Source organism: Alosa alosa, chromosome 6 (assembly GCF_017589495.1).
Source record: "Alosa alosa isolate M-15738 ecotype Scorff River chromosome 6, AALO_Geno_1.1, whole genome shotgun sequence".
Taxonomy (NCBI): Eukaryota; Metazoa; Chordata; class Actinopteri; order Clupeiformes; family Clupeidae; genus Alosa; species Alosa alosa.
The window spans coordinates 14909428-15160014 of record NC_063194.1 but is presented as its reverse complement, the minus strand read 5'-3'; the positions used below and the strand labels follow the sequence as shown (position 1 = coordinate 15160014).

The 250587-nt window shown below is 42.3% G+C and overlaps 16 protein-coding genes and 1 pseudogene across 39 annotated transcripts; 11 read left to right on the top strand and 6 right to left on the bottom strand.

The window, feature by feature from the left end:
• The first annotated feature begins 28085 nt into the window (after positions 1–28085).
• On the top strand, positions 28086–42320 carry LOC125296323. Its single transcript, XM_048246187.1, has 8 exons — positions 28086–28163; positions 31367–31594; positions 32253–32486; positions 38769–38832; positions 38938–39546; positions 39654–39700; positions 39953–40085; positions 42202–42320. The coding sequence occupies exons 2-8, from the start codon at positions 31409–31411 to the stop codon at positions 42228–42230; spliced, it is 1302 nt and encodes a 433-aa protein (XP_048102144.1). The 5' UTR covers positions 28086–28163; positions 31367–31408; the 3' UTR covers positions 42231–42320.
• Positions 42321–48417: 6097 nt separating this feature from the next.
• Positions 48418–59971, bottom strand: cdc42ep1b (CDC42 effector protein (Rho GTPase binding) 1b). The gene is made up of 3 exons (XM_048246216.1): positions 59858–59971; positions 54143–56572; positions 48418–51438 (listed from the first exon to the last, which is right to left on the bottom strand). The coding sequence occupies exons 2-3, from the start codon at positions 54612–54614 to the stop codon at positions 50798–50800; spliced, it is 1113 nt and encodes a 370-aa protein (XP_048102173.1). The 5' UTR covers positions 54615–56572; positions 59858–59971; the 3' UTR covers positions 48418–50797.
• Positions 59972–71322: 11351 nt separating this feature from the next.
• On the top strand, positions 71323–86911 carry zmp:0000000896 (caspase recruitment domain-containing protein 11). Its single transcript, XM_048245066.1, has 24 exons — positions 71323–71584; positions 74750–74989; positions 75625–75762; positions 76079–76265; positions 77022–77160; positions 79079–79258; positions 79568–79687; positions 79939–80064; positions 80871–81041; positions 81223–81321; positions 81440–81476; positions 81708–81739; positions 81852–81940; positions 82027–82073; positions 82273–82405; positions 83701–83872; positions 84082–84205; positions 84543–84783; positions 84875–84941; positions 85060–85159; positions 85654–85812; positions 85936–86042; positions 86130–86245; positions 86361–86911. Exons 1-24 carry the CDS (start codon positions 71578–71580, stop codon positions 86563–86565), a joined length of 3036 nt encoding a protein of 1011 aa, XP_048101023.1. The 5' UTR covers positions 71323–71577; the 3' UTR covers positions 86566–86911.
• Positions 86912–89229: 2318 nt separating this feature from the next.
• Positions 89230–104663, top strand: tnrc6ba (trinucleotide repeat containing adaptor 6Ba). 5 transcript variants are annotated; one of them, XM_048245064.1, is made up of 21 exons: positions 89230–89310; positions 90855–90942; positions 91051–91072; positions 92677–93038; positions 93166–95805; positions 95909–96076; positions 96677–96858; positions 97121–97189; positions 97278–97442; positions 97706–97825; positions 98012–98164; positions 98439–98549; positions 98790–98991; positions 99325–99489; positions 99661–99828; positions 99921–100064; positions 100609–100701; positions 100956–101168; positions 101656–101726; positions 102142–102281; positions 102566–104663. In XM_048245064.1, the coding sequence occupies exons 4-21, from the start codon at positions 92867–92869 to the stop codon at positions 103206–103208; spliced, it is 5619 nt and encodes a 1872-aa protein (XP_048101021.1). In that variant the 5' UTR covers positions 89230–89310; positions 90855–90942; positions 91051–91072; positions 92677–92866; the 3' UTR covers positions 103209–104663. The 5 variants fall into 5 exon arrangements, with proteins under 5 accessions (XP_048101021.1, XP_048101022.1, XP_048101018.1 ...); XM_048245065.1 differs by having other exon boundaries at positions 89246–89387; positions 93166–95799; XM_048245061.1 differs by having other exon boundaries at positions 89246–89387.
• An 812-nt stretch (positions 104664–105475) lies between these two features.
• csnk1e (casein kinase 1, epsilon) lies at positions 105476–114517 on the top strand. Its single transcript, XM_048244960.1, has 11 exons — positions 105476–105700; positions 107770–107860; positions 108468–108578; positions 108823–108971; positions 109226–109454; positions 109652–109822; positions 111178–111326; positions 111541–111736; positions 111834–111973; positions 112131–112197; positions 112407–114517. The coding sequence occupies exons 2-10, from the start codon at positions 107785–107787 to the stop codon at positions 112161–112163; spliced, it is 1254 nt and encodes a 417-aa protein (XP_048100917.1). The 5' UTR covers positions 105476–105700; positions 107770–107784; the 3' UTR covers positions 112164–112197; positions 112407–114517.
• Positions 114518–114980: 463 nt separating this feature from the next.
• Positions 114981–132032, top strand: LOC125295610 (transmembrane protein 184B-like). Of its 2 annotated transcripts, XM_048244958.1 has the most exons (10): positions 114981–115708; positions 117763–117999; positions 120853–121018; positions 124108–124198; positions 124419–124494; positions 124596–124687; positions 125657–125826; positions 127819–128013; positions 128717–128743; positions 129164–132032. In XM_048244958.1, the coding sequence occupies exons 2-10, from the start codon at positions 117763–117765 to the stop codon at positions 129391–129393; spliced, it is 1284 nt and encodes a 427-aa protein (XP_048100915.1). In that variant the 5' UTR covers positions 114981–115708; the 3' UTR covers positions 129394–132032. The 2 variants fall into 2 exon arrangements, with proteins under 2 accessions (XP_048100915.1, XP_048100916.1); XM_048244959.1 differs by lacking the exon at positions 128717–128743.
• A 2411-nt stretch (positions 132033–134443) lies between these two features.
• Positions 134444–138585, top strand: zgc:153292 (uncharacterized protein LOC100003014 homolog). 2 transcript variants are annotated; one of them, XM_048246619.1, is made up of 11 exons: positions 134444–134687; positions 134866–135064; positions 135168–135203; positions 135393–135466; positions 135630–135732; positions 135825–135866; positions 136007–136066; positions 136144–136377; positions 136587–136690; positions 136867–137035; positions 137240–138585. In XM_048246619.1, the coding sequence occupies exons 1-11, from the start codon at positions 134617–134619 to the stop codon at positions 137972–137974; spliced, it is 1827 nt and encodes a 608-aa protein (XP_048102576.1). In that variant the 5' UTR covers positions 134444–134616; the 3' UTR covers positions 137975–138585. The 2 variants fall into 2 exon arrangements, with proteins under 2 accessions (XP_048102576.1, XP_048102577.1); XM_048246620.1 differs by lacking the exon at positions 136007–136066.
• A 74-nt stretch (positions 138586–138659) lies between these two features.
• Positions 138660–143104, top strand: elob (elongin B). 2 transcript variants are annotated; one of them, XM_048246624.1, is made up of 4 exons: positions 138660–138765; positions 139910–140044; positions 141157–141265; positions 141608–143104. In XM_048246624.1, exons 1-4 carry the CDS (start codon positions 138763–138765, stop codon positions 141715–141717), a joined length of 357 nt encoding a protein of 118 aa, XP_048102581.1. In that variant the 5' UTR covers positions 138660–138762; the 3' UTR covers positions 141718–143104. The 2 variants fall into 2 exon arrangements, with proteins under 2 accessions (XP_048102581.1, XP_048102580.1); XM_048246623.1 differs by having other exon boundaries at positions 141605–143104.
• Positions 143105–143426: 322 nt separating this feature from the next.
• Positions 143427–146410, top strand: LOC125296616 (protein ALP1-like). Its single transcript, XM_048246621.1, has 4 exons — positions 143427–143774; positions 143896–144256; positions 144370–144610; positions 144756–146410. Exons 2-4 carry the CDS (start codon positions 143912–143914, stop codon positions 145469–145471), a joined length of 1302 nt encoding a protein of 433 aa, XP_048102578.1. The 5' UTR covers positions 143427–143774; positions 143896–143911; the 3' UTR covers positions 145472–146410.
• Positions 146411–146495: 85 nt separating this feature from the next.
• On the bottom strand, positions 146496–148002 carry si:dkey-66i24.7. The gene is made up of 2 exons (XM_048246622.1): positions 147721–148002; positions 146496–147331 (listed from the first exon to the last, which is right to left on the bottom strand). The coding sequence occupies exons 1-2, from the start codon at positions 147815–147817 to the stop codon at positions 146805–146807; spliced, it is 624 nt and encodes a 207-aa protein (XP_048102579.1). The 5' UTR covers positions 147818–148002; the 3' UTR covers positions 146496–146804.
• Positions 148003–148158: 156 nt separating this feature from the next.
• Positions 148159–154189, top strand: armc5 (armadillo repeat containing 5). The gene is made up of 7 exons (XM_048246601.1): positions 148159–149205; positions 149429–149459; positions 149552–149662; positions 149824–150748; positions 150894–151723; positions 151860–151992; positions 152166–154189. Exons 1-7 carry the CDS (start codon positions 148798–148800, stop codon positions 153499–153501), a joined length of 3774 nt encoding a protein of 1257 aa, XP_048102558.1. The 5' UTR covers positions 148159–148797; the 3' UTR covers positions 153502–154189.
• A 354-nt stretch (positions 154190–154543) lies between these two features.
• Positions 154544–156739, bottom strand: LOC125296619 (cytochrome c oxidase subunit 6A, mitochondrial). 3 transcript variants are annotated; one of them, XM_048246628.1, is made up of 4 exons: positions 156617–156739; positions 155404–155482; positions 155083–155228; positions 154544–154783 (listed from the first exon to the last, which is right to left on the bottom strand). In XM_048246628.1, the coding sequence occupies exons 2-4, from the start codon at positions 155480–155482 to the stop codon at positions 154688–154690; spliced, it is 321 nt and encodes a 106-aa protein (XP_048102585.1). In that variant the 5' UTR covers positions 156617–156739; the 3' UTR covers positions 154544–154687. The 3 variants fall into 3 exon arrangements, with proteins under 3 accessions (XP_048102585.1, XP_048102584.1, XP_048102583.1); XM_048246627.1 differs by having other exon boundaries at positions 155404–155528; positions 156621–156739; XM_048246626.1 differs by having other exon boundaries at positions 156621–156738.
• Positions 156740–166376: 9637 nt separating this feature from the next.
• LOC125296614 (glycine-rich cell wall structural protein 1.8) lies at positions 166377–187446 on the top strand. 15 transcript variants are annotated; one of them, XM_048246602.1, is made up of 37 exons: positions 166378–166601; positions 168217–168264; positions 168562–168591; positions 169123–169149; positions 169862–169915; positions 170301–170378; positions 170914–170985; positions 171441–171494; positions 172202–172252; positions 172703–172759; positions 176459–176509; positions 177180–177230; positions 177471–177521; positions 177784–177834; positions 178372–178422; positions 178619–178663; positions 179078–179128; positions 179669–179719; positions 179917–179961; positions 180375–180425; positions 180986–181036; positions 181233–181277; positions 182040–182090; positions 182523–182573; positions 182754–182813; positions 182992–183033; positions 183725–183766; positions 183866–183931; positions 184343–184483; positions 184756–184788; positions 184882–184938; positions 185101–185178; positions 185747–185824; positions 186014–186049; positions 186228–186266; positions 186447–186503; positions 187133–187446. In XM_048246602.1, the coding sequence occupies exons 1-37, from the start codon at positions 166535–166537 to the stop codon at positions 187135–187137; spliced, it is 1968 nt and encodes a 655-aa protein (XP_048102559.1). In that variant the 5' UTR covers positions 166378–166534; the 3' UTR covers positions 187138–187446. The 15 variants fall into 15 exon arrangements, with proteins under 15 accessions (XP_048102571.1, XP_048102559.1, XP_048102567.1 ...); XM_048246610.1 differs by lacking the exon at positions 171441–171494; XM_048246609.1 differs by lacking the exon at positions 172202–172252.
• A 5488-nt stretch (positions 187447–192934) lies between these two features.
• Positions 192935–195511, bottom strand: LOC125296373 (perforin-1-like). Its single transcript, XM_048246254.1, has 4 exons — positions 194821–195511; positions 194512–194650; positions 194180–194397; positions 192935–193848 (listed from the first exon to the last, which is right to left on the bottom strand). Exons 1-4 carry the CDS (start codon positions 195339–195341, stop codon positions 193020–193022), a joined length of 1707 nt encoding a protein of 568 aa, XP_048102211.1. The 5' UTR covers positions 195342–195511; the 3' UTR covers positions 192935–193019.
• An 8232-nt stretch (positions 195512–203743) lies between these two features.
• LOC125295479 (perforin-1-like) lies at positions 203744–211610 on the bottom strand. The gene is made up of 7 exons (XM_048244739.1): positions 210918–211610; positions 210672–210733; positions 210476–210539; positions 208111–208651; positions 206986–207124; positions 205290–205507; positions 203744–205080 (listed from the first exon to the last, which is right to left on the bottom strand). The coding sequence occupies exons 2-7, from the start codon at positions 210690–210692 to the stop codon at positions 204258–204260; spliced, it is 1806 nt and encodes a 601-aa protein (XP_048100696.1). The 5' UTR covers positions 210693–210733; positions 210918–211610; the 3' UTR covers positions 203744–204257.
• A 7887-nt stretch (positions 211611–219497) lies between these two features.
• On the bottom strand, positions 219498–225069 carry LOC125296791 (perforin-1-like). The gene is made up of 5 exons (XM_048246870.1): positions 223551–225069; positions 222762–223311; positions 222252–222390; positions 221886–222103; positions 219498–221346 (listed from the first exon to the last, which is right to left on the bottom strand). Exons 2-5 carry the CDS (start codon positions 223292–223294, stop codon positions 220488–220490), a joined length of 1749 nt encoding a protein of 582 aa, XP_048102827.1. The 5' UTR covers positions 223295–223311; positions 223551–225069; the 3' UTR covers positions 219498–220487.
• Positions 225070–233444: 8375 nt separating this feature from the next.
• Positions 233445–235187, top strand: LOC125295641 (annotated as a pseudogene).
• Positions 235188–250587: the final 15400 nt, after the last annotated feature.

Here is a 250587-nt window from a genome sequence, read left to right as displayed (position 1 = left end):
AGGGCAGACTGTCCTGAAACGGGCAATATAATTGCCATGTTGGAGGGATACTCTGGGGCTGAGCAATTTACAGAAATATGTGGTGTGTGATTTACGGAAATAAATGCCATTTTTATTTAGCGATGAAAAATGACCATTCTGCGCCCATATCTGTGACACGAACTGATCTGACCTGACTTGACCCAAGTTTGCCTGTTAGCATGTGTGACTATGGTGTATGCACTCATGATGATTCTCAACTTTTTACTGCATTGCCATGAACAAAGTAAAGGCAAAAAAGGTGTTTCTTTGTTGAACAAATTGGGATGCAACGTGAGCCTTGAATTGGATGCCATGCAGGAATTTGCTAGGATCTCAAAACCGGATTATGAACATGTTTTGCCATAGAGAAACACACAATAGCGTTGGATTATAAACATGCTTTGCCACAAAAACAGTCAAAAAAAGGGGGGTAAGTCCAGCTATATAAAGTTATTATTTTGCTGTCACTTCGTCTGTTTTATAACCCAGAAGGATGTATTTGGCATCAAATGATAGCTCTGTGTCTCCTCTTTCATCTGACATACGTGGCATATCTATCCGATCACGGGTCCGCGAGTAATTCAAACGAGAGTAATGGGTGTGCAGTGTTGGTTTGTGTACATGACGTTAATATTTTGCAGTCACTTCGTCTGTTTTTATAAGCCAGAAAGATCGATATCCATGATACCAATGGATAGCCCTGTTTCTCCTCTTTCATCTGATATGCTTGCCATATCTATGCGATCACGGGTTCGCGAGTAATTCAAACAAAAGTAATGGGTGCACAGGTGAACGCAGAGAAATATAGACTGTAAATATGATGCAATTTTATTTAATTTCATGATTTCTTTTAATTTTCATACTTGGTCGTACAGACAAGTGCGTAGTCTCTTTGGAAAGCCCCACTTCTTCTCTGTCATAAAGGTTTTATCTCATTGTGATGAACAGTCCGGAGCAATGTAACAGAGAAGAAAGGGTGTGTTTTTTGACGCACTTTGCGTCAATCGGGTTCTAAGGGTTAATTTCACAGGAAGTCTCTTGGTCTCCCCTCTGCATTCACTCATAGGTCCTCATTTCAAAAAACTGTAAAGAATCCTGTAAATTGCGGTCAACGATGTTCATCGCCTGAAACTTGCGTCGAATATACATCTTGCTAGGCGAGTCACTAACGTTAGCTGTGGGGAGACCGCTAGCAAGCTTTCCACCTAGCTTATGTTAGAAAACAGAGCTACACACAATACTTCTAAATAAAATGTTCTCCCCTACACAGAAAAAAATCCGATGTACCTTACAAAATGAATGTAAAACAAACTATGTGAATGAGTTACACAATTTATAATGAAACTCTAATGAGGTCACTGAAGGCAACTGAAAAGTGATGGCAAGCTAATGGAGACAGTGATTAGCCAGAGTGTTGCGTCAATCATATTCAACGGCAGGAAGTGTGAAATTCTGCCCAATCGGTCACTGCTTCACGGGTGGGACTTATCTGCCATAGAGTGGTGAAGTCCCGCCCCTTCCGTTTGCCTCCATGGGACCTATCTTTCAAAAAAAATTGAACGGCAGTCTATGGCGAAAAAGAAATTATTTTCTGGTCCCGGTTGACTTGTGCCTTGAATGACCCATATGATGTTTGTCAATTTTAAAGATTTTTTTTTTATGTAAAGACATTTGCAGTTTGTTTCATAACTATTGAATTACAACATTGTGTAAGATCGTAATTCCAACGACTACAAACCCATCAGTCGCTCTAGTGACGTTAGCTCATTCACAGCCACACTAGATTGTACAAGCATACCAGCAACAGGTCTTAATTGGGCTTTCCTTGCCAAGAAAATACCATGAGTCAGAGGATTAAACACATCAGGTAAGTTGTATTCGGCCCATAGACTGTACATTACATACTGTTAAGTGACATAGCAGGCAGCAAGATGCAACCGTTAACTAGCATAACAGCTCTTATCGTTTCATTACGTTGGTGACGCACATCGCTCGAGACGAGATGTAGTCCACTGAGTGGATTAAGCACAAAACCAACATAACTTTTGAAGTCTATCGAACAACAGTACTTTCTTGACGTGAAAAATTATCTTTTAAATTCACACACATCATATGTGAAATTTGTGGCACAATTCAAACTGGACCAAAAAATAATTGTTATCTCTCCATTAACTCCCGTTCATAATTTTTTGAAAGATAGGTCCCATGGACCGGAAGTAGAAGGGGCGGGACTTCACCACTCTATAAGGATCAATCGAAACGGAAAAAATCCACGAGCCGCCTGGGGTTTCACCAGAGAATGTCTAATAGGATAATATCCGTAGACGGGCTCTGGTTTCACTCGATTTACATTGAAGTCAATGGGGAAATATCTATGGTAGTGAAGCAAAACGAAAAGTTGGTGAAGCAGTCTGATTCACTGTAATTCTCTGTTCCACCGCGGGTGACTGATGGCGCTGTTGTCACTCACAGAATTGATTTCAGGAAAACAGTTCGTGTTAGTGACTGTATTTCTGTTTCAAAGGAGTAAAATTGGGATTATTTTTTTTTTTTAAGATTTTTTTTGTGTTTTGTTTTTTACTTTTTTTTGGTGAAGCACTGCTTCACCTGTAGTCTTATAGAAGCCTCCTCTGCTATAAACCAATCAAAAACTCGTATTCATGTCACCTGACATCTATCGTGAGCCTGCAGCGGAGAACAGAAGTCGTGAGGACCCTTGGGGAATGACACGCCTGCCATACATTTCTGGTGGTCAGAGCCCGTCTACGGAGAGCCTTGCCACTCCGTATAGAGTGTCCCAGTGACTTCCGTTTTACTTCCGCTACAATGGACCTGTCTTTCAAAAAAATATGAACGGGAGTTAATGGAGAGATAACAATTATTTTTTGGTCCAGTTTGAATTGTGCCAAGAATTTCACATATGACGTGTGTGAATTTAAAAGATAATTTTTCACATCAAGAAAGTACTGTTGTTCGATAGACTTCAAAAGTTATGTTGGTTTTGTGCGAATCCGCTCAGTGGACTACATCAGAGAGGGTTAAAGCGGAGTAATCAAGGATCTTTGACTACATCTCTCGTCTCGAACGATGTACGTCACCAACGTAATGAAACGATAAGATTAGCATGCTAGCTGTTATGCTAGTTAACGGTTGCATCTTGCTGCCTGCTATGTCACTAAACAGTATCTAATGTACAGTCTATGGACGAATACAACTTACCTGATGTGTTTAATCCTCTGACTCATGGTATTTTCATCGGCAAGGAAAAGCCCAATTAAGATCTGTTGCTGGTATGCTTGTACAATCTAGTGTGGCTGTGAATGAGCTAACGTCACTAGCGCGACTGATGGGTTTGTAGTCGTTGGAATTACGATCTTTCACAATGTTGTAATTCAATAGTTACGAAACAAACTGCAAATGTCTTTGCATGAAAAATTGTCTTTAAAATTGACAAACATCATATGGGTAATTCAAGGCACAAGTCAACCGGGACCAGAAAATCATATATTTTTCGCCATAGACTGGCGTTCAAAATGTTTTGAAAGATAGGTCCCATGGAGGCAAATGAAAGTGGCATCACTGGGACACTCTATTAAGTCCCATTGTACCGAATTTTGGATGCAGTTCCACCAGAGTTCCACTGGGGGCGATCGCCATGAGTGCAGAATGAATGGGAGTCAATGGAGCTAGACGGCTAAATTTGTCTCTTTCACCTGATTGTCGTTGACAAATCTCAGATTTGATTGTAGTTTGTATAACTTCAACATGGGTTATAGGTCAAAAGTTGAATGAACGAGTACTTATGTCCTTTTGATTTCTTACAGTTTGGGTCTTTGTTGCCCATAAGACGCTAGCATTGTGCTAATGAGTGACATCATTGACACGTTTGAAAGCCTTTTTAGAACATTTAAGTGACTTTAAAAAATATAATACTCCACCAAGTGTATTTTCTTTGCCTCCCCTTTCGAATACAATATTCAAATTACTTGAAAAAAAATTATATCCCGAGAAAAGTGGATTTTGAGGGGTACAGCTCCATAGACCTCCATGCATTCTACACTCGTGGACGAGCGCCCTCATGTGGAACCACAGAAGGAACTGCAACCAGTTCAGAAACCGGAAGTTTTCCGAGAGTGGCATTTCTCCCCTTATTAGACATTTTCTGTGGTGGTTACGGATTGTTCTCAGGTAAATTGCCGTGTTTGGTTCACGTTCAAATTCATATTGTCCCTGTAATAGTTATGTTAAGTAGTTTTAAATGTCAACCATTATTTGACGTTTTACAGTTGACAGTCAAATTTGTGAGTAACTGTCACTGTTAAGTTAGCTCGTAGCGATAATTAGCTGTAACGTTTGCTAGGTAGCTAGTTAATTAATGTCAGGCATCTATGTATAACTGTATAAACGCTAATCTGCGGTGGTTCACCATTAATGGTTTAGTGTTTAATCGTACCTCTATGTGAAACAGGACAAAGAACAACCATTTATCTTGCATTTGTCAAGCCTAATGTTGATGTTGTTCTAGCTACATGGCAGTAGTTGGATCTAGTATGTGGCATTTATTTACTCATTCAGCAGCTGTAGGTTGAAATTGAGATGATGAATTAAAAATGCTTCAGCTAGACTAGCACTACATCTAAATGCCAGCGGTTAAAGAAAGTCAGCATTAAATGTCTTGTAGAGCCAGCCTATAAGTAGCTAGCAGAGGCACTCAATGGAACAAGTTCAGATGTGCTAGTCATGGATCACTCCAATGCCAAGGTTCATGGTTCATAGTAGAACATTTTCCATTCTTAATGATTAAATAAGTTCAATTGATAATGATTAATCATGTTCTAAATAAAGATGCATGACTAAAATCAGAATATGGTGTTGCAAGAGGGTATTTTTCCATTTGACATGGAATTGATCTCCCTCTCAAACACTGTTTTTTTCACACAAACAAACAGGTATTTGAGGGTGTTTTGGGACAGTAACCATGTACGCCATGCTGTTGGAGGTGAAAACAAACACTGCATCGCCATTGAGATCACATAATAAGGAGCTGGCTCGAGGGTTATAAAAGTATTTTGTCGTGTTTAGTTGTATAATGAAAGTACTGTTTTTATAGCCATCCATGTGTGTTCACTTCCGGCTCCTTGGCTATCAATTTGGTAACTATAATGGGCTACTTGACGTCTTTAGAACATAAAACATATCGGAGGTGTCAAATATTGGCTTACTCCAGTCTAGATTTTTTGACGTTAATCATTCCTATGATGTATTGCTATTGTCTATCCAAAGTAAAGTGCCTGTTTCAAAGTTCTGATAAAAAAAATCTGATATTGTTTGCACCTCCAAGTGGTCTGTGACGTATGTTTGTGTGAAAGAATACAGGTGTGAACTATTTGGCTTGATCAAAGACTATTGCTAAATTTTAAAATCCACAATTTTTTCAATCTGTTTTTTTTCTCTCTCTGATTGATAGGGGTAGGTTTATCAAATGAATTGTTTGAATTGTTTTTTGAATTATGATGCTATTTGTGTTGTCGTACCTTTTCCAGACAATGTTTCCTCTCCAAAATCAGTTATTCTAAACTAGAGTGATTTGGATATTTTGGGGATGTATGTTTCACCCCGTTCTAATTGCAGCTGTGCCAGTAAGTAACGTTTATTTTTAGAGCACATTTAAACACAGCTCGCACTGACCAAAGTGCTGTACATAGCGCTTTAGCCAAAGAATAATAAAATAAAATATATACACTTAGATAATATGACATCAAGAGGCTGTGTCATGTTTGAGGACCAGTGAGTATGAGGAACAGTGCCCCAGACCGTTAAGTAAGCCTATCAGCTGTCATGATCCGTTCAGGTGTCTCACTGCCATAGCTAGTACACAATGTTTAGGCATAAGCCATCTCCCCTTTGTGGACAGACTCAAAATGTCCTGACAAGTCGAGACAATTCTCTCAGCCTCCTCTTCACGGACATTCACTTGGTCATTGTCAATGCAAGGATCTGTTATCATGCCTGTAGTCCAGGCAAAGTTGAAGAGCTTATTTGGTATTAGGCTTGAGGCCGAGGAAAGTGTTCGCTGTTCTGCTGTTGGTGGCCATGTGAGTTTAGGGATTGACTGAAAGTTGTCCACTATAACCTCAGCGGACCATAGCTGCATGAAACTAGAGTCTCCTCTCATTTGTGTCATCAGTTTGAATTATATGTGTTCAAATATCTTTTCCTTTGATTAAAATTCTCCAGGCTTTTGTCTTGTACACTGTTTTGTGTTCCTCATTGTCATTGTAAAATGATTGCATCCTTTGTAATACAAATAACGATATACATTCAATAAAGACATAATTTCAATTTTTTTCTTTTAAATTCACCACTGTTTCTGTTCTATTAAGTTTACTTGGCTACTGTCTCAGTGTTCACATCCAGGTTAACTTAGCCGTGTACTTTACCACTACCAACATGCTACCAACAGCTACTAAACCGTATGCATGTCTTAAGACATCTTCGTTCGGTATTCAGAGATTTTGACCGTTACGATTTTTAGAAACATTCTACTACGACATGTGCACAAAGGAACCAGGTAAGAGGCAGACAAAGAATTTGTAATAAATAATTGTATTTTAAAAAACGTGTAGTTTAGTCAGGATCTGTAAGAAAAGTTTGTCAGCCGCTCATACCCAGTTCATACCGCGGCTGTATGTACTTCCGGCATTTTGATGTGTACAGTTTGGGGTCCTGTCTAAGTTGTACGCGGTTGGCTGACATGAATCAATGACGTTAGGTACTCTGATTTGATTGGGTCAACGACTAGAACTATTCGTGGATGTGCCCGAGAAGACTAACGGTTAAAATAAAAGTTTGTAAAAATATACGATCGAACATGAGCTGCAAACAAATTTTGGTAGACATAGTGAAATTGTTTTAATCCATACCAGAGCCCGTCTATGGAGAGCCTGGCCACTCCATATTAAGTCCCATTGTACCGAATTTTGGTTGCAGTTCCACCAGATTTCCACTGGGGGCGATCGCCATGAGTGCAGAATGAATGGGAGTCAATGGAGCTAGATGGCTAAATTTGTCTCTTTCACCTGATTGTCGTTGACAAATCTCAGATTTGATTGTAGTTTGTATAACTTCAACATGGGTTATAGGTCAAAAGTTGAATGAACGAGTACTTATGTCCTTTTGATTTCTTACAGTTTGGGTCTTTGTTGCCCATAAGACGCTAGCATTGTGCTAATGAGTGACATCATTGACACGTTTGAAAGGCTTTTTAGAACATTTAAGTGACTTTAAAAAATATAATACTCCACCAAGTGTATTTTCTTTGCCTCCCCTTTCGAATACAATATTCAAATTACTTGAAAAAAAATTATATCCCGAGAAAAGTGGATTTTGAGGGGTACAGCTCCATAGACCTCCATGCATTCTGCACGCGTGGACGAGCGCCCTCATGTGGAACCACAGAAGGAACTGCAACCAGTTCAGAAACCGGAAGTTTTCCGAGAGTGGCAGTTCTCCCCTTATTAGACATTCTCTGTCCATACATAAAATATGGTTTACTCTATCACCGTCAATCAGCCAACAGCATAGTAAACGTCGTTGGCCCACCGTCTACGTCTACGGAGCTGTAAGAGAATAGGCTTGTTAAGTGTGCTTGCTGAAAGCAGCACACTTATTGTTCTTAAGTTTTCTTATTCCTGTAAGCCCGATTTTTGGCCAGCTCCTGCTCCAAGACCTTTTGAGATATCGCCACCGGTCCAACTCTGGAACGTCCGGCCGGAACCGGTGTAGTGTGGAAATTGAAAATGATGTCACTGACCCTTGTCATTCTTCCGCCATCTTGGATTGAATAGCAAGCGAAACTAAAGTTTCACAGGTCACAAATTTGGTCCGAACTTCACGAAACTTGACGTACATGGTCCTTGGACCAAGCCTTACAAAAGTTACAGAAAGGATTTTGATTTTTCAGAAGCGCTTTGCCCGCCACAGCCAAAAGCGAAATCGGGCGGCTAAGTTCAAACAGGAAGTCGCCCATATCTCAGGAACATTGTCACATATCGATACCAAATTTTGTATATGAACTCGGGACTCCAATGTGATGGTGCATAAGCTAAAAAAAAAGAAATATTCCAAAAGTTTTCAGCATTTGGCAAACCACCCACCCGTATTTGGTAACTGTCAGCTTTCACCTTTGCACCTCTTATCATAATGCCTTCCAAGTGTGCACAATGTCTCTGGGCAGCCCTGCCCAATCATGAAATCCTTGCTCAGCCATGGGATAGTATGGATTTACAAACTGAAATAGTAAGGAGAACATTAGCTATTTATTGCTGACGTAGTACAGTTATTTTCACATTGACGGTATTCAAATAAAATTTTTCATTATTGTTAAATATTATGATGGGAGAGTATTATTACAAATGTTAGAAGTATGCAAATGCATATGTTTACGGGCATTTAGGTTTTACTGTGTTGTTTTGTTGTAAAGACATGGCATTCTGGGCCATGTAATGAACAGTGGTCGGCAGTGGTCGTTCCATACGTATTAATATGACTAGGTGTTTCTGTAAACCTAGGGACAATAAACAGCTATCTCTGTTACAAAAACGAGCTGGTAATCGCTCATTGAAGAGGGAACTATGATAAAAATATTGTTTTCCTCAAAGCATGGAGTTCACGACAGAACAAGGAGGAAATTTCACGTTAATGTTAATTACATCTGAACGCTAGGTGGCAACCTTGTATTACATTTCACATCTACATAGGGTGAGATCATTAGAATTATGTGAGCTTCACAAGTAAGGAAGGTGCAAATATTATGTAATTTATAATGGGAAATTATTGGAAATGTTATTTCTTGTTTATTCTAATTGCAAACCACACACATCCATTCGTAATCACACGTACACATTTAATACTGAAAGACTCTAATTTCGTTTATTTGATGTTGCCCCTAGCAACCCTGGGTGCAGCCTACAGTAGTCCAGCTTCAGAGTGACGAGTTCGTGGCCAAACAAGTGCCCAAAATATCGGTTTCCATGTGTAGAACTGTGCTGGATGGTGTGCGTCCTTTATGAAAGTAAGTGTTTTATAGAGTTACAGACATGACTCATGTTGTAGTGGTCTGGGCTGGGCTGTCTGTGTATATGAAGGTGTGTGCATGTAACCTTTGACGGTGACCTGTATGTCCGATTTTCATGAATGAGGTACTGTTGGAATCCTCGAATGAAGCCCAGTTCAATGCCTTGCCAGCACCAAGTGCGCTCTGCCATCTTTTTTTTTTTAAAGTGAATCCATGTTCATACAGGTCATTTAAAAAATATAGTCCCAGTCCATTCAAACTTAGTCATGTATACATTTGTATAGATTACAACATTGAGAAACACACATTCATACAGACATGATGCTCATCCACGCAACACTACTATTCAAGTTAAGTTACTCATCATTGCCCGGCAAGAAGTCTACATTTAATTCAATTGTCTTGCCACGATCTGTGGAGCTTACAAACAACATTAAAATACTATAGGTTCTGTATGCTATTTAAAGCCGACCTAACGATGAGTCCCTTCATGACGGTGTGTTGCAATGCATTCTGGGTGCTGTGCTGTGATTCAACGGCTCGTCACCTGACCCACCAAACAACGATGCTTGAACTAAACGTAAAAATAAATCGCTACCAAGGCTCCAAATAGCAACACACTTACACCGTAGCATAATGAGGGTATCTACATTACATTACATTACATTTGGCTGACGCTTTTTAGCCAAAGCGACTATAGTAAACATAGTAAACAGTTTAAGTTTTAGAGCAGTTCTCAACAATTTTAGGACAATTTAAAAACATTAGAGTACAGTAAGAATAAGTGCATCAGTGAGTGCTGTTTTTAACAGTTACTTGTCAGTTTGAGACGTCTGGTGAGTGCTAGGATCAGTAAGACTTGTTGTAAGTGTTGCTATGAGAGGAGATGTTCTCTAAAGAGCTGGGTCTTCAGGAGTTTTCTGAAAATGGAGAAGGATGTATCTGCCCTTGTAGGAGCTGGCATTGTGTTCCACCAACGAGGAACAACAGATGAGAAAAGTTTGGATTGGCTTGAGCGTACCGGTGGTAGAGCCAGACGTCGTTCGTCTGAGGAGCGCAGCGTTCTGGAGGTAGCGTATGTCTGTATGAGGGCATTCAAGTAGGTGGGAGCAGAACCGAGACTACTTTGTAGGCAAGCGTTAGAGCCTTGAATTTGATGCGGGCCGCCATAGGTAGCCAGTGTAGCTGGATGAGCAGCGGGTAACGTGCCCTTTTTGGTTGGTTGTAGAGCAGAGCGCGCCCGCTCTGGATCATCTGAAGTGGTTTCACTCGCAGGCTGGGAGACCTGTCAGGAGGGCATTGCAGTAGTCGAGTCGTGAGATGACTATTGTCTGAACCAGAAGTTGGGTAGCATCTTGAGTCAAGTAAGTCCTGATTTTCCATTGATGTTGTAGAGTGCTAAACGGCATGACCGGGCGATTGAGGCAACATGATCTGAGAAGTTTAGTTGGTTGTCGAACAACTCCTAGATTTTTGCAGTCCTGGTAGGTGAAACAGACAGGGAGTCAAATTTGATGTTGATGTCGTGATGTACACTGTAAAAAGTTTAACGTAAAATTTACAGCAACTTGCTGGCAGCAAATAACCAGCAAGTTGCTGTATTTCACTCTACAGTACACCTACTGTATATGAAATCACAGTACCTATGCCTGATACTGTAAATGCAAACTACAGTAGTACTACCAGTGCTGTAATGTATACAGTATTGAATTGTCTACCGTATTTTTAATCACAGTACTTATGGATCATACTGTAACTTAGTACAGTAGTAATACCAGTGCTGTAATATTATATACAGTAATTTTGGGAAATTCATATCCTGCTTTATCTACAGCCAGGATACATTTCACTAGGCCTAGGTATGGTTTAGGCTACACAAACTTGCATAAATAACCATTGACAACTTGTTATCAGTTTGAAAAGCAAGTACATTTATTCACTTTTTTCCGTTTAGAAATTCTCGTGTGCTGCATCCTAACGTTAGACCAACGGTTGCAGTCAGCCTGATCCACCACCAGTAGCAGAGTGAAGCAGCACCTAGCAGAAATAGAAGAAAAAAAGATAAACAGTGTTAGATAACAATTTTCAACTGAAACTGAAGGCTACTTACAAGTGAAACTTTAGAATAATCATTTATATATATACTGTATGTTTTTGAGTTTACTGTCAAAATGCCAGGCTGAAGATGGTGTTAGCATAACTCAGTTTAGAAGGTATATTTAGCTGCTAACGTTAGCCAGCTGGGTGAGCTCATTGATGATGTTTGCTTGCAGCAACACATAGATATATGTACTGATTACGATGAGTTAACGTTACATAAGTTAGCTGGTAGCAGCTAAACCTCCACGTTAACGTTAATCTTCAGCCTAACATTGTGACAGTAACATACTAGGCCTAGCACTACTAGCGAATGTTTTATATAAATTATATGAATATAATAAACTGTAACTTACTGAGAACTAAGGTAGGCCTAATATAAACGAGACTGCCAAAACGTTAACGTAACATAAAACTTAATGCCACCTTCACAGCAACAGCAACTATGATAGCTAGCCTAACGTTACTTACTTAGTTGATCCAACAAGCATGGATGAGTTTGTAAGTTAGACAGTACAACGTACATAGACTGTACACATGCCCGAATTTAATGTAGTACAATTTCACAATGAAACATTAACGTTACATAAATAAATGCTTGCTTACCATTAAGGTGGAGCTGCGAACTTGACAGAGTGCTGAACACCGTTGGTCTGACTGACTGAACTGTAGCTCAAAATGATCTCCCGCCGGACGACAGTTCAAACGCCGTCGCTGGTGCACGCTTCAATCACCACGTCAAAATTTCCCAATAAACCATAAATCCATGACTTTTCAATATCTTTTCAAAATGATGATTTTGATGGAAAATCAACATAATATCAATGTCACCTTGCTATCTGGGAGCTTAACTTTGTATTTATGTGCAAAAAGAAAACAGAAAACCCCAACTGATTTTCCGCCATGTTTTTTCAAAATTTTCAAAAAGCTGACAAGTGAGGGAGGAGTCAGATTTATTACTGTGTTATGATTCGCAGCAAATTTTTATTACTGTAGTTTGACCATTTTTGACCATAATTCATAGCGAAACTACAGCAACATACTGTATTCACAAATACAGTACACATTTTTCTCAAAAACAGCAGTGATGCTGTGAAAATCACAGAATCTTGTTACAGTGTATGGTAGGTTTAGCTGGGAGGACCAGTAGTTCAGTCTTTGAGAGGTTCAGCTGGAGGTGGTGTGCCTTCATCCATGTAGCTATGTCTGAGAGGTCCGAGATCCGTGCTGAAACCAAGGGGTCATCAGGTGGAAAGGACAGATAGAGCTGTGTGTCGTCTGCATAGCAGTGGTATGAGAAGCCATGCAAACGGATAATCTGTCCCAAGGAGATGGTGTAGATAGCAAAGAGAAGGGGGCCCAGCACTGAGCCCTGGGGGACCCCTGTGGTGAGATGGTGAGGTGCAGATAGCTGACCAAGCCATGATACGTTAAACGAGCGTCCTATGAGGTAGGATTCAAACCAGGAGAGAGCAGAACCGGAGATTCCCATGTTAGCGAGTATAGAGAGAAGGATGCGGTGATTAACCGTGTCAAAGGCAGCCGATAAGTCAAGCAGAATGAGTACTGATGACCGGCGGTGCGCCCTGGCTTCTTTAAGGCTTCTGTTACAGACAACAGAGCCGTTTCGGTAGAGTGGCCACTTTTGAACCCAGACTGATTTGGATCCAGAAGGTTGTTCTGTGAAAGGAAGTCAGAGACCTGTTTGAAAACTGCTCGTTCAATGCCTTTGGAAAGGCAGGAGTGAGACAGGGCGGTAGTTCTCGACTTGAGCAGGGTTGAGAGAAGCTTTCTTAAGTAATTCGGTTATACCGGGCCATTTTGAACAGCTGTTGGAAATGTGCGGGAGGTTAGCGAGGCATTGATCACATGTGTGATAGCTGGAGCGATGGTCGGGCTGATGGACTGAAGTAGGCTCAGTAGGTATAGGGTCCAGCGAGCATGTGGTAGGGCGGCTGCATGTCAGGAGTCTAGATACTTCACTCTCGGAGAGAGCGTGAATGCTGAAAAAGATGTTCCAGCAGTCCCTAGAGGTTGTAGGAGTCGGTATCTGAGTCAGATCGTTGAGTGGGCATGTAGAGAATTGACTGCTGATTGCCGCCACTTTGTTTGTAAAAATGAGGCGAGGGTATCTGCAGTAAGGCTGGATGGAGGAGGAGGCAGCTGAGGGTTGAGTAGCGATTTGAAGGTTGAGAAAAGTTTTGAGTGTCTGTAGCTGTTGATTTTGTCATTGTAGAAAGCCGCCTTAGCAGCAGTGATGCTGGCTGAGAAGGAGGTCAGGAGTGTCTGGTAGTTTTGAGGTCATCAGTTAGTTTGGATTTGTGCCATTTCCTCTCCAGCTCTGAGTTTGGTGCGCTCATGATCGGAGGGTATCATTTAGCCATGGATGAGAGTGTTTGGATCGAGCTGGCCTTGTGGTAAGAGGGCACAGCTCGTCTAGACACGAGGTCAGTGTGGAGCAGAGCGAGTCTGTGGCCTCATTAACCTCCAGAGAGGAGAAGGTGTTGAGTGGAGGTAGACCGGAGGCTAACCACAGAGGAGAAGTCACGTTGGAGACAGGTTCCAGATGTTGCGGGCGAACGTGACCATCGGCTGAGGAGCCGGAGGCTGTTCTGTCAGGCTGACGTTGAACTGGATGAAGAAGTGGTCAGAAAGATGGAGAGGCGTCACCATACATGTAAACCGAAGCATTGAGAACTGTGTAAGTCTACAGGCAGTTTTATTAAAAAGTAAAACAGTACACTTATGAACGTGTCGGGTCAACGATAAGTAAGTTAGGCTAACGTATGATTGCTGTTGTCATATGATGGCCATTCATCACACTGTTTGGATGTTACTTGAGAGTCTGAATCAGAATTACCTTAGCTCTCAGTAAGTTACAGTTTATTATAGTCATGTGATTTACATAAAGTAGTAAACAACAGTAATGTTAAACGTGTCAACAAGTTAGATTCTACCCCACAAGCCACAATAGGGAACGTTCAAGTAAGCGTTAGCACATATACAAACCTATTAATGTTAGCTAACATGCTAAGCATTGAAAATGAATGCGTTAGCAATAGCCACTGCTTTTTTTGAGCTGACAAGCGTTAAAAATGCGTGGAAATGCGTTAAAAACGTAATCAGCCAAATTGACTCACTTCTTAAGACCCTTGGTATGGTGTTACAACGATGTGGAGTCGAAATGTAAATTGTTAGTAACGTTATGGTTTTAATGTAGACCCAACCGCGATTTTGCAATGAAGTGAATGGAGTCATTTTAGGTACTACTTTCACAAGGTCTGTAGTTCTGTCAAAATTTATCTCATCTTAAGATCTTACATCTTATCATGTAGGTGGGTCCTATGACCCCAAAGTATGCCTTGACTGGGCCTCAGGTCAAAGATGTTTGAGAAAGGCTGATGTAGACGACAAAGCAGCAAGGAGGCGTCGTGTGATCATTTAAACAAGTTTTATGACAAGGTCGATGAGGGTGTGAAAAATCGTACATTTCTGTGCAAACTTTGCCCGCACTTCAGTCACATTCAGTCACATTGTCTTTTAAGAAAATGCAGTCCATTTTTCGGTTCCAGCAGCCAACAACCTCAGAACTGACCCTTCAGGCCTCTCAGAAGGCGCTGGCCTTCTAACCTAGTGACCACCATAGCAACCAGCATGATTGCCCTAGCAACCAGCATAGCAACCACAATATTTATGCGTTTTGGCTTATTGGATGTTGCGTTAATGCAGATAACTTTTGATCCGTGTGCCCGATTTTCATAAATAAGGTACCGTTGGAATCCTTGGATGAGGCCGAGTTTCGCCTCTGATCAAACCCACTCTTGCAGTTCCTCGGAACCGCAAATCTAGTTTATTTTTGCAGCCAATCACTGCTGTCGTTCTATTTTATTGATTTGATCTTAGTCATAGAAGCTAAATTCGAAGGCAGGCCACAGGTAAAATCCAACGAACCGCATTCAGCCCGCATGTCAATAGTTGAATAGCCCTCTCCTAGAGCTTTTGAGATATGGCCACTGCTCCAACACTGAAAGGCGCTGTTAGAATGCTTGGATGAAGCCAGGTTCACCATAGCGTATGCCACTGTCTGCTCACGTTGCTGACTGGACCAGGGCAAGCACACTTTCGCAGTTCCCGCCGGAAATGCAGTCTAGTTCAACTTGAGGCAGATCTGACTTGATGTGATGCATGCTGGGATGGACGCAATGCATACTGGGATGGACGCAATGCTTACTGGTTAGAAATTCTGTCCGACTTCTGTCCTGCTTCTGTCAGCCGGGGAGGGACTTACCTAGCGTTCATGGGCTTCGGAAAAACCTTTTTCCGAGACAAAACATCATCATTCCGCGTCATTCACGTCACATAATGTGTGAGTCAGAGGTCGGAAACTGGGGCTGCTTTTGCTAACAGAGTTGCCCAGTTAGGGGCTCGTCATCACTTTTGTCGTCACGTTGTAGTTCGTTTGTAGTCCATGTGGCTTTCATGTCCAACAGTTTTAATGTGAACTTGGGAATTTGCCGTTTTCTGTCACTTGAAAACTGCATATCTTTCTTTCACAAGCGTCTTACACTATATTTTAAGCAAATACAGTTGTTTATTTAGCATTAGTGAGTGTATGTTTTAACCTTTGTTGTGGCATCCATGTTTGTCACACATTCCGACGGCAAAGCACATGAACACTTGCTGTGGGAAAAACAAAGTAGCCACGGGGGCGGTCCTTGTCATTCCGAAGTGCCTTGAATGCACCCTGACCACCGTGACACCATGTCACATGACCTTAAAATATCGCGAGATAGCCTACAGATATTAGGCTTGTTTGAGATCGACTGAGTCTGACTTGAGGGGTATTCCAGAAAGGAGGTATAACAAACACTGAGATAAAACTTAACCTCTGGGTTGTCTGAACCTGTGGCGACTAAACCCGAGCTGTCGGTTCCAAAACATTGGTTACCAGTTAGTTCAATCAACCCTGTGTTAGATAACCTAGAGTTGTGCACGTTCACGGCGAACTTATAAAGGCATCATCTATTGAGAGTCGAAACCATGAGTGAAACCGGCGAAAGGAAGAGCATTTTTCAGAGGCGGAGTAGTCGAGGCTTACGAGGAGGAGAGAACTGTAATAACAAAAAAAGAGCAATACTTAAGCGCCTGCGTCGAGACCCTGCTTGGCAGAGAATAGCCTAACTGACCGTGTAAATGCGTATCATGTTTAAGATAGCCTATTTAATATCAAAAGAACAATTAAATAATTCACTGGACATCACATATGGTATTGACTGCTTTGAATGATGCTTTCTTAAACTAGCCTAGTTGTAACAGATTGAATGGGCCATAGAATTCTTTGAGAATCCCAAATGTAATTTTCTATTTTAACGCGGGTCCTGCAGCTGTGGGCCAAGTTAAACTTTTGCACTCCATCATCGGAAGGGTGAATGTCGGAAGGCATGGGTAGCCTATTGGACACATTTCGGTGCACATTTGGAAAATGTAATAAGTGATGCTGACCTGCCAGTTGGTGAAACTACACTTTAATGATCCTCGTGGGTTTGTGTCCAGGGAAACGAATGAAGTTGCACAGGAACTGCTTTAGCGCAAGGCAAACTTTACGCACCGACCAACAGCTTGTCGATATGCTCTGCGTCTCCAACACTACAAAAACTCCCAGTCGGAGAGCGTGTGTAGCCTATTAAAATTTTTTTTTATCCCAAATGCCTTTAGCATTCTTAACCAAACTTAGTGACAACATGCATACCCGGCTGAGCTGTACAGCTATATTTAAACTTATTTATTAATTTTCTATAGGCTATGTTTCCCCTTTTTTTGTACTTGTTTTAATTATATCTTCAATGTGTGTGAGATGTTGTTTGTCCATCTGTCTGATGAGCCCAACACAAATGTCCACTATGGTGTAGGCTAGCTAGCCTACATTAAAGATTTATTTTATTCTATTCTAATCCACCATGCGTAATGTAGGGATGGAGAATGCTTTTTAAGTAGCCTATATTTAGGATTCAGCTGAAAAACTCTAGCGCTCTTGAAAAACTCGTTTGGAAAAGAAGAATGGATAGGCTATCATGTGATGTCGTGGTCTTATCGCCCTCTCACGGTGAATTGCACGGATGAAAATTACATGATTTTGTGCTTCTTTGTCAATCGGACCTTCGTCAAAATGAAATGCCATTGTGTGACAAGTGTAAAAATAGCGGCCTGATTGAACATGCACTGAAATAATTTAACATAACCTGAACAAAACCTACCCCTTACAGGGTTAAGTTCAGAGCCTATGTTACCATAGTTACTTACATAGCCTGATCATTTTTGATCTTTCTGGAACTGAAATCCCAGGTTTACCGCTAACTCTGGGTTAACATACCCAGTTAAGCCAGTAAACCTGCTTTCTGGAATACCCCCTTGGTCTGGCTTTCTACGTAAACGTGATCTTCAGAGGCTAGCCGGGAGGAGCTACAACAGAGGGCAGCTCATCCCAGACAGACAGGCTACAGTCTGCCTGACGTGACTCGCGGGAGACATCATGGGAGATATCGCAGAATTTTGTTTACAATAAATACAGCAGAACTTTCATTCTTACTCATTAAAATGAGCATGATGACTGACGAAATAAATTCTTATGATGTAGTTTAAATAAACCACTGTTGTCATACAGGCCTGCATTGTAGCACATAATATTCAATATCAAGTGTTTTCCCTAAATGTGTGTCTATTTATTTAGCCAACAGCAGAAAATAACAGAATATCCAAACGTTTTCAGTAGGCTAGCCTACCATTGTTGCAGAAATCACAAATAAGAAGGTATCCCTTCGATTTCTGTTCATTTTCGTCATGAGGAGATTCTTCCCAAATGGCCCTATCACGTCTTTGAACTGACGTCATGAGGGCGTGTTTCAGCTCGTGCAGCTCGTGGAAGGCGACTGCAAGACTCCCGCGATATTTTAAGGTCATGTGACATGGTGTCACGGTGGTAAGTCCCTCCCCGGCTGACATAAGTCGGACAGAATTTCTAACCAGTAAGCATTGCGTCCATCCCAGTATGCATTGTGTTCAACCCAGCATGCATCACATCAAGACAGATCTGCCTCAAGTCGAACAAGCCTCTTGCAGTTGCCTTCCACGAGCTGCACGAGCTAAAGCACGCCCTCATGACGTCAGTTCAAAGACGTGATAGGGCCATTTGGGAGGAATCTCCTCATGACGTTTTTGACGGGAGTCTCATGCTGCTTCCTTATGTTGGAATATGCGAAAATGAACAGAAATCGAAGGGATACCTTCTCATACGTGATTTCTGCAACAATGGTAGGCTAGCCTACTGAAAATGTTTGAATATTCTGTTTTTTTCTACTGTTGGCTAAATAGATAGACACACATACAGGGGTTAACACTTGATATTGAATTTATGTGCTACAATGCAGGCCCTGTTAACTGTATGACAACAGTGGTTTATTTAAACTACATCATAAGTATTTATTTCGTCAGTCATGCTCATTTTAATGAGTAAGAATGAAAGTTCTGCTGTATTTATTGCAAACAAAATTCCGCGATGTCTACCGCGAGTCACGTCAGGCAGACTGTAGCCTGTCTGTCCGGGATGAGCTGCCCTCTGTCACAGCTCCTCCCGGCTAGCCTCTGAAGATCACGTTTACGTAGAAAGCCAGACAAAGTCAGACTCAGTCCATCTCAAACAAGCCTAATGTCTAATAAGGGGAGAACCGCCACTCTCGGGAAACTTCCGGTTTCTGAACTGGTTGCAGTTCCTTTTCTGGTTCCACATGAGGGCGCTCACGAATAAGTGCAGAATGAATGGAGGTCTATGGAGCAGTATCCCTCAAATCCACTTTTCTCGGGATATAATTTTTTTGCCCAGAAATTTGAATGTTGCATGCAATAGAGGGGGCAGAGAAAATACACACCGCTGAGTATTATATTTTTTGAGTCACTTATTTGTTCTAAAAAGCCTTTCAAATGCGTCAATGACGTCATTCATCGTGTGTTGTGGGCAACAACGACCCAACCTGTAAGAAATCGAAAGGACGTAAGTACTCATTCATTCAACTTTTGACCTATAATCCATATTGAGCTTGCAGTAACCACAATCAAATCTTCGATTTGTCAACGACAACCAGGTGAAAGAGACACATTTAGCCGTCTAGCTCCATAGACCCCTATTGTTTTTGCACTTATTCGTGATCGCCCCTAGCGGAACTGCAACAGATTGCAGGTACAATGGAGTTAAAGGGACACCAGGCAACGTTTTTGTGTTAATTACTCATCTTCGTAAGTCGGTATATTGTTAAATGACTCATTACAAGGCGAATGAAGACTCTCTCGCCCGCCCCTACTGCATGTAGAAAGAATATCCCGCTTGCAAGTTCAGTGTATCGTACCCGCCGACCGAAGCAGGATCAGTTTACATCCTGCATACAGCACAGAGGCAATCTAACGAAACGCTAGCGATTGTTGCAAACATGTGTATAATGGCAGAGCCAGCGAAGAAGCAGCGAAAACCCTTGACGGAAGATGCAAAGAAAAGGAAAAGAGCTTCAGACCGAGCGAGGGGGAGTTTCGTAGAGACAAAGCATCAAGCTTGCCTGGTGTCCCTTTAATAGGGAGTGATCCGGCTCTCTGTAAACGGGCTCTGGGGCTGTTAACTTTTTTTTCATTTACGGCTCCTACACACAGTTGCGTCAAAGATGGTTGATTACGAAAATACTTCCTGAGAGGCAATTTCCTGTCCCTGGAAATGTATGCAAATAGGGTAGCAGTAGTACATGCCCCGCACGAGGGGGGCCACTATCCCCCATTTATGCAGTGATCGTGCTCCCTTTTTAACATTGAGGTCTATGGCAGAATCCAAGAATTTCACAGAATTTGTCAAAGCCTTTTTTTTCTGAGCAATGAATGCACATTTCGGCCATGGTATCATGATCTCCAAACCCTCCTCTCCATTTCAGGAGAATGTTGTGACAGTATGACCCTCCAGTCGGGAGAAAATCAACATTAATGAAGGTGTACACCAAGTTTGTTTTGTACTCCGGCTTCTGTCTGGTGTGGAACCGAGGCATTCAAACGTCAGTCATACGTCAGTGACACGGCCCATTTTGAAAATGATCCCTTTCTCAAGGTCAGATTTTACTAGATTTTTAGTATTTAGCACAGTGGTCCCCAAACTTTTTCTTCCGAGGGCCAGCTCAAAATGCCTGGCTCTAAGAGAGGGCCAGAGACTCGGAGTATATCAGTAACCATAAATAGCTTAGTGCTGTGAACAGTCTACCTTAGTTGAATATTCCATTACATTTGATCATAGGCTACTGTAATTTAATACCATTGCTAGCTGTGTTTATATTGCCATCATGCCATATCAGTGTAAAATGTAGCTCAAATGAAATATTCAAAATGTGTGAACTCTGAACTCTTTGCATACACAGCTCAAATTGTGAACAAGCAATATCCTCCAAATAATTTAAAGTTCTCAAACTATGAGAGTTTTATGAAGTGCTGGCAAAAACGAGTGAATAGAAAAATAGAAATAATTATCCCAGAAAGTCCCAGAAATATGACTTGAATAGAAGTTAGTTAGTTATTAGCAATTAATTGATAAACGTTTAGAATACTTTGAGCACTGATACAGTCAGCATAGACCTCTTACATTGTTTGCAAGTAGGCCTACATTTCATTCCGTTTTCGATGGCAAACGCGAAACAGCGCCAAAACAACTACCAGTGGACAAAAAGAGTATTACACGTGTACTGTTAAGACTCGCTATAGAGAATGAATGGGGGAATTACGGAGGTTATAGTTTGACGATGTCATACTCCCGTGCGGGCCGGATGATATATACCACGGACATGTTTTGGGGGACCACCCAAAATGAGGTGGCGGGCCGTAGTTTAGGGACCACTGATTTAGCATGTCCAATACCAGAATCCATAAAAAATGTAAATATTTTTGACGTTGAACCCTATATTGATCCGCCCACCAGTCATCCCCATATAACAATAATTTAGATACACTTATGGGGTGGGTGCAATTGCGTTTTCTAAAGAATCTCCCGTCTTGGATTTGTACAGAAATTAAGTGACACATACATGTAAAAGGGCGAAAAAAAGGTCACCTTCTGATATGAGCAGACTACGATATAAGGTCTGGAATTTAAATATTGTATATCAATGCATTTATTGACTTTCAATTACCCAAAGTCGCAGCTCTGTCTCTCAATGAACAGTATTCAATACATTCTAATCAATTGTCAATCACTTCCGGTAACTTTTTGAAGTTTACATGAACCACGTGACTTTAACGAATTTTGAACACCCATTGTCACAACTTATTCTCTCTAGGGCTCTGACAGTAAATACCTTTTCCGATCACCTGTTGAAAATTGAAATGTTCATAAAAACAATAGAGAAAATTGCTACTACACTGAAGATTGCATGCAGTTGCCCACTCAATATTCTATTTTGTGTTGCTGCATTATAACACCAATAAACTCCCAGTGAGAGCAGTCCTGTGTGAAAGTTCAGTATTTTCTGTATCCTCGACACAACCTGTCACGTGCTCCTAAAAAAGGCCTAACTGGCAGAAGAGTTGAGCTAATCAGCTAGTGTAGTGAAAGTGAGTGTTTAGTGAATGGTTGGCACAAATATGTGGTAGGTCTTTAACTTTCTGAAGCTGGGTTTCAGTATCTATAACACGCCAATATGGCAAGTGGGAGGTTTGCTCTAAATTGGAACATGTCGACTACGCCATCCGAGATCCTGCCCCTGATTGAGTGTTCAATCAATTGGACTATTTAATATTACTAGTGCAGTGCCCGTTCAAACATGCTATTCCTGTAGCCCAATTACATGCGGCCTGCTTTAAAAATAGGATGACAGGGAAAAACATAATTCCAGGTAAGCATTCGATAATGAATACAGATAATATAATAATATAATAAATGTGAAGTGAGCAGAATTTAAGCATGGCTGCATGTGACATTTTTTACTAATCAAAATAACATAATCCTAACAGCTGTTTTGAGTCAAGGCTATCTGCTTAGCCTATTGAATAACTTGATGATAGAGAAAACAAACCATTTTGTGGAATGATGCATCATCATATGAAATTTGCAACGGTGTGACTCAAAAACAGTCTCTGGTGGCCTATAAGTGACATCACACTCCGTCTGCCACTCGTTGCTTGTCGCTGGTTATGCTTTGCATGTGTGGCATTCTGAGACATTCTTTAATTCGGAACCATTATCGCTCGTTTCAATTTATGACCTTGCAGTTGGAATTGTCGTTTGCTTATTCAAAGTCTAAAGACAGTCCAAAGTAGCCTGGGCTATTCAAAGTGTCCGTTTTTTGCACATCATTTTTTACGTAATTTTGAAGAGCCACTGCATACCTGTGTGTGTTAGCGTGTTGTTGCAAAAGTCATTTTATGCAAGCAAACCGCATACAGGGGGTCTTTATTGTTGAGGTCAGACATGTTAACACATCTTGCACTCGCTTAACCTTTTACCCGTGTAACCTACACTGATCCAGTTCTGCCAAAGCCCTGCTTCTATCCTCACTGGTAGCTTAGTGCTGTGTGGGAGGGGGAGTGGCTAGTGGCGAAAGCCAATGTGTGCTTCATTTACCGATATATTTAACGATATCTTTTGCATTGAGATAGATAGATAGATAGATAGATAGATAGATACTTTATTGATCCCCAAGGGGAAATTCAGGGGGTCTCAGTAGCATACAGACATCACACACAACATGCACTTACAGCAGAAATGGTAAATATAAGTATAAACATATAACCAAACTCCACTGTACAATAGAGACAGTAGGAGATAAGAAAAACTAACAAAACTAATACTAAATATACATGAAACACTTTATAAATGAAATGTAAAAAATCCAGTGTGCTTGAGGGTGATCAAGCATGAGACGCTTGTAGTGACAGGGCCTGTAGTTCTGTGTGCATGGTGAGGTGCTCAAGAGAGTGAGTGTCATGGTGAAGCTGCAAAAGTAGTCCAACAGTAGTCCTGTAGTTCTGTGTGTATGGTAAGGTGCTCAAGAGAGTGAGTGTCATGGTAAAGGTGCAAAAAGTAGACCAACAGTAGTCCTTTAATGTGTGCATGGTAAGGTGCTCAAGAGAGTGAGTGTCATGGTGAAGGTGCAAAAAGTAGTCCAACATTAGTGCAACAGTGCAATAATAAGTTCTAGAGACCAGCATAAATAATATGGACAAATAGGAGAGTAAAGTATAATGTAGACAAGGTCATATAAAAAACTATGTCAGTGCAAGAACAGGTTGAGGTAATAGGGTTACAGCCATTCAGTATTGTAGCAGAAGCCATTGATCATGTGTGCTAATATAGCATGATAAACAGTGTAGCAGGAAAACAGTAGTAAAAACATTAGGCTGTGGACATTAGTAAAACAGTAGTAAAGCAGTAGTGGGCAGTCAGTACTCAAACATGGAGAGGGTGGAGAGGCAGACAGACTAAGCAGAGAAGTCTATCTCTCCTCTTCCCTTTAGTGAAGCATTGAACAGTTCAATGGCCCTGGGGACAAATGACTTCCTCAGCCTTTCAGTTGTGCATGGCAGTGAGTGAAGTCTCCAGCTGATCAAGCTCTTTTGCTTTTTAATAGTGCTGTAGAGTGGATGGCATTCATTGTCCAAGATGTTGATCAGTTTGTTCCGGGTCCTTTTGTCAGATATTGAAGTGATGCACTCCAGTTCAGCTACCACTACAGAGCCAGCCTTCCTTACCAGCCTGTCAAGTCGCCCAGCATCCTTCTTCTTTGTGCTTCCTCCCCAGCATACCACTGCATAGAAGAGGATGCTGGCCACAACAGACTGGTAGAACATCCTGAGGAGCTTGCTGCACACATTGAAGGACCGCAGCCTCCTCAGGAAATACAGCCTGCTCTGCCCTTTCTTGTAGAGTGCGTCAGTGTTGGCTGACCAGTCCAGTTTATTGTCCAGGTGGAGACCCAGATACTTGTAGGTGCTTACCACCTCCACATTGACCCCATCAACGGAGACTGGTAGCAGAGCAGGCTTAGACCTGCGGAAATCCACCACCATCTCCTTGGTCTTTGAAGTGTTGAGTTGAAGGTGATTGAGTTTGCACCATTGCACAAAGTCCTCCACCAGGCTCCTGTACTCCTCCTCTTGCTCGTCCCTGAAACACCCCACAATTGTCGGAAAACTTCTGCATGTGGCATGACTCGGTGTTGTAGCAGAAGTCAGATGTGTACAGGGTGAACAGGACTGGAGAGAGCACAGTTCCCTGTGGCGCTTCGGTGCTGCTGATCACAGTGTCAGAGAGACAGTTCTTCAGTCTGACGATTTCTTAATCAAACAACGTCAATTTGGCACAGCACTTACTCATGCCCGTAGCAAGACACCTGCCAAGTTTGAAATCAGTCTGACAAACGGTCAGCGAGATATGCGTGCCACAGACATTAGGACACACAGACACTTAGGACACACAGACACACAGACGCTTCCTGCTTTATAGATAGATGTGAAGCCCAACCAGGCAACACAGGTTCGTGGTCAAAAAATGCATAAACACACACACACCAGACTGTGTTGCAATAGACTGTTGGCTGATGAAGAATAGGAATGGCCAGGAACAGGGCTGGAGCTTACCCAGGGCTGGAGAGTATATCAAAGGAGAGGGTCTAAAGACACACCACACGTGAACATGTCAACACCAAATACTCAGATTCACCACAGCAGGTAAAGTGAAAAGACGCTACCACCTTGAGATAGCCCGCCACCCAATTGGCCTGCAGCTCCTGTCCAGCAAGAGAGAGGGAGAGATCAATGAATGCGCCAGCAATTCTAACACAAACCATACACAGTATATGCACTCTCAAATACAACTTTCCTACAGTGGCTGTTAGCGCTCAACACACAGGCCACTTCAACAGACAATAAAAGGAACAATGACAATGTCCGATGTACAATTCATATCTCGAGTGTGCGCATCAATGCACATGCACACATACAGTACATAAACGGAAATAAACATATAGGATCGACCAAGACGATCATAGCTGATGGGAGGCAAGGGCTGGAACATGCAAGCAGATGCTCAGGGGCCAAACCCAAACTTCAGTAAAAACAAAACAGCAGTGTTCGGAACTCGGACCAAAGCCTTGATGTTGACGCTCCTTGTGTTAAGATCTGCTAATGAAAAATACACAATTAAAACCCCCGCAAGCTATATAATACTTTGAAGATGGTTAAAGTGACATACCAATCAGATAATGTTGTCTGTTATGAGGCCCATGTTCTGCAACTGACAGCAGTCTTAAAACCCCAAAGTTTGAGTTAAACTAACTACATGGCATGATATGAAAAAAGTTACAACGAACGCAATGCCACAATTAGGCTACCTACCAGGAAAGTCACTGCATACAGCGGGGAAAATAAGTATTGAACACGTCAAGTTTTTTTTCAGTAAGTATACTTCCAGTGAGGCTATTCGCATGAAATTTTCACCGGACATTAGTATTAACTTAGGTAATCCACACATATATAAAAATCCAAACATTAATGTCTTATAGTGTTATGAGTAAAAAAGTGGAATGGCACAGGGAAAAAGTATTGAACACGCTAAGAAAAAGCAGTACACAAATGCAAGGAATGGCAAGGAACAAACTGGAATCTATATATAGTTAGAGAAAGTATCCCTCCTATCTGTGCAAATTGATATAAGCTGGGTTAGTACATACTGGTAAGCTATAAAAAGGTTGTTTGTTACCAAGGTGTCACACAAGAAACATTTCATGATGGGTAAAAGCAAAGAGCTCTCCCAAGACCTTTGCAACCTTATTGTTGCAAAACATATCAATGGAACTGGTTAGAGATGCACTTCAAAACTTCTGAATCATCCAGCAAGCAGTATTGGAGCCATTATCTGCAAGTGGAAGGAACATCACTGCATCATCAACTGGCCATGCACAGGATCTCCCTGCAAGATTTCTGACCAGGAAGTCAGAAGGACAGTCAGAAGAGTAGCCCAAGAGCCAAGGACCACTCTGAGAAAGCTCCAGAAAGATTTGGAGGCAGCAGGTAATATTGTTACAGAGAAAATCATAGGTAATGCACTCAACCGCCATGGCCTCTATGCACACTCATCCTGCATGACTCTATTGCTGAAGAAAAACATGTCAAAGCTCGTTGAAAGTTTGCTACACAACATTTGAACAATCCTATGAAATACTGAGAGAATGTTTTCTGGTCAGGCAAGAGCAAAATTGAACTTTTCGGATGTCATACTACACACCATATTTGGAGGAGAAATGGCACTGTGCATCACCCTAAAATACCCTACCAACAGTGAGGTTTGGAGGTGGTGGCATCATAGTGTGTGGGGCTGTTTTTCATCTCATGGTACTAGCAGACTTCATACAGTTGAAGGAATGATGAATGGAGTCATTTTGTTCTGGGAGAATCTTTACATCCACCAGGATGATGAGGATGAGACATGGGTAGACCTTCCAGCAGGACAATGATCCAAACCATTCAGCAAAGGAAACTCAATTGGTTTCAGGAAATCAAGGTCCTGACTTCAATTCAATTGAACAGTTTTGGAAGTTAACTAAAGAGCAGGATTCACAAGAGGGACCCCTGAAATCTTCAATATTAAAGGACTATCTGTTTAAAACAGAGCCATAGAGAGAGCCAAACAGAGCCATTCTCTCTATGGCTCTGGGTTAAAAGAATGGGCCAAACTCACACCAGAATACTGTGACTGATTAGTTTCGTCATACAGGAAATGCCTTGAAGCTGCCATTACGAATAAAGGCTTTTCCACAAAGTATTTAAGAAATTTCAGCAGGCGTGTTCAATACTTTTTTCCTGTGTAATTCCACTTTATTACACATAACTCTACCTATGGACTTTAATGTTTGGATTTTTTTATATGGGTGGATTATCTGAGTTAATACTAATGTCTGGTGAAAATTTCATGCAAATAGCCTCACTGGAAATATACTTACTGAAAAAAATGTTGACGTGTGCAATACTTATTTTCCCCGCTGTATGTGCACAGCTGGCAAGAGGCCAATACAGCACAAGGATTCCTGCGGTGAAGGCAGGAGTCAGGTGGACAAACAACGTTGTGCAGCTATGACATCGGCTTTTCAAAAGTTCAAAAGTTGGAATTTATAGCTGCTCCTATGCAATGATTGGCTCGCCTATGAATGCCAAGAGCCACTTGAAATGGCACTACCGGGCTAGACAAAGGACGTGGACCTTCTCCTGTTACACCATTATTCAGAGTCGTACAGAGGAATGCTTGTCATTTCAACATTCGCCATGTAAAATGGAGAACAACGCCCATGGAAATGATAAATCAAATTCACATAATTTCCACACACCCTACTGAAGTTAAATCTTCCATAGCTAAATAGTTCACATCAGGACAGCATCACAGCCTGTTAATAGGATCTTTTTTGTATGAACATGACGGTGCATGGGACAGTTGAGTAGGCAAACAGAAGCAGACAAATTCACACTTCACTTGCATTTTATCCCCAGATGTATTTTACATCAGAGCAGACCTTAACAGTAATTCTTAAAATGTGAAGGGGCCGAGGGGAAATATAGACCTTGACTTCTCCGATTCAGTTGCCGTTCTTGTCTACTTTCGCTTTTCATTCCAATGAAACAGAATTGACTGCGAATTTCAGTAACCTAACTCACCCATTGAAATAAATATTTATTTATGAAAAGTAATATGATCAGGTCAGCCCTTACAAAAAAATACTGTAGTTATACTGCCGTTCGTACAGTGCAGTACAATAATATTTTCATGTCCAAAATGTTACAAAACTAGTTTTGACACTTACAGTAGTGCAGTTATTTTTTTTGTAAGGGAGAGATCATGTGATTTACAGGAATCCATCTGGGTGGACTATAAAAGGGATCTGCCCATCTACTCTCAACATTCGAAAACAAGGTAAGAGGATTGCCACTTGCAAGTAAAATCATTTCTGTTCATGTTCTGTTAAATGACAAAACGTTGGTGTTTCCAACAAAGTTCATGTGGAAAGAGAGCAAGGTTTAACACAGTATTAGCTAGCCTATAAATAAATTTCCGGTTACACGAACATTGTTTTGCAAATTATTTTGAACAGTTTGTTGACACAGGCTGGTTTCACTGAACTTTATGTAGGCTATAGGCCTATGTCTGCACACCGAGGTGAAGTTAGTTTGATATTCGATAGATATTCAATTTTGTTTTAATGCGGCCGGTTTCACATAGTGTTTGCAGACAGTGTACAAACAGATGGCCCGTCTACTTGCTCCCAGCCAACCTACTTAGGGACCGTACCTTCTGAATTACCAAAAAAAGACTATGAAGGTAATTCAGAAGGTACTTTATAGACGGTCCCTAAGTAGGTCGGCTGGGAGCAAGTAGACGGGCCATCTGTTTGTACACTGTCTGCAAACACGGGGTGAAACCGGCCGCATATTTATTTTTTTTGAATATCCGAATATCAAACCAACTTCACCTCGGTTGCCTGCACATAGCCCTGATAGCGTATCTCAGAGCTGCCTTGGTATTCATTTAGCTGCGCCTGCGGTTGTAAGGACCTTTTTTTATTGTGTTTTTTCGCAATTTTTTGTTCTACAACTTCATTTTTAATACTTGATTGTCCTAAGAATGCAATAGCAAGAGTAGTAATTTGACATATGCCAATATGTCCAAACATATTTTGAGAAAGGGGTGTGTTTATTCGGCACGCTGAATTTCTATTTTCTCCACACATTATGAGCAGTGCATAATCCAGTTTTGTATGACTCCTCACAAGATAATGGCGGAATTATAAGGCAAAAATTGTAAATAGGCTTCGCCAGGCTCACTGCGAAAATTACTTTCATAATTAAAATTGACCTGTTCCTTTGAAGTTGGGCACTCAATGCTTGCTAGTGAGTGTATCTACCATACTATGGAAGGGATTCAAACTAGGCAAGACTTTTGGGTAAAAGGCATAGTTTTTTAGCACAGCTGTGGATGTAAAATTAAGACAAAACAAAGTGTGCTTTTCACACTTTGGCAACCACAATGTTCAAAACGTTTACAAGGAGCATGTATGACTCTCTAACCCCCTCCAGATATTGCCTGAAAAAAATGAGTAGCGCGACTTCTCAAGGAAACTCCACCAAATCAGTATTTATCACTTACCTTGCCATTCTGCACACACACAAAAATCAGTTGTCCATTTACAAAAACCAAATTCCAAAGTACTCATGACAGGTTAGCTAATCAGGAGTATCCCAGATGAGCCCCCAAATGTATGCTATGGATCTCAAAATAAGATTGCAACATATTAACACGGCAAAGGTAAACTTGAGGTAGGGGTTTATTGAAGATCTACTGAATGGGGTTTATTGAAGATCAAAATGTTCAAAAGGGCCCAAAAGGCTGAAGCTGAAAAGCGTGGGGGAAAAGCGGCATCGTGGTTGTCGGTCACAAAAAGCTCCTCTGCTCTCCTCCTCAGAACCGGAAAGCTATGAACTGTATAGCACATACCTGCCAACATTTAAAACGGGAGATTTTTTTCCGGAGTGTCTATTTACACCTCTGGTACGAATAGCCTTGGCCACACAGCTGAGCTATTCACACCCTGTAACATACTGTAACAACAAAAAGACGTTGCTCACGTGCACAAAAAACATGGCGGACATTCGTTTTTTCGTCAGCAGAAAGTGAAGAATTCCGAAAGGTTTCAGCACTAATATCTGTTCATATTAAGTTTTAGATTGAAAAGTTGTGTTTTATTTTCATAATCTTCGTTCAGTGAACACATACAACCGTCAGTTTGTTAGTTAACAGAAATTTTGTGAATATGACACTCAGGCCTGTAAACTATACGTTTACCTGCAAACACCTCTCTAGTTGTGGAAGTAGATAATGCAGTGGTCACAGACACGGTTTAGTACGTGGGAGTCCGGGGTTTGATTCCCGCATGATGCATTTCGGCAGAGTGAGTGCGCACGTGCACCAACGTCTCTGGAGAGAAGGCGCGCAATTTGAACAAGAAATCGGTTCTCAAACGGAAGTCTTGATTGCAACAATCAATGCACCAAGGTGTAAATAGCACCAAGGTGTAAATAGCATACATTACTATATACACCAGGGTACGAATAGCAACTTCTAACTATGCATTGATGCAAACAGCATACCTTATTCAGAGTGTCTATTATACAGCTGAGCTATTCACACCCTGTGTGACGTAACAACAAAAAAATGTTTTATTTTATTACATTGTGTGAACAATATGCCAGAGTAAATGTACAGGGGTGCAAATAGCATACACTGATATTTGTACCAGACTGTGTGCACCGGGGTATGAATAGAATTCACTTCTAATTGCACCAGGGTATGAATAGCATACACTGCTAATTGTACCAGGGGTGCAAATAGCCTTACCCTTTTTTTTCACAATTTGCCTATTGTGTATCAACAACACTCAATAGCAGTTATAATGTGATGTGTTAATCACAACATTTCTACTAACAATTTGACAAACTAGGCTATTCAACTAGCCCGCTTGCTTACGAGACTTAGTGGCTGCGCAGTGTGCACCCGCTTCCTTATTTGGGTTTTGGGTTGCCAGGTTTTATGACAAAAGGGTTGAAATTGAAAGTCATTGTGTAGGCTATGTGTAGGGTGTATTTCATACACAACTTGGCAACCGTGGAAATGTCAGACTAACAGAAAAAATGAATGGATCTGTGATTTTAACATTACGTTTGATGGTCATGCAAATTCCGGGAGTTTCCCGGGAGAAATAACAAAACGGGAGGGCGCCGGGAGAGGACCTTGAAATACGGGAGAAACCCGGGAAAAATAGGAGTGTTGGCAGGTATGGTATAGCAGCAGTCCAGGTGTACCACATCACAGGTCAATTGGCAGGGCACCTGGGTAAGGACAGACACAGAACAGAAACCAAAACCACTAGACAGCCAGCAGGGTGTGCCAAAAATGAAAACAAAAATAAATAAAGAAATTCTGGGTTTGTAAGATGTACACTGTGTCCGTCAGAGAACTGTCAGGGTTCTTAATTCTTGCCTTTTTATAAACATAATATAATTAACATCAATATAAAAACTGATTTATGACAAATTTTACCATTCCATCATCTACATCTTAAGGACTATGAAGTGTCGAAAGAGGATGAAGATAATTTGCTAGCTATGGCTTCAAAGATGACCAGCCCTGCTGAAAGTATAGGAGGGCAAAATGGAAGGAACGAGGAGAGTGAGGCATGCTGGCTCTCAGATGCTGACAAAATGGAGGTGGACTGTGATGATGGTTTTCCATCAACTATAGACCCACAGCCTGAAGAGCCAGTGCAGATATCATCATTGCCAAATGACACCGTAAGTCACAATGTTTTCAGTTAAGCAAAAAACATATTCTTGCCATTAATTCTTCCCACGTCCAAAAGCATATTTTTCAAATCACTGTGCATTAATGGCAACTACAGTTTTACAATGAAAGCATTATTGTTTATGTAAATTTCTCAAAATGGTTAAATTTAGCACAAGCATGTATCCTCATATTGATGACCGGTAACTTCACTCCCAGTCAGTGTACAGAAACTACACCCACAAAAATGAGATAAATTTACATTCATTCTAGAAGTGGTCATACTAAATACGACTAGGAATGTAGTCTGTAATAATTTCAGATAATGTTGACATGATAAAAGTGTACCTGAGTGATTACTCTAAATTTCCCTCTGGATAAATAAAGTATCTCTGTGATGGAGTACTGTCACTACAAATGAGTATGCGCTCTGACTGCCATACCAATGATCCTGGCTTTTTGGAGTTACAGTCAAGCTGCAGGTTTGGTAACTCAGGTTTGAGGGTGGGTGGGGTGGCTGCTCTCATGCTTTCTCTCTGTAACTGTAAGAAAGGGACTGTGGGACACAAAACTATCCAAGCATCATTTTGAAGCATATTTTATCATAGTCATAGAGATACAAAAAAGATATTCATGATTAATTTACCATTCCATCACCTACATCTTAAGGGCCGTGAAGTGTCGAATATCAGTGAGGATGAAGATAAGTTGCTAGCTATGGCTTCAAAGATGACCAGCCCTGCTGAAAGTATAGGTGGGCAAAATGGGATGAACGAGGAGAGTCAGGCATGCCACCTCTCAGATGCTGACAAAATGGAGGTGGACTGTGATGATGGTTTTTCATCATCTATAGACCCACAGCCTGAAGAGCCAGCGCAGATATCACCATTGCCCAAAGACACCGTAAGTCACAATGTTTGGTAACACTTTACTTGACAGTATCGACATAAGAGTGAGATGACACTGTCATGACACATAAACCCTATCCTTAACCCAGGCAGTGTTTCCCATACATTGACTTATTTGTGGCGGCCCACCACAATACCAACATTGACCACTACACAATGATTTTCCAGGTTGTACTAAATTGTGCTTAAATCTGGTTAGCATCATAACCACGCTGTGCTAATTTGTTAAAAACTGTTGCATTCAAGTTAATTCTGCAAACCAACCACCACAAATGGAATTTAATTCTCCGGGAAACACTGCCAGGGGTGGGCAAACTTTTTGGCTCAAGGGCCACATTGGGTTTTGAAAATTTGCCGGCGGGCTGCACAACAACCCCCCACCCTCCACCCCCAACGACACACACATAAAAAAAACCCATTTTTTTTATAGCCTATAATTTAGTATGAAAAGTATTTCTTTTAAAATATTAATTGCTTAAAAATACTGCTAATTTTTAGCCTGGGTTTTCCCATGCTACTTTACGTGCGCGATTTTATTCACGCTGCTAGGCAGCCTGGATTCTATGGACTTCATTTTCACCTCAACGAAGGAACCAATCACAGAACGGAGGGAGGGCAGCAAGACGATGACGACACGCCAAAGCCGTTATGAGCTATGTACAGACGCATTTGATAGACATTCGTAGCGCCCAATCAACGGCTCTGGGCATTTGTAAACCACGTTTCAAATACGAGAAAATAATTGTCTAAATGAGATGAGGTTTAACAAATGTATAAATTGTGCAGTCGCTTTAAGACAATCACTTTAATTCACGTTTATTTCTCAATTATCTTCTGCCTGCTCCGCTATGGCTAGTGCTGTACCTATACGGCTGGGCCCTCTCACAGTTTTTAAATGGTCAGTAGTGGGAACTAGGCTACTGTTTCTTATAAGAAGGAGATATCAATTATCAACAATGACAAGCCAGCTGGAACCTGCGGCTCTCTCTCTCTCTCCCTCTCGTGAGTGCAGACTCACTCGAGTTAACTTAGTTTAACATGATGATATCTCTATTTAACATGATGTTTTGACATTGACATTGTAAACGTTCTCTAAGGAGAGTGAAAAGCAGTTTGCAGTAAAGCCAACGTCGTCTCTATCGCAGGAAAAAAATAGCGTGCAGCCTGATAACCAAATGAAATGCTTGGCGGGCCGCAGTTTGCCCACCCCTGGCTTTACCTCTTGTTTTCATCAAACATTTATATGTATATATACAGTATTAAATGCAAATAAATACTGTAATAGTACAAGTACATGTTTGATATGCCTATGCCAGTGTTTGGACCATCTAGCCTACCTGAGGAAGCTCCCTATACACATGCACTTAATAACTTGGGAGACTATAGGATGTCAAGCCTAATTTCTAGACTATGATAGAAAAATATTTAAATTAACTGTGTAATCAAAGACAACTGAGGCAAAATGCAATGATAATCCTACAATTATTAGCTGCTTTCAGACCTATGTGTAAATCTGGATATTCTGCGGATGACGTTGACGTTGAGGGAGTGAAGCAACCCAAACAAGTAACGTTCAAGGGATGTTCCCTATGGTTCGCTGCAGAGCTAGTGAGCGGAGCTGGGGCTCGTTTCTAGAAAGCGTTGTTTGCTAACCTGCGTCGCAACCTTGGTAGTTCGCTCCGTCGTTCTTGGATTTGGTGTTTCTAGAAAAGGTAGTTCGAACTCTCAATCGCAAACAAGGACGCAACGTTTGGTCGTTTGAACTGCCCCTGGTCGTTCCTTGGTAGTTCCAGTTGGTGTCCGGAGCGCCTAACCAAAAATCACAACCGCCTAAACAAAAATTACGAAGTGGATATTTATCTTGTGACTCAATGATTGATCTATCCTGTAGCTTAATTTTCATTAAGAGACTAACTCCCCTACTTGGCTCATTCTTGCTATTTATGTTAATTTGAGTATTGCCTTGCTTTTTGATAGACTAGTATTATAATCTTCACAGACTCTTATCAGCACAGTGATAAATGGTGTAGTGGCTAAAGCAGGTGAGTTGTTGTCCCAGGTTCGATTTTCGAAAATCGAAAATAAGTCCCGCCTCCGAAACAGCCTTGTCCACCCAACTTCAGGGCATCGAATGTCTATGGGAAATAACATGGCGTTTCGAAATATTTTACCTGTCAAACATCTGTAGGTGGCGAAGTCGAAAAAAATGGTGGGCCGATTGGCCTACACACTTCTGCCATCTAGTTTCCACTGGATTTTTTGATTGTCGGTTGTTTTTAATGTCTTCATAGTATCTCCACCTTGGCTGTTTCAGTGAGTGCTGTCGGCCATGTTGGCATCTTTGCTCTGGAGCTCAGTGTTGCCAACTATTTCAAATGGAAAGTAGCTAAGGCAGCTGCAAAAGTCACTAGATGACTTGCTAATTTGCAAATTTGGGGTTAGTTTGCAGTTGTCTACACATATCCCACCCCTTCTGAAAAAAACGTTGACATGTGAATACATTGAGCCAATCATGTGGTGTGTTGTGAAGACCTTGTGCCAATCATGTGTTGTGATCTCGCCGCTGGAGCAAGGTGTCGTGAAGCCTTGTGCACAAACATTTCTGCCGAAAAAGATGCCCGATAAGTGCCCAAAAAGCATTACAATATTAGCCTGGAAAATCCAGACCCTGATAATCTAGAAAGATTAAGGGTCTGGCAAAGAGCAATGTAATGGCCCAACTCGAGGGGCGCAACAAGCATGCATTTAAAAATCTCACTGCACGCAATTGGATAACACTAGACCATGTTTACTCTGAATGATTTCGGACTTCGATGCAATCGGATAACACTACGACCAATGTGTGCTGTCTTCATCAGTTTAGCTGGTTCCCTGGAATGCAAGGGGAAAAAGTAACGTGCATCATTGCTCTTTGCCAGAGTGTCTCGCAGAGACAATTCCATTGTGCTCTCGCGAGAACTCTGGATTTCCAGGGTATTACAATATGTTCGCCGAGTGGAGGGACTTGCCTAAAAGGACTTTGATATAATCGCTTATTTTAAAAACACTAAAGATGGATCGTGAAAATTTGAAGACAAAAAAAACTTGTTCCTTAGACTAGACTAGCAAAATATGCAAAAAAAATAAAATAAATTTTCACATGAAAATCCAGCAGGAGCCTATTTTCCAAACACAGCATACTGTACTAATTCCAAAATGAATATTTACTCACTGAAACACTGTCAGCACATGGTTGTTCTTGCTCTACATTAGTATCTAGGTGTTTTGTAGGAATAGTACACTTGTATGACTTATCAGTTTCCTTTCTAAAATATTTAGCAAACTCCATCCCCATCAACGAACTTACTATGGCCAATATCTTTGAAATTTAACCGTCTTGGTTTTATTAGGAAGGAAGAATTCTGGGTGGATTTGGGCATGCCTCAGACTCGTGGTGTGAGCGAAATTGGAGCGGAACAGAGCGGCCGCTCCGGCCTCTAAATTAAAAAGCGCTCCGCGCTCCAACAGCATTCCATCTGCTCCGCTCACTAGCTCTGAAACCTTGTGCAACCTTCAGTAAATGTTCCTAGAATGTTCTCTTAAAGTTGTTTGTGTCATAGGTTCAGCTTCAGCAGACCTTTAGAGAACGTTCTCTGAAGGTTATATTAAGGTTACATTTTTGTACCCTTTAATCAACGTTCCTAGAACATTTTCTCAAGTAGCTAATGGTTATTTTTGTCAAACTATAAAATAACATTTAGGGAACAGTCCCTAAAGGATCTATTAAGAATGAATTTCTGTATATTTTTTATATTACATTACATTACATTACATTACATTACATTTGGCTGATGCTTTTTAACCAAAGCGACTAACAACATGGTAAACAGTAAGTTTTAGAACAATTCTCACAATTTTAGGACAGTTTAAAAAAACATTAGAGTACAGTAAGAATAAGTGCTTCGGTGAGTGCTGTTTTTAACAGTTACTTGTCAGTTTAAAACGGCTGGTGAGTGCTAGGATCAGTAAGACTTGTTGTAAGTGTTGCTATGAGAGTAGATGTTCTCTAAAGAGCTGGGTCTTCAGGAGTTTTTTGAAAGTGGAAAAGGATGTCCCTGCCCTTGTAGGAACTGGCAGTGTGTTCCACCAACGAGGAACAACAGATGAGAAAAGTTTGGATTGGCTTGGCTGCGGTGGTAGAGCTAGAGCGTGGACGCCGCTCAGAGGGGCGAGCGGTCTGGAGGTAGTGTAAGTCTGTATGAGGGCATTCAAGTAGGTGGGGAGCAGAACCGAGACTACTTTGTAGGCAAGCGTTAGAGCCTTGAATTTGATGCGGGCCGCCATAGGTAGCCAGTGTAGCTGGATGAGCAGCGGGGTAACATGTGCCCTTTTGGGTTGGTTGTAGACCAGGCCAGCCCAGCTGCGTTCTGGATCATCTGAAGTGGTTTCATTGCGCAGGCTGGGAGACCTGTCAGGGGAGGGCATTGCAGTAGTCGAAGTGTGAGATGACTATTGCCTGAACCAGAAGTTGGGTAGCATCTTGAGTGAAGTAAGTCCTGATTTTCCCGTATGTTGTAGAGTGCAAAACGGCATGACCGGGCTTACTGAGGCAACATGATCTGAGAAGTTTAGTTGGTTGTCAAGAACAACTCCTAGATTTCTTGTAGTCCTGGTCGGGTGAAACAGACAGGGAGTCAAATTTGATGTTGATGTCGTGGTGTATGGTAGGTTTAGCTGGGATGACCAGCAGTTCAGTCTTTGAGAGGTTCAGCTGGAGGTGGTGTGCCTTCATCCATGTAGCTATGTCTGAAAGGCAATCCGAGATCCGTGCTGAAACCAGGGGTCGCCAGGTGGAAAGGACAGATAGAGCTGTGTGTCGTCCTGCATAGCAGTGGTATGAGAAGCCGTGCTTAACGGATAATCTGTCCCAAGGAGGTGGTGTAGATAGCAAAGAGGAGGGGGCCCAGCACTGAGCCCTGGGGACCCCTGTGGTGAGATGGTGAGGTGCGGATAGCTGACCAAGCCATGATAATGCTAAACGAGCGTCCTGTGAGGTAGGATTCAAACCAGGAGAGAGCAGAACCGGAGATTCCCATGTCAGCGAGTATAGAGAGAAGGATACGGTGATTAACCGTGTCAAAGGCAGCCGATAAGTCAAGCAGAATGAGTACTGATGACCGAGCGGTCGCCCTGGCTTCTTTTAAGGCTTCTGTTACAGACAGCAGAGCCAAGCCGGTAGAGTGGCCGCTTTTGAACCCAGACTGATTTGGATCCAGAAGGTTGTTCTGTGAAAGGAAGTCAGAGACCTGTTTGGAGACTGCTCGTTCAATGCCTTTGGATAGGAAAGGCAGTAGTGAGACAGGGCGGTAGTTCTCGACTTGAGCAGGGTTGAGAGAAGCTTTCTTAAATAACGGTGCTACCGGGCCATTTTGAACGCTGTTGGAAATGTGCCGGAGGTTAGCGAGGCATTGATCACATGTGTGATAGCTGGAGCGATGGTCGGGCTGATGGACTGAAGTAGGCTCGTAGGTATAGGGTCCAGTGAGCATGTGGTAGGACGGCTGCATGTCAGGAGTCTGGACACTTCACTCTTGGAGAGAGGCGTGAATGCTGAAAAAGATGTTCCAGCAGTCCCTAGAGGTTGTAGGAGTGCGGTATCTGAGTCAGATGCGTTGAGTGGGCATGTAGAGAATTGACTGCTGATTGCCGCCACTTTGTTTGTAAAAAATGAGGCGAGGGTATCTGCAGTAAGGATGGATGGAGGAGGAGGCAGCTGAGGGTTGAGTATTATAGTAGTATATCATCATCAATGGAGTCTGAAGAGTCTGTCATCGTTATTTAGCTTTATTTGGTTCCCAGCATGCATTGCAATATTTAGTCAGGGTCTGTGCCCTTATATTTTGTAAATGTTAGCAAGGAATAAGCACTATTAAATCTAAAAACTCATTTCATTCAGCAGCGAGTTTCAGGAGTTGCCTCTCTGTAGTTAATGTGAATGTAGAGTGAGGTTTTTTTTCCATCACACTTTTAAAAACAAAAATGATGCAGTTTTTAGTCAGATCATGATATATATTTACTAAATAGCATATAACATAACCTTTGGGGGCAGCTTCACTAGGTCAAAGTAAATCACTTTTTAAGCAATTAAATAGGCTAAATAATTACAAGTCAATGCTACTACGGTATGCAGACAGACAGAAGTATTTTTGGGCACCCCTGGCGTAGAGAAATGAAATGATAAGATATAGACAAGATCTCTATGACTTTACATTCACACAACCTTACATCCCTTTTTCAGGATGGTGCCAGCAGAGAAAATGAGGGAAAGTCAAAGATGACAGGTTCTTGGCCCAGTAAAACAGGTATTTCTTGGTTTGATTTGTTTTTAACAAAATAAAAAATCACAATTTGCCTCAAAAGCATGACTTAGTTTGTATGCCAGTAAAAATATTCTCTGTTTCTTGCAGATCAGAGCCATTCTTTCAGCTTGGCACTGTTTGGAAGCACTGCTGCTGTGAAGGTTGGATGTGGGAGCCTTTTATCAGACTTTAGAGGACGTCCTGGTTTAACACAACTTACTCCAACAGAAAGCAAGATCGCAGGGCGTGATGTCACTGTGATTAACATGATTGGGCTGCATGAAGTGAACTATTGTCAGCAGTCAATGGATAACTACATGGGTCAGACTCTAGGTGAAGATGGAATCCATGTCTTCCTTTACATTTTACCACCACACCGGCTTACTGATGGAGACAAGATGGCGGTGGAGTGGCTTCAAAGAGTGTTTGGACCTTCCTCTCTACACTTTTTGATCATTGTTTTCACCTATGAAAATGAAGAGGACTGTGACTCAATTGTAGATGACCTGAAAGGAAACACTATTCTTGAGCAACTGATTGAGAAGAGTGGTGGGAGGTATTTCACTTCCAACAAGACCTTAAACAATGAAATGGAAATGAGCTTGCTTTTGAAAAAGATAGAACTCATGATTTATGAAAATAAAACTCACTACACTGCAGAGAGCTATTCTGAACAGCTGGAAAAAAGGCAAACAATTTCAAATAATGAAGACTCAGGCAAGTGTCATATCATGTCTGTCCATCTTTAAACATTATGAAGTTTAACGATTGAGAACAGATCAAGCTCTGGTGATATTTCAAAGATATTGTTCTGTTTTAAATAGATGGCCCTGCAGAAGATGTTGACCTGAACATTTCTACAGAGACTGAGGTAGAGTCTGCAAAAACTGAGAGTTTGCGAAACTGTATACTTCTTAAAAGAGCCTTGTAAAAAATACAAGCTGCCCGCAAATTACTTGATGTGGTTATATGACTGTGGAGTTGTAGGTTAACCTAGTACTAAAATCTTAACTCTCATTTGTGTGTGTTTTTTTATCTCCTAAGGTGCTTTTCTTGTGATTGGTCAAAGTGATCTGAAGTGCTTGTGTTTGCATATTCATCCAACTTTGCATCTCTTTTTAAGGAGGATGATTGCAGAGACAATGAGGAAAAAACAAAGAGTCAAAAAATTAAAAAGACATCTCAGCCAAATGCAAACAATGGTGGTTTTGAGAAAAACACAGAAACAGATCCATGTTCTGGATCCAGTAAAACAGGTATGTAATGTTTGTTCCTTCTCTGGTTGGTGCAGGCCGAGGCTATGCTAATTAACTTTTACCATTAAAATGGTTACTTTACATCTGTTGCCTGTATGGATACGCTCAACATTAATAGAATATAATTATAACAGCAATATTAATTTTGATGGTTAGATAGTAGGTTTCGGTAATATTTGTCCAGGCACTTGAACAGTCCCTACAGGATTTCGCGAGGATTTTTTGAGATTGTTGCGATCTAAAATGCCTGATTTCGCGACAACTTTTCTAAAAAATTGCGATGGAAGTTGCAGTGTTTTTAGCTGTTTGTTGTGAAGAAATTGCGAGAGGAAGTGAAAATTGCAAAAATAGTTGCGATTTTTTTTTTATTATTATTATTTTATTGAGGGTAATTAAGGTTAGTAAGACCAAAATTACATGGATCATCTTGATGATTATTAAAAAGGATAAGTAAAGGTAAATAGTAAGGGTTACAGAAAATCAAAATAGGCCTACTTTATTTGTGTAAATACTTTGACTGGGGTAATTCACAAAGCAGTATAACCTTTTGTAGAACTGTCCAAAAAAGACAGCCCCCTAAAGAGATGGCATAATGTCATATGTTTCAAAACATTCATATGTGTTGTAATTCATATTAAGTTCATATCTTTTTAATAATTCATATTCTGTGACTTGCATAATTACTAATAGCCAACTAAGTATGTAGTAATTTCATATTGATTTAAACTATTAGACTACACTTTTCTTTTTATTACATTGGTGGTGTGTAAGTCTAATTGACTGCCTGCCACTTTAAGGACGTGAGAGTAGCGTAATAACATATCTAAGTGGATTGGAACGCTTGCATCTCTCTGTGTTCGGCTACGACTGGAAATCACTTTTTGCATAGTGCATTACGATATGTGGATAGAATTCGGGATGTTTTCTATGTCATTAGTTAAAATAAATGTTAAAAAATAAAATCATTCTTGGATCATAGAAGAGGTAAATGTCTTACAATGTTATATATTTCTATGATTTTGGTAGCACTGCACTACACAAACTGAGCCCACAAGCTAGCAAACATGACACGAGCTAAAAGGACATCTCCAGGTGTAAACGTTTGCCAATGGGTTGCATATTGTAGCCTACTCAAATGTCAGTAAACCAAGTAGGCCTTAATTTACTTACTTTCATAGCTTAGGCAGGTTAGCAACACTAGGTTGAGATGACAGATGCAAGTAAAGCAGATCATTAACGTTAGCCTTCTATTTATTGTCATCAAAACTGCAGAGGAGTGAACAAGTTATAGGGCAGTCTCTGGTGTCTGCAGAAGTGAGTGTGGCATCTGACTCAATATTCTGCATGAGGGGCTGTTGTGGTAGGTGAAATTTCACGGGGGAAACCATGATGATAGGTCAAATTTGCGAAAAAGTTGCAGTGTTTGGACAAAATTGCGAGGTCGCCCAGAATTCACGAGGATTTGCTGAATTTGCGTTAATTGTTGCAATCGCAACATCGCGAATTCCTGGAGGGACTGCTTGAAGGGCCCAAACACTTTGGATTCCACCAGCTTTCTCTCCATTCTGGAAGTTTCATTACATTTCTGGAAGTTTTTGTTTGTGGTGCTAGACCTACATTTCATAAGATTCCAAACTAAGGTAACACACACAGATGCTCTGATAAAGGCCATGCAGCTGAAACTTTGCCATGTTTGTTTTTGACTTGGCCAAAAATAGTCCAGTTCCATGAGGACTTGCTACCCCATTACCTTCGGGTGTTTAGTTTGGAATTGATATTGTTTTGTTTTAGATCATCCTGCTGAAGATGTTGACCAGAAAGATTCTTCAGAGACTGAGGAATTTTTCATTACATTACACTGTATAATAGCCTATACAATAAACTTCAAGTTTAAAGTTTCCAAGCTACCTGGAAATAACTGTGCTGTCACAGTGTCATAGAGGTATTTTCCTTCTCTTTACAGATGTAGTATTATGGATTATGGTATATATAGTTGTGAGTGTGTATTAAACATAATATTTTCAGTTCCCCTTACTAAAATACTTGCTAGGGACAAGCTGGTTTGTGTAATGGCAAATACAACATTTTGAGAGCTGATGAATAACTGATGTTCCAGGAAGAAGAGCATGGTTGGGAAACAGCTGAGGACCAATCCAAGAAAAAAGAAGAGCCCAGAAGAGCAAACACTGAAGTGGAATTAAAAGAACTGTTTAAAAGGTTGAACCTCACAGACAGACATGGCAAACTGTTGACTTCAGATATACTTAAAATTGATGCACGTTCACGTCAGCCACAGGGCCCAAAGATAGAGGGAGAAATAGCACACGCTTATCTTAATAGACTGTTGATGACAGACTACAGGGCTAGGTATATTCCCATCAAAGAAGAAGATAATGAATTGAGTCAAACAAATGTTGAATGTAGAGACAATGAAGATAGGGAGGTCATTTTTGCTACTCTCTTTAACAAAAAAGATATGGCAAATGAAATAGTAGAAAAGCAATCTCAGATTCATCCTATGGACATTCAGATGGCACTGTTTCACTCTGCTGACCCATTCCTCAGGCAGTACCTGCTGACCAAACTCTCAATGTGTCAGTATGCTTTGCCTCTGCTGGTGCCAAATCCTTCAACCTCAGAGATTGAATTTCCTCTGTGGGCATTCCGCGAAGTCTGGAAAAGCTGGAAGTCCACTGATGCTTCAGGCAAAGTAAGCATCCATAAAGAACCTATGTATGGAGTTGAAACACCAATGGTTTCTGTCTTCAGGCTTGGACACGTGTCCACATCCAAGTCCCAGCTTATAAACAGCCTCATCAATGAGCGACACAACACATTCTTCCACAAGCACTGCCCAGGCAGTAGCAGGACCCGTATGCTGATGGACGGTGTGGTAGAGATTGCCTGGTACTGTCCATCTGGTAAGGACACTGATCACTTTCCTGAATGTGTTGCCATCTGTAATCTCCATGGTGATGGGGAGGCCTCTAAAATGCAGCAAACAATTTTATCAGAAATGGCTTCAGTTAATGTGGCTTTCTTACCCAACCTGTGTGAGAATGACCCAAGGAAGGCAATTGTGAAAGACCTCTTTAGCTCCCAAACACCTCTAATTTGTCTTTTTACTGAGGACGACTCCCTGTTAAAGGAATTGTGCAAAGGGAAATTCAAAATAGGACTAAGAGACAGAAATCAGTCAGATATAGTTCAAGAACTGAAAAAGGCAATCGGTGATAGTTTGTCTCTCACAAACTTTAAGCTTGAAAATCTGGCACAGCAACCTGGAATCAAAGTGGATGAAGATGATGAAGATTGCAAAAAGGGAAAAGAGATTGCACTGCAGATAAAGGATTTGCTGGAGGGAAACAAATCAAGAGTTAAGGAAGCATTTCTGCCGTGCCAAGGAAAATTGTGGCATGAATGGTGCCAGAAAAAAAAAGACCTTTTTCGCCTACGTGGACAAAACTTGGAAGTACAAAAAATTCTGATAGACAAGGATATGAGAGATTTGCGTTCCAGACAGCGAAAGGCTGGCAGCAGTAACCTCATGAAGTTGTTTTTGGGGGCCATGGACTCATTCCCACTCCATAGTAGAATGTATTTTTTGAAATGGACCAGTATCCTGATGGACAGCTGCACATCTGACGAGCTAGTGGCACTCCATCATAAATATGATGAAAAATGGTCTAAAGTTTTGGTACTAAAGAAGAAACATGACAAATCAAACCAGCTGGAAAAAGAACAGACAGAGCTTGAGAACATATCTGATCAGTTGAATGCAGCAACCTTTGGCTTGGAACACATCCTGCGAGAGATGGGGCAGATGTATGAAGCGGAAATACCGGTGACATGTGGAAGAGGAGATCATTCAAAAATCCCAGCAATGGCAGCAGAGCTCATGATATCCGGACACCCACTGGAGCTAATGGATGGTGATGCCGCTCATGTTCCAATGACATGGATTGATGCTGTATTAGATGAAGTCATAAAGAAAATTGGAGACAAGAGGGTCTTTGTCTTGTCCGTTTTGGGCATTCAGAGCACTGGAAAATCCACAATGCTGAATGCAATGTTTGGACTCCAGTTTGCTGTGAGCGCTGGACGGTGCACCAGAGGGGCATTCATGCAGCTAGTCAGTGTGTCCAAGGAGATCAGCACAAAGTTTGACTATATTCTGGTGGTTGACACTGAGGGACTACGAGCCCTAGAGCTTGCTGGGAAAGCAACTATCCACCATGACAATGAATTGGCTACATTTGTGATTGGCCTAGGACACATGACCTTGATCAATATATTTGGGGAGAATCCCTCTGAAATGCAAGACATCATTCAAATAGCTGTGCAGGCTTTCTTAAGGATGAAAAAAGTGAAACTGTCACCCAGTTGTATATTTGTACATCAGAATGTTGGGGATATCACTGCAGGAGAAAAGAACATGGAGGGTAAGAGACGTCTTCAAGACAAACTGGATGAGATGACACAGTTAGCAGCCAAAGAGGAGGACTCTGATGCGAAGTGCTTTAGTGATGTCATTGCATTTGACATACAGAAAGATGTGAAGTATTTTGCGCAACTGTGGGAGGGAAGTCCACCCATGGCCCCTCCAAATCCATCCTACAGTGAAAATATCCAAGATCTGAAGGAAACCATACTAACCAAAGCCTCAACATCACAAGGTGTGAAGTTCTCTGAGTTTAAAACAAGGGTCTCTGATCTGTGGAATGCCTTGTTGAACGAGAACTTTGTTTTTAGTTTCAAGAACACATTGGAAATTGCCATGTATAGGAAGCTGGAGGCAGAATATGTGAAATGGACCTGGAGTCTCAGAGAAGCAATGCTACACATCGAAAACAAACTGCACAACAGAATTGAGAATGACATCCTAGACACTATAGAGGACAGATTTCTGTTGGTAGAGATGAAGCCCAAACGTGAAGAGGTTGAGAAAACAATGGCCCAGTACTTTGATGAACACAAAGACAAGGAAATGCTTGTACAGTGGAGAGGAAGATTTGAACGCAAAATATGTGATGTCCACAGTGATCTTGTGAAAGAGACACAAAAAAAGTTGAATGACCTTATTCAGCAAAAGAAGACTAGGAAGAAACTGGATGAAAGGAAGGTACACTACCAAAATACTCTCTTCAAAAGAAGTAAAGAACTTGCCTTGAATCTCAAGCAACTGGATAAAAGTGAAAAAGCTCTTAAGCAAGAATTTGATCAAATGTGGGAAGGCTGGCTCCCAGAATTGACATCAGACTTACCTCGTGTGAAAGACTGCAATATTTGGGAAGATATTGTAAGTGTTCTGAGTGAGAACCATGAAGAAAGTGTTCTGAATGGTCGAAAAAAACAGGGTGACTATAAAACCATTACATTTAGGGGAGAATATTCCATGTATGTAATGCCTAGAGAGCCTCAAAGTCAAAAGTCTGAAGAACAAGCAAACAAGAAAAAACGCTATGCTTTGGTAGCTTTTTGGGGGAATGTCATGGGAAAACTTGGCTTGGTTAAGGATCACTTCAAGACACATGACTTGACAGCTGAAGATCAACACTCTATAAAGTCCCTAATTAAAAAAATCCAAGAGGAATCTGAAGAAATTATCACACAATACTCAGATGACGCAATGGGCTACAATAAGACGTACATTCAAGCGATAGTGGCTTCAGCCAGCAAGAGCATTGATGGTTATGAGAAAGAGGTAATGAAGGGACGTTTTGCCTTCAAAAAGATCTTTGCAGTAGATCTTTTATTGTTTGTGTGTGATGTTGCAAGCAAAAAATTTGCAGAACTTCATCGAAAATTCCAAAAAGCTAATGATGGCTTCATCTACTTAGAGGATCAGAGAGGCCAGTTTTACGAGGTCTTTACTAGTTTTTGTCAAGGGGCAAAATCATCTGCTGTTCTTGCAAATTTCATATGCAGCAAACTGAAGCTGTCCATCAGACAGGCTGTGTATGACCAAACTGCTGTTGATTTAGCAGCTGACATGCAGTGTAATCTTCCTGCATTAAATGGGAACAGACTTAACTTGGAAAGACACATTCTCCTGTCTTTGGCAGAGGAGGAGAATTTCGAGAAGTTCCTGCAGTACATCCAAAATCCAAAGGAACACTTCAAACATTTCATAACAGAGCAGGTTGAGCAATATATGAAGCAAGTAAAAAGTCCCAAACAACTTTCCAAGATTAAAGAAAACCTGAAACACAAGACCAAATGTGCGAGTGTTGCAGCACAAACGGCAACAGAGAAGGTCAAGAAAATGAATGGGGATGCCAACATGTGGCTAAGGCTTTTCTCTGATGAACTAAAAGACGAGTTGAAATTTGCAGAAAAGTCCTGTGCTGATGCCTCTGAGATCACTGATTTTAGCTTTCTTGAGGAGGTAGTTTGTAATGGCCTTAAAACAATTGAGCGCCAACTCAGTGAGAGTTTTAGCAAAGTCTCTCGCCTTAAAACGGAGCTGTTTCGGATAAAACCTGATGACATTTTAATTCAACATTTCTGTAAGTGTTGTTGGGTTCAATGTCCTTTCTGTTATGCAATCTGTACCAGCACCCTGGAAGATCACAAAGGCACTGATCACAGTGTCCCATTCCATCGCTCATATGGAATAACGGGAATGTACTTTAGAAATACAACAAATCTCTGTACAGATTTCTGCACAACTTCTGTAGCAAGTAATGATACAAGGTTTTATCCATCACATGACCGTGAAGTGGCAATTCCATTTAAAGAATATAAAAGGGCTGGGCCAGGATATGCTGACTGGTCCATCACTCCTGACATCTCTGAACTACCCTATTGGAAGTGGTTTATATGTCGATTTAAATGTGACTTAGAAAAACAGTACAACAAAACATTCGAAGGACATGGAGAAATTCCAGTACAGTGGAGCCAGTACACAAAAGAGCAAGCTGTTAAGAGCTTAGATGTATACATGCTCAGTAACATGGATGCATAGTTGTATGCATGCGCATAAGTACAGGGTGACTTTTTGTAACAAAATAATAATTACACATCTCCAACTACCTACAAGCAAATAACATATATACCGTAATATATATAAGAGTTATAATAAGATTTGTTTTTAAATTGGGTGCACATCTAAGTAAACTTTCGTAAGGTTTATGTAGTTTTATCCATCCTTGGTTTCTTGCTTTCTTTTGTAAAAGTTTTTTTTGTTCAGTTTGTTTTTTTGCTGCAATATTGATGTTACTTTAATCTATCATTACAACATCATACAGTATTGAAAGAGAGGCCCTCTCAGGTTCCGCTTTAAGTTAAGCAATGTAATTTTTAGCCACACATCTCAGATGCTCATTAATTGAGCTGTTGAGGTCATTCTGCTTCCATGAACAGGCAACAATTATCCTGTAATTATGAAATCATCTAAACTGACGGACTATGTCTTTTTAGTCAAGGACAAGCCATTTCCAGAATGTAAATTGAATGCAGTGTGAATATGACTTGATGTGAACATGACTCACTGAAAATGCATGATTGAAACATTGTATTCCTAATAAAGGTTTTGAGGAAGAGTTTCACTTTGATTTTAAAGATCTTATTTACCAATGTGGTTTAGTTTTAATCTATCTACAACTAGGCAAGGTTACACCAGAAATACCCATATTGTTTTTAAGAATCTCATCAGAATAGTTTTCCTTTAGTTGAACATCTGTGTGATGTATACAATGAAATATGAATAGCTGACAGCTATTCAGTAACTTTTAACAATAGTATTTTTGTTGAGTAGTCTCGGTAAATTATCGATGGAGTAAGTGGGAGATAAGTCTATGTTGAACACATGTTTACTATGGTAGAGCTGATATTCTTTTCAGTTCATCATCCGTACACTTTTTCCATGTTCCAATGAAAAGCGTAGTATAAATTACAGTAGAGGGAGACTTTCCTTTGAAGCGTGTGCCACTGAACATGATTTGAATCGACAAAATCAGTAAACAGTAAGGTAGTGGACAGCAGGTAAAATAAAACAATTGTATTAATCATCAATAAAGAATTAATGTGTAATCCTGCTCATCACTCCTTGAATTAAAGGAGAAATCTGGCGAGTTTTCACATAGATTCTCAAGGTCATCGAGTACTGTCGCTACAGAAAACAACCCGAAAACAATCAGTTTTACCTAGATTGAGTTATTACAGCCAGTAGCTAATGCAGCAATGCTGCTACAACGGTACACTCTGGGGGCATGTACATGGGAGCTCACGGACATGCCCCCTGAGTGTAGCGCTGTAGCTGCCTGGTTGCATTAGCTGCTGACTGTAGCAACTCGAGCTAGGTAAAACCAATTGTTTTTTTACATACAGACAGTACTTAGTGACCTCGAGAAACGGAGATTTATTTGTAAACTCGCCGGATTTATCCTTTAATAATCTATTTTTACTAAATAATTCCAATGTAAAGGCATTTGGCACTGGTAATGTACTCTAAACTTAGTCTAGCCTGAAAGTGGACATTAAACAACCCCAGAAAAATTAAAACGTGATCACCCAGCTTAGGTTTCCTTCAAAACAGATAATTTTTTACCTTCAGACTTCACCAATTGTATATCCGTTACAGTTCAGACTTCATTTAATTTGTTACATTCCGTTTGTGGTGCAGAACACCACCCATCGGTGTAATATCAACTTTACAATTAAGATTCATGGCCAATCTGAATGACCTAGATTCCAGATAGACATACAGACATACAGTAACCTACTGTATGGAAAAAATCTAGCAGAAGTACACCTGATGGTGTCCTGTATATTGGTTGGTAAAGTGGCGCTATCCCTCGGAGAGGGCATACATATATAGACATATCAGAACAGGAATAGATGATGTCATCACAAAACCCTTGTAATGTCCCCAATACTGGCTAGTTCCCTTGTTCCCTACTTTTTTCCTCAGCAGAAAAACAGCCATTTTTCAGTAGGTGGGGGTAATAGTGCATGACTGTGGCGGTGGCCTGCAGTCGCCTGACTGCTCTTGTTTCACTCATAATATTAGTCTAGGCCACTCCTCAGAGTTTCAACCACCAGTTGCATTTTGTTAATTAAACTTTGAGTACCAAAGCAGTGCATCTTGCCTTGATAGTGATTGATGAAGATCCTTCAGCCTGCAAAGGAGATACCGTGGAAACACTGTGCTGCAGATGAAGTAGAGAGCAGTGTGGAACTGAGGATGCAGTAAAGTGCTGCAGTCGCATCACCAAGTCAATAATATCTTATATAATCTTATAACTGGTCAACTCAGACAGAAAGTATGAAAGATTTTTTTTTTAAATTGTTTATTTGGCCAGTGTTAAGAATATGTTTACCATCACTTCTGCGGTTGTTTTAAAACATCACACTTTAGCCAGCATACAATAAACAGCATTCTTTGCTGTTTTTAAGTACATAAACGTTTAATTGTGTCAGTACACAGATGTGTCATGTTTAAATGGGTCTTCATGTTACATATGTGTTGTTATTGTGTATATTTGGATTAAAAAATAAATAATCAAAAATCAATATTATATGATTTAATTATGACAGTTTAGAAAATATGTCAGTAAAATGTTTTGCATATTCAACACTAGTACTCATCTAGTCAGTACGTTTTAGTTTTAGTTCTTGCAGACCTCTTCACTTGTACTAATGGCCCTACATTTCCCAAAATCCACCATGACATTTACTCCAGGACTGGGACCAGCCCTTAGTGAATTTGGTAAGTGTTAGAGGGTGGGAATATCTGTATCTGAATCCGTTTTTTATTTTTATTTCTTTTGGGGGAAAGAATTACATCCAGTTATTAGAGAAACATCATAATGTCGACATGGTAATAAAGTAACAAAATATATATATATATATATATATATATATATATATATATATATATATATATACAACAATACATGATGCACACTGTATAAAAAGGGGAATAAGTACAGATTGTGCTTTTCCTCATTCCAGGTGAGTTTCCAAACATACTGTATACATCTGTGAGGCAGTAAGCGCCCACTTCACTGTTGCCCGTGAGTCATTGGTAGGTGGATTGGTAAATAACACCACATGAACGCCGATCATGCTCCTTCCCTTGTTTGCCTTGTTTTGAGGAAAGTGTTAAGTTCTGTACATAGTTTTATCCTGTGAAAACATGGCCTTCCTTCATTTTGTTTCATCTTTAGTTGTCAAAATGTTATTTCACATTGTACATTATACATTATTATTGAGTATATTCTTATTTAATTCATTCTTTTTTACGTAAAGTTGTTTCTAATATAAACAGAAGCAGTGATGAATTTGGTTTAGGTTAGGCAACCTACTGTCCTCAGGCCACTTTTCTGGTATTTGAAATAATACCATATTTTATCTTTTTAAGAAATCATACATAAGAAAGAAGTGAAATACTTCCAACTTTGCTGTGTTAATGACCTCTCCTACCTCATGGACAAGCATTATTGTATGACTACTGAGACTTACACCTGAAAAATGAAATGTTCATAAACCAGTTTATGGAACCTTGCACTCCACGCTTTTAGTTCCAAGTGTCATATGTTGTAATGACATTTGCGTACTACCTGACAACAAAATGTTTATGTCTGCTTCTGATTTATTTACACCTTCATCTCTTCTTTGTCGTCTGGGTAAGTGCGCAATTCTCTCCTGTTGCTGAGTGTTTTGTGTACTACCTGACCACAAAATGTTTATCTCTGCATCTGATTTATTTAGACCTTTATCTCTTCCTCGTCATCTGGGTAGGTGCACGAATCTCTCTTGTGGCTGAATGTTGGAGAGCTGTATGGCTCCTCATTGCTACATCGCCTCCCTTTCACCTGGCTGCCGCCTCCATAGTGACGAGCAAGGACGTCCACAGCCTGCTGAAACCTCCCCGCTTCAATGGCTGGCTCTTCCCGTGCCGGAGACCACAAGGAGGCGTCTGGAGTGGCCCTCGCCGAACCATTGCTGTTCACCTCGTCCCCGTTGGGCGTCTCGGAACCCCATTCCTGGCTGTACGAGCGCCCCCTGCTGTTGTAGGGCGAGTCCTCTGCGCCGGCGCTGGCAGGGTACCTGATGGGGCTCTCTGTGACCGACTCGAACACACTGCGCTCCTCGTCCAGCTCGCTGTCATTGTGGCCTTTGTCCCAGCGGTGGCTGTTGGTGGGGCTGTCGATCATCCCCAGGACCTCGCTCATTAGAGAGGGGCCCAGGTCAACGGTGAAGGAGGATAGGGAGTCCGACCGCGTCAGGCTGCTGTTGTCCGGGAGAGAGCCGTGGCGGAAGTCTGGGGATAGCGTTCCGTAGGAGTCTTGGGACTGTTTGTCAAGGCGAGATAGGCGGGGTAGGGTGACAAAGCCAGACTGTAAACCTGTAGTTGGACAAAAGGAGGCCAAAACAGCACAGCAATAAATAACATCCTCAAAAAAGCCTACAATGCATCCAACTTTGTTCAGATTTCAGGAATGTGCCACACCATGCAGTAAGACCATACTTTTTTGGAAATAAGTTGTGCTTAATCAGTTTGATATTTGCTTCTTTTCTGCTTTGAGTCAATAAAACCCCATTTAAATCACACCATCACAGTTCTTTGAGCTATTGAGGGGGTTTTCTAACTCTGGTTTCATTTATTAAGGTCAGTGTCTCAGTTCGTCTGTCGCTCACGGCCCTCGAACCCGCCACCTCAACACACACCGGCATGGGAGTCGAACACTCTAACCACTGAGCTAAAAGCCCAGGCTTCCAACTCAGCGGTTAGAAGCGTTCTTAAGGTTAGGGGTGTGAGGATTTAGCACGAGCAACTAGCACGCTAGCTCAGTTCGCCTCTGTTACACACGGAAGGCTCTTAAACCAGCTCATAAATTTCCAGTGGAGCGTTAGCTGTGCTGTAACGGCATCTTCTGTTATATTCTGCTCCTTACATGTTGACTCTGACACTGAATATCTTGTTTGTCCAAACTAATGACATTAACAACAGCCGCGGCTACAACACACCTGGCTTCACCGGAAATAAATAAGCTGGCTTAACAGTGTTCCGTGCATTTGGCTCATTAGCCAGAATTGCTGACTCAGGTTCTCACAAATGCATTCTGACCAAAAGCAGCAGGCTTTGTCACTTGAGGAACTATGAGTTGAAATGAGATAAAATAATTCGTCAGTATTGTGAATATGAAGTCACTTTTCAGACAGCTTTTCAGTCCATATTGCAATGCTGTTGTCCATACTAAAACTTTTTCTGCCTTTCATATTGCAAAAGCTGACCGGTAAGGGCCTAATAATATCATGATGTAGAGCTTTCATGAGTCTATTGATTTTTATTTAAGTGTAGTAAATAAAAAGTATCTTTACGAGAGAAACATTTTGCTCACTGCACTTTGGCTTTCCATCCAGTAGATGGCGATGTGAAGCAAGGCTGTTGAGGCTATTTGGGCGAGACACAAGACATTCCAAAGCACCTTGATGACTCAGTGGAGATGAATGTTGCCCAGAGGGGACAGTCTGTTTTATACTTCAAGGGCATGTTTTTATGAGGACGCAATGAATGAATGACAGGGACACGTAACAGAAAGGTGAGGGAAAACTAAACAAACAAACAAACAAACAAACAAAAAACAAGGGACTATACAGATGGAATGAAATGTGACTCTAACTCATAATAATCCAAAGCCCATACACACTTTCTCACCCACTCACTCTCCCCCGCCAGGCCAGGCCCTTCTGTGCCCTCTCTTTGGGGTGAATTCCTTTTGCGTTGAGTAAGGATCCTGGAGACTGGGGGAATTCCAGACATCCCACAATCACTATCTCTCCCTCTTGCTCCTTTTCTCACACACATACTCCCTTTATAGCTTAGTGGTATTATGGGCCCAGTGGGTGTGCTGTGGGGCTTTAGTATAGCGCTGATGAGCTGTATGTGGTTGTACATTTACAGATCAGAGGAGGAAACAGCCCACTTATTGTCAGCTGTGTTTAGTGTGTTAGTGTGTGTGTGTGTCCACGTGCATGTGTGTGGGTGTGTGTAACTGTTTAAGCCTTGACAAAGTGATTGTATACAGGTGTTGCCAAGGTGATGTCAGGTGACTGAGAAACAGTCCGTGTTTGTTTGGTTGTGGGAGAGGAAATGACACAGTTAGCACACGGGAAAGTAGGATGAGATAAGTGTGTGTGTGTGTGTGTGGGGGGGTATCTTAGGACATTTTTAAAAGTGTTTGTATACACACAAGTACAAGTGATTGATGATTTTAGGATTTCTGTAAGCCTATAGGCTATTTCCTTTCCCTGATGTGACTCTTGAGGGTAGGGACCAACCTTACTTTTGCTCTGAGCTCGGTGATACGGCACTTGCCCCAGTGAAACTGCCCCCTGGCCTTTAGTAAACAGCTGGGCTTACATTGAGCAATTCCCTAGTGTGTGTGCGTGACAGAGTATGAGTCAAGAAGAACAAAGGCAACTTTACTATTTAATTCCTGGAGAAATAACCACCTTCTATAAGTTGCCTTATTACACGGCTCTTCATAATGCTGAAGAATGCTCCATGCACTTGAATGGGCCTTCCCAACGTTCGGTGGTCTGCTATTTCTTGATAACAGACCGTTGCTAAGTATAACAGACTGCTGTCAAGGAAAATGGGTTTTGTGCTTCTAATTCATGTCTTTCATATCACTACGCAAGGACTGGAACTTCATTCAAAAGTGAAAGCAGACGGTTGATCAGCTATGTTCGAAAGAATGTTTGATTGAAGTTCTGCGTGTGCTGTTGCAAACTATTTGTTTCTCAGCAAAAGCCATGATGAAACGGTAACAAATAGGCTATAGCCTAGGCTATGTAGGCTAAAGAGTCATATCGTGGGGAGTTTATTGTTTCGTTTTGGCAAGTAGCCGTGTAATAAGCGGGATAATGTATAGAACGCCGGTCATTATTGGGAAAATAAGTCCCTTCAGGGTGGAACAAGACCCCTCCGCTGTGCGGGGTCTTACTTATCATCATAGTCAATTAATATTGCCATCATTACCACCACCATCATCATCAACACCTTACGACCATCATCATCATCATCATCATCCGCATGTCCCTACCGTAGGAGTAGAGGGAGTCCGCCGGTGAGCTGAGGGAGCTGGGGAACAGGGCCCTCTGCACAGAGCCGTTGCCCAGGTCCATGTTGAGCTGGGGCAGTGAGACGGCGTTCTTGATGATGGGCGAGATGGGCGGCGGCGGCAATGACAAGTCCCTCGAGCCCCCCCTCATGCGTGGCGGCGGGACCTTGCGGACGTGGCGCAGGGTCCGGGAGAAGAATCGGGTGGTCTTGGTGGAGCCTGACGGTGACTCGGGACGCCCCGCGCTTCCACCACCGCCGCCGCCACCACCACCGTGATTGCTGAGGAAGGACGTGTCACCGAAGACGTCGCCGCCGCGGCCCACGTGCATGGTGTGGCGAAAGTCCCCCATTGGTGGGCTGATCATGTCCACAGAGAGGTCGCTCTTGAAGCGTCGCTTGCTCTGCGAGCTTGACACCAGTCCCTTAATCCCTGGAAGTTTGCCCAGACTCATGGCTGAACCAGTTTATATAAATATACTCTTATCACGCCGATCCTCCAGGGCACCGACTATAGCCCTTAATTCCAAGGAAATGCACAGGAAATCTACAACCCGTCTTTCTCAAAAAATGGGAGAGAAATCCATTCAGCTTTTACTGGTAAAATAGCCTACACTCACAATATTCTGCTAGAGTTCCCTGGAAAGTAGATCATGCAGTAGTAGTGTGTCTACCACTTTAGCCTTGTGTAGTCATTAAAAGTATCAAAAATCCCCCTGCCACTCAGTTTAGACAGTCTGTGGTGTCAAAAAGATACAATGGGGCCAAGTACATACAGTCCTGAAATACACCAACTTTTCTTACAAACTGATTGAGGCTACCAAAGACCCCAGGCCTATCATCTATGTCATATAAGGACGTGTGGACTGATTGCGCTGCAGACTGATTGAGCACTCCACTCCACTGCCACTCAGAGCTTACGCTGAGTTAAATGGATCTCAACAGTATATAAATGCATTGAATAGCACTGCCAAGAGGCTATAATCATGGCACCTACAAAGTCTCTCTCCTCAAGTACCTCAGCACTCCCAAATTACTTGTTTACCCCTCAGAGAATGCGGTGAATGCCAATTTCAGCAATTCATCTCGATTCTCCCTTTTATGTAGTTCCCCACAGTGTCCTGAAGCACACAGAAAATCAGAATTACTGTTGCCAGATCTCGGCTAGGCCTTATTTACAAACATCCCTCCTGTCTAGACACTAATCACGCCGCTTACCTTTTACAAGCAACTTGTAAAACAAGAGTCAATATTTCAGCACTCTATGCAAACGTCATAAAAATTCTTTCCTGAACGTGCTCTCTGGCCTAAGAACGTTGGTATCATAAGATCAATCTGTGTGTCAAACTCTCATCATATTTAAATAACTTTGGAAAGTTATTAGGATTTTTCGAAGGTTTAAAAGCACCTTTTTGCTTAAGGTGGGAGTTTTTTTCAGTGCCTTCAGTGTTCTCTGTTTCTGAACTATCTTGTCTGGATGTTGAATACAGCAACAATCAAGACAGTAAAGACAGTAAATCTCTGTGCCCCTACAAGGTCTAACTACTACACTGTTGAGAAATGCTATTTTCACTGGAGAACAATACCACTTCTTTTGTTTAAAGGCACTGGAGCCAGTCAAAGAAACACACAAACCACATATGACAAATGAAAGCTGTGAATCCCAACCCTAAAGGCTATCTTAAAGCAATGGACTACGCAGTGATATTAACATCTCAGCTTGATCATCTGACTCATTTGCTCATATTTTCTATAAGTAAATATATAGGTGTCTATAATGGGTGACTAGCAGTGGCACACATCATATATTGTATAATAGGGCGAACACATAAACACCAAACAAATCTACAGTCAGCCTCACTATCCAATCAATGATCCTGTGGAGTCTTTGGAGATGATAAGGGAAAAGGAGATGCGTGAAGACACACAGCTCTCAGTAGAAGCGTTGAGCAAGACAAGTCCACCATTTCCCAACGTCAAAAGCTTTTATCCCGAGAAGTGTTACAAATTCCACAAGATGTCCAGACTTTGCTCTTGGTCCTCACGATTAAACTCGCCAAGCTTTTATCCTTTGTTTTTGGTCTTCAGTGTACAGATTTGTTTCCAAGACCCCACACGTTATAGTCCTTCAACTTAATCTGTGAAAGGATGGGGGAAGATTTTTTGGGGGAGGAAAACAGTTAATTGGTGTGTCGTAATCTGTCACACTATTTTGTCTGTGTCTTCTGAGGAAAAGAGGGCTTCTCCAGGATTGGATGCCTCCTGGATTAGGGGGATTAGATTCACCCTCCCCTCCCCTCCCCTCGCTCTCTGTCTCTCTCTTGCTCGCTCTCTTGCTCTGGACAAGTCCAATCCACTTAGCACCCTGTCTTCAAAACTTGAGAAGAAACCTCTTCTTCAGAGTGTGACAGAGCTAAAATGAACACAGAGTGAGAAACAGAGAAACAGATGGTTAACAATCACTCTATAACAATCCAGATATACTACATTTTTAAAAAGCACAGATTATAAATCTTATATCCTTGAGCTCATTTCAGTTGAAAGGGAGAACATTTACTATATGTGTCATGCAAACTGCTGCGACTGCCTTCAAAGAATAATGGGTGCATTAATTAACCCTTCCCTACTCTACATTGACTTCAAGCTAACTAACAGGGTTAGTTTGCTTCTTCATCTACCTGTGGATCTACTAGGAGGGCCCTCTCGTGCCCAGAGCCTCTCTGGCTAAGCCCCACATGGCCACAGAGCATCCCAGCGGATTAGTGTCACAGGGAGTCAAAGTGACGGAGCCTCCGAGCCATAAGAGTCAGGTCTGCCAGAGGAGGAAGGCCATCAGGTAACCTGCGTCTCTGGCTGGGAGTGGGGGGGTGGAATTAGGTGTGGCGACTGGGCTTTTTGCTGTGATCCCTGGCTAGTTAATGATTCCCTTCCCTGTCTTCTGATTGGGGCGCTGATGCTGGAGTGCATAGAATGTGGTGTCCAGCCAACATCCATGTGTTGATTGCTGTGGAATGGCCTGCCACAGTGATGGAGGGGCAGGCGCTCAACCAGTCCATTTGTGCCATATGAATATAAACCAGTCCAGATATGTGCCACATGAATGTAAGCTCTGTCATCGTTTTTGTGCTGTTTCTTGTGGCTACACAAACGTGAGTTTTGTGAAAACTTCTATGTAGGCCAGGATAGTTTTACGTTTAATGCACATTAAGATTGCACAGGATACACACAAAACGCTGCCTCACAATTGCTCACAGGAATACACACACATCAAAATGATCAAAACAAAGTAGATTGCCAGACTATGAGTGGACTCCCAAGACCACGTTGTTTACGCCTTAATTGTACCTGCCTGTATCTGTAAACAACCTACACATTGCTGCCAGGCTGTGGAGATGTAAGCATGCACTGGCAGCGTAATGGGAACAGTGTGTGGGAGAAATGCCACCGGATGCTCTCCATTAAAGCCATCAAATAAAAGAACCAAACGCCTCTGATTGGAAACATATTGCGTCTCCACTTGTTTTCTTTTGTTCTGATTTTCTCCTCCTAACCTTCTCTTTTCCCTGTGTCCTCTGTGCATGTTGGCCATGCAGTGGTGTTTGAGGGCTCACTGAAGTGGACGGCACCAGTGGCCAGGCCATGCAGAGCTTGGGGCCAGTGCTGGCTCTGTTTGGCCACAGTGGCTCAGCATGACTGCTCTTGGATGCTGGGTTTCTTGGGAGGACTAAGCTGCCATTTCAGGGAGCTCCAGTGGGTTTGTGGGTTGAAGATCGCTCGCTGTTTGTCAGCATCAACAAGTGCTACGTGGCTCTGGAGCACTAGCCAAGTGGCTACAGTATTGTGCATGTGCGTGTCGAAAGAGACGGAGAGACGAAGAAATAAGCTTTTATGTTTTGTGTGTGTGTGTGTGTGTGGTCTCTCTCTCTCTCTCTCTCTCTCTCTCTCTCTCTCTCTCTCTCTCTCTGTCTGTCTGTGTGTGTGTGTCCTAGTTTAAACCTTTTCAGAGTCGACCATCTTTCCATTTTCACTCCATAATGGTCTCTGCATTGTTGAGTCCTGTTAGCTTTGTTCCTCTGCCCTCCTCTCACACTCTTCAAAGTCATAGAAGGGACCAGAGGACAAACAGTCCAGATAAGGATTCATTTTTCACTTGGCCCCATTGCTTCAGTTCAATGACCATTCCTAATGACTCCCATTTCAAGAAAAACATTGCAACATTGTAACACTGACACATAAAATCAATCTTCTCCTCCCCTCTCTTCAACTATTTACTCAACCTTCATACACCCTAAGTGGCAACTCTAATTCCTCCTCTTGCTCAACTGCTAGCAATCTTGCTTGCAGTTAACCATTCAAAGAAACAAACATATCGTTTACATCCTGTTTGCATTGAAACTATTTGAGGCTATATTAATATGCCTGACAGAATGTTTGGTGTCAGTGGGTGCATTTCTGCCACTGCATATCTGTAAACATTGCACAGGAAGTAGTGTCCAAACTCGGTACTTGAGGCTATTCAAGGGCTTTGACCACAAAGTGGCTGATGACAAAAGAGCCAGAGGAAGTTAGGGCTACCCATACATGACATTTCCCCAACTTCAATAGCCCATCAACATCCCTATCCGAAGAACAGGAGGGAATGTTACAGAAAGAGTTTCGTTAGTCAGGGTCAGCTTTTTAAGTCGTATCACACTTAATGCCTTTCACAGGGAAGGTTTGGGAGATGTTGGAAGTTGCAGGCTGAACTGGGATCAGTGAGTAGGGTGTTATTGTAAGTGTTCAGCATCCCTGAAGTCTCTCTGACCTGAGACACTGGCAGGGCTCCAGCACAGTTGCTCTGTCAGATCACCGGCAATAGCACAGTGACCAATTGATTTGGATGTTCACTCAAAACTAATGGAAATGTTTGGGCTAGTTCAAGACATGGATATGTGGGCTCTCAGAAGAGAGCTCTCTAGTTATTTTTCATATCCTGAGGAGTAAACAGTATTTGCAGAGGACAATCCATCACAATGGCAGTAAATGTAGACATCCTGTTATTATCCCTGAATTAATGCTGGATGTGTTTTTTGTTTCCTTCCTTGGAAAGTTTTAATGCAACTGGTACATTGGACTTCAATACACAGCAGTACTGAAAGGGACAACCTCAGTAAACGTGCTCATATGTGAAGGTTGAGCATGCAAGCAATGAATGACATATTACTGCACAACATACTCTTGCTCTTTTTTAATTGATATTTTATTTTGACTGTCTCAGCAGTAAACATTGTAGAGCCTACCCACGCAGCTATTACATAAGTCAAATGCACAACAAATGTGAACATAGGCTATGCACAAAATCACCCTGTGACACGCACACAGATCTTTGCACGGATCGGCACATATCCATAAATACCATCCCCTTAAATACAGCCTATCAACTTTAGATTTCATTGTTGATGTTGTCAGTGCTAGGTGTACGAGTTGAGTTAATCTAATTAAAAATAGCCTAGCACACTATGTTTATATGTTTATAACACTATGTTTAACTCCGCTAGTCATAAATATTGCGTAATTGCGTATTGCTTAAATGGACACAATTAATCTTACCTATAACTGTTCACTAGTTTTACATCATCATTGTAATATTTTTTATCAGTAGGCTACCTGGACAACGACTACAATATTTACATTTGAAATGAAGTCAAAGAGAACTTACCTAAAATACGGACAAAGTGAAGCAAACATATTTTTCGGTGAGAATTGGATTTAAAGTTCGTTTCGTTCAGTGCAGGATCAAGTGGTCTTGTTTGGTATGCAGAGCCTTGCAACTCTTGAGAAACTGAGTTGCGGATAAAGGGGCGGTCGGTGGCAAAGCGACAGAACAGTTGTCAGATCAGCAGACTTGGCTGTCGAAGTCAAGTCCCCAGTTCCGAGCGTACAGCTATTAAAGTTTCATGTGGCATGTTTTTGAAAATACTGTCTTCTAAAAAAATTGATATTAGGCTAATTTAACAGAACAGAAAAAAAATAGGCTAATTTAAGGCTATAGGACAGGTCATTACATGACGGTGGTGGCAATGAATAAGTTATATAATCCTGAAAATTAATAGAGTTTCATCTCTATTTAAAACTATATCTAGATTTAGTTTGGAATCGACACAAGTAGCATGGACTCTCCTACAGGATGCGACCTTGGCTGAGATGACCAAGAATTCGACATGCTCTCATGCCCAGTAAAATAGTTTCCAAATTCCTGTGTAGTTAGAGATGAGGCTAATCTTGTGAAGATTCTTGACCTCCCACCACCCAGCCCAGTGGCAGCTTCACATCTGATGAGAGCTGGAGCCTGTGGGGGTCACAAAACCTGACCTCGTAGCTCATCCTCCGACATGGTGGGACCTTCCAGCTACAAAGCAACACTCTGTCTTGCTTGACATGAACTTCCAAAAGAGTGAACGCTCATCTAGACAACCAGTTGGCCCTGACTCGGAGAAAGCACCCTCTATATGTTTTACCCTGCTTTCTTTGGCTGCAATTGATTGAATAGTAGGATAAATAATGGCAAATCACAATAGATGATAAAGCAAATCCTGAAATAGTAAGCTGTAGCTCATGTTTCATTGTGGAAGGTGAGAATATTGCAAATGTGTCCTATAAAGCTTACAGAACTGCAATATATTTGTTTGGGGGCATGCTGTAAACGGCTGGCATGATGATCGCCTGAACTATAGAGCTCAGGGCTTGACAGCAGATTCATTGCCTCACATACACTAGACATGATGCTGAATTTCTAAGTTCATGAATTAAATCTGCTTGATATAACCACAATGGAACTCTCTCTCTCTATCTCCCCCATACTTTGCACTCATCTTGTTTTCCTGTTCATTCTGTGTTCTCCTTGCCCCTCCCCTGACGTTGCCCTTTCCAAACCAATCCAAAGAAAACAGGCAAAAGTACTCCAGCTATTTAAGGGGAGAAAAAAAGCAGCTTGTCTTTGGATGTTGGTCAGAAATAAGTCCTGAGGAAGGCAAAGACCACAGTCTCTTCCCCATAGTCTTGCACTCACTAGTCTTTCAATTCTGTTTCTTCTCGTTAGATCAGGTTTACATTTCAACCTGATGTCATTATTTTCTGGCAATACCTTCAGGATTACAAGGCTGGGCTGAATTGGTGCACACCACACATCTGCCAGACTTTTTACTATGAGCAGCCTATCTTTGTCCTGGACCGGTATGCTTGCTTCCTTCCCATCATCAAACTTTGCTTCAGGTTTTTTTATGCTAAAAAGTCAATGTTAAAGTCCACTCCTTTCTGTCTCTCCTGCCCCTGCTCTCTCTCTCTCTCTCTCTCTCTCTCTCTCTCTCTCTCTCGCTCTCTCTCTCTCTGTCATTTTGCTCAGTCCTTTTTCTCCTCTGCCTTCTCTGCTTTCCTCTCCTCTCACTCCACTTCTGTCTCCCAGCAGCTGCCAGCTCTTCCTGATGTGGGCGTAAGTGAAACCACAGGCACACCCACGGACCTCAAAGCCATCAGCCAGAGTATTTTTGCAGGCCTCAAACCCCTCGTCTGGCCTGGCAGAGAGAGGGGAGACCCAGAGACCCATGGTAAACAGAAGTAGCACGTTTACATAAGATCATGCCTTGGCACATGTGGACAGTTAAGGGTCATATCAGACATAGTAACAGACTTTACGAACAGTTCAGGGCTCTGGCTCGCAGTGTCCACTGCTGCTGACCCCTGCAGTGAAGTGACTCTCTATGGCCTGTAAACTCACTGAGAGTTTCTTTAATGGGATACCTGCATGGTCACCCCCACACTCTGTGCTCAGGGATGGATTACTGCACGGGCCTACCGGGCCCAGGCCCAGGGGTCAGGGGGCCCTGAAGCCCAAGCCTTTGCATGGAATCATTGCCTCAATATCAACAAATCAGGATGTAGGCTATAAATCTGATTGAATTTAGTATTGGCCATCCCCAAAATGCACCAGAATACAGGAAATCACATCAAACAAATTAAAAAATGTCTGGGGGAGGACCCCCAAACCCCCCCTCCCACATATACAACAATAAGTGGGGGGCCCTTAATACATCTGGGCCCAGGGGCCCGAAAGTTCATAGTCCGCCCATGTCTGTGCTTACCATCTAACAGCGATGGGAACCCTGTTTGTGTGTAGTTATGTACGAGTTAATCATTTTGTAAATAAAACAGACAATAGGTATCACTGAACAGTGGAAGCTATTTGTTCATGGTTCAATTCTGTACATTAAAATTCTGTAGGACACAAATAGCATATAACAGCATCATATAACTTACAATTTAGCCTACAATTTAACCTTAAATTAAGTTCTACTGAAACACAGTTCCACATTCTCATCTGCACAATACGACGGAGGAAGCCATACCAGTAAAAATTAGAATTAATTTCACAGACATCATACATTTGAGATTTCACCCAGCCACAATGTTTGCTTCTCACAATGTTCGCTTCTCGCAATGTTTGCTTCTCGCTGACTCTGATGTTCTCTGATCATGTTGTAAGAGTTGTGAAGACTGTATTTGGATGTGGAAACAGAAACACGACTTGATATTCTTAGTTAAAATCTGAACAGTCTGGTTCTTTTTCTGGCACATCAGCACAGGATTTGGATGAGTATTTGCAAGTGGAAAGCAAAGCATGTGATGACATGGGCCAAAATATTTTGGTTGGATTTGACAGTGTGGTGGAGCCCAATCAGACTGTCAAATCAGGTGTGAAGACTGTTTTGCCATCCAGTAAACAAAGCCCATTATTTACTTAATAATCTGATTAGATTTAAGAGAAGAAAAAAAGTTTATTCATGTTAATCTTCTTTAGACACTTTTATCTGCACACAGTGTCATTTGGCAGCACCACTGTCTGGGCTATTAACACAGGCTGAGTGCAGTTAGTTTCCAGTGGACTGTGTCTCCCAGGTTGACCTTGACGGCATGGCAACCAAGCGTCCTCACTCCAGCCTGTGAGGACTGAACCCTGTTGAGCATTCTCAGCCATGCCCCAAATAGGCATGGGCTTTGGGCTTGGGTTTTCATAGATGAAAGTGAGAGAGAGGTCTACTGGGAACTTCTCTGTAAATAGAGTGGATAGTACTTTTTTCAGTTCTGCACTATCGCTTTGAAGTGCTTGTACATGGGACAATGTTTGGCTTTGAATGAGTGAGGATCCTTTCTTTCTCTCTATCTCTCTCTCTCTTTCTCAGCCTCTCTCTCTGAGCCACAAAGTGTTTGTTTGGTCTTAGCTATATCTCCTCCAAGATCTTTCATTGACTGTGTATTGTATTTTGTAATACCTTCATCACAGCTGGAAAGTGCCAAGACACTGTTTGTGGCACTGAGGATATCTGTAAAGTAAACATTGAATATGTGCAGACTTTGGAGAGTACATGTCAAGGGTTGGGAAGCATAGCAATGGTGCTGGGTAATAAGGGAGGATCGTGGGTGACAAATTATTTCTGTGGGTGTCATCCGACACCCAGAATCCAACAGCTTCTGTAAGTCTAGCCTGGGAAAGTGCAAGGCTCTTCACTTGGGATACTCAGAGGTTAAGGGAGAGGAGGATCAGTATAGTTTAGAACAAAGCATAGAGGTGAGTGATCTGCTCAACTTTAATGGATGATTGAAAACATACAAACACACACACACGGACATATACCACACAAAAAATGCACACACACACACACACACACACACACACACACACACACACACACACACACACACACACACACACACACACACATTCACAGATGCACATGTTGGCCTGGGAATACTCAATTCTGCTTATTATTGTAGGATGGCTCAGTTGACCATGACACACAGGCTTTGGTTGTGTATGGATTTTACATGGGAAAGTTTATGGGACTGTTTGTATTTAGTTTAGTCTGTAATTAGCTTATAGTTCATTTGAAGAAGAGTCAATCCTTCTATTGCTAATAAACATTCATCTTGTTTCAGTCAATTGAGGGATGCACCGACAAGGAGCATACTCTGGTGTGGTTGTGTTTACACATGCTTGTGTGTGTGTATGTGTGAGAGAGACAGAGAGAGAGACAGACAAACAGACAGACAGAAAGAGAGAGAATCTTTGCAGCATTCAAAAAGGACACATGATTTTTATGGGATAATTTTATGGGATAATGGGATAAATAAATAGAAAACAAATATGCAGACATATATGATAGAAATACGCAAATCAGGGGAAGAGAATGAGAATAACCAGAAGCGAGGGCACAAGGATATGTGAGAGGAGAGGAGAAGAGAAGAGAGGAGAGGTGAGGAGGCGAGGTAGAGACAAATGGAGGGAAAGAGAGGGCTAGTAAAACAGGATGAGAAGTCTCTCGGACAGAAAAGGATTTCTCCTCAGGAAATGACTTTCACAAAGTTCCTACAGCCTGCCAAAGAAACATTTAACCCTTGTCATGCTAACTAAAGACTTCTAATTCTGTATTAGCTATTGGTGTGTGTGTGTGTGTGTGTGTGTGTGTGTGTGTGTGTGTGTGTGTGTGTGTGTGTGTGTGTGTGTGTGTGTGTGTGTGTGTGTGTGTGTGTGTGTGTGTGTGTGTGTGTGAGAAGCTTACAGAGTTACTCTGAAAATGATAATAAGCAATGGGATAACTGAGAAATCTCTTTTAAGCATGATCCATTTTTGTTGAGCATTGGTTAAATGGAGCACTTGTACACTTTCTTGAGCTACTGCTTGTGGTCATCAAAACCACAGCATAAATCACACAGCCTACCCCTGCATGCTCATCAATCCTCTTTCACATGGCCACTTCCTCCAGTTTCACGACAATGACTTCAACATGTTAACAGCACAAACACCAAAATGATGTGCCAGAAGTAGACCCCTGGTCTTGCATATCCAGCTATAGGGAAAGGAAAACTGTAGCATTAGCAATTTGGCAAAATAGCAATTGACACTCTGGGCAGACTCCATACTGTCTGCAAAGCTTCTTTGTACTAAAACTGTGCATTATCCATATTAATGGTATCTCTCTGTTCATGATGAGATAATGGAAGTGGCCCACTGGTTAGCACTCTGGACTTGTAACCGGAGGGTTGCCGGTTCGAGCCCCGACCAGTGGGCCGCGGCTGAAGTTCCCTTGAGCAAGGCACCTAACCCCTCACTGCTCCCCGAAGCCGCCCGTTAAAGCAGGCAGCTCACTGCTGCCGGGATTAGTGTGTGCTTCACCTCACTGTGTTCACTGTGTGCTGAGTGTGTTTCACTAATTCACCGATTGGGTTAAATGCAGAGACCAAATTTCCCTCACGGGATCAAAAAAGTATATATACTTATACTTATACTAAGCCAATGAGCACCATCACTTAACAAACAAGCGACTCAGAGTAATAAGAGATGCATGTATTGAACTGGCACTGAATGTCCTTTTCAGTAAATATTTATGGAATTGTTGGGGTGCATTGCCAGCCAGGCCATTGAAGTGCCTAAGGAGTCTGTGAGTGCTGGCTTTATGAAACACAGATGTCTGCCTGGAACACAGAGATAGAGTAGAGTGACTTAAGAGTGTGTATATGTGTGTGTGTGTACGACTGTGCATCTCTCTACCTCTATCTCCCTCCCTCTCTCTCTGTCTGTCTGTCTGTGTGTATATATGTGTGTGTGTGTGTGTGTGTGTGTAAGCAGTTGAGGCAGTGGAAGCTGCCTGTGGATGTAGCTTGTGAAATGGCTGCGGTGGCGTCGGACTCTGTGTATTTGGGGGGGCATGGGGTGTTTCCCCTGCAGTGTCAGCACATACTGTACTGTATGAGTTTGGGCAACTATGGCCTTACCAGCAAGCCAGCTGGAATACAGTTTCAGTCTAGATGATTTTGATGCAGTCAACAAACACAGGGGCAATCGATTTGGTATCTTGGTCATACTGGAAGACTTCTAAGGAAAGTTCTAACAGACAACAATGTTTTTCAAGATTAACATACTGTAAATTAGGGGATATCTCTGCCAAGAACTATATATTCAGTGAATGTGAATGCAAAAAAGAGCTTTCATTCACCTAAGCTCTGTTTTAAATGCTTATGCCCATTTGCATTTTAAACAGGGCGGACAAGGTAAGGTATGTGGATGAGGATGCTCATTAGGTATACTAGTTGAGTGTTCATGAAGTAATGTTTAAGCGCTGTAAGCTTTTTATGCGGGATGGGGGGTTGTGGGTGGACTTTGTGAAAGGGAGATTGAAGCAACAGCGGGGTGTGGATATACAACCTCTGGTGGCTGTTTGGACTATCCCCCATGTTTCCTTGGATTCTGACTTGTCAGGAAGCCCAGTACGGCCAAAGAGACAATAGGCCATTGTGCTGTCGGATGAGAGATTCTGTAAGACCGAGACAGGAAGCTTGAAAAAACGCAGACACACACACGCATGCACAGACACCCACACATAGACACATACACGCACACAGAAATGCACACACACCCACATACACACGGGTGTGTCGTAAGACTCTGGAGTTCACCTCTCTGTTTTTATGACCCAGGCTAAATATAGGCTGTGTGTGTGTGTGTGTGTCAGGGGTCATGCATTTTCACTGAGCATGACTTGACTGATGATCCGTTTCACCCGCAGGCCCTCCAGGCATCCCCCTCTTCGCCTCCCCCGACACCCCCAATTCCCTTCCCCATCCCCATCATGCTTCCTCCCCTGTGTTCGACATCAACCTTTTTTTCCTCTTCTTCTGGAGCCCCCAAAGACAACCTAGACACTACTGCTGACTCTACAATTTACACACTGCTGTGGAAAAAAACAGAAAACATAGTAGAAAATGTTTTTCATTTTCAAAAGCCTGCCATTTTCAGCATTGCTCTGCGTGCCTAGGTATGGAAAATCCCCTCCTTTATGGTCCTTTCAGTTTTTTTTATGTGCAATGCTCACATCAGCAGGTGGTTTTCACCGCCGATTCCCAGAGACTCAACACATACCACGTTTCATCAATCACGACATGCGGGATTAGAGCTTGGGGGGTTGGGGGTGTGAGACCAACAGACGGTTGTACGAGAAGAGAGGGGGAGAGGGTATAATCAGGGGGAGAGTTTTTGCGGCCTGAGTCATGGCTGATTCACACAGAGACAGAAAAGGGTGGTGGTGCTGGAATGTGTGTGTGTGTGTGTGTGTGTGTGTGTGTTGTGGAGACGGTTGGGGTTCACCACCTCTAACTGCTTTTCAACCCCGTCTAACTCTGTTTCAACATGTTAGGATTTGATATCTGTGAGACAAAAAAAAAAAAGACAGATAAGGGCAGAAAGAGATAAGCATAGCGGAGCACTATGTCAGCCTTGTTGTTCTGGAGTACTGGACTGGAGGGTGATGTAGGGAGGACCACAGTGATGAGTGTGTGTGTGTGTGTGTGTGTGTGTGTGTGTCAGGGGGCATCTCTCCCTGGCCTTGAAAAGGGGAGGACCTTGTATGTCTGGAACTTCACAAAATGTCTCTGTGTGACCTACCTGACCTCTCACCCATAGCAGGGTGTTTTTTTGGCCTGGCTTCTTCTAAGCACATGTTGTTGATACACAGCATGCAACTACACACAGAGACATGCATACACACAGACACACATGCAGACACAGAAACACACACACACACATACAGATTACTATACAGTATGTATATTTACATGTCGGCATTTAGGTAATCACACTTGTATGACTGTAATATTGAATATGTGAATATTTATGGATTTTCCTGCAATGCTAGTTTATTTGAATCCTATGCAACAGTTTTTTTTTATGTGTCTTTTCTAAGGGTGCTAGAACTAATTTAATACAACACTAAACCTGTGGCAAGAGATTTCTAAAATAGTCGTAATTCTGATTCGCCGAGTTGTGGTTGACATAGCTGTCTGTGTATGCAGTATGTGTGGCAGTGTGCATATTTAAATAGCAATGTTACACCCAATGATTACAACGTTAACAAGAACCACAGTATTATGAGAACTCTGTGTGAGCTGGAGAATAAAATGGCAGCTGTGTGTGTGTGTGTGTGTACTTATGCAGTGTACGTGTGTAGGTGTCAAGGTCTCTTAAGGTTGCTGCAAGCTGAGAAGAAACCGGGGGATGGAACCGGTCGCATTTCTAAAATTCTACAGTTTTATGCTGCGGCCCCGGCAACCACAGACTGTTGATACACTGCCATGCGCCGAGGCTAATACGGCCAGTTTGCGCCGCATTTTATGTCACTGCAGTAGTCCGCCTCTGGCCCTGCAGGCCTCATGGGAAGCAAAGCCCCTGTGGATGTGGCTGTGCTTGTCTCTGCGGCGCTATGCCCAGATCCTTGTATAGGGCTCCATGGTTTGGAAGAGAGGCACCGTTGGTATGCTTTGTTCAGCAACAACAGGCCATTTATGAAGTGACTGACTGTAGCAGTTGCAGTGTCCCCCCTTCTGTCTCAATTCTTTCACTTACAGTAAGAAAAAATTGCAATCTTGCGTGAGTGTTTAACATCCTTCATTTGTGCACGTCCTATTAAGCAGCTGTTTCCCTCAGACATCTGGAGAGCATATCGACGTGTTTGATTTATCAACTGAAATGGCACACACCTTCTGTCCAACACATGTTCACAGTGTCAGCACCGGTTAAGTGCGGGATTAAGTGGTTTGGGTGAGGTGGGGGGTGACACACCTGGAGCTTTCCTGTTTCCTTGGATGTTTCTGCACGCCTGGGCACTGAGCAGCGACGCGTTTCGAGGAGCAGTCCGAGTCTTCAGGAAGTCGTTAATTTTCAGACTGACTGTCTGTTTCCAGAGAAAGTCCAGGGGCCGCAAGGGAAAGGAAAAAATGGAGGAGCACCTCACTAGCTGAAGAGAGTTCCAGATTTGACTGATGGACTTGCAAACGCGATAAATATGATGACATGATAGTCTTGCACAGTTAAACCCTGAGCTGGATTATACAAAAACCCTTTTCATCATATGAGGTTTCTCTCTCTCTCTCTCTCTGTGTATATATATATATGTGTGTGTGTGTGTGTGTGTGTGTGTGTGTGTGTGTGTGTGTGTGTGTGACATTGTGATAATTTCAGCCAATATATTTGTGCAACATGAGGAAAAGCAAGTCCAAGACAGGAAATTAACAGATATTATCAAAATATGTAAATATAACTAACAATCTGTAATACACAGCTGTCTTGTACAAGAATGAGGACCAACTGGGTCTCCTCCGGAAAAAAAAAAAAACTTATTTGAAAACTTTACATAGTTTATCTCATGCAGACCGACCATGCTGAGTGCATATCTGATAAAAGAAAGTTGGCAACATTCAGTAAGTTGGTGTGACAAGACTCTGGCCTGGTTTCTGGCCCCTCCGACAGTGACTCACTAGGTCTGCATTCATTCCTTTCAGTCAGATTTCTATTCCAGGACCATTTCAATCTGTTCAACTTCCTTAATCTCCACAAAGTTCTTTTCTCCCTCACACAAAACAGAAAGAGTCAGAGAGACACATTCTTCCACGAGACAAAGGGGCAATTCTGCTGGAGCAACTGGACTGATGGACTTGTGTCATGACCAGGATTGGGGAGGGGGGTGTTTGAGTGGGGGAGGGGGGTAGTCTGGTAAAAGGCGAAAAGGCAGGGTGGTTTTCTTGTGCTGGGCAGGGGCAGCACATTCCATCAAGCCAACACCACGGTTCTAGAACTCTCTCTCTGTCTCTCTCTCTCTTTCAATGGTCGCTCTGTGTCTCGATCGCCCCAGTGACTCCGAGACAACACGGCCGCCTGTGGCGCAGTCCAAAAAGACACCCGTGTTAAGAGGGACAAATGGGAAAAGATGCAAAAGATGAACCCAAACAGTGGGAGGGAGAATCACAGGGGTGCACCAGCTGATCGCAAAGAGGAAACATCCATGCTGTGCCCCGGACAGCAATGTTGTGTCTTGACACAAAACCAGTGCCTGTTTAACAAGGAGGAGGCGTCCAAAGCTTCATCCACGCAAATGTTGTTTGTTACTGTCGTTATCAAGTCACCGCAATCCTAGATGTAGGTGTGTTGTTTTGAGGAATGAGAGCGAGCTGGGGTGTGCAAGGCTCACATCTTCCTCTGAGTGAAACTAATTGTTTGCAGGCCCCAGTGGGGCTGTAGTTTTGTCAGTTGTGTTGCTGCTGCCACTTTCCAGCCTCCCTACCCATGCTGGGATGTTTATTCAGGGTAAGGGAGTTGGGTACTGGGGGGGTGGGGGGGGCGGCTGGGTTGTAGCGGCCGAGGGATGGCATGACATTTCCTGTCGGCCCGCCAAGAAAAAGACACATTCGTCTGTCTGTCTGACAGGCACCCCTTTTATTTCCTGTCTGTAGCTCTGGACTGTAACTTAGAGAAATGTAAGAATGCCGGATGTTATATTTTGGGCAAACACGAGGTATCCATATGAGCCACAGGAGTATTGCCACAGTGCCCTGTTTAAATGACCAACAGTATTTAAAGAGCATTACTTGCGTGTTTCCTTTGTTGTTCTTATTGTTATATCTTTTGTTCTGGGGAATCTCTTATGATATATGAAGCAATCTGTGACTCACTGCATAAGCAAGGGCATCACTTTGTTTTCATTGACAGGCAGGTCAGTGAAAGATGAATGAGTCAGGTTTCACCATGACTAATGGCTTTGCTGTGATTGAGACATTAATTGTTTTTTCTCCGAAGTGGGTATTTTATATTGAGAAAAAAATAGTACAAAAAAAATAGTACTACATGATAAATTGTTTGGGTGCTTCTAAAGAACATTATGTAGCCCAATCCATTACAGAGCCGTTAAACAAGACCCTAACGCCCCCTGGTGAGGGTTATGCAGCACAGGAGGACAAGATCATCCTATCTTGAAGCGGTTGCCTTCTCTTTGTGTGGTTACTGTAAAACACTTTCTTACATTCTATATATTCATATGAGACCAAAAACTCTTCATGTAGGCTATGTGTTGAAATCAGTCTATAAGATAGGCATAGGCTACTTGCACAGAAATTAGGCTACGCAACTTAATAATAGTTGTAAACTTAGGTTGAATAGACTACATTCTTATTCGTATAAGTTTAAAACCCTTCTTTAATTTTACGTGTTCAAATCTGTTTAAAACACACATCTCAGGCTATGCTAAGACAGAAATTACGCAGCCATGGTCGTTTAAAGGAGTGGTCTTCCAGTCACAAATATCGAATGGGTAGCGTTAGTCTTATCTTCGCCATTGGTGGCATTTTCTCGTAGCACAACGTCAATTTTACCTGTGCAGTTTCTTTTTGATGCTGTGGGCGTCAACAGAGTATGTAGTGAAACTTTACGGGACACGGTACAATAACCTTCAGGATGTCCAGCTGTTGACTTGAGCTGTTATCAGGTGTTTCTTTTGTGTCTTGGATTTCCTTGAGGACTGTATACCTGTGCTATATTTGCATTATCCGGACACAGTGGTGATCATGAGTGGTGAGCACTATAATTTCCATCTTCATACTAGAATGTTTTGATACTGAAAGTGACGGCGAGTGACATTTTTCTGAACCTTTTTTGGGTAACGTTAGGCACGTCTCCATTCAGCCGGCTTCCATTGATAGCCTACTTTGTCAGGTTGAGTTCTGTTGAGTTGGACGGTTTGGATCTGAAAACTAGAATACAGTGCCAAGAAAAAGTAAGTGAACCCATGCTAAAGTTGACTAAAAAGAGGAATAAAATCTTTTGGAAATTGATCTTAATGCCTTAATAAAAAAAAAAATAGGAAAAATCCAACCTAAATGTTCTTCCTTAAAATACAGGAGGCGTAGGCAATACACACCCCTATGTTAAACTCCCATAGAGGCAGGCAGATTTTTCTTTTTAAAGGCCAGTTATTTCATGAACCAGGATGGCCTACTTACTATCCTGATAAAGTTCCCTTGGCCTTTGGAATGAAAATAGCCCCACATCATCACATACCTTTCATCATACCTAGAGATTGGCATGGTTTTATTTCAGTTAGCCTATTAGCTGGTTTGATCAAAAGATGATTTTTATTCCTCTTTTTAGTCAACTTTAGCATGGGTTCACATACTTTTTCTTGCCACTGTAGAACGATACATTTATACATTTATAGGCTAGGCCTGCTTCGTTTAATAATAGTGGGATGCATAGCAATTGTGGACTATTGCAGTTACAACTATCCTATCAACAATCCATGTTTTTCTGCATCTGTGGATTTTGTTAAGAGAAATAATGCAGCCACCTGTGAAACAATTACACAATTGGCATGCATTTTAAAGAGAGAGAGAGAGAGAGAGAGAGAGAGAGAGAGAGAGAGAGATTCTAACATCTGGAGACCTGTTATAACTTGCACTGAACATAGCTGGAATGAAGGCATAGGGCCATGTTAGGATACATCCTGGCTGTAAACAGCCTAATCCAGCATTGTTTGTGGCTTGCTTTAAAAGGTTTTAATCAAAACATAACAAGACTCACTCACACTCTTCAGAAGTGTGTCAATAACATTAGCTCATCAATGACTGGGTAATCAGTATTTTCTTAATATATGCTAGAGGCCTATCATAACATCAGTCTATTGCTGAAGTAGATACATATTTGTCACATTTTTATTGATGATCGTACCAGGTATTTTTTATACATTTATATATTTTTGATAATTTGCTATCAGGCATGAGGAATAACAAGCCTCCTGTGGCATACCATCTTGGTGTCCATGGTAATGCAGGCCAGGTATTTCTTTATCATATCACATAAAGCCAGTGAATGGTGTAGTAGATTAGCCTAATTCAAATGTCTGATTTTATAGTTTGTTTTTCCTAAATCAGGTGTTCATCTTCTTCCAGGAAGTGAGGCCCCATGAATTGTGCCATGTTTGGACTTGTCTTGTGGTTTGTTGCAGTGCATGTATGCTTTCTTTGGCTATGGGCTTTGGTTATCACGTCAGCAATCCAGTATCACATTATAGTCATGTGTGCTACTTCTCCAGAAGTGAGATGCTGGTCTAGTTTTCACAAGTCAGCCACTGGCTCTTTCCAGCTCTCCCAGCCACCCACCCACACACCTTGACCTACTTGTCACCTTTATCACTTTTTCTTCATGTATAGTGGGAGTGTGCGGACAAAGTTCCGACAGAAATCTGGCATTCTTTTCCCCTGAGACAAGGCACACACGTGGTATCCCATCCGCCTCTAGTGTTTATGGGCAGTGCTCCATACTCTTGCTCTCTGCAGGTGCAGATCCAGGGCCTCTTTTACATGGAATGGCATTTATCATGCTCAATGCAGTGCCCTTCACTAATCTGTTTCGAGAGATACGGCATAACTTATGACTGTGGTAACTCCCTCATTCCTCTTGAAAGATGGTTGCTGTGTGTTCCTTCCATGTGTTAAATCATGTCCTCTACCTGGTTATGCTGATGGTCGATGCATCTGTGAAATGAATAACTGACTGCTAGACTAGTGACAGTATTTTGCTTAACATTATTTTTCACACAAAGAAACATTCTTTTACCAGTGATGTTAAGTAATGTTCTGTGACTGTGGTATTTTTTATTATTATTATTAAATAGTTTTTTAGTGATGCTTCAGAAAACTGCTTCTGTGGTCTGAATGTTTTGAATTACTGTTCATATGTTCATACACTATATTGCCAAACGTATTGGGTCACCTGCCTTGACTCGCAAATGAACTTAAGTGACATCCCATTCTTAATCCATAGGGTTTAATATGACGTCGGCCCACCCTTTGCAGCTATAGCAGCTTCAACTCTTCTGGGAAGGCTTTCCACAAGGTTTAGGAATGTGTGTTCTGACTTCTTCCAGAAGCTCATTTGTGAGGTCACACACCGATGTTGGACGAGAAGGCCTGGCTCTCTGTTCTATAGGGTTGAGGTCAGGACTCTGTGCTGGCCAGTCATGTTCATCCACACCAAACTCTGTCGTACTTGTCTGACTGCATTGTGCCAAGTGTAAAGTTTGATGGAGGGGGAATGGGATTATGGTGTGTGTTTTTCAGGAGCTGGGCTTGGCCCCTCAGTTCCAGTGAAAGGAACACTGAATACTTTTGCATACCAAGAGATTTTGGACAATTCCATGCTCCCAACTTTGTGGGAACAGTTTGGGGATGGCACCTTCCTATTCCGACATGACCAGTGCACAAAGCAAGGTCCATAAAGACATGGATGGCAGACTTTTGGCAATATAGTGTATATTGAAGACTTTTTTAATGAATTCATACTATAGTATGGATAATAATGCATAATTGCATCATGCAGCAGGTAATTTCTGGGCATTATTATTTAAACCTCCTCTCCAGCCTGACTGCAGATTTACAAAAAGGGAGACGTGTTTGCTTTACACGGACTTATCACACAATTGTGCGTTGGTTTTCATGTCATGAATGTCAATCCTTGTACCGGTAAATCCTTTTAAATGAGAGAGAGCAAACAATGATGTACTACCAAACCAGATAACAGCCTCACTCAAAAATGAATGGCTTTGCATAAGAGGCATGGAAGAACTGGAGGAGTGCATAAACTGCAAGTCATTTTGAAAATGAAAATGTCTGCAAATGTGCAAATCTCAGTGCGTGGGTCAGGTGAATAGAGTTTTGAGGTGAGTGTCCCCTTCGGCTCCAGGTATGCCAGTGTGGGCGAGGGAGCCGCCTCAGGAGGTGGAGAGTGAGACGGAGCTGCCCTGGTGTGAGGAGCGCGTGGAGGAGTGGTGGGACCGTGTGGAGGGCGCCAGGCACAAGCTGACGCGCCTACTCAACCCGGTGAAGCTCACACCATACCTGCGCCAGTGCAAGGTCCTGGACGAGCAGGACGAGGACGAGGTGCTCAACTCCACCCTGTACCCGCTGCGCATCAGCAAGGCTGGTGAGACACAAACACAGGCTACAGGAGGACACTTTGGGAGCACAAAGGAGAACTTACTATGCAAATAGGGGAAGGAAATGTGTATATATATGTATTTTTTTTTTTTTTTTTTTTTTTTTTTTTTTTTTAAATGCTTATTTAAATGGCTCATTAAAAATGTATATTTTATTTTCCAGTACTTCATGCTTTAAAGTCACATTGCTTCATTATTGCACACTTGGCTTTGATTTGCATGCATAATGTTGCTGTGAAGATTCTGTGTTAAAGCGATGGTTCGGAGTAATTTCACCCTAGGGTCCTTTGCGCCATGACCCCGAGCCAAACACCCTCCCAGAACCTGTTTTCCCTTGGTCGAACCCTGGTCGAGTAGCGCTGTCAGAAACTAATGAGTTTCTGCAGTCGTAATGGTACCAACTTTTATCTCGTAAATTACCCCACTCATAATGCCCTGAATGGTACGACACGTCTACTGTAGTACAACTATGTTCTTTACTCATAAAACGAGGCATTGAAAAGTTTGTAAATACACCAGGAGTTTATTTAAATAACACTTGCCTGATGGATGGCAAAGGACCCTAGGGTGAAATTACTACGAACCATCGCTTTAATGGCCGTATTTCCCTGACCCCTGTCAGGTCGTCTGCTAGACATTCTACGTAAGCGTGGCCATCGTGGGCTGCAGGCCTTCATGGAGTCTCTGGAGTTCTACCACCCGGACCAGTTCACACAGCTGACTGGACGAGAGCCCACACAACGCTGCTCTTGCATCCTAGGTACACGCAGACATAATGATGTCATTGGTGTGTGTGTGTGTCTCTGAACTCATACACATAAATGAGAATTGAGCCAGCGCCTATCTTTATTATCATCATCATGCAGCTGATTTTGTCGGTTTTCTTGCTTGCCTCCTGTTTACTCCTTCTGTGTCCTGCAAAAAAACTCTCCTGTCTTTACTCCTGCCTCCAATCGCATGTCTGTATCTCTCCTCTACCCCTTTACCCCTCTTCCGCTTATACTGTATCTGTCTCCTCTGTCCCTGGGCTCTGGTCCCCGGTCTGCCGCTCCCTGTCTGTCTGTGTGTGTGTGTAGAGGAGGATGGCCCAGAGGGCCTGACTCAATTCCTGCTGCTGGAGGTGAATAAGCTGCGGGATCAGCTGCGTGCGTGTCGGATGTGTGAGCGCCGCCTGTCCCAGCGCTGCCGCATGGCCGAGGATGAGCGCAGCCGCGCCGAGCGCAAGGCCCAGGAGCTGCGCACTGACCGCATCCAACTGGAGAGGTACTGCAGTGTTTCCCACAGAATTGAATTCTGTTTGTGGTGGTAGGTGACGGAGGGTGTTCACAGTTTTGATCAAATTTGTGCAACGTGGTTATGATGCTAACCGGATTTAATCACGATTTAGCCAGTCATCTTCTATGCCAACAATAATCCTTGCAGGATTTTTAAATGTTTTCTTTAAACGTGCATGCAGGTTTGTTGAGGGAGATAGACACAAGGAGAGGCTGTGCAAAGGAGCCCATAGTATAACATAGAAAATCATTGTGTGGTGGTCAATGTTGATATTGTGGTGGGCCGCCACAAATAAGTCAATGTATGGGAAACACTGTACTGAGTACTGACACATACAATAGGACATAGTAACTGTTGAGGGATGCAGAACATCTAAGGGATGGAACTTGTGTGATGTAGATGTGGACAGGTTGGAGTGCAGTTGTAGCACAGGGGACTAGAGAGTATTGATTCATTTAATAAGCATATACGATCGAGTCAGATCACACAGTCCAAAAGACTCACACCCACATCACTCTTTGTCAATGCAAGGGAAATAAGTAATCCACCTCATCAGAAAAAAACCCTTCCCAGATTAGCACAGATCACCTAAATGGTTACTTTCTTGATTAAAATTCTGGGAAAGGATTACTTTTATGTTTGTCCTTAGATTCTTCCCCTGAAAACAGTGTGAGATTGAAATTTAGTTGTGAAGTCTGTGCCTTCTTTGGCTCTAGCAGTGCTTTCTCTCTCTCTCTCTCTCAGGCTGAGGCAGGAATGGGAGGTGAGCAGTCGTGAGCTGAGCCGGATGAAGGAGAGACTCCTGGAGCAGGCGGTCAAATACTCCCGCTCCCTGGAGGAGCAGAGCAAGGCCTCTACCCGGGAGAGAGGGCTGCTGGAACAGGTAAACATGGTGATAGGTGATCTTTTGATTACAGCCGGATGGCTGCGAGATAAGAGTATAAGGGTGGATTAGGGGGTAGAGTTGATAGAGTTGTCTTGTTTTATAGAGAGAAGAGCGTATTAAGCACTAAGGACTCGCATAGAGAAAACATAATATTGTATACAGTGACGGGGGTTGATGGTGGACGTAAACTCCCACATGCCATAAACAACAGCAACTGGCAGATAGCACTTTTGACGCACAGAAAGAACCCACGCTTTTGACAGCCCCAGTGATGGTGAACATAAACTCCCATGCTATAAACAACTGCACCAAAACATGGACATATCAATGCTCAACCCCAATGCATAAACAAATGAATAAATCATCATAGCCAGCCGCTCCATAATGAAAACTTGTCTTACCGTCATGCAGTTAATAAGGTAGCCTACGAAAGAGTTTGCTTTTCTCCGCAACCCTGTCCATTAAGTCATCTGATTCCAAGTTCAATAAGGACCTTTTTCTCTGTCGCCATCAGCATTAGAGCCCTATGATTAGAGCCTCCAAATGATCCTTGAGTATCAGTATTAGCGCTAGTGCTAGCTGAAGCTGCACTTGAGTTTAAAAACAAATCAGTCAGTTTGCCGAATTTTTCACCGTCAGCTAACAGTGCTCGCTTAGATTTCTCTCTCTTTTTCTCCGCTCCCCCCTTGTGTTGCTTGATGCCTCGATTAATTTATTTTGCTAGCTTAATCTCAGTCAACAGTATAGCTTCCAATCTCCAAATTCCAACAACCACGCAGACGCGATCTACTCAATTCTGTCTTGAAATTCCCAGAAGGCATTGCTTCATTTTAACTTTTGCAAACAAATAATCAAATAAAAAAATCAGGTAAATCACGTTTTTGAACATCTGAATATGACATTTCGCTACAAAACAATGCAGACTGATGTAAAAGTTTGTGACTATAGACTGTAGAGGGTAACCATGACTGATATAGAGACTCGTGTGTAAATAAATACTGATCACTACACTGTCACGTCTGAAAGATTTAGAGAAGCCAAAGACCATTGTTGACGGTTGAAAGGGGATCTTTGGGCCGCCGATTACAATTAAGGGGTCGCATGGCTGTGACAATCACGCGGCTCACGAGGGCCCGCGGCCCCTCTGGCATCTGTCCAAATTCCAGATTACCAGTATGTCACTGATTGTATAGTAGCCCTAAATCTTGCAGGTCAAAGTCATTTGAAGTCACATATCAGTGAGATGTAAAGTTAGCTTCAGCTCTGCTGGTTGATAGTTTGGTGGTTGAGTGACTACTTTTGTACAAGGAAATAGGTTATTGCATGGTCATTCCTACTGTACAAACGCGTTATTATGTGAAATAGGTGTGTCGGGATTGGTTTGTCACGATTGGGACAACTGACTAGCTTACGTGTAGAGCCCCTACTTATGTCACTACCGGTGGCTGAATCATTGGTCATTTCCTGTACATCTGCCAGATTGATTTTTATTATTGACATGCAATACGAACTGCAAATTTAACTTTCACTTTTTGATGGTACCCTTGTAGTGAATGGAAATGGTTTATGTACTAGTCAAACAGTAAATCAGACAGGGTTACAAGTGGGGTCGTAAATGTGAATTTACTGAGTAAAAATGAAGTTGCATTCAGATTGGATTCAGATGCTTTCAACTATCACAAGTTTTTGCATGTTGATTTTTTTCATCAATTATAATAAAAAAGATACCTTCATCTAAAGCAATAGACAACTCAAGTGTGTATATTATATTGCTCTAAATTAAAGCTATGAGTTTGCCACTGTTGGCATCTTGCCCATCTCGCTAGAGGTGCTCATGTTTGCACTGCAGCACTACAGGAGTGGCTGTGTGGTGTGAGTGTATATCATGTGACTGATAACGATTTTATTCGGGCAGGTTGAACAGCTGAGAAGCAGATTGCAGGAATCAGAGAAAAGAGCCGACGGGAACCAATCCAACAACAACACGCCCAGCAAACGCAGCAGTGTGGTGTCCCTCATGCTGGACGTAATTTCAGATGAACCAAAGTCTCTGCATACTGTAAACTTCCAAAAGGACAAGCAACTCGGGACACAGGTGACAGAAGTCCTCCACGTGGAGTGCTCTTCCTTAAACACACTTTTATGGTCTTAGTGATAATGTTTCATTTTAGCATCTGGACATTTTGTTTGTAGTTCCTTTCCCATTAGAGGGCACAAGTTAATAATTAGCCGTAGAGAATGTGTTAAGAGTAGTGCCGACACCCAACTGACACAAAGAAAAAGAGAGTTTGAAGCTTATGCTGTGGAACTAATTCACACCATTCATTTTGGCACTGTTACTTTGGTGAGACTAACTTTGGACTGGTCACTGATGCAGCGTCACATATGTCCTGTACACCTATAGGCTCTTCTGGACATCCTTCAGCAGGACCGCAGGGAAGCCGCAGAGCAGAGGCAGGAGCTGTGCGCCACCATCGTCCAACTACAGGGGGAGCTAGAGAGTGCTGAAATGCAGCGGGACAAAGTGAGCGGGGGATGAGGGGTGTGGAAGGCTTGGAGCATGCCTATTTGTATCGTCCTCTGGCTGTTTGTGATAATGTAAAAAATATTAAATGACATTTAGCCATTTATTTAAAAGTACAAATTAAATGTACTGGTTGTACATCTAGTTGAAGCTATAGACAGTAGAAAAAGAGACTGTTTCCTGTTGCTGCACTAAAGTCCTCTTACCTGTGCATTGTGTGTGTGTGTGTGTGTGTGTGTTGTGCCGTGTAGCTAGAGGCTCAGTATGAGCAAATGCAGCTGAGGGTGCAGGCACTGCAGCTGGACTGGGAGACGGAGCAGAAGAGGAGCGTTTCTTACCTTAACCAGATCATGGAGCTGGAGAGAGAGCGGGACCAGGTCTGTGCTTTATAAAGGGCCTCTAATGGACTGTTTGTGCTGTTAGTGCTTCACCTTCCTCCTCCTCCGGCCTCTGATCCAGCATCCCATTCAGTGCACACTGGTCGATTTTCTCTGGGGATTGTACAGTAGATAGATAGATAGATACCTTCTCCTGGTACGCAATCTGGAGCTGGTCGAGTGAGTGGCTGACTTGGGTCTGAGGATGTGGAGTAGCAGTCGCTCCATCGTCTTCATCATGTGTAATGTTAGCGACTGGCCCAAAGTCATTTAGCTTGTATTCTGACTGCTGGACATGGGTGCTAAAATGGCTAGCAGGCACTGAAAGGACGCTAAATCAGAGACCAGAAAATGAGGAAAGCAAGGCACTGACTGTTCAAACCACCATTTTGTGTCAAATCAAGTTTTAGAACACTTATAAAGGTAAACAGACACATGTGTATCTCTGTAGAGGTTTTCTCCATACCAGACACTTTTGATAACATTTTGTGCCCTAGTTAGTGGCGAAAAACAAACAGTTTGAATTTGATGCTTTTTTTTATACCAATTGTATTGCATTTTTCAAGGTTGGCAGTTTTCTTGTGTTCTAACTCAATACTGAACCAATTTATGTCACTATTGAAAATTTAGACCCAAACAAACAATCTAAAATTAGGGCTCAGGTTGAACTATACAGGATTTCTCCTTTAATGTTTATCTGATTGGCAAAAGTAGATATGACTTTCATTTACTTTTGTGTTCCTGTTCTCATTAAAGGTGGAGATCTTATCACCTTCATATTTTTAACTTGTTTTTGTTTTGGGCAGGCCCTGCGCAGCCGTGACAGCCTGCAGCTGGAGTTTACTGACTGTCTGCTGGACAAGAACCGGCTGCGCAAACGCATTACCGAGCTGCAGGCCAATCTGGAACAGCTCCAGAGAGAGCTGGAGGCAGAGAAGGAGAAGTGTCGGGAGCAGAGCGCCCCCTGTCACCACTGTGTGAGTCTGCATGTCTGTAACCACAATCAGTAGTTTTCATCTACAGTGCATACTGTTTTGTTTGGTTTCTGTAACAAAGCCATTATTTTCACACTTTATTGGAGTTTATTAATCAGTTTCCTGACTATATACTCACACCCAGTCTAAAATGTAATATTTTTTACGTCTTTGTTTGTCCCAGTCTCATCTATCTCTGTTTAGCGAAGAGCAATGCTTTGGTCCCTGCTGTTCCCTGAGCCTAATCCCCTACACAGATAGCCCACACCAACTGCAGCGCAAGGTCTGCTTCGGTCACTCCCAACTAAGTCTTTTGTAGCCACTGGTCGTTGACATTTGTGCCAGTCCTGTCAGTGGCAGTGCTTGATTGTGACGCAACATTGTTTTTTTATGCCTCACAGTCGCCCCCTAGAGGCCAACAAAGTGATAAATCAGAAGGTGAGTCTTGACAAATTCGCCAAAAAATAAGAAAAAGTATGGTGTTTTTTGCTTGTCATGTAATGTTTTCATATATGTTAATAGTGTTAATAAATGGCAATAAATGATTATGTCCTTGGAAATCATAAGATAGCCAGAAAGGGGATGGTTCTTATCTGTCAGATAAGGAGATAGAATATAAATATAATATCGATCATCATTTTATCTCTTCCACTGCTGTTCATTCTGCAGATTCCCGTTACAATTCAGAGGAGAATCTTCCTGTGAGTGTTTTTACTCATTGATATGCTTACTCATGAACTCACATTTTGTCATCTGGCATTTTGTTTCTATTAACTAATTTTGTAACATGAACTTAAATGCTTTTTTGAACAGACCAGAGACAGCGAAAAAGATATCAACAGACTTTCTACTTTCCCATTCCCTCCTCATGTAAACTCCATCAACCGTAGAGTTACCACTGAGTAAGTCAGCACAGCTTAACCTTAGTGTGGCTATTTGGACCTTTTATATGAGAAACTGTTATATTGAGTGAGGAATATGTGTGTAGGTTTGACCTGGATTCCTGGGGCAGTGATGAAAATGATAATACCACAGGTTAGGCATTTTTTTTCTGCATCTTTCTAAAACATCTGCATGCACATAAAATAAGCTTTTTCAACATACTGTAGGTGTAACACTCTGAAATGTATCTGGTTATATTATCACCATTACATAGCCTGCTATTATAAATGTTCCTGGAATTCCTGGAATGTTCCCCATGTGACGTGTGGTTTATAACCTGTTTATATGGCAGGATCAGTTGCAAGTGAGGAGAGTGTCCCCTCTTTATGGGATTCCTGGAGCTCTCTGCAGTCTCACCTGTTTCCCCCTGACCTGATAAACCTGCCCCCGACACTCCCCAGCAAGCCATCACAGGTTTCACCTGAGTAAGACCCTTTATCTTAGAGAACTTTACTTACCTGAGAGCATTTTATCAGTGGCCACATCTGTAAGTGGCATCTGTAAAGCTTTGTTTAGGCTTATTGTTCATTTAACATACACTTTGCAGAGACTTTCCACGCCATTTGTCAGTTTCTATACAGGTTAATTTTAAAGGAGAAATCCGGACGATTTTTACGTGGATCTTGATCGCTAGACGTCACCGAGTACTGTCGATAAAAAAAAAAAACGACCAAAATCGGTGCTGCCGAACTTGAGTAGCTGCAGTTAGGCCAGTACTCCCAGTCAGCTACAATGCTAGGTCTGGGGGCATCATCTAAATGTGCCTTTCTTGCCTCTGAACAGACTTAAAATGTCATTAAAAAGTCTGTACTATATGAACAGAGTCCTTACGTGACAAAACGGTGCATTTTCTACTCATTAGCTGTGAAGAAACCATCTAAATTCAAAGTTTGTACTGTCACATCTGCACACTACTCTTTTCCTGCCTTTTCCTGCAACAGCCGAATTCCCACGATACTTCAGCACGAGAATAAAGCTATAGCTTTCAGTACGTACAAGCTTAGGCATCATTTGGATGGTTTCCATGTAGTTACATAGTCATTATATGGTCATAACTATTACAGTGCTCAATTACCTATTTTTGAGGGGAAATAAACTTCAAGTTTTCGCTGAGAAGCCGGCATGAGCTCGACAACAGACTTTATTGGGCTTTCCTGGAAACGACTGATGGAAACTGAGGTACATGTGACAGTACAAACTTTAAATTCAAACGGTTTCTTCACAATTAATGAGTTGAAAATGTATTGTTTTGTCACGTAAGGGCCCTGTTCATGTTGCACATAACTTTTAATGACATTTTGAGTCTGTTAAGAGGCAAAAAAGACACGTTTAGATAATGACCCCAGAGCTAGCCTTGTAGCTGACTGGGAGTACTGGCCATTAGCTGCAGCTACTCCAGTTCGGTAGCACCAGAGCCCTTTATTAGACATTCTCTGGTAGCACCGATTTTGGTCGTTTTTTTCCTATCGATACTTGGTGACGTCTAGCAATCAAGATCCATGTAAAAATCAGCTGGATTTCTCCTTTAACTTCTCATAAATCATCAACCCCAATCACTCTTAGATTACTTAGAGGATTTCTGGTCACATACAGTATAAGGTAATATTCGAAAGCATATTTTAAAAAGCATTGCATTTTAAAAGCATCACCATTGGTCACTTTCTCTGTTGGTTGGTGACAACTCCTCCCATAATCTTCATCATCTCCCTTGTGAACCCAGGTCAGAGAGCATCCCCTCAACACCCGTTACTCCCACTTCACCTAACATGTCCAGCCTATCCGATGACATCAGCATCGTTGGGGGCAACCACACAGGGATATTTGTACAGAGTGTGAAGCCGGGGTCTCCTGCTGACAAGTGTGGACTCAAGGAAGGCAGTGAGTTACTGGAGGTGAAAAAAATGGCCACTGATGCACAGACAGACAGAATTGATATCCATTATAGAACAACTTTACAGTATTACGAACACATTGCATGTTATGTCAAATGTTGGCTAAACTATAGCTCTGATATTGTAGTCTACCTAGTCTAATATGCATACAGACACATTATAGCATGATGGTAATAGATCATTCTTCTCCGCCTCTGGTTCCGACCCAGCTGGAAGGAGTTCTGTCTGGGGATGGCAATGTTGTCTTCTCTCAGTGCACAGCAGAGGTTGCTCATTTCTCTCTTCGCTGGTGGACAGACCCTTCCTCTCTCAAACACAAGTTCAATCAAGAAGGTAAAGTCACCTCCCACCCTGCATGCCTGTATCTCCAAATTGTCATCCTTTTGAATACTGAATCTTGTTGAACTGAATGCTTTGAGTGAAATTATAGTATGGTCAAATAAAAAGATTAACATCTAGGAAGGATTTTCCACAATTATTGTCATTGTCTCTTGAAAATATTGTTCACATTTGGATTTGGAACACACTTGTTTAATGACAAACAAAAAAATATTTAGACCAGATTGGTTTCTTTCATGGACACTGATATATACACATACATCCTTAGCAGTGCAGTGGTTAGTGTTTATAAATGGATATGGAAGTCTCAGACCCCTCTGATGTTTCTCAGGTTACTCCCAGCTGTGTGAGAAGATGTCCTCCACCTCCTTTGCTGGAGCAGACTCCTTCTATGTGCGAGTCAACCTGGATATAGATTCTAATGGTGACCCACCCTTGTTGGGCGTAAGCTGTAACGACATACTCCATATCACAGACACATGCTACAACGGGAAGTACCAGTGGCGCTGTTGTCGCGTTGACCCTCAAACCGCCAAGCCCCTACAGGCTGGTGCCATGCCGAATTACAACAGGTAGTGGTAGGAGATAAATGTTCTTATTTATGACCATGACAAACCCAAGGAGAAACAGTTGACCTCACTGCTCATCTCTTTTCACTTTCAGGGCTCAACAGTTGCTACTTGTGAAGTTACGCACCCTCGCCTCAAAACAAAAGAACTTTAAAAGGAAGGTATGGTTGGCTTAAGTCACTGCTAACTTCACCGACTGCTGCTAAATTTTGTGGTCGTTCCAAGTGATATCACACATATCCTTCAATGTAGCTCTTTTCCATCTCCTCCTCTATGTAGTTCTACAAAAGAGTCACTGAGGAGGTGCGACTGGTCAAGGCTGTCTCTCCGAACTTACATACTAGCTCCACCTCCCGAGTCTGCTACACACTTGGCAAACGTAAGCATTTCTGGCACTAATTACATTCGGAATAGCGGCAGGTTGAAACACACTTGGCTCCACAGGAAATAAACAAGCTCACCGAGAGCCTTTTGTGCAACTAGTCAATTAAGCTCTGGTGCATCCTACTTCTATCAATGGTCCTTGAGATGCTTCTACAACTTGATTGGAGTCCACCCCCTGCCTAAATGAATTCATTGGACATCATTAGGAGAGGCACACATCTGCCTATTCATTGGCATTTATATGGAACGGTGATTATTAAGAATTAATAGCCACCAGCCAATCAGAAAAGAGTATTTCTTCTCTCCAGGTGATAATGTGGAGTATTGGAGCATTGTGTGTAGACTGATGAGAAACAAAATTAATTGAATCCATTTTAAGATGAGTCTTAAACATAACAAAATGTTGAAAACTTGAAAGTGTCTGAAAACTTTCTGGTTGCACTACAAAATCAATCTGAACGGTGTGTATGTGTGTGTGTGTCATGACAGGTCATGAAGATAGTTTGATTCCTTATAGTATGGTGCAGCCAGTGCCAGTCCAATCCAAACGTCCCATCATCTTCTCCCCCTCCTTACTTTCCCACACTCTTATTGAGCGACTGCTGCAGCCAGCTGCGTCTGGTCTGGACTTCAACACCTGCCACCCAGGTATGACAACATGTGTGGAGTGATCATAATTAGCATACACATTATTGTAAGGATGCTGTTACCTGAGAAACAGCTGAGTTTGTAACATATTAAGATTTAGAGGACTTTTTGTTGACATTCTAGAGCCGATCCCTGTCTCAGAGAGACATGACAAGAAGGTGTTCCTGCTTCAGTCATCTGGGCCAACACTGGGAATTCGACTACAGTCCATAAAGGATGTTATTAGCCAGGTGGGATTCATGAGCCTTGTAGACACTCGAATGCAGCATTTCTCACACCTCTCAAGCATGCTGTAATGACCTGTTTTGTAAATGTAGGACAGGCACTGTCTCCTTGAGTTGGGCCTTGCAAGTGTTGAAGCTCTTCTGAAGCAGGGCGTGTATCCCATTGTCATCCACATCAAGCCCAAAGATAAGAAAGGACGAAAGTTCAAGTAGGTTTCCATCTTCTAATAATCTCTTCCTTTGCAATTGCTTACAATTACATTATGTATGCCTATATTGATTAAAAAATCACAATCCATAACCCTCATTGTTAAACTACAATAGGAAGCTGCTCTCTGGTCGTTCTGAAGACGAAGTCATGGCCGTTTGTCACTCAGAGGAACTGCAGCTGGAAACTTTGCCTCTGTTCTACCACACCCTGCAGCCGGGGACCTGGAGCAGCACCGAAGAGCTCCTGGATGCTATCCGCAGTGCAATCGGCAACCTGCAGAGGGCAGTGGTTTGGGTTGAGCTAGACCGACTTCAGTAGATATTGGACACCTATACAAATGCCTTAAAAGGGTAGATACACTATGGACTTTTAATGGTCTCTTCTCTGACAGTTAAAACACTGGAGCAGTGATGCAAGTATAGTGATGAATTGGTTAATGTTTGGGAGTGCTGGATTGGAGAGGGGCACAGTCAAAGCCATTAGAAACAATCTCAAGAGGACAGAGATGTAAAAGTCCGGCTTTAGAAAGTAAGTCATTCCATGTATTGGTTCTACCTGTGTGCTTAACACAGGTGATTTCACTAATTAGCTGATCTACCTGGCTTTAGACAGAGACTTTCTAATGTGGAGACACAGCACTCAAAAAATACTCCATAGAAATGCATGGGGCTAGTTTGTCACGCCAATATGGCCGTTGTCTACACATATCCAACCCCTTCTTCGGCAAAACGTCGACATGTGAATACATTGAGCCAATCATGTGGTGTGATGTGAATACATTGAGCCAATCATATGGTGTGTTGTGAAGACATCGTGCCAATCATGTGTTGTGATCTCGCCGCTGGAGCAAGATTGGTGTCGTAAAGCCTTTAGCGCACGCGGATTTCTGCCGAAATGGATGCCCAACGAGTGCCCAAAAAGCGTTGTCAAATGGCGCCGAGTGGAGGGACTTGCCTAAAAGGACTTTGCTTTAGACTAATGCTAATTCAGCTAATTAAGTGAAAGGTTGGAACAAAAATGTGGCGGGACTTTTACTTTCTGAAGCCGGACTATAGACCTCTGAAGTTCGCCTACAAAAAGGAGCCAAAGCTGCCATATTTGCCCATATAAGGAGATCCGGGTGTTAATTGAAGCTAATGCTGCTTTCGAGATGTCTCGTAAATCATCGTACACTCACCCGTAGAACATGTACCAATGAGTGGCTTTAGGAACGCCTTTCTCTCGAGCCACGAGGTGCATTAGCAGGAGGCTAGTCATTGTTATTGTTTTGTGCTACATGTAGCCTCTAGCTAAATGGCTGGAAAACAAATTGTTACATTGTATTGCAGGTACAGCAAGACCGTGCAATGCATGAATTGGCGACCGGATTGAAGCAGCAATTTAATCTAGTGTGTAAGAGCATTACATCAACTTTAACATGACCAACACAGTACATATGCAAAAAAATACATGTTCATCTCATCTCAACTATGGGCGCAGCCATGTTTGTTGTAAGGTCGTACGTCCACCTCGGGGTATCCTCAAGTACTCCGAGGTAAAGTGGGCGTGCCTGCCCAAAATGGCGCAAGAAAGCTGGGTAATTTACACTTTCCAACTCGGGCGGCGGATTTACGAGACATCTCGAAAGCAGCATAACTACCTATGGCAAGTTGCATTGTAAGTTAGCTCTGGGGTACTAAAATGTAAAGTGTGCCGTCTTCACGTACCGAAGATCACAGTATCCACTCGAAGGCCCAGCGAGAGTTTAACAGTTCCGATAATTCAAAATCCCCATGTTATTTTCCCATAGAAAAAATCTCAAGATACTGGATCGACCGATCTTATTTGGGCAAAGATGGAAATTCAGAGGTCTATTACACCTCTGCAAGAGGACATAATTCCACTGGACATGGTTTTGTGGTAGCCGACAAACAGCTGGCTTGAATTAGGTCACTGCATATCCACTAGACATAACTGTCAAATGTCAGCGCTATGGGACTACGAGTTGGAGTACCCACAATTAAATTTTTGCAAGAGGTGCATTACTGATGAAAAATGTGCAGAATGACTGGGTGCATGAGAACACCAGCAAAACAATGGTTGGAATCCCTAGAACATGTAAATAAAGTTTGCTGAATTATTCAGTGTGTTTTCCTTAATGGCGTCATCAGGGGTGTAGTGGTAGCCTAAAATAAGAGGTGGGTAAACTATGAATTCTGTAATCACGGTAAGGTGGACTGCCCCATCAGATTAAAAAAAAAATTGTCCAATGTTTATACCAGTGGTAGAGTGTTGATGAGAGTACATATTGTGAATGTGGATAAAACAGTGTGATTTTTGAATGTTAAAAGTTGCAATTTGTGAATAAACTCTTTTGAGAGGTGGATATGCTCTACTTTTGAAATTTCAGACGTGGATAAACTGAGTTTACTTGCGTTTAGCTTCCACTACATCCCTAGGTGCCATGATAGTACATTGCACAGTGCACACTGAAACATTGTAGGCCTATAGCATATTTTTTAACTTGCTGGCACTTGTCATCATGCCTGGAAAAAAAAAAAAAAATTCTCACAAAATGTGCAAGTCTACTAGGCCTATTTGGTAGTCTAGACAGGCCTAGGAATTGAGACATTACGGCTGATGTGCACGTGCATGTAGTCTACATCTACTGAGCCTAGGCTTACGTGTTTATGCCATAGACGTGTGTCTTTTATAAAAAAAAAAAAGAAGAATGTTCTTGGTTACAGATAACCTATCAGCAATCAACGGAAAGTTACTTACCTAATTAGGGAATCTTGACGTCAGTAAACCTTGTTTTATACATAGGGACATTGTAGTTTATAGTTACAGTTAAATTATTGTTATGCAAAAAAATGATTTTAGTTGATAAAGTTAGCTAACCAACTCGATAACGTAACGCGAGAGGTAGTCAGTTTGCAAGTCCTCCCCCTCCCTCGGCTAGCAATGCAACTCAAGTTAGCTATCTGACTCACTTTAGCCCAGCCTTCGCTTTCGCCGTTCGTCAACAACCCTGGTTCAAGCAAAATGGCCGATAGTAAGAGGAGTAGAAGCAACCACATCGTAGTAAGGAACGCAAAATATCTTCATTCCCAGCTCGAAGGAAAATAGGAGTCTTTTTCTCTAGTTGAGCCTTCAACTAGGTATTTATCAACAACCATGCTTTCTGCAAGTCGTTTTCATTATAACATTTATTATCAAGATTAGACCGTCAGCGATAGGTAGCTAAGGCTAGCTATCATTAGCTTGTTTATGCTACCGACAGCTAACTCTTTCGTTTGGCTAGCTAGCCACTAGCCAGTGGTAGCTGCAAAACGTAACTTCGAAGTCGAGCTAGATAGCTTGTTTTACTACCAGGCGACCTAGTTAACTGTAGATTATTTCCTGATTTCTGTCATAATAAAATATCATATGTAGATCTATCGCACGCATTTTTTAACCGAGTGAAGTTGACAATATAACGTAACATGAGCTATCAGAAGACTGTTCGGATGTATTTCTCTGCTGACTAGCTAGTGAGTGCAATCATTTGAGAATCAGGAAAACTTGAGCTAGCTTTCACTTCATCGAACAGTAGCTAGCTACTAGGTAAGTTTTTAACTATTTACATGGTAGTTCGTCGCCCAGTTAGCTAAGTAACCAGTGACATCTTGCTATCTGCATTGTTATGATTCTCCATATTTGCTAACCAACTAGCAAGAGAACATTGGGTTACGTGAAGTTCGACCCAATTCAAAACATTGTTCGATTACAGTAATGGTCGCGATTGGAAGTTGCACCAGTTATAGATTGTCATTGCTTGTAGTTAGGTAATCTTTGAAAACGATAAACACCATTTACTTTTTTTCTTAAATAAAGACACGCATGCAGTAAGGAGAAAAGAGGGACCGATAGCGAAGTTACTTCGCAAACTTGGAGGCGTAACGTCAACATTTGCACGAGCACAGAGCTGCCTCCCTCACTGCTCTTATGCTGTCGTATTTACCATGTTAACGTTAGGCATCGGTATACATAAGGTTAACGTTAGCTAGCGAGACGAACTTAAATCGCTGTCGAGTCTATATACTACACAACGTATTCCTCTATGCTAACAATATGTCGAGAAAGTGACGTTAGGTAGCATTTACCCTACAAATTAGCTGTACAGCTACAAATGAGCCGTCAAGTAAATCTCTTCGTCTGCTAGTTTTGCAAACCAGGTAAACTAGGTTATACGCGAGGCGCTGCAACAATGTTTGATTATTTACAAGTATTAGCATTGCAAGTGAAAACAAGGCTATAATATCGATATTTTGTCCACGTAAAAGGGCAATCAAAAGACGTTGAACTGTATTACTCATATCTCAATGCGTTAGCCTTTAGGTTTTACGATGATGTGTCTTGACAGTTTTGGATTAATTTAGCTCAGTAGCCATCCACCTTTGAGCGGCTTAACTCCAGCACTGTTCTTAGCCAGCAAGTGGTGGGTTCTTCCTCGACGTAACGTTGGTCAAATTACCTAGTCACTTATCCACAGTTTTAATGATCGCATCGGTAGGTTTATTGGATGTCTTTAAATAATAATTTGCAGTTTTTGATGCCCCAACTATGTTCTGTTTATACCCTCGTAGAGAGGATTACCACGAAAGGCAATAGCAGTTAATGGAAGACAATACTATCAAGACAGAAGAAAATAAAATATGGGAAGGTTCCCAGAAGGTAAGCTACCGTGGTTATGAACATACCGGTTGTAGGTACACTTTTAAATTATGCATAAATTACTCTGAACTTGACTGTGGATCATGGAAGTATATGTTTGTGTTTTAGGGCACAGAGCAGAAAAATAAAGGTGAGAAACTTTAAGAACTTCTACATTCCTACCTGACATGGTAAAGGCCTGGTGAACCGGATGTCTTTGAGTTGAAGGAAATATGTATGATTTTTTGGTTACACTCTGGTTGTGTGTTGTATTTAACAAAACACATTTTCATTTAAAGCCACTGGACAGATCTTTCCATGTTGTACTCTTAGCTTAAATCTTTGGCTTGGACACTTCAGTTTGTTATGTCCAGCAAAGTCTTTGAATTACGAATTGTTGGTGGATGGAATGAAGGGTGTCTTTGGCTAGAGCCTGACCAATATGGGATTTTAAAGATAGGATAAGTGATGTCGGATGGTTTTTATGTTTTTTAGCATTTGTCCAAAGCAACTTGCATTGTATTTGAACCAAAGACCAAACAAAACACAGCACAGCTCACCCCTCCCTTCAGTGCTCCCAGAGTAACTCCACACAGTGTTTTGTTATTATTTGGGGGACAAGCTGCCCCCTCTTTGTTTCCAGTTCACAAAGCTAGGGCTGTGTAAGAATTTTTTTTTACAATGTTCTCAGCGAATAGCGAACTAGAGGAAAGTATGGACTATTCACTGAATGTTGCAAGAAATGTTACGTGTTAGAAATTGCTTAGTATCACATCCAAGACTAATAACAATTAAGATATTTGAGGATTTTAAAAAATTGTTAATTGCTATATTGGCTGATTTTCATGTTTAACAAACACAATGTAAAAACTTTAGTGGGATACAATGTGTTTAAATAGGCCTAACTATCTGGTAGCTGAATGAAAGGCTTATGTGCAATAAATTGTAAAATAATTATTATAAGTTTGTCAAGCCTTTGTTCTTTGAGAACCTCACACCATTGCCACTATAACTAGCCTAACCTTAGTTAACAGAACTGCATCTATGCCCTACTGTCAACCATGTCATTAGCTAACACCAGTTTTGTGGCTAACTAACTTGCCAACTGTCAGTATGGTCAGAAAATATATATTGGATGAAAGTCAGAAGAGAAAATTAAAGTGCTGCTGTTAAGTTACCTGGGATAACTGCCTTCGTGTTTTGCGAATACACCAACAATCAAGTTAGCTTCCATTATGTGTTAAGCTTGTGACCAATGCAAGCTCAAAGATTAACGTTATTATGGTAAAAAAAATGATGCATGGCTGCTAAATGTTCTCTGTTTTATTTAGGGTTACAGAATAAATTTGAATATTTACTATTGTTTATGAACGTGAAAATTGCCCTACCATGACTACTTAGAGTTACGCCACAAAGCTGTGAAGCAACAAGCTAAGTCTTCGTTGTCTAGTGAAGGAAGTGAAACCAAACTATGCCTGTTCAAGTGCCTACTGGTGGACAAACTATGTAACGACACTACTGGAAATTTAGATGAAAGATCAACATTCGGCTTTCCGGCAAAAATTCGGCAAATAGCAAATATTGTCAGATCATATCGGCTTGTCAATTTATTGGTCGGTCTCGAGCTTTGACTTCATTATTATGTATCAGATCCTTATGCATTTTAGAATGTTATATTAGCAAAAAGCTTACTGTGTTAGAGTGCAATTCACATTAAATCTCTATGGTGAACCAATTTTGCTTTTCTGCTATCAGATTCAAACCAGCCCACATCCACAGAGACTGAAACAGTGATCCTTGAGCCTGACCCAAGCCCCCCCTGTCTGCGGCCCCCAGTCCTGCCCTTGGGGCTTCTAGCAGCCCCCCTCCGGGTGGGAACAATGCAAAGCGGGCAGTTGTGGCCAACGGACAGCCCCCCACCGTATCCAGTCCGCCACAGCGCTACATGCCCCGCGAAGTGCCCCCACGATTCCGTTGCCAGCAGGACCACAAAGTGCTACTGAAGAGGGGCCAGCCTCTACTCTCCTGCATGCTACGCGGAGGAGGTAACAACGGGGAAGGCACGCCCCCTCTCTCTTATGGAGATAACCCCGAGTCAACCACAACTGGAGCCTCAGGTGCGTGTGCAGAATCAGATAGACAGAAGAATGTTGGGGGATAGAATTAGAGGCTTCTTGGTTAAATTGATACTAAGAGTTGTTGAAATGTTTTTTGAAGTGTTGTGTTTTTGTGCCCCATTTACAGATTCTGGCTTAGGCACATCTCTCTCCCTCTCATCCACTTCAGCGGCCACTGCTTCTGAAACTTCCAGTTATGCAAATTCGACTGTGGGGGAGGGCTCTGGCAGCCAGCCCTCCTCTCTGGACTTGGACAAGGTGATCATGGACGGTACAAAGCTGGAAGAGTGGCCCAGTATTTTGGAGGCTGGCCTGGTTGAGAAAGAGACCGACAATTACGGAGCCCAGAACAGCAGTGCCTCTTGGAGTGATGGGTTCCTTCAGCAGCAACAGCAGCAGCCAGTGCTGCAGGTGGCATTAGGAGCGGAGGCTGTTGAAGGGAAAGACAGTGTGTCCGGTAGTCCCCTCTCTGCTTCATCACCCAGCGAATGTCCTCAGTCCGGCGGGATGTGGGCCTCCTCTACTCAGGCTGAAATTGAGGAATTAGTCGGAGCTACAGCACAGTCCTCCATGTCCAAAGGCTCCCCTCCTGAAAATCAAGAAAGTTTACTTGGCATCGGTAGTGAGGTGTCTGGTGCCAACTCCAATCCAAATTGCAATTCTTCAGCCTGGCCTGCCTTGGTGCAGGATGAGATCGAGAGGGCTATTGCTGCTGCCATAGAGACGAAAGCACCCTTATCTCAAAGTTCAGTTTCCTCCATGTTAGACAATGCCCCCCTCGTCACTTCCTCTCCTGACTCTGCGAGTCCGGAGAATCAAGAGCTTCAGGCACAGGAATTATGCTCTGTAGATGGCGCACGTGCGCTTTGCCAGCAAGATAATCAGGGGTCAGAGGTTAAAACGGGACCAAAAAAAGGAGATGGCGACGATGGTGACATGGACTCCAGGATTCCAGGGGGCGTGGGAAACCTCTCCACCTCCTCATCTTTCTCTGCCATGTCGTCGTCCTCGTCTTGGAAAAGCCCGCTGCTGCCCTCGTCCGACCCCAACACAGGTGCCTCCAGGGCTGACTCGTGGGACACAGGGATGGAGGTGGGTGGTGGTGGTGGTGGTGTGTGGACAGCTGAGAGCCCCACTAACGAAAAGGGAGCACAGGTGAGTGCCGGCACCGGCTGGGGGGTGCTGGGCAATGAGGGCAGCTGCATGACCCGCGGGGTCTCTCAGGTAGCGTGGGATGGGGAGGGGGGTGACATTGACACGGACACACAGGAAGCTGCTCGACGTCCCTCCAGCTCGGCAGCCGGCAGCGTTGGCGACGGAGACGGGAGCGGCAGTAACAGCTGCGGAGGCAGTGTGGTCAGTGCGGGTGGCGGGGGCCTGTCGCAGGACTCGCAGGGCTCCCTGACCTCCGAGAAAGCTGAGGATAATCAGAAAGGGGACGGGGATGGATCCGCAGGGGTGTTTACAGGTCAAGAGGAAAGCGGGGGGGACAGCTCCATGTCCGGCACTCAGCACCATGACCACGACCAGGCCCAGGTCCCCTCTGGACTCCAGAACCCCAGCCCTGCGGTGGCCTTAAGGAACATGCTCGGGCGGGGCGACTTGGACCCCAGAGTGCTGTGCAACACCGGCTGGGGGCAGACCCAGATTCGGCAGAACGTCGCCTGGGATGTGGAACCAGTGGACAGAGGTGCACGAAGAGATAACTCCTTCAACAGTGCTGGTGCTCCCGCAACGTACTCCGGTGGCGCCAGCAACACAAACGAACCAGGAACGGCTTCACAAAGGTTCGGCCTGGCACACTCAAAGGAGGGCTGGCATGGCGTTAACACTTCACTGTCATCGCGAGGCCCACCTCCACCACACGACTCGCACGCTGTTCAGAAAGCTGCAGCCGGCTTGGAAGGTGGTCACGGAAAACTGACAAGGGACATGAGCCGGGGGGACGGTGGGGAAGGCCAGGGAAAAGGATGGGGCAAGGGGGAGCCGGACTGGAGAGAGTCGAAAAGGGACGACCGAGAAAGTGGGGAATGGGGAAATTTTGGAGGACAGGGTACCTCGTCCAGTGCAAAGGGCAGTGGCTGGGGAGATGGACAGGAAGAGAAAGGGACCGGCAGCTGGAAGGAGCTATCGATGGGCACAGGTGACTGGAGGCAGAATCAGTCCGGTGGTGGTGGTGGTGGCGGCGCCGGCTCGTGGAAGGACGGCAAGGGAAGCAGCACCGACGAGGGATCGTGGTCCAACTGGGACGACAGCAGGCCAAAGAAAAGCTGGGTAGCTGGATCAGGAGGCGGTGACGTCAAAGCTTACCAAGGCTGGGGTGCCAAGCAGATGGCCACCAGCCAACTCCCCGCAATGAAAGGCCCAAATCAGCAGCAACAACAATCACAGGCTCCTCAGCCGCAGGCACTCCGCGCAGACCCGAGGGCCTTGCAGGAGGGTCGGGGACGAACAGGCGGTGCCCCGCACCCGAACCAGAGCCAAAGCTCCGGCTGGACGTCCGGCCCCATCCCCCAGGTGACGACCTCGTCTGAGCCCAGCGGCTGGGAGGAGCCCTCGCCTCAGTCAATCAGCCGCAACATGGAGATCGACGACGGGACAGCCGCCTGGGGCGACCCGAGCTGTTACAAAAGCAAGAGTGTCAACCTGTGGGACAAGAACAGCGCCCAGGGTCAAGCCCAGCAGCAGAAGCCCCTGCAGCAGCCGCCGCAGTCCCTTGGCAGGCAGGCAGGACCCCCCATGAACCGAGATTCTAACCTGGGTAAAGGTGAAAATACAAAATGTGCTTTAATAAGCATTCACACAGATATAGCTTTGTTCAGATAGGTGGTATGTTTTATATATGATGCTGACAGCCTCTTCTCTTATAGCACCCTCCATGTGGGGAGGTGTAGGAAGGGGTCCCCCAGAACACTCGGGTGACAACGGGACGACAACGTGGGGGAAAGGCTCAGAGTCGTCCAGCGGTTGGGGTGAACCAGACGACCCTGGAAAAGGCAGTGGGTGGGGCAGCCGCTCCCCCAATCCAATGAAGTCTGGTGAGTTACTTCATACAACTTAAAGCTGCAGTTGGCAAGTCTGACAGATTGAGGGGACTTAGCTAAAATGTTGAATGTTTACAACTCTCATACCCCTCCCCCACTACCACCGAGCACCCTCTCATCGAGTTTGTGCTCGTCAGTGCACACCAGACTGCACCAGACTATGATTGACAATCAGATCTCACACAGCCCTGCTCTGATTGGACCAGAAGAACCGTGAGCTGTGGATTTTTGCAAAACAAATAACAGGCTCTAGTTGGAGGTAGAAGTGTGTTTTGTTTTCTAAAACCAGCTGATTTATGTTCTGTCGGAGCATAGTGTCGGTTTCAGTGAATATGATCAAAAAAATCTTGCCAACTGCAGCTTTAATGTATAGAAATGTCATGTATGTAATAAATGTATGTATGTGCATATATATGTCTATGATGTTTTGGTTTTTCTGTTTTGGGCTTCCCATCTATCCTTCCATTATGTCAAGACAAATCAGCTTTTTTGCACATACACATGCATCGTTTATACAAGGGAACAAGACCTTGTTTCTGGAGGACTAACATTACATTTTGTGATTTCACTGACATTGTTTGGTATGTTTTCCAGGATCAAAGACTATGCAAGAGGGCTGGGGTGAGATGGACAGTTCCATGGGCACGACTCGCCACTCCAGCTGGGAGGATGAGGATGAAGGCTCTAACATGTGGAACAACACAGGATCTCAAGGAAACAGCTCCTCCTACAGCTCTGTAGGCTGGGGCCATGGAAACAAGAGGGGAAACAATAAGGTACAGTAGTCTATATGCCAAACCCTCAAAAAGATTAATTGTAAGAAGGTATTCAGTAGATGTGAGCATAGAATTGTGTTTTCTCATAAACAGAGATGAAGGTGGTTTCTTTACAGATAAATGACCTATTGATACACATTTAGGTGCAGTTGCATTTCAGATGAAGGTTATGATGTATGATCTAATTTATTCAGGTTGTCATGATGTACACACCCTCATTAGACATTTGTATCTAAAGTTGTATTGTCGTTGTGTTTTCCAGGGTGGCATGAAAGGTGGTGATTCGTGGATGAATCCTGTGAATAGGCAGTTCTCAAACATGGGCATGTTGGTGAGCAATGTTCATTGAACAGACCCTTTTTTGTTTTTAAATCACAGAAGATGGCTGTTTGTGTTGACTCTTGTGGGCTTGTTGACAGGATGATGATCCAAGTGTTCTCCAGGACAAAAGGATGGAGGGCGACAAGAGGGGGATGAACGAGTACAACGGAGAGATGCGGAAGGGAAGGGGTGGTGGCGGTGTCTTCAGAACACCAGCCTCCAAGGAGGTCGGAGGTGGAGAGGCTGGGCCCTACTTTGACAAGGTGCCAGAGCACTCAAGCTGCACATTCATCCTCATGAAAAAGTATAGGCAGTGACTGAAAATGCACCTGTGGGGTCAACTGGCAGAGCAGGGCCCTAACAACACCAGGGTCACGGGTTTGATACGCAGGGAGCTCACATACACAAGGAAATGAATATCTCTGCTCTGCTAACACCAGATCTTGATGGTGCCTGCTTAATGAACAAATGTGAATGTATTTGAATCTAAAGGACTGCACTAAATGGAAGCATGTGTCTGTTTCAGATGGGAGGCCATGGCGTGTTTGGAGGCAGTGGGGGGATGCCTCCGCTCCGAGGGATGCACCCCATGAACCCCACGCAAGGGATCCGTGCCCAAGTGCCTCCGCAGTTCCTGTCCCCTCAGGTACTTGTGTTTGGGTTTGCCGTCATGCTGACCCATCTCCTGTCTTCCTGCAGAGTTGGTGCTGCTTATGTTGTTACTCCAAATATTTGTTCTGTAGTTGGAGTCATGCATGATTTTCTTCAAGATTTATTTTTGTCAATATTTACACAAGCAGTAACGCTTCCTAATCTGTGTGGGGCGGCGCAGGTTCAGAGCTCCATTCTGAAGCAGATGCCCCCACCCTCGGGTAACCTGGTGGGGGGCATCGGGGGCGTTCCAGGCGGAGTGTTTCCTCCTCAGCTCTCCCCCCAGCACCTGGCTATGCTGAGTGGCATTCATCCTCACATGCAGCAGATCCTGGTAAATATTGCACAGCACATATTTCCATTCCCACTTTCTTCCTGCTCCAGTGACGTGAATGCAGTGTTGTCCTGTTTCAAAGGCTGTGTATGGAATAGGTTGACGGTTGGGGTAGTGCACGTTTGGATGGACTGCATGCTCTTGTGCCTCAGGCAAATCTTCTTGCAAGTCTTGCTTTCATAGGCTTGTAAGCTAATCTTTTGTATTTGCTCGATAGTCAGGCTAAGGTGTCTCTCTCAGACTGACCCCTGTGTCGTATGACTGTGTCTTGTAGGCTTGCCAGTTGCTTTTGCAGCAGCAGCAACAACAGCAGCAACAGCAGCAGCTTCTACAGAACCAGAGGAAGTTCCCACAGCCTATGCGTCAGCAGCCAGACCCACAGCAGGTAGGCTGCATTAGCCGGCAGAGCTGGCGCCTAGCCACCAGTACTACGCCATAGGCATTTATGCTCCTAGTTGGACTCTGGGTTGGGGGCATTGTCTGTCTGAATTGTGCAGGAATGAAAGCCTCTGAAAAACACTGGCCAAAAGGTGGTCTGACAATTGTGTAATTTTCAATATTAACAACATTAACAAACCATTTTGTAAAATAAACACTACTTATATTCCTATATGTGTGTGTATAGCTGGCCAGAATCATGGCTGTTCTCCAGCAGCAGAGACAGCAGCAGCAGGGTGTAGGAGGAGTTGGGACGGTTGGCTCCAAGATGTCTCCATCCCACCTGGGAGGAGTGCCACCCAAACACTCGATGCCCGAGCACCTCCAGCACCCAGGGTTGGGCAGCACGCTAGCTGAACTCCAGGCCAAAGCACAGGGGGGATACCCAGGTTTGTTTATATAGATAGATTGGTATGATCAGTCTCTTTGATATTTGTGTCTCGTTGCTGATGGTAATAGGTTACTTAACTACAAACTTATATCTCTAAAACATGATTCATCACAATGTAAACTGAATGTACTGCAACAAGTTAACAGTCCAGTGATCAGTTTCGCAAACGGACCTACAAAAGCTCTTGGGAGTATATCAATAGTATCTGTTAGGTTATTTCATTCTTCAAAGGGAGGAGGCTCCTCCAGTATCGACTGTCTGAAATTGAATTGAATTGGAAAAAGGTCAAAATTGCTTTGACCTTCAGTGTTCTGTTTCTGTGCTCCGTCAGGATTTGGCTCTCCGGCCGGTAACCTGTCAGGACTGGAGCTGGGAGGGATGGTAGGCGCCCCGGGCGCCGTGAAGGACTCTGTGGGGCCGCAGTCTCGCTTCAAGTGGATGATGGAGGGCCACTCCACGGCCCCCTCGCCCCCAGACGCAGCTCTCCATAAGAACGGTACGTGAACAGGACAGATGAGGTTTTCCTTGCCACTATCACCTGTATGGTTGGTCTGGGAGGTTTGAGTCTTGGGTCTTAAGAGGTCCTTTGAGACTGCTGCATTCAGTGTTAATAATTCTATAGAGGTGAGGTTTTAATTGTCCACTGACTTCCCGTTGTCCTTCCCAGGTCCATTGACCACCCCAGGCAAACTCATCGGTGGCACCCCTTATGCTCAATATGACCTGCTTGGAGCAGACGGTTCTGGCATGACTTCTCAAGTTCTCTCCGACAACTGGCAAAGAACCACTGGCATGGGTCAGGGTCCCATCATGGGCACTTCAAGCTGGCCTCCTGGTAAGACTTCCTCAGAACCTTGTCCTGTTTTGGAGGCGTTTTGACGGTTTAGTTAAATGGGTGTCGTAATATCATGTTTGTTCTGTTGGCAGAATTCCAGCCTGGAGTGCCCTGGAAGGGGATCCAGAGCGCTGACCCAGAGTCTGACCCCTACGTGACCCCAGGAGGTGTGCTCTCTCCCCATGATCCGCCTAATCTCAGTGACACTGACCATCAGTTACTGCGAGATAACACAGGTATTATTACATTGCACCACTGCATTGCACCACTCAGAATGTGCCTGTTTAATTAGGTGATCGTAAATTAGCATTGATACTTGACTAGTTACTGGAAGTTACAGGAAGCTTCTCAACGAACTGGGCATTCCGGCACACCAGTCCTGTACACTGACAGGAAAGTGTGGGCTCCTACATCTTGGGGAAGTTAGTCAGAATTGCTAACATTTATTTGCAAAGCACTGTTAACTCTAATTGCAGTAGATGTTATTGCTGACCGCTATATCCTCATTCACATCTTTTCCATTTGAGCGCTTAACATAAGAATTAATGTTAAAACGTAGTTTTTTTTTTTATTTTTTTTTTATTGAGCCTATCTCCACACTTAACCATTTGGCAAACAAACATACTCTTTTGATTTTACATCAAAGATCTATTTTGCATTCCGTTAAGATTCTTTGAGACTGTACACTTTGTCTTTACTGATTCCTCAAGTAAAGTGAAATTGTTCTGTGACTGAAAGGTCTTGTCACATTATAGTCTGTGTGCTTGCCATGTCTTGCAGGCTCAAACCCTGCCCTCAACACCTTGCTGCCTTCACCAGGTGCCTGGCCCTACAGTGCCTCAGAAAGTCCCCTCTCCAATGCACACAGCTCGGGTAAGTCAGCTGCTTCTCTCCCTGAAGGAGAATCCATCCATCCAGCATTACCTACCACTGGCCCATCATGCAGAAATTGTTGATTTCTTTATGAACTATTGTGTAATAGTGTGCTGTACAACCCAATTAAGTCATGAGGACATTTCTATCACTGGGAGATTTGAAATATTTTGCAGTGCAGACATGCATGGTACTTGTGCTGACTTGTCTGTTTCTCAATCTGTGTAAGTGCAACTGTCCATGTCATATTACAGCAAAGTACTCCGAGTACAAATCCAGCTGGCCCCCTGAACCAATTGGACATAGTAAATCCTGGAAAACCAATCGGAACAGCTCTCAGCCTTCACGCCCACCTCCTGGACTCACCAATCAGAAGCAAAGTTTGGCATCCCCTTGGCCCACCGGAGGACCACGGTTGGCCCGAGGTTGGGGGGGAGGGAGCAGCCAAGAGACAAGGTTTGAGTCGGGTAAGGGCATCAAGAACACTGTGTGCACATTTCCCTTTCACGGTTTACTGTGGAGTTACAGAAAACTCGTGTTTTGCATTCAGTTTCAATGTTCGATGCCCATGGATGCATTTTTGTTGAGTGTGTGTGTGGTGGCTGACTGTGGTTAGCAAAGTATTCCATGGTCAGGTCAAAACAGATGGGATTGAAGGTATTCTTTGCTCAAATGTACACCATTCCTTTTAAGTGTTGAGCAACACAGTTCTAGAAAAACTTGAACTTAGAAAGAATTACATAAAATTGTACGTTGACACACATGCTTAAATATGGACTTGATGAATTATTAGTCATGTAAACATTCAATGAAGCAGAGTATTGTTTAAAAATACTGACACATCAACCATTCTAGAGAGCAACCCAACACCTGACCACATGAACTGCATCGGTCTGTGCACTTGCCTGTTTTTTAATTTTGCCTGTAATTTATTTATTTTGTGTTCCTGTCTAGACTCTGCTTGGAGTGACGGTTCGGCCCCCAGAGGAAGTTGTTGGCTGCTGCTAAGCAACCTTACCCCTCAGGTACAACGGGGTGAATGGAAATTTTCCTTGCAGTAGTGTTAGATAAGCTTGGGAGAGATGGGGGTCTGACTCTGAACACCAATAGTAAAAAGTTCAACTTCATTGGTTCTTCAAGGTTGGCCATGTATGTGCACCTGTACGTGAAATAGAGCACGTTCCTCTGCTTCATCTGCATGCTCCCTCGGATTTTAATGCCAATGAAATGTGACCAGGCGGGATCTTGATGTAATTGGATTGTAAAAAATGGCTTGGTCCATTTATTCAATCGGACAGTGTATGAATAATGAGTAGGATGGAGGTTTCAAACTGGTCAAAGTACGGGGCAGAAAATGTATGAAAGAAGCAAACTACAAATATTACACGACATTCTGATTTTTATCTTTTCGCTCTCTATAACCCCGGTTGTGGCTTGCAGATCGACGGCTCCACTCTGCGGACTATCTGCATGCAGCACGGCCCTCTTCTGACCTTTCACCTGGGTCTGACCCAGGGCAGCGCTCTGATTCGCTACAGCACTCCGCAGGAGGCAGCCAAAGCTCAGAGTGCCTTGCACATGTATGTACATGTCTGTCCTGAACACTTGCACTCCCACTCACTTTCATACTGAAGACAGTACCGTTTACATGTACACCTTGTTTACATGTTCAAGTTGATGTAGTGCTGAAAGTTATTCAGTAGATTCTGAAAATGAATCTAGTACGTATAAAAAATGGATCTCTTTGAGGACCGTAGTAAATCATGCAACATGGAAGTAAATTATTTTTGAGATAATTTATTTGTTGTAATTTGATGGTCATCATGCTGTAGTGATATAATCCTTATTATTTCTTCCTCCATAGGTGCGTTTTGGGTAACACCACCATACTGGCTGAGTTTGTGAGCGAGGAGGATGTGGCGCGATACTTCGCACATTCCCAGGCTGCAGCCGGTGGGGCTGGTGGCAGCGGTGGGGCGGGAGGCATGGGGGTCTCCCCAGGCTCCGCTGGCCCAGGCACAGCAGGGGCCAGCAGCAGCAGCGGTGGGGGTAGCGGTGGCGGCGGTGGTGGGGCCCGAAAGGGTGACCGTGATCGAGCCCGAGGGTCACTGTCGGGCGGGAGCAGCAATGGTGCCGAGGCGGGGGCAGGGGGCAGTGGCGCCGGCTCCTCAGCCTCTGGATGGCAGAACCTGGACGTGGCCGGCTCTCCTCTGGACGGCTCGGCGGCGCAGGGATCCGGACTGGGCATCTTCGCCCAGTGGAGCACCAACGGAGCCGGGGAAGGGGAGGGAGACGGCGTGGGCATCGGGGGAGGGACCGGGGTGGTGGTGGAGCCGGGGCGCAGCGGGCTCTGGGGGGGAGTGACACCAGGGTACCCCAGCAGCAGCAGCAGCGGAGGCGGCAGCAGCCTCTGGGGGGTCCCCCAAATGGAGGACAGACACCAAATCAGCAGCCCTGGTGCTCTGTTGCCAGGCGACCTGCTGGGTGGGGGAACTGATACCATCTGACTATCGTGAGCCCACAAGAGACACACACGGACACACATACATGGACACAGTTCATACACTGGGTGAAGCACTCAGTCACATGCACTTGCGCACACACACACACACACACACACACACACACACACACACTGCACGTGGATACACACATGAACACACTCACCATTAGGAATTTCAACTTACACTGGAAGAAATGCAAATAGATGTGCATACACTAGGGATAGCCACAAACAGAAACACTGACACAAAATGTACTTAACTCATCCAGTGGCAGAATTCTACAGAGAAAAAAAATGTTTGTACGCATTTTCCTGTAATGTAACTGAATGCAGGGACTGTTCTAGAAAAAGTACAAGGCCTTCTTTCACAAATGAAGATTTCAACTGCTTAGACTTGAACATTTGAAAAGTCCAAGTCCGTTAGCCTGAGGCACTTAACGGAACTTGATCCTATTCAGCTGGAGACTTATTTGAGTTACACATGCACATCCAAATCCAGAAAAGCCTTGAAAACAGATAGTCATTGTAACAGTGTTAAGAACATCATGTGTGATGTAGGGCAACATGCAATTTCTTTCTTTTTTAAAAGTCCCTTCTGGACACTGAATCAAAACACATGCAAATACACTGCTCAGATCCATATTAGAAACCATGTGTTATTGTGATTGTCAGTTCATATTTGTTCATTTTCACTTCATTTTGGGCAGTGAACTCCCAGTATTGTCATTGCTCCGGTCAAACCCCATACCACCTACTGTTTTTATTTCCTCTCGTCGATCATCTTAGTTGTTGTCATTATCATTATTGATATAATTATTTGACTTATTATTTTTGTTTGGCTGTTTGAGGCATTTTCTGTAGGTGGCCAGGTACTGTGTCGAGGACACTGCGTTGTGAATGTGTGTGAGTGAGACCAAATGCATAGACTGTGTCTGTGTACGTGTGCATGGGAGTGAGACTTTTTTTCTAATGTATGTTTGCGCAAAAAACATCACTCTTTTTTGTCTCCTTGAATGTTTGTTTGTGAAGCTGCTTTACAGAACGTCTGTATCGTTCAGTGTGCTCTGTACGCTACGTGCTGGTTGTGTGCTCATGAACATTGGCACTAATATTGTTGTTTTTCATTTTAAAGTGTTTTTTAGGGTACTCTGTGTAGTCTTTTTTATTGGCCGACCTGCAATAATGATTGAGAGAACCTTTTTTCCAGATTCACCCGTCAGAAGGCATATGCATCTCGAAAGACCATGCCAAATCTTACTAGACTGAGCAGCGCAGCAAAGATATTTACAGACGCCTAAGAACTGTTGTAATATTTGTGTGTGTTATGTTGTTGTTTATCGTTTTAAGTTAAGAGACTTTTAACACTCCTTTCAGTGTTTTGATTTGAGATTTTACAAAGAGAAACTTTATTTAAGAAAAAAAGATTTAAGAGGTATAATAAATATGAAAGTATTGGCTATCACTTGTCCTGTGGTTTCTGCTCTTTCACAACATATTGAATGGGGATGTAAGGATAACTATGCTCAAAGGTTTAACTGCCTCTGTCCATACGTTGGCTACAGCCCACTTCCCCCACCATCAACCCTCTCACTAATGAAATTCCATTAAACAACCTAGACTGGACAACTGCCCTCTGCTCTGCACACTGATACATTTAGAAAACAAAGAATCTGCCAGGACACCCAAGCACACACTAAGACCGACTAACTGGATTTAGTTTTAAATAGATAATAATGACTTCTCTGCTGTCTTAAGACCAGTGCAGTAACTAGCAGATGTGCAGGGCTGATCTCTACTCTGGTGTTTGCAGGCCTGTCGTTCAGAATGGCCACACTTGTGGTTAGGGAATCTCTGTAAGCCAGGTGCATATAGGTCTCCTTGCTATGACCTCTGTGGAGTCACTGCTGTCCTTTTGGAATAACCTTTTCATGCTTAGACAAGAGGGCAAAGGTTTTGACCTTGGAATTATCTGCTTTGTGGGATATGTAATGTTATTGTAGCCTGCGAACAGAAGCATTCTGTACATTTCATCAGTAGTAAAAATAGCAGTCATGCAATTCATACACAAACATATGAACAAAACATAAACCTTGTGTGAGGTGTTAAGCTCTAGGATGTGTACAATATTTATGCAAATATTTGTTTTTATTATTAATATCTAATAATAATAATAACATTTCTAGAGTTGACCATAGCTGGGAATATGACTTTAAGGCAATCCGGGTGCCTTGGGCTTCCTACGAATGACATCATCGATGTTGTCAATGGTGCGTTGCAAGCAACGAGAGGTGGAGATAGACTGAGGCAGAGACGGGCATTCGCAGTGAAGCTTCTCAGGGACTATCAACAGGGCGTACTATAGAACGCAAGAGGAAAATTGGGGTATGAGATCCGTCAGAATCCGCTCCCATCCTTCGCTGCCCAAGGCTCAGTCTGACTGACAACAATCGGTTCAGCACCACCACCGCCTAACCTCTCAGATAAGCCCAATATCGGGTAAGAATGATGCCAACAAACCGCCGAAACCAGGGGGGAAAGGTGTAGGGGCTTGTTTCGCACAAACGTTAGTGTTGTATTCAGAGCATCGTAGAGGGGGAGGGGGCGATTTCAGATGACTATCCACACAAGCGTAACCTATAGTATACCCCAGTGTTAGGGTGCGGCAAGGAAAAAATACAGTATTTTTGGTAACGACATGGACGCCCGAACACTAAAGTTCTGAATTCGTCGGCGACATTTTATATCAAAATGGTGTTGCTTGTGGTTTCTAGCTAAACGAGCATCCTAACTAGAACATAACAGTGCTCCTTTCAGTGTTAGCAGGCTAGCTATTACTACGAAATGAGCTTCAATAAAATAGCATAGCACTGCACTGTACAAGCACCCTTTCGTGTAGAATCCTTGTAAATGTTAGATTTGTTACAATTTCACTGTCGATGCTGAACAAATCCACCTATCGCTACATTGTAAAGCCACTTTCCACCATAGCTACAATAGACTGGTATCGACAACTAATGTAGACAGTGTTCTAGAGTAAAAATGACGTATTGTAGCCCTTGAAATACTAATGAAACAAATCGAACATCTCGGGAATTATTCTCATTTGTAGCCTAGCCTACTCTTAATGTTAGTGAAATACTTCAGATGGTGACAACGCAGTGGCACCTAAGGAAACGAAACGATGCACAGGGTCGATGTACTCTTTTGAACGTAGCCTATGCATCGGAAGAGTAGTAATAGTTTATGAATATTGCAGATGGTGAAACATCCACGAGACCCCTTAGTTCATGGTTCGCCGTCTTTAGGTGTATGCATGCAATTTAATATTACAGTTAACGCTCGGTAGAATAATTCCGTGCACGGATGCAAGATCAGGCGAACAAAGCTTAGCCCATTTCAGTGACCCTTGATGGAATATCAGTCTTGCGAAATGTGAATATGCGAAACAGCCATAAAATTATTACATCACTGCAAGTGGCGTTGAGAGGGTCTGGTTTAAAGTTTGCATATCGAGATAGTGATAGGGGAAAGGGGACGTCGGTGTTATGTTTACATTAAGCTTGTTATTATGTTCCAGGCGAGGGATCTGTTGGGTCAACACATTGAAACCCTGAACACAGGTCACCAGAGGAAATTGTAGCTTAAATGTTGGGGTTTGCCTGTTTCAGGTGACTGGTCTGGTTCTTTGTGACTTAGGCCAGGTCCAGTTAAGTTTTTTTGTAGGCTGCGCAGTATCTATTAGGATAATCTAATAGTCCAACTAACTGTTAGTTAAAAGGTCCTCTATTGAGGATAGGCTCAGATGTCCTGTCAGTGGATGTATAGCCTCACGAGGAAAACGAGAGGGCTTTAAATAGGCCTACTTTACAGTTAAGAATTGGTCAACATTGCGAAAGGCTTTGTAATGTTTTTTTTTTTTTTTTTACTTAATTTGAAATTCGCGGTGTCAAGCATAGCCTGCCCTTTGGCGTTGCAGTGGTTGAAAATGTGGCGTGGTTCTTAGTGATAAATAAATGATGACGACTCCTCTAGCATCACGTGCTGCTGAAGACCCACTTCCACCGGTCCCTTGATTTTATCATGTGCCCTGATGCTGCGCATCATCCACCTCTAGCCTTTCAGTTACATGAACTATAGGCTTATACCATCCATATCTGTACAACAAACCTTAATTGCTACCATTCAGACATGGTGCATTTTCATCTTTGTAAATGATAGCTTACAAAATGTAAATCAAGGAGTTAATATGCCATTGCCTAGTCACCTACATCATGAAGGGACTGTCTTAAGAAGATTGAGATTTATTGGCAATTTGGGAGAGACTGCTTTTATTTGGATGACAGGTGACTAGCAGCAGTTAAGATTAGTTTTTATTGTGTATGTCTGTCTGTGCTAAAAATATGTTTAGTTTGCATGTGCAATTTAGCTTTGATTCCTTTTTACTGGCTGATTGTTTTTGGCAATTTTATTGAGTTTGGTTCAATTTGGATTTTAACTGTTATTTAGTGATGGCTACTTTCCAGTGACTGTCGCTTTTGTCTTTGTTATTCTATCTGACTTTGTAGCAAACTCGCACAAACATGGAGCTGAGAGTGGGGAATAAGTATCGGCTTGGGCGCAAGATTGGCAGTGGCTCTTTTGGTGACATATACTTAGGTGAGTCCACGTCCTACTTTCATTCCTTGTTGTTGTTCCGTGGGGATTCCTCCAGTGAATACTTTGTGTTCACCAATTTTCTAAATGCCTGTTTTACATATTTCCCTTTTATTGTTATGAGATTCCATGTCATGTGCAGCTATATATGCAAATTATTTTAACTGGCTACCAGTACCAATAACTATGTGTCTGTCATTTGTAGTTACGTTTTGTTAGTTACATGTGTGCACAGGTTTGTGGTAGCGAAGGCACGTGTGCCAGTAGCTGCACACACACTAAAATCAATGGGAGCACACACATGTCCACTGCACTAGATGAGTAAAAGTGTAGTAAATTAATAAATGTGTAAAACACACTCAAATCAATGGGAGCACACACACGTCCACTGCACTGTAGAAAAGTAAATGTGTAGTAAATTAATGAATGTGTAAAACACACTCAAATCAATGGGAGCACACATATGCCCACTGCACTAGATGAGTAAAGGTGTAGTAAATTAATAAATGTGTAAAACACACTCAAATCAATGGGAGCACACATATGCCCACTGCACTAGATGAGTAAAGGTGTAGTAAATTAATAAATGTGTAAATGTGTGCCCTGCCAGGTGCCAACATCGCCACAGGAGAGGAGGTGGCCATAAAGCTGGAATGTGTGAAGACCAAACACCCTCAGCTACACATAGAGAGCAAGTTCTACAAGATGATGCAGGGAGGAGGTTGGTTGAATATGTTTCACTGGTCAGTTTGTCTTAATGGGATGGGCGTGTGAAGACTGTTTTCAGCAATATGTCTGAGTCCAGTGATAAGAATTAATAATTAATAATTTGATGCATTTTAGCTACATGCTCAGAAGCGTCATCTTTAATGTTTGCTGCTCTATTACACTGAGTAGTCTGTTTGTCACATTGTAGTGGATGAGTTGATGGTAATGTCCATATTTTCCTTCTCTTCCCCTATTAGTTGGCATTCCCTCTATAAAGTGGTGTGGTGCAGAGGGGGACTACAATGTCATGGTTATGGAGCTTCTGGGTCCTAGCCTGGAGGACCTCTTCAATTTCTGCTCCCGAAAGTTCAGCTTGAAGACTGTGCTCTTACTTGCCGACCAAATGGTACAATGGACCTCTTAGACTTTTTTTTTTTCTCTCTCTCTCCAGCTCAGTCTCAATTTATTCCTTTCCCTATTTAACAGTCTCTTGTCCACTGACACACTTCTGGGGAGAGTAGGTTAAATTCCTCATAGCATCCAGTGTGGGTCACAGCAAGTAGATTTGTGTCTTGTGAAGTTTGTTAATCTATGTTGTTGCCTCCACAATGTAGCAGCATTGCTGCACTGCTGTCTCTAACACATTCCTGTGCTGTGCAGATAAGCCGCATTGAGTACATCCACTCCAAGAATTTCATCCATCGTGATGTCAAACCTGACAACTTTCTCATGGGCCTGGGCAAGAAGGGAAACCTGGTCTACATCATCGACTTTGGTCTGGCCAAGAAATACCGTGACGCCCGCACCCACCAGCACATCCCCTACCGGGAGAACAAGAACCTGACTGGCACTGCTCGCTATGCTTCAATCAATACGCATCTGGGCATAGGTGAGGGCAGCTGAAGACCTCTTGCTCCCATCTACCTTGTCAAAGCAAAGTGTTTTCAACTGAACTATGTTCTTCTTTTCTATGTCATTTGAAATGCTTATACTGGAACACTTATGTAAGCTTGAAGGCTCACTGTTATTATTTAGTTCATGGAATTATTGACCTTTCCCCCCTTTTTTGCCATTGTCCGCCTTTAGAGCAGTCAAGGCGTGATGACCTGGAGTCCCTAGGCTACGTGCTCATGTACTTCAACCTGGGCTCCTTGCCTTGGCAAGGCCTTAAGGCTGCCACCAAGAGGCAGAAGTACGAGCGCATCAGCGAGAAAAAAATGTCCACGCCCATCGAGGTGCTGTGCAAGGGCTATCCATGTGAGTTCCCAAACGCCTTTTTTACTGTGTGAACGCATGCCTAGGCATGTGGATCGGTACCTGAACTGTGAACTGAATATGTATTCCATATTCGGTGTGTATTCGTTTTGTCTCTTGTGACTGATATGTGGAATGCAGTATGGAGTGTTTTGCAATTTGTTACTCAAAACTGAAGGCCAGATGCACTAAGCCTTTTGCCCCTGCTGTCAGGCTCAAACATGCAGTCTTCAACTCCCCAGAAGTATGCTTGAAATGTGTCATAGAGGAAGATGAAGTATACCATCTGCGGCTTTAGTCTAGTATTGAGGTGTCGCCCGGTGCGTATAGTCTCCAAAAAACGTAATACTCAAGTGAAGAAAGGGCATGGAAATGCATGGAGGAGCCATAAGGCAGATATGACCAGTTAGACCTCTGTTTTTTTTTTTAAATAAATTGCATTTTGCAGGAAATTCTGTCTGTATAGTGTAATAGGTTGAGATATTTGTGGAACCTTTCTCAGTCGGTGTCAGTGCAGCAGTGACAGTCATATGAGGAAGAAGTGAGGTATTAAAAGTTTAAACATTCAAAGCATTGATGGGTTTTGCTGTAGTATAAAGAAAATCATGTTGGGACACTGAGGGTCATAGGTTATTGCAAATAGTATGCTTATATCAGGCAACTAGTTTTGGCATCATCTGCCAATTCATTTTGATCCTGCATATATACCAGGTAGTTCTGTGGAACATGTTGCAAAGCCTTCAAAGCACAACATTACAGACCATATCACTTAAAGACACTAGTGGAATGTAAGCAAGCTTTTATCAGGGCCAAAGGGGCCTTGGATACTTTTAGTAAGATTTTACCTGTTTTTTTTTTTTTTTTTGGGGGGGGGGGGGGTAGATTTAGACCAAACTCTTTTGCTGCTTCAAGTTATGATATTGTTACAATCACAGTCATGTTCTCTGTTGTGTGCTAGTGTTGCGACAAGAGTTGAGAGAGATTTCGTATTCTTTTTTTTTACCAGCTCATATTTGAGTTATCTACTGTGTAGGCACTCAAAATACCATTAGTGGGTGCCCTGATTAACAGATTGCCACTACAGGCAGCTTTCTACAGTGGAATATGACTCATATTGATGCTCATCTATGGATGAGTGTTTACACAGAGATGTGTGTTCCATAAAGTTGTTTCAAATGCTAAATTAAAAAAATTCCTGAAATGCATACATTAACTAAGAAGAAAATAGTGTGTGAGCATGGGTTTGAATTCCATGGTGGTCTTGAGCTTTCTCTGTTGGATATTTGAGTGATATTGTGAAAGCATAGCTGGGTGCTGCCTTAAATATTAATCTTTGAACTGGTGCTCTATTTTTGCAGCTGAGTTTTCCACCTACCTGAATTTCTGTCGCTCTTTGCGCTTTGATGACAAGCCAGACTATTCGTACCTTCGTCAGCTCTTCAGAAATTTGTTCCACAGACAAGGCTTCTCCTACGACTATGTCTTTGACTGGAACATGCTTAAGTTTGTGAGTACTAATCCTGGCCTTATCAGCAAACTACTTATTGTGACTAGAGACGGTGATTCATTTCATGTTTTACGAATGCATGATGTGAAATTGACTGCATTAAACATGGCATTAATGAATGTGTGTCAGAGGGTCTCGATGCTCAGTGCTGCCAATGTGAGTCTCATCCCCAAATGCCAACTGACATTTTTTCCTCTTAACTTTTGACTTGCAGGGTGCCAGCAGAACGGCAGAAGAGGGTGATCGGGAGAGGAGGGGAGGCGAGGAGCGTGACGAGCGAATTGGTGGGGGGCCACGAGGGTTGGCTGCACGGGGTCACCCACCTGGCCCCAACCCCTCCGCACCCAACCGGGTGAGAAACGGTCCTGAACAGGCCATCTCCAACCCCGCCTCGCGAGTCCAGCAGTCTGGTGAGTCTCTCATAGTGTTTACCTGCCTAGTTTCTGTGCCTATAAGAACTGCAGTCCATCACCCATACCTATCTGGTACCTCTTCCTCGCCCTGCAGGGAACACGTCGCCTCGGGCTATCTCGCGTGCGGAGAGGGAGAGGAAAGTCAGTATGCGCCTCCACCGAGGGGCACCCGCCAACGTGTCTTCGTCTGACCTCACTGCCCGCCACGACCAGTCTCGCATTTCCACGTCACAGGTGAGTGACTCTATCCAGTCATTTTTATCTGTCAGCTGAATGGTTCTCTAGAAGTCAATCTTTTTGTTCTTTTTTCAGTTTGCCTGAAATGGTTGGAATGAAGTTCAAACTCTGACTTTAGTTAATGGTTGGACTTTCTTGATGTTGCACCCTGCAGGTCAGCATGCCGTTCGAGCACCTAGGGAAGTGAGTCCTTCAGCTCCATGCACACTGGATACTGACTGGTGAGAGACGTCCACCCATGCACTTCCTCACACCACTGTGCACCAGTGGTTTCCATTTTAATGCCAACACGACTGTTGCGAATCAAAAAATGTTTCAACAATGGAACGTATGCGGCTTAATTTCTCATATAATTGAGCTGCAATAATTTAAATGTTCTGAGATGTTTGTTTTTTTTCTTTCTTTCCTCTCTTGAAACCTGCTTCACTAGGGCATCAGGTGACACCCCTTGCTCCAGATTCTTTTGGTTTTGTTTGTTGTTTTAATGTTGCCAGCGAGACAGACAGATGGACATTGAAGGAATGAATGGGGAAAAAGAGGCTGAATGGGTGTGAGTTGATGGGTTGCAGAAGTTGGCCAAGAGAGGTCCTTACCTATCTTCAACCAAAAGTCATTCAGGGGAAAGAAAAACAAACAGTATTTTTCTCCTCACACTGAAGACTGAACTATCCTGCATTATTTCCCACATGTTCTCCATTCGACTATGTCCTCATCACAACTGGGACACTGTCCATTTCCCAGTATGTCATAGGCAGGCCTGGAATGATCCAAGATGGTAGATTGATGCATCTAGTTTTAATTGTTCCTACAGAGAATGTAGCTGTTAGCATGTGCATATTCCAATCTGTGAGAAGTGAACATGTTAGTCTTTCACCAGTGTAATTTGCACACTCAAAGCCCATGGTACCTGTCTTCATTCTGGTTGTGCTTTGTTTTGTTTTAATCTGTTGTATTAATTGTAGGACAGCCAGGATATATCATTCACTCTTAAGATGGGTGGTTTATTATGTATTCATGGTTTATTGGAGAAGTGAAATTAAAGAGAGAGAGAGCGAAAGAGAGAGAGTAGGAAAATTAAGTCTAAGAGAAAGATGTAGGAAAGAATATAGAGGGCAGAGAGAGAAAGCTTTGGGAAGTGAAGATTAGTGCAGGTGCTCTGTTGGAGTACAGGATGGAAAGGCACAGGGTTGGATCTTTGCCCCTTCTCTTGCCAATGTCTTACTTGTCGTATTCTCTGTCAATGTGATCATGAATGTTTTGTGACCAACTTGACAACAAGCTAACGTCAAGGACCATGGGCCTGGTGGCTAAGATGGAAACACTTCATTGTTCTTTTTTATTTCCGAAATACCCACTTGAGCCCATTTCCTTTTTTAAATCCATACACACACCTGTGGAGGTGATATTTCACTTTTTTTGTTTTGGTGCCACACCACTCCAAGACTTGAGTCACATGCAGACAGTGGACACTGACCTTTCTCAATGTATTTGACTAGAGACTGCGTAAAGGAAAAAAAAATCAGCCAACTATCGTGGCAGTAATTCTTATGATTGTTCTTATTGTCAACATTTTTTTTTTACTTTTTAATTATGTTTGTTTCTGGAGATCTGGTGGGATGGGGGGGCATGAAGTAGAATGACATTTCTTTACTTTTTTTACGTCACTGTAATTTTTCTGTGTAAAGCCAAAATGTCGTTGGTTGTTTCGAGGTGTAATGTAGAAAAAATAAAATGCTTAAACCTGGGGAGGGATCAGAGTTTTATGAAATATATATACACATTATATATATATATAAAAAGTACTAAATTTGAGTGGGACTCAAAGTGTCACCTTGCTTACTGGGTCATTTAACAGCACTGCTGGGTGTGTCAGCTTTCCTATTATGTCATCTTCTCTGCAGTGGTGTGTGAAGCTTTTCTCAAAGGAGTGTCATGCTCAGGTGAAATTGTTTAACTGAAGGTGTGGGAGAGGCTTACTAAGTGATGGCCATTGTTTTATTTTTTAGTAATTTTTCCCACTTTTTATGTTTTAATTTTTATGTTTCCCTGTGTGTCTGCCTAAATGTGTATGGGGTACACCCAATGACAGTCCCTTACTTGTATGAGGGGGCAGGGGACGGATGGGTTGAACCCTAATATGGGGGTCTTGGCTTGATATTTTGCACCTGGAAACTTCTATTGGTTATTTAGACTACAGTTACAGTTGATCAACATATCTGCCAAAAAGGAGGAATTCTGATGTTTTGGCCATCTCTGTTTACAGTATGCATCCTGATCCTGAGACTGTGGTGCAATCACAGTAAGACTGTTCGTGCCATGTCAGCAGGCTGTTTAATGACCCAGTAGCAATTCCAAGGGAGGAAGGGGTTCTGGGTGGTATAGGGCTAGAAAATATTATTGGTCAGGAAAGGATAGGGGGACAAAGATTCACTTTCTGTATTGTGTACTGATATCTTGTACAGTTCTTTAACACACTTTAACTTTATTTACAACAGTATTTGTGTATATTTTATGAAGTAATAATAAAAAGTAAACAAAACAGTCCTGTCTTTTCTTGATCTTTTTTTCAGAGACAGGTTGGGAGAGGAAAAAGTTGTTAAGATGACAGATCTCGTTCACATCCAGCTTATTTTTGCTCTGTAGACTTGGCTCAGTCAGCCCACACGATCAGACTTCAGGCAAGCAACAAACTGGACCAGCTGGCACCAACATTCTAAAGGGGGATTACATCACCTGGCCTATTTTATGACAAGCCGTTTCAAAAGGCTATATGAAATGAATGCCCTGTAGAGATCAGATCATAGCTACGTTTGATCCAGAAAACGAAGGTTGACGACTTTGACAAGTAGACCAAATGTAATGACTACTGACAAAAAGTGGTTGGATTCTATTTGAGTTGTGGGTGACTGGATTTAAAGTCTGTTATAAACATAAAACCAGAGTCGAAACGGCTTATCATATTTAGCAGTGCGCCTGCGCAAATGAATAGACGTGGTCAGATCAGTCCGAGCAAAGTAACCAACGCAACGTTACATTCATTTCTATCAGGGTCCATGAGAGTGGGAAAGAATCGGAATCGTAGAGAAAGGTCTTGTTTTTCAGATCAAATGGGATCAGCCGAGGTCCTCAACGGAAAACATTAGCTTGTTTTATTCTCATTCTGGTAGAAATTCCACCCCCTTTCTGACAAGGGATTCCTCGTTAGACCAAGTAGAAGGTGGTAAGGTAACGTAAATGGAAATAGTCGGCTAGCTAACAGTTAGCCAAACAAGCTAGCTGCTAACTGGAGATCAAATATGGCTAGAGCGATATCTTGGGTTTGTCTAGTCAGATAGATAATTGGCTAGTTAGCACACCCACCATATTCAGTCAACTTGTCTTGTTTATTGCAATGTTTAATTTAGTCACCATTAGGCATTATTATTATTTATGATGTAGTTAAGAATCTACAAGTTAAGGGTATAAGCTAACAGATGCTAGCTATCGCTAACTTAAGTTACCTGCCGTCACAACTGTACGTTAACGTTACCGTTATTTACGGTCAGCATAGTCAGCCGTCTTCGGCTCAAAACAGCTCAGGCCAGCGAAGCACTTCTTCAAAAATGGTTTTCAGCAAGTTTGCAGAATAGGCTGGCTTAATGCAATCTTATATACGAGAAGAAATCTCAGGTTAATTTTAACGGGGTTCAGACGGACGCAACGCCAGGAAACCAGCCCACTGCCGCAGAAAAGGTAACGTAAGACCGCAAAGCCTTTTCAGTAAAATTATTAAAAACCTATCCATGTGACACGGAACATGCACCGAATAATTGCTAATACTAACAGAGAGGCAGCTATCTGTCTATTCACATATATTTTGTTTTACCACGTATGATATGAAAGGTGAACGTCAACGTTTGATATTAATGTTAAATTAGCCATCTAGAACTAATATTCTCGTCTGTCGCTGAATGAAAGGCGTAACCTTTACGTTAGGCTAACTTCATGTGTGCACAATTTAATTATAACGTTAACCTCATATGAAAGCAATTTTTCGATAAATCTTTATTAATTATTTATTTAGCACTGGCGTCTTGGTGGTTTTCTTTTCTAACAAAATATTCTGCCTGGTTAAAACCCAGATTGGTCGGGTCTGGGTACTGTAAACCAGCAATAATCTCCGCTGTTTATTTACCGATTTTCTCAAGCAATCAGTATGTTGTAGTGAATACCAGCATGTTGCTTCATACGAGCGATTAATCTAGTCAGCTGGTGTGTGGAAATGGCTCGTAAAATAATGATGTAGGCCTACGCCAGATGTGTTTTTTTTAAAGATGTGTTTTTTTTTTTTTTTAAATCCCCACCCCTATCTCCGTTCTTGTCACAGAACTGTAAATTGTGTTTTGACCACAGTGTCATTGCACTTTGTTGTGTATTTTTGATTGCCTTTGGATAGTTAACCCAATCATAACAATAGAAACACGTTTAACGTTGTTCTTATTTCCCTTTGACATTATTATCCTTACTTATTTGTGGGAAAAACACATTTTATTTGCTGACGTGTATATACTCAATACGTAATTTGTCTTATTGCTAAAATATTGTTCCTTCACGCTGGTATGGCAACTTGACTGGCAGGACTTATGCATCGTTGCTTATTAAGAAGGCAACTGTGTCTCAGTCATATAATTATTAGGCCTATATGTTGCAGTTGCATTCAGTACAACAGCACTTTAAAATGGAGGGATCCATGTTTAACCTACATATCAAAGATTACTTTCTGTAAAGTAACTAAGTAAAAAGAAGTAGGTAGACAGGCCCTGGCTTCACAGAAAGCCCAGTTATGTAACACTGCCAGCCGTGAGATTGAAAATGAACATCTTCCACTTGGCTCTAAATAGTTTGTAATCAGACCCTTGTCATCATCAAATCGGTAAAATGCATGGAAGGCTGCCATATCCTTGATGTAAGAAACCATAACTGCAATTGGTTCGTTAGTCATGGATGATTTGTAGATCATTGTAGTTCTATGTCTTTGAGATACTGCACTGAAATGCAGTAAGTGTTATTTGTGCAGTACAAGGATTTGTGTACAGTATAGGATCATGTTTATTGTCTGTTTGACATTCATACTGCTTTGGAAACAATGATCCCATATGCTACAGAAACTATATTTTGGAGATATTAGATTTTGAGATTAATATAAAATCCATCGTCCTCCTCTCAGATCTGAATTCTGTGCAGTCAGATTCCTTTATTTCCCAAATGAATAAAATATGTTGTGCGCAAACAAACAAACAATTCTATCTATCTATCTATCTATCTATCTATCTATCTATATATATATATATATATATATATATATATATATATCAATCAATCAATCAATATCTGGACATTTATTTTTTCCCCTTTAAACTTTGATCTAGGAGTAGTAGTCACAACGGAGGTTTTGGTGTAATCATGTGAAATACTTTGAAATGTAAACAAAAGGTTTTCAAGTGATGTATTTTATAGCATGCCAGTGTGAATCAAAATCCTAGTTCTTTGAATGGCTGGACTGATTGACCAGGAATCTTTAGTCAGTCAGTTATTGACTGACTAAAGATTAGAGCTGTACGACATCATCAAAATCTTGACGAAATATGATAAAAAAAAAAAAAACAGAAATAGAAATAAAAATCAGATTGAAAATTTTGAATCAGTTCATCCCTTTTAATAAACTCTTAAACAAGTTCATTTTACAAAAGGAATGTTTAGGATCATGATAACCTGGTTTCCTAACCACCTGATTGGCTCTCTCTCAGATGCAACAGCTGTGGAGGCGCGATGTACCTCTGGAAAGGGTGGGAAATGACTCACCAGTGGGCATTGCACCGATACCCCCAGCGTCCGCCGCAGCCCCCGGGGGCCCTAACATGTCATGGGTGCCCGAGGCACCCCAGATCGTCACCCCAGACAATCCCATGTTTCTCATGACCTCAGCGGCCCAGACCATATCAGGCTTTTTTGTGTGGACTGCCCTCCTGTTGACCTGCCACCAGGTAAGCACATTGCATGCACTCATAGACACACATACACACACACATTGCTCTTGCCTTAGGCTCAAGGTATGCTTGGATTTTAAAAGTAAGAAATTGGAGCTGGACTATCCTAAGAATTCAAAGTCTTACATTTCCGCAGCCCCTGTCAGTACTTCCTTTTATTATGTGATGCAGAGAATGCACTTTCAAGCAAACCTGTTGTATTAGAGAGTAATATTAGTAGTTAGTAGTATTTCCCTGGCTTTAGCAGGAAACCTAGCATGTGAAAGGCTGTTAATGATGCCACAGGAAATCAGTTAACCTCGAGTTTCTACAGCAACTGATTTGACCTCACGTCTGTTTCCGCTCGATGCAGAGGTTATGCTAGCGATTTTGTTTTCTTGAGTCGAGACTCTGCTTGTCTCTCCAAATAATGGCTGAAGACTAACCGTTGCTCTGACAACAGGTGCGCCTGCTTTGCAATGACATCAGAGAGCAGAGAGGAGTTGCCTAGCAACGGCCCTCTGCTGCACATTGCTTTCCGTGTGCTGCTGATTGTTTGCTCCCACGAAGGTGTGTGTGTGTGTGTTGACTTGGAAAGGTGATAGGTGGGTCATTATGTGGATCTGAAGGAGAGAGCTGCCTTAGACAAAAGGAGCTGATGACGCATAGCTCCTCTGACGCTTTAGATATATACAAAAATGGACTGTTGTCAGGTCCAACAGGAACCCTGTTAAACACGCAACGACAACCCCCTCACTCCCAGACCCCTCAGCCAACAACCTCTCTCCACCCCACACATACTAACACAAACACAGACGTCAGCCCAACAAACATCAGCTGTGCACCTGGCCAGACAGGACTACACCACATACACCTCCTGTTGACTCGGTCTTCAGGATGTGGGCTGTGAGGCAGGCAGGCAGGCGTGTGCTTCTGCGAAAGCAAGCAAACATCCTCTGATTGATTTCACAGATTAGATTTGATTCGCCAAGGCTGCTGCTGGTCGCTGTCATGGCGATTACGTAACACGCTGCATTTCGAGGTTAGAAAACAAAATATTATCCTGCCCAGAGCGTGTGAGAGAGCAGGTTTGTCACCTGAGTCAGAGGTAGCCCCCTCATGCCCCCAATTTGCCCTCTGTATCACAAGCATATTTTCCATGCAATGTTGCAGGCGTCTGGTCTGTACACACACAGGGCTGTACAGTGCGACCTGTCGCACATGCTACAAAAAAAATAGTGTGTGCGATGGATGATATACCAACATAGCACTGGTGCGATACAGTTATGCTTATGGCAATACAATGCACGCATGTGAGACTGACAAGGAGGCTACAGCAATTACCTTCTACTGTGATCAGTGCAACTGGCTACACCAGATGTGATAGCGGCCCATAGGCTACGTTAAAAAAAAAAAGACCCGTCTTCTGTTTTATGCGTTGCGCGAGCAAGCGCTTCAGTTCTGGCGCCGCCGGTGTAGGCTCCCTGTGAAACGCTTTTTTGTTTGTTTGAAGTGCATATATAGGCTTAAGGCTACTTCTGTGAGAGGGGAATCGATGTAGGCTACATTGATTTCAACTTGGTAGTTGCAGTCTACGCGATTAAAAACATGTCTACTTGTTTGTAGGCCTAGTATCCAAACAATCCAACTCCAAATCAAACAACACCTTGCAAATTATCCTTGCGAATCGAAGTGGATAGCTATGATCAGCCAAAAGCGAAAGTATCTTCCGACCGGGCTGTGGTGATTTCAGATTAGGCAAGCAGAGGTAGAAGTTTGTGGCAATTGCGTTGTTGCTTTGCACTTTTAGTTCAGTTTAAAATGAACAACTTAGAGTCCAAACAACACCATTCAGATCTAAAACTTCGAAGAAAAAAGTCCACCGGGACGTTTGTTTCTATCTGTCAAATATGAGCCCACTTTATGCTTTATGCGCAACACAGTCTCGCTTAGTAGTGCTGAATAACCTACACAAGAACATGATCGATTTCGAAAAACCTTCACGACACTTTAATTACGACTGCGTTAGCCACAGATCTTCAGCTATCTTCAGTAGGCTACCTACTGTAGCCTAAGTGTATGGAACAGTCTAGGATGCATTTCATGGGTGCACTGTTTGACATGTCAGTAGCCTACTCATTTGCACCACTGGTTAGATGTAAAACGGTATTTCACTCGTGCAATGACAATAACGTTGAATGTAGGCCTACTCTAATCTAAAAACTTGAATTAACTAGTTGAATGAACTAAACGTGAATTAAATCTTAGTGGAATAAAATCATCAGCATATCTTCTACTTATTCAAAAATAAATGAACTGACTTCCAATGCATATGTATAAGAAAAATTAACAAAAAATCCATGTCATGACCTGTCTTCCTGATACCTGTTGGAAAGTCAAGCTGCATGGAACTGTCAGGGATTGTTTTTTTTGTTTTTTACAAAAACACAACAACTAAATAACATATCATGCTGATAGCTTTTGTTCATCTCAAACACAATGTAGCCAGGTGAAATGTTCTACAACTACATGACCTTTTATCAATCCAGTTGCAGTAGGCCTAGATCCCAACCACAATTGATGAACTGTGATGAACTGCCCTACTTGTGATTGTTTTTAGAGATTTTAGCGGTTTTATATCGATGCTACAGAATTTGTGGCTGGTGCTACAAAACGTTTAACCTTTGTAGCACCAGTGCTACTTGCAAAAAAAGTTAACGTACAGCCCTGCACACACCTGAAAAAGAAAGAGAACTGAAGGCTATTTTCTGCTTTGGCTCTTGGAAATTATTTTAGGATTAGTTTCCTGATCCCTATTGCTGACATTTCTGGTGTTTATTTTGTGTGTGTGTGTGTGTGTGCACCTCTCAGATCTACATGCACCTGCGCTACTACAGCTCGCCCAATGAGCAACGGCACATAGTGCGCATCCTCTTCATCGTGCCCATCTATGCCTTTGACTCGTGGCTCAGCCTGCTCTTCTTCACCAACGAGGAGTACTACGTCTACTTCGACACGGTCCGCGACTGCTATGAGGGTGAGTGCGCCTCCCTGTTGGGATGGGGTGGGGCTGGGGGGTGATTAGGGTTTTCTAGGGGTACCAGCAGATGGTGAAGGGGGGAGCTCCAAGATCCCAATCTCTTGCTTGAGTGTTGCTCTGCTTGTTTGTTTCTTAGTCGGTCTCATCAAAATTTGAAGGGAGATGACAACATAGTATAATGGATCAGTTATCACACCTCAGAACTGAAAAAGTATAGGCAGTCCATATGTCTGCCTGTTTGGTTAAGCTTTATCACAAAAGTGGTGTGGAGTGTTCAAGACAAGCAGTGTTTTATATTTGTGATGAAGCTCAAATACAGTACAAATGAGTTGATGGGAGTAGATTGTTCTTGTGTGTTATTTGGTGTTAAGGTAACAGATAAGAAATTTGCTGACAGAAGCACTAACCATACGTTAAGCCAGTTTGGATAAAAGTTGTTTCTGCATCTGCAGAACTGTAACTATCCCACATTATCCAAGTCGTGTTCAGTATCATTTCAACACATTTACAGAAATATTCCACATTGATATTTAACCAAAACATCCCAAAATGGCACCTAGCCTGTTTCCATAACAGAGTAACTATTGTTTTTTGTATTGTATTGAGGCTATTGTTTTGTCTTGTCACTCAACCATTGGTTGCTCACATGAGTCTCACATGGGCAGTTTACACGCAAACCATATGCTGCTGTCTGAGCAAAGCACAGCACAGGACCGCTCATCCACTCCCACCTGCTCAGTCCACAGTGGTGTGCATGGCTGAGGCATTACATTTGCATGCATGTGTGTGCCTGTGTGTGTGCGTATGGGAATGTACGTGGTCCTTGCAACAGATGGCCCTCCGTCTCTGTCTGCCTTTATGAGGGTGGCCATCTTTGTTCTCCTGTTTTGTTTCCAAGGCCTGCTGGGATGGCTGGGAAGGGCAAGCGCAATGCCTAGCAACCACATGCAAACAGACAAGTGTCAGCCGTTCTAGGAGTTCATCAAGCATTTTTTTCACATTGGGGAGAAAAGAAAAAGGTTCGATGGGCCCTTTTCTGCAGTCCGATGCAAGTTTCCATAGTTATGGCAGCACTGGTTCTCCACCTTTTAGGACAGAAAAAAGGCCAAATCTCAGGCATCCCATTACCAATGCCAGCAGGTGGCTGGCCCGTCTTAAGCCAGCTTGAGTCCTGCCATTGTCTTTTGGGCACATTGGAGATGAATCAGAGGGCACTTGGCACTCCCACTCTGTGTGTGTTTTCCACTGTCCGTGTGGGCCAGCCTTCTTTGTGTTGGTCCTGGTAGTGAACCTCTGGGCCACTCGCTGCCCTTCCCCCACTCTCCTTTACGCCCCCTGTCACTCACCCGTTCACAGCCAGCTTTTCTTGCAAAGACTCTCTCTGCATCTATTGCCAAGTCGCCAGCTTTGACTGCATGCTTTTAGCTCTATGGCATCAAAAGACACATTTTTAGAATAGCCTCTTCAACAAAGGGCTGGCATGTTTGTTGGTTTGTTTGTTTGTGGGACACTGATTGAAGCGGACGTGCTAATAGCTTTTACAGTGACTTGGTGCTCTGTGTTTGTGTGTTTGTTTGTGTGTGTGTGTGTGTGAGTGTGTGAGAAAACACTGGAAGTGACAGTATGGGAGCTGACAGCTAGGCTGGGTCTAGCCGCAGTTGGCCCCCACTCTGGCTTACGCTGCACATGGCAGAGGAAACGTGCAGCAGCTGTGGCCCCGGGGCATCGTGGGGGCTAAAGATAGAGAGAGGGCGACCAGTGGTGACGAACGGACGAGTCGTGCTGCACGCAGTCACAGATGCAGATGTGCCGACACACAGCGGCCCACATCAGCAGCCAGCGCACAACACAACACATGCTAGCCACATACTGCCCAGGGATTCTGCTTCATATTCTTTTGAAATATTATCACTCTCCGTCTCTCTTTTTCTCTGTCTCTCTTGCTCTCTCTCTCACCCTCCCACCTCGTCCTCTGTTTCTCTGTCCCTCTCACTCCCTCACATTCTGTCGCTGTTGTGTAGACTGAATGAGGCAAGCTATTTGAGCTTTTGTGTGTGTGTGTGTGCCCTGAGAAGTAAACAATAAATGGCACATCAAAGGATGCAGACAGAGGCCTGTTTGTGTTAATGTTAAAGGCCAGTCTTTTGGTCTGCAGGTCTTCTTTAGGTTAAAGCCCCAAGGCCCCATTAAACGACACCTCTATAATTTAGCCACCACTTCACACCTGGAAAGCAAAGGCAGACAGTCAACCCACTAAGAGGGTCACAGGGCCATAAAGGCCTTTTGACAGAACTTCTCATATGTTGCAAGGTACCACCACTGCGTAAATCTGCTACAAACGCTCTGTAAAACTTCAATGGCAAAGAAATATACCCTCTTTACCTGGATATTGAACGCTTTAAGAGCTTTTCAGACATGGTAGAAGAAACTAATGGAACAAATTCAAGACAGTGAGAGAGAGAGAAGAAAAAGATTAGCCATTTGTTTTATTTATTTACTTTCTTTGGTCACTGCTGGCCACTGGATAGCACAGATGTGGAAAGTGACCCAGACAGCGGTGAAATGGTTGTATGCGCACGCTGCGAGCACCGCTGAAGAGTATTAGACCTGGCAGTGTTGATCCTAGCAAGAATGGATAGCGCTTAACTGCCCCGGGGCCACGGCAGACAATGACCCCGCTGTGCGTGACTGGACTCTGTAAAGTGCACAGAAGCAGTTGAGCAATAACAACATTAATCTCATGAGAGAGAGAGAGGGGGGGGGCTGTCTATTGACGGTTTTTATCTGGCCATGTTCCCACTGATAAGGGACCTAGCTACACAAGAATTACTTTATTTATTGATGAAAAAAAAAAAAAAAAGTCTAGTTATGTGGGTTTGTTTTTATGTTTTGCAAGTTTGCAACTTTTATGAAACAATTTTTGCACATCCACAGGAGTATGGTGGAGATTTTCTTTGTTGTGTGCCAACTATTTAGACTTGCACGTGTACCAACACCATTGAATAGGCTATTGTGTGATGCATACTGTATACTTTGTGTGTTGACACTGTGTACTAAAAACAAGTGTTTGTGTCTCTTCCCTGCAGCATTTGTCATCTACAACTTCCTCAGCCTGTGCTATGAGTACCTTGGAGGGGAGAGTGCCATCATGGCAGAAATCCGAGGGAAGCCTATTGAGTAAGTGAAGCTGCTTGTTCTTCCCTCCCCTCTTTTTTTCCTATCTCTCCCTCTCTCTCACACACACCCAACCACAGGCGTCTGTTCTGTAATTATACTCCTGTTATTGTAAACATTGTGATTAGGCCAGTTACATTAACCTTTGCTATCATAGCTTGCTTGGCTGTAATCGTCCATGTTTGGAAGTCCCTGTTAGCCATTCTCCTCTCCTCTTCTCCAGGTCCAGCTGTGTTTATGGAACATGCTGCCTTTGGGGAAGAACCTATTCGATCGGCTTCCTCCGATTCTGTAAACAGGTATGAACTGTATGTAATGAGGACACACACGCCAGGCTTGTAGGTATTTTTTTCCCCGATGCTGATGTCAATTTGTCTGTGTCTCCTGTCGGTGCCCTCAGGCGACGTTGCAGTTCTGCGTTGTGAAGCCTCTGATGGCCATGATTACAGTCATCCTGCAGGCCTTCGGGAAGTACAGAGACGGCGACTTCAAGTAGGCATACATCTTATCTCTGCTCTCGCCTCAGTCCAAATTTTAAAGAAAAGTATGCTTGTGTGAAAGTGAAACCTGTACAAAAAACTCCAGATTTCATGATTAGTTGACTTTAGTCTGTTTAAAATGGCAATACAATTTAAAATGGAAATGGACATGCAGTATGATATCTTTATTTGACAAAGTGCACAGTGGTGTTTAATGTGTCTGGACATTGGGACTGTTGTTGAAAAGTATAGTGATGTTGGTACTGATTAATGTATGGTAAGTCAGTAAGCAAGAGCTGTGTTGAGCAGAATGTTGAGCCGATGGCTGGTAGAGTGCTATTTTAATGGTGGTCAATAAGCGCTTTCAGACATACGTGTAAGACCGGAGGTTCTGCCGATGTTAAACGGTGGGGCCGTATATATGAACGACATAACCGGTCATATGGAAGTCCGAATTTAGCCGGTTGTTCAACTACTTCAGATTCTGGTACAACGTTGAAAACAGATTATGTGTTTATTCGAAGCACACATACAAATACTGTAGGTCAATTTCAAGTGCGCACTTACGTGACTAGCCAACTTCAAGTATTAGCCTACGCACAATAGATTTCTCTTCTTTAGCCTACATAATGCATAGGCTACACTTTGTAAAACAAAAAGCAGCTGTGACAGGCAGCGCGCGATATATTCTGGGCCATATCTCGTGATCTTGTGAACTCTACAAGCCCCCACCCCTCACTCGACAACCACACGGAGATTCTGTAATGTGCGTGTATGTCGTTCACACATACGTCCGTATAAGGTCAGTATAAGGTCCGCAGGTTAGCATCATATCTGAATCATCCGAAGGGTAGGACGCATATGCTCCGGAGTTTATATCTGAAAGCGCTTATTGATGCTAAATGCCATCACATTAAGGTCCTCAAATTGGTCTGTGACGAGGTATTTTTAACTCTCCCTCTCTGATGTCTCCTGTCTATAGTGTGGCCAGTGGCTATCTCTACGTGACCATCATCTACAATATCTCTGTCAGCCTGTCCCTCTATGCACTCTTCCTCTTCTACTTTGCCACCCGAGAGCTGCTCGTCCCCTATAGCCCCGTGCTCAAGTTCTTCATGGTCAAGTCCGTCATCTTCCTCTCCTTCTGGCAAGGTAAGAACCCCCGCACTCTTACTGCTTTTCATTCAGTAAGTTTGATGTAGTCCCCTCCGTAGGGTTCCCTAGATGTAGTCCCCACCCTATTTCACTGTAGTTTTACCTCTACAATCCCATATGACATATAAATTACTTGGGCCTGAATTTGAAAGCTGAGGACATTAAAAGGCCATTCATGCCTAGCTTTATTGTAAACTGATAGTCTGGAGGATTAAGAAGACTTATTATTTGATCTTGGCAACATTAATAATTCTGAACTAAACAACATTGGGGTGCTAAAGACCGGTTACAAAACAGTGGTAAGCAGGTGCATCTATTTTTCCTGCTGGACATTTGTGCTTATACTTACATTAGTAAACGGTGCACTGGTCAAGGCGGCGTAAACTAGTTCACAAATGATTAGACATTAAAGGAAATTGGGTTACCTGGGAGCTTACAAAGAGTGCCACAGCAACTGCTTTGAAGGAGGCTACCTGGACTTGCCAATCAGCCAGCTTGATGAGATGAGATATGAAAAGGTTTCTGCAATCAACGCCAGAGCCAGGCCGATACCGATTTTGACATGTACATGGGAGCTCACGGACATGCCCCCAGAGTGTAGCACTTTAGCCGCTGGCTGTAGCAACTCGAGCTAAGTAAAATCGACTGTTTTACCTAATACCGTTTTTTTCTGTACCGACAGTACTTGGTGACTCCGAGAAACGCTTTGTGAAAACAAGCCAGATTTCTCCTTCAATAGGTTACAGCAGCCACAGTGCCTCTGCCATATCCGCATCTCAGGCACGGCTTGAACCGTGCTGCAACCTCGACCCAGCTTATAGAGAATAGAAGGGACCCATATTTTTTCCACTTCATGTGAGCAGTTCTGTGAAGAAATACACTGAAAAAACCAGTAGACCAATTTCACAGTGTCCAGGTGTCCGGCCTCAATGATGGTAATGATACCTTAATTGGCAGGGTAAAACGTCTTCCTGTTTCAGTCTTTCCTGTGGGGTATACTACGAATCTCGATTAGTGGGTTAGCGAGGTATGTTGCGCTCAAAGCCAGGGTATGCTGTGACACGAAAGTGGATCTGTTTTAGTGTCGCTATATCACCATGGTATCTTATGCTGTCAACCAAACCTGGTCGGGAGGAGGTTATGTGCTAAGTTATAGCTCAAATCGTGTAATTTACCTCCCACTGACCAATCAATTGTCTTAAAAACTAAGTTATCTCACGTGTAGGATTCGGTCATATATCTTACAGGTGGAGCTCCGCCTCTACTAACATTTTGGATCTCGAATGTGCTTTAATAGTGCTGTGCGTGCAAATATCTCACTATGGACGTGCATACCATACAACAACTGATGACAATTTATTTATTTGATGTTATAGGTTAGACACAAAAAATGACCACAGTGTAGATTACACTATCGCTCATAAATGCGGAAGTGCGTCTTGTGCGTCTCCTCGTTTCACGATTGGCCAACGTCATCCCAACACCAAGAACGCGCACAGAGCTGAGCTGAAAGCCTAGTTTGACAAATATATCACATAACTGCTATCGTAGTATCACTTAACGTATACCCCTGAGTCAAGGCTTTGTCAAGCCTCGATATGTCTACACAGCCTAGATATGTCTAACGTGCTTCGTAGTATACCCCACTGTGGACTTTTCTTTTGCTGTCTATGGGACAGTGCTCTTCCACAGGAAGGGGAAAAGGGGAAGTGAAGGCTACATGTGTGCTATAAATTTAGCAGAAATAGGGTGACCACAAACCAGACTCTGAAATGGAGAAGTTGCGTCTAAAAGTGAGGACAAATTGGCCGAAATGAGGATCAGTATTTGGCTTTTCTTTACTGAATTTTAAAACAGTTATCGGTCGTTGAACGCTGATACCCATAGATCGGCAAATAGCTAATATCGGCCGATAATATCAGCATATTGATTCATCGGTCAGGCTCTAAACAACACCCCACCATGCTTCCCCTCCCTCCTGTGTGTCAGGCATGCTGCTGGCCATCCTGGAGAAGTGTGGTGCCATCCCGCAGATCCACGCCCCGAACGTGTCGGTGGGCGAGGGCACTGTTGCCGCTGGCTACCAGAACTTCATCATCTGCATCGAGATGTTCTTCGCCGCCCTCGCGCTGCGCCACGCCTTCACCTACAAGGTCTACATGGACAAGCGGCTGGACTCCCATGGTGAGTAAACCCAGCTAAGACAGAGACTTACTATGGAGTGATTTTAAATGGTGCTGTTAAAGGCTTAAGGCAGGTTGGGGGAATATGTTATTTACATGTTACTGTTTAAATTCTAAGTTTTAAAGACCCTGTAAACCAAGAATAAATGATGTGTTCTGAGTTTGTCACATAAATAAATCTGAATGAACGAAACAATTGCCAAGTATACCCAGTTAGGTGTCAAATTCATGAAACATTGTATACTTTGCTCTCAAATCCTGTGGGCAGGTCCACTGACTGTTGAAGTGCTGCCCCTTTCAACTGTATCACATATTTGTTCCAACCATTCTATAAACCAGCTGACTAATTAGTATAAGTCTTCAGCCAGATGGAAAAGCTAATTAGTGACACCTGTTAAGTTTTTGGTTGACAAAGTCTTGAAGGAATGCTTATATTCTATTTTATGGTTCCAGCATTGTACCCTTTGTTCTCTTGCTGACTTGTCCTTTCTCTTCTCTACCTCTCTCCCTCCTCCCATCCATCCTTTTGTATTCCTTGCCATATCCTTTCTCCTCCCTCTATTTTTACTTTTTCACTCCCTCCATACTTTTCTTATAAAAAATCCTGTTCCTATTTTCTCTCAACACATACTTTACTTTTGTGAAACCCTTCCTCCTATATTATTCTCCCCGTTCCCCTCTTTCTCTCTTTGCTGCACTATAAGGCCCAGTCCCTAACTATGGACAGTACGGTAGGTTGAATTCTAGATTGTGTACCCAGTGGACCATTTTTGCTTTATGCTGCTGTTGTTTTGAGTATCTTTTGTTATATTTTAATTTGTCCTTCCAGTGTGTGTTATTTCTCATTTCCATCGTGCAGAATATTTCCGTTTTGTTTTAGCATTGTTTCATTTTTCTTTTTTTTTCTTTTTTTGTATTATTTTATAGTTGATGTTCAGTCTTATTTGGTATGTGGTCATCCATATGTCATGGACACTTCGGACATGTTATTCCATTTTTTTTTATTTTTTTTATTCATCCTCTATTACAGTTCGCCATTGTTCTCACGCAACTTTCGCTCTCTCTCTCTTTCTCTCTTTTTCTTTCTTTCTTTCTTTCTTTCTTTCTTTCTTTCTTTCTCTCCCCCCCACCACTCTACCATGCTCCAACAGGCCGCTGTGCCCCCATGAAGAGCATCTCCAGCAGCCTGAAGGAGACCATGAACCCCGGGGACATGGTGCAGGACGCCATCCACAACTTCTCTCCAGCCTACCAGCAGTACACACAGCAGTCCACGCTGGAGCAGCACGGGGGCCCGCCCGTCTCCCGCTCCCACAGCATGTGCAGCGCACGTGGAGACAACGAGAAGACCCTGCTGCTGAGCTCCGATGATGAGTTCTGAGAATGGAGAGAGAGAGGGAAGGAAGGAAGGAGGGAAGAGGGGAGCTAGGAAAAGCAGGAAAGATCAGATCACTCTTAGGGGACCATGTGCTGGAGAAGGAGAGAGAGAGAAAGACTTCCAGAGAGGTATTCTGCCATAGTTGCGGGGGAGGCGACTTGGCAAATACACATGTACACACCCACACACACAGACAGCCAGACACTTGCATACACTTAAAAGGGTCAAAACTAATACAGAGCTATGATCGGGATGTAAGCCATGTTTAATTTCACAAATAATGACACTACTGCTGGAGGGTGGTCACCAATGACACACGATGTGTTGGCAATCATTTTGCTGCTGTAATGCCTTATAACACATCAATATACACACACACACACACTCTCGTATACACATAAACCCCGCTGAATATACACAGATTTTGTTCCTCATTGCAAATTATTATTAGTACACACAAATCTACAGTTCACTCTTGCTGGTTGTGCATACAAGCATTCCCTAGCACTTAATTTATCTTAATCCAGCTAATAGTTACTCTGTACATAGGATATTGCACATGACATTGCTGAGCTGCAACATGGTATAACATGGCTTTGAACCTCATAGACCCCCAGTTACTTAGGCTCAAATACACATTGACCTTGTGTTTCATACTGCATCATAGGTCCATACTTTTATTAAGTGATCAGAAGACTACTGACTGGAGAGGCACTAACCCAGTAGTCTGCATAGTCAGCTTCACACAGTTGCCAGGCATAACCACACATGGATACCCAGGCACTTTCACTCTCTAAGCTATTCATTCAGGTGTGGACTGTGCTTTTAAAAACTCTATGAAGAAATATAGTGGCCAAATTGTGTGCACCTTGCCACCCTGCGTGCTCATCAAATGTATCCAGAAGTGAACTCTATGTATGAGATCATTAAGTTTGTTATTTTTGTTTTATATTTGTTTTGTTTTGTTTGTTGTTGTTTTTATTTTCTATCATCAGAAGTGACCTCCCACCTGCGGGGCCTCACATGAGACATGTTGCCAAATACAGAGACCCTGTGTTCCTGACAGGGAGCTTCTGGTTTGATACTTTTGTCAGGGGGACAGGTACAGGTTCCCTGGGGGACCCATGATCTCAACTAGGGACATTTGTCTTTCCAGTTAATTTATGAAGTGACATTTTTAAAGATCTTTTGATTGTTGCAAATGTTTTGACTTGTGGTGCACCCGTCATCAGTCGTATCTTGTTTTGAAAGTGAGGGATGTAATTATTTTATTGTCTGTCCAGTTTGGGTTCTCTTGCAAAAACAAAAGACAGAGACTATACTCTCAATTGAGGGGTTTGAGGGAGGAAGGGAAATGTGGGGATGGGGGTGTTGTTATTATTATCCTGCAATGTTATTAATAATGTTGTTGTTCTTGTCTCTGGAGAACAGCTGGGCACGAGCGCTTTGGTGTGGGCGCTTCACAGCGTCCTGCAGGGAGATTACAGATTAAGAGAAGCGGAGCTCACAGGATTATAAATCCCGTAATTGGGGCATTATGCACGGGCATGCTATCAAGGCAAGCATTTGTGGCCACTACCAGTGTGTGGGGGGCTATGTAGGTTACGCTGTGCTGCTGTGGCCACTCAAATAGGTTACATACAAGCAAAAACTCCATAGATAAGGCTTTACAGGCACTAGAGGCATTAGACCAGAGGTTGTTGATCACTGAAATGCTTTGCGGTTTGCAGGCTGAGGTGCTCGTTCACAACAAAATAGGGCATAGTTGGAACAGTGTTGGAAGTGGACCATAGCATTTCCCTTGGTGTGTTTACAGCTGGGAACATGTAAATCTGTTGATTTATCAGCTTTTCAGGTTTACATCCTGAAAATGAGAGGAATTACAGGAATGTATGTAAGAGATAATCTCATTGTCAACATGTTTCAAACACCAACAACAGGTCTGCTGTTTGAAAGAGGCAGGCCTATGAATTGTAACATAGTGACCATGTTGAGAAGAGATAATCATATGTGAGGTATAACTACCCCAGGTTTAAAAAATAAAATTTAAAAAAGTTCAACAGTTCTCTCTATTTAGGCCTTCACATTTTCAGTTTATCAACTGGGAGGAGTTGATTCGCATTCAGGGTGTTATTTTTGAAGGGTGACATCTAGTGATCTGTTTTGGATTTGGTTGACCTTGTTTGGCGTGGAGTTATTGGTGTATACTTTTGTTTATCAAAAAACCTGTTTACCAGCTTAACTCAGTGGATGGATGAATTCAGTCTATTCATGATGAAGTTGAGACTCAAACGGCTGTCCTGCCTGTAGGCTAATGGAGAACTCTAATACATTCGCATTGCAGCTCTTTTGTTACTGCTGTACCTGTCCCTGATAGTATCTAGATGAACCAGTCAGGTGTATTTTATTAAAAGAAAGGAATATATTATTGAACATGTAGGATATTGTACATAATACTACAAAACAGTTGTGATGATTATAATTAAAAGCTCAGAGAACTCTGATAGTTTGGTTCTGTCATTGATCCTTTTTTGCCTTTTTCTCCTTTTTAATATTGTTGTATTAATGCTTTAAACATTCTGCATCTATTTTTGTCATTGTGTGGTACCAACATTCAGAGAAATATAGACAAAATGAAACCATGACAGTGGTGTCTTTTTTTCCTCCAAACTGTGAACTGGAATCAAGGTGGAAAGTTCATCATCATAATCGTCACAGCAGCTTGGATAAGCGCCTGACATTATCTACATACTATGTACAGTATCTCATGTTGCATAGCTATTTGTTATTATTAATGAATAGACTTAGCAACACCTAGACAATTGCAAAAATACCATTGTTGGCCTAAAACACATTTTTCAATAATTTGTATTCTCAAATTGATGTTTCATTTTAAAACTACACCACTTCAACAGACATTACCCATTTTGACCGTGTGTAAAATGGACTATCCTAAGTCCCTCTCTAATATGTTACAATTTTGATGTCGAAGAAAGCACCAAATTCTCTTAATTTTAATGGTATATATTTAAATAAAGACCAACTTTCTGTCTAACAACCTGGTTGAAGTTATTTAGCAGAGGAAATACTTCAGATTTGCATCAAACTAACAATATTTTCAGATACAATTTGAACATCATAACAGGGATGCAAACTGCTCAAATTCAAAGTCACAGGCCTGTTCAGTTCAGGGTACTTTATGATAAGGATGTACTCAATTTTTTGTACCCCCTCACCTGTCAACATCCTTGTCATAATGGCTCGCTATCGTATAACTTAACCACAACAGTTCTCCATGAAACAGTTTTTGTCCAGCAGACAAAAGTATTTTGTTATGTATTGTACAATATTTGTATTGTTTTATAATGTATTATAATATATTTGTGGGGACTGAGCAGAAGCAGAATTATGATATTTTTAGTGAGAGATTGTGCTGACCAAGGATGGGCAAAAATACATCAAAATGTATTTTCCAGGAAACTATCAAATACCCTTATTTAAGTGTATCAAATAAACTACAAAATACAGTAGTCATGCCATGTATCAAATTAAAATACTGTATTTTGAAAATACTAAAAATACTTTTAAAAGGGAGCATGAAATCACTTTGCAAACCTTCCATATCTATCTATTTAATATATTCCTTCATCAGTACACTGACTGTAGATTAAGGGGACATTGTTTGAGAGCAACAGCCTTTCTCTGTCTATGAGACATGCCATAAATCTGTGGTCACAGATGCTGATAGATCAACTATGCTGACCTGCCTGTTACATCTCATAGCTTAAATACTGTCAGAGATGTACTCAAAAAGTCACAACTGAACAAGTGGTACAAACTAACCACCAAACCTATTTTGTCACAGAATGTGGGTTTAAAGCAACCCAACACACTGACAGCCTATAATACGGAGAATGAAGTCTGACATTGTTAATGCATGTCCAGAATGCTTGATATTGCACTGTGTAACACTGTTGATCAGGTAAGAGGATCATGACCCTTTTAGTTGGTTTTTAATTAACTGGGTATGTAAAAGAATGTCGAGTCCTTAGCGCTTTAATGTATATCACAGGTATATAATAGTGATATACCATTAAAACGCTAAGGAGCAGATTCTGGTGTGCGGACTCGCCGTTCATTTACATGTATGTGCTTTTCTGCCCAGCACCCAGTACTCATCGCTTTGGATGTGCGTGCTTTGAACTTTAATTAACTGGGTATACCATCTAAGCACTAAATAGTGTAATGTTGATGCCACTGACATAAATATGATTTTTTTTCATTGTGTTGGTTTAGGAGATACATGGGATACATTTGAGCAATGTTGCAGGGCAGCCACATAATCCATGTGTTCCGATTGGATGATCGTGTTAATTTGCCTACTTATGATTCAAGTTCTCAAGAATAAGTTGCCCAGTAAAAATATCAAAGGGAATGTGCCAGAACAACAATACTCAGGAACATTGCTCAGAAAGGTGCCTTGTGCATCATCAGCTTTGGAGAACACATACACATCACAGCCAAAGTTGTTCCAAAGTTCTATGACAAACAGGTAAACTTATAAGTGTGGGTGAGCAAGTAACCATGTGGTTGAATGAGTAGGTTGGTGTGATAAAGGGAGTGTGTTGTGTGTCTGTGTGAGCAAACTACACGTTACTCCGCACCAGTCAGAGGCTATATTCATTGTTTTGCACTTTTATGATGTCATCACATCACCAAAAGCATAGGTTTTACCAGAAATATTTGGCAGTATTTTTAAACTACAAAAATACATAAAGTATTTGGATACAAAATGCAAATCCATTTTCTTCAACCCAATAAAACACAAATTACAAAAATACTATTTTGTATTTGAAATGCATGTATTATAAATATGGCCCATCCCTGGTGCTGACTACCATGCTCTCTAATGGATGAAACCTTTCTTTTACTGTCTATGGATGAAACACGTCATCTACTAACAACGTCACCTGCAACCTTCGTGTAATGTCATACTCCGAACAACAGAGAGCGGTAATGTCATTTAGTACACAAAGTCGAAAGCTGCCGCTAAATCTAAAACTCCAGAGCAACACTGTTTACATCCATCTGCATGATTTTAACCAGACACTATCAAACAACCAAACATGTAACCAACTATCCTAATGTTTTACTAAAGTGATCGTTAATTTATTGCAACAACTTACAGTAGACTACATTGATAAATAACTGGAAAACGACGAGGGTATGCCTTCGTGTAGTGCTTATAATTGCAAAAATCGTTCTGAGAAGGGTCTGCCTGGAGTTTCGTTTCACAGGTAGGCTAATGTCAACGCTGAAATGGCACGTTAAAAACTCAAGCACGTGGCTTTTGTTAATGACAGGGAAAATGGGAATTTTGAATGGAAATAGCAGGTTATAGCTGTCCTTACCAGTTGAAATGAAAGCAGTAGCCTGCTTGCCGAGTTGATGATCATGGTTTCTTCACGTGTCCAGATTCCCTATCAAAGATCCCAAAAGACTGAAAGAGTGGACGCGGCGAACCAGATGGAAGAACTGGACTCCCAAATCATCCTCTTATTTGTGTTCCGATCATTTTGAGAGACATTTCTTTGTCAGATCAGGACATGGTTATCGGTTACGTGATACAGCACTGCCCACGATTTTTAACTTTCCTGATAATGTCTGCAAAAAGGTAGACATGTCAATAGTAAACACACATAGACCTACTGTAAATACTGAAACATGGGAGTCATTTGGACTCACAAAATTTCAATGTATTGCTTGTGTTGTTTCAGACGCCAGATGGTCGTCAACGGAAGAGAATAACTTTAGTAAGTTATAGTTCAATGAAGACGTTTACCCAGTTTTATCAGTGATCAGCCAACATAAGCAGGCCTGCATGTTTTATTGTTTAATTGAGGGATCTTTCTAAAGCCTACAACATGGTCTACAAATAGTGATGGTGGATGCTTGAAATAATCGTTAACAAATTTGCTTTATGGACGACTTTAATTCTGTAGTTTCCCAAGACACCAGAGTCCCCAACAGAGGCTACTTCAGAGACCAATGAGCAGAGCTGTCAGTTGTTAAAAGAGTAAGTAAGCATCATTAAAATCTCTCCGGTACCTTTATTTTACTCCGGTAAATTATTTACATGAATGTTCTTGACAGGAGTTAACATTTAGTATACTTACTTAAATGTTTCAACAAGGACATGTTTGTCATTGTATGTACACTTTTTTTCTGTCTACTTGCAGTCAGCGATCAGATAAGGCCCAGAGTGCTCAGCTGGAGAAGATTGACTGGAGTAAACTTACTTGGCATCCAAGTACTTTCCATGATGATTACTGTGTACCTCAGGTAGAAGCCACAACAATAAATTGAACAGTCATTTCAATATGATTATTGTACCCAGGAATACATCTGTTCACATTTTCTATTTTGATGGACAGAGCATTCAGTGGGCAAAGGACGATGGGCAGAATGGAGACAACGTAAGTGCCATGTTAAGGTTGCTATGATTGCCATGTTAATATGCTATCAACTGAGCACAGAATTGTTGTCTATGGTGCATTTCAATCATGTTTGTGTGGTAACTTAAATGTGTGTTGGAGTAACCGTAACAATGTTTTAGGTTTCCTTAAATGATTTATGGAGCCAAGGACTTCTGTTTATTCCCAAACGTGCAATCAAGGTAAGATTGAAAATGAGAATATCTAAGTGCACAAGCAAAACTAGCAAGTTGATAAATTTCCCCTCCATTCTCCCCAGATTAAAGGCAGATGGGAATGGCTCGGGGTTGAGGTAATAGGCCCTCTGTCAGTCACTCAAAGAGGACACAAGTTTGTCTTGTCAGTGATGGATTTCTACTCCAGATGGGTCGAGGCCTATCCCATGAGGACATGCAATGGTCATGAGATTGCCCAGAACATCTACGACTTAGTCTCTTGCATAGGTTATCCCTATGGCTTCCTCTCCAGGATCAGCCCAAGATGCCTCAAAGAGGTAAATCATTTCATGGCCTTGTTTAATTTCTGACGGATTTTTGAAGTCATGTTCAAACATCAGCTGTTATGAACACTCGTGCGCTCACCACAACTTGTACAGTGAGCAGTAATCACCCCATAAAATAATTGTTTATATATTTTGAGTATGTTTGGTAATTCAGTAGTGTGTTATTTGATGAAATTACTTAAGTTCTTATTATATTTTAGATCAACAATGCATTGCATAAACTTGTGAGACTGGAGACATCCTTCATACACCACCATCCTCAGGCTGGCTCCTTGGACCAAACCACAAAGGCACTCATTGACAAGTAAGTCTAATGTATCCCTCTCTCAACCATTTCTGTTAAAATACTGCTATATATTTGGATATCTTCGGTGGTGCAGCAGCGGTGCAACTGCTGATTTCAACTTGAGATACCTGCCAGAACTGTGGATTGCTTTACAAAGTTACAGCTGCACACCTTGTGTTTTCTTGTCTGAGCAGGACGGTGTTTGACCTGTCCAAGCAGCACCCTGACAGCTGGGATGTGTGCCTCCCTGCCTCTGTGTACCGCCTGTGTTGCACGGTCAACCCGAGCACCCGCCAGAGACCCCTCTCCCTGCTCCACAGCAAAGCTGCTTCGCCCCTAGTTAAAAAGCCCAGGCTGTTGATGGTGAGTAAGTGGGATGGCCAATTAAGCTCCACACTTACAGCTATGCTTCAGGTTAACTTTTTATGGACCTGTTTGCATGTTGTGTTAAGTTGTTTTGGATTTTCCGGCTATTACACTCACATTATTGCCTTGCATGTTGACAAAGCCTGAGTAGCAACCAGATTCAAGCAACATGTAAAATGCGTGTTTTACCTCTCTCCTCAGGTGGATGGAGGTGAGATAAACAAGTTCACCTTTGTGCTTGTGGAGCCCCAGGCCCCTCTCAGTGGCGTCCAACTTCAGTGTGAGGAGTGTAGACAGTGGCACCAGGTCACCCAGCCCACGGACATCAAAGAGTATGAGGACACAAGGCTGAAGAATGAAGAGCACATCTTCACCTGCCCAGGCTGCAGAGTCAGACTGGAGGACACGGGCAGACAAACAAAAGATGGCACCACGGAGGAAGAGAGGGGGGATGTCGGCACAAGACGAACGGCAGACCCGGGGGGAAAAAGGATGGGTCAGGAGGAAGGAGCAGATGGGGAAAGGGATGGAAGGGAATGTGAGGAAACGAGAGGAAGAGAGAGTGTGGAAAGTGGTGGTGATGGTAGAGGAGTAGGAGGAGGATGGGGAGAAGAAATGAGAGTAAGAGAGGGTGATGACACTAGAGGGCAAAGAACAGAAAGGGGAGCAGTTGAGAGTGTCAGTGTGAGAACAAGATTACAAAGACAATGTGGAAGGGGACGGGTGCAACTTGAAGAAAGACTTGTGGTTAAAGCAGTCGGAGGAATGGTTTCAGACATTCATAAACAACATCAGAAAAATGTCCGATTGGAGTTAGGGGAGAAACGTGGACGAGGCAGACCTCGACGGACAAAAGGTCCCATCAAAACTGATGCACTTTCACAGGGAGATGAAGGAGGGAGGACCCAGGAAAATGAAGCAATTGAACTCCTATAAATATGAATTGTATCGAGAACTGGGAGAACCTTGTGAAGGAGAGAGGGGCTGTCCTAACTCCATGGGAGGATAGTTCTGCTGCCCACGGAGAAGTGTCTGTAGACACTATTGAAGGTACTGTAAAAAAAGTGTTGTTCAACACTATGAAATATTAGATGTAATTCATAGCGGTACATAATATGACTGCAACATGGGATTTCCACTTACTATGGGAAGACAAGTGTTCCCAATCCCCTACCCCTGCAACTCTTGCAAACCTCATGTACCTCCTTGAAGATTCTGCTTTTCACTCAGTCAAAGGGCAGCCACCACATTCACAAACCATGATTTACTGAATTCTTGCTCATTCTCCCTACAACAAATAAATACAGTCTGCACACAACATTTTGACATAATTTGCCCTGCTTTGTGTGCAGACAGTTTTGCATACTCATCGTCCCTGATATTGCTAAGTAACAAGTATCTTGATATCAATACTGAAACAACAAAACCTGAAAACGGCAAAAAGCGTATCAACAATAGAAATATTAGAACAAGCCTAGACAACAGAACATGGAAGTTGCCATTCTTTTTTGTTAATCGATAACAATACAGCTTTTATTAAAGCCTGATTCTCTGTGTCTTGTGTTGTTTTTTTCTGCATTGGAAATTGATGTAGTTCTAGGTTTAATGTGTTACGCCCACCCTATGGGCCAAACCATAGATTGCCAAACGCGAACATTTTGATGTGCCCGCCCGGTGCAATGTGGGATTGTTGGGGTTAGAGGCGAAGCAACCGACCGAGGGAAATGGTGAGGATGAGAAACTAACTTATCACGTTTCGTGTCTTGTACTTTTAGTTGTCATTATTCGATTTTGTGAAGTTATCATTAGTGATATATACGAAGGATTGGGTTGTGATTACACAATGTACGTGTTTTCAAAACGCTGACCACAGACAAATCTCTTTGTTTCGTAATATGTCCAGCTATACAAGCTAACTAACGTTACAGGCTAACGTTAGGTACTGTCAGTTTTAACCTTAGTTTTTTTTAAGTAGGCATCGCTAAATCTTTTCCCTATTGTTGGATCATGTTTGTTAGGCACTTTTGTTACTTGGCTTCAAAAATATAAGTCAGGCGTCTTTGATATCAGAATAATTTACTGTGCGAACAACTAGTGCAGTTGTCAAATGGTTTGCAGTTTAGTTAGCAGCCTAACGTTAGCTGCTATTTGTTGGGTGTATGACGTATCGTAGGGCATCATGGTCACACAAATATTGGGCACAAAACATTTAAACTTGACGATTTTAACTTAATTTGGTTAGTTGTTACGGATAGGTAGTCTATCAGTCATATAAATAATGCCAACCTGCTATAAAACAAAAACAAAAAATACAAAAACGACCGTGTTCCTGTTAGTCAATGTAGTGCTAACTGAAAAGATTCAGTAACGTTAACCTCAACATTAACTTTACTAATTTAACGGTGTCTGGCATTTCCTCTTTCTTGTATAGCCAATTTTGCCCCATGTATTGTCTAACCAACTTGCTTTTATGGATAGTTTGTTTGCATTTTCCGCATCAATTTAGGTAGCAAGGTGTTGCTTAAAATTCGCTGGCTTTACTTGACATTTAACTCATGGCATACTAACCTTTACATGACCTGATGATCGAGGTAATTTGACTAAGCTTTTTGATAGTTTTGTTTTTAGTGTTAAGACTTACTCGCTAGCTGAGGTAGTTTATCCTTAAAGTTATTTAAGGTGTTGCACATAGCAGCTGTCCCCGTGTTTTCAGCTGTTGGCCATGTTCAATTGCATGACATGCCAGATTACATTTTTTGTCTTTCACCCAGGGTAAATAAATTCTAAAAACAGCAGGACTTGAACGAATGGTTGACATCCAAACTTGCCAAATTGTCCTGTTTTATTTGTGTCGTTTCCCCCACCCCCTAGGATGTGTTCCTTATGATCAGGCGTCACAAGACGACCATTTTCACAGATGCAAAAGAGTCCACAACTGTTTACGAGCTAAAACGGATCGTGGAAGGCATTCTGAAAAGGACACCTGAAGAGCAACGGCTGTACAAGGTAAGTTATTCGCTTAAACCAGTGGTTCTTGACTGGTCTTGCTTTGGGATCCATGTTCATTAAAGCTGCAGTTGGCAAGTCTGACAGATTGAGGGGACTTAGCTAAAATTTTGAATGTTTACAACTCGCATGACCCTCCCCCACTACCACTGAGCACCTTTTCATCGAGTTTGTGCTTGTCAGTGCACACCAGACTGTGATTGACATTCAGATCTCACACAGCCCTGTTCTGAGTGGACCAGAAGAACCGGGAACTGTGGATTTTTGCAAAACAAATAACAGGCTCTAGGTGGAGTAGAAGTGCGGGATTTTTTCTAAAACCGGCTGATTTATGTTGTTCTGTCGGAGCATAGTGTCGGTTTTTAGTGAATATGATCAAAAAACTCTTGCCAACAGCAGCTTTAAGTCAAGAACTATATATATATATATATATATATATATGTGTATATATATATATATATATATATATATATATATATATATATATAAATGTATATGTATATATGTGTGTATATATATATATATATATATATATATATATATATATATATATATATATATATGTATATGTATATGTATGTATATGTGTGTGTGTTTGGCATTAGTCAAACTTTCAAAGTACTCGACAGGTTTGTCTTTGACAGGGGTGCTTTGTTTCCATGTGGCATTTTCTCTCATGTGCCAGCAATTCAGTGACCACCGCACCGAAACGCAGGTTTCCATTTCCATTTTGTCTCAATTTAAGTGAATCCATATCTTACTTTGAATATGCAGGGTCGTAGCCTACTTGCGTTTACCGCTAAAATGATATGTCCTGTCACATAAACATTGTCTATGTTCATGGCAATGTCTGACATACAAATAAAGTCTATCAAAATAAAGGTCCAATATTAGATCTGATAAGGTAGCATTTTAATTGGAGTTTTTTTTTTACCACAAACTCCTTGACCCACTTTTGGGTCCCGACCCACCAGCTAAGAAACACTGGCTTAAACTGTACTTGATTAGGTGGCATTTCAGCTCTGTGGTAACTATTGTTCATCCATTCACAATGTGTCTGGAGCCACGCCTGTGAAATGCACTATGTTAACCTGGTGTATAATTTCTGCAAGGATGATGTATTGCTGGATGACAGTAAGACACTTGGAGATTGTGGATTTACGAATCAAACAGCAAGGCCACAGGCCCCAGGAACTGTTGGACTGGCTTTCCGTGTCAGTGGTGAGTTGCTGTTTTTTGATGTATACTCTGCAGAGTTCCCACAGGTCATGGAATTTCTGGAATATCTTGGAATATTGAAAAGCCTATTCCAGACATGGAAAGTCAGGGCATTTTATCATTTTGGGGTCAAAGTCATGGAATATCAGGGACTGTTGTTGTAGCAGTTTAAAATGTACTTGCCAAAATATTTTTCCCCCCTTTTTTTTGCCATGGAGATTTTCTTTGAATTTTACTTTCATATTTTATAGATTTATAATCAGAGAATGCACATCTGTGTCTATTTCTGTCTTACACACATACTCTCTTTGTCTCTCCATCTCTCCAACCCATCTTCCCCAGAAGACTCTTTTGAACCACTAAGGGTGGAGCCTTTCTCCAGCCCTCCTGAGCTACCGGACGTCATGAAGCCCCAGGACTCCAGCAGCACTGCCAACGAGCAGGCTGTGCAGTGATGGATGGATATGCGAACGTTTTGATGGATGGATGAAGGGAGGGAGAAAGGAAGGAAGGGAGTGAGAGAAAGCTTGTTTTTGTAATTTGTGAGTGTTTGTTTATTTTTTTGGTTTTTGTTTGGGTTTTTTTGTTTGCTATTTGTAGAAGTTCATGAATGACAAAAGATTGCAAGTGGTGATTTAACCTTTTGGAATTGTGACCGTTACACCCCACCTGCATCATTTTTGTCCCTCACATAATGTCAGTAGCAAAACTTGTGCCCTCTTCCTCCTCTTGTCCTCTCTTCTGCTCTAACAATATGCGACCCCTCATCACCTGCTTTAGACATTGCTTAGGCATGTCCTTTTTGCTAATGCGTCACCCTTTCGGGAACACCCCCATTGGCTGCACTGATCTTGCTTAATCTTGCTTATGAGGTGGGATGAGACAGGTCTGAAGATTACCTACAGATGAGTGCTGTACCTTTTGAGTTTGTCTAGTTTGGGCATGGATTTGTAGTTAGGTGTGTGTGTGTGTGTGTGTGGGGGAGGGAGGGAGGGAGAGAGAGTGAGATGTATGTTTGGTGTGTTGGGAGTATATATAGTGCATTTTTAAGAATGCTCTTGCTGATTTTGGATTTACTTTGTGTTTTGTGTGTGTGCTTTACTTTAATGACTGTATTGCTATTATTATTATGTATTATTTAGAACTTAAATGACAAGACATCTGGGATCCAAGAGAAAGAGGTTTTAAAGTCACTTAGTTATTCAATCATGTATGGGCATGAAACTGCTCCCAAAATTATGGGCTGAATGCAGGACATTGTACAGAAATCATGCTCTGACAACAGGTGTTTCCATTCATTTCCATTAAGGAAAAATGTCATTTCAGTGTAGATATTGTCACTTGTGTTGCTTCTTTTGGTTTCTTTACCCAAGTTTTTGTGCCTGTGTCCTTTTCTCTTGTCTGGTTTCATTTTGAGTCTCAATCTATTGTAAGTCAAAAGCACAGTCTTTTACCGGTTTGAGTTTGCCTTTGAGCACCCTGCTATTTTCAATGGAAAACCAAAGGGGAAGTTTAAGTGTAAGTTCTCATTTTTTGTCTTTGATTTGATTTGGCTAAGGGGATGTTAACAACTACAGAAAGATGGATGTCTACAGTTTTTTTGTATAAGTCATGCAGGCTTAATTGTACAAACCACTGAATGTTTAGTTTTGACAACTCCTGATGGGGCACTTCCCAAAATCACAGCGTCTTTAAGCAACGACACTCGGCATTGCACCAATTGCTTTCGAGTGACTGAAATGATTCAACATTAAACTCTTGCATTTGAATAATGAAGATAAATGTAATTACAAATGTGTAACTGTGATTGTGAACGTTGAAATTAAAAGACACTTTTTTTCAGCCCTTGTTTATGTATTGAAGTGCTGTCCTTCAAGTCTCTGCTTCACTATATCTTAAGTACTTTTGATAACATCCAAAAATAAAGAATTCTGATTTAGCGATAAATGAATAGCTTTTGTCAGTTAAGCAAATAATTCTCTGAGCAAGGCTAGAATGATGGGTACAGTGGAAAACTCATTTTCTTGTATTTATTTCATATGATAGAATGATACAACACAATTAAATTTGTTCTACTGACACAGTATATTGTAGAATATAGCCATTATGGTATACCTCCATGTTACAAGGTGAAGGCTGCCTCTGGGCCTTTTCAGAACAGAGTAATATCTGGCTAACTACAAGGCAGTGGTTCTGTGTCGGTGCTGGACATTTTCTCTCTTGTAGGAAGTGATGGAGAGCGATACAACTTTGGAGCCTTGTACGCCGTCCCAGTTGGCGGCACTACTGAGCAGTTTCTTAAGAATGTCAGCCATCGAAGTTCAGGGGAAGAAAAAAACAAAACAAAGTCAATTGCGTGGCTTTTGGACCATAGACTCTAGTGACTTGGGTATCATTGCTCGTTAGAGTGGCCTTGTGGAAGTTCCGTTATAATATTGTCGGCTATTATTGTAATCCAGTGGCAGTATTTTGCTACTAGCCTACTGCTCTAAAGTAATTCTGACAAGTCAGTGTAAGTAGCCTTCGCATCTGTCCTTTTTAGAGCTTTTTTTAGTGAATGGACTGACTTCTGCTTAGAATAACTGGTCATATTGTATATGCAGCAGTTGTTAATGCCTTGTTCTCTTTGCTAGGCTATAGTTGAGCAGGATGTACACAAATGCCTGTGTTGCATCGGCGGGCCGAGCGGTGCTTGAGATGATGCAGTACGACTGGGAGCCTCTTTCTCACGGAGAGCTTGACCAACGCCTGGACCAAGCAGTCGAGGAGATCTTGGAAGCCCAGTTGATGGCCGTGATCCAGCACCCTTCTCCTGTACTCTTGCAGCTTTCCCGGTCAGAGGAGCCCTTGCTGCATCTTCAGGCACAATCGCAAGATGTAGTGCATCCACAAGTGGTATTTCAGTTGACAGACTCGCTTGCTATTTCATCCAATGCAGACGTTGAGCTACAGCGACAGTCCGCTGAAAAAGCAGAGGAAAATCCAGCAGTTCAGGTTGGTAGCTTTCAGTTTCAACATGCTGGCCACTGCACAAACCCAATGCATTGATGGTAGCCTAATGAATCACTGCCTAACCGATATCCCTCTCTGTTTTCGAAATTATTTAGCACATCATGGACCTCTTGAAGAACGCCAACACCAGCTATAATCGCAGTCGACTTGCCGGGAGAGCACGATTGTCACTCTCCCACACCGTACTCCTCTCTCTCACCCTGCTTTCCAAACGTCGCAGCTATCGCTCAGTATCGACCAGTTTCCGTCTGGAGAAAGGAAATATCCATAGAATTTTCTTCTCCTTCTGTGACCGCGTCAACGCTCTGGAGGAACAGCAGATACGATGGCCGAAAAGTATGCATTGCATCTATTATTTATTAATCTCGGGTTTACTATGATTTTAGTTGAATGTGTATTAGTTATTTTAGTCAAAGCTGATTTAAGAGTGTATTCTATACTAGTAGTCTACCTTGGGTACCTAACAAGTCATTATTTCTAGGTCAAGAGATGATGGACAGTCTGCTGCCCTTCTCAAGTCTGTTGGGGGTGAATGATGTTGAGCTGGGCATCCCAAAGGTGTTGGGTGTTTTGGGTCACACTCGCATCCCTATTCGCCTGCCCATTGGCAAGCAGGATGTAGAGAAGGAGGAGCTGGACCTGAAACATCTGACCAAAGACGTTCACCCAGACTCTTGGCTGAACCTGGAGTTTGTGTGTGATAGACAAGGGCGCTTCATTCACTGCCGGGTCAGCCGAGGATCAGAACACGACAGGGCAAGTGACCTGAGGAGGAGGATTCAGAGCAACCGAGGCATGGTGCCACCAGGGTGCTGCCTGGTTGCAGGCACTGGTTACCCCTTGACGGATCAGATTCTCACTCCCTATTCTGCAGGGCATGGACCCAGGGAGAACCTCTTCAATAAGACCCTGGAGAGCCACTTGTGCCGGCTAGATCAGGCAGTAGAAGATCTGAAGGCACGCTTCCAAAGACTCAAATACTTGGACATGGGGAACTATGACCGAGCGAAAGCGGTGGTCTTAACCGCATGCATTTTGCACAATGTCTTTTTAGATATGGGGGATATTGTCAAGGGTCAATCAGGAAAGGAAATGGGAGAACAGGAGCAAGACGGAGACAGAGAGGAGGCAGGTTTGAGATGGAGAGATACTGTTGCACAACAGTTGTACAGTGCCTTGGACACAGAACATTTTTGAGCTGATGAAGTTTCGACCCCATGTGATTGGACATGTAATGATGTTTGCTGTGTACCTCCAGTGAGGCATTGACTGTGTCATTAGATAGATAACCAGAGACTGACATCATTACATTCTTTCATTCTGTCCACAGGACTATTTTGCTCAAATTACATATATTGTTGAAGATATACAGTGTGTCCATCTGGATTTACCCTGTGTGTTCAGTGAATGGTGTATGGAACGCCTAGTGTTAATAAGTTGTTCACCACCCTGGAGGTGTCCAACCAACAACTGTGTATCTGTTATATAAAATGTCAATGAGTCAAGATAAAACAAAAAACTTATCTTGCAAAAAAATCTTGCACTTGCAATATTCCGTGAATTACTGTAGATTTGATCTTTACTCCCAGTGAAATAAGCAACAAACACTTTATCTTGAATTTTTTATTAAAAGTATAATACAGACTTCTTATTAACAAATATATTTTTTGCTAAACGAGGATGTCACTGATAAATATGCACACCAGGATTGTGACCCACAAAAAAATATACCAACAATAGATTAAGTTGAATGTCTTTCAGAATGAAACAGTGGGATATTGTGGGATATCATTACTAATCTGTTTTAGTATATATTACAACTGTTTTTTTGTACAACTACATGTTATTAGGTCATTAACTTGCATAACCTGGAAAAAAGCTTGATAGGCTGACGACAGTGTTGGTTTATCACTCACATCTATGTATTCCCACTTCATCCAAACACAATACCTTGTATCTTAACTCCACCTCAAACACATTCACACACACAAAGGTCACTCCCTTTTTCATTACATTTCAATATTGTCAGGGGCTTGGAGGAGAGGCTTCTTAGAGAGTTGACGGAGGATATTGTTATCGTTAAAAAGGACCATTGTTGGCTTCAAGAGAGTAATTCCTGACCGCCTTGACCCTGGAAAATACACCATGTTTTCTTCATTCACAGTTTCAGTCATTATCATGGAAATGCTGGCACATACATGTTTATCTTGTATTATAATTGTGATTTAAAAAAAAAAAAAAAGTCCTCCAGAATCCATTAAAACAGAACCAAAAACTTAAATGTACCAGTTAAAGGAACCTCCTATCTAACACAGAGGTTAACAGCAAATAGCCTAATTTCCCAAAGAGTTGAGTTCCTTTAATGCAAAGTTGATGCACTGGGTCCTTGCCTGGTTCAATAGTAGACACTTTTATTACTCTTTTGGCAGCTGTATACTATTGTCCTGTGCCAAGCTGGAGATGGCACGTGCCAGGTTGTTAATGGCTTCAATCTTTCTTTCCTCTAGCGCCTTTTGCTGAGCCCACATGTTCATCTTCCTCTCCTGTAGCTCCAGGTAGAGATGCAGCACATCCTGAGTTTGCTGAGGGGGCTTCGGGGCATGGGGGTGGCTGTTATAGATGTGGCAGCTGTTATTGTGGGGGCTGCTGTTATTGAAGGGATGGGCAGAATGGGGGTGAACCGTTTGCTGGCAATAGCCTTGCCCAGTTTGGTACCATTCAGCTTTGCCTTGCGCTGGGCCTCAATCTCCTCCCGACTCTTGCCCAGCACATTGTGCATGGCCTTGAAGAACTCCCAGTGGACGCTCTGCGCCCCGAGACGCTTGGCACGCTCTGTGTTTTTGCGGTACGTGGCCAGCATGTTCCTCCACTTCAGATCACACTCATAGGCCTTCACGGCCACATCCAGGTTTCCAGCAGCCTGAAGCTTTGAAGTGACTCTCTCAGCAACAGTCTCCCAAAGCTTCTTTTTTTTGCACACAGGCTGGTCAAATTCCTGATCCATTTCCAAGCGAGTGTTTACAAGCTGCCATGTAGCTTGTAAAGTCCAAACAAACTCTAGAGAAAGGCAGAGAAACATGATGAATTGAATGAGGACTTATTCACTTACACTGATGTTGATAACAATGCTGGCCATAAGAGTTATTGTTAAGTATTGTCAACTGAGCTGTGTTTTCATATAAAAGCAGGAAATAACTTACTGAAATAGCCTACTTATTTATAAAATGCTTGGTCATGTGTTAATATTTTTAAGTAGCCTACATTGCAATAATAAAATATCCTGTCTGTATTACCACTGTGCTTGCTATAACCACTTTCAACGATTACAACAACAAATTCTTGTGTGAATGTGTATGATTGTGATGATCAGCATTCATCATGCCCTCCTCGCATGCACAGTTACTGGTGGACTCGATTACTTGTAACACCGACTTTGCGCACGTTACCTCCTTTCGCTCTTTCAGGCTCCAAAGTGGGAAGCGTGGTCGTGCTCTCCTCGACTTCAATACTCTCGGTAACAATTGTTTCGATGACCTCCTCCATCTTGTTTGGCACTTGAGAATCCTTGACTGATAACTTGTGATATCAACAGATATTATCGACGATTTAAACAACACTAGTTTTGGCAGCGATGAATTATCTACCCGCATCAACCAAACCGATGATTATAACAACATCTTACAGTTTGTCCACCCTCAAGCGATTTTTTTAGAAAAGAAAGGTGACGAAATTAATGTTAGCATATGGGTAATGTAGTCACCTTGTGGATAAACAAACGCTGAGATCTAGATTAAAAACTGCAATCCCTGGGTGCTTTGTGTTGGAGCTATATCCGAGAAACACTGTGGTGGATATATTGGGAAATGCAGTCTCACGGATGTGGTAGCATAGGGAGAGATAGCGCAGTATTTGTAAATAAAACTACAAGATCCATGGGTAAATGTTCTTCCCTCAGAACTGATACGCTCCCCCTTTCCGCCAACGCCTCCCATGACACCTCCCTGTTTGTCGCTCTGCTAAAGATGGCGTCTGTGCTATACCAAGATTATTGCGTTTGCTTGATTATTTAAATGTCGAATGAAGAAAGGTTTAGTTAATGAAAATGCGGTGTCAGGTTTAGGAAGAGGATTAAATACATGTATGAGGTGAAAGCTTGTAGCTATTTTCAGCTAAACATTGGTGAGACCTACTTTCTTTCGCAGGCCTAAAATAATTCGGAGAGCGGACGAATGGTTAAAAAAAACTACAACTCCCAGCAACACTGCGTAGAGGCGTTGCCTGGTTATAACTTTTTTCGTTTGTAATGATGGTGACTGTAGTTTTTTTGCAGGCTCAGTCCCTTCTTGACATGGATTTAAACGTTATTGACTACGGTTTTTAAATTGACTGTTAAACTGTTAATTATATTTGATGGACGTTTATGTAAGTCTTAAAAGCGTTTCTAGGAACGTCCACCAAACCTCTGCTCTGATACACCCTGTCACATAGGCTACTGAGTTTGGAGGTAGGACTGTGTAGTTGTCATGGCCACACATGGCCACTTAAAAAACTCTAATGGTAGCACCAAAGAAGGGTCCTCTGCACTACCAGAGTCTTCTTTGACCTGGTGTATTTCCCAGTTGTCCAAAGTATCACTTGCAGCAAGCAATCAGAGCAATGTTTCCCAAGAGACAGAGCCCAAAAATAAGGAAGGTAGGGACAAGACCAGAGACATTCAGAAGAAGCTTCAAGCCAGTCAGTGGCGAGCACTGGTGGCTATCCGGACGCAGCACATCAAAGGGGGAGACAGCAGGATAAACAGGTTCAGAACACAGGGGGGTCTCCCACCTCTGTTGGACCTCCTTAGAAGACCTGACAGCTCCAGGAAGACCCTAGACCTTGCCCTCAGCATTCTTGCCAACTGCTGCACTGAGAGAGAAGCACGAAGAGAGGTGAGCAGAGGGTTTCAGTCAGTTGTTCTTGTATGATTAAGTGTTTTTGACGCAATATTCAAATGATGTAACATGTATAATCACTAAAAACAGATCATTTGTTGCCTATGTTTTGTATGAACAAAAGTTGGTTAATACTATTGCTGCATGGTATATGATTGTGATTAGGAGACATTGGACAATCACTTTCAGTTCTGACTGCATTTTCTGTTTCCAACTGAAGGTCAGAAAGCTGGAAGGAATAACAGTGATTGGTAAGTTCATGTGTGATCATGATATGGAATCAGATGTTATGAAGACGAAGCTTGAAGGAAAGTTGTTTAACATCTTTTTTTGCTCATTGCAGTGGATGTTATGAAGAGAAACGTTGCTGTGGAGACTTTAGAGAACAGAGGTGCTCGGGCCTTAGGGAACCTTGCGATGGATCCTGATGGCTCTGCTTTGGTTCATTCTGCTGGTCAGTTGAGAATTTCTGTCTGTTTGTTATAATTGAGAATGTCTGTCTGTTATAATATCATACTCAAAACTTTGTTCCTTATTTGTTTCAAAATGGATCATCACACTATTTGAGAATGTTTTTATTTTTAGATTGTTTTTTTGCTTTTTGCTTCATTTCAGGCGGAGTCCCCCCTCTCCTCCTCTGCCTCTCTCTTTCGCCCTCAACCCCGTCCTCCTCCTCCTCTCCCAACCCCTCCTCCCCGTCATCGCCCTCCTCTGTCTCTCCGTCCTCCCTCCCGTCCTCTGCCAAGCTGGAGTGCGCTCAATCGGCCGCCCGCGCTCTCCTCTACCTGGCGGACACCCCTGCCAACCGCCTGTCGCTGCTCTCTCAGGGGGCCATGCCTGCCTTGGCCCCACTCATGTCGCCAGAGCTTCCGTTGGGCCTCAGACGGGCCTCCCTCCGTGCCCTCCATGAGCTCACCAGGGGCTGTGGTGCCGAGTGTGCCCGGGAGGTGTCACGGTCTGGGGCACTGGCTCAGCTTGGGGCCCTGGTCTCAGAGGAAGCAGCCAAGCCCCTGGAGGAGCTGGCACTGAAGACCTTGGCCAACCTCTGCTCGCAAGGCTGCCTGCGACCTCTTGTGGGCTCACTAGGGGCCATTCAGAAGTTTTCCGAGGAAGTGAAGAAGGACCCCTCCAAGTCTGGAGTTTTGCTCAAGGCTCTCTGCTTGTGTTGCAAGGAGGCAGTGAACCGGGTCAAAGTCAAGGAGAGTGGAGGGTTGGAGGTCCTGATTGGCTTCCTGTCTGCCCATCAGAATCATCCACTCACGCGACTGGCCATTCTGGCTTGTGTGGATTTCGTCTATGACGAATCGGCCTTGGAGCAGCTGCAAGATCTTGGACTGATACCACTGCTAGTGGCACGATTGGTTGAGTACGCTAAAGGGGAGGAGCCAGTGGCCAAGTCAGATTCCAGCCCCTCCTCAGCAAGTGATTTGATGTCTCCGTCATGTTTTGATTCCTTTGACTTTCCACACCCTGATGGGAACAAAAAAGATGATGTTGGGAAGGAGCAGGGCTCGGGCTCATCTAGCTTTCTCAGCCTGAGGTTAGAGACAGAAACATCTGTTCTTTGTCAGTCTTTATTATTATGTATAAAAATATTTGCTGAAATGAAAATTGACCTTGTCTCAGCTGTATGATTTGTCTCTAGCGTGTTAATTGACATTTGCTCTCTCCCTTGGTGTGTCCAGGTCCTGGCTGGTATCTGAAGGTCTGATATCCTCTGAAGGAGAGCTTCTGGAGTCTCCCGCTAGCACGGAGAGTGACTGTGGGGGTTCACTGGCCTCTTCACCCTCAGTGGCAACCTCACCCTTTACGCCAATCTCAGATGCTAGCTCATCTGGCACATGTCTCTCTCCGACCTCGTCAGTCCATTCTCAGTCCAGCGTCTCATCTGTATCCAAGCCAGGTCTTCTGCCTCCACTGAACCAGCTCACAGTTCCACATTCCTCACAGAGAAACGTGCCACTGTCTCCCAGCAACCCTCAAAGTCCGCCTCTGTGCACCTCTGGCCCCAAACCTACCAGTCCTTCCAAGGTGTGCTCCCCGCCCAAGAAAAGACCCAGAGTTTCCTCGTTATCGTCTTCCTCCTCCCACTCATCCGCCTCCTCTTTCTCCTCCTCCACCTGTTCCAGTGTAGTCTCACTGGACGCCCCTCCAGTGCTGTCCAGAACCCCAGCATACCACCACCCGTACCACCCAGAGCCATGGGCCCCAGAATCTCCCATCCTCTTGTTACTCTCTCGCTTCTCCCACGCCTCTGATCCAAGCGCGACACTGGTCAATTCAGGCGTCCTCTCCAGCCTCCTCTACTACCTCACCCATCACAAGGACCCCAGCGGCCGCTGCTTCCGCATGCTGAGCCGCCTCAGCTGCAACCCTAACTGCCTGCAGGCTCTGCTGCGCACTGGTGCTGTGTCCATGATTCACCAGGACCTCTGTCTTAGAGGCAGCAGCATCAGAGTCCGCAGAGGCCAGGAGAGGCAGACAGATAGGGTGAAGGCTAAAGTCAGACAATTAGGTGAAACACCCTAATATTCAATTCAGTTCAATTCAGTCCGATAGTTTATTTCAACAAGTATTTTGCTCCTTATGATATCAATAATTGTTCTTACCCTCTCCCACTTAATATTTTTTGTCTTTATCATCTCCCTTAGGTCTTGGCTTGCTCAGTAACTTGCGAGTTCAGTGTGAAGCAGGCTTTGGCACAGGAGTTATGTCTCATATCATGCTGTCTGGTATAGAGGTGGACCGGCTGTTCTGTGCTCTTTCTTTACCTCTGATTTGCAGGTATGTGATATATTCAAAGGTAAAAGAGTCCAGGTAAATAGTATTGTTTTGTTTTTGCTGGAGCATCAGGTAGCTACTGGTGCTATAGGTACTATAATGGTGGATTGAACAAGTTTCATTGAGCGAGATGTGGTTTCTTGTTTATAAATGTGTACCAACTCTGCCTTTTCCAGCAACAAAGTCCTTTTGAAGAAGCTCCTTTTTGACAACAGAGGTCTCATGCAGGCACTGGAGCCCCTTTGTTGTCAGGCTGACAGCAAGGATGACAACAATCATCCAGAGAGATGCAAAACCTTCCTCTCGTGCTGGCTTTGCCCACCGCAGGAAGTGACCTTATCTCGATTCCACTTGCTGTACTCCTCTCTCCTGATTGGCTGCCTTTCCAATCTGCTAGTACATTCCAAGGCAGAGCTAGACCAAAAGAAAGGGAGCGTAGAGCCACAGGTTACCGTAGAAACCCCTTTAAGTCCCAACACTGCTCTTGTCCCTCTAAAAGGAACAGGAAATGATTTGCCCCCCTCACCAAAAAAGCCATGCCTGTCTAGCAGCTGCTCTTACGCTGACGCCACACATAACATCTTTCTGCAGCTGGATGATGGCACCCAGGTCCCTGCTTGTTGGGAGGCTTTGGCAGGTGGTGAGGGGGAGTCGGGTGACGGAGGCTCAGAGTACTTCAGAGCCTTGCTGACCGGAGGGTTCGGTGAAGCTCAGGGCAAAGAGGGGGAGGCCATTCTGGTCAAGGATGTAAGGTATGGTGTGCTGATTCCTGTGCTACACTACCTGCATGGCTGTCGCCTGACAGATAGAGAAAGAGGGCAAGAGCAGGAGGAGGACACAGGTGAGGGTGGTCGAGGACGATGTTGCCTCCTAGAGTCGCTGACTCTGAAGTCCTGGGACTCCCCAGATTTCCAGAAGACTGCTTTGGCTGAGGGGATGGTCGGGGCATGCCGTTTTTTGGTGACCGGCTTACAGAGAGCCACAGAGGACATGTGTGTGACCTTGCTCCACACCTTAGCCACTAAACCAGCTTCATTGTCTTTACCTCAGAGGTCACCCAAACCAGTTCCGGGTGGAATTCCCAGACCACTGCAGTCCAGTAAAGTTGTGAAGAGCCCTTTGCAATCAGGACCAAAGTCCACCCCCAAAACTGTCAAACAGAACCCTAAGGTGGGGAGCAGCTCGGAAGTGGAGCAGGTTCCTCGAACACCCCTAAAGTTGCCGCAAGACACCTCGTCTTCAGCCACTGAAGGGACCTTAGTTAGCAACTGCACACTGGCGCCTCTGCTGCCACAACTGTATTGGTTCTCCCAGCGCTACAACTACCCTAGACTGGGACGGGCATGCCTGTCCATACTGCTGCGTCCACAGGGAGTGAATCGCATGTCGCCCGCTGCCTCCCTTCCACCAGTCCAGGCAGCAGACTGCCTGCTGCGGCTGGTCAAGCATGCAGATTGCCAGGAGAGTTTGAAACGGGATCTGCTAGGACTGGCAGCAGCAGCTCTTAGCTGAGGGGGGTGTAGAGGTTACATGGAGCAGGAAAGGGCAACACAGGGTTGAGGAGAAATTAAATGAAAGTGGTTTTACCGCCACTCTACCATTTGATCCGTTTTTGTTGTATGGTGTATTAATATCATAACTTATTCCTTGCCATGATAGAATGTCCTTGTTTACTTTTTTTCTTGCCAATTCCAAAGCATTTTTGTCTTTGTACAATTTTGTTTTAAAAAACTCTAAAAGTTTTGGGCAGAGCACCCTGTTAATCTTCATAGTGTCAACACCCCATTGGATATACCATATGCTTATGAAGTGTCAATATGTGTAACAACCAGTACAGGGACTCCTTTGTGTTTACTTTATATTTTTGTACTCCTCATTTTGTAAGTATTTTTTGTAAATATGTAAAACAAGACTTTGCCAAGATAAGCATGGATCGATGAGCTAAGTTTGAGTGATTGGTGTCTGGTAAATATGCTCTCCTCAGTTATATTTTGTTTGTGTCATATGTAGGTGTTATAGAAAAATGGTATTTTTCCATTGTACACAGAAATACTAGTATAATCTACCAGCCATCCTCTCATTCTAACCAAGTCACATATGTATATAGTGTAAATGGAAAATCTTATAGAGATGAAAGATGTATAATGAGATGTGACTCTTTACAAAGACAAATCCTAATAAACCAGACACAAAGATTTGACATTGTCATTTGACAGTGGAGTTTGTTTTTCAAAGTTAAAACACAAACGTGTTCAGGCTTATTTACAACAATTTCACCTCGAAACGTGCATGATACCAGGTAAGTATTGTGTGAAGATGTGATCAATTGGTGCAGACAATTTACAGTTACACAGGACAAATACTCAATTGTTTATGTCCTTTATGTAGACATAATACTGCACTTTGAGACCAAAAACCTTCTATTCATCAGTGATTTTCCCATACTCTTTGTTTGTTGATGACTTACAGTGACATCTTCAGGAAGCCAAAGGTTATTCTGTTGTTACATTTTTTAAAACAATTTCTCAACACTGATAACACAAAACAACACAGGTTACACTTCAGAAAAAAGAAGAATTTTATTATTTCATTCTTCAGTTCTGTGATTGGCCCCTGTGCTCATGTCATAGAGGTAATTAGCCCATGATGATGCAGGAGTGAACGTTAGGTTTCTGGTGGACACAAGGGGGCGCTATGACTAGTGGTCATGACCATGGCCCTCGTAACCAGTGGGTAAGGCATTGGTGTGAGAATTGTGGAAGAGAGAGTGGTTGCCATCACCCCAGGGCCAGGGCTGAAAGGAAACAGCAGTTTTATAGTCAATATTTATATCATATTTTAGAGCATATCAAAGACATGCTGTCATAATTCTTAGTTTGTCGGTGTATGCTGTCCTCTTGAACTGACATCCTGTTGCTTACATTTCATTACAGGCTCTCACATCTAAATAGCCTCTATTCATATTGTAACCTTGTGAAATTATATTTTACTCCACATGTTTACTCTTCAGATGCTCCGACTTGACTGGAGCCTGGCTGCCAGTGAGAGGAAGATGTGGAAGCTTGTGGTAAATACATCTCTGTCTGGTTGTACCTTGGTACGGATGCGCAGGTGAGGGTAGGGCACAAACTCTGGCTGTCCGTGTTTTGCGTGTTCCTGTGCCTTCAGGTAAGCGTTGATCATGCATACGGTAACTCCAGGCAGGGCCAGGACAAATGTCAGGATCTTCCAGGTTTTCGCTGAGGGGCGTTAAATCACATAATGGCACTGTGATACAACTAAGCAGTTCAATCATTCCCCCTCTCTCTCCTCTTTTCTCAGTTACTCAAAAACATAACCATTTCACACTCTGGCCCATGAAAGGACGCAGAAAAACAACTTCAGTAAAAAGATACTGAATAAGTAAATACAGACCTCCTCCCTCATGGCTTTCATGGGACGCAGCAGCAGAAAACCCTCGGCGGAATAGCAGGCGGGCAGGTGTTGAAGCCATCTTTCCAACAGGGTGAACACAACAACAGATAAGACTATTACACACCCTATATTTATTAAAAGAAGATTACTGCAGTCAGAGCCTGTCCAATCGTCTCTCGAGACTGCAGACACAACAAAGTTTTACTTTCAAATCACCGACAGATTAAGCACTTGTTTTGTAGGCTATAGGTTACCTAAATTACTTTATGCTGATCACCTAATTTTGACTACAGTTTTAAAGCAATACTTGTATGTTAAATGTGTGTTTCTATTGTGTTTTGATAACATTCAGTTCTGTGATTAATGGATGCTGGTCATAGTTGCAAGGGGTGCTCATGAAATACAAAGATGTGAACAGGACAAATTATACCACCTTTCATACAATTTATGTAAAAGTAACTATTATAGGTCACTGTAGGAAGTAAAATCTGATGTAGCATAAAGGGGAAATGCGAGGCACAATGTCTGTAGATTATCCAAGTAGGTTACACAAAAACAGCTGTTAAAAACATATTGACAATGAAACCAGAAAAAAAAAACATAATTTCCTCACTCTTAATTCAATATGTCAGTACAGTAGCCTATTTCCCATGGGAATAATCTGTGTATGACCCAAGAACACTTTAAGGAGTGTCCTGATACCAGAGGTGAAGTCTTTATAAACATGACCTTACATTGACACCATGAGGGCTCTGATTTAAAAGTATTTACTTGAAAGTAGGTGAATGTCAGTCATGACAGTTAATAAGCAATTGCCTATCATTGTGAAATATCATTGTTTTTTCTCATTATATATCATTGTTTTTATCATTGTATCATTGTTATTTAATGGCCTACAATTTTAGTGTATAAAGGCCCACATACTGCCACCTGTCCTTGCTATGACCAGTATCAACTGTTGCCTAAAAAGAAACCATTTCAAAAGGCCACAATATGAAACATGAAAGCATAAATATATCACATTAATAATCTGGGAGTTTGCATGCAATATCATTGTCAATCTTTTTCATATAAAAAGCAGATCAGTTTAGCCACTGTGTAGCCAAAGAGTACCGTTCAACAGGAAATATTTTATAGCCTATCAGTCTGGTATGATAAAAATTAAAGCAAAACAAGACCCTAAATGTCAAATGTAAAAAAAGATATCCCATACTTACACTCCCTCTTCAGTCTATGGTCCTTCTATTCCTTTATAATTAAGAAAGTCAGTCCTCTGTTTTTTCCTATTTCTCTTGCACCTTTGTCTGTTTGTCCTTCAGTCTGTCCTGGCAGGAACTGCAGGCTCCTCCCCTCTGCAGTTTGTATATCTGCCAAGAAACATAAAGTTTATATTTGGTCAAGTGCACTGACAAGCAGGAGGTTTAGTTAGAGAGAGGGGGTATGGGCTGAAGCAGTGTTAGTTTCTAATCATCATTTACAGTGTGAACATGTGCTTCTTATAGATAACATGCTGAACTTGCAAAGGCTGGCTGTTTTTTTATTCCTTTAATCTTCATCTCAGCAATTATTAAGTGTATTAACACTCTGAGTCTGGCATGTGTTTCGGCTTTAACAGTGTGCATCTAGTCAGTTAAATATCAGAGCCCCTGACTATGTTTTTGTGTGCAGTGTATAGCACTGCTATGGACCCCACACACCACTATAGCTATTTTAATTTGATTAAAATAATTTAATTTTTTAATAATTAAAAAAAAACACGAGAAATAAGAACACCACTGGGTTGCAAACATTCGAGAAGATCGTTGCTACACTGCGTTTGTCCTCGGGTGAACCACTCAAGTCGCCATGCCCCTCTTCAGCAGCTGCACGCTCTTTCCGAACCGCCTTCTTTGGTACCACCAGCTGATTTGCGGCACGTAAATGATTGGCAGACTCTTCTAACAATCGCAAAACTGTTCGCATGTACGGAGCGCTTCCTCGAGTTTTACTTGATTGAATTTGGTCCAGATGAACTTTGGCCAAGAGAAAAAAATAGCAAACGCTTATCGTGTCATAGGACCAGTAGAGTGGTAGCTTTTACCTACCTCAATGGTATGTTCACTAGCCTAGGCCTATTCTCCGCTCAAAACGCAATCTGACCGCGAAGTTCCTCTTCAATCTCCATATATTCCTTTTCAACGAGGGCATTAATGTGCTACATTACATTCCTGTACCATTTGCATTTCAATGTTTATGTAGGCTATACAAGTTTGTTGTTAGATATGTTTGAGCGCATATATAATGCCTGATGCTTCAACATAGGTTGATCAGTTTGATTTGTATGCAACAATTATTATGGTTGTTCAGAAATTCCAATAGGCCTACTTAAAGGTATTGTGTTGTATTTGTGATAGCATTTTAAAGATCTATTCTATAGGAATGTTAGTTGCCCACCAGATGGCACAATAGCCTAGACCTTTCATTGCAAAGTAGAAAGTATATGGCTCTGAATAAGGCATTAGATTGGTGCTGGTATCTGAAATGGAAGGAGACAATAATAGAGGGGCAAATCTCCTAAAATGTTAACTTTAATGATAAAAGATCTCACAGAATTTTAGTGGGAGCTGAAATACACTTTGACCAGCAAAGCAGAGCTACAAATCCTGACACATTAAAATGTCAACCAAGAAAATCCGATAGAGATTTATATATATTTAATCTGTGAAGCCTCACATCTACACTAGATTGTGTAAATGCAAAGGAAAGGGCAAAACTTTGTTTTGGCAGTTGTAAAACTACAGAGCAGTGCTACCCACATCATATCACATACAGCAAACAGGCCTTCCTGGAACTTACTCTTGATCTAAGTGACTTACGATGATAGGGTGGCCAGAAACCCCTCTGAACCCCAGTGTATATTTTTCTTATATATTTTGATGTTTTATTTTATCAAACTTGGTAAGAAGATGTGGCCACCTTTTCTGCTTTGCTAATCTTCCTAAGCTTGTATCTATTTCCAGTTTAAATGGCACATCAAGTGGGCTGATTTATACTGGCCACATCTTCTCTCCATCCACCCAACAAAATCGCTCACTGCGATAGATAGAAGTCTGTATATCATTTTCAGCTGGCTGAACATGTTTTAAACATCTCATGTTTTGGGGCTCAGGGCATTTTCTTCCAAGTTGGGTTTGGTGTTTTTGTCTTTCTACTAAATTCCTGTGCTGCTTTTCCTGAGGGTCAGCTTCCTGATGCTGACTATGGTGACAAATCCGCCCCGGTCCATACATTAATCTGGCTTATTATGTAGACTGTGGTCACTACCGTGTCATGTCCTGTAGTCAGTAATGTACAGAAAGCTTACTTTTGAGAGAACCGTACTAGAGTGGCATATCGGGGATCACCACAAAAATCCCATGAGAGCTTTGGGGTTTTGAAATAGGGTCTGGGCTGTGTAACAGTTTGTGAGTTATTGCTGTAAAAACGGAAATCGATTCTCGTGGGGACGTACACATGTGAGTGAGTAAAGTGTGGGTGTATTTTATGTGTGTGCTGTATGTGTTTGGATATATTTGTGTATGTGTGATGAGTACCACAGGAAGCACTCACCCAAGCACTCACCCACATACATATACAGCTCTGGAAAAAATTAAGAGACCACTGCACATTTTTTTGATGTCATCCTATGGTTGCTGAGTGACATTCGAATGATTTGACGGTCTTATTCAGAATTAAGAGAACACTGCAAATTTGAATATGACCGTCAACTCGTTCGAATGTCACTCAGCAACCGTGGGATGCAGTGGTCTCTTAATTTCTTTCCAGAGTTGTACAGTATATGCTTTAATCGCTGTAAATTATTTGTGCAGTGTCTTGTTATTGACCAAAACTACAGGCCATCGAACATGTGTAAGTGAGTATGTGTGTACAGGTGTGTAGGTATGTGTGTCTTTGTGATGTGTGTGCAGCTTACGTTTTTCTTTGTGTGCCCAGCTAAAAGTGTGAATCTTTTTATTCCTGCCTGTGTTTGGTGAGCGTTTCCCGGCTCTGTCTGCACTGCTTCCAGGTCCAATGCAAACAGCTGGAGGAGCCAGGCGTGAAGTCAGCCCCAGCGGCCCAGAGAGCCTGAGGGTTAGTCAGTCATGCGGGCCGCCTGTCTGGGCGTCTGGTCCACTGTTTTTGTGGGCAAGGGTGCCGTCTTACTGTATGTGTTAGACTCTAATCAACACACACAGACAGACACAGAGAAATGCCTACAAAAATATGTGAAACTCTGGCCAGAAGACACACCCAGATACTCACAGACACTGACACACACACACACACACACCAAGAACACTTGGTGCATAACAGCGTACAACTAGCCCTGCATCTCTGGTGTACCCTACATTCGTGAAGTGAAGACAACACCTGTGGTCTGTCCATAGGCCTACAGACACCTCTGTTTACTACCCTCTACACAATCCTCACTCTCCTCACCTACTGTGTTCTTCAGTCTTTTATTGACACAAAACTGGCATTGTCATGCCCTGACAAGTGCCACGAAAGCCTCTCGTTCGTGTGTGCTAGTACACCTGCTTTTGTAAACCCTGGCACAGCTCTGTCTACCTTAGCTGAGACATAGACTCAACACGGTGCAAGTGTGCATATGCACATGCAGAATAGGCACGCGTCTCTATGGTGTCTGCATTTACCACACACACACACACATACACATACACATACACACACACATACACATACACACACACACACACACACACACACACACACATACACACATACACACATGCAAAGAGCTCACTCTAAACCTCTTTAAGATGCCAACGCTGAAGCACGCAGGACTGGCATGGAACAGCACTGGCTCAGGCCCTGTGTCTTGGGCAGGGGTTCAAAGCAGGCCATGCCAGACTCTCCCCTGCTGTCTGCATGCCACTAGGCTAGAGCCAACTCTGTCACAGTTGGGCCCAGGCCCCGGGCCCTGACTAAATGATATAAATCGCATTGCACCACGGCGGCTAATTGATGAGGCCATCTCTATCTGGTTTCTGTTATTCTTTCTCTGTGCAAGGATGCATGCCCTGATCCCACCCTGGAGTTCTCACTCGGCCACCCTGTTGCCTCTCAGGCCTGGTCTATGTTTTTCAGGCCGTGTTATGAAATAGCTTCTACATATCACAGCCAGGTGTTGTACCCATGGATATTTACATGTCAAGTGGAAATATGGGCATGAATAACAGGCAAAGGTAGACTTCAGCAATTGCTCTCTCCCTCTCTTTCATTCTACCCATTTAACCCCCTTCCCTCTTACCCCTGCAGTGTCATAGTACAACTCCCCTATTGTGCTCAGTTTACTGAGCGTTTGATGAGGGAGTCTAGTGGAGGAGAGTCTGTGTGCAAGTGCACCAGAGCCCAACCAAAACATGGTTCCACCACACTGTTTTTGACAAAACAAGGTCTCTTTTCCAATGAGACCAGCAGTGGCAGAAAGACGCATTCACACCAAGGCACACAGATAAAAAACAGATAAAAAAGTGCAGTGCAGTACTAAATGTGTTAATATTTTGTCTCCATGCTCTTCCAAAGGCAGAATGAGAAGCTAAGGAGTGATATGGGGTTATGGAGATTACATTGGAAAGACCATTTGTGCAGAAACATCTTAATGTGAAATTCTTCAAAAGGGAACCCTATGAAACAAGATGGACATTTGAGAGGAGTGACAAACTCTTGCTCACTAGGAATGAGAGAGCAGAAGCAGAATGAGATTGGAAAGTGAGAAAGAGATGGAGGTAAAGAGAGAGCTATTCGAAGAAGAGGAGCAGGCCAGGGATACATAAGTACTTGTTCATCTCAACTTAAGTGAAATAACAATTCAGTGCATGTCCTTTGGTTGCACAGATAACAAACCACTGCCTGTTAGAACTACAGCTCTTCTTGCTGACTGAAATATCAGTGGTACAAATTCTTACTTGGTGCTACTGTTCTCTTGACTGAGAGAAAGTGTTAGATATACCGATATACCGTACTTGAAATTGTCTTTCCATTCTCCATTTCCTCTTTTCCAGCTATTTTCTTTGTGTCTGTGTTAGACAGGGACCTTGCCTGTTTTTGGCGTTGTCCATGACTGTAGACGACTAAGCAAACCGACGCTGTGGAAGAACCCACCATCAATATTGTCACTGTCTGACTGAGCCAGCAGGAGACAGAGGCTGAGGGTGAGGGAGGACAAGGGCGGATGGAACCTTGGAGGGGATTCTTTCATTTACTGTTAGAGGGTCTCCATGCACACACATGCATCACACACACACACACACACACACACACACACACACACACACACACACACACACACACACATATACACTCATAGATGCACACACAGGTGTGCACACACACACACACACACGTATATAGGAGTATCTACACACTGCACACGCATGTACACGGCAGGTGTGTACACATACACACACATATACATTTGTCACACATGGAAAGGTATCTGTGTGCACACACACATACACACACACACAGGAGTACCCACACTTTCACAAGTTGTCAGGCATGTACACAAACACACACACGCAGGCCCACACAACATTCTCACACATACACAAACCCGACATCCACAAGCACACTCATGCTTTGCACACACCCTTCCACAGATTTTCCCCTGACCTCCCACTGAAACCCTCTCTTCAAATGTTACTCATCCCCTATAATAAAATGGTCCCCCCATACCATCATGGCTGAGCACATACGTCAACTCCAGTCTGTGACCCCACGTCTGTCCCCTCCCCACAGATGTTCCCTGTAAAAGCCCCTTGCACTGTTTGGTTTTTGACACACTGGCGGGCACCACAGGCGCTTGAGTGATGAGGGGAACCCCCGGGGCCAACACCACAGGGCTCAGCGGTGACACTGACTAAGTGCTGGCGTCTGCCGCCTGTCCCTGATAAAATGCAGCAGTTATGGCCTGTAATGGGGATGGGCCCACTCTTCTGGCTGATCTGACCCCGTCAGCATTTTCCGCCATACATCACTGCCTTGGCCCGGCCTGCCGATATATTGTTTCAGTATGAACTCGACTTTCGAACTTTCTACCTCCTGTCCAGGTAATTTATTGTAAAGGAAGAGCTGGTAAAGTGAAGCAAGTTCACGATATAGGCTACATACCGTATAAATATTACTTTAATCAGATACTGGCATCAGTCTTTTGACATTGACACTACATTTACATAGACATTAATATTCCGAATATGACAATATTCCAAATAGGATGCTGCCATGTAAACATTTTCTGATGTGTAAACTCGAATAAGGCCGGAATAAGCAATAATCAAATGAAGACGTGTTGTATGCATGTATACACCTTAATTACATTATAACGTCCTACAATTTTCGGTGCAAAAACATCTTTGCTAGTCATCGGTCTATGCTGCGTAACATGTAAACCGGAATATTCTATGAACAACTCAAACATCAGGACAGCATTTGGTTTCAATTCTATAGGTCTCTAGACCTTACAGAGAGCAGAAAATACAAAAAATAAAATTAAAAGTATATTACAGTAAAACTAAAAAACTATTGAAAAAGTGCAATATCTATACCATGTCAAGACACTCAATTTCCTTTATTTATCCTGCCCTTACTAATGAATGTGTTTACCTCCAACTAATAACCTATTAGAATCTGAAGAGCTCTGAAAAGAGTTAAAAATGTGTACTCATCTGTGCATGATGAGTAAAGAAAAAAAACTATGAAATAATATATACACAGTTCCATATATTGTAAAATTGTTTAGTCATATCATGAATAATGATTCATTTTTTAGACTCTCAAGAGAATCTATATCTACATCACTGTAGTTAAGATTCATGTTATATCTAGCAACAACCTAAACACTAACCTAGCTTACACACTCAGCGAAGATATGACACTTAATGTGCTGCTGCTGTTCCTGTCAGAGTTACATCTGGGGCCCCCCATCATATCAATGTGTGAAGAGGAACTGTCTTACTGTGGATGCAAACCACTCTGCCTGAATAGTTCAAATATGAATAAAGGCGAGAGAGAATGAGGGATAGAGAAAGAGAGGGAGGGAGAGAGGGATAGTAGGACACGGACAAGTGGAGTGAAAAGTTGTTGCTGTGGTTTACCATCATCATATTTATTACCACACTTGGTCAAGCACAACACTAACAACCTGACACCCTTCAGTGACTTACTAGGCCAATACGACGAGTGCACGGACTACATGAAACCACCAGTGGCGCCACAATAACAAATCGAGGGCCTAAACACATGAGTGTAGTTGAGTCCAGTCCACCACAATGCCATCTTCTGGTGGGAGGCCAGGGGCGCACTGACTAAGAGTGATTGCAGGATGAACCTGGGTGGGATGATTGTAGGACACTTCACCAATAGCTAAAAAAACCCAAACACTAACATGCACTCACACACATATGTATATATTCAAGAGCACATTCACAGAAGGTGGTCTAGTAGAAAGATTGTTTACCCTGACCACCTCTGTAGTGGAATACAGTCAAAGGTCTGGGCACTATACCTCAGTGTTTCCTACAGACAGTGTGTGTGTGTGTGTGTGTGTGTGGTGTAGTGTAGTGTCTTCACGTGTGTTGGTGTATGGGACGACAAATCTGTTCCTTACTTGTCGTAGCAGCAGGTATCAGCTACTAAAATCTTGGCATAGTTAGCTTTGAGTGTGTTTTGTTCTAATCCTGCCTCCCACCTGAGGATGGTGTCTGTAGCAGGTCACAGATTCTCATAAATGGAACATCCAGATGTCTACACAACCTACGCATGATGTTTTATTAAGTTTATGTCTCTCTTCTCCTTTATTAAACTTAAAAGATAATTTATTTTTACTGGTAAAAGACTCTCGTAATAAAAAAATAAAATAATTTAGGCCTAAGTAATATATTTTTGTGTAGTTTAGCAGAATCAGAAATTAATATGAGAATATTTAGAGAGAAGAAGGGAAATAGACAGCAATGGCGTGAGAGTGGAGAAAGAGAAACAGAGAGAGCAGAGAGAGAGAAAGAGAGTGAGTGTGAGAGTGAAAGAGCACCACCCAAAGCAAACATGGTTATGTAGCTGTCTGACATCTTCATCACGCACTTCACTGTTAACAAACAGAGAAAGTGCATGCAACACACACACACACACACACACACACACACACACACATTCACTGTAACACCCATTGATAATCCCACTGACTGGTGTACGAAGGACACTGAATGAGCAGCAAGAGTTTGAACAGTTCCTCGTTTTTAATGACGCATGTTGAGAACATTGCTACCCGACCAAGGAGCTCTCACTCATTGTGACCCAAACAAAACCAAAGAGCCCAGACAGCAGGAAATAACAACCTGTTTTTCAGTTTGCCAAAGCAGTCCACTTTTCCAAGGCAGGAAAAGAACAATAATAAACAAGCCAAACCCTTTAAATGGACGCAAACAGCATGTGGTGATGAAAAATGTAACATCCCATTGCTGGGCAAATATGACTTCATTGCACTGAGTTCTGCCCCAGGGACTGTTAATTGGTGGAGGGTAAACTTCTACTGCTGTTTAATGTGCATGTCTGTGTCACCACATCCTAAAGCAGTGGCTGTTCTCTCCCCAAGGCCTGTGCACTCTCCTGTTCTCATCTTTGGGGAGATTTTCCATCGTTGTGCTTGTGAATAGAGAAGGCATTGTCTGCGAGTCTGAACATTTAAGGTCATAAGAAAGACCTTAGTCAGGACCCCTTTCTCTTTGAATTCACAAACAATTGTGGGTGTCATCTGTGCCTCAGGTGTTGAACTCTGCGTCCTCCAGACCGATGCTCACCTGACTTGTACCTATACAATACTCAATGAGCCAAAGCCACCACATCAACTAACTTCCTGCCAGGAATCACAAAGGGCTGCAATGCCACACAGTCTGATAGACGTTGGGAAAACATGGCATGTAGCACCATGTGTTTTTCTTGAGTCATCTAAGGATGCATGTTTCAAAGCCCAGTAGATCCAGAGCAACGACTGTCCAAACCTTCCAATATACAGTCACTCATCTCTTAGAGCCAATACAGTAGCTCAAGGTCTTTCTGACAAAGCCTTCAGCCATGGTGAAACTGAACACAACTGGATGAAAGTCTGCCGATACACAAAAGCACAAGCGGTAGTGGAGAGGAAGGAGAAACTTGTAAATTTCCTCTTGGAAAAGTGGCAATCTCATGCCTAGCCAAGACGCAGATTCACAAGATGTTTCCTTTTCTGCAATAAATCGCAAGGCTGAGCTCATGGCGTGGGCGTGTTACCCTGTCTGCTGAGAGGCTGAGGGGGTGGGTGAAGCTCTGGGGTCACTGAGGACTTTGTCCAGAGGGGAATCATTTCTTTCTGTGTGTTTTTTTGTGCATTAGGAACAGTTGGCCACAGCCTCCTTGCCTGAAGTGACCCTCTGTAAGAATTTCACTCACTCACTTCAAGTACAGTAACTGTGGCTCTGACATACATCCCCCTGAAATACCCTTACTAGGTCCAAAGGCTTTTTTTTTCATTTTGGCTACTGCCATGTGTGCCATTCTTCTCTCACACAGTTCTGTTTGCTGTGACTGGTGAATGTTCCACACCAGCATTGCATTTCTCTAACTCTCAGGCCCATGTTGTTAGTGCCCCAACAGTGCTCTCCTCGCCCTGGGCCTGTGTGTGCACAAACTGTCCCTTTGGTGGGGGTATAGGTACTGCTGCATAGCTTTTACTGATGAGTGGTTGAGAAAGAAAGAGAGAGAGAGAGAAAGAGTGTGTCTCTGTGTGTGTGTGTGTGTTTGTGTGTGTGCATAGGTTGGTATAGGTGTGGGGGCGTAAGGGGCAGGTGTTGGGTCATGGGTGGGTGCCCAGTTACTGTGGGGCTGTGGGGGGAGGGCAGGGCTGTCTGGGGGGAAAGGCATGGGATCATGGACCATATTTAAGGGATGGGCAGAGACTTGGGATCTCTAGTTAAGTGGCATCTCTGTCCAGCTAGCTCATCTCTCTCTCTCTCTCTCTCTCTCTGTCTTACGCACTGTGTTCATCTCTCCATCCCCGAGTTTGTCTGACGGCGTTTCCTCGTCTCACCGTCCATCTTGTCTCCTCTGACTGTTGACCATCATGTTGGGACGCGCTCTCCTGCAGACCTCTCTGGTCCTCTGGCTGGTACAGCACACCCTGCAAGGAGGTAGGAAACTCAGTGGTGTGTGTTTGTGTGTGTGTTCATGTACTAGAGTATATGCATGATTCCATATTTTGAGACAGAAGGGATGAATAAGATGAGATGAACAGAGAATGTGTAACAAAATAGGAATCTTCACTTAAGATAAAAAAAATAATGGGACTTCAACCAAATTATATGATTAAACCTTAAACACATCCTCATGAGCACATACGATAGGCAATTATTTTTTGCCTCATCAATCGAGGAACACGCAAGCACTTAAAAGCATCTGCATATAAAATCAGACAGTATTTCAGTGCTTTCAGAAATAAAGAAGTGATGCACGTGTTGATTACCAAGTTAAATGGCTTTTATATTAATTAATTAGATAGAAACCTATTTAATGATAAAGACATGAGAATATGCACAAACCCATGAAGTCAACTGTAAGAGTCACAGTAAGATCTGATCTGATCTGAAGTTATATATTGTATTACAGTTACTATAACTTTCACAAAGTTTGTACCTCTTTCATCTTATTTCAGTCTTTACACTATAGTCATCAATAATCCCCATACCATACAAGGTGAATTCTAGCCTACTAATCTGGGTTTATTGCAAGTTTATCTATCTAAATATCTAGATCCTCCATTGACCACTGTGGGCCATTAGTTAAACATTTGCAACCAAATGATGTTTACTCAAAGACATAAATTGATAGGTGTCTGAAAGGAGCATGAAAACAAGACATGTGACATACAGCTCTGGAATAAAATAATATGACCGTCAACTCATTCGAATGTCACTCAGCAACCAGGATGACATCAGACAGATTTGCAATGGTCTCATCCATGGTCTTCATTTTTCCGAGAGCTAGGCCTATGTCAAATCCATAGGTCTATTAAATTTTAGAAAGTGCTAATCTTTTCCAACACAATGTATTAGATTCTCTATGACGAAATAATATTGACAGGAAACACCTTGAGGTAAATAGAGCCTACTTGCTGAGAGCGACGAGTTCAGGCATCATGCTCAAGTAGCCTAAGTGGATCGTTTCCAGTCATTCATCATGCCGCGTGCGCTCTGCCAAAGTCGCATTTTAGGCTATATCTTCCGTTAATGGTTAGAATCAAAGTCTGAGACCAGGAGGTGGCAGCGGTGGTCAAAATTTGACAACTTGTTGCTAGACCAGCACTTTACTGCCCCCACACTGTAGCCACTTGAGTCGTTGTTCCTTCTCATCAATGAACGTCTGTTCAGAAGCCCGGAATTGTGGTGAAATGGCATCCCACAACTAGTCTACAACAGCTAACACTGCAGCCACATTTTAAGCAACCATAAACAATTAACACTTAGCATCCACATAATTTCTGATAGGCTGTCACCATGAAACAGTCAAAATCAGCTTCCAATAGTCTACTTCGACCTGGCACAGGTTTTGTTTGTCAAATACAGAATCTCTCTTGTTCAAAACAATTTTTAAAGTGACGTCTTTTTTGATGAATGTGTTTGTCTAATTTGACCAAACGGTAAGCCCATGCGGGATGTAGGCCTATAGGGTAGTAGGCTATAGGCCTATACTATAGTTTGTGGGCAACGAGTGAGAATTAATCTGAACTCTGCACTTTTTCTTTCCAAGGCGTAAGCAGACCTCAGAATGGTGCCTTGGGAAGACTGATGCCAAGAGGTAGGCCTACATTATTCCTCTTTTGTGTAATTATGTTTGGTTATGTGTGTGTGTGTGTGTGTGTGTGTGTGTCTGTTAGTGGGTACAGTAAGATTCTGTTATCTAATAATGAACTGATCTGACAGAATATTTGCGCTATATTTTCTACTGTTAAATAAGAACTTCTTCAATGAACCAGTTAGCAGTTAAAATGCTGTCATGGTGCATCTTGTATTCTGTTCATGAGTAGCCTACACTATGCTATAGTTTTACTGTTTTATGTACAATAACAGTATTGTGTGTTTATTTTGTTGCTAGGGCGTGGTGGCTATGGGGGCAAAGCCGGTGGTAAGCAGAGTTTATTCTAACTTAACTGAAGATTAAAAGTTCACAACAGAAGTTCAGCTCAACTAGCCTCACTCTCCCCAACTGTTCCCACAATAGGACTGTTATGTATCCTGAATGATAATGAATATTTAGATGTACATCCACAGCATGAAATAACCCCGGTCTAATGAAGCTGTATGTTGAAATAGCTGGCCTGCTCTTGAAGTCGGTGCTGACAGTGATGGAATGTGTCCTTGTCACAGAGCGCAGATGAGTTGCACCTGCTGCAATGTTGCCCATATTTCACCCTCCCAGTCCCAAGTCAATTAATGTGCTCTTAAATGTCATATGACATAACATAAGCACCAAGCTCATACTTGATTACTTTGATGTGTGTGTGTGTGTGTTTGTGTTTGTATTTGTAGGCTATTTGCATTTGCATTATACATGCCTCTGTGTGTGTGTTTATCACTTAGCATAGGGATTTTATAGTTTAACATAGTATTCTGTGAATAATATCTGACAGCCCAATTTTCCCCTTCTAAAACACAGGTTATCCAACTGCTGCCCTTGGTGCAGGTGAGTTACCTTGCTAAGTAGTGTTTTAAGACCTGAGAGCATTTAAGGTATTAGAGCCATCCTTCATTATTACTATTAATTCTATGAATTGATAAATGATGCACAGAGGAAAGTAGTTTTAAAGATGGACAGAATCATTTCTTGCATTAATGCTTGATTATGTAACTGGAAGATTTTTTGGCCTGGAGGTAGTGTACTGTGTGTAGTAACTTTGCTATACTTTTGAAGCCCAATAAACCAGACAAGGTCAAGAGTTGCTTAAGTTATTTCTAGCTGATGTGTTGTCTTTGCATTCACTGTACAGGATGTGTTAGATTGGCACCTCCACACTCTGTTCAGCATATTTTAAGGTTCTCCATCATGTAATAGCCATTCATTGGCTTGCATGGGAGTATTTACCTTTTTTGTGTGATATTGGCATATATGTTCCACTACATGTATATTGGTTGGCATTGCATGTCTCCAGGTTTATTTTATGTGTTTGCAATGGAGGTTGAGCTTATTTATTTTGGCATCCACTACCGATTACCAAGAACCTGCGTGTTTAATATGTTAGCAATGAATTTTTTGTGTGGTTTGACATGTTTGCTTTCTGTATGTGTATGTGTATGTGTATGTGTGCGTGCGTGTGCGTGTGCGTGTGCGTGTGTGTGTGTGTGTGTGTGTGTGTGTGTGTGTGTGTGTGTGTGTGTGTGTGTATTCATGTGACCAGGAGGATACAGAAATGGAAATGGCCGTGGCATGAAGCAAGGAGGCTATGGAGCAGGTAATGCTTCATTCAGCAGCTGGCATGAATGCATGAGTGCATGAGTAAATACATAATTGCCTTCATTTATTCACTGATAACATTAATTTACTATATCAGCTCATTTGCTGTCTTTTTCATCATTGTAATTTATTTTTGTGCATTTCCATTTCCATTTATTCATTTATCTGATGCTTTTATTCAAAGCTCACAATAACGAATGCCATTCAAGCTACAGTGCAATAGGATACCATAGTGTAACAATAAATACTACCTTTATACACAATACAAAAGGACAAGTACTTTCCTCTTTAGAAGAACAAGATTTAGGTTCCTCTTTAGAATAACTGTCATGGCCCCTCTGTGAGTTGCTCCTTATTCTCTCCCATCCTCCCTCTGACTGTAGGAGCCGGTCTGGGAGTTGGAATGGGCCTGAGCAATGGACTGGGAGCCGGTCTGGGAGCAGGCAAACAGGCAGCTAGAGGTGAGAGGGATGTCGGGGTGCAGCAGCTGTGAGTGAGTAGCACCCTGCAAATGCTTGGGTCGATCAGGTCATTTTCTCAGAGGCAGCGGACTCCACACTGGTGTTTCGTTTGTCTGCTTGGTATGGTGTCTATGTGTGAACTATGGGGGTGGAGGGGGAGAGAGGGTTGGTGGGACTGTGAGAGAGGAATCTAATCAACCTTGAACTTCATGTAAGCTTCTGGAACGATGAGGGTGTAACAGATTGCACCTCTTCTAACCAATCAAAATGTGACCTTGGGGTGCAATAACACCAACCTTGTATGATTAAAGCACAGATATGATTTATGCTGTCTATTCCCAGAAAATAGATTGCACTTTTAATTTACCTCACTGGGGGTGTGTACTTGTGTGTGTTTGCATGTCTATATATTTATGCTTGTATGCTTGCTTGTGTGTATGTGGATCCTACTAAGCCTGTTAGTGGATGTTGTCTTTCCTGTGTTTTTGTTGGTCCATATCTCTACTGACCTTAGCGTCCCCTTTCTCCCTGTCAGGTTATGGAAATGGAATGGGTGCTTACCCTGGTGCTGGGGCTGGGTACGGTAGCTACCCTGGAGCAGGTCGCGGTGAGTCACTGTTAGCGTAAACTGTACAGCCTTCTCACATCTCAGTAGCCACCCAAACTTTACACCTAAACTTTCTGACAGTTACACTGGAAACTAGAAACCCCCACGGATTACAGATACCCTTCACTGCTGCAGGGTTGATAGTCCCCTCCCTCAATGTACCAACCTTTCTGAGTTGTGATGAGTTTCTTGTGTAGTCAGAATCTCAGTATTGTGACAACTGTTGAACTAAAAGCTAGCAATTAATCAGCAGCACACGTTTCCCTTTTGGCAAATATGACCAATAGGTAAAATAAGACAAAACAATCTTCAGACATCACACAACTGCATTTTTAAGTGCAATGTTCAAGGTGTTTATCAATTCAAATAATTCAAACCATTATTTCTAATGTGCTTAGACGGCAAGCTGTTTGTTTGTGGTTGTTAGTGACAGTACCCCTATTCACCACTGGTAGGCACTGCAGGAGGGAGCTATCCCACTGGCCAGGGCTCAAAGGCCCCTAAACCGGGTAAAACGCACGACTGTGCACCCCTGTGTGTGTCAATAACTTTTAACTCTCCAACTCCATTCCAAACACTGACACCCCATACTTTCTTCATATGTTCAACATCAGGGGAATCTGAGAAACTAAAGGGTGCTCAAATCCAGTCTTTGGAAACCTTTTGTTTCCAAAGGATTTATGACTGATTTGACCATTGAGCTTTTCTCAGTTCACAAATGTTTGGACTGGATGGCTTATGCTCTGTGTTGCATCAGTCCTTTTAGAAAGGGATTCCTCTCTTCATGAGAGTGTAGAGTGGGGGCTTGGTTTGGACTGGAGTGGTTCTTTGCGTTGTGTGTTGTGTGATCTTTTTGTTTGTCAGTGTACTCTCAACTTTAATTTTGTGTTCTAATTCAGTGTTTGTGTAATCCATGAGCGTGGATACCATAACAGCATGTTGATGCGTGTTGTTGTTGCTAAAGCGTTTGTTTGTTTGTCTGTTTGTTTATGTGTGTGTTGTGTGTATAACTATCAGCTTTTGTTGTTCAACTGCAAACCTTTGCAGTCACCTTTAGCTGGTCCTGCAGCGACAGCTTCTTGTGTGGTGCGGTGTGCACATTAACGCCTCGCATGCAAGTGTGAACACGCCTCTCTGTGGTTGTTCCGAGCACCCTACAATGCCGACATGTTTTGAAACAGAAACTGTGTCGTAACACGTGTTGTGGTGTCTTCAGGTAGCCGACCAGGACCTGGAGTGGCTGGTGGCCAGGGACCTACTGGCAATGGTAAACCCACACTACCATGTCTGTGTGTCATTCTGTGCTGTGATGACCCATGTTGTCTGTGTGGCTGTGATGATGGTAGCATGCCAGCATTCATCACTGTGCCACTATGGCAGCATACTGTACATGCAAACAGCATGAGATAATCAGGGTAGTTGTTATCTGTGGTAGATTGACAATTACAACCAAAAGTCAGACCAGTCAGACTTAATGCAATGTCAAAACATTTGCAGGGCAAAGGGATAACTAGATTTACATAATGTTGATCCGCCAACATATGTGCCACAAGTTAAAATATAAATTAACAGAGATAAAACATTTTAACTGAGCATGTTAGTGAGGGTTTGTGTATATTTGTATTGTACAGTAATAGGTTGTTTTAGTATTCAGTTTTAGCACTTTTTAGTATTAGGTTGCTTCCTGGTGTTGATTAACCAGTATTGTGGTCTTCAGGATATGGTCGTGGAACAGGCAGGCCCACAGGACAGGGCTCCAAGCCATCTAAAGCTGGTAAACTCCTCTCTATTTTGTCCTTATACTTGAGGTGTTGTCTTTGTTATTTACCATGGGTTTTTGTTCATACATCCCTATGTGGGGCTTGATGTATTTTCCCTTGCCAGGGACACAAGGACAAGTGAATCATTGAGATTAGTAGGTGCAACTGAAAGTGACCAAATTAGCCATCAAACAAAATCTTATTTTTACAAATATAAGGCTGTTTGCACATATTTAGAGATAATGCACATATCCTTATTCTGTGCTTTGGTCTTTGATCGGATTTTGTTTTTGTGAATGTTTGCCTTTCCACTGTGCTTTGAGTTAGCTGAGTTGTTCCCTGCACGCTAAACCTGGTTGATACACTCCACCCACTCTCTAGTGGTTTGTCTGGTTCCAGGTGTTAGGGCTGGAGCTATAAGTGCGGTCACCAAGAACAACAAACCCAGGGTGACAGAACCGGGTAATAATGCCATAGCATCCTATGTGTAAGCTTGATGGATGTGTATTCAAAGGGTAGCTGTTCTGTCAAACCTTGTGTCTATGCTTTGAAGCACTGATATGTAAAGCCTGTTTGTGTGTGTATGTTGCATGCATTAGGACTTTTTAGGTGTTGTCAGTGTTAAGGTTGAGGTTTGCACCATGCCTGGTAGATGTTCTTTGGCTTGAGACGTTTAACAGTGGTTTGTCTCTCTGTACCAATGTCCGACATGAATCAAATTCTTCCATGTCGGAAAACTCTTGTTGATTACTTTTGAATTATATTTACATCTGCTACGGACATGTTGAGAGAATTATTTGCTTTGGAATTTGATGCAGGTCAGACTTGGATTCATGTTTTGTCTTGTTTATGATCTATGTTTTGTCTGGTAGTGTTTTTGTCTTTATCTTTTACCTCTTTGTCTGTCAGCATCTATCAGTTTGTACTTCTCCTCCATGTTGTCTTGCATCCTGTCATTGGTATGTGTGGTAGCTGTAGTGGCTTCTGGATCTGTGTACCTAACACTGGACAGGGTTCCCACGATCACTGATATTGTACACTATAATATCAATTTTTCCTAATCAAAATAGTTTGATGAACTATAAAACTAATCGTATCTCTGTTGAGTAATTATTCATGTGAATAATGTGAAAGTTTCCTACACTTTGCCATGAATAGTCTGGGGACTCACATTTTGGAAACGTTTCTAACACTTGCATGGTGACGAGTGTACACTTTGTGTTAACTTTGAAATCATTGGTCCAGCCTAACCAATCACGTTGATCAGGGATTCCTAATGTTACTTACTTACAGCATCGGTAGTCAAGAAATAAAGTATGTAGGGCTACCTTTGCTATTAATTAATGTACACATTCTTCCGACTACAATTTTTGATGTTTGCAGGCGGTGCTACTACCGTTTACTACAGCCACTTTCGATTTCATCCCCTCTCATCGCTGATTGGCCCTACCTTTCTGGGGTATGATAGAAACATTAGTTAATTATGGTGTTCCAGACTAGTATCTCCTTGAAAGGAGATCTTTGGCTTCTTTGGCAATTAGAGGTTATGAAACACCAACATTTTTTTCTGTTGTTTATGATGACTGGGAACCTTGGTCAGATGAATTGTTAGATATCCAGTTAGCCCTTTTCAAGGAATATCCTGCTTCCATTTGTATTGGCATTTTAAGTGCATTTTAGTTGGCTGCTATAGTTTTTACAGTTTTTCAACAGTTACACTTCATGTCAATTCATGTGTGGTGGTAATTTTGTGACCTTTCAGGAGTAGCTGCTGGAAGTTTAGGAAGTGCTGGCAGTGTCGTTAAATCAGGAGGGACTGTGGCAGAAGCTAAAAGTTTTTATACTGCTCCTTCACAACAGGGAACCAAGAGTCTTGATGCAACAGCTCAGGCTTTGCTGGGGGCAAAAAGCCAAAGTTATGTTTCTCAGCAGCAACAGGCCACTAAAGGGCTTAGTTCTGCCACTGGTACTCAGCTACAAGGAACCAAAACCGTTAGTCCTGCTAATCCATACGCTCAAGGATCCAAAAGCTCTGGTTTTGCCACTTCACAACTGCATGGAACAAGGAGTTTGGTCACTCCTCAGCAACAAGGAACTAAAACCCTTGACTCTGCCAAGACACAATTTCAAGACACCAAAAGTCTTGATCTTGCCACATCACAACTTCAAGGAGCCAAGAGTGTTGGGGCTTCTACTCCACAACTACATGGAATCAGAAGTCTTAGTCCCTCCAGTCCATTTCCACAAGGAACCAAAACCTATGGCTATGGTGCTAAAGAAACTCAGGGATCCACTTCTTCATCTCAGGCCCAAGGTCCAGTTTCCCAGGAACCTGATGGGACCCAAAGAATAGTGTCTGTCGGTGCGCCCGAACAAGAGGGCAAAAGCTACTTCTCTACCTCCAGGGTGCAAATGCACAGTAGTAAAAGTTATAATTTCGCGGCGTCCTCAGCAAAGTCAGCATCTTCAGTGTCGTCATACAGTGTCAAACAGGGCTCCAAAAGCCCTGTTGCTGCACCAGTGCAGGAAGGTTCCCTCATCTCCTCAGTCACGCCTGATGACACAGGCCCCTATTATGATGACATGACACATGCGCTGGATGGCACACGTTTGGGTCAAGGCATGCTACAGGCGCAGGATAGAAAAAGTCTGGCCACTGCAGCTGTCACGCCAGTAGAGACAGGCAAAACAGCCACCTCATTCAACCCCCCGTTGGACGCGCCCCCCATGGTCCCTGAGGTCGCCAGTAAAAGTATCTGGTCAGCCGCGACACCAGCTCAAGCCGGAAAAAGTCTGGTCTCCCAGCCTCTGGAAGGGAAGAGCGTGGGCCCTCAGGTGCCTGGGCAGCAGGAAGGGAAAAGTCAGCAAGCAGCCGCACCAAACCTTGGAGGGTTTCTGCCGACAGATCAGGGTAATCCGTCTCTCGTTCCTCTGTGTGCTTGCCCGCAAGAGTCGCATCACCTTTCTGTGGTCTATATCATCCATGTGCACAGGATGTTTGTGTCATGGGATATATAACCTTGTTTATACACATCTCTACATTGAATGAGATGTTCTCTGTATGTGTGTTTCTATGTTTGTCATACCAGGAAGTGAATTATGTTCCTTCCTCTCCATCTTTTGCTCTCCTCGTACTGTTTTCAGAGATCCTTATCTCATTTCTGTGGTGTTCACCTGACACCTTACGGGTGTGTTCTTTTTCAAGTTGAACCAATGTTTCCCAGTCCTTCTGTCTGCCTTTTTTGTCTCTCTGTTTGTCTGTGCACGTTTGAGGCATCTTTCAGGTTTGGTCTATGGCACATCTTTTTTACTTTGTGAAAACGAACTGGAGGCTGTATGACTGGAGAAGCTGTTGTGAAAGCACTGTGTGTTTTTCTTTCAGGAGGAAATGAAAAAGTACCCTTAGACATTGTTTTTTTTCTCACCAAGGGATCCATAAAATAATAAACATATTAGTAGTTATACATACAGATACATATACTATCTTTATCACATTTTCAGTGCAATATGATCTTGATTATAGAAACCAAACATTATAGTGTGTTGCACTTTAGAATCGTAGACTCTTTCTAAGCTTTGATGAAACATGTAATATGTGTCACCACCACTGTATTATGTGACACTGTGTGTGTGTGTGTGTGTGTGTGTGTGTGTGTGTGTGTGTGTGTGTGTGTGTGTGTGTGTGTGTGTGTGTGTGTGTGTGTGGTGTCCAGGTAATGGAGGTGGAGGTGCTTTGCCTTTTGGACAGGGGCAGAAGGGGAATGGTAAAAGCAAACTTCCTGTCATACTGTCCTGTCCCTACTTTTGTTTATGGCTTTAATTGGCAATTGGACTTGCACACGGCAGAAAAAATGCCTCTGGTACACTTACTATGTAGTAGGCCTAGCCTACAGCTACAGGTACTAGAATTTAATGCCCTTTTGTCTTCTACACTGTGGTGAGACATGTTTGGATCCGAGTTCTATCAATGGAAAAGGATGCTAGGTGTCAAATTATTGACTCTAATGGGAAAGAAACTCTATTAAGGTTTCATAACAAACTAAAGACAATTAGTCAATTATCCCTTCAGTAAGGGCATTAAATGAGGTACCACTTCACAGGCTCTTGCCTTTAGGCTAATCTGTATGCTGCCCTGTCCATATATTGGCTTAAACTTTGACTCCCTCACACTGAACCTACCTACAATAAGGAGAGTTCCTCCTTCACCAGTTAATATTGTAACAGAATTTCAAACTTTCAGTGGGGGAGCCACAGTTTTGGAATGTCCTTTTCCCATGCCAGTTATTCGCACAGTGTACATTATGTTTGTGGTTATGTGGCATGTCGTTGGTTGTGTTCAGCATGGTGGCTTCTTTGAGCTGAGCTATTTCCAGTGTTTACATTGCTGAATGTCCAATGTCAGTAATGAACCTACCCTCACTGAATAACTCTTAGGATATGGTCCAGCCCCGGCTATTTCCAATGGAAATGGAGCCAAAGGCAATGGTAATCCCACTTTTATTTCCACCTTTCTCTGCCTCACAATTCTTACATTCTTATGTTTTTTGTGTGTTTCATCATGGCATCTGTCAGTTCTGTATTTTTACGTGTATTAGCTAAGTGTTGTTGTCTTTGGCTTGTATACCTTACTTAGGGTGGTCTGACATAGCTGAACTGCTGTTGCACTGCACAATTGAAATCAGTGATGATTGCTGACAGTTGAGTAATACGTTTTGGCATTTCTAGGGTATGGCCCAGGTGCAGGACCCACCAATGGACAGGGGCCTGTAAGCAATGGTAATCCTAACCCTCCAGCCTTTGTTTCCAGATAAAGCTATCAGTATCAGTGATTGCAGTGTTTAGGCTTTAGTGCAGGAGTGGGCCCATCCAATGACAGGAAGTCGAGTTGCATAGAACCATTTTTTGTTATTGTCTTCTGTCTCCACCTTTCCACTCATTAGTGGTATTGGGTGTGCAATTAGAGCCATATCCTTTGTCAGGTGTTATTTACTCAATGCTAAGTACCCTAAAATTGAATAATCAGTGTTGTGGTTTGTAGGATATGGGCCAGCACCAGCTGTTTCCAATGGACAGGCACCTATAAGCAACGGTAACACATTTGTAACTACTGCTTTAGAGATGATTTACATCCTTAGACAGTGTGAAATAGGTATATCAGTAGTTTATTTAGCATTTTCATTGCCTAACTTTGGCAGAACACACAAATTTACATTAGTGAAATAGAATATGGCTGCCTAGTGTTAAATTGATTGATCCCGCAGATCCCAAAGCTTCATGTACAGGGCAGGGGCTGGTTTGGGTTTGGGATTCTCTGCTAAATCTTTTTTCCCCCAAAGCCCCCTAGACAGCATCTATTACTACAGCTCAGCCTCAGTGAGCCCAGGCCATCTTTAATAATCTAGTAGCACATGAAGTAGTGTTGTGGTCACATAGGGTGCTACTAAGTGACCTACTATGTGGCTAGCTAGGCTGAGATAGCACTTCCTCTGTGTAATTGTCAGGCTACCTGACCAGAATGTTCCTCTGATTGATATTTATGGCTTCCTGTCTTTGATATAGTGCATTGTCAGCTATGTTGGTTTGAAGGTTATGTTGAGTGAATTTTAATTGTTACTGTGGCATCCAGGATATGGCCCTGGACCAGCGGTTTCCAATGGACAGGGAGGCAAACCCTATGGTAAACACACTCCACATGTGTGTGCTCTCTCTCTCTTTCTCTCTTTCTCTCTCTCTGTTTTCTTCTGTCCTGTAAATTATATGGAAAAAAAAGTCCTATTAATGCTCATTGGTGATACTTGAGTTGCTGCACGTGTTACTGTCAGCTTATTGAGTGAGCGGTGTTCAAGTGATTGCTGTTGATCTTCATGGTTCAGGAGCTGGAGGGCCTGGTGGCCAGGGGGGAAAGCCTTCAAAGACTGGTAAACAAACCTAATCAAGTGGCACCACACCTTCAAGGCACTTCTGCATGCCACCCATCCTCAGTTGCCTTTTTCTAGTTTGCATGTGTAACTCAACTGTCACACAAAAACAAATTTGGAAGGATGTTTTGTAAATTGCAATAGCAGACATGTCTGTAAATCAGTGGGAAAATTGATGAGTTGCGCATGCTTGTCTTAACTGAGAACCTAGGTCTGTGTGCACATGACAATCACATTTAAAAAGAAAAAAAAATGTCACAATTGCATAGAACCATTTTTTGTTATTGTCTTCTGTCTCCACCTTTCCACTCATTAGTGGTATTGGGTGTGCAATTAGAGCCATATCCTTTGCCAGGTGTTATTTACTCAATGCTAAGTACCCTAAAATTGAATAATCAGTGTTGTGGTTTGTAGGATATGGGCCAGCACCAGCTTTTTCCAATGGACAGGCACCTATAAGCAACGGTAACACATTTGTAACTACTGCTTTAGAGATGATTTACATCCTTAGACAGTGTGAAATAGGTATATCAGTAGTTTATTTAGCATTTTCATTGCCTAACTTTGGCAGAACACACAAATTTACATTATTGAAATAGAATATGGCTGCCTAGTGTTAAATTGATTGATCCCACAGATCCCAAAGCTTCATGTACAGGGGCCATAGGGGGCTGGTTTGGGTTTGGGATTCTCTGCTAAATCTTTTTTTTCCAAAGCCCCTAGACAGCATCTATTACTACAGCTCAGCCTCAGTGAGCCCAGGCCATCTTTAATAATCTAGTAGCACATGAAGTAGTGTTGTGGTCACATAGGGTGCTACTAAGTGACCTACTATGTGGCTAGCTAGGCTGAGATAGCACTTCCTCTGTGTAATTGTCAGGCTACCTGACCAGAATGTTCCTCTGATTGATATTTATGGCTTCCTGTCTTTGATATAGTGCATTGTCAGCTATGTTGGTTTGAAGGTTATGTTGAGTGAATTTTAATTGTTACTGTGGCATCCAGGATATGGCCCTGGACCAGCGGTTTCCAATGGACAGGGAGGCAAACCCTATGGTAAACACACTCCACATGTGTGTGCTCTCTCTCTCTTTCTCTCTTTCTCTCTCTCTGTTTTCTTCTGTCCTGTAAATTATATGGAAAAAAAGTTTCCTATTAATGCTCATTGGTGATACTTGAGTTGCTGCACGTGTTACTGTCAGCTTATTGAGTGAGCGGTGTTCAAGTGATTGCTGTTGATCTTCATGGTTCAGGAGCTGGAGGGCCTGGTGGCCAGGGGGGAAAGCCTTCAAAGACTGGTAAACAAACCTAATCAAGTGGCACCACACCTTCAAGGCACTTCTGCATGCCACCCATCCTCAGTTGCCTTTTTTCTAGTTTGCATGTGTAACTCAACTGTCACACAAAAACAAATTTGGAAGGATGTTTTGTAAATTGCAATAGCAGACATGTCTGTAAATCAGTGGGAAAATTGATGAGTTGCGCATGCTTGTCTTAACTGAGAACCTAGGTCTGTGTGCACATGACAATCACATTTAAAAAGAAAAAAAAATGTCACAATTGCATAGAACCATTTTGTCATTGTCTTCTGTCTCCACCTTTCCACTCATTAGTGGTATTGGGTGTGCAATTAGAGCCATATCCTTTGCCAGGTGTTATTTACTCAATGCTAAGTACCCTAAAATTGAATAATCAGTGTTGTGGTTTGTAGGATATGGGCCAGCACCAGCTTTTTCCAATGGACAGGCACCTATAAGCAACGGTAACACATTTGTAACTACTGCTTTAGAGATGATTTACATCCTTAGACAGTGTGAAATAGGTATATCAGTAGTTTATTTAGCATTTTCATTGCCTAACTTTGGCCGAAGATATTTATATTATTGAAATAGAATATGGCTGCCTAGTGTTACATTGATTGATCCCACAGATCCCAAAGCTTCATGTACTGGGCAGGGGCCATAGAGACTCAGCTTTGGCTAGGTCTATACTCTGGTTTGGGATTCTCTGCTAAATCTTTTTCCTCCAAAGCCCCCTAGACAGCATATATTTATTACAGCTCAGCCTCAGTGAGCCCAGGCCATCTTTAATAATCTAGTAGAGCATGAAGTAGTGTTGTGGCCACATAGGGTGCTACTAAGTGACCTACTACGTGGCTAGCTAGGCTGAGATAGCACTTCCACTGTGTAATTGTCAGGCTGCCTGACCAGAATGTTTCTCTGATTGATATTTATGGCTTCCTATATTTGATATAATGCATTGTCAGCTATGTTGGTTTGAAGGTTGTGTTGAGTGAATTTTAATTGTTACTGTGGCATCCAGGATATGGCCCTGGACCAGCAGTTTCCAATGGACAGGGAGGCAAACCCTATGGTAAACACACTCCACATGTGTGTGCTCTCTCTCTCTTTCTCTCTTTCTCTCTCTCTGTTTTCTTCTGTCCTGTAAATTATATGGGGAAAAAAAGTTTCCTATTAATGCTCATTGATACTTGAGTTGCTGCACGTGTTACTGTCAGCTTATTGAGTGAGCGGTGTTCAAGTGATTGCTGTTGATCTTCATGGTTCAGGAGCTGGAGGGCCTGGTGGCCAGGGGGGAAAGCCTTCGAAGACTGGTAAACAAACCTAATCAAGACACCGTAAAGGCCCTTTTGCATGCCACACTTCCTCAGTTGCCTGTTTTCTAACTTAAGATGTGCATGTGTAACTCAACTGTCACACAAAAAGAAATAGGGTATAGAAGCATTTTTTGTAAATTGCAATAGCAGTCTGTAGATCAGTGGGAGAATTGATGAGTTGCACATGCTTGTCTTAACTGAGAACCTACAGTAGCTCTGTGTGCACATGACAATCACACTTAAAAAGAAAAAAAATTCACGCTTCTGCAGAAGGCAACAGTTTTTTTTGTGTGCTGCTACATCGTGTGACAAATGGATATCACAAAAATGTCACAGATGGATGTGTTAATTTCACCATTTTATTTATTAATGGTATTCTGGGACGTTTTCAGAGAACAGCAACATCACAGATTTATTTCATTCACATCCTCTTTCCAGGAAACATATCTTTACTACAGAACTACATTGGAATCACTCATTAATTTTTCCCCAGTATTGTGCGTTGTTTTATCTATTTAAAATTCTTTGAATACGATTCCCATTCATTTAATAATTTATTCCTGCTTCGTCCACCAATACCATTTAACATGCATGGTGTGTTACAGCAACCGGTTACATTCCCTCTGATGTGCACGTTTATTCTCTTTTGCAGGCTATGGACCACAGCATATTGTTTGTCGACTTCCCTTATTTCTGCATTGCACTGGTTATGAACATATCTAAGTGTTTAACTTTCTGTTGGGTGTATGTTTCACACAGGTTATGGACCTGGTGCAGCTTACCCTGGAGCTGTCGGCAATGGCTATGGAGGTATCAAATTGATATGGTTTATTAGATGGTTAAAAGGGTTTTTAACATGCCAAGTAACATGCCAAACCAAGCAGAAAGCCTTAGAATTGAACGTTCCATCTGTAAAGGACAACAGTGCTGTACTTGTTGGTGCTGGTTTGTGCAGAGTCAGTACTAACTTACCTTGTAGCACATTCCCACACTGAGTTTGTGAATTTGTAAGAATTTGCTGATTAGCAATCCATGTTAATGCAGTACAGTGTCTATTAGTGAGTAAAAACATTGTGTCTTATAAAAAATTCTCATGAACTTCCCATCCAATGAAATAATTTTCTTGTGTTCGTCAGTTTCAATGCCATCATTAGTGTATGTGCTATGATTAGTGTTATTACCAGATGTGCCTAAGTTGAGTTCATTTGCACAAGTCATCTCTCAATGCTCCATCTGATACAGGTTTGGGACAGGGTGGATACCCCATGGGGGGCCGTGGAGGCAAGCAAGTAGGTAAGGGTCACCCTCCTAGAGATAAGAGCAGCCAAGCTGTGTGTGTGCGTGTGCATGCGTGTGTGCGTGTGTGTGTGTGCGTGTGTGTGTGTGCGTGTGCATGCGTGTGTGCGTGTCGCGTGTGTGTGTGCGTGTGTGTGTAATATGCGACTCAGCCTGTTCTTTGTGCTGTGCCCTTAGGTTACACTGATGGCATGGGAGGATATCCTGGCGCCGGCCTCGGTGACGGCATGGGCCCTGGTTGGTATTCTATCTCTGCCTTTAAGCACCAGACCTCCTCTATGCTCCATAACTAGTTCCATCAGGTGTAGATGATGGATACACGGGCAGCATGTCTCTCTGTACATGTCACAGCTTTACAACTTAAACAGAATCTAAAGAACAGCAACTCTAATCATCTCCCATTTTCCCCCTACAGGTCTTGGAGGACCAGGTGCAGGAGCCAAACCTCTGACTTCAGGTACTTCTTTCGCTCTGTTTCTCTTTTTCTTTCTATTCCCTCCTGTTTGCATGTATATCTTTTAAAACAGGTAGAGGCAGAGAGAAGACAGAATAACCGTCCCAGCTCCCCCTGACCTTGTGTCGAAAACTGCCCTTGACCTTGTGTCTGAAATCTTATGTCTTTGAGCACAACACAGAGCAGTTGGTGTCTTACATGACAGCCTCTAACGTAGGCGTTTGTGTTTGTGTGTGTGTGTGTGTGTGTGTGTGTGTGTGTGTGTGTGTGTGTGTGAATGGGTAAATGTGTAAGGCAAAACCTGTAAATCCCATGTCTGCCATTTACCTGATAACGTGCATATTGTGTGTATTGTGTGTGTGTGTGTCTGAGTGTGTGTCTGACAAGGAGAGAGATGGACAAAAAGAAAGAAAGAGAAAAGAGTTGTAGACTTACAAAGACACTGTCTCTTACTTGGAAAGACCCCAAACTTGTGGTCTTGTGTGTGTATCACATGGTGGTCAATAGCTGAGACTTCCTGCCCTAATCAGTAGAAAAGCTCTATGGAAATTTAGTGTGAAACCACAAACACTTTGTCAACTGCTGGCTGCATGGCTAGAAAAACAGTGTGGGGCTGTTAGTTTCAGTTTGAGTGAAGATGTGAATTTGACAAGCATGCATTTAACCCCACCCCATTCCATTTTCCTGTCCGTAGGTTATGCTAATGGATACACCAATGGTAATGGCTATATGAATGGTGAGTATCATCCTGATGCTGTCCTTTTAGCCATCCAGCAGAGGGCAAAAAGCTAACAGACATAATTATAATTGAGAGATGATTATAATTATGTTTTAGGAGCTGGTGGATACCCAGTGTTAGCCGATGGGGCAGGGATGGGAAGCAAAGCAGGGAAGGGACCAGGTAAACTGCCCAATCGGGGGCCAAATGATGTTGCAAGTTTGTCCTGTCAGAAATTATGAGGTCATCAACGTACAGTTAATTACACACCACAGGCTAACAAAACTAAACATTCATTTAAATGAGTGTGTCAAGTTAAATGCCATTCTTACTATATATACTTTACACTTGTACTAGGGATAGTGAACCTTATGCTTAAGGATATGTTTACAATCCTGGGTTGAATGACTTGTGTTAAGTTCACAAATCTACATTTTATCTGTATTTCAGTTTGTTCACTGACATTCATATTTGGCCAATGAGGCAAACAAATGTCATGTCTGTAAATGTGTCTCAGTTAACCAAGCTGTAAGGGTCCATCCAGTCCATCTCCCCTATTTCGTGCCCCTGTAATTGATGTGTGTCTGCCTGTAGGTGGCGCTAGTATGGGGCCTGCTGGTTCTCTGCCCTATGGGGGCCAGCCTGTGGTCGCAGCTGGGCTGGGTGTTGACGGAAAGTCTGGAGGGTACGGAGCTGGCCCAGTGCCTTTGGGGCTTAGTCCTGATGCCAGCCTGGGTAAATAGGGCACCACTTGTGCTGATCAGATAGAGTGGGTACATAAGGAAAGAAAAGGAAACCATATAAAAACATGGTTGTGCTTTACAAAAAGGTCCCATCACTAACATTAATGGGATGCTATATTTCACCTTATTTTCCTTGAAGTCCGTTTAAGTAAAGGTTACTGCCTCCTATGACACTTTATTGATTGTTTATTTTAATCAAGTATACACTTAGTATATACTTAGGATAGTTGGCTTCAGAATAACTTCCCGCTGTCTTTTCCACAGGTGCAGGACTTGAACCTGTCAATGGGAAATTTGGTGAGTTTTTTTTTTTTTTTTTTTAGTACAGGTTTGAACGTAGATTGGTCTGTTGATCACTGTAAAGACAGAGTCTCTTTTCTGTACAAATAGGTGGTATGGGACAGCTTCCTTACAATGGCGCCCCAGTCATCCCAGCTGGGCTAGAGGGTAAGAGTGTGTGTGTGTGTGCGTGTGAGTGTCCAGCTGGGCTAGAGGGTAAGAGTATGTGTGTGTGTGTGTGTGTGTGTGCGTCCAGCTGGGCTAGAGGGTAAGTGTGTGTGTGTGTATTTCTCTGTCAAGGTGATAACATATGACTCCTGAAACCCGCAGGTGATGGTGGGTATCCATATGGCGCTGCTCAGCAACTTGGCTTGGGAGCTGATGCAGGCAAATCTGCCAGCAAATATGGTAAGTGTGTGTGCATATGTTGTACGTAGTGTATGGTAGGGAGTGTGTTTGTGTGTGTGTATACATGTGTGTGTGTGCGTGTACGTGCGTTTGTGTGTGTGTGTTTGTGTGTGTGTCTGTTTGTGTATGTATGTATGTATGTACAGTATGTGTGTGTCTGTGTATTTATGTGTGTGTGTGTTTTGAAGGGTGGTTGGGATGTTACTGTAACATGACTAACAGAGTGATTAAGTTGCTTGTCGTTGTAAGCTCTGACAGTTTGTCCTTGGTGTAGTGGTTTCTTTTTAGAAGTCAAGGACAATGCAAATGCGCTAAGAGGTGCATGCATGTGCCTTGTGTATGGGGGCACAGGTGTGTGTGTGTGAGTGAGAGAGAGAGAGTGAGTGAGAGAGAGAGAGTAAAAAGACAGTGTGTATATGTGTGCGTATGTACCAGTAAGAGAGAGCGAGAGAGAGAGAGAGAAAGCATGTATAGCTTGTGAGTCTGTGTGGAAAGCCTGCTGTAATGACCCCCATCTTGCTTGTGCTGTGTCTCTGGGCCTCTTCCTCCCCCCTGCTCTCTCTCGAAGGGGATGCTGGGGCAGCTCTTGGTGCCCAGCCCTCTCAGCCTGGACCACAGACTGGGGGCAAACCTAAATGCAAAAATGGTACTGGTCTATGTGTACTGTATGTGTGTGTGTGTACCTGTCAGTGTCGTCAGTCTGTCCGTCAGTCTGCCTTTCTGTCACCCTCGCTGTCCCTCTTTCTGTCTGTCCGTCTGACTTAGTCCTCAGCCATGCTTCTGCTAGTGTTGCGTATGTGTGGGGAACTCAGTAACAATTCCTTCTGTGTTTTAGGAAATGGCAGAGGATATGGAGGACCTCAGCCAGCAGGTACATCCGTAATCTCTCTCTCTCTCTCTCTCTCTCTTTCTCTCTCTCTCACACACACACATTAATTTCAGCACTTCAGTACTTATTTGCAAACTCCAAGTAGAAAAATAAGGAGATGTGCTTTCTGTGTTGTTGCTTCAGTACATTGATTCTCTGCATGTTCTCTGCATGTTTGTAGCCTATGCTGGGCCACTGGCAGCCAGCCAGGGTGGCTATGGTGAGTACTCAAGAGTGACATTCTACATTTTCTAGGGCCCCATATGCTGGTACTGTCTCATACTGAATAAGATTTATTATTGTGATTAGATCCTATAGTCCTGTGTCCTATAGCCATATTTAAACTGTCAAACACAGGATAAACATTTAACCTTGCAAAATGGCTTTATTCTTTCTATAGGAGGCAAAGACGGAAACAAGTATGGTATGAACGGCTACTATGGCAATGGCTACAAAGGTGAGAGATTTGTTCGATTTAATGGTGCACGTTAAAATAAATTCACACACCTTTTATATTATGCTACCCAGTTAAAGTGTATTTCTATACGCCTCTGTTCCTGAGAAATCCCAAGCTAAACAGTGGCTAGTTTTCATCAAAATCGCTGTTTTTGTCTAGAAATGGAGATATAACGTCTTTCATGAAATATTAAGTGTTGCCTGTAAACTTTCCGGGAAGTGATCAGCGAGACCTGGCGAGACTGCCACCTAGTGATAGACCCACGAAAATGGCCTGGTTTTGAGATTACGTGCATGCGTCACTGATTCGACCCAAAGCGGCAACCGAGTTATGATAAAATGTCCAGAGAAAATGTCCAGATTGTGCGTTTTCATGAGTTTTCGATCGTCATATATTTCATTTCCATTCATCACAGAGTTCCCAAAATCACATGTGTTAGAGTGTGTTAGAGTGTCTAGTTTCGTAATTTAAAAAAAAAGCTAAAAACGTAATATTACATTTTTGGCACTCAACGCATTTGGCACTCAGTAAGTTAAGTAAACATATATGGTTGAACTGCCAGAAAAGTCAGAGAGAACTGCACACTTTATCATTCAGTTTGTTTGACACTTCTCTCTGTCTCACTGCAGGTTGATTGACAAGGCCTCAGCAACAAGAAGTGAATTTGTGTTGATTCCCGCTTGTGTTCTCTGTGTTTGTGTTGAGCTGTTTTCTGTCATGTGTCTTTATGTGCTTTTAATTCATTTGTGTGTTGATTTTTTTTGTTTTGTTTGTTTGTTTTTGTAATTGTGGTGTTGTTTTTGTCTGACCATCCTCCTTCTGTGTTGCCCCCTAAGTGTTGCGTGCCATGTTGTCTCTGTATCTTTGCTGAATTTGACATGAAGTCTGCTGTTTGATGGTTTCTGCACATGAAACACTAAACAGTTTTTTTTTTCACCCCAAATTTTTGACTCTTCATTATTCATAAACAAAAACACACATTTCCACTCACTTAATAATAACTAATTGAATACATTCAGATAGTAGTATGCAGTGAAAGGCGTGGGAACAGTGTAAGGTCCATCTTCCTCGGTTTTGTTGCTTTTAAATGTTCTGCAAAGCTGTCATGATGTATAAATAGACATTGTTGTGGCTGTCCTGCGAACAGCTGGTTTAGCTCAGCTGATAGACCGATAAGAATAAGATAAGAAGTGTTGCATATGCAGGACCACTTGACACGTCTGTCTGTGTTTGACTCATCAACACAGACAGACGTGGAAACCACAGCCCCTCCACACAATGTTCTACAAACGAGTATAGCCTACGCATAAACACGTGACAGGATGTGAGCCACGGCAGACAACAACTGAAAAGGAAAAAAATGACTGTTTAAGACACTCATATTTAATTGTGTTTGGAACTACGCATAGGTGGTAAACACTTGACAACTCAGGGTTCCCACCCATTTTCACTGACAAATTTCGAAACCTTTCCATGACTTTTCATGGCCTTCGAGTACAAATTTGCTTATGCTTATGAAATGTGCCTAGATTGAATAAAATGTGTTTTCTCCCGAACTATTATATATCTATGAACAAAGCAATCCAATTATGTGAGTTGATGTACGTTCCAGGGGTGTCACTAGACCTAAAACTGCACTAGGGCACATGCCCCCCCATAAAGGTGATCCGGGGGTATGGTCTTCCGGGATAAAATGTTTTGTATAAAATATTTTAAAGTTTAACCACATGAATTCCAATACAAATTTCAAGTTTTTGCCTGAAATTCCACTGTGCCTATTTACGAGGGCATTGTTCCCACCTCTTTTGGGGCCTACCATCAAATGTTTGACCTATATTGAAAGCTGAGAACCTGTAGTTTTCATAGGAAACAGTCAGAATAACTGTGTGATGTACTGACACAGAGTTACAGAGGCTAGAATATAGTTTTTTCTTTCTGCCAGATTAAAAGCATATCTGAACTGACCACATTTCAGCCCTCTAGGTCACTTGATATCACCTAGAAACACAACTGAGCCCTAGCACCAGGTCCTGTGAAGCTGTGTGCAAAAGTAGATCAATATAGAATGAAAATATGAGTGCCCTAGTGTAACAAGGTCAGTTCATTCACCACTCACGGGCCTCGAACCCGCCGCCTTGACACACACACCGGCATGGGAGACGAACGCTCTAACCACTGAGCCAAAAGCCCAGGCTTCCAACTCAGCGGTTAGAAGCGTTCTTAAGGTTAGGGGTGTGAGGATTTACACGGGCAACTAGCACGCTAGCTCAGTTCGCCTTGGTTACACTAGACTAGGGTTTCTCAACGGGGGCCTGGGGGGCGTTCGTACAACCTAGGGGGGCGCTGGTAACGTGAGAGTTTTTGTTTTGTTTTTTTGTTTACATTTTAAACTTTCATGGTTTTCACATATTTTTGGTGCAAAAATAGGCTACCTGAAATAAATAGGCTATTTTTATTCATGGGTTTCTAACCCCTCTACCGTCCCAGCTACATTTTACTGTTTATCTATGCTCAGTGGTCATACAGTGCAGTTCGGGCCTGCACCGCCCGAGTCACGTCCCCAGCCCTTCGCTGTTGTTCTGCAGCTGCTCTGAGCGTAGTCTCCCCAAAAAGACCATTGCTAATCAAATACGAAATATGTATAGGCCTACACAGGCCTCCTTGTATGCTGATACTGTTTTGTGATTGGTTGGATTGTTGCGATGTGCATATGTTGTTCACGTGATGTGCACTTGATTTTTGTCCATGATAATATGACACATCTTGTTGCCTAGATTTAATGTGCAAAAATCATTACAACCAATGCTGATGTGGTAGTGTTTTTTTTTTACCCAACCAGTCTCCTATTGCTTCTAACAGTGGGCTAAATCTGCTTAATAATAAAATAGGCTTATAGGGACATTTTCTTATAATTCCAGAAGAAACCAAAACAGCGCAGAAATGGGCGCCAGAGGATCAAAGTAAGGTCAGGGGGGCGTTTGCTCAAAAAAGGTTGAGAACCACTGCACTAGACCAAAACCAAGAAAACCAAGCCACAAGGTCAAGAGAATGGTCCGTAGACCTGTGAGACAGGGTTGTGTGAAGACACAGATCTGGGTAAGGATACAAGAACATTTCTGCAGCATTGCAAGAACCCAAGAGCACGGTAGTCTCCATCATTCTCAAATGGAAAAGTTTGGGACAACCAACAGTCTTCCTAGATCTGGCTGCTCAGCCAAACTGAGTAATCCGAGACGGATGGCCTTGGGTCAGACAGGTAACCAAAGACCCAATGGTAACTATGAATGATATCCAGAGTTCCTTTTGAGAGGATAAGAGAAGGGTAAAGAAGGACAACCATCAGTGCAGCTCAGTGCCTGGTTTCTTTTACACACGCCATTGGGAATTGTGGCCAAATAGTTTAGTCCTCGTTTCATCAGACCAGATGATTTTAAGAAGTAAAGCAGCGCCGCCATTACTGCGTTGCCTTGCTGCTAAGAAAGTAAATGCAAACGCGGTTGGTCCGTGAGAGGGTGGCTGTAGCAGACGTTAGCTGTAGATGCGAAATGTTCTTCTTTTTCTTTAGTTTTTTTAGTATGTTTGTTGTTCAGTGATGCCAGGAAGAGCGTGTTGTGTGGTCGGCTGTTTTAACAACAGTACGAAAATACAGGCCTGGAATTAAACCGTTTGTGAAATTCACAAACCTTTATTGCACATTGACTGCCCATGTTTACGGCCTTACAGATTACACAGAGTTCCTGGTCGAGTGGAGGACCAAGATGTGCGTCAAAAGTGGATGAAATACATACGATTAATAAAATAATCCTGAATACCTGTAAGAACATGTATTTTACTGCTACAACTGGTCGTGACGAATAGTTATTTGCAACTTCTGAAGCTTGTGAACATATTAACAACACAGCTAGTAATAACAGCGTTCGGTTTTATTGTTGTAATTAATTAATACACATCTTAATACATTATGTTGTCAATAAATTACCTTCATATAAGTTTTGGCCACTGCCTGACATCATCTACCCAATATTCCCTTTCACCTGACATTTTCTTTCATAAGCAGGATCTCCTATTAGATATTCTCTGACAGGATACTTTCATTGAAAAGCCATTAGAAGGCACTGCAAGTGTCACACCGTCACACTCCGCAGGCATGCAGTAATGGCGGCAGGCAAGATGGCGGCGCCCATAGAGTTTGCGGCGGATTTGTGTGTATCAAACTATTGGCTTATGTAATTTAAATCAGATACAGACGAGTGGCAGACAGAGCGTGATGTAAATTAGGCTAGAGATTGTTTCAAATTTTATACTATGATGCATCATTCCACAAAAGGTTTTTTCTTCTCTATCAGGGCCATTTTATGATTAATTGAAATTCATTTCTTACATACGATTCCTTTAAATAGGATTTACAGAGGAATATATAAATAGATAAATAGTAATTAAAACTAGAAAAAGTAATTCCAGGGAATTACCAGTGCATGAAAATGCAAAACATATGATGTAAAATATCATACAGAGTAAAAAGAGATAATACAGAGATAGTTACAGAGATAGTTACAATAGTGTACAAATGATGGTTGCTATGCCAAATAAAGTGGTTTCTATGCTGGTTGCAAGGGTAATCATGTTGGTTGCTATGGTGGTTGCTAGGTTGACATTATAGTGGTGGTTGCTAGGTTGTTGCTAGGATAATTCAGATGGTTGCTAGGTTGTTGCTAGGGAACATATGGTGGTTGATATGCAAAATAAAACAGTTGCTATGATGGTTGCTAGGGTAATCATGTTGGTTACTATGATGGTTGCTAGGTTGACATTATACTGGTGGTTGCCATGTTGTTGCAAGGGCAATTAAGATGGTTGCTAGGGTGTTGCTAGGGTAGTTGTGGTGATTGCTATAGTAATTCAAGTGGTTGCTAGGCTGGTTGCTAGGGTAATCATGTTGGATGCTATGTTGGTTGCTAGGTTTTAACTGTGAAAGTGGTTGCTAGGTTGTTGCTAGGGTACTTGAGGTCGTTGCTAGGTTGTTGATAGAGTATCCATGGTGGCTACTATCAGAAATAAATGAGTTACTATAGTGGTTTTCTCATATAATCATGTTGGTTGCTATGGAAACTGACATAGATGCTTTATTTCAATGGTTGCTATGCTGGTTGCTAGGGTAATCATGTTGTTTGCTATGTTGGTTTATAGATTGTCATCGTGGTTCCAGGGAATGGTGTCCAGGGAATAGTTGAAGAAAAAAACACTGCGACAGATCACACCTTATGTTGTTACTTACCACACCACTGGGCGTAAGGTTTAATAAAATGGAGCGCATGGTGGAAAATTCATCACTGTCTGGGTGTACAATATGTATAAAACTTGCGTCACGCTTTGCACCAAGTTGCGCTGGGTGCACGATAGGGTCCATAATGTAAATATGCTCATAATAATAATTTCCACATTTTGTTATGTTTCAGACTCATCTCAAAATGGATTGAATTTAAAAAAAACTGTAATATTCCATTTACATAAGTGTTCAGACCCTTTGTTATGTGTGTGTGGATAGATGGACAGATAATATAATATGTTCTTTGCATTCCTATGTGTCATTTCAGGCAATCAAAACAAGATTTGCAGAGGTGCTGGAAAAGCGAGGATGCTGTCTTGGCTGCTGTGACTCAGTGCCAAAGTTCAAACTACGTTGGCTGCGGACACAGGAAAGAAAGGACAAGGCCAAGGCAAGTCTGCTGGCAGAGTGCCAGAAAATTGTCCTAGACCAAGACCAGCAAGTAGGTACCAGCACCAACACGCCACCTCAGCACAGACTCAGCCACAGAAGATGAGTTATTTTCCATTTAGAATGAGGATGACACCTCTGCTACTGCTGAAAGTCAAGTTCCAGATTATTTCAAATCAGGAGCACGTGTTATATTTAGGCAAATTTACAGTATTTTGTCCTTTTTTATGCTTCTCTCATCTTCTCAAAGGAACTCTGAATCTCATTCATAGTGACCATTGGGTCCTTGGTTACCTGTCTGACCAAAGCCCTTTGTCCCGGATTACTCAGTTTGGCTGAGCGGCCAGATCTAGGAAGACTGCTTCAAATGTCTGTGAATGAAGGCCCTTGTCCATAGTCGTGGGACTAGCGTGTGCTTTGACCCCATCCACTGGAGAGTGTGCTGTTGAAGAGGGTACATGGGCTGTGTGGGTGCCATTTTCTGGACCACTTCTCGGAGGAGAGAGGTCAAGTCCTGCAGGATCGTGTATGTACTGTAGTCAGTGTCGCCCCTGTTCATTACATTACATTACATTACATTTAGCAGACACTTCTTGACCAAAGTGACTTACATATGTCAGCTATATTACATTGGATCACATTGTCCCCAGAGCAACTTGGGGTTAAGTGCCTTGCTCAAGGACACAACGGTGGAACCCGGGAATTGAACCGACAACTTTCAGGCTACTGCACGCTAGCCCAGCTCCTTAACCACTACACTACCACCGCCCCACGTTTTTAACGTGATAGTCAGGATCGGGCTAATGTTCATCCCCAAAGACTCCCATTTTCTTAAGCATGTCCTTTGGTACGGGTCGGGCATGACGAGACACATACAGCCTCTCCAGGTGACTGTTCATGGGAGAGCTCACGTACTCAGAGCAGGACTTGCCACTCAGGCTTGGACCACAGACCACCTGGAGTTTGTAGTAGAACATTCCGTGGTTCAGGCGACACACATCCTCCTTTGTTCCTTCCTTGAGATCCACTGTGCAAGTTCCAAGCAGGTCGTCATCCCACTTGCTGTCCTCGTCCCACACCTCGAACTTCACCATGCTGGTCTGAGAGAGAATGACATCACCGATATCAAAGGCCATGTTCCACTGAGGTGAGTTGTTGTTCCAAATCACAGGGGTTCGTGCCAGTTGCATGTTCTGAGAGTTGAAGACCTTCACGTAAGCATCTGTAGCTGAGGTGGTGTCGCCCCACAACCCAGAGGCCCTCACTGCAGTGATAATGACCCGTGCGAGACCGCGTTTAACAGGACAACAGTCACTACCTACACCAGGATCACCATGGCAACTGCAAACACAGGACTCCTTTGGGTTTCTTTTGACACCAGACTTGCAGGGCTCAGAGCAGTTCTGCCAAAGTCCACTCTCTAAAATGTAATGCTTAATTGCTTTGCGTAGTTCTTTTCTCACTGGAAGGTTAGGGGACAGCAACTCGTGAAGGGGAGCCAGTGAATAGGAGATCATGTCGGGGTTGAGTGGCAGGGAGGAGAGCCACTCCTTGTAGGCGGCCGGGTCTTTGTCTGCAGAGAAGAGAAGGTCAGGTTCAGTGGTGTGACCACCAAAGACCTCTGTGAACCTTACGGATGAATTGGGGGGGAAAAAAACAAAAAAATAAAACAATGAGACCCTAGGCTACTGAAGCTATAGTTGGGCACATGCCCACCCGCACCTTTTAAGTTTTAAAATAATCTACTTAAAGTGTTGACAAATGTAAGATAATTGCAAAATTATTATTATATTTTATGCACCCCCACACACAAAACACAAACACGCACATTAATAATGCCCACCCAACATTTTACTTTGCATAATGCCCCTGCCCTGGACTTTCATTGAGTTGTTTTTTAAATATTTAAGTAACGTTTAATTAAAAATTCCTCAAGTCATCCAAAATATTCCAGGCTCACCTGTCACTGAAGCTGCTGGAGAAGCTGTTCTTGCTCTCTATCTTGTCCTTCGCCTCCTGACAGTGCTTCGTCTCAGCCCTTGCTGTGCCTCTTCCTGCAATACTGGCTTCAGCCTCCACGTCGAGACACATCTTGATCTCGTCTGAGCTCAGGCCCTGTAAAGAGGCCATACACTGCCTAATGCTGGTCACCGACTGTACCATCCCGCCCAGAGTCACCTGTGCATCAGAGACATAATCTCATTATCCATCCATGCCTATCACTCCTCAGTCTATTTTCTCCATGGTCCATGTTGGTTTTTGTGTTTGCCTGTGTATGGCTGTCACACTTACTTTAGGTATGAAATGGGTGCCAAAGTTATTGATAAGTTTGTAGAAAGCGTGCTTGGTCTTCCTGGTGTATTTCTTTGAAAGTTGATTAATGGCAGACTGAAACTCGGGGTGTAGTCGGGGTTGGTTGGAGACTCGGTAGCTGTGCATGTTAAAATAGGAGAAAAGAGCAAAGTTTATCTTTAAAATCAGTCTTCAAATGTTGGTCTTCTTTATATCTTAATGCGATTTCTTTTTTTGCTTGTACACTCTACAACATCAATATGACAGCCCGGCGGTGACTGTTGTGGATAAATGAAGATCTGACTGTACCTGTAGTAGCTACATGACATCTTCTGTTGGGAAAATGTGAATTTATCCCTTTTTGTCTTCTCCATTGAGTACTCAGACAACTTGGAGTTAGTGCCAGCAAGCATCAGAGATGCAGATCCTAAATTCAAACCAACTTTCCAGTTGTTCTCCACACTGGACGCACTGGAACTGACCAGGGACTCACTGGACTGGTACAGTGAGCTGGCCACCTTCATGCTGCATTTCTGACTGGGTCTCCAGTCCACCACAGCTGCTGGGACTTTCTGCATCTTGCCCTCTTGATACGGGTTCCTGCACAGCATGCAGGTGTTGTTTTCACGTCTCCATAGGTTCATGTCGATGACAAAGGCTCCCTTGCGCTGCATCTTGGTGATGTCGAAGCCTTCACCGGCCAGGTTGGATCCTGGAGCAAACTCGGCCTCTTTGCACTCGCGAGGGGAGCCTCTGGTGCATGACTGGGTAGTTTGGGGTATGAGGGCCAGGTAGACAGCTGCCAGAAAGGTAATGGCTGACAAACTCATGGTCAAACCTGCTTTTTTGTTCCAGTAATCATGTAAAATCTGAAATCTGATTTCAAAACAAATGTATAGTTTTATCCGGTATTTCTATAATTATTTGTTAACAGTGTGATTGAAAAAAGTTAGATGATAACAAACTTAATGCAAAGCATTGTGGGTAACACTTTACTTGAAGGTATCTATATAAGAGTGACATAACCCTAACACTGGGAGTGTGTCTATGTTCCCACAGCCCCATGTCCCCAACTTAACCCTAACCATTTCTAACCCTAACCCTAATTTTGAAAATGTCCTAGAAATGTGGAAACATAGGGTTTAATTTTGAGAAACGTCTTATGGGAACTGTGGGAACAGGGCCTAATTTTGAGAAAAATCTTAGAAATGTGGGAACATAGGACTGTGGGAACATAGGGCTGACTCACTAACATTAACCCTATATGCTTTGCATGGGTGGGTGGCACAGGCCACCTTGAAATTCGATCAGACAGACTTCGGAAAGTGGCAAACACGCTTGCCATTATACATGAAAAGTAACTTTAATTTAATCATATTAGTCTGCGCCCATCTCCCTACCCATTCATCTTGGTGGAATGCTTTGCGAACTCTTCCCATATACAAACAATACCTACAAACATATCAGAATAAACAGACCTTACCGAACACAAAGGTGTAAAGCATCCCCCTCTACAGATAGCAATTCCAGAGTAATCCGGTTTTGAATTTGCAGTAAATTTCTACATGCATGTCTTCAACTTTGGGCTTTAAATTTCATAGCAGGCCAAATAAAACATAAATGATAAATACAGCCTAGATATCTGTACATATTAAAATCAGATGATTTACAGTTAATATGTCATGTTTCATGTTTTTGTCATGTTTCATACAGTGATGCAGGTCTACTGCTGTGAATAGACTAAATACAACTTTGATCATTTTTATGTCTACTGTATAGTTAACTTTGGCCTTGGTGCCCTGACGTGTGGCCTTTGTGCCCCCTGCCAAACATGCCCAACTGAAGGCCAAGTTGCCTTGCCCCTAAAATTATGAAATTCCAAGCCTGGTCCTAATGTAATGTTATGACAACTTTTCATTTATGGTTCATCAAGCTCACTCATAAACACTCGTCGCATCTAGGCTAGGCTACAGGTAGCAATATGAATTCTAGTGACCATTCAACCAGTCAAGGATTTGTTGTGAAATATTACAATTTTGGGAAGTTTACGTAGCTTAGGCTAAACTGTATGTTTATTTCGTCCCCCATGCCTGTTTTATTCGTCCCGGCCAGGAGGGATAAATGAAACATTGTGTTCCACTTTTGCTTAAAGAATTCCTGAACAGTTTTGTTCAGAGCTGAAAGTGCAACTGTATTTGACAAAAGACAGATGTAAGTTATTGCTAGTGACAAAATAATAATTTTCGGTGTGGTCTCTTTGTAAATTACGTGTAATTAAAACGTGTTTTGATCGTCCCAGCTGTCCCCTATAGGCTAGTGCATGGTGTCCTATATCCAAGGGGAATATTCTCACCCCTATGTATTGCCACTCTGTTTCGAGGGACAAGGGGTAGGCTAGGGGAAGGGGAAGAATGACAAATGGGATTGAGCCTTGGGGTCTGTAGCATTATGAATGCAACATTATGATTAGATTAAGGTTAGTCTTTAATTGGTGTTTATTTCATTCCTGTTTCATACAAAAGTATTTTAAGCATTTAGTTGAGAGGTGTTTGTTGATTTTGGATTACTTTGTTATAGCTCTTTGCCAGCTCAGACAAAAAAAAAAGCAGGTCAAATTATTTTAACAGCTACAAAAATAGGCCATAGATAGCCATATAATATAATAAAATATATTTTAATGTCCCCATGATGGAATTTGTTTTAGCACAGCATAACCCACTGATAAACAACTTAGATTTAATATGTTTGTTTATTTGTATTTGCATTTTATTCAAATACAAAGACATTTTATGTGAGAGTACTTTGTCCTTCAATTGATGAGTATGGTGTTTGGTGCATGGTTTTCCTAATGTATTTGTGCTAATTTAACATCTTGAGCCTGTTTCTATATATCTGAATGTTTTGCCTCATGCCATCCTTGAATTAATCAGTGCTCCACTAGGGCCACCCTTGTTAAAAATGTATAGAATCGCCACTGAGTCTCAGACTCAATCAGTTGGCTGACATCTCAACAAAATGCCTTGTGTAGCCTCAATGCCACTGTAAGTAAAGCTCGCAAAATGTGTTGTCAATAATGAGGTACAGAGGAAGATGCTATAGCGGACTAGCTACAGTTTTGTTGGAATGAGACCTTGTGGGGGCTGTCATTGTCATGGTCATTATAATTTTTCTGGGTGAGTATCAGATTGTTGATTGTTTGATGATATATACTCAAAATATGATATTTTGATGATACTATAGGGTAGAGTGGGGGAAAACACCCCCCTTAAGGAATATGGGATATTACTGTAAAAAAAAAAATAGCTATGTGTAGAGATGTGCTATGTCTAGGATTGCTATCCTAGGTTTGAGTGACAAAGTTATGCATTATACACAAAATATGTCCAGAGTTTACAATTAATTAGTATTTTAACAGCAACAACAACAACAAAAATGTTGTGGGTGGGTGGGTAAAATGCCCCCACCCTGTCAAAGCAATGACAAAAGTAAACAACTAGAGAAAGCAAAATCAATTGTGGAGCAATAAAATATAATCAATTGATTACAAGCTACTATATTTGAGCAATATATTGACAATAACCAACTTTCTGTCTAATATAGCTAGCTGACAGTTATCTGATAACCTGAGGTAATTTTTGAAACATAATTTCATATTAATATTAATTTTATTTTTCTTGTGAAGTGGGAGATGCATAGAAAATGTGTGTGTGAGAGAGAGAGAGAGAGAGAGAGAGAGAGTTAGCACTGGAACAAATACCACGGCAGGTGGTATGGTTGCCACATTTCATTTGTGACAATCTGGGACATTGTTGGGTGTTGAAACATTTGCTATTGTCTCTTACCTATATTTCCCCTGATACACTCCTTGATGCAGACACTCCCACTCGCACTAGACTCCCTTCCCTGCTGCTGTCTCTTTCTACATTAAATACAGATTTAATAGGTAAACCCGGTTGCTAATCAACAAAAAGCATGCCTTTTATATCCATGTACGTAGGCTACACATGATTTGATGTAAAAACACAACCAAGAAGACAACCGAATAGCAGCAGAAGAAAACCATAAGGTTTCATTTGAAACTAGAAATTCTAATCAGAAGTTCGTTTTCACCGATTATTAATTATCTGGACAGTCACTCTAAGAGAAAATCCCAGAAAATCCAGTTTGTGTGGCAAACCCATTGTACAAGTTAATAACCATCTACAAGAGAAAGTGTGAGGCTTCAAGTTATTTGGTTAAACATTTGTTTTGCATTTAATTCTAATTAAATTAACCCAAAACTTGCTGGAAAAGAATAACTCTTTATGTTCATAATGAAAGCCTACCTCGCTGGAGACGCCAAGTGACTTCGGTGTGCAAAAGACAGTAAAGCTTAAGTGACAAGTGGAAAGAAATCCAGCTCAGGAACCAAGTAAAACAAAAGACAAGCAAATTTTATGCATTTATATGTGTGTACAGACACGCCTGCAGGTGTTCACTCTGCGTCTTCCAACCCTCAGTAGGAGGCAGCAGACGTTGGGGACACTAGTCACATGACTTGACTCAAGTCCCAATTTTTAGGACTTGACTTGCATGATCAACATTTATAAAAGACTTGACTTGACATTGACTTGATATTCATGATTATCATGAATTATTCATGAGACTTGATTTAGACTTGAGTCAAATGACTTGAGATTACTTTAAGTTTTTATTCATGAGACTTGACTTAGACTTGAGTCAAATGACTTGAGATGACTTTAATTTTTTCATAGATATTGAGGAGTTAACTTGAAATCTGCTTAGGTCATTGGGTGCTGTTGCATGCGAGCAAACCTGTCTATAAGCTTATTCGGTTTACGGTTTTAGAAAATCTGCTTAGGTTTACCCACACAGGTTTTTACAGAGCAGGGCCTGAGCTCATTTAAGGTGGACTAAGGCAAAGTGAAAAAGTGGTTATACCAATCAAATTTGAATTTCTTTTTGGAAACCGTGGACTCTGCATCCACCGGGCTAAAGAGGAGAGGGACCGTCCTACTTGTTATTAGTGCACAGTTCAAAAGCCACCATCTATGATGGTATGGGGGTGCATTAGTGCCTACGGCAGGGGAAGCTTTTACAACTGGAAAGGCACGATTAATGCTGACTGATAAATACAGGTTTTGAGCAACACATGCTGTAACCAGACAATATTCAGGTTCAGGGAAGACCTTGAATATTTTTTTAGGAACACAAGGGCAAACTGCATTCTACACATATTACAACAGTATGGCTTCATAGTAGCCTAAGAGTCCAGATACTAAAATGGCCTGCCTATGGTCCAGACCTGTCACAGAAATGAAAAACATGATTAAGAAGACCCCTTACTGTTGAGGAACTGAAATCATAAATTTGATAAGAATGGGACAATTTATCATGATCAAAACTCCAAAACAAGAATTGAAGCATCACAGTGGCAAACATGCCCCTGTCCCAACTTCTTATGAGACGTGTTCAAAATGAACATTTTCCAACCTCCCACCCCCAAAAAAACTCAAAACAAAACAAAAAAACAATACAATATCTGTTTTTATTTACATTTTAAACAGCATCCCAACTTTTTTGGAAATGGTGATGTAGTTTATGTGAAGTTAGGAAATGAAAGAGAAGACTTGGCTAAATTTGAATTACTGCAAAAAGCATTACACTAAATCTAATTAAATTAAATTTAACCGATAACTTACTGGAATAGAATAACTCTTTATGTTCAAAATGAAAGCCTACCTCGCAGGAGTTGCCAAGTGACTTCAGTGTGCTGAAGGCAGTAAAAGCTTACGTGACAAGTGGAAAGAAACCCATCACCTGAGGAACCACAAAAAACAGAAGACATCAAAAGTGTATGCATATTTGTACAGACGCGGCTGCATGTTCACTCTGCGTCTTCCAACCCTCAGTGGGAGGCAACAGACACTGGAGACACGAGTCACATGACTTGACCTCAAGTCCCCATTTTTAAGACTTGAAACTTGCTTGATCAACATTTATAAAGGACTTGACTTGACATTGACTTGATATTCATGATTTGAGACTTGACTTAGACTTGAGTCAAATGACTTGAGATTACTTAAATTTTTTCATAGATATTGAGGAGTTAACTTTAAGATTTTAGAAAATCTGCTTAGGTCATTGGGTGCTGTTGCATGCAAGTGAACCTGTGTATAGGGTCATTCGGGATGAACTGCGACTGATAACACACAAATTGACCAATTTAATTTAGATGAATATTAATTTGAAGATGTTGGTGACTTTCCAGGCAAATCATATAAAGCCTCTGTAAAACAGTATGAACAGAAGGGAAAAGCAAGATTCATTGGGATGGTGGCAACAAAAGGCTGGAAAAGGGTTGTATAAAGCTAAAAAAAATCATAAGGAGGAACATTTCACATCTAATTAGTTTAACCAGCACGATGATTGGGTGTAAAAAGAGCTATAATGTAACAATATAACTAATGTTCCTTAATGTGAAATTGCGAAGGATTTGTGGATTTAATTATCCAGATAATATCATCCAAATATTCAGAGAACCCAGAGAAATCTTTATAAACAAGGGACAGGGCTGAAAATCAACATTGGGATGGCCATGTCTGGTATTCAGAGCCTCCGATGGCATTGCATTAAAAACATACCTGTTTCTGTAAAGAAAATTATTGTATGGGCTCAGGAAAACGAACAATACCTGAACTTCTTGAATTTCTTTTTGGAAACCGCAGACTCTGCATCCTCCGGACTAAAGAGGAGAGGGACCATCCTACTTGTTATTAGTGCACAGTTCAAAAGCCAACATCTATGATGGTATGGGAGTGTGTTAGTCCTTACGGCAGGGGCAGCTTTTACAACTGGTAAGGCACGATTAATGCTGACTGATAAATACAGGCTTTGATCAACACATGTTGCCACCAGAAAATGTCTTCTTCAGGGAAGACCTTGAATATTTTGAATACACAGTATGGCTTTATAGTAAGAGTCCAGATACTAGAATGGCCTGCCTAGGGTTAGTCCAGACCTGTCACATGCATTAGGTGGATCATGAAATGAAAAACATGATTAAGAAGACCCCAGACTGTGGCCTGAGTTTATATTGGGGTAGCCATGGCCACCTCTTGTGGGCGCCCCAGGTTTCAGCATCATTAAAGCTGCAGTTGGCAAGTCTTAACAGATTGAAGGGCCAAAATGTTGGATGTTTACAACTCTCATGACCCTCCCCCACTACCACCAAGCACCCTCTCATCGAGTTTGTGCTCGTCAGAACGTACCAGACTGTGATTGACAGTCAGATCTCACACAGCCCTGCTCTGATTGGACCAGAAGAACCGGGAGCTGTGGATTTTTGCAAAACAAATAGTGGAGGTAGAAGTGTGTTTTTTTTTCTAAAACCGGCTGATTAATAATAATAATAATAATAAAGCTTTATTTGTATAGCACCTTTCATACACAGAATGCAGCTCAAAGTGCTTTACATTTGAAGCATGTAACACAATAATAGTCAGTCAGTCATTATCAATCACTTTTCTTTGCTGTTTATGTTATACTCAGCAACATATCAAAAATATAGAAAATGACGTCCATAAGACTGGCAGCCTTAACCCTCTTACCCCCACAAGCACGCCATATGGCAACTGTGGCAAGGAAAAACTCCCATATTCCAGGAAGAAACTTTGAGCAGAACCTGACTTAATAGGGGAGCCATCTGCTTCTGGCTGGCTGCGCCCTCAATAGTAGCAGATGTAGAATAATCTGAAAATGTAGTCTACAGGATAAGATGAGTTAACTAAAAGCTTTCCTGTACAGGTATGTTTTCAGATCTTTTTTAAAAATATTTACTGAACTCGCCTGCTTGATGTACAGAGGCAGGGTGTTCCATAGTTTGGGGGCATAATGGATAAACGCAGCTTCTCCACTTTGTTTGTGGAGCACTTTGGGTACGATTAAAAGATTAGAATTGGATGATCTAAGTTTCCTTTGTGGTTGATAAGATATTAAAAGCTCAGAGATATATGAAGGTGCTATGCCATTCAGAGCTTTGTAAGTAATTAACATAACCTTAAAATCAATTCTATAGGAAATAGGGAGCCAGTGCAGTTCAGCCAACACAGGGGTGATGTGTTCTCTTTCTTAGTCTTAGTTAAAAGTCTAGCCATAGAGTTCTGTATGAGTGCCAATTTCTTTAGATGTTTTTGGGAAGACCAGTGAAAAGTGCATTGCAGTAGTCTAACCTGCTAGTGATAAAGGCGTGAATTAGTTTTTCTGCATCTTGTTGAGTTAAAAGGGCCGCACTTTGGCAATGTTTCTCAAGTGGAAATAGGCTGTCTGAGTAACTTTACTGATATGGGGCTTAAAACTTAACTCTGCATCTAAGATGACACCGAGGCTTGTTACTTTTGGTTTGACCTGGTGTGCCAAGTTCCCCAGATTACTAAGAATAATATCTCGCTTTAGTTTTGGTCCAACCAGAAGTACCTCTGTTTTGTCATCATTTAGTTTCAAAAAGTTTTTGCTCATCCACTGATTAATGGAGGTTAGGCATGCAGTGAGGGAGCAAAGGCCATCTGGGTTAGTTGGCTCCACAGAAAGATACAATTGGGTATCATCTGCGTAGCTGTGGAAGTTTACATTATGCTACCACCAAGCACCCTCTCATCGAGAGGTATATGGCTTCACCTGAAGTTCTTTCTATTCATTTGTCGAAGGATTTTGTGTGTGTGTGTGTTTCTTGTGTTTTTGTTTCCGTTTTTTGTTGATTTATGTTGTTCTATTGAGCACAGTGTCGGTTTCAGTGAATGTGATCAAAAAAATCTTGCCAACTGCAGTTTTAAGGGGCAACAGCTGAACACTTCCATGCCCCTCTGTGTTGGTCATCAATTTATCACACCCACACATATTGGGCCAACGAACTCCCCAATCTCTATCCTCTCCGGTCTGGCGCTCCATTAATTTCACAATGCTGCTCTCAGTAATTGTGCTACAATCTGAATCAATGGAGCCATAACAATCAGCAATAACTAATCAGAGCAAAGCAAATTGAATATGTAAGTTTTGAAAATGAAGATAAAAGCACAGTTAGAAAATCAGCCTGTTTTTTTCCTTTAAAGTTTAGGGTATTCAGAGCATGCGCGGGACCATCATGAGAAAAGAGCCAATAAAGAATGTTTTTTGGCAATTATGTTTATTACATAATCAATTTCACTTTACAATACACAGTAACAGAGTTTGTGTACCTAAGATCACCCAAAGATAACAGTAATGCCTCACCAAAGATAGCAATAAAAGAACAATGTCCGGTAACATTTTACTTGACAGTATCGACATAAGAGTGACATGACAGTGTCATGAACACATGACACTGTCATGACACATGAATCCTAACCCTAACTTCTAACCCTAATCCTAACCCTAATTTATTTATCCAAGCCTGTAGCCACACCAGGCCAGTTAAAGGGACTGCAGTGTCTAATTAGGTATAATCTAAATTAGGTATAATCTAATTAGGTATAATCTAGAATTCTAAACGGTAATTTTTTTAGAATAATGCTGCATAATAAAGTGCTGTACATAATACATAGTAAAAATACTCAAGAAATAAACAAGGTTTTAAAATATATTGTTACGCACGCACATGTGTGCACATTATACAACAATTATAACTGCCCCCCCCCAATTATTTTGTCATTAATTAAGTCTCCTGTTCCTTGTGAATTTGGGTCCTCTCTCCGGTTAATCATGAAAGGATGTTAATTCCCAAACACTCCCATCTTCACGAGCATGTCCTTCGGTATGGGTCGGGCATGACGAGACACGTACAGCCTCTCCAGGTGACTGTTCATGGGAGAGCTCACGTACTCAGAGCAGGATGGGCCACTCAGGCTTGGACCACAGACCACCTGGAGTTTGTAGAAGAACATTCCGTGGTTCAGGCTACACGCATCATCCTTTGTTCCTTCCTTGAGGTTCACTGTGCAAGTTCCGAGCAGGTCGTCATCCCACTTGCTGTCCTCATCCCACACCTCGAACTTCACCATGCTGGTCTGAGAGAGGATGACATCACCGATATCAAAGGGCATGTTCCACTGAGGTGAGTTGTTGTTCCAAATCACATGGGTTCGTGCCAGTTGCGTGTTCTGAGAGTTGAAGACCTTCACATAAGCATCTGTAGCTGTGATGGTGTCGCCCCACAACCCAGAGGCCCTCACTGCAGTGATAATGACCCGAGCCAGACCGCGTTTAACAGGACAACAGTCACTACCTACACCAGGATCACCCTGGCAACTGCAGACACAGGGCTCCTTTGGGTTTCTTTTGACACCAGACTTGCAGGGCTCAGAGCAGTTCTGCCAGAGTCCACTCTCTAAAATGTAATGCTTAATTGCTTTGCGTAGTTGTTTTTGCACCGGAAGTTTGGGGCTCAGCAACTCATGGAGGGGATCCAGTGAATAGGAGATCACGTCTGGGTTGAGTGGCAGGGAGGAGAGCCACTCCTTGAAGGCAGCCGGGTCTTTGTCTGCAGAGAAGAGGAGCTCAGGCTCAGTGGTGTGACCACCAAAAATCTCTGTGAGCCTGTCAGGATGAATGAGAAAAAAAGACAACATTTGATTTTATTCATTTACAGTGCACCAATGACAATTAACACCCCCATGGAGCCAAGGGAACGCTTCAACCTCAAGCAGACTCAAAAAGGTTGTGAAATTTTAGATGGTAATCTTCAGATATCACAGTGAACCACAACTATAGCAGACAGGCATATACTCACAAACTTCGAAGCTCACCTGTCACTGAAGCTGTTGGAGAAGTTGTTTTTGCCTCCTGTCTTGTCTTTCGCCTCCTGACAGTGGCTCGTCTCAGCCCCTCCATTGCCTTTGCCTGTAACACTGGCTTTGGCCTCCACATTGAGACACATCTTGATCTCTTCTGAGCTCAGGCCCTGTAAAGAGGCCATGCACTGCCTAATGCTGGTCACTGACTGCACCATCCCGCCCAGAGTCACCTGAAGGCAAACATAGACAAGTGTGCAACTGAAATTTTGATGAGATTTGTGTTCTAACTTCTTTTTGCACTGAGACAGAGTAATATGACCCATGAAATCCTAGATTATTTCTCTATACTGTGTGTCTGTGCATACTTATTTAGTTAAAAAGAAATGGCAAACTATATTTTGATGATATCTTCATCTCTTTGATGATTTATTGATTTATAGTGCATTATCACTTGATGATATTTGGTTCTCCTGCTCATCTTTGGAGTTTTTTTTAAATAGATGAAGAAAACTGTTATTAAAAGTCTGTTGTTGAGTGTTAACTTTTGTTACACTGCTCTTCATAATGAATGCTTCATTCACTTGAATGGGTCTTCCCAACGTTCGGTGGTCTATTATTACTCGATAACAGACCACTTTCAAGGAAAATGGGTTCAGCGTGTGCTGCGAACTATTTGTTTCTGCGAAAGCCACGATGAAACGGTAACAAATACATTTAAAGTTCATTTTCTCATTTTGGCAAGTAGCCATGTAATAAGAGGGATAATGTATAGAACAAAGTCATTATTGGAAAATAAGTCCCTTCAGGACGAAACAAGACCCCTCCACTGACGCGTCGGGGTCCTGTTCACCCTGTCGGGACTTATTTTCCGATAATGACTGGCGTTCTATACATTATCCCTTACCTATAAACTAATTAGGCAATTTTCCAATATTACAGGAAAGAGTTTCAACTGCCCAAAAGTGCTTTGTGTTGACTACCTAATTGTAGAACATATCCACGACCATGGCAGCCTTGACAGGGACAACAAGGAGGCGGACATCCCCCCTGTACACTGCACTATATCTTTTGTCCTGTCTATGCACCACCTACTTTGTATATCACATTGCACTTTTTCTGCTTTTTTGGACACAAACTGTACTTGTCTCTGTACTTGTACTCTGCACAATGACAATAAAGTTGAATCTAATCTAATCTAATATGAACTTACATTAATGAGCCACACTTTTTGTATTAAAGAAATGTCATATGAAAACCATCTATCCTACACAAAATTATGATCAACAGCTTCTTAAGTCAGTGCTCAATGTTTTTCATCCCAATAAAATATGTCAAATATGAAGCCCACAAAGTGCCATGGCAGATAAAAAAATATTTTTTAGGTAATTTACATTCTCTTGCAATTGTTTCCTTGAAATAACGTTTAATGTCCCAATAGTTTTGTGTCAAAAGTATTACACCGACTCAGACAAAAAAGTGAATGCAAACATATGGCATGGGAGCACAAAACAAACTAAAATCAAGAGCTCAGAAAAAAAAAAACCCTAAAGGATCATCTCTTATAGCCCGTCAGTGTTGTTAAAGTGGTTTTGTTGTGGTAGCCAGACGGGAAAACTTGATTGCCATGAGTTTGCGAGGCTCGGCTAACGAAGTAACGAAGGAACTTCAGTTATCCATGTGACATGGATTATCTGTTCTCCATGCTTACCTTTGTCATGTAATGAGTGCCAAAGTCATTGATAAACTTGTAGAAGCGTTGCTTGTTCTCACTGGTGTACTTCTTTGGAAGTTGATTAATGGCACGCTGAAACTCAGGATGAAGGGTGGGCTGGTTGGAAACCTTGTAGCTGTATATTGGAAAGTGTGAGTAAGAGGAGTGTGAGTGTGAGTAAGAGGTGTGAGTAAGAGGTTAAGAGTCAAGTTAAGTTTAATCCTGGTATGATATTAGCTTTGCTCAATTATGCTCAAAAAAACACTCATGTTTAGGGGCAGAGCCAGATACGGGGCACAGGCCACCCCCAGAATTTAGGCCACCCCACCAGAGATGTGATAGTTGGGCATGTCAGCACAAAAAGTAAAATTGTTTTCTTAGCCAAGTGTTTTACATGGATTTGATGTTTGCCAAATAATTTAGGCTATATTTATGGGTACGTATTGCAATGCTATGTCCAGTCTGGGCTCAAGAACCAATTTTTTCCATTGTACAGTATGTTGTTCTGTCCGCACATCTAGCCGACATATGATGGAAAACTTCATTCTAATTGGCTACTGCTTTACTTGAAAATACTTTCTTTCTTGTTGCACTGCATCTACCAATTATGTGTTTCAGTTGTTAAATCATGTGAAACTGCTCATTTTCATTTCATCATAAAATAAACAGTTTAGTTATTAATAATGCATAATTTAGCATTGAATCAAAAGCTTTAATATGTATTTTACTTTTCACGTTATGTTAATGTGCCACCTGAGTCTGTGCCCCAGCACGGCCACCCCATCAACATGTTTCTAGAATCGCCACTGCTCATGTTTAACCACAATGACATGTAAAATCAGTTTATTCGGTTATTCTCTCTGTCACCAGCACAAGCACAAATACTCTGCACTGCAGTTGCAGTAAAACATGTTGTATTTGTAAAACGCTTTAAACGCTACAGTCCCAAATTAAAATGATGAGCAAAGTGCAGTTTGTGCTTAGAATTGTGCTTGTATTAAATCAGCAATTAGATTTTGCCTCATTATTAAATGCAATTTAGTTATTTAAAATGTACACTTTACCCATAATTTAAATTAGGGCACTACATCTAATGTAAGCTTCTAAAAGGCCTTGCCATACCTGTAGTAACTACAGACCATTTTATGGCTCAAGAAGGTAAACTTGTCTCTCTTCGTTTTGTCCATTGAGTACTCAGCCAATTTTGACTGGGTCCCTGCCAGCATCAATGAGCCATCCCCCTTTTTGGTGTTTACTCCTAAATCAGCTTTCCAGTTGTTCTCCACACTGGACGCACTGGAACTGACCAGGGACTCACTGGACTGGTACAGTGAGCTGGCCACCTTCATGCTGCATTTCTGACTGGGTCTCCAGTCCACCACAGCTGCTGGGACTTTCTGCATCTTGCCCTCTTGATACGGGTTCCTGCACAGCATGCAGGTGTTGTTTTCACGTCTCCATAGGTTCATGTCGATGACAAAGGCTCCCTTGCGCTGCATCTTGGTGATGTCGAAGCCTTCACCGGCCAGGTTGGATCCTGGAGCAAACTCGGCCTCTTTGCACTCACGGGGGGAGCCTCTGGTGCATGACTGGATAGTTTGGGGTATGAGGGCCAGTTGGAAAGCCAACAGACAGGTGATGGCTAAAAGACCCATGGCCAAATCTGAAAGAAAGTTAATTTGTCGGTACTATTATACTGTTACAGCCTGGTCACTCCTACCTATACTGTCTCTCCTTTTAGGGAGATACTAGTCTGGAATGTTGTTCAGTAATGTTTCCATTGGTCGGCAGATTACCTGCCCAATCAGCAACGAGAGGGCATGACTGTAGAGTTTCCAAATCGAAAGTGGCTTTGGTAAACTGCAGTAGCAACGCCTGAAAACATCAGAAATTGCAGTCGGAAGAATTACATTTATTTAGAGGTAGGCACACATGCATTGTTTCCTGATTGCCAATGCTGCCATAAATGTGGTTTAGTGTCAGTTTGTAAAGTTTAGGTAGTAGGAAGTAACATTACAAATCCCTGAATAATGTGATTGAAATCATTGGTTCAGCCTAACCAAAGTTAACACCCGTTACGATGTAAATGTTGGAAAGGAATCTCAATCGTGAGTGACCAGACTCTCTTCACTTCGTGAATGAGTTTTGTTTACCAGGCTAATACTGTGATAGCTTTTTTCCTAAGGTGACTCCAATACACTGTTGGATGAATGTGTGACAGGGCCCTCAGGTTTATCCAACTAAATGGATGAGGACAGAGGCAGTAGTATAAACAATGTTATATTTATTATTTCTTTTCTTTGTTTAAAACGGATGGCAGGGGCGTACAGTAGGTAAATCCGATAAAAACAAAATCACAATACAAAATAATCAAAGAAAACAAAATGTAATACACATAACCATAGATTAAATGCCCAGTGGATTGGTGGCTGCTACACGGCCTGAATTAACACAGGTACAGTAACCCTCGGATGGCTGCCCAGCCCCAAAAGTGACCTATGGCCATACACACACACCAACACGAGTGTAACACTCAAGCTTTCTAAATACAACCCACACGAGTATAAATAGGTGTTCAGTACACGCTCAACCACTAGAATGTGCCCTCACCGCAAACTAGGGGAAGGCGGCAGTCCTAGAGTACCTTAACTGCGTTACCTAAGAGACCTAGCAGGCCATACTAGCAAACAGGGGGAAGGAGGGGGCATTCAATAAAGGAAACAATACAAGACAAAACAAAAACAAGACAAACACGCTATTCAGCGCCAGTGGAGTGCTACCGATACAGCTACCATGAATAGCAGAAGCTATAATGAACTAATACTACCTGGGACATAGACCCCTATGGCCCAAGAGTAACAGTCTACTGTGTGGAGAAACTAGGTTGGGAGTCACAAAGAACTCAATATGAACTAATACCACCTGGGGCATAGATAGACCCCTATGCCCCAGGAGTAACAGTCTCCCGTGTGGATAAGCTAAGTCAGGGGTTACAAGAACCCATTAAAAACTAATACTGCCGGGGGGAGGGATAAGTCTCAATAAATAAGCTAATAAGCTAATATGAGCTCAGGGATGGCAACAGCACTACACCTGGTCGTGTAACAGACCCTGGCAAACAGTGTAAATGCACCAGTGTATCACACTCAGACAAGCATACAACACAAAGAAAATAAACCAACACAAACAAGCATACCGTACATCCAACTTTGACGTGCTGTTAGTTTAACACTGACTAATACCAAAAGAAACTCTAATGGGGGAAAACAGTGGTCAAACTGTGATAGGCAGCCAGCTGTGATCTACAACAGAGAGAAACATTTAACACACTGGTCCATGGTTATGTCGCATTTCATAACAATACACAACAGTTTTTATGAAGTTTAATTGTTCATAAGTCAAGCGACATGTAAAAAAAGAAAACACTGTACCAGATATATATTTAAAATAGGACCGTTACACTGTTAGAACAATAAACAATGCTTACCTCGGCCTTTTCCACAATGCGAGCTAGCCCAGGGTAACAGGAGCAGAGGAGGGAAGTGTGTCAGCTATAAAAACAAGGGAGCGAAAATTACAGACGCTGCATGCTGTTGTTTGACCCGTATAGCTAACTTAGTCTGCTCACATTAGTTGAGTGTTTGACCATAGCTATTGCAATGTTGCTATTGTAAGAGGCCTACCTCCACGTCCAGCATTCGCATTGGTAGTCACAGGGAAACAGGAGTAGGGAGGAGATGACAGTCTATAGCAAGATGAGCCAAACGTTACGACACTACAAACCACCTGCCCCCGTGTTCAAACTACGTGGCTAAACACAAACTCTCACTTTATGCTATTACCTACATGTCAGACAAACGTTCGTGGTCTACGGCAGTGGCAACAACTCACATTAAAAGTGTAAGGAGTACATGAAACATTCCACCTACCCAGACCACAGCGAGGGAGTTGTTCGCAACCAAAACCCAGCATGAAGTGCGCGGTTTGTACCGACCAGCGACAAGCAACTTGCGTACCAAACAATTTGGGAGAGCTTCTTTTGTGTTTGTCGGGAAGGAAGTTACGTACCCATGACCCCCAGCCCGCACGCCCAGGTGATTGCAATTAGTCGTGATCCTGACCTGATCACAAATGTAATATGTAAAATGTAAAATATGTGTTCTGCATGTATACTTCACTGCCATAAAAATGTGAAGAGCTTTTCAGGATTATTTGTTGTTGTTGAGTGATATTGGAATCCAATATACTTACATAATACTATATAGTAAATTAGTAATACTTTATAGTGAGGTTACAATTTTTATTCTACTAATAATGCTTAACTATTATTGTATCATACATGATTTATTGATTGAATTAATGGTAGAAGCATCATGAATTCCTGTTGCGCATCATGATTGAATCACTGTATAGTGAAATATTAAACCTACGTCTAAGATGCTCTCAGTGTTTCTATCATAGCTATAATTACATGAAAAAAAGTAGGTCATCAGCTAAATTGGAATTACTGATAAAAGCATTACGCAATCCAGCTTGTTGTATATTTGCAAGTGAATTACCATCTATAAGAGAAAACTGTCAGGTTCTCCTAATTGTTCCAACAAGTTCAGAATTAAATTAAATTTACAAAATAAATTAAATTAGAATCAAATGTAAAATTAACCGAGGAAGTACCACTGTTTATGCTGAAAATGAAGGCCTACCTTTCAGAAACAGCCAAGTGACTCATCTTCCTGTAATGAAGACTTTTTGAGAACACCTTAGCAAAAGACTAAAACATAAACGTACAGTATAGAAAGAGGAAGTATCACCTGAAGTGTGAATGTGAGAGAGAGAGACATGCGTCTCAAATGGTGTAGGATCCTTATGACTGTGATTACATGCAGCAGTCGGCTTCTGGCCTCGTTCTTAAAGCCTTCAGTCAGCATATAAGCATGTTTTTAAAAAAAATAATAATTATCAAGCAGGCTTGACTGCAAAAGTTGTCAGTCAGCATATAAGCATGTTTTTTTTATCAATGCCAAGTAGGCTTTTATCTGCCACTTTATGCACGTGAAAGCTTGCTTGCTAGTTTTAGACCATAAACTCCACAACGCTGCTTTAAACAAGTAAAGTAGCAACAGATCTCAAACAAGAATGATATTGTTAATGCTTTCAATGACCATTTCATTAAGGCAGGGAACATATTTGAACAATCATATCCTGAAGAGGTCTCACACAGTCCTGTCTCCTCACCACTCCAAGCAATTCACCTGCTTCTCTGGTCAATGAGGGATTCGACTTTGAATTCATTCCCTCATCTGCATGTGTTTAAGGCTCTTAAGGAAATTGACACAAGGAAATCAGCTGGACCTGTCTGATTTTAATAGATCAGATGGCCTAGACCCTGTTTCACTGAAACTATCAGCACATATCATAGTGAAACCTTTTACATACATTTTTTCCTTGTCCCTGTCTTCAAATGACTTACCAGATGTTTGGAAATCAGCCCATGTGCTGCCCCTGCTGAAAGGGGGATCCCTCCATTCTTGACAATTACCGCCAAATCTCTAAATTGTCTATACTTTCAAAGGTCCTAGAGTCTTTAGTAAATACCCAACTTAAGGGCTTCCTGCAAAATCATAACATACTTTGCCCGGCACAGTCAGGCTTTAGGGCCAAGCATAGCACCATTACTGCAGCTACCAAGGTGCTTGATGACATCATCTGTGACCTTGACAATAAGATAAGCTGTGCTGCCCTGTTCATCAACTTGTCAAAGGCCTTTGACATTATTGATCACTGTCTCCTGCTCAAGAGGCTCCGGGACATTGGCTTGGGCACTAAGGTAGTTGATTGGTTCAGAAACTATCTTGCCAACAGAACTCAAACTGTAGCTGTCGATGGGCATAGCTCTGCCCCACTGGGATCCGGCGAGGTGTCCCTCAAGGGTCTATCCTTGGTCTGGTCCTATTTACCTTTAAATAAACACCATTGACTCTGTTGCAGATAATGGCAAAATACACCTCTATGCAGATGACACAGTTCTATATTGTTCCACCCCCGCCCTAGCTCAAGCTTATCAATCATTACAGCAGTCTTTTAATTTATTACAGGCCACCTTCATTGAACTTGGACTGGTATTAAACACTGGTAAAACTAAGGTGATGCAGTTCACAAAGTTTCACACAGTACCCGCATCAACCGCCCTAGCCATTTCCACACTGGATGGGAAGTGTGTTGAAAATGTTTCATCATGTAAATACAGTGGTGGAATGTAACGAAGTACAAATACTTCGTTACTGTACTTAAGTAAATTTTCCACGTGTTTGTACTTTTTGCTTAAGTAGAATTTATAGTGCATACTTTTGACTTTACTTCTACATTTTACAGCAATTATCTGTACTTTTACTCCGCTACATTTCTACAACACCATCTTTCCTTTTTACAATACATTTTATGAACAGATTTTTTTCTCTCTCTGACAAACACGTTTGTTTTACCAGGGTGCGGGGTTGCTACCAAAGATTCTGAAGTGCTACGTGCCCAGCTTCTAAATCTTTAAAACATAAGCTTCTAATCTAGACCAGGCAAAGCGTGAGCTTGTAGCCATCTCATGCGGTGGCTATATTCACCTAGACCCATGGCTACACTGGACATGCAACTGTGTTCTGTGCCTTTCTGTCTGTTATCTGAAGCGTTTAGGGCCTCCTCTATGGCGAGATTGCTATCCGCGGATCAGCTGTTACAGGCTATGTCCATGCTTCTGTCATTAACGCCTGATCATTTGCAGCACAAAATGAATGGTAGACTATTATAGAACCGTGGCCGAAAACGTACCATTTTCCAGATTAGGAAATATTTCTTAATTGTGTGTGATCAAATAAAGAGGCATAGCCTACAATTGGGGGTAGAAATGTGAGCGCCTATTCAATGTCTATGTGCGTCTGCGCAAGTGAAACTGAACCTAATCATAACACCTTTCTCAGCAACTTTTCTGTTCAATCAGCAGAATTGGCATTACTATCCAATCTGACGTTTCCCCTTTGTTCACCCCGTTAAACTTCAGGCTCTCGTGTTTTGCTTGAATGATATTTTACTCAGCAGATCACCCTAGTAGATAACCAGAATTACAGTCTCCTAGAATTTTCAGAGAATGTCAGAATGTAAACTGGGCCACAGATGGTAAGCACAATTGCATTAGCTTAAATCTAGTCGAGTATAACCCAAAACTAGCTTTAATTAAAATGCTACAGCCCATACCTTACCTTTTCTTTTTAGAATATAGATATTAAGAGAATAAATCATTATGCAAATACTTACTTTTAATACTTAAAGTACATTTAAAAGCAGGTACTTTTTACTTTTACTTAAGTAGGGTTGTCATTGTGGTACTTTACTTTTACTAAAGTAAATATTTCTCTGTGTATTTGTACTTTTACTTAAGTAGAATTTATAGTGCATACTTTTTGACTTTACTTCGTTACATTTTACAGCAATTATCTGTACTTTTACTCCGCTACATTTCTACAACACCATCTTTCCTTTTTTACAATACATTTTATGAACAGATTTTTTTTCTCTCTCTGACAAACCGTTTGTTTTACCAGGGTCTTGGGGTTTGCTACCAAAGATTCTGAAGTGCTTCGTGCCCAGCTTCTAAATCTTTAAAACATAAGCTTCTAATCTAGACCAGGCAAAGCGTGAGCTTGTAGCCATCTACTTGGTAGGCTATATTCACCAGACCCATGGCTACACTGGACGTACAACTGTGTTCTGTGCCTTTCTCTGTCTGTTATCTGAAGCGTTAGGGCCTCCTCTGCGATGAGATTGCTATCCATGGGATCAGCGAAGTTACAGGCTATGTCCATGCTTCTGTCACCCGTCTGATCATTTGCGGCACAAATGAATGGTAGACTATTATAGAACCGCTGGCCGAAAAAACGTACCATTTTTTCAGATTAGGAAATATTTCTTAATTGTGTGTGATCAAATAAAGAGGCATAGCCTACAATTGGGGGTAGAAATGTGAGCGCTCATTCAATGTCTATGTGCGTCTGCGCAAGTGAAACTGAACCTAATCATAACACCTTTCTCAGCAACTTTTCTGTTCAATCAGCAGAATTGGCATTACTATCCACCCGACGTTTCCCTTGTCTACCCGTTAAACTTCAGGCTCTCGTGTTTTGCTGAATGATATTTTACTCAGCAGATCACCCTAGTAGATAACCAGAATTACAGTCTCTAGAATTTTCAGAGAATGTCAGAATGTAAACTGGGCCACAGATGGTAAGCACAATTGCATTAGCTTAAATCTAGTCGAGTATAACCTAAAACTAGCTTAATTAAAATGCCACAGCCCATACTAATCTTTCTTTTAGAATATAGATATTAAGAGAATAAATCATTATGCAAATGCTTTTTTGCTTTTAATACTTAAAGTACATTTAAAAGCAGGTACTTTTTACTTTTTTACTTAAGTAGGGTTGTCATTGTGGTACTTTTACTTTTACTAAAGTAAATATTTCTCTGTGTATTTGTACTTTTACTTAAGTACTGAGATTCAGTACTTCCTCCACCACTGTGTAAATATCTTGGTCTGTGGATTGATGAAAAGCTAACCTTCAAAGTTAAAATTGATAAATTAGTGAGAAAGCTGAGAGTAAAGCTTGGCTTTTATTTTAGAAATAAATCCTGTTTTACTCTCCAAGCTAGGAGGAAGTGCCACTTTCTTACCAGTCTTGGACTATGGGGATATGCATGCTGCCTCTACCACGCTGCACACACTTGACACAGTCTACCATGGTGCACTATGAGACGACTCGTTTTAGCTCTTTAGGTCGGTGTAGGTGGTTCCACTGGCACATTTTTATTCATAAAGCTAAACAGTAATTTACCCAGATATCTTACTAGTCTGTTGACCTGGAATCATTTAATTTACAATCTCCGCTCTGTTAACACTCTGGCTCTAAATATCCCACCTATAACAACTGAATTTGGTAAGACTGCTTTTAGTTATGCTGCTCCTTGGTGTTGGAATTTGCTCCAAAAACTTTTGAAGCTTTCTATTTTTATCCTACTTGGACATTTTAAACAATTACTTAAACGATCCAAATTTGAACAGTGCACAAGTTTCCAATGACCTCTTTATGTCATTCTTAAATTGTTTTTACATGTACTGTAAATTGTTTGTTTGTTGTGTCACTGGCAGTGATGGGAATAATGGCGTTATAAATAACGGCGTTACTAACAGCGTTCAGTAACGAGTAATCTAATTGATTACTCTTCCCATTTTAATAACGCCGTTACCGTTACTGCCAAAAAATCCGGCGCATAACTATAATTGAAGCAAATACTGAGCAGAGAGGCAAAGACTTTTCCCTTGGTTAGCGGGCAGTGCAAGAGACAAGCGCATAAATGCTGACGATTGGCTGAGGTCGAGTACAATCTCATGGTAAGCCAATCAGAGGTAGAGTTGGGCGGGTGTTCGAAAGCACGCATAGTCGAACACACAACGAATAGCAGAAGCGAGTCAGTCAACGAGAGAGACACAGGTATGGCGAGCCCAATTAATCCAAAAGTAGCCTTCTCTAAATGGAAGTATTGTCACACCTCAGTCTGCCAGGAGATGCCGCCAGAAGGCTCAAGCCCCTGGAAATCACCCTGAGAGACCCTGTGGCTGGTGATCCTGGGGCTCACCTGTGGCTCGTTTTGTGTGGCCTTCTTAAGTCCCTTTTTTCTGCCATTCTATGCTCAGTCATGGTTTTCGCCCTCGTGGAAGGTGTTTACGCTGCTCCTGTGGAACCTACTCTTGTGCTGCCTCCTACTGTACTGCCGACCCGGTCTGTAAGGATTACTTGTGGTTTTGCCTTGGATTTTTGGACTGCTGGCCCTTTTTCTGGATCTACTTTTGTGTTTTGAACCGGGACTTCTGTTTCTATGTTTTTTCCCACTCTTGGACGGATCTTCTGTGTGTTAAGACTATTTGTGATTGAAAGACTTTAAAGTGAAGCCTGTGTGCTTGTGTTTAGTTTCTTGGACAATAAACTCTGTTGAAACCTTATCTCTGTGGTCTCTTGCGATTGTGCTCACCCAGTATTGTAACACGTATAGCCATGACTTTCCTCTCCAAGAAAGTAAAGGAATGAATGTAGGCCTAATTGTGAAATGAACATTATGCCCTGGGCAAAAGTGTCTATCCACGTCGGTGTCAAGTAATTCAAACGTATTTCAATGTTACATGCTTACACGAAATAAGTGGCCAAGGACACCGAAGGAGGAGACAGTGCCACAAAACCTAAGCAACTGAAGCTTGATTTTAAGGCCCCATGACACGTGTTGTCTCAGACCGAACTGAACAAACTGGTAGCTAGGTATGTAGTGGAGGATATGGTGCCATTTAAGCCTATTATTTTATGCTTCTGCGTCGGATCGACAGCGTACCCCCGCAGACCCCTCTGCGTCGTCGCGGACCCCTCCGCCGTAGCTTGACGTGCACCTCCAAAAAATTGTAACTTTGCGTTGAGGCGACGCAGACCGCAAGGACTGTGATTGGTCAACTCGTCCTGTGTGTTGATAGCCTACTCTGTGTTTCAAGCAGCCTACTGTGGGGATTAGCAACATGCTAGTTCACTGACATAAGCCTTGCAAATAAACAGACATATTTTGGTTACGTTGGGCACGACAGTCTATGGGGTTTGCCATTCTGAGTAGCAGAGCCTGTTTACATTCCCTGTGAGTAGGCTACCGTTTCGGTCATAGGCTACAGTCTTGTTTCGGTGGTGGCCGACGCAAACACAGGCGGCACCGAGCGTTACGGCGGTGAAATGCACCACGATGGAAAGCAACCCGACGCAGAACCTTAAAATGGTCACGACGCCGTAGGAGTGCCGGCGTAGCTATGCCGTGGAGTTGACGCAGAAGCATGTTGTGCCCTTTAGACGTGATATTTGAAAAAAAAATAGACCATTCATCTAAAATGGATTTTACGCGTCGCGAACGGAACGCTTCATTTACGCGCCTGGTGTAGCTTCCCTGTCAGAGGGAGAGGGTCAGAAGATGGGTAGCCCTACCGTGTCTGTAGACGTTATCAAAGTCCTTTTAGGCAAGTCCCTCCACTCGGCGGCCATTTGACAACACTTTTTGGGCACTCGTCGGGCATCCATTTCGGCAGAAATGCGCATGCGCAAGGCTTTACGACACCAATCTTGCTCCAGCGGCGAGATCACAACACATGATTGGCACGATGTCTTCGCAACACACCATATGATTGGCTCAATGTATTCACATGTCGACGTTTTGCCGAGGAAGGGGTGGGATATGCGTAGACAACAGCCATATTGGCGTGACAAACTAGCCCCATGCATTTCTATGGAGTATTTTTTGAGTGCTGTGTCTCCACATTAGAAAGTCTCTGACGTTATCAAACTATATAGACGGCCAATATACTTGAGGGGCAAATAAATAGAAAAAGTTCCAAAAGATCTATTGTGTTATTTGTATCGATCCACTATATAAACATACTATCTACAGTACCCTCCAGAATTATTGGCACCTCTGCTAAAGTTGACTAAAAAGAGGAATCATCTTTTGGAAATGGATCTTAATGCCTTAAGTAAAAAAATGAGGAAATATCCAACCTTTAAGGACACCAATTTTCTTTGTGAATGAATAATGTATCATAAATAAATAAATGTTCTTCCTTAAAATACAGGGTCATAAGTATTGGCATCCCAATGTTGAATTCCAATAGAGGCAGGCAGATGTTTATTTTTAAAGGCCAGTTATTTCATGGATCCAGGATACTATGCATCCTGATAAGGTTCCCTTGGCCTTTGGAATTAAAATAGCCCCACATCATTACAAACCCTTCACCATACCTAGATATTGGCATGGTTTTATTTCAGTTAGCCTATTAGCTGGTTTGATTTGCATTGAGCTCAATGAGCATCAAACCAGCTAATAGGCTAACTGAAATAAAACCATGAAAATCTCTAAGATCAATTTCCAAAAGATGATTTTATATTCCTCTTTTTAGTCAACTTTAGCAGAGGCCAATAATTCTGGAGGGTACTGTACATAAATGGCATGTGTACAAAATGCATTAGTTACTTTCTGAAGTAACTAGTTACTTTTATAATTTGTAACTGTAAGTCATTTAATTACTTTTTGGAAGAAGTAACTAGTAACTGTAACTAATTACTTTTTAAAAGTAACTTGCCCAACACTGGTCACTGGCTTGTGTCCTTATTACTCTATCTTGTCATCAATGTTTCTGTGCAACTTGTGTATTTATTGCTCCAGGGCTCCCTTTTAAAAGAGATTTGAATATCTCAATGGGATATCACCTGGTAAAATAACGGATAAATAAAATAAAAATAAAACCAATCGTTTTTTATCTAGTACGACAGTAGGCCTACTCAGTGAGAAATGGAGATCTATGTGAAAAATCATTGGATTTCTCCTTTAACAAAAGTCATTAGGTACTTTTGAGTGGGAAAACCTCAGTGAACATACAGCATGACAGATTCTTATTTTACCAGGATAATGTATTTATAATATTGTATAAAAAGCATAAACACACAACATAGTTTAAAAACAGATAAAAGTGGTTTTAGAATATTTCACTACCATATGCAATCACTTATACCATATCATACACTAATGGTTACATTTTGTTTACTGACTGCATTCCATTAACTAAATTCCATCACACAAAGTTATGCTTTCTCACCAACTGTGTGAAAAACATCTAGCCATTTCATCCCTTCACAGGTGCTTATCAGTCAAGATTGTTAACATTTTTGATTCTTCAATGATGAAACAAGCTATGAAACGCTAAGAGAACAGGGGTATCTGTCTCTATCTTCACAAATCTCATGGAGACTCATTTAGTCTCTGAGATCCCCTTCTTTTGTCATACCTCTAACACTGGTGCACTACCGTGTACTTTTTATATCTGCTCTCTTTTGGACTTTGTTAGAGTGACAGGAATTAGTACTTTGTGCCTGCTGACATGTAATAGCTTGAGTATAGCAAGTCGGTTTGGATAAAAGCATCTGCCAAACGAATAATGTAACTAAACTAAAACTAACTAAAATGAATGTAACTAGACATACATACTGAATATGACCATTGAGCGAAGGCAAGTGGTACTTTATAAATTAATTTAGTTAAGTACAAGCATGCCAAATTTCAAAATACTAGCTTCAGCTGTTCTTGAGATAAGTCATTTGCTAGTTGCAGCGCGTCTGTTGATAAAATATCCCCACTTCAGGAGGGGCTAACAGAAAGGTACATGCCCACCTAGGGACACAAACTTTATATTCCATATCAGCTATGCGGGGATGCAACCATGTTGAGTTTGTAAATGAGTGTAATGTAAATCTAATAATAGGATATCGTAGACTAAATATTTCTTTGAAAAAAAAAAGAATGACGAAAAAGCGAAAAGGACAGATGTATATTATTCTTGCGGAGTAGTAAATCAATAGTTTTCTGAGGGAGTAAAAAACAACATTTCAGTTTGGTTCAGTCAGATTGGCATGCAAAGGGTGTTCATCCCCAAACACTCCCATCTTCACGAGCATGTCCTTCGGTATGGGTCGGGCATGACGAGACGCGTACAGCCTCTCCAGGTGACCGTTCATGGGAGAGCTCACGTACTCAGAGCAGGATGGGCCACTCAGGCTTGGACCACAGACCACCTGGAGTTTGTAGAAGAACATTCCGTGGTTCAGGCTACACGCATCATCCTTTGTTCCTTCCTTGAGGTTCACTGTGCAAGTTCCGAGCAGGTCGTCATCCCACTTGCTGTCCTCATCCCACACCTCGAACTTCACCATGCTGGTCTGAGAGAGAATGACATCACCAAGGTCAAAGGCCATGTTCCACTGAGGTGAGTTGTTGTTCCAAATCACAGGGGTTCGTGCCAGTTGCATGTTCTGAGAGTTGAAGACTTTCACATAAGCATCTGTAGCTGTGGTGGTGTCACCCCACAACCCAGAGGCCCTGACTGCAGTGATAATCACCCGAGCGAGACCGCGTTTAACAGGACAACAGTCAGTACCTACACCAGGATCACCATGGCAACTGCAGACACAGGGCTCCTTTGGATTTCTTTTGACACCAGACTTGCAGGGCTCAGAGCAGTTCTGCCAGAGTCCACTCTCTAAAATGTAATGCTTAATTGCTTTGCGTAATTCTTTTCGCACTGGAAGCTTGGGGCTCAGCAACTCATGGAGGGGATCCAGTGAATAGGAGATCACGTCTGGGTTGAGTGGCAAGGAGGAGAGCCACTCCTTGTAGGCGGCCGGGTCTTTGTCTGCAGAGAAGAGGAGCTCAGGCTCAGTGGTGTGGCCACCAAAAATCTCTGTAAACCTGTCAGGATGAATGAGAAAAAACAACAACATTTAATTCAGTGTTTAATCATGATGATAATCATACTGCTATTAACAATTTACAGGGCGTCACTAGACCCTTTTTACTGGAGCACGTGCCCCAGCTAGTATTTATAAGCTGTGCCCAGTAAAAATCTCACAGGGAACGCGTAGCTGCAAAGCTTGAATCACTTGGCAGAATGTGCACAAGAGTTGTACACATAAGAAAAGCCAAGATTTTGGGGTTGCTCCCCAAAGGGCAGGCTAAAGAGCGCACTTTTTTTTTACATATACGCACCCTATGCACATGGGAGAATTCGCCCAAAAGTGCAGCAGACTGATGCATTTTAACTTAAGAATAAGCAATTTTTCTGATTGGGGGGGGGGGCATGTGCCCCAGTAACATCTTAAGTCTAGTGAAAGGCTTTAACATAGCCTTAGGTGAGGTCCAAACCCTACTACTAAGAAAACAAGGAAGAAACCTGGAAAGAACAGCATACACAAAACAGGTGTATCCTCAAGTGTAATCCCTTAGCTCACCTGTCACTGAAGCTGCTGGAGAAGCTGTTCTTGCCCTCAGTCTTGTCCTTTGCCTCCTCACAGTGCTTTGTCTCTGCCCCTGTCTTGACTTTGTCTCCAACACTGGCTGCGGCCTCCACGTCGAGACACATCTTGATCTCATCTGAGCTCAGGCCCTGTAAAGAGGCCATGCACTGCCTGATGCTGGTCACTGACTGTACCATCCCGCCCAGAGTCACCTGAAGGCAAACATAGGGAAAGTGTAAACGATATAGTGTGCAAAACCCAAGGGCCTAGAATCTGTCACTAGCATATCTCTGAATGTCAGTTACATATGGCACAACTGGTGTACCCACTTCTGTACCCACTGGTTACTGTACCATTTACCTTAGTCATAAAATGTGTCCCAAAGTTGTTGATAAGCTTGTAGAAGCGTTGCTTGTTCTCACTGGTGTATTTCTTTGGAAGTTGATTAATGGCACGCTGAAACTCTGGATGAAGGGTGTGATGGTTGGAAACCCTGTAGCTATACATTGGAAAATGGAGAGTGAGTAACAGGTCAAAAACAGTTAAAAAAAAAAGAGTCTAGTACATTCTTGGTCAAAACAGGTCAAATAGAGTCTAGGCCTATAAAATATTTGAGGTAAAAACAGGTCTAATAGGCCTATATTTTCTCTCTACATTGTGTATCAAATATTGGTATTAGACATTACACGTCAACATAAACTAATTTTAAACCACAACAACCAAATGCTGTGTCTTCTAGGTGGGTTTATTTAGTTACATTGGCTGGGCTATCTCTGTCACACAAACACCTAAACCATACTGTACAGTTCAGTATTTAACTATGCAGTAACACATATTACATTACAAAGATCCCAAAAGGCCTTGCCATACCTGTAGTAACTACAGACCATTTTATGGCTTAAGAAGGTAAACTTGTCTCTCTTCGTTTTTTCCATTGAGTACTCAGCCAATTTTGACTGGGTCCCTGCCAGCATCAATGAGCCATCCCCCCTTTTGGCATCTATTTCTAAATTAGCTTTCCAGTTGTTCTCCACACTGGACGCACTGGAACTGACCAGGGACTCACTGGACTGGTACAGTGAGCTGGCCACCTTCATGCTGCATTTCTGACTGGGTCTCCAGTCCACCACAGCTGCTGGGACTTTCTGCATCTTGCCCTCTTGATACGGGTTCCTGCACAGCATGCAGGTGTTGTTTTCACGTCTCCATAGGTTCATGTCGATGACAAAGGCTCCCTTGCGCTGCATCTTGGTGATGTCGAAGCCTTCACCGGCCAGGTTGGATCCTGGGGCAAACTCGGCCTCTTTGCACTCGCGAGGGGAGCCTCTGGTGCATGACTGGGTAGTTTGGGGTATGAGGGCCAGATAGACAGCTACCACAAAGGTAATGGTGGGAAAATGCATGGTCACCTGGCCTAGAGCTATATTTAAGAAAGGAGCAAAGCTTGATTAGCAGTCCATGATTCTAATAACATACACTTGGACAAAGTAAGTGTATTGCTTTTCATGGTCCTGTAGCTTTCAGTTCTGTATATGGGCTCAAAAAAAGCATTCATACACAGTTTGGGCTCTGCACCCTAAACAATTTCAGCTAGTTAACATACTGTATCGATGGCTGTATTATCAAACTTTCAAATAAAAAACACGACAGGACCATTACCTCACTTTACAGCTGTGTGAAACTCAGAACAATGCTCTACTCGCGGCCTAAAATGCAACGCCCTCGTCTGTCTCCCTAAAAAAAAAAAACTGAAGAAAAAAACAGAGATTGTTGCATTACAAAGACAAAACAATACTGAAGCACTGCTGATTAGTGGATGCGCAAAAAATATGTAAGACAATATTGTTGCAATAATGTGTTCAAGGCTTTGAATTGTAAATATTACAGTACAGTCATTTTGTAAGCTTTTTCATGTTTAATCTACCACATGTTCATGTTTAATCTACCACAGATAGCACCACAGAAAAGGAAACAGAAAGTGAAGTGTTTCTAAACCACATGCTATTCTGTTAAATCTTTTCATTTTAGTACTTTGTAAACTTGCCTTTAGGTCACCTGTTTTCTTCCATAACCATTGCTTTGATTTTTTTGAATACTTGAGCGTAAAGTATACCATGCAGAAATATACATTATGATTCACACATGGAAGTGTCTTGTCAGGAATTTGTAAGACATTAGAAACTGATATTTTTACTGAATAGATTTACAAATATCAAAAGGAATGAAATGCCCGCACTCTGCACTACCACACTACTTTCTTTTGAGTTCTAGTTCCATTTGCCCGGCACCTCACCGGTGGGGATGTGCACACTTTTATAACTACTCTATAGATTTACAAATATAACATGCTTAATGGCAATAATCACTCTGCTGTATAATGAGGAAATTACCCAAGCAGAAGTGTATTTTGATTATATCCTGAAAAGGTCATTGTTAGCAGTAGCTAAATGGATGTTTAGGTTACATAGCTGTAACAATTCATTGTGCTCACGATCAGAAAAACATAAAAGTGACTAAAGTGCCTTTAAACGTGCATTTAACTTGTATTGAAGTAAACAGCTGAAACATTCAGTTTTGACCAGCCAAGTGATAATCACTTTCTTTGTGACAAACCTGAAGTCAAGAATGCAAAACAATCACAAGCCTCTTCTACTGGGCTATTTTGTGTGTTGAACTGAAACTCTTACCTTGATACAATCCTTGTAGCAGCAGTTATACTACTTATGCTATATTGAACATCTGACTGACGATTGTAAGGGTCTCTAAGATTTTCTCAAAATGCTTGAAACCTGACGAGTGAGTCACACAAAGACAGACGTGGGAGGTGGAGCAAAGGTAGAGTTTGCAGATGGAAATGTTTGGTGGTCTCAGTAATGGTAATAAGATTCAGAGTCAAAAGCAGATAGACATTTATAGAATGAGATAGAGACACAGAGAGAGAGAGAGAGAGAGAGAGAGAGAGAGAGAGAGAGAGAGAGAGAGAGAGAGAGAGAGAGAGTGTGTGTGTGTGAGTGAGTGAGTCAAAAGCTAAGGGAGAGGTATGTGTGACTAAGAATGTTGAAAAAAATTATTGTGGTGACTCCATTGCATAAGCCTGGGCTGACTGATTTTGTATTGTATTGTAGTGTGTGTGTGTGTGTGTGTGTGTGTGACTGACACCATTTCTAATGTGCATTAAAGCAACACCAAAGCACTTTTCCTCTGTCGCACGCACGCTATTTGGAAATAACGATTTCCACAGACAAGGTAGACTATTTTGCGTGATTTTATGAAAGTATGATGTATTGCGACCAGAGGTGGGACCAAGTCACTGTTTGGCAAGTCACAAGTAAGTCCCAAGTCTTAGCAGTGAAGTCCAAGTCAAGTCCCAAGTAAAGGCAGAGAAGGGCAAGTCGAGTCCAAGTCCAAGTCCCATCAAAGCCAAGTCGAGTCCAAGTCCAAGTCCCAATCTCTTTCAAGTCCTGAACAAGTCATCAGGTACTCTTCACTTAATAATGCCATTATTAGACTATCGATCATAATTTTAGCACTTCCATCTAATCCACAGTATTTTTTTTATAAATACAGATTAAAATATGTTCAATGTTTCTGTCTTGTAATCTTTTACGACATATGACATACGACATACCTGTGTAATATACACATGTGCATACCTGAGTAATCTGTACAAAACGGATAGCTACATGACACTCAGCACAGCTGCAAATGTATATATATTGTTTTTCCAAATTGCGGAGCCCACTGTAAGGATGAGTAATAATTTGACTGATGGCAGTTCACTGCGCTAGGATTTGCCTGCAAACAATTTATTAGGCTGTCTGCCAGTGGCGACTCATAAGAGAAGCCAAGGTCAACACTTTTATATTATTTAAAAGATAATAATGACAGTAATTTTGTTTTAAAGTATTAATTTCTTAAGAAATACTACACATTTGATGCTATTTATCTCATTTGTAAATTGTGCACTGTCACTTTAAGCCCATTGTGTGCCACTGTCCACACGTTCTCATAATAATGTTATTTTACCAGCTCCATTCAATTATAGCCTATGGCTAGTCCTCAAACTCAAACATTTGTGCCACATGTATAGCACAATATTAACAATGATAAGCATGATATTAAGTTGGCACAAATAGCTTTCATTCCTTTGGAAAAAGAAGCATGTATGACATGATGCTTGCTTGACATTTTCTGTTTGCAATTAAAAGTGAATTATGAGCCTGGTAGCCAGTAGCCACCTCGCTACAGTAGCTGAGTGGAATGCGTTTCAATCGGCATTTCACATGCTTCATGTAAATCAATTATAGAATACTTCAAGACTCACCAGTTCCATTACACAAAGGCAAAGACAACTCTTCATATTCTTGTTCACTTTCCAAATCACAGTGAGTGCAGCTAGTATGTCATACCTGGATCTCATAGTTTATAACAGTAGGCTATAGTGAGAACCGGATAAATTCGCAATCTCCTCTGATCTCATATTTGTTGACTTCACGATTTCCTTTTATACGTTTCTTATATTTAAAACAAGAAATCAATCATCATTAACAATGACAAGCCAGCTGGAACCTACTAGTTTTTCTCTCCCTCTCGTATGCGTGCTTAGATCGTTCTCAAATAAATGCAGTAGGCTAGCATAAGTTCAAGTTGGATCTTAATGGAGAGGACTCGAAAAGTATCATCTTTATGTAACATGCTGTTGGTGCATTTTGACATGAAACGTTCTCTAACAAAAGTGCAAATCAGTTTGCATTAAAGCTACTAGTGATTGGCTAAATGTTGGTCCTTCCTCTGTCTTTTGGTGCCCTACACACAGTGTGTAACGCGTGTCGGGGTAGCGGCAGCACTGAACTGTGCTCTGGCCGCTTGTCTCCGCTATTTATTTATTTATTTTTTTAGTCGCGGTGGGAAAGTGTCTCTGGGGTGACTGGTCCACGATCAGGAAATGTAGTTTTTGATTCAAGACATGTCAAGTCATCACAAGTCAAAGAGGCAAAGTTCGAGTCAAGTCTCGAGTGAATAGTATTCAAGTCCAAGTCGAGTCGCAAGTCATGCCGAATTTTATCAAGTCAAGTCTGAAGTCATTAAAATCATTACTCGAGTCTGACTTGAGTCCAAGTCATGTGACTCGAGTCCACATGTCTGATTGCGACATTAGAAGCAAGTCAATTTGTAGTTTCTTATCTCTCATTCCTTCGAACAACAGATCCGCTACCCGATCTGGCAAACTTACATAGTGCAGTTATAGCCGATAAAGGGCCGCGGAGCGAATGCAGAATGCAATTCTTGGGAAAGGTTATGACGGGGAACGGAAAATAAAATAAAATAAAAAACGCAAGGAGTGCACGTCTATTGTTGTCATGCTGTAACATTGATGCAGGCGACAGTGCTTTAGGCCTACCGTAGGCCCTGTTCGAGGCCACCAACTGGAGACCACTACACTCGCAACAGTTGTTTGAAGCTTTAGTACTATTCAGGCTACATCCGTGGAGGCGGAGAGAGCATTTTCTATCTGCGGCCAATTTGTCACGAAAATCCGAATTTACTTAAATTTAGTTGAACTTGTATATATGTTTACAGTAAAAGAGAAATATGCCTGCCTTGCCCTAATGAAGAAATATTTGGTTATCTTTGAGTCATTATTCCTATTTGCAGCCACTTACAAATCTTAACGGCCACAGAATGGATTTCGCTTAACAGAATGGTTTAGGAATCATTCAATGGTTTAGGCCTACTTTAGCAGACTTTGTTAGTTTTTGAGCTAGCTGCTCAGACACCTGGAGTGGCTCTGACCAGTATGATCGTAGTTTGTTCTGCCGATTGATCCTAACCTAATCCCCTGCACACAGTGAGGAGCGCCGTACTCTGTGAGCGACATCGAACCTCCCTTTCATCCTTGCCTGTGAAGATGAGATCCAAGCTTTGGCTGTCTCGAGCCCTGGGCTCACTTGTACAGGGGCAGGCTCAGCTCTCAAACAATCCAGGGGCTGCCTTAGCTCTCGTCCGATCATGAGCAGCGCGCGTGACACCCACGTGGTGGAATGCTTGGACGTCCGGATGGTCAGCAGGGTTTGGCTGAGCGCATCGTCAAATGTTTTCCCCTCTTCCAGGCAGGCTCTGAGTCCATTTTTGAGCATTTGATTGAGTCTTTCCACTCCCCCATTACTCACTGGGTGATACACGGCTGTTCGGATGTGCTTGATTGACCGAATGGCCAGGAACTCTGAACTCGGCTGATGTAAATTGGGCCCCGTTGTCCGTAGTAACCACACTGGGAAGCCCCCAGTGCCCAAACAGGCCATCCAGGTGACTAATGATGACGTTAGAGGTGATAAAGGTCAGTTGAACAACCTCTGGCCATTTTGAATGGAGGTCATGTACCACCAGCAGGAAGCGTGCGTGTGCCCCATGCAGTTCTCCACAGAGGTCTACCTGGATGTGTTCCCAAGGCCCAGTAGGCCAAGGGGTTGGGGTCAGGGGTGCTGTGGAAGGCTGGCCTGTCTTCCCGCTCAGAAGGCAGCAAGTGCAGTTACGCACTAGCTCCTCTACGTCAGAGTCTATGCGGGGCCACCAAACTGTATCCCGGCAGCGTTGTTTCACCTTGACCACCCCCAGGTGCCCCTCGTGAGCCATGTGCAGCACTCTTGCCCTTAGGGTCTCTGGGACAAGTGCACGATGGCCAATGAAGCCAGACACACCGACCCCCCCAGCAGGATAGCTCATCACGCAAAACGGTAATAGGGAAGCAGGTCCCCGCCCAAGAGGGGCAGTCGAGTGAAAAATGGGGCATGAACCTGAGGTAGTAGGTAGCCATCCCAAGGAAGGAGGAGAGCTGAGATGGTGACTGCGGGTCGGGCAGGGACAGAATGGCCTCGGTGTGAGACACAATGGGAGCAATGCCCTCCTTGGAGAGCCTGAAACCCAGGAACTCAACCTCTCTGACTCCAAATGAGCACTTCTCCCCATTCAGCACGACCCCATGCTGTTCGAACCGCTGAAACACCTGTTCCAGACGGGTGTCATGCAGTGTGGCTGAGGGTGCGTGCACCACCACATCATCCAGAAAGATGGATACCAGTCAGTATGAGTGACATTATCTTCTGAAAACAGCTGGGGGCCGATGAAAGTCCAAACGCCATGCATTTATACCGAAAGACCCCCACATGTGTGACGAACGCTGTGAGGTCCATGCTGGCCTGTGCCAGGGGCACCTGCAGGTAACCGTGTCGTAAATCCATCTTGCTGAAGACGGTGGAGCCATGAAAATGGCTAGTGAGTTCCTTGGCTGTGGGTAAGGGATACTTATCGGGGATGATGGCTTTATTTACATCTGTCAAGTCAACACATAGGCGTAGTCCACCCCCTTTTTCTTGGCCATCACCAGGTTTGACACCCAAGGTGAGGCATCAACTGGCTCTATCACACCCTCCTCCACCAGGCGACGCAGCTCGGCTTCCACTGCATCGGCTTTCCTTGGGCAGGGCAGGCTGGCTCTCTGGCGGCATGTTTAGGAGAACCACAGTTGTTGCAGCTCTTAGGCCCACTCTCTCTTGTCCCCCTGTCCACTCTCTGTACATCCAAGCTGTCACTCACCTCGATCGCGGCAACAGCACCTTCGGGGTCTGTGTTCGGAACTGATGACAGAGGTGACTTAGCAGGCTCCTGCACAGCGCGGCTGAACTTTCGCGCCTCCTTCAAAGCCTTTTCAAATCGTTTTTCTAGCACCAAAGCATCTGCTAAACTCATAGAGTCTGATTATATCAGTAGTCTCTCCTTCACCTGGTTACAGGACGTTTTCTCTATTAATTGGTCGACTATAAGTCCATCTTCCAAAGCACCAATATCACAGCTCACACAAACTGATCAACGCTCACAGCAAAAACACAAACTGATCAACGCTCTCACCCGGTTTCTGAGCTCTCTGACGAAACTCAAAACGATGCATGCGCCGGCTTCTTCCAGAGCTAAAATAATTCTTCAGAGCCGCTGTGGCTGCAGAGTACGCATCTTCCTCCTCCGATAACGGGAGCGTTGCAAAGATTCGTTGTCCCTCTTGCCCCAGGCAATGGCGGAGGAGAGCACACTTCCTCGCATCTGGCAGGACCGAGTAACCTATTGCAAGTAAATAATCCTCAAACGATGTCAGCCATCGGTCCCAGGGAACGGCTGGGTCACCGGGAACAGGAAGGAAAGGTGGGGGAGGTGGTATCGTGAAAGCAGCCATCCTCGTTCGCCAAATGTTGTGTTCGGATTTAGGCAATAATCACACAGGCTTAGTAGCACGCCATACTCTTTATTTCTAACTCCACGACACATGCCGTAAAACAGTCGCGCCTCTTAAAGGCACAGTAACCTTAAGAACAGAACAGACACTATGCTCAACCGGGCACTGTAAGAGTGTTTTGCAAACATAACACACCACACAATGATTTTCCTGGGTGTACTAAATTGTGCTTAAATCTGGTTAGAATCATAATCGCGCTGCACTAATTTGTTAAAAACTGTTGCATTCGGGTTAATTCTGCAAACCTACTACCACAAATACAATTCAATTATGTGGGAAACACTGATATTGATACATTGGGCTAAAAACAAAAAATAATAATAAAACAGCTATTTCCCAGGATTCCCAGGAAATGGGTTGTCTTTTCCTGGGATCTGATTCATCTGATTTTCGGGAAAAATGTTAAACCCTAGTTCCTTCATGGTTAAATTTTTGGTTCAAGTAATGTTTGTGGAACATTCTTTGAACCATGTTTAAAACTCTCTCTCTCTGTGTCTCTCTACGTATGACACGATGACTGATGATACAAAAAAATCAAACTTAAAAAATCAAAAAAAAAAAAAAATTTATGGTTTAACAAAAATAAGCATTAAGACCTCAAGGGAATGTTCTGGGGACATTCCTTAATGGATAAAAAATTTATCCTTAAAAAACTACCGTCGGCGAACGTTCCTTTAAAGTCCGCTGAAGGTTACCTTTAGAGGATGTTCTGGGAACGTCAGTTAAAGGATAAGAAATGTATCCTTAATATAACCCCCAGGAAATGTTCCCTTAAAGTCCGCAGACGGTTACACAAGACTATACCTTTAGAGGACGTTCTGGGAACTTCAGTTATAGTATAAAAATATCACTTAATTCATTGGATATAAAGTGTCACACTTCCTTGCCCTATTGTCTCATTCAAATACCTGTTTTAAGACCTGACCACACATACACACACAAATACGCATGGCAACACACACTCTCACATTCTTCCAGTAGATGTCCTTATCTTTGTCCAGAGGCTACATGACTTGAATTTCCCCTTGGGGATCAATAAAGTATCTATCTATCTATCTATCTATCTATCTATCTATCTATGACTGAGGTCATTCATTGGTTGTCCTTACTAAATAACTACTGTTGCGTCCAGCAGCCACATTAACACTAATGGAGCAGTCATTCTCTGCCAGTGCCGCTATTATGTACAGGTTGGGATGAAATTGTGTAGATAGTTCACAGACATAAAAGTGAGACTTAATACAATGTCATATCTAGATAAACATATCTATAGATTGCGAGATAAATCAGTAATTCTTGATAACATTTCTGAAGGTAGGTTCTGAGCTTCAGGCTAACTGCCAGCATCCCCTACCATGTCAGCGAAAGGGTTAGCTATAGTCTGATCTTCAGGGTCCACTAGAAGCCCATATAAAAATAAGCATATATTCCTTTGATTTAAGATTATTTACTTACCTTTTTTTGCATTTCAGGCTGAGACCAGGCTAGATTACGCATTAGACTGACACAGAGGGCCAGGTTCTGCATCAGACAGAGGGCCAGGTTGGGGCTCAATTTTAAAAGACATTTTGCATCTCTGCCTCCCGAATGGCTTGATTATAAGGAAAATGGGTCCATTTAAACTAGGGGTCTCCAACAGGTAGCTCAAGAGCTACCAGTAGCTCCCTAACTGTGTCTGTGTAGCTCCCCAAAAGGTTCAAGGAAAAATTCTATAAATCTGAGAACACAGTCACTTGCTTAACCTATTAAAGTTCAAATTCAAATTCATTCTACAAACAGAGAAGATAAAGGAGTTGAAAGGAACCTTAAAACACGTACAAAGCTTATTCAACTCTTTCGGATGGATGTCAGCTATGTGATGCAATATAAATATTAGTGTAGTTCTCGGATAAAATGTTGGAGACCCCTGATCTAAACCTACATAATATTCCAAGTGTAATAAAACGTATAAATAAACCTTAAACCAAATAAATACAGCCCTAATTCCCAGGGAGAGAGAGAGAGTGTGTATGCCGGAGTGTTTGTATGTGCATGGTCAGGTCTTAAAGCAGATATTTGAAAGAGACAATAGTACAGGTAAGTATGCCATGAAAGTGTAACACTTTATATCCCATAAAGAGACTATCAGCTCCAGTTATTATTTTATTAAAGGATGTTTTTTTTTTTTTTTTTTTTTTTTTTCAAACAAGCCAATAACGTAATAACCAAACAATAATATAATAGCTTGTTACATTATTGGCAAAAAGTTAGTTATTGGTTTAGAAATGTCATTGCGTTATTGCCAATTTATTACCTTATGGCTTTATTACCGACTACTAGATTTTTTTTTTATCTTAAGATTAATAACACTTGGTAAGATAAGCGGTTTTTGCAGTGTAGGCTATATGTTCATTTTATGTTACTTCAACAATGACAATTTTTTAGCTGCATAGATTGAAGTTGTTTAACATTCTAGTTAATATTCTCAATGGTACAGTATATTACATTGTAATAAAATGAATTATAATATTTATGTGGAACTGAACTGATAAAAAGAAAACCTTTGTAGCTTGTGAAGAAATTCAGAGAACAAATTTATTTCCTTTGCTAATAACTCTGGAAATGTTTTTCAATTTAACTGAGTGAAACCCACAGATACCCTGTTTATAATTTTGAGAATATTAGAAGAACTGACTATGTTCATTTTCTCAAATTTCTTATGAAGTAATCAGAGATGCACTGTGACTAGTTGACAATTTGTATGTTTGTCTTAAATCAGCACATCAGCAGGCAGTGATGTTCGTGACGACCACCACTATATTGGCAGGGGCCATTCTGTTCCTGCCTTATCCCTCCATCCAATCGTGCATCTCTGGCACAATAGAGCACTGCCAAGGGGCAGAAATGGCCCTGGGATCATCCTTAGTTGGTGAAGGTTTTGATATTACCACAATGCAACGTAAGGGAGTTTTTGTTATAGATACGGACACATTTGAAACTCCAAACAAAACCTGCACCCTCTGTGCAAACCCCTACCGTGGAGGGAAAATGGAGAAAATTCCTACATCTGTCATTAACTGGAGGCCTCTTCATAAATGTAGCATAGCTATCAAGAGCAAACTACTGGAATCTGCCTTGGCAGTGGCTGATCATGTTAGCAAGCAGCACTAGACTATGTTGATAAAACACAGCATAGTGCTCTCAATGGTGTATATTGAAGCAGAAGATGATGAATATGAATGAAGAATGATGATAATGATTATTATTACTGTTATTCCTCTTGCAGCTACATGACCTCAAACAATCCAAATTTGAATCAAGATTTCAAACGAGCCGTGGAAAAGCTCCCGCAGATCTACAGCCCAAGTAACAAATTGGCCTATGATGCTTTCATTGACACATATGGCACTCACTTCATAAAAAAGGTATAGAGAAAATTGTGAACACATTACAACTACTAGCTACCAATTGCAACAGTATTAGCTACTGTATGCCCAAACTCAGACCTTCAGTTCCTGGAATATCCATCCTAATACAAAAATATAAAACTATTATAAAGAAACATAAAAAACATATATGAACCATTATTGGCCTACTGTACATCTGGCACATTAACCATTATGGAGGGGTATTGATTTTAGAATATTAAAATTGTCTTAAATCATTTTCTCCATCTCCAGCATAAGCGTAAGTAGACATTATGGCCTTGTGAGAACTTCCAGATGTTATACCTTTTATTCTCTACAGGTAAAGACTGGTGGCAAAATAGTATCAATGACTAGTATCAGGGAGTGCAAGGCCTCCATGATGGGGTTGAGCTCCGATGAGGTGAAGATGTGCCTCGGTGCTGAAGTTGCTGGAAAAATCCCATCCAAGGTTGACATTGACCTTAATGCAGAAATTAAGTTCTGTAATGGGAAGAAAGAGAAAGTGCACGGGAGAAGAAGCTTCTCAAACGTCTTTCATGACAGGTGAGTCCGAGTGAAATTTGAAATTTAATTTAACACCAAACTTTCCATGTTGGCATGACCATACAGTAATTTTCCTGGTTATTTTTTCCATGTTTTGGATGTAGGACCACAGAAATCACCGGTGGGCAAACAACAGAAGGTGAGCTCCGAGATTCCTCTGCTTATAAAAAGTGGCTTGCATCCCTGCCAGTCAGCCCAGGTGTGATCTCCTACACGTTGAAGCCCCTTCACCAGCTGATTCCAGATAGAAAGGTGAAGAGAGAGCTGAAGCAAGCCATCAAAGACTACATCCTCAGCAGGGGTGCCAAGAGGGAATGCTCTGACCACTGCAGCCTTGGGAGGAGAACCAACCCAAGGCCCTGTGAATGCCACTGTCAAAGTCACAAGGGGTTAGGAACCAACTGCTGTCCAACGCATCCTGTTAGCCATTGTTGCTTTGACCATCATAAGGGGACGAGGTCTGTATGGTGACACTCTATCTGGTACTGATGGGTATGTGAAGATCTACGATGAGAATAAAATACCGCTTGGCAAGACACCCACGATTCTGAACAATGACAATCCTTACTGGAACTGGGAACTTAACATTGGTGACATGCTGCTGTCTGCGAACAGCAAACTCAGGATTGAAGTGTGGGATGAAGACGACAAGTATGATGACCTCCTTGGAACGTGCTTGGCAAAACTTCAGTCGGGGGGTGACCAAGGGGAGAGGGTCTGCGCTCTTAATCACAGGGTGCTGTTCTACAAGCTGAAGGTGACCTGTGGTCCGAGTCTGAGTGGCCCATCCTGTGCTGAATATGTGAGCTCTCCCATGGACAGTCTGTTGGAGAAGCTGTATGTCTCTCGTAATGCTCGTCCCATTCCAAAGCGCATGCTTTCCCAAATGGGACTGCGGTTAGATGGGCAAGCATTCAACTACACACTTACGGATAACAGCTCAGTTCTGAATGGAGAAAAGGCTGACTGACTCTAAGTTCAAGCATAAATGTCTCAGGATTCCCTCGTGTCAATGCAGCTAGTTTGTTTTGCTGGTCAAGGTATTAGTCTTATGCAATTAGACTGATCCATGGGCTTACTGACCAATTATATGTGTGCTATCAGCAAGAAATAAAAATGACCAAAAAAAGCAAAAAGTAAACATAACATACCTGATTACAAATGAAATATACCTTCATTTTATTAACTTAGTGTAGCGGACGGGACCTGCGTCTGCTTAGTAGGGGTAAATCACTCTTCCCTGAATGGCTGGAGATCAGAAGATCTAAGTCCCTAACCCCCAGGCCTACTAGTCTCGGGTCTACCCTGCCCGCTCAGCAAAGCACAATAGCTTAGGCTTTAGGATTTTGACCTGTCACTGTGGGGACCTAAAGTGCAGAATATCAGTAGCCTGTGTCAGTGTGTGTGACTTAAACTGTATTCCCCCTAACTACTGTACCTTACAGACAGGGGATGAGACGCCCCTACTTCAGGAAAGATGGAAAAACTTAATAAAAGCAACAGTGTAAAGTTGAAAAAGGAGTGGTTATTTATTATATAAACTTTATAAACTTTATTACAGGCTCAAGGCCCACAGAAGACAATACTGTACACAGATCAATAAAACATCACACATTCATATATACACATTCTATACAGCAACAACAGAAGAATAGAGCTAATGAAGGCACAGATACCAGTGTTCCCATATTTTTGACATGTACCTCACAGAGCTACTTAACTTGGATCTACTATCTGAACAATAAGCTCATTCATGGATCGGTCCAGCCTGTTCATAAACTTGAAAGTGAGATTTCTCACCAAAGCCATGAAAGTAGTTAAACCCAGCCTACAGAACAGCTGGCTTGCCCTGGTACTTCTTGGTTTCTTCAAGAGAATCCTGAGACAGTCATTATAGGCTACTTTTAGCTTAAGCAGGCTCTCCTTCTTATATCTAACCCAGAGAGGAGCTGTGTAAAGAGGGGAGCAGTAAGTTCGAAACAGGTTGATTTTAACATCTGTAGTGCAGTGATGGATGTCTGCTCATGTCAGCATCATCCTCCAGTGTATCTGTTAGGATGTGCCCCAGATATTTTGTGGTATTAGCTACTCCCAGCTCTTCTCCAGATAGATAGAAAGAAGGGAATTTATTGTTTAAATCATCTTTTGTTCTACATATCATAACCACACTTTTCTTTGCATTATATTTAATATCAAATTCTACCCCATAATCAGAACAGATATTAAGTAGCTGTTGGAACCCACTGCTGCTTGGTGATAGAATGGTTAGGTCGTCTGCATATAAGAAATGATTAATCAACATTTCTCCAACCATACAGCCGGTTTGGCATGTCCCCAACTGCCTGGACAGGTCATCCATGTAGGCATTAAATAAGTCTGGAGATAAAATCCCCCCCTGCCTTACCCCATTACTAACATAAAAAGATGTAGATAGAGTGTTCCCCCATTTAACCCGCACACTTTGGTTAGAGTACCAAAAGGCTAAGATTCGTACCAGGCTGCTGGGGACATCCCTGTGCATGAGTTTATTAAACAATTTAAAATGATTAATGCGGTCAAACGCCTTGGACGCATCAATAAAACCTAAAAGCATAGTAGAGCCCTTACTTCTATATGCCTCAACAACCTCTTTCAGTGCATAGATACATTGGTCAGTGCTATGTTTGGGCTTAAAGCCAAACTGATTATCAGTGGTGGATATACAGTCACTTATTTTGTCAAGAATTAGACTTTCAAGAACTTTTGAGATAATGCTGGCAAGGGCTATCGGTCTATAATTATCAATACTACCAACCTTACCAGCTTTGTCCTTGATTACTGGAACCAGAATGACTGACATCATGGAATCAGGCAATATTCCATGGCACACCAGCCCAGAGAAACAGTAGCACTGCTAACCTGGGGCCAGCTAGCTTTAGGTGCTCAGATGTAATGTTATCCATGCCACAAGCTTTTCTGTCGGCAAGTTGTCCTATGGCCTTAACAACTTCATTTGGATGAAAATAGATATATTTGTCCTCTATCACACCAACATCATAAGGCTCACTCTTTATACAGTTGAATAACGCTGAATAATGCTGCCTCCAGAGGTCAACAATGTCCTCTGGTGCAGTCACCCCCTCAATGTTACATGGGAGAGCGGTCTTGGTTCTATTAAGGGTTTTCACCTCATTCCAGAAATTAGTTATGTTATTTTTAAGCAAGTAGTCAGCCATTGAGGAAGCACTTAGCGCCTGCTCATGCTTAGTTATATACCGCAATGCATATTTATATTTGGCATTCATTTTCTTTTTATGCTCAAGCTCAGGTCCCTGTCTGGGCCGCCCAGCTAAAACCCAGGCTTTATAAGCCATATTGGCTTCAGTATGATGGCTTGCAACAAAATTATTCCACCCAGGCTTTATATTCCTGGTTTTCCTGGTCTGCGTGAATAAGGACCCACTAGCCTCTATTAAGGCTTTCAATATGTCATTATACATATCACATAAACCATTCCTGTGAGAAGTGTCCCCACAATTTATATCGGTGCACCAAATGGCAGTCATAGGTAGCTGCAATTTACTCATAGCAGCATCAGAATTAAAACAGTATTTAAGAACATCACCCTCAGCTAGTTTTCCCCAATTTATTTTGGCCTCATAAGCCTCTTCATTTTTAACTACCTTGGGGACATTTTGCACATTCAACACCATAGCTATAGGAATGTGGTCAGTGGTAGCTAATCCATAACAAATCTCAATGCTTTGTAAGGAGGCATGAGCATCAGCAGTAGATAAAACATGGTCTAGCCATGAAGTGGTATTCCAAGCTTCACTAATGTATGTATAACTAGTGTCAGGCAGGAAGGTTTTACTGGAGATGACAAGGTTACTATCTTTGGAAAATCTCAACATATATTTATAAAACAAAGACTTGCTATCTGCCAAGTCAGCATTAAAATCACCTAAGACATAAATACATGTTGAGCTGTTGTCTTCGATGAAAGACTGAATACAAGCAAGCCTGCTAACATACTCATCCACATGATCATATGATTGATAGGGTGTATATACATTAAGAATAATAAAAATCTTTCCATTGAAATTAAATTCTAAGCCAATGGCCCAGTCCACGTTGAAACGCACAACTTTCACCATAGAGTCATATTTTACATTCCACAAGATCGCCACACCTCCAGCAATCCTACCTTTTACGATCTTGGTGCTGAGGTCAGTAGTTGATTCACCAGCACCATGGAAGTCGGTACTAAGTACCAGTATCCTAAAACTGAGTAAAATAGAAAAGTAAAGGAAATATATATATTTTTAAATCAAATGTAAACTGTATAGGAATGGTTCCCCTATCAACTTGTAACCACCATGAAATGTTCAAAACTTTGTATTATCCACTTCACCAAAGTGGCTCAATAACACTTAACACCATCAGCATGTATCTAAATACACTGCACAAATAAACCCCATATGTAAATAACAGCAGTATGCTTATGAATGAAATTCACACAACAGTAGCCTTCAGGTCAATCATAACCTCAGAAACAAGTGCTGATGGCGTGGAGTCTTCCGCTCTTACACACGCCACTCAAACCGTAACTCTTCCGTAGCTCAGACTAAAACATGTAGCACATGCAATAACTAAGATTACAATAAATGGTGATGATAAGAATCGTCAGATAGGCTACATGTGTAAATTGCTGTGGTTAAATTTTTTTTTTTTTTTTTATTAGGGCTGTCAAACGATTTACATCTGTAACAACTAACTTTTGGAGCACTTTGCCCAGTACCTCTAAATCCAGCTCAATGTATCCTAAGTAGGGAATGGCTAGCCCATTAGCTGCTTTAAGCTGTAGCCAATCACACGTTTCGTTTCGTTGGTCTGAGGCTGTACATGCTGCCGGAAAAAGCTTTCAGTCACTGTTGTCACCATGGAACCGGTGTCGAGAAGGCATCGTGTAAGTACGCCTCCAAGACGGATGTCGATGACAGGACAACTTCCGATAAGATGTGACTTCATCGCAAGAGTCTTATTCTGTTCTGAGCCCAACAAACCCCCTCCTGGTGCCGAGCTCCCAACACCGGAGGGCGCTAGTTTTCCTGCTGCGAGACACTATTGGTGGCTACCCCAATCTGCCCCCCGCTAGGTAAGTCACCCCGTGTTGCAACCCCCTGACCTACTGGGAGCATGGCCCTACACATTCTTGCTATGTGACCAGCTTTATTACAATGTAAGCAGATAGGTTTACCATCTGCTTGGAATTTGTATGGCCTAGACTGAGCAACCACCGGTCTGTTGGTGGAAATGGGAATACTATGTGGCTGTCCTAATTGAAATAAGATTGCATCTAGCTGAGCCTGCTGTTTGCGGAGGCACTCCTTCAACTCTGTAAACTCTGAGGAGGGGCTGGCTGACACTGCATTAGTATCTGCCTCATAAGAATTGCAGGAGTAGGCCCGAGGCCGGGGTCTATCTAGCAGGACATATTTGATCTAGCAGGTCACCTTGCAGTTTCTCATTACGAAGGCCCTCAACAAACTGGTCACGAAGGAGGCGGTCAGAATGCTCTAAATCGGTGTCTGTTCCATCAACTCCATTAAAACATGTGAATACTCTCTCACAGATTCACTTTCGAACTGCCGGCGGTGATAAAACTGACGGTACAATGCGTTAAGAGATTTAGAGCAGCGAAAGTTACTTTTCAGAATCTCAAAAATCTTCTGTGGGTTATTTCGATCAGTTGCTGGACTAAACTTTATCTCCCGCTTAGCCTCCCCATCCAACAAATCATACAGAAACAAAGCTTGCTCAAGTTTAGGCATACGACGGGTTGCTAAAGATCTGCTTGCCTCCTCAATCCAGTCTTCTACAGACATATTGTCTACAGACATTTTACCAGAGAACCGGGGACATTTTCTTTCTCGTGGTACACATACAAGACGCTCAACAGGGGTCTGGGTGATAGGATTGTCGAGTGGGTCAGAGTCTGAGTCTATTGGGTTAGAGGGACCTGCCTGCCCCCTGAGTCGCTGATTGTCAGCTTTAAGTTGGTTAACCATCTCAGTCAAACTCCTAACCTGATCCTCCAGGCTCTCCAGAGACATGTTGATGATGAGGCAGCCCACTTGAGTACGACGAGTGATGGACCCTCCTCGGAGTAACCACTGTTTTCCCAACTATCAAATGCCTTTTAAACAACCACCTCCAAAAACTAGATGTACCGCAGAGCAGTACAAAATATGACCGCCGCCCAGTCCAGCACATTTTTTCCACAAAAATAAATCACGCTGAAAGGCCTATGATTCTAACTGTCTCACTAAATTGCATTATCCACACTCAATTCTCACTGGTATCTGCTAGACAACAAGTACCAAAACATGATTACAGTAGTTAATAGATTTCACATGTAAAATTCATTTTATACAACCCCACCCCCATCTTGCCTGTTCATAATTCTGAGAAATTCTTGAATTGTGTGCATGTGTGCGTGTACACGTTTATGTTTATGTGTGTGGGTGTGTGTGTGTGTGTGTGTGTGCGTGCTTGTGTGTTTGTCTGCATATGTGTGTTTGTGCATGTGCATGCATGCGTACAAATGTCTACTGTGTGAGTATGTGTCATACATATGATTACTGTGTGTGTGTGTGCGTGCTTGTGTGTTTGTCTGCATATGTGTGTTTGTGCATGTGCATGCATGCGTACAAATGTCTACTGTGTGAGTATGTGTCATACATATGATTACTGTGAATGTATGTGTGTGAGTGTGTATCTGTTTATGCACATGTGTGCACATGGAATGGGTTAACATGACCCCTGGAGGCAAACATACGGAAAAAAATTGGTCATCCTAGGCCCTACGGTTCTCAAGATATTCACAGAAAACTGTGTCTGCTCTACCCTCCTTTCGGGGGGTCCAGTACAGCGGGGGGGCTACAGATCAAAACGAAAAACGATGGTTCCATGCTATCCATGTGGGGTTACATGCCCACCAAGTTTCGTGTACCCTGGTCTTTCAGTGTCCTGGGAATCCTTGTTGGTGTACTGTCACTAAATGTACACATAAATTATTTTATTGTAAGGCCCCCCATGAACGAAAGTTCACAAAACTTGGCATGCATTCGGAGGGTGTCATAATGATCCTACACTTTCAATTTCGTGCAGTTTTGACCATGTCAGCCAGAATATACTAATTTTTTGCTTTTTAATTTTTAACTAGGTGGCGCTATACATGAAATAAGTGGTAATGGGATGGGTTGACATGCCCCCTTAAGACCAACATACAAAAAAAGGTGGACCTCCTAGGCCCTACGGTTCTCGAGATATTCACAGAAAACTGTCTCCGGCCACCTACAGGCCAGTTGGTGTATAGTAACATAAATTAATTTATTGTGTGGCCCCCCATGAACGGAATTCCACGAAACTTGGTGTGCATTCAGAGGGTGTCATAATGATCCTACACTTCCAATTTCGTGCAGTTTTGACTATGTTAGGTCACAGATACCTGCGATTACAACACCTCATTTTTTACTTTTTTTGTGTTTAACTAGGTGGCGCTATACATGAAATGAGTGGTTATGGAATGGGTTGACATGGCCCCTTGAGATCAACATACAAAAAAAAAATGGTCCTCCTAAACCTTACGGTTCTCGAGATATTCACAGAAAACTGTGTCTGCCCTACCCTCCTTTCGGGGGGTGCAGTCCAGCGGGGGGGATACAGATCAAAACGAAAAACGACGGTTCCATGCTATCCATATGGGGTTACATGCCCACCAAGTTTCGTCTACCCCGGTCTTTCAGTGTCCCGGGAATCCTTGACGGAAATTTGGACATGCGAAAAAAATAAAAAAATAAAATTAAAAAATAAATCTGCTGCGCGGCGGTCATAATAAAATGAAACAGCAAAACAAAAGAAAATAAGCAAGCAACTGAAGAGATCTACAGACTACTCCTTAACCCTGCTCGCAGCGCCAAATGTAACCCAACCACACTAGCACCACCACTAGGGGCCAAAGTTAATAGATCAATATGGAAACCCAGTGTTCCCCACTATCGGGTATTCAATTGAATGAATGAGGGAGTAGCCAGTGTACAAAAATAATGCACTAATGTCTGATTTGGTTGTAGCAAAAATATAAATATTTATGAATACTTTAGTTGAAGTCGAGGAGGAGTTGTTACATAACCAGTGTTTTTAAATATTTCCACATACCATATAAACTAGATGTACCGCATAGCGGTACAAAATATGACCGCCGCTCAGTCCTGTACATCCGTTCCGCGAAAATAAATCACACTTCAATTTGTCTCCATATTTTACTCCATCCCCCTCTTGAAACTTTTGTGTATGCTTGTTTGGCATGCCTGAGTGTGTGTGTGTCTGGCTGCACAGAAAGTACCCTACTGGTGCTGAAAAGGTGAATAGATTGTAGAATAGCCAAAGAAGATGTAGAATTGTTATAAAACCTTTAAAATCTCTAAACAATCACAAGTAGGGCAGTTCATCACAGTTCATCCATTGCAACTGGATTGATGAAAGGTCACTTACACCTGTAGGCTACATTGTATTTGGGAAAAGCAAAAGGTATCAGCATAATGTTATTTATTTATTTATTTTTATGTATTTATAAACAAAAACATCTCTGTCAGTTCCATGCCGTTTTCAACAGCTATCAAAAACAAAGGTCATTTTGGATGGATGGATTTTTGTGAATGTTTCTTCTTCTACATAAGATTTTAGTCATCTTTAGTTCATGTAATACTTTATTGTCAATGCACAAATTAAGTAACAGTAGTCTGAAACGTTATTGTTAATGCACAAATTAAGTAACAGTAGCCTAGTCTGAAAGGAAGTGCTGTTTTACATCTAACCAGTGGTGCAAATAACTGACATGTCCAAATGGGCCTTGATGAAATCGTTAAGCTAGACTGTTCATACACATTTTAACGGGCCAAAGTTGAAGAGCTTTTGTCCGTTATTGTTAGTGCAAATATAGGCTGATTCATGTTCCCTTGCATTGTTTAACTGAGGTCCATGGCTAGTCTGGCTTTCATCAGACCAAGCTCAATCTTTTAAGAAATCAAAAATAAATAGCGGGCAGATCAGGCTGGGTTCACCCAGCCTAGTCCATAGGCACCCGATATTGTTTAATTTTCGATTGAGATATACACGCTCTGGCTATTCTAAATGCAAAAATGCATCAGGGAGTTATGACAAAACGGTAACTAACAAACTAGATCCTAATAGAAAGTTGTTAGCTTCCCTAAGCTACAGGTAGGATTATAAGGTAGGCCTATTGACAACATAAATTGTCAATAGGCTATGCTGGCGACACAAATAAAATCTCCTTTGAAACCAATGGCTTCACGCCTTACAGTATCAAGCGGACTTAAACTGTCATATCGTTAGCGAAAAGTTGTAATAACATTCACGCAGCTCCATGAGTCAAGGAAAGCGCAAAATGAAGTAGCCACTTCTAAATGGGACCTACTACACAGTAGCTTAAGGTGTTTTGCTAAAACAGCCATAATGAAATGAAGGTGTCATTGTTTGGATACTTCACACACACGCGTGCTTTTAATTTCACAGACTACAACTACCAAGCTGTAATCAAAGCACATCGATTCCCCTCTCACACCCCTGCACGCACTTAAAACAAAATAAACAGGCGTCTCAGTCTCACGCATGTATAGGCAAAACTGCATCAGACCGTGTAACGTTGGTAAATCTTCCATTGCACAGAATGATTTTGTAGCGTGCAATAAATGACAGTCGAAAGATACAAACAGTGCTGCTATACATTTGCTTGGTATAACCGCATTTATAGTTTTCTACAAATGCAATAAATCAAATGCCTCCATCACTCAACCAACGCTAACGGTAACATTACCTAGGTCCTTATTGATATTACAAGATTAACGCACCTGCAGTAAAACCCAAGCATGTCCGATAAACATCCTCAGATTTATTTAGGCTTCAAGAAGAAATGGGAATTACACTTCATGTGAACATCGTCCTATCCTTATTAGATGTTAAATGCGGTAAATTACAGTCCTTGTATGAAGCGTCCATTGTTTTTCCAACCCTTTTTAACTTCCAACAAAATTACGTCTCACTGCAACGATTCGCCATCTAGTGGACAAACGACTACTTCTCGCCAATACTGAAAATGCAGCCATGATGATGATGATGAATATTTATTTTGGCTTTCTTTTAATGAGTGATTATGAGCCAGGTTTATGTGGGCCCTTGAGACCAACATACCATAAAAGATTCACAGAGAACTGTGTCTGCCCTACCCTCCTTTCGGGGGGTCCAGTCCAGCGGGGGGGCTGCAGATGAAAACGAAAAATGACGGTTCCATGCTATCCATATGGGGGTACATGCTCACCAAGTTTTGTGTACCCCGGTCTTTCAGTGTCCCGGGAATCCTTGTTGGTGTACGTCACTAAATGTACACATAAATTATTTTATTGTAAGGCCCCCCATGAACGAAAGTACACAAAACTTGGCATGCATTCAGAGGGTGTCATAATGATCCTACACTTTTAATTTTGTGCAGTTTTGACCTTGTCAGCCAGAGATATTGAGATGAAAACACCTAATTTTATGCTTTTTTAATTTTTAACTAGGTGGCGCTATACATGAAATAAGTGGTAATGGGATGGGTTGACATGCCCCCTTAAGACCAACATACAAAAAAAAAGGTGGACCTCCTAGGCCCTACGGTTCTCGAGATATTTACAGAAAACTGTCTCCGGCCACCTACAGGCCAGTTGGTGTATAGTAACATAAATTAATTTATTGTGTGGCCCCATGAACGGAATTCCACAAAACTTGGCGTGCATACAGAGGGTGTCATAATGATCCTACACTTCCAATTTCGTGCAGTTTTGACTATGTTAGGTCACAGGTACCTTCAATTACACCACCTCATTTTTTTACTTTTTGTTTTTAACTAGGTGGCGCTATACATGAAATGAGTGGTTATGGAATGCGTTGACATGGCCCCTTGAGATCAACATACAAAAAAATAATGGTCCTCCTAAACCTTACGGTTCTCGAGATATTCACAGAAAACTGTGTCTGCCCTACCCTCCTTTCGGGGGTGCAGTCCAGCGTGGGGGCTACAGATCAAAACGAAAAACGATGGTTCCATGCTATCCGTATGGGGTTACATGCCCACCAAGTTTTGTCTACCCCGGTCTTTCAGTGTCCCGGGAATCATTGACGGAAATTTGGACATGCGGAAAAAAAAAAAAAAAAAAAAAAAAAATCTGACTAAACCTATATGACCGCCGCTTAAGCCAAAGCTTGCTTGTCATAATAATGTTATGTCAATGTGCATACACTGCAGATAGACTACTATGCTTGCTAAAAAAATAAGAAAAGAAACAGAATAAATATAATCACCCCAAAAGAGGGCACAATCACTTCAATAAGGGCGAGCTGAGGATGGAATCACCCAGAGTACAATTTCATAGTCTAGCCTAGCAGGAATATAACTGGCCTAGCCACATTCACACAGCAGTTAGCTATATACTATGCATAAGATTGATATAATTAACACCACTACACACCGGTAGCTATATACTACTAGGAGCGCTACAATTAGTTCAAATATACACCACACAGGCAACAATCCACTACAAACTGCAACACAACCAATAATGTCACCACGCACAGACTTAGTACAGGCCTCACTGCAGGCTACACTGACTAGGGTGGAGGCAGAGCAGAGTATGCTACCCTCGGAGTTCTCCCAGCCCCAGCTGACAAAGGAATGAAAGAAAAAGAGCAGGCCTCGCCATACACAGCAAGAGAATAAATAAACACAGGCATGGACTGGCCATCGGGCGTACCGGGCCCGGTGGGCCGACGCACATTTTTGGGCCGGGGCTGTCATAATTTAATAATAATTTTTAAAAAATATCCACCGCGACGGTTTTTGAGACACGAAACGCGGCCCATTGGTTTATTTTCTTGACAGACATTGGGCTAGTCCAATGACATCTCTCAGCCCTTCCCCTCCCCTCCCAGGGTTATCAAATGTTGCCATTTGCGCTGTCTGACCGCGGAGAGAAGTGAGTTTCCGTCTGTGAAATTGTGAAAATGGATAGTAGGCCTAATAAACCACAAAAGCCCAAGCACAGAAGCTGCAAGACAAAAGACTAAAAGGCCTACAAGTGGACGCAGCAAAATGTGTCAAAATCACAGAAATGTTTACCACAAGGTCGACTGTTACAGCGGGTGCAGGGCCGTCGACATCGAGTGCACAGGCTGAAGGAGTGAAACACAGCTTTGATGTGCAGTGTAGTAACAAAGAGGAAGGAGAAGTACAGGTGGATTCGGAGGAGGTGGACAGAGATGTTACGGAGGAGGAGGAGACGTTACCCAGCAGGGACAAATTTAGGAAGAGGTCAGCTAGCCTACTGTAAATGTTAGCAGAATGAAGAGGGACGTTTCATGCAAGGAGGGCTGTTGTGTGTGTGTGTGTGTGTGGAGGGCTGGGTGACCACCTGCTCCTCCGCTTTCGATTGACATGCATTTGAGCGTTTCTCTGCAACATGCATCGGTAGCAAAGAAGCCATCTGCATTTACATTGCGCTATTCGATTGTCGTCGACGCGGAGAGGAGAAAAAATAAAATAAGTTATCCACAACAAATCAACGAGTGGTCGGCCTCAGAACACACTCAACTTTTTGAGTTCTGAAGTCAATCATGATTGGTCTAAATTGTTGTCAATCTTGACGCAGTACAACAAGCAAACCTATCACATTTCTGTGCGCATACAGGCAGGTACACACACGTAGGCCTAGGCTACACACGCACGCACTCAGAAAGACACTAGAATGACACAGAAATGATGATAGCCCGTAACAATGAAAATGTTTTGGTATGTGTGTATCTTCACTTAATAGTATCTGGGGAGATTGTAGGCTAAAAGTGTGTAAATGCTCAACATAGGAAATAATTACAGGACTCATTTTATTCAGTCAGACTTAAAACATGCATAATACTAGTAGCCTATAGAGTTTTGTGCACAACCTCGTCCTTGCTGGTTTGGAGGTGGTCACCCTAGTGGGTGTGTGTGTGTGTGTGTGTGTGTGTGTGTTTTAATAGCCTTTGTTTTCAAATAATGCTATGAGTAGACTCGGTGTCCAACTTACAGTGTTATTAGCTTGCCATAAAGTTATAGTTTGCAGGTGTTACAGCTTACAGTTATTATTATCATGTAATATTATTGAAAAATTGCTTTCCCGAAATGGATGATAAATGTGCGCATATATCCTCTGGTATGTCGTGTGCCTCAGCGTATCGTATAAATAATCATGGTGGGCCGCTATGGCCAAAAATGCCCGGGCCATTTTTTGGTCCCAGTCCAGCCCTGAATAAACACACAAACTTGGAGGTGGTTTTACACACTTATAAAAGCTACAGCTACCTACAACATAACTTTAACCCACTGACATGTCATTTTTTACATAAAGGGAAAACAGTGGCTACAACTTGCTCCTGAAAATAACAAAAGATCACATTAATCCCATGCACATTCAACCGACTGAAGTAACATGATATGGTTAAGCATTTAATCAATTAATACCTGATAACCTCTGCAATGATCTCATATCACGTAGACTGGAACCAACATTTCCACATGACACTACAAAGACAATGAGTGCATATTCAACACACAACAGCATGTACCTTTCTCATCTTAAGATTAACGGGTTACACTTTACTATACATAACATTTAAGCTAATAGAATCTTCAACAAACATTCGTGCAGCTAGCCAGCCACCCTGTCCGGACACAACGCGAACGAGGGAGCTACAATATAAATACACATTAGTTATAGCGAAGCTGCACTAAATAGACGGACAATAAAATCATTTAATACCTGAATATCGACGCCCCATGTATGTACCACAGCCGATGATGACCAGGCACCAGACGACTGAAACACTATTTGTCAAAACACATCACAAAGTTTGTAAGCTTATGGCCTGTAATAGTTGATGTCTGCCTCAAACAATTAAGCCAAAAACACTTTCCTTACCCGCTTCATGTTGGATCACCACCGGCAAAGTTCAAACGCGATAAACAGTGCTCTCACCACTGCATTAGACGGGCCTCAAATCTGGTTTCAAAAGAAAGAGTGACTGCGAGGTAGGCCTACTATTCTACCTGCATTACATCCGGTCACCTGAGATGAAACGTCATGTGACTTCCTAAAACTGATCGCAATGACACCAGGTGCATCAACGGCTTATCCCTTTCCCACCCGTCACATATGATAGGGGCAATGGCTGCAAAAAATGATTAACATTTGAACCAATGTTTTTCTGTTCATTTAGGGCCCAATAAAGAAAAAAATGCAAGGAGCCCTAAAACCTTTACTTTTTGAGATATTCACGAAAAACTAGTTTTCACATGGTGCACAGGCCATGTTTTATGTATCAGCCCCTGAAGGTTGTAGAGAATCATATTAGGTTTTGGTATGAATCTCATCTTATATCAATGTTATGAAGCACCAAACTCCATAAATGACTGTAACCAGAGCTGTAAGGAGGGAGAGAGAGAGACTATGAGCCACTCCCAGTAGCCTGACTACGCCACCCTGGGCTTAGTACCCAGGGACTTCTTTAAGAGAATTGCTAGAGAAGGTTTGACACAGGTCCGAAAGCACCAAGCAGACAACGTTAATTCCAGTCAAATCATAAAAGTTTATTAAATAACCAAAGGGGGGAAGGGAGGAGAGTCCTGCAATAATACCGAGTCAGAGGTTATGAAAGTACAAAAATATTTATTATTGTTATCTTTTGCGTGGCTAATGGCATGTTAATACAAAAGTTGTTTGTTTTTGGGAGTTACATACACCCACCAAATTTGGTGTGTGTATCTAAAACTATATGCCAACCACAAGTCACAGTTACATAAGGGGGCGCTAGGGAGTTCCTGGCAACCCTGTCTATTCACTGTATCACTTGATGTGTGTGCCAAATTTCATGCGTTTTCACCCATGGGAAGCACCTGTTTTGGCATCACGATTCATCACATATTTCATCACAAAATCCCAAATACCTCACTTCCTGTTGGGCGTGGCTAATGCATTGTACATACGAAAGTTGTTCATCTTGGGGAGATACACACACCTACCAAATTTGATGCGTCTAGCTGAAAGTATGTGCCAACCACTGCCTCAATCACCTAAGGGGGCGCTACTGAGTCCCTGGGCCACGCCCGGGGCCAAGCTCTTGTACCTAACTGCTTTGCGTGACAACTGATGTGTGTGCCAAATTTCAAGACTTTTCACCCATCTTAACCACCTCAAAAAAGGAAAACGCTCTGAGACCAAGTTAATATTATAATAATAATAATAATAATAATAATCCTTACAAAAACAATAGGGCCTTGCGCCCTTCGGTGCTCGGGCCCTAATAATAATAAATATAGCTGCAAGCAGCAATGTGGGGGCCAAGCAGTGCGCTATAGCAGGAATGGTGTTGCCATGGCATGAGCAAGCACTCACAGCAAGAAGGCAAATTAGACCAATGTCCTTGTGCGTTCTCACAATCAGCTACCATGTCCCTCTACCAAGTTTGGACTTCATACACCAGAGTGTTGCTGAGATGTGAGCTCACTTTCTTTATTACAGCACCCCTAGAGGCCAAATGACCACTTTCCTTGCATGTTCTCATAATCAGCTAATATGTCCATGTATCAAGTTTGGACTTCATACAATGAAGCGTTGCTGAGATATGAGCCCACTTCCTGTATTACAGCGCCCCCTATAGAGGCCAAATGATGCCAATTTCCTACTGTGTCCTCACAATCAGGTTCCAAGTCCCTGTACCAAGTTTGGACTTCATACATCAAAGCGCTGCTAAGATAGGAGCTCACTTCCTGTATTGCAGCGCCCCCTATAGAGGCCAAATGATTCCAATTTCCTAGTGCGTCATCATAATAAGGTAACAGGTCCTTATACCAAGTTTGGACTTTGTACACCAAAGCGTTGCTGAGATACAAGCTCACTTCCTGTATTACAGCGCCCCCTATAGAGGCCACATGATGCCAATTTCCTAGTGCGTCCTCACAATCAGATACCAAGTCCCTGTACCAAGTTTGGACTTCATACATTAAAGCATAGCCGAGATGTTAGCCCACTTCCTGTTTGGTGGCTTCATTGCCATATTTGATTGGCTGTCACGGGCAAACAAAAATGAAATTAAAAGATCTGATAAGTATCGTTTGTGCGGCTCGGTCTGAAGATCATCTCCGACAAGTTCTGTGAAAATCGGATGAAATTTGTAACCGCTGAAACTTTTCGTAGAGTTTGGACTAAATCCAATATGGCGGAGGTCCAATATGGCGGAAAGTGATAGGATTGGGGTCGATGAACTCTGTATGGTCCAAGGATTCAGACACTACCTCAATTGTGAAAATCAGACAAAAGAGTCGATCACACGC

What these genes read in the sequence shown, in the direction of transcription:
- LOC125296323 (XM_048246187.1), top strand. Translation starts at nt 31,409, where the DNA reads ATGGCTTCAAAGATGACCAGCCCTGCTGAAAGTATAGGAGGGCAAAAT. An exon ending in CATCATTGCCAAATGACACC is followed by an intron (nt 31,595 to 32,252) that starts GTAAGTCACAAT and finishes CTACATCTTAAG; the next exon opens with GGCCGTGAAGTGTCGAATAT. An exon ending in CACCATTGCCCAAAGACACC is followed by an intron (nt 32,487 to 38,768) that starts GTAAGTCACAAT and finishes TCCCTTTTTCAG; the next exon opens with GATGGTGCCAGCAGAGAAAA.
- cdc42ep1b (XM_048246216.1), bottom strand. Translation starts at nt 54,614, where the DNA reads ATGAGTCTGGGCAAACTTCCAGGGATTAAGGGACTGGTGTCAAGCTCG. An exon ending in GGACTCCCTCTACTCCTACG is followed by an intron (nt 51,439 to 54,142) that starts GTAGGGACATGC and finishes GTCCAACTACAG; the next exon opens with GTTTACAGTCTGGCTTTGTC.
- zmp:0000000896 (XM_048245066.1), top strand. An exon ending in GACCGCATCCAACTGGAGAG is followed by an intron (nt 76,266 to 77,021) that starts GTACTGCAGTGT and finishes TCTCTCTCTCAG; the next exon opens with GCTGAGGCAGGAATGGGAGG. An exon ending in TAAAGGATGTTATTAGCCAG is followed by an intron (nt 86,043 to 86,129) that starts GTGGGATTCATG and finishes TTGTAAATGTAG; the next exon opens with GACAGGCACTGTCTCCTTGA.
- tnrc6ba (XM_048245064.1), top strand. Translation starts at nt 92,867, where the DNA reads ATGCCCCGCGAAGTGCCCCCACGATTCCGTTGCCAGCAGGACCACAAA. An exon ending in CCCCAATCCAATGAAGTCTG is followed by an intron (nt 96,077 to 96,676) that starts GTGAGTTACTTC and finishes TATGTTTTCCAG; the next exon opens with GATCAAAGACTATGCAAGAG. An exon ending in AGCACAGGGGGGATACCCAG is followed by an intron (nt 98,992 to 99,324) that starts GTTTGTTTATAT and finishes GTGCTCCGTCAG; the next exon opens with GATTTGGCTCTCCGGCCGGT.
- csnk1e (XM_048244960.1), top strand. Translation starts at nt 107,785, where the DNA reads ATGGAGCTGAGAGTGGGGAATAAGTATCGGCTTGGGCGCAAGATTGGC. An exon ending in ACTGGAACATGCTTAAGTTT is followed by an intron (nt 111,327 to 111,540) that starts GTGAGTACTAAT and finishes TTTGACTTGCAG; the next exon opens with GGTGCCAGCAGAACGGCAGA. An exon ending in CTCGCATTTCCACGTCACAG is followed by an intron (nt 111,974 to 112,130) that starts GTGAGTGACTCT and finishes TGCACCCTGCAG; the next exon opens with GTCAGCATGCCGTTCGAGCA.
- LOC125295610 (XM_048244958.1), top strand. Translation starts at nt 117,763, where the DNA reads ATGCAACAGCTGTGGAGGCGCGATGTACCTCTGGAAAGGGTGGGAAAT. An exon ending in GGTCCGCGACTGCTATGAGG is followed by an intron (nt 121,019 to 124,107) that starts GTGAGTGCGCCT and finishes TCTTCCCTGCAG; the next exon opens with CATTTGTCATCTACAACTTC. An exon ending in CAAGCGGCTGGACTCCCATG is followed by an intron (nt 128,014 to 128,716) that starts GTGAGTAAACCC and finishes CTGCACTATAAG; the next exon opens with GCCCAGTCCCTAACTATGGA.
- zgc:153292 (XM_048246619.1), top strand. Translation starts at nt 134,617, where the DNA reads ATGCCTTCGTGTAGTGCTTATAATTGCAAAAATCGTTCTGAGAAGGGT. An exon ending in CCTGGAGTTTCGTTTCACAG is followed by an intron (nt 134,688 to 134,865) that starts GTAGGCTAATGT and finishes TCACGTGTCCAG; the next exon opens with ATTCCCTATCAAAGATCCCA. An exon ending in ATGATTACTGTGTACCTCAG is followed by an intron (nt 135,733 to 135,824) that starts GTAGAAGCCACA and finishes TTTGATGGACAG; the next exon opens with AGCATTCAGTGGGCAAAGGA.
- elob (XM_048246623.1), top strand. An exon ending in AAGAGCAACGGCTGTACAAG is followed by an intron (nt 140,045 to 141,156) that starts GTAAGTTATTCG and finishes AATTTCTGCAAG; the next exon opens with GATGATGTATTGCTGGATGA. An exon ending in ACTGGCTTTCCGTGTCAGTG is followed by an intron (nt 141,266 to 141,604) that starts GTGAGTTGCTGT and finishes CATCTTCCCCAG; the next exon opens with AAGACTCTTTTGAACCACTA.
- LOC125296616 (XM_048246621.1), top strand. Translation starts at nt 143,912, where the DNA reads ATGTACACAAATGCCTGTGTTGCATCGGCGGGCCGAGCGGTGCTTGAG. An exon ending in AGGAAAATCCAGCAGTTCAG is followed by an intron (nt 144,257 to 144,369) that starts GTTGGTAGCTTT and finishes GAAATTATTTAG; the next exon opens with CACATCATGGACCTCTTGAA. An exon ending in GCAGATACGATGGCCGAAAA is followed by an intron (nt 144,611 to 144,755) that starts GTATGCATTGCA and finishes CATTATTTCTAG; the next exon opens with GTCAAGAGATGATGGACAGT.
- si:dkey-66i24.7 (XM_048246622.1), bottom strand. Translation starts at nt 147,817, where the DNA reads ATGGAGGAGGTCATCGAAACAATTGTTACCGAGAGTATTGAAGTCGAG. An exon ending in GCCTGAAAGAGCGAAAGGAG is followed by an intron (nt 147,332 to 147,720) that starts GTAACGTGCGCA and finishes GCCTTTCTCTAG; the next exon opens with AGTTTGTTTGGACTTTACAA.
- armc5 (XM_048246601.1), top strand. Translation starts at nt 148,798, where the DNA reads ATGGCCACACATGGCCACTTAAAAAACTCTAATGGTAGCACCAAAGAA. An exon ending in GGCTAAAGTCAGACAATTAG is followed by an intron (nt 151,724 to 151,859) that starts GTGAAACACCCT and finishes CATCTCCCTTAG; the next exon opens with GTCTTGGCTTGCTCAGTAAC. An exon ending in TCTTTACCTCTGATTTGCAG is followed by an intron (nt 151,993 to 152,165) that starts GTATGTGATATA and finishes TGCCTTTTCCAG; the next exon opens with CAACAAAGTCCTTTTGAAGA.
- LOC125296619 (XM_048246628.1), bottom strand. Translation starts at nt 155,482, where the DNA reads ATGGCTTCAACACCTGCCCGCCTGCTATTCCGCCGAGGGTTTTCTGCT. An exon ending in TGAAAGCCATGAGGGAGGAG is followed by an intron (nt 155,229 to 155,403) that starts GTCTGTATTTAC and finishes AACGCCCCTCAG; the next exon opens with CGAAAACCTGGAAGATCCTG. An exon ending in ACCTGCGCATCCGTACCAAG is followed by an intron (nt 154,784 to 155,082) that starts GTACAACCAGAC and finishes GTTTCCTTTCAG; the next exon opens with CCCTGGCCCTGGGGTGATGG.
- LOC125296614 (XM_048246602.1), top strand. Translation starts at nt 166,535, where the DNA reads ATGTTGGGACGCGCTCTCCTGCAGACCTCTCTGGTCCTCTGGCTGGTA. An exon ending in GGGAAAGCCTTCAAAGACTG is followed by an intron (nt 178,664 to 179,077) that starts GTAAACAAACCT and finishes TGTGGTTTGTAG; the next exon opens with GATATGGGCCAGCACCAGCT. An exon ending in GGGAAAGCCTTCGAAGACTG is followed by an intron (nt 181,278 to 182,039) that starts GTAAACAAACCT and finishes TGTTTCACACAG; the next exon opens with GTTATGGACCTGGTGCAGCT.
- LOC125296373 (XM_048246254.1), bottom strand. Translation starts at nt 195,341, where the DNA reads ATGAGTTTGTCAGCCATTACCTTTCTGGCAGCTGTCTACCTGGCCCTC. An exon ending in ATGTCATGTAGCTACTACAG is followed by an intron (nt 194,651 to 194,820) that starts GTACAGTCAGAT and finishes TAACATGCACAG; the next exon opens with CTACCGAGTCTCCAACCAAC. An exon ending in GCACCCATTTCATACCTAAA is followed by an intron (nt 194,398 to 194,511) that starts GTAAGTGTGACA and finishes TCTGATGCACAG; the next exon opens with GTGACTCTGGGCGGGATGGT.
- LOC125295479 (XM_048244739.1), bottom strand. Translation starts at nt 210,692, where the DNA reads ATGCGAATGCTGGACGTGGAG. An exon ending in GCACTCATTACATGACAAAG is followed by an intron (nt 205,508 to 206,985) that starts GTAAGCATGGAG and finishes GTTTGCCTTCAG; the next exon opens with GTGACTCTGGGCGGGATGGT. An exon ending in TCCAACAGCTTCAGTGACAG is followed by an intron (nt 205,081 to 205,289) that starts GTGAGCTTCGAA and finishes TCATCCTGACAG; the next exon opens with GCTCACAGAGATTTTTGGTG.
- LOC125296791 (XM_048246870.1), bottom strand. Translation starts at nt 223,294, where the DNA reads ATGCATTTTCCCACCATTACCTTTGTGGTAGCTGTCTATCTGGCCCTC. An exon ending in ATGGTCTGTAGTTACTACAG is followed by an intron (nt 222,391 to 222,761) that starts GTATGGCAAGGC and finishes TCCAATGTATAG; the next exon opens with CTACAGGGTTTCCAACCATC. An exon ending in TCCAGCAGCTTCAGTGACAG is followed by an intron (nt 221,347 to 221,885) that starts GTGAGCTAAGGG and finishes TCATCCTGACAG; the next exon opens with GTTTACAGAGATTTTTGGTG.